The 288358-nt window shown below is 38.4% G+C and overlaps 12 protein-coding genes across 30 annotated transcripts; 2 read left to right on the top strand and 10 right to left on the bottom strand.

Moving 5' to 3' along the window:
- Nucleotides 1–76201: 76201 nt before the first annotated feature.
- Nucleotides 76202–89911, bottom strand: stk33 (serine/threonine kinase 33). Of its 2 annotated transcripts, none has more exons than XM_043243665.1 (13): nt 89782–89911; nt 82698–82814; nt 81940–82053; nt 81724–81828; nt 81408–81546; nt 80504–80589; nt 79667–79754; nt 79322–79397; nt 79105–79217; nt 78934–79019; nt 78535–78777; nt 77388–77486; nt 76202–77100 (listed from the first exon to the last, which is right to left on the bottom strand). In XM_043243665.1, exons 2-13 carry the CDS (start codon nt 82812–82814, stop codon nt 76882–76884), a joined length of 1485 nt encoding a protein of 494 aa, XP_043099600.1. In that variant the 5' UTR covers nt 89782–89911; the 3' UTR covers nt 76202–76881. The 2 variants fall into 2 exon arrangements, with proteins under 2 accessions (XP_043099600.1, XP_043099601.1); XM_043243666.1 differs by lacking the exon at nt 89782–89911 and adding an exon at nt 89571–89663.
- A 1237-nt stretch (nt 89912–91148) lies between these two features.
- Nucleotides 91149–97467, bottom strand: rerglb (RERG/RAS-like b). Its single transcript, XM_043243710.1, has 5 exons — nt 97015–97467; nt 96060–96116; nt 95069–95142; nt 94448–94596; nt 91149–93667 (listed from the first exon to the last, which is right to left on the bottom strand). Exons 1-5 carry the CDS (start codon nt 97064–97066, stop codon nt 93388–93390), a joined length of 612 nt encoding a protein of 203 aa, XP_043099645.1. The 5' UTR covers nt 97067–97467; the 3' UTR covers nt 91149–93387.
- Nucleotides 97468–101773: 4306 nt separating this feature from the next.
- Nucleotides 101774–119848, bottom strand: trim66 (tripartite motif containing 66). Of its 3 annotated transcripts, none has more exons than XM_043245384.1 (18): nt 119445–119848; nt 116291–116616; nt 115589–115754; nt 113459–113588; nt 113112–113228; nt 112724–112838; nt 112351–112497; nt 111960–112077; nt 110631–111286; nt 108002–108208; nt 106807–106894; nt 106578–106662; nt 105763–105943; nt 105000–105679; nt 104803–104923; nt 104568–104642; nt 104325–104477; nt 101774–103070 (listed from the first exon to the last, which is right to left on the bottom strand). In XM_043245384.1, the coding sequence occupies exons 2-18, from the start codon at nt 116297–116299 to the stop codon at nt 102831–102833; spliced, it is 3288 nt and encodes a 1095-aa protein (XP_043101319.1). In that variant the 5' UTR covers nt 116300–116616; nt 119445–119848; the 3' UTR covers nt 101774–102830. The 3 variants fall into 3 exon arrangements, with proteins under 3 accessions (XP_043101319.1, XP_043101317.1, XP_043101318.1); XM_043245382.1 differs by having other exon boundaries at nt 106807–106897; nt 119445–119847; XM_043245383.1 differs by lacking the exon at nt 119445–119848 and having other exon boundaries at nt 106807–106897; nt 116291–118338.
- A 1184-nt stretch (nt 119849–121032) lies between these two features.
- dennd2b (DENN domain containing 2B) lies at nt 121033–165317 on the bottom strand. 2 transcript variants are annotated; one of them, XM_043244130.1, is made up of 20 exons: nt 165187–165317; nt 149694–149789; nt 145275–146507; nt 143225–143361; nt 139236–139375; nt 138786–139001; nt 137461–137557; nt 137299–137343; nt 136632–136816; nt 135569–135678; nt 134815–134884; nt 132891–132968; nt 132220–132360; nt 131681–131829; nt 124259–124436; nt 123312–123353; nt 123031–123142; nt 122533–122775; nt 122174–122260; nt 121033–121523 (listed from the first exon to the last, which is right to left on the bottom strand). In XM_043244130.1, the coding sequence occupies exons 2-20, from the start codon at nt 149765–149767 to the stop codon at nt 121489–121491; spliced, it is 3372 nt and encodes a 1123-aa protein (XP_043100065.1). In that variant the 5' UTR covers nt 149768–149789; nt 165187–165317; the 3' UTR covers nt 121033–121488. The 2 variants fall into 2 exon arrangements, with proteins under 2 accessions (XP_043100065.1, XP_043100064.1); XM_043244129.1 differs by lacking the exon at nt 165187–165317 and adding an exon at nt 159944–160106.
- A 473-nt stretch (nt 165318–165790) lies between these two features.
- tmem9b (TMEM9 domain family, member B) lies at nt 165791–168026 on the bottom strand. The gene is made up of 5 exons (XM_043245848.1): nt 167726–168026; nt 167386–167477; nt 167166–167274; nt 166935–167069; nt 165791–166756 (listed from the first exon to the last, which is right to left on the bottom strand). The coding sequence occupies exons 1-5, from the start codon at nt 167822–167824 to the stop codon at nt 166601–166603; spliced, it is 591 nt and encodes a 196-aa protein (XP_043101783.1). The 5' UTR covers nt 167825–168026; the 3' UTR covers nt 165791–166600.
- Nucleotides 168027–168393: 367 nt separating this feature from the next.
- Nucleotides 168394–186795, bottom strand: scube2 (signal peptide, CUB domain, EGF-like 2). Of its 10 annotated transcripts, none has more exons than XM_043244421.1 (23): nt 186542–186795; nt 186057–186179; nt 185675–185800; nt 185305–185439; nt 183082–183204; nt 182863–182979; nt 181406–181495; nt 180734–180850; nt 179566–179688; nt 179029–179145; nt 178771–178893; nt 178333–178449; nt 178155–178244; nt 177685–177789; nt 177018–177179; nt 176571–176777; nt 172997–173167; nt 171287–171454; nt 170465–170626; nt 170129–170326; nt 169800–169952; nt 169629–169708; nt 168394–169422 (listed from the first exon to the last, which is right to left on the bottom strand). In XM_043244421.1, exons 1-23 carry the CDS (start codon nt 186627–186629, stop codon nt 169276–169278), a joined length of 3042 nt encoding a protein of 1013 aa, XP_043100356.1. In that variant the 5' UTR covers nt 186630–186795; the 3' UTR covers nt 168394–169275. The 10 variants fall into 10 exon arrangements, with proteins under 10 accessions (XP_043100356.1, XP_043100357.1, XP_043100355.1 ...); XM_043244422.1 differs by having other exon boundaries at nt 178333–178446; nt 183082–183207; XM_043244420.1 differs by having other exon boundaries at nt 176571–176774; nt 183082–183207.
- A 988-nt stretch (nt 186796–187783) lies between these two features.
- Nucleotides 187784–190370, top strand: slc7a6os (solute carrier family 7 member 6 opposite strand). Its single transcript, XM_043244431.1, has 5 exons — nt 187784–188125; nt 188495–188809; nt 189014–189217; nt 189521–189653; nt 189881–190370. Exons 1-5 carry the CDS (start codon nt 187931–187933, stop codon nt 190006–190008), a joined length of 975 nt encoding a protein of 324 aa, XP_043100366.1. The 5' UTR covers nt 187784–187930; the 3' UTR covers nt 190009–190370.
- A 1-nt stretch (nt 190371) lies between these two features.
- On the bottom strand, nt 190372–200130 carry slc7a6 (solute carrier family 7 member 6). Its single transcript, XM_043244430.1, has 10 exons — nt 200007–200130; nt 196299–196844; nt 195245–195370; nt 194354–194498; nt 194128–194251; nt 193952–194055; nt 192999–193095; nt 192377–192526; nt 191577–191760; nt 190372–191489 (listed from the first exon to the last, which is right to left on the bottom strand). The coding sequence occupies exons 2-10, from the start codon at nt 196783–196785 to the stop codon at nt 191422–191424; spliced, it is 1485 nt and encodes a 494-aa protein (XP_043100365.1). The 5' UTR covers nt 196786–196844; nt 200007–200130; the 3' UTR covers nt 190372–191421.
- Nucleotides 200131–200773: 643 nt separating this feature from the next.
- si:dkey-181f22.4 (receptor-interacting serine/threonine-protein kinase 2) lies at nt 200774–205784 on the bottom strand. The gene is given in 12 exon segments (XM_043243259.1): nt 200774–201798; nt 202636–202809; nt 202912–203059; nt 203443–203511; nt 203793–203878; nt 203957–204097; nt 204191–204240; nt 204329–204465; nt 204578–204714; nt 204717–204726; nt 205031–205184; nt 205558–205784. Coding segments are annotated over 12 exon segments (1617 nt in total). The 5' UTR covers nt 205764–205784; the 3' UTR covers nt 200774–201493.
- A 3518-nt stretch (nt 205785–209302) lies between these two features.
- Nucleotides 209303–218814, bottom strand: LOC122349581 (adhesion G-protein coupled receptor G5-like). The gene is given in 15 exon segments (XM_043245685.1): nt 209303–210039; nt 210251–210525; nt 210607–210721; nt 210837–211096; nt 211213–211331; nt 211622–211725; nt 211821–211863; nt 212161–212277; nt 212393–212515; nt 212621–212703; nt 212706–212734; nt 213414–213462; nt 213609–214052; nt 214208–214293; nt 218532–218814. Coding segments are annotated over 14 exon segments (1953 nt in total). The 5' UTR covers nt 214275–214293; nt 218532–218814; the 3' UTR covers nt 209303–209914.
- A 3961-nt stretch (nt 218815–222775) lies between these two features.
- On the bottom strand, nt 222776–227816 carry LOC122348181 (adhesion G-protein coupled receptor G1-like). Of its 6 annotated transcripts, XM_043243463.1 has the most exons (15): nt 227675–227816; nt 227159–227233; nt 226424–226867; nt 226233–226281; nt 225877–225991; nt 225650–225772; nt 225418–225534; nt 225085–225127; nt 224890–224993; nt 224622–224740; nt 224236–224495; nt 224064–224160; nt 223920–223992; nt 223718–223759; nt 222776–223465 (listed from the first exon to the last, which is right to left on the bottom strand). In XM_043243463.1, the coding sequence occupies exons 1-15, from the start codon at nt 227697–227699 to the stop codon at nt 223424–223426; spliced, it is 1728 nt and encodes a 575-aa protein (XP_043099398.1). In that variant the 5' UTR covers nt 227700–227816; the 3' UTR covers nt 222776–223423. The 6 variants fall into 6 exon arrangements, with proteins under 6 accessions (XP_043099398.1, XP_043099396.1, XP_043099395.1 ...); XM_043243461.1 differs by having other exon boundaries at nt 223718–223992; nt 224064–224151; XM_043243460.1 differs by having other exon boundaries at nt 223718–223992.
- A 2043-nt stretch (nt 227817–229859) lies between these two features.
- ccdc102a (coiled-coil domain containing 102A) lies at nt 229860–284933 on the top strand. Its single transcript, XM_043245236.1, has 9 exons — nt 229860–230016; nt 255696–256461; nt 259191–259408; nt 259698–259806; nt 261927–262043; nt 263280–263489; nt 275472–275642; nt 277178–277281; nt 283376–284933. The coding sequence occupies exons 2-9, from the start codon at nt 255787–255789 to the stop codon at nt 283515–283517; spliced, it is 1746 nt and encodes a 581-aa protein (XP_043101171.1). The 5' UTR covers nt 229860–230016; nt 255696–255786; the 3' UTR covers nt 283518–284933.
- Nucleotides 284934–288358: the final 3425 nt, after the last annotated feature.

Genomic DNA, 288358 nt, shown 5'->3' on the forward strand with positions numbered 1-288358 from the left:
TTGAACTAATTCTTTTCTCGTTATCTGTGGAAAATAATGCATTATGTGTTGATTATAAGCGGGGAGGAAGTCCTTTATCTGGAGTGGGAATACCTTATGCTGAGACTGCTTCTTTGAGGAGGCTGCTTAAGGGGATTGCAGCGCCGGATTTCTATTTGGTCTGACTCTCTTGCTTCCATTTGCCGGCTTTGCTCTTTTTCCTCTCTGTAGTTTGTCCTCTTTCTTCTCCCTCACATTCAGAGTTCAAATTCATTAAACACGGTGTCATCACGCGTTAGTCTTCACCTATCCGTGGCGGCCATTTCCTCCCTCACGTTGCTTTTAGAAACAATTTGCTTGTGAATAGCAAGGGCATAACAAAGTGGAATGAATCAGAGTGAAAGCGGAGGGTTTCCTGGAGATGGAGTTCCGTGCCTCCGTGTGACATCTAAACTCACTGTAGCCCTCAAACGCTTGTGTGTGGGGGTGTCTGGTTGCAGGGATTGCTGGTAATCTTTGGTGGCTTGCTTATACACACACACCGCCCCGTCTGCTTGTGAAGTTGTGAATGCTGGTGTCGATCCAGAAAATCCAGTTGCCTTTGGATGCTCAAACCACATCAAGACCTTTTGATGAGGGCCAGAAATCCTTTTCAAATGTCATACTTTGGTGATGTTTACCTTTAATAACCCAGATCTAAATATTTCTTTTTAATTTTGAGCGAATCGTTTGTTCGTGCTTGGAGGCGCTTTGTTGATATTTCATTCGGGCGGGCGTACACAATGAAACAGGCCTCTTTGGTAGCAGTTTATTTATTTGATTCTCCCTCGAATCCGCTGCCATCGGCTCGGCTTCGCCTGAGACCCGCGTGGTAATCTCGCCTCAGTCACGTCACTGCGAGGGCTCTGCTCAATTTCAGAGACACTAGTGAGCAGTCATGAGAGGATCCAAACCCCATTTAATGTCCTCTGATGGCTTTTGCCTGTTCGCTATCTCTCGGTGTATCAGAGTGAACTTAATAGGATAATGGAGTAATCCGGTTAGTTTACCTTCACTCTTAGACCATTTATTCAGCCTCTTTGATGCATTTGTTTCAGAGAACACCAGTGGAGATGTTTAACCCGCAGATGCTAGACTGTGGAATGGTTGCGTAACGCATTCAATTTTGGCAGAGCAGCAGGCATGAGCACGGTGTGTCATGAGTACCAGAGTTCGTGTAACCTAATGGAGTGCAAATAGAGTCATTATGCACTGTAATAGGAAGCACTCTCTGCAATATAAGCTGAGCATGTTTTCACCACTTTTCTCAGTTTTTGCTTGCCCTTCCCTTCACTTCCCCCATTATGCAAAATGGAGCTGTAAAAAACAGGCCAACTAATCTTTTCGTCCCTGTGTCTTTTATTCTCTTCAAGCATATTCCATGCGTTTTCGTGTTGCGTTGTTTGTCCAGGAGCCGGAATCCTGAATTTACAACGGCTGCGTGCCATCTTGCTTCACGTGTTTGGGTTTAATTACTTAGAAATAATCAATGGACTAATGATGGCATAATTTAGAGCTCACATTAATCTAGTGTCTGGAGGTGTTAATCAGAGCAGAGCCCAGGCTGGATGTGGGGAATGTAACCAGGGAGAAAGTTATTCATGGAAGACCAGGTCACAGAGCATGATGGAAGAGCAAGGCCAGTGATTGATTCTGAACGTTACGGTTCAGCCCATTGGCAGATTTTTCACAGAGGTTTTATTGCATGAAGGGAGTCATTAAATTAAAGTAAAATTTGTTGCATACCCACAAATATTTCTGTTACACAACAGAAAGAGACCAAGGCCATTTATATTGAGTGTTTGGGAAACGCAGAAGTTAATCATAATTTTGCTTGTTTGTTTGTTTGTCTGAAACAATTCGTTCAGTGAATTGGACTTTCCAGCACTACACTAGATTTCACACGTCTGGCTTTGGTTTTGCTTTTTTGTTTTCAGAAGAAGTCTTTTGTCCTAACCAATTAGGGCTGCATTTTTTCACCCTCCCCCCCAATAAACAGAACAAAACAAAACAGTAAAAACAGTAATTTTGTGTTTTGATGTATTTTATGTAATTTATTTAAAGTAGAATTTTTAGAAGCCATTAATTCAGCCTTCAGTGTTACATGATCATTTATAAATCATTAAGTATAATATGCTGATTTGGTGATCAAGAAACATCATATGCCTTGAGTGTCATTTTAATCAGTTTAATGCATACTTGCTGAATAAAAGTTATAATTTCCTAAAAAAAGAAATCATGCTAACCTCAAAATTTGTAAACAGTAGATTACATATGACAGGGAGAACGGTTTAAGATTAACCGATTTACTACCAAGAGAGAGAAAGAGAAATGATTATGTTTGATTATTTCCTCAACTCAGGTGTACAGTAATCACTGATAATTAGAGTTAGACATAATTAAAGTAGACATAATTCAGCACATTTTAGTTGACTGGCTGCAGAGACCAGTGTATTATTTCCAAACATTATTTCTGATTTACTATATTTGTAACATGCTGAGTGACTTAAACAATCCAAAACCCAACCTTAGTTCCTTTATGTTATGGGCAGGATCCCTGTAGGATGAAATTTAATATCGGAAGGCCTTGTCCATACAGGATTATTGTTAGAGCCAAACCTATGAGCTTTGCGCTTTCAGTGGGACAAATGGGGAAATTGCAGTACACAGATTTTCAATAACCTGTGCAACGTCCCGCAGTGGCTCATGGGAAGGCACACATTGCCGTTCCTTCCTTTTCAGCAGGAAGCCCATGGGGGACCCAGCATCCACTATGCACGTGTTTACAGGTACAAGTACCAAGCACAGAAACAAGTGCCCTCGATCCCCCCTAAACCCCAAACATACACACACACAAACAGCAAATGAATTCTTCCCCAGTAGTCCTTTACTGGAAATATCTAGAGGAAAGAGACGCTTAACATAGCCAAACATTACTTTAAAAAATGTCACATATTCAGGACAGCGGAAGATAACTGCATTGCACAAGAGACCTGCACTAATGTCAGCTGAAGGGCATTGGAATAAACAGCCGCTTGTCTTTTCTTGGTTGGGGAACTAGGGATTGGATGGGGTAACAGGGGATAGAGATAGCCAGCCTCTTCCAGCTGTCTCAGAGCTTCAGAGGACTTTCTCAATCCTTCTATCGCTCTCTCTTTCCCACTTTTTTTTCTTCTTTTTGGGACTTATTGTGTACCAGAGTCTGGCCCTACACACCCTTCTTCACACTTTGTATGAAGGCCAACATATTTTTACTTATTAATTTTCCATTTTAGTTCTGTTACGAGACTCAGTGGTAGGTTTGCCATGGCTTTCATTAAGGCTGAGGTAAGATGAAATATGGATGTGTAGGGAGTGGATTAGAGTGATGGAATGGCTTGAATATTGCTTTCCTGGCGCCTGGGCAATATTGTCTTGGGGGTGTAAGACACTTAGGCTCATAGAAACCTGAGCCATTTTCAAAACACCATCGCACTCATCTGCAGGGCAGAAAAGAAGTTTGAGTCATCCACAACTGATAAATATCATCTTGAGACTGAGCAGACTTCAGTGTGTAAGAGAGGCCCTATCGTCATGATGCATATAGTTTGCTGGGTTGAGAGAGGGGCAGACCTGAAGGAAATGTTTTGGAGAACTTTCAAACAACTTATACAAATCCATTCTGACTATGACGCTCGACCAGTAGACGGTGATGCGCTTTTAATGACATTTTGCTAATGAACAATGCAGCTAAGACAGCAGTGTCATCAAATCGTTTGACATTTTTGTTATGTATCATTAGCAACACCAATATTGGAAACTAAGCTCTTGTGTCATATATCAAGGGCTTGATACATAACGGAATGGAAAATGCACTAATAGACTTTCCTTGCTGAATTTGTTAGTAGTTAATGGTTCAAAATTATGTAAATGAAATATTAATAGAATATGAAAATACTATTCCAGTCTTTTCATTTCAAAATGTAATGTTTATTTTAAAGTGTTGATTCTTTGTAAATCTTGTATTTGTTAAATTCACTAGCAATTTTTGAGATAAAATTGTTTCACATGTATTCTGAATTGAATATATATTAGATGAAAAACATAAATGCTTAAATTAAATATAAATAAAAAAAAGAAAATAAAACCTCTTGAAACTTTCGAAAGTAAAAGTAAACAATAACCAAACAAAACAGTTTGTATGTAATTTAATAAAGTAGTGTTTAAGATATTGCCACACAAACTATTTTCTTATGCATTGTTCTAAAGAAATCAGTGAATCATTCTCTAAACCATTTTTTTTTAAAACAATGTCTCTGATTTAAACAAATCAGTTGAGTGAATAATTCAGCGGTTCAGCTTGATTTGATCCTGTTGGTAATGTTTTTGAATAAATCTGTTACATGTTTCCTTTCTGTGTTTGGATGGATTGGTTAAATGGATGATTAATGATTCACTCAAAACAAACTGACAGAATTATGTGACTTGCAGAAAGAGAGTAATTTGCAGTAGAATGCTTAAAGTCTTATGATGACCCCTTTTTTTGGAACTGTATTTTGTTCAGTGGCAGCAAGTGCAAACGTCTGTCTTATGCTCTGTCATATCTTTGTATTTCAGAGAGAGAATTTGACTGTTATTAGAAATACAACTAAATAATGTAAAAATTCTTAGCCAGCAAAGACATTCAAAAATTCCAGAGCTCTTATGAAATCCTCCAAAATGAGGGTGAAAAGGCCATTTTGGTGATGCACAGGAAGTGCCTCTGGAGGTAGGCTTCTTTGTGAGGCTGTGGAAAGTGTAATTGAGCAGGGTAATAATTTCCAGTGTTTATCTGTGAGCCAGTGTTTATCTATGCTATATTCAGTTTTTAAAATAAACTAATTAATGCCTGAGTCTGAAGAAGAGAGGTGGCAGAATGCAGAGTGGGGGAGTAACTACTAACTTGCAGTAACTCATTTTTTCAGTAGTGTGACAGTAGCTCAGTTTTTCCTCCAGTGAATAGCATTATATGATGTTAATTCATTGCTTTTGTGTCACATTGTATTCTACATGCTTCTTTAAAGTAAAATGAACTGATACAATCATTTATCATCTCTCTGTATTGAGTACATTTTTCATATTCATTATTCATTACATTATTTGGGCATAAACATAGGCATTTATTCTTCTTTGTACCAAAATATTTAGTTAAATGGTGTAGTTTTGAATCTTGTATACTATGTATACTACATATGAATATTTTTCCTGCTTTCTCAGACATAGACATTTTTACCAACAGCAGTTCCAAACATAACCCTTAAAAAGACAGTCTGTTTACATAAAAAAGCATATACTTAATGCTGTGCAGATGTGTTGAACAATTTTGGATATGTCATTGATTAGCAACAACATTAATTTTTATGCAGTATTATTTTTTGTACAGTGTCAGATTTTTGTTTTGTACTGTTCACACACACACACACACACACACACACACATACATCAATTTCCCCCCACACACATATAAACCATACTTTGGTAACTATACCAATACATCCACAGAATTATAATTACATTTCAGTTCAATTGGCTTTTTTCAGCAGAAGCAGAAAAAGATCAAATAAATATGGTAAAGTATCCACAGCTAAATTAAATGTATATAAACTTTTATAGCACTGGGAGAGAATGTTGTAATATTTTTTGTAAAAATAAATAAATAAAAATATATATATTATATAAACAGACGTTAAATAGCATCAGTGTAATTTGCCAGCATTTGACAGGATGGCATGAAGCAGTGGTCAGAGTGGTCTTTTTGCACCAACATTTTTCAAACTTAGATTCAATTTTAACCACACTACAGCACTATAGCCAAAAATTTAGCATAACGTATTAAATAGGCGGATGACATGGAATGCAGAAACTTTCAGGTGAAATCTGAGGTAGAGCGAGACATGTTAAGACAAGTCTGTTTTTGGTTTATGTAGAGGACAAATGCATTTTTGACAGAAAGCCATAATGATAGAAGCGCTTCTGCCATTTCACCCTGCAAACATCAAGTAATCACACAATCACATTTGTTTCCTTACCTGGCTGTATTAGAACCTTAGTCTACTCCCATCCAAAAGAAAAGAGAGAAGACAAACAGCCTACCTGGAGTCTGTCTCTTCATGCCATATGTCACCAGCTCTCTCCAGTGATGCATGGGCAAATACCTGTCACTAACTGCCTGCTGTGGTAATAGGCTGTTCAACAACCCAGTCGTAATTCATTAAAACATGTAAAGTAGACATTTGGACGAGAGAACCAGCTTGCCCATCACGGCTCGTAGCGCGGGAAGATGTATTGCGTGGACTGTCACGATAAGAAGCTATCTGGCAGTGGGACAGTGCGGCAGAGTCAGAGGTTGGCTCTATCTCGGTCCTGTAGAAGCAGAGGCCTCGTCGGCTGCGTCTGCTATCCGCCCGATGGTCCCGCGATCTATAAATGAAGTCATCACTCAAGTTCGTCGCCCATAACTGTGCCGAGCCAGTGAAAGTCGACGCAAGTCTGAGCACCCTGTCCCTGACATTAATTACACAGAAAATTAAACAAAATCTATTGCGGTGATTGAGGTGTTTACCGAGAGCAAGCAGCCACGAGGATGACTCTCTATCTATCATTCCACAGATAAGAGGACATAAACCGCGAGGTGCTGTGTTGACATATTGAATTACCTCTGAAAATGTGTAGTTTCGGTGCAACACGTGAACTGGCATTGTGCTTTCGTATGGTGTGTATGTAATGCAGCAAGCAAGCAGAATCCACATGTGGCACAAAGCCAGCATTTACTTGAAAGGATTGTCAATGCGCAGTGTTTTGCATCCGCGAATACGGAGGAATCCAATAATTGTGCTTGTAATAATGACGGTTGTGACATCTGTCACTTTAAAACGTCTCGAGAAAAATGAGAAGAAATGAATAGTGCGCGCTTCCTCTCGTATGAAGTAGTGTAATCCTCTTTAAAGGAAGACTTTGCCTCGCAAACCCTTTCTTCTTTAATTGTAACAATGATAATTGCAGTTTTGTGTTGGACGACTTTCAAGGACTTATCTCCTCTATTTTGTATTATTAACTTTCCCGCTTCCACTAAATCCGAAAGTTTTATGCTTTGTTACTTCTATTGTCATTGTTCATTTTCAATTGCCCATATTTCCTTTTTGAAATATAAAGTCATTATGTACTTCCTTTTTTTTGTGTTTCCCTTGAAGCCCTCCCTTTTCTATTCTGGCTGAGCTGAAAAGTTTTTCCACAAATTTTCCCTTTTCATTGCAACTCTCAAATCACCATGAAACACCGCGGCTCTGTTTACAGACAGCCCATTTGGGTCTGTGAGTGTGAAACGGGCCTTTTTTCCCAACATACTCCTCATTCAATTAAAACGCTTGCCCGGTGAAACGTCAGCTCCGAGCTCCCGTGTCTCAAACCCGAAAGGTCATATGTGAATTTTGCCCCTTGGCCTTGTTATCAAAGTCAAACGGCTAGTTTAACAGATTCCTATGGGCCTGTTTTGAGAGAGCGCTCGTTCACATCCCCGCTTCCTTGTTCATCTACACAGACAATGAGTGATTAGCACACAGTGGTAAGTGCTTTTTCCTGGCTTCAAAGGCCTAGCCGTGTGGCCGGCTTCAGAGGCAGGGGTGGCTTTTAATCTGGGCGCACCACCTGTGAGAAGCGTCAGAAGTTGCGGTTGGCGTGGCAGCAGTAGGACTTCATTATGTCTGAGCCAGGCTTGGCCTGAGTTATCCTGCCTGGCTGTACCTCTCAGGCAACACACACACACACACACACACACTCTGCTCGGGCCTTTCCCTTTCACGCGGCGCCCGCAATTTGTCACTTTTCACATGAGATGAAGCCTTTTATGAAGCGAAATGAGTTTCCCGAGAAAGAAGTGCCACAAAAGCCCCATGATTAATTTGCTTGTTAGGCTATTGCAGCTGTCACCTGTGTAAGACATCTGGACAGCAGATTGACTAATGCCATAAGTGGGACCGAAACATGGCTCTCGCTCACACTCTCTCGCAGTTAGCGTTCCCTGCAGTCAGTCTTTTAGTGGGCTTTTAAAGGGGGACTACTTGCTGTCTAAAATGGACCTTTTTCTAAGGGGTAATTAATAAGCATTACTTGTGATTGACATGGTAATTAGTTGTATTAATGTGCCGCTAAGAGGGTCTGTACAGGAAGCAGGCCTATGGGTGTGAGGTGGGATGGTTTGACTCAAAGTGACCTCACTTATGTTTAATTGCCTTTTCCAATAATAATCTGGCTTTTACAGACCTGACAAGCATGCACAAAACAAAAAAGGAGAGTGTACAGTCTGTCTGTGGTTAAGATGATGTGAAATCACTTTGAGGAGCTGTTGTCGGGTCTGTGATATTGCACTCGTGTTTAATCTACAGTATTGGAGCATTAGCTAGCAGGTGTGTTTAAAATGTAAAAATCCCCTGATGTACCCTGTGGTAACTCTTTTGTCCACTTTAAGGAACAAGGAAATGAAAAACAATACTGTACTGGACATACAGTAAGACAGCAGGGTTGTGTGACATCATTTTAAACTTTTTAAACAGTTTATTTCCTGACTATTTTTAAAATTAAGATGAAATTAAATGTTTTAACTACAAAAGTCCAGACAAACATGATGACTTACCAAAACCATAGAACATTTTTAAAAGGTTTTAAAAGCATTGACGTAAGGATTAGACAGACAGATAGATTAGAAGATAGATTTTGATAGAATTTTGCACAGCCCTGCAATAATTAAAGTACTCTCACATATTTCATAAATATCAGCAGCTGTTGCATTCTTAGTCCATGGAACCTTTTATGTCATTTGTTCTGTGACAAAAAAAGTTCATAGAAAGTACACCCATGACTTTCCAGCAGTGCTCACATGTAAGTTTGCAGCAGGAGCGTTTTCCAAACATCCCATCAGCAACAAGATGCAATTTTGAATGAATCCCCTCCCTTAATTTTTAATTATGGCGGAATTAGCTGGTAGCATCCGTTTATTTATGTTTTCTATGTAATCAGGAAATTCATCTGAGAAAACAGAGGCCCAGGGGCCAGTGACATCAAAAAATGCAACACAATACTCTCCCATTCACATACCTCCCGTTTGATTAAAACCGTTTTGAAATATAGATAAACAAATCTGGCAGGTCCCATCATGTGCCTAAGGCCTACCGTGACCAATTCCTGTTTCTAAATATAAACAAAAACAGCAAATTCCTGCCAGAGTGCAAAAACGAGGGGATTTACAAAATGGAGGTCCTCAATCCAACCTGCAAACAATTCGTTCGGCAGAAGCTACAATAACAACACCAGTGGATGGGGCTTTAGTAAATGTTTAAAAACATACTCCGTAGCGCCTTTCCCAGAATCAATTTAGGGTTGAAAGACACATTTTGCACTGATGGAGCAATTTGAGAAATGGAAATAACACCTGAGAACTTGTAAATAACCCTGTGCATTGATCAGAAAGACCAGGGCTTTTTGTGGATGTGCTGATGGGTGTAAGCAGGTCACTAAATCAGCATCGTGAACCACTGCTAGATGGAGAGTGTTGGCATCGGAGGGAGTGTTGATAACCTAATATGAGGCGCGTGGAAAATAACCCAGCAAAAAAAGATTGCGACCGACTTCCTCTGCGCGCACCCAATATCATTACTATGAAAGATCTATGAATCACACATATGGAAATGATACAATATCATATAGCTACTTTATTAATCCCCGTAGGGGTGAATTATCTTTTCCTTTGATCTGCGTGGTGCATTACTTTTTTTGTCATTTCCTCTTGTAGATCCATTGCTCGCTTTCAAGTCGGATTACTTTTATTACATTGCACTTCATGTGATCTATTCCCCATAGCAGCATCAGTCATATCAGAGATGTTCGATGGTACTAATCAGATAAGTCTAGTCTGTCGTGATTGGAGATGTCGATTCTTCTGCAGCTGATTTGTTTTGTTTAGTACAGTATCTGCTGACCCACTGGTCTCAACTTCAAAAATCCTCTATAAACCGCCTTTGCCACTGTTTCTATGGTACCTTTTTTGGGCCTATTTCAGTAATCCTCAACATGTATGTTTAATGGCAAGGGCCCCGACAGGAAATGATCAGCAAATGAAACGAAGCGGTGGGTTATTACGCTGCACTGCGGTGTCAGCCTGGGCTTCGCTGCCATTAATTTTATTGTAACTCATTTCAGCGGCCGAAGTATGCTGGGATTTAATGTTTCCATTCCCCCAGTCCTGTTCTGCATGACAAATTGTTTTAATAAACATATACTGGGTCATAATACAGTAATAATAAGCCTACCAGTCACCTTATATCACTGCAGTTAAATTCTCCCTCCCCATAAGCCAACATTGGTTACAATGACAATTACACGGGGAGCCAATCCTTAGCAGCGGCAAGCACAATGGACAGATTTAATATAGTTTGTAAATATGATTAGTGTGCTGTCGCGTTATTGGAGTCGGGTATTTACATTTCTCTCAGGGTTATTCACTATATGGGATCAGCGTTGAACAGAGGGGCCCTTTTTTTCTTCTTTCCTTTTCCTTATAGCTTTATTTTCTTCGTAGGGCTTCCTCCGCTCCCCTTCACAACTTAATGAAAAACACGGTTGACCGTTAATATTCCACGGATCAATCACCATTTTTAATTTTGAGGATAAATGTGCAATTGTGCAACCCTCCAAACCTTTCTCCCACCTACCCTGCGTATGTGTGTGTGTGCAGTCATGTGCATACTTGTTTGCAGGCGGATGCAGGCTGGTGTTAATGGAAAAGAGAAAGAATGTGTTCTTGTAATGGCTGCTGGTTATTTACAGGGGTAATTTCATGCTACATTTCAATTATTGCCTAGGTTTGTTTTTAGCTCCTCAAGCTGTTGCTCCTACCTGCAATTGAGCACAGAGAGGAAATTTATAATCAGTGCACAGTTCGTTCTGTGTGTAGTGAAGACTGCAGATTGTTTGTTACTAGCTACATCCGTCTCCAACATTTGGATAATGAAATACTCAAGTGGGGATTGCTGAGGTCAATTAATGCTGAAGCAATGCATTTAACCCATTCTCTTATTACTGAGTCAGCAAAGGGACCAATTTGGCTGCACATAGGAAAGCACATTTGTAGACCTGCACAACTAAGTGCAACGCGTTCTCTCCGAGTTCAATATTTTTAAGCAAAGAGCTGACTCTTTGTCTAATTATTCACAGCTTTTCAAACAGAGAATTTCAATGTTTCCCAGAGTCGCTCGAGATAGGAATCTGTTTGCAGAAAATATTAACCCATCTCCACTCTTTCAAATATGTGAAGTAATAAACTAGGCCATATTATGAAGTCTAGTCCACAATGCATCCAAATAACTAACACAAATATTGATATGATAATCCGATGTCAATAAAGGACAAAACACACTCATCCAGTCTAGAGTACGAGCATGTCTGTTGATCTATTAGTTCTTCGTATTGAAGAAAATTAGATCCCGTTCTGTTTTCGTGTTGACCTGTTTGTTCCATGTGGGATGCAGAGACTGATGTGGGAATGTACACAGGTAATTAGAACATGGGCCCCAGAATCTCATCAGATTTCTATTGTTCTCACAGTATGATTTTAACAACCCATGGGAACTCGATAGTGTGTCAGTGTTGTAGCAGATTAATGGGATTATAATTGCGAGTGATGTTTTCTTTGTAAGACTCAACCATCTTTTATTAGCTAATTTTGACCTGCCAGTTCGAAAGAGGCTGAAGAGTTAAACTCTAAAAGCAAACACTTACCACTATAACCATTGTTTCTGTAAATGTCAGAAACAGTTTTTGTATTGTTTGTCCAAAAGAATTCTCAGCCTTATGTCTTTCCAAGCCTGTGGACAAAACAAGAACTTCTTAATAATGTTTCATGTCATTAAAAATAACAAATAAAAAAGGAAAGTTAGGACAGATGTTAAGATACTTAATTTAATTCTGTTGATTTAAGTCTGTTCATTACACAAATCATAATTTTATAATGGAATGCAGTACAGTAATCACCCAATCATTAAGATACTTTAATAAGACGTTTTCTCGTCAGTCCTCAATGACTTTCATAATTTCAAAACTGTGGCTAGTGCATTCCACAAATGTAAATGTAAAACAACTTTAGGGTGAGTAACAGTATTTTGGCAGAATCAGATACTTTTGCACTTACTTGGTCTTTATTCATGTATTAATCATTCTGACATGGCCACTAATTTCAAGCTCAAATGGTAAAACGTCATATCTGAGGTCGTTAGTGGCGTGATGAGTGACACCCCACTCGCTCTGACAGGGGTTTGTCCGAAGTCTCCTCTGTGAACTGCCTATCACGACTGAAACTTACTGCGCTAATTGTTGTCAAGCAAAGGCTGATCCCGCCTGGCCCACTGCGCCCGGCCTCTCTGATGAAAGGCCTCACTTCCCTCTTGCTTTGGAAAGAGAAGGATGCCTTCAGCTCACTAGCAGTGGCTCTCCACACGTCGACAGGCCCCCCTCTAAACTGCCATCACATGAAAGACGCAGGCGCTCGCCCCACAAAACTGACAGTTAAATGAAATATTTATTTTCAATATCTAAAAACATACATTCCGTCCTCAGCAGTAGTAGTGGAGAACATAGACTTCTGAAACACCTCGCTGCCACTGGAGTCTTGGCCCTCCAGTGAGTCAATTAGGGAGGCTTAGAAATGTTGGCAGGACTCCTTTCCTTTTAGCTTCAGTCTAGGTCTAATTTTTCAACTTCCAATTCTTTTCATCTAGTGGGCGCTTATGATTCATTTCTTGTGGCTAATCGATCGTAGGTGAAATACATGTAGAACAGGCCAGTTCAAAGCTCCCCATGGCAGACCGATAACTGGGGCGGAAAGGTCGAGACTGACATTTGGTGATTTTCATCCTTTATATCTCCGCAGCGCTCGCTTGTTTTTTTTTTTTATAATAGTACGCGTGTGTCATGCATGCCAAAGTTGCCTGAAAAACTTTTCGAGACCTTAAAAGAACAACACGTTACATAAATAACCTTCACTCTCATAAACCTGCTTCCTCGCTCTGTTCTGCAAACCTGGTCCAATTCTTCGCTGACTGAAATAATATTTGAGTTGGCATTACCATTAATACACTTCCAGCGAATGTTGGCTCACATCAGAAGGGCTATCTAAAGGATGCGTGACCTTTTAAATGAATTCATATTTCTGTAATTGTGTTTCATGCTTGTTGCCCAGCATTGAGTTGGTTGTTATTTTATTGCGTTTTTACACTGAATTCTGAGCAATTGAGATACCATTCATGAAACAAATGCTCAAAGTGATCTCTTTATTACATTTTCTGTAACAAACACATTACTTCTTATAGTTATTTATGGATCTTCAGAGCTGGACATGGGAATGATTTGATTTATTAACAAAATGTTGGGCATTTTAGGCAAAGTTAAAAAAAAGGTTCTTCTCATGTTTAAAGGTACACTACTTAAGATTTCTTTATTAAATTTTGCCTCAATTTTGACTTGCCTTATTCCATGTGCCTCTGCAAAACTGCAAAAAAATATACAGTGCTATTTCCAGCTAAAACTGAAGTTGATGTCAACCATTTTTAAGCTTTTAACACAAATTAGGCAATTTTTTGTTATTAATAAAGGCTTAATAAAGACATGTAATTTAGCAAAATTCTGTCATAACCTCAAAACACTTTGAATCACATAGCCAGCTCTATATGTATGGCTCTGTTCTGACATAAACTAGCTCAGTGGCTCACCTAGTCAATCACAAAAAAATTTTTAATAAACCAAATATGGCCAAATTCATTTTCACCTGTTTCATAGAAAACTGCATGACTCAAAGTGTCATGAAATGTCCACGAAGCAACATAAAATAATATAATAAGCACAAATATTGTTCTTCTGCCTCAGCAAGTCACCTGCCATTTTCTGTTCCCAAATGTAGCGTACCTTTAATACTCCGGCTAAATCTAATTGCATACGTTATATAAAAATTCAAGACAGTAGTTAAAGCCAATGGCAGGTGTGGCTGGGATATAATTATTCCACTGATGAAGTATGTAGTTTTAATGTAGAATCAGTGAGTGGTAATTGGCTGGATTAAGTTGGCTCTGCTCTCGTCTCATTTAATCTATAAAGAATTCCACTCAGCATCTTGACATTCGTGTAAAGAGCAGGCGGATGAAAGTATGGAGGCTCAGAGGCGCTGGCTATGCAGACAGAAAAGAAATATTACGCGTCAAGTGGGAAAAGTCTTACAAACCACCTTTTGTGTTGCTCATTCTCTTCAGACCCCCCACCCTTCATTTCTCTATATTTCTCTTTTCTCACTCCGAACCTCCCACGATCTGTCCTGCTCCTCCTTATCTTCCTAGCCTCTGTCCTCAATTCTCCACATTTCCTTCTAACTCTTGTCTGCTCTTCCAACTTGCTTTATCTTTTCACCTCTCTTTCCACTCCCAGTGTCTTAGTATCACTAATAGAAACTCACTCCATCCCTCTTTGCTCTTCACTGACATCTAAGCTTTTGAAAAGTTGTGCCCCCACCTCTTCACCCCACCCCCGTGCTCTTCAGCCTTGGCAGAGTGTTTTCCTGTTAGTTTAATTCTCATTTCAACTAATTAATATTTTTGCATATAGCATCTGCAGCTCCCCTGAGACATTCCTTAATTAATCATTTATAAATCTACACTGCCTGCTAGTTTATTGGGTTCTGCCTTTGGCACAGACCCGCTGCATTGGGAAACCATGAATGATTAGTTAAAAGAAGGTTTTCAGCCCCTCTCCCCCCACCACCTCTATACAAGTGATCAGGGTCTCGCATAAAGGCACATAAAAATCCCTGCATATTAGTTTAAATCCCTGCATATTAGTGTCATGATTTTTGCCTAACCTGTACTTTCATCAAACATGTTATCAGTATATGCGCCTCGAGCTGTGATGTCTGATCCATGACTTTTCAGATTCTATACGTGTCAGTCAACAATATTCACAAAACAAATTGTGTCTAACTATGCGCTTACAGCTTATGAATTTTTTATGTTATTTTGTCATCCAGCATCTAAGTCTGATAGCCCCTCCTCTTCTGCTATGTAAAAAAAATCTGCAACAGTTTTTTGGTTAATAGAGTATTTGAAATGTGTTTTTTCTTTCAGAATATTCTGTGAACACACTACTCACAATTTTGCGTTCTGTATAAGAGTTAGCAATCTGATTCATAATTATTCAGTCATTCATTCATAGTTAACATTTTTTTGGTTATTTTTGATGTAAAATGTATTTGGAACTGTCCTATGATTTGTACTTAAGTGATAGAGCATTAACAATTTAACATTTCTGTCACTCATACATACACTCAGTTATTAGACACTTTTCTATGCTGTAAAGACTACAAAAATGATCCCAGAATCTATTTACTACAGTAAATAGAAATGCTTCTCTGTCGCTGCGCGTCATGGTCCTCATTGGAGACATCATGAAAGCAGACTGTAGTTTTTGTCATTTATGGTAACAAACAAAGTGTAGAGATGGTGTAATCATAGTTTACGATGTGGAGTACTTTAAGTGGAAGTGTGTGTGATCGTGATGAACCAAGGAGAGTAAGTTTACAAATGTGAAACTCAATTATATATATATATATATATATATATATATATATATATATATATATATATATATATATATATATATATATATAAAAAGTTAATTGACTTAAATTTTAGGAATACTGTTGTCTATTTCACAACAAAAGTTAAAAAACTAAGTCACCATTGATCTGCTGCGCATCTAGTCTTTCACACAGTACTGTTTGGTTTATGAATGAACCTTTGTTTTTTAATAAATTAATCAGTAATTTTATGTCCCATTAATAAAGAGAGTCCCTTGCTTCATTACTATATGAATCAGCCATTTAAACTAACTGGTGGTTTCAGTTTCATTTTTAAGTATAAATAGTCATTTAAATAATTAAAATTTGCCACAGAAAATATGAGATATATATATTTATAATTAAATACATCGGAAAAGTAATCTAAAATGAACATTTTATTTTCATTATTACTCATGGCCAAAAATATCAGCACCCTTGGTAAATATGAGCAAAGAAGGCTGTAAAAATTAATGGATTTTTATTTTAAAATGAACAAAAATCGAACCTTTCTTTGGATAATAAGAATTTAAAATGGGGAGAAATATCGACTTATAACTGTATGTACAATGCCTTCATGTTATTGGTCAAATAACTTTTAAATAATTACGTTCAGCAAAGCTGAAAAGAAAGCCAAAACCCGGATTTGTTTAGTTAATATGAAAATCCTGGCCAGCACATGTACAGGAAAAAGTGGCTACCAACCACAATCAAAACCCAGTTTCCATGCAAGAGAACACTCAGGTGAAGTCATAACTGGAAAACACAAATACTTGACCCCCGAGCACACCTCTGGTCAGCCGTCATCCCCCACCCCCCCTGGAGAGCAGTGTTTTTCTTGCTTCTCGACTCAGCCGTATGCATGCACAGGGCCGGAGATGGGGGGCGAAAATCATCCGCTATTAATTCTGCTAAACTCTGACAGGGCAAGTGGTGACAGGGTGCTGAAACTGTCTGGGCTTTTATTGGAAAAGAGGCAGTATTTCCATCACTTAGAAGCGAAATAAATTAATTGAATCAACTGGAGGCGTTGTGGGAGCATTTCATAATGTCTCTCCACTCTGACAGGAAAGTGTGCCTTCTTCAACAGGGTTCCACCAAGCAATTAAACCTCCACTGGCTCCAGCAGGCTGGACTCACACAGGCCGCTGTTGCCTGTTATCAGTGCTTTCTCTCCCCCTCTTATCATCAAAGAGGCTGCACTTTAGTACAGAGAGGAGGTATATCTAGTAATAAGGTAACAGCGTAAAAGCCATCCACACTATATAATGCACTTACTGAGCTCTTGACCACACTAAACCGACCTGAATCCGACTCCATAAAACTGCACGCTATAAATCATGCCCACTGGTCTCTTTCCACTAACAGCCTGATACTACATTAACCAGAATTCCTCTCATTTAAGCTATGCCGTGGCCCAGATTTCTATGCACTCACTGTAGGCATATGGGCCTCTGTTTGGCTCATTAGCGCCTCAGTTGTCAGCCAGACCTTGTGGTGCAGCACACGCAAGCCTCCCAGATAACACTGACAGAAAAGAATAATCATAACAGAGGAGGGGGAGAAACAGAGTGGGTCTCGCAGCCACGGTAATTACACTGCATTCATCTGAGGGGCTGAAAAAGAGTGTGTCTGCGTCTGTGAGTGTGTGTGAGCTAGACACCATATGCAGACCCGCACAACTACACAACAAGAACCAATCACTTTTATTGAAATGCATCTCAATTTCCCTTTTTTAATACTGAGGGGTCCATTAAGGATTCATAGGAAGACACAATAAATGGGAGGGAGGGATGGTGGCACACAGCTGTCTCCGCTCTGTCTTCATTACCCAGCATCCCTCTGTGCTTCTCACCATTGCCAGACAACCAAATATCACCATAATGTCTCTGTTATAATGGAGTCTGCATAGATTCTGTGCATCGCACCCTTTGTTTTGCACTCACGCAACGAACGCAGTCATCATCAAGCAGAGACCAGGAAATATCGAGGAAACCTATGAGTGCTTAGATCCGATTCCACTGCGTAAGCCGTATGTTTTTACGCATAAGTGTTAACAGCGCACAGTGCCATTTTTTGAGGGTGCAGAAAGCTCTGAGACCACATAATTCTGCCGCTTTGCTTATATGCATCGGATTCGAGACCGACTTCATGCTGACTGGTGTGATGAACAGGCAGTAACCTGATCCTTGCTGGAAACTTTTCAAACACCAGGATTTTTCTCGCTGTTTTCTCTGGCAGCCCACTCACAATATAATACCCACATCTACATCATAAATCTCCCCCAGCCTCTCAGGCTTTAAACACTGCTGAGTGGTAGGATTAGATATGAATTTGGCAATTGCCAGGCTTGGAGATTTCTTGACAAAGTGACTTATAACGATTCTTTAAAATGAAATACCATGCTGACGGCATGGTGGAGTTGTAAGTTATTGATTTAATTTCGATTTTCATTTCTCATAATTGCATCATATTCTGCGTCCACACTGGGCCATGGTGGTGTTGGAGGTGTTGATCCTCAGCTGGAGAACTTTAAGAGATCTGGTGGTATAAGAAGGTATTACATCTGTTTCTTAAAGAAACGTAAGTCACATTCAGTATGTATGGGTACCTAATGTACCTATTGTTTTAGCTAATGTTATTGTAAAGCAATACCAGCAAAATAATACAGATCAATATACTGTATGTATGCAATATAGATAGATAGAGGGAGAGTTTTGTCTTTACAGCTGTTTAACATCCTGTAGAAGTTTAACAGTTGTCCGTTACTCTAAAAAAAATCCAGCCGTTACTATTTGCTCATTATAGCGGTTCAAAACATCCAGAATCATATTCCCTATGCCTGCATACACATTCTGTCAACTCTCTCAATGAATGCGTAGGAAACAAAAGATTGAGTTTATGAATGTGGAACTGATGGATTCATCATCTCGGAGTGAACTGATTTCAGTCATGGTGCCTTTTCAGAATCCATTACAGTCGTGTGTGATGACTGAAGCTTGTGGGAAGTGGAGTTTGAAAGACAGGTGATTATTCAATGACTAGAGTAAACAAGCAGCGGCAGAGTCAGAACATGCTTGATGGCTGTCAGATACGGTACTCTTACCTGTACAAAGGTATACATCAATGTCTTGTGAGTTTATAAGTTGTTGTGATTTGGGGACATAGTGATATTGTGTGGTTTGTTCTGCATTTATGTTGTCTTATTGACACTTTACTTAGTTTTAGCACTCAGCTTGTATTCTGCCATTCTACCAGCTGATGTAGCTGATATACCATTATGTATACACAGGAGAGTTAAAGGTGCTCTGAATAGACTGTGTGTTGGATCCAAATTCTGCATATAGGCCCAGTGCAGCATTAAAGCCATAATGAAATATGCCAGCTCAGCCCCCTCCTACAAAAGCTGCTCTGATGCTGTTTTACTTGTAATGAAATAATGCTGAAATGCAGCATTAAATCGTATCATTAAATATTATGTATTAATTATGCATTGCTTTTATCAATTATTTATTAATTATACTCAGAATTTTGTTTTCATAATTAAAATATCAATTTCATAATCTGCACTGGTTAGAATTTTTGTGAAAACGTTGATAAAAATGTTTCAACTATGATAACCTGTATTTTGATGATTTGGAAGCAGAAATGGAAATCTTTCGTAACTTTATAAAAGTCTTAACTGGTGTTTTCGATGAGTTTAAAGTGTCGTAGCTGAATAAAAACTAATTCCTTAAATTAAAAAAAAAATACAAAACATGTTAACAGTGTATTTATTTACCTGATATGACCCTTAAAATTATTTTGTTAACTTAACGTGTTTTCTGGTTGATTCAGTGATATTAAGTAATATTTTGTGAATCAAGCTGGTTCATTTAGCAACTAGATGAGGCACATTTTCGACCACCTGACAACATTTTACTGTATGTGCTAAAAGAGGTAGATAATTTAGGGTAGACGGAAGATGAATTGTTTGTCAGAATTCCACATTACCATTGGCTATTGCGCCTAATATACTTCTAATATATTGACACTGAGGTGAAAATAAGAGCAGTATTGTATAAGTATTGCATTGGGAACAGAAACATTAATTGACTGAATATGGAAATTATCATACTTTAAGTTTCCGCCAATTTAATGGAAGTCCCTATCTTATCAAATACTTTGACTATAAAACTGTCAAGATGCAGTTGAGATCAAGCCAGGCATTCTAGTCTCTTCTAGACTTATATCTCTAAAGTGCAACCTTTTGGTGTAATGCATGTATTTGGTCAATGAATAGCACAGTCGTCTCAGATGTTGACACGTTGAGTGATTTGCAATTAATATGAGGAAAGAAACACCTGCTGTGTTAAAACACAGTCGGAATATTAGTAATTGACCTATAGTACGTGTCTCATTTGGAATCCATATATGAGAACCTTTTTTTTATTCATTTTTTTTTTCCAAATGTACCCCATCAAAACCAAAGCCCCTTGTGAAACCAGTGGAGCCATTAAAGGAAATTGAAAAACCAGGTCAGTTCCAAATGGATGTTGTCAACCACCATTAGCAACATTCACAGTAGATAGAATAATCCACTCTCTACAACACAAACACAGATCAGTTGAAGCTTTAAAAAGCTGCTGCGAGGCCACATGCTGCGAGGACGTCACCTACATCAGAGCGCAAGCAACGAATAACCTTCTGACTCCGACAAGAGAGCGTGTTCGTCCCGCGCAAGACAATCATCTCTCACATCCTCTTTACAAATGAAATGAAATGGCTAATAAAATGACTTGGCAGATCGCACACCTCATAAAGAGCAAACAGGCCCAACTTTAAGACTGTTTACCCACCTGACTCCGTGCGAGGCTGCGATTTGGCCTCTTTGTCCAGATTGCACGGGAAAATGACTTGCTAATCTGTTTACTTATTTGGAGTAATTGGGTTGGGTGCCAGTGGAGGGGATTTCCTTGACTGTTAAAAGTCTCGGTGAGTAGTCCATTCCCAGCTCCTTGGGATAATTACTCTGACTGAGCCATGGCCACAGGGCCCACGCGCAGGGCTGCTTTTTAAACTGTAAATTATGAAGGATTAGCATTTATGAATTTTAAATCAGGACTGTGGTAGGAGACACTAAAGCTGCTTAGTGATTGCAAACGGCAGCATTTGAGCAGGCAGGCAGACGGGTAACCCGTTCCGTGCCAGTCTGTGCACACACACACACACACACACACACACACAGCGCAGTCACACTCCTGACTGCAGTTATCAGCTTTAAGTGAATGAGGGGCTGACATCTTAACATCCCGTACATCACAGAGGAGACTGCTAAGGGAAATGTTTGAGCCAGCCGCTGGGTACGTCTCTCTCTCTCTCTCTCTCTATCTCTCTCTCTCAAATGCTCATGCTCTTCACCCCTACCAGAGTCACAGCTTTGCCACTCGCTGAAGTGTCACAGTGAGCAGCATATCCAGTGGGTGATTATGATAATGTGGGACTTGATCCAAAATAAATTATGCATAATGGATTGATGTGACACCAAGTCATCAATTAGACGGATATCAACATTAAGAAATGTGACGCAGCACAATATTTTCTTTACGGTGCTGAAATTAATTCTCGAATTATTCGCGATTCTCTCCATTCCGCAGAGCCCGATGTTGTCTTTAATTGAGGCGCTCAAGGTCGAGCATCACTCACGTCACCCTGCGACTTTCGACGGAAAGTGTGAGTCCAAAAAGTGCCAAGGCGCATTATTAGCTAGTGTGTGGGCTGCATCTTACCACCTGCATCCCCTGCTCGTATCACACATCTGGGGCTGCGTGTCCCTCACTGGCGGGCCATGACCTGAATGTGTGGTGTTAACTGGCTGGGCCAAGCAGCTGGGGGATTCACTAAGGTCTTGTTGGTCTCTCTGCGCCACACGTCGTCTCCATGCTACATGACACATGAGCTGATTAACCTCCATCTCAACACCTCAGCCACCTTCAGTACAGGGCTCAATGACACATTATACCAGCCAATGTGCTGACACTCGACACACAGGCGGTGATAGCATGTCAAGCAGGTAACTTTACACCGGGAAAGTATCATTGTCAAAAGGTGCATGTTAACAACTCGGGTGGGTGGTGTACAAAATATCTTTTGAAAGTTGTGCATCTTGTGAAAGTTGTGAAACATGCATCTTTCTGCGATCACTTGGTGGTATATATACATACAAACACATGGTGACATAGTAAAATAATTATTTTATTTAAAAGCAACTTTTTGCTGGGGTGCACAAGGTAGATTAAAAAACAAAAGTCTAATTTAAATCTTAACTAGGCTCAAAATCAAAGCTATCTGCTAAATGACTACTTGCTAAAACGTATAAAGCTATACAATAACATTAAGTTTGTTAATGTTGCTTGATGTTGCTTTTTTTATTATAACATCTTAGTTAAGTTACATTTTACATATACTAATAAATGTGTACCCTGAGATGTATAAATTGCTATTATGAATTGTAAATTGTGTGCAAATTAATGAATCAGCATGTACTAAAATAATTCATGATAACTGTATTTATATAGTCAGTACAAATATAATGATTAATAATACATTAATATAAAAAACCTCCAAACTTCAGGCTATTGTTTGTTCATCATACTTAACGCATTCACTGAAATTAACAATTTGATCTTTATTGTGAAGCCACTTTTACATTTATTTATTTAACAGGTTTCAGATTTTATTTTTAAATTTTGTTCCTAGGTAAGCTTTAAGTTTGAATAAAGAAATAAAATAAAAAAAACGGTGACATTTCATTTTGATTGCTTATAACTCTGCAACACCACATTTAGCAGTTACCCTGCTGGTATGTTAACATAAGAAACACTGTGGGAAACAAGACGAAATAATAAACAATCTAGTATGAGAGAAAAGAAGGATTGTTTGGATGGAAAACTACAGCAAATCTTTCAATTTGTTGTAAAGACAACAAAGTAGGAGGGGACAATTTGTCCTATTAAATCTTGTGTTTGTTCAGCATGCTAGGCCTCCTCTGGCCTTGTTCCTTCACTTGGAAGCATAAATGGACATATCTTATTGATTTTCTTTCAAACCGGATTGCAGTGATTCTTGTGAATATGGTAGACTAATTCAGCTGGTGATGTCCGCCGGGAGAGAATGTGTTTGGGGGGGCCGCTGAAAAGCCAGGCGTTATAGGGTCCACGAGTGCTACTGCAGCACGGCTGTGGGCCTCATTACACCAAACAGGGGCCTAATTGCTTTTCCCTTCTGTCCCATCTCACGCTCCTTTCCTTCACGGCCAAATTAAATGGAAAGTTTTTTAATTATTTATCAATACCACGTCTGCCGGTGGATCAATCAGTGTGAATGGTTATCAAATATAATGGGATCAAGCTGGCTGATGGAACGCTGTGAAACATTGATCGCAGTCTTAAGCATTTCTATGTGTTCCTTAAGAAACCCAATTATTTTTCTTTGGCAGGGAGAGAGTGACAGTGGCTTTGTTAATTTGGCCATGGAAGACACAGGATGGGGATTGTGCCCCAAGGGGGGACAGTTGACCTACTGAAGTGTGGCTGACTTCAAGGTCTTGTCATTCATTGCCATGAATCGACCCCCATATAGGCAGCACATTGTGCATTCAATGAAGACAGCTCTGCTGTAGGTTTATGGCTCTCCTCTGCTTTGAGCATAGAAGCATGTTTCTTCAACAATGGTGGAAAAAAAAACACACTGAACATCACTGAAAAACTTCTTTTCTGAAAGTTTCAAACATACTGTAGTGTCATTAGTGTCCACCGCACCTCAAATCGTTTTTGGAGTAAAATTGATTGTTAACATTTGTTGTGTACCATTTTATAAAATGTTTTATAAAAAGACACAATCAGACAAAATATTTTAAACAACACTTTTTACAAGATTTGACAAAATTACAGCTCCTTAACGTGTATGTTGAAGATTGAACCGCTTTATTAGAGGCAAAATTGGCTTCGCATTTTGATTGTGTTATTATAGTTTATATGTCTAAAGCTTGATATATTTATAAAAATATTTATAAATATTTTTATGTTGGATATAGATATTTGGAATTTTGGTTTGGAGAAAAGGAAAAACCTATCTATACATAAAGGACATTTGAAAAGAAGCAAACAATGAAAGAATATAAAATATTTTCAGACAATATATATGCATGGGGCAATAAGAGTTAAAGAAACACTGAAAAAGTATTTCATACTACTTACATTAAGTTTTAGCAAATTCTGTCACATTGAAGAGGTCTTCCCATGACAGGACAATCTGCCTTTTTATGTTGCTCAGACACTAAACACACTTAAGGGCAAAGTCAGCCTTTTCATAACACTTCTTATTTTGATTGTCAAGATTAGCCAATGTTATATTACAGCACAGAGCTTCATTGACAGAAACATTACTTGCTCATGCTACATTCTATCAGGTTGTGCAAGGTAGTGTGCTGTCGGGAATTATTAGCCAGCAGCACAACAATGCAATCTTATTTCATACAGCACATATTCAATCACAGAAGAATTCAGTGTTTCGGGTGTCATAAACAAGACAAGAGATGGTTCAGGTATTTCAAATAAATTAAGTCCACGAGATGAATTTCTTTTCCCTAATATTTAGATATTAATGAAATTCACATAGGTGCTCCCTTAACATATTCATTCATCCAAGACCAGTAAGTAAACAATCAAATATTGAATTCAGAAGACAAGCTAACATAAAAGGAAAGATATGAGATTTCTCTTCATTTTTTTTTTACTTGAGTTCTGCTGGAATTGGATTATGGAGCTGGGAGGGTGGGGGTGATTTGTAAGGGGAATTGAGCACCACAAAATAAATTCTCACCTATTCATATTTAAATCACACCTAGGTGCTGCAGATAATCCATTTTAAGACAGTATGAACCCAGAATGAAGGTCCAGGACCCGTACATCTGAAATAAACACATTATCGTATTCTCTGCAAATAGAGAGAAAGAGCAAGCCCCATCCCGGCGCCATTCCAGGTTGTATTTATGTAACCCCCCACTCCTCCAAAAAATGTTGAACTGCTGAACGTGGTTGATTATTTTCCAAAAGGCATAAACACTCCCATCCATATTCATTAGGAATTTGAAGCTGTTTCTCCAATCAACATGTCATATGGATTCTCAGCCAAAGCGCCTTCCAGCACCAAGGCTGTTTAGCTGGATCAAGTAAACCTGATTTTGTTTCGACTTCTCCCCTCCATTCAAATGTCATTCCCTATCAGTCCCACGTACCGTGATGGTTGCGCTTACATGTCGGTTACTGATTCATTAATCCCCTGGAATGGCTTTTTTGGGTGAACACAGAGACTTAAGCTTTGAAGAGGGACAAGGTTTAGTGTGAAGATGAGCTGTGGGCGGTAGTGGTGGTGGTGACGGCGCCAGCCTCTAATGTGAGAAGAGGAATATAAGAAAGTGTGTGCAGGAGTTTGTGGATATGGATTCAACCCTCTCGTGAACTCAATGAGTGTAAAATCAAGTCAAGTGGGATTGTGGGATTGCATCATTGTGCAGGTTTTTGGTATTTGTGTGTGGGGGTATAAGTGTTTGTCCTGGTTATAAGTGTTTGGACATATTCATGTATCTCTTAGATGCACACCTCCTCCATAAACATTCAGAAATGTTGAGAAAATTGATCATAGTTATCTTCAGAAAATGATACAATACTTACTGTTCTTTGGTCCCTTGCTCTCAAGTACTTTTTTTAAGCAGACATTGGAACCACTGTTATCTGACGGTACATTCAGAAATAGATGCTCTGTAAACACATTCTTCGTCTACAGCGGGCCTTTATATGCGCTCTCTCTAAAAATGTACATCACCCAGTTAAACCCGGCTTAACAAAAAAGAAATTTCAATAAACAATTAGCTTATTAGCAATTGTACAATAAAACAAACTATACTTGATCCTGATTAATAAATAGCTGTGCTTGCATGACTGGCCTGGCCTGGACTGACTAAAAAAATGACTCCAATAGGACTTGCCTAAATTGGTAGCAAATTTTCATGAATTCAAACAAAAAGTAAACGGTTAGGCTTAAGCAGATCATCATCTGTCCAAAGAGATCACATGAATTTGAGTGTTGAACAGAAAATGGCACCTCACTACCCCCACCAGGAGCAGGGTACAGTAATACTGAAAAAACTGTATAAGTACATTCTTTTGTAGCTCAGGTGTTTTATCTAAATTAAAGCTTTTAGAGCTATAAAATGAATGTTGTTTAATTTGATCTTGAATTGAATGGTACAACTTTTTGGTGCCTTGGGCAACCTTGGCTAACAGTTTTAGCCCTTGTTAAGGAATAAGGATTTGTTGAGGGTCCCACCCTGTCACCTCATCCCATGTCACACTTTAGAGAGCACAACATACACACACAAAAAAGGCCACGTGCATCAAGAGTATAAAAAAGGATAGGGTGAAAACAGTTACTTTCGTTGTAATGGCTGACCTTTCTCCAAAGCAGCACCCGTGCATTTTTATGCACGGGCATAAATAGCTGAGCTACATAACAATTAAGGTAACCTTTCTGTTTGAATAAGAGGCAATTTCTCAGCACGCTGAAATTACATGAATGATGAATTATTTTTGTGTTGGAGAGCAGAGATGTGGAGAAAGGCATGAGATAAGAAGGAGGGTGCGGAGTAAAATGGATTGGGAGGGATTCTGTAAATCCGTTATAAGGCCTAAATTTTGGGAAACCAAACCAAGGTAGACATACATGATCTCTTGTGCTGTTTTTTTTTTTTTTTTTGGAGGTCTCAGTGGGATTCATTAATGCGCATCCCAGCAGCAGTCTCACTAGCGCCGTACATTCGGCTGGGTTAGCGCTCATTCCCAAATTACATTTAATTGGACAATTACTCAAACTCAGAAAACCTCCCCACAAGAAGCCAACAAGGCTGCTAATAAACACCTTGTCTTCTCAATAAAAACAAGGAAGTCATTTACCTGACCCAAGAGGCACAATTTTTATCTGTGCTAAATTTATTTTCAAAATAATTGCGGCGTGCGGCGTGAGGAAGAATATTAAAAAGGCGGCTATGCGAAGGAAGAGTAATGCAGGCCAACCCCAGGCCTGCTGTGCAGCCCTCTCCCCTGGGAGAGAGGCTCATTTGTTCCCAAGATAAGAGCATTTCACACACACTCACACACACACTCGCACAACTATAATATTATTGCTGTCATGGCATAATGAAATAATTACTGGTTCGCCCATGTTCGCAAAGACACAAACACACACACACTCACACTCACTCATCTCCAGTCCCCTCTGCCTCTACCCCCCACGCCGAACAAAACTACTTTGTGTTTTTATACGAGATTGTTAATTAAAGACTGCTGGTGGAGGATGTCCATATTGGCCACGTTATTCCTTTAGGACAAGCAAGGTCTGTTGAACAGTGTACAACACCTCAGGACTCGCAGCTAGTTGTGAGGGTTTACTCAAGAGGCGGGAAGCACACAAACTTCAAAAGTAGGTATTTGGCGGAAAAAGTGACCACTAAAAAGTTTTTGGCCTTAGTTGGCACTAAGCCGTATCTTTGCACTAGAGATTCTTGGGAATTGCTCACCTCTGTCACTGCTAAACCTCCTAGATACGGACACAGAAAATGGATATGCTGGCCAGCTTTTTACTTTATCTAGCAGGAAATGCATTGCCTTCAGCAAGTAATGATTTGTGCTCCGGTACTAGGGCCGTCACTTAAATTCACAGGGTCTGGGACTTGTGTTATTTTTTTTTGTTTTAGGTAGTCCCCTCTCACCAGATCCAAAAAAGTACTGTAGGCAGTATCGTATACAGGGTTGTGTGAAATTCAGAATTTAATACAGTAAATGGCTTTTAATTTATTCCCTCTACCCACAGAACGTTGAATTGAAATGAATTGCAATAAAATCAATAATATCGTGCGATATTTTAGTTTGAATTTAAATTCATTTTTGTTCGATGTTCTTGCACTCCGATTTGCTACATTCATTCAAATTCAGGAATTGAATTCCCCATTCTCACAGCACCATGACAACATTCCTAACTCTCCCCTTTGTTGCACCACAAGCCTGAGAGAGGAAAACGAACTATGAGAGGTGTGACTAGATCTCCTCCTACTGACTCAAGGCCACACATAGTTTTTCTCGTACTTTTTCTATTTTTTTTTCTGTTTGCCCTCCACTCTTCCCAGAGCCCATAGGCCACAGGCCGAGCCTTTTCACATCTTTGAGTAGTAGTGAGAGAACAGCGGGATGAATAAATAATCTTATGACCTCACACATTCAGGGACAGCGGTCTAACACCTTAACTGACAAGAGTTCATCCAAATGCCACTCCCTGGTGAAACAGAAACAGAGAGAGAGAGAGAAACTGTGGGATCAGTGAGAGAGAGAGTCCAGCTCAGGAGAGTTAGATTGTGACAAATGGTGTGGAAAAAACAACAGCAGCAGCAGTCTGAGGGGAAGACAAGAGTAAAACTCACAAATAATTAACTGGGTAAATATTGGAGAGCGGACTGACTAATTACCTCACACGTCTGGCTGCGCTCTCATTACGGTTCTTGTCAGAGTTAACCCCTGTACTGCCGGCTCACCGTACACACACAAACACACATATTGCATAGATTAATCAGATCATAATGATAGGAAATCAGTGACCGCATGTGGTGCTTCCTGGAAATATCTGTACGGTAAGAGATGTTTTGAAAATCTTTTCTTAATCGAAATGTGGAGACACAGGTAAACTGAATAGTTGGGATGCACTTAAATTTAGCTTATATCAATAAATCGATAATTATTTTGTTTTTTGATGTCCAATAACTACTAAATGGCCAACATGGTTGTATCTACAGAAAAAGAAAGAACAATCATAATTAGCCAAACAAAATAATAACACTTTTTTTTTTTGTTACACGTGAAATTAGGCTTCACATTATAACATTCTCTAATCCATAAACATATTTGTTTAAAATTGGTTAGTTATTTTTGTTTGTAAATTGTGGCAATATTTCAAAATCATCCATAACATTTACAGAAACCGCCAATAAACATAAATCTCTAAAATTAGCCAATAAACAATATGGAGCTGATTTATAATGCTTCCCTGCACAATATATAACATACTGTCTACGTCACCAGAGAATCATAATATTAAACCATTTTCCACAGAGCTCTAGTGTCATACTTGTACAGCTATAACATTGTATCAAGTTTGGCTGTACTGTCATACACAATAATCCTGACTTTACTGGATGTGATATAACACATCAAACCAGATGCATGTGAAACTGAATGATGTTCCTGTGCTCTCCCTCTCTCTCTCTCACACACACACACACACACACACACACACACAGAGAGATAGGCATTTCTCCAATAATCTCCAGGCCACTGGCTAATGACAGCAGCTGTGAGCCAAGCATGCACCACTTCCAAAGCTGATTCAAGTTTAACGAGCCACTCTAGAATAGTATTGATTCAAATCTGTGTTTGACAGGATACTCTCAGAATGTGTATTTAATGGTTAAGGACTTCAGATACTCAGTAAAGCATCTTGAAGGAGAAGGCATTTAACGGGGGGCTGTGTCTCATTTGTGTAGGAGATGGTCTGCCATCTCCAAAGAGGGTGAGGGGGTTTTAAACTTACGTGACTTTATTTGTCTCAAATTATCTGTCTGTCTTCACTCTCTTTATTTGTTTTTTATTCTGTCTATTTCTGTCCTCAACAAGCAAATATGTGTGTTTGTGTGTGTACAGTACATGTACACAGATATATATATATATATATATATATATATATATATATATATATATATATATATATATATATATACATATATATATATATATATATATATATATATATATACATACACACATTAAAAATACAAATCTGTTTAACGTGATATTAGACATACTATGAACAGTACACATCCATAGTACAGATGGCTGTTGGCAATTATAATGTTCATCTTTCATTTAGCAGCATAGTGACCTCTTTTTAGTATGGTGTTAATTGAAATGGACGTGGGCGGACCATAACAGCACTCTACACAACAGGGTCAGGTGAGGTAACTTGGTGTTATTTATTGCAGAATGAAGGACTGTGGGATTGTGCAATTGTAATCTCTTTCAAAAGCATCCTCAACCTTGCTTGTAAGTCTATTACGGCAACATGCTCCTCTTGGTTCCTGTTGAATATTTATTGAAACCGCAAAATTAGAACCATTAAACAAGACCTCAGCATAATAAACACAGCTAATTGCATGCATGCATAAACAAATGTATGCGTGCTCGCATGCAAACATACACAGATGCATTGTGAATAGTTCATTAAAGAAATAGGAAAAAAGCACGTCTCATGAGGGAAAGCGCATCCAGGTCTAATTAGCCAAAATATTAAGTCATATAGTTAGAATGTACGCCTAGCCACAGTGCACTTTTCCCTGAGGGTGTCTCTGCCATACCTCGGCTGATCATATGCATGTGGACAGGACACTCCACACTCCAACATAGCCTGATTTAGGTCATCCCTACCTGAGAGAAACAGACATCTCGCTGTCATCGTCTTAACTCTTCCCTCCATCAGCGGACACGGAAAACAAGTCTTGATTAGTGTGCGCAAGTTTGATTCATACGTGACTATAACAAATGCTTTGGCGATCGGCTATGAATTCTAGCCGGTTTTCCTCCGCTCCAGACTAGCTGACAGCTTCTTAATGCTGCCACATTAAAGTGCTTTTGCAGCATGTGTGATGCAGCTTTAACTAGGTCCTGAGGGCATTGTTAGTTATCATTGCCTGCTGCAGGAGCGGACGGCCCGGGCCCCGGTGAAAGCAATTTCAGCTTTTCCTCCCAATCAGCCCACACTACATGAGAGAGGGAGCGGAGAACAAACGGGCCACGCTCGCTCGTCACTCCCCCAGCCCGATCTTATCCGGACCCCGCTGCTGAAGTCCGCACGGTATGCGTACTTCCATTCCCCCATAAGACACGGTACAGGTCGCCTCGGGCCTTCGCGCTCACGCAGATATCCGTAAATTAGACTCTCAACGACCGATGAAACGGCTCCGTTACTTCGTCGCTAGTGCATCAGGGCATGAGCGCAGCATGCCAGTTAGAGAAAACGTAGAGGTTTGTGTAGTCTAAAGGAATCGTGTGGCTGCGGGTTGCAAAAAGAAAAATTCCCCCTAAGTGGCAAAGCATTGGCGCTACCTACAGTATCAGATACATAATGAGTGCAACTACACTTCAAATGCTCACACTCTAGAGAATAGTCAGGGGAACGGATTTGAACTTGGTACAGAATGAAAGAGACTTAACAAATGACACGGGCAGTGTAGCGTGTGGTGCAATAATGAGAACTTTTCAGTTTGATACATATCAGGTAGTATATGAAACGGGCGACTCCGCTCTTGTATTGGAGTGACAGTGGGGGGGTGATTGTAGTGGTTGTAGATTACACCTTCGGAGAGTTTAGGACACCACTCTCTCTCTCTCTCTCTCTCTCTCTCTCCTGATGTTGTTACAGGAGGCCTGTGATTAATCTTATGTCAGATGTCAGATAGTGTAGGTACAAACACATACAGCTGCTGTCAGATGGTGGAGTTATGAGGCGATGGAGGTATTACTCTAAGGGTGAAACTGTTGGCCTGTTACCCATTAAGGAGTAAATTTGCCGTGGTTTATTCAAAAATGCATCACAGCTGTACTCTCTGGCCAGTGTTCAGTTCTCAGATGAGGTCAAAGACAGACCTTTTTAACAACCTGAAATCAGTTTTGTGGTCCTTAATTACATTTACATTTAGCAGATGCTTTTATCCAAAGCAGCTTACAGATGAAGAGAATAGAAGCAATAAAAATCAATAAAAGTAATAAAATGTAGGGCTGTATTAATCTTTAGAGAATTTCTTTTATTAAAAAACAAGTTACTCTTTTTATTTTTATTTTATTTTTTACATTTTAATGTAATTAAAAATATATAAAATAAAATATAAATATAATAGATTCACATTATGTTTTTAATATACACATTTAAAATATAGAAATTATATTATTTTATACTAATATTTCAAATGTTCAGTTCTCAGATGGGGTCATATAGTATTGTATTACTATATGTTTAATTAGCATTTATCATAGTAATGCATTGTATTTATCATAGTAAAAACAATTTAATATAATAAAATGCATATTTAATATAATATAAATACTCAAATTATATATTGTTCAGACTGTCAGTTTCCAGATGGGTTCAAAGTCAGACTAACTGACTACATGAATAATTAAATAAAATATTTGAGTCTTTTGAGTTTGCCTTCTATGCTTGTTTATTTATAAATATATATATATATATATATATATATATATATATATATATATATATTATTTTATATATATATTACAATTACAAGCTGACTATTTCACTCAATATTTGTGTTATGCATGTGTTCTGCAGTGTGCAAAATCGCTGCCTTTGTCAAGCATTGCAAATTTTCGGCTTTTAAGATTGCATGACATTAAAATGCAGCTTCCTATGTAGACAGCGAGGTAGTTCACTAGATTCTGGAACAGATCTACAATGTCTTTCTTTAGGAGTGTGTGACACAAAGAATACTTGTGAAGGGTGTTGGCATTCTCCTGCTAAGTGGCATTTTCAAATGTCTTTTCCCATTTCACACATCACGATAATCTTTTCCCCCGATTTCTTTCACGTTTAACAGCCTTGTCTGTGTCAGAGAAGCAAATGGTAAGAATCATCTTCTTGTTAGCTTGTGCACAAATTTTACACAATCACCTCACCGTAAAGTTTTATCTCGGGGAACCAATTAAACGCAGTGTAACGACCATGCTGTTTGTGTTGGTGATTCTGATGTGAAATAATCTTTCCGGGTTCATACGGGCCACGGTTAAAGGTAGCGGAGGGTGATGATTAAGATAAACCGTATTGTGGTGCGTTGAGGTAAGTGACCTGCCACTTGGAGCAGATAAGGCTTCAATTAATCTGCGGCGAAATGCGCCAGGGTAAAATAAAGATAATTACTAAATCACCAGGCTACATAGCCTCGATGGATTTTTTTTTTTTTTTTTTTTTTTACTCCGTAGTGTTGCTGTGAGGGAGGAGAAATTAAATGGATTATATCACAGCCCTTTCAGATGGATTACAACTGCTTTTAAATAACAACAAGACAGCAAGTGCTATTTCACCAGTGCCCGGCAATCCAAGAAGCCACTGACAGCCTCTGCGTGATTCAAATTGAACTCTCTCTCTCTCTCTCTTCATTTAAATAAACCCATTTAAATAAACATGTGCACACAGACACAATGTTGGCTGGAGGTATACGGGAAAAAAGGCTTTTAATTCATTTCAGGAAATGGCCAAACAATTAGATACTTGATGATCTAATGTGGGATTTTTCCCTTTTTTATTCACAAAAAGGATTCAGCGATTGCACTGAGGGAATGATTAGAGAACATTGTTGGAAGCGATTTATTTTTCGACAAACATTGTTGATAAATGGCCTGGACTCTTGATAGCGGCAGAGAGACGGAGGTGGGGGAGTTGAAATGGAGGTGAAAGATTATGAAAAAGCGAATCATGTTTATTTACTGCATCTGAGGTTGGGGGTTAAAAACAGTAAATTGTGGATGAATAATCAAAGGCACGTGATGGCAGATTTCATGGCTAGTTATCTGCAGGTTCTCCCTGTTCCTTCGCTCTGTGTGCCGGGAGATTGCTGGAAGAGCCGGCGTGCCAAGTGCCCAAGGCTTTGGGCCCTTCCTTTAAAGCCCTGCTGGCACGCAGCCCCCTATTGCAGCCAGAGCGCTGCGCTGTATGCACTCATTATGGCCTCCATTAGAGTAAACATTTCAACAGAACCCTCATACAAACACATCACCCCCACCCCCCTGACACTCGCTTTTATACTCTTACTGCCAGTCTGCATCTAATCCGCCACAAAAAGACGAGAAATGGGCCTGCTCTTCATTTTATTTATTTATTCATTTATGTATTTAGAAGAGTATTTTTCAGCCAGAGCATTTCTGATGTTTTTGCGTAAAGAGCTTTTACATGTCACGGCTCTGGCTTGAGTGCTGTTATCTAGGTTGCCACTGCACAGTGCTAACAAAGAGGATAGAACAGAGGCCAGCATGTTCATTAGCAGCTTCTGCTAATTCCTGCTGGGTCAGAGGTCATACGAAGCATGAGGTTTTGCTGTAAGTGAGAATGCATATGCTTGTGCAAAGAGTGGACTGAAGTGTATCAGTAAAAATTAATAAATTAATTCTGTCTGATTTGCGAACAAATCATTGTTTCTTTTCAACGTTGATACAGTTCATAAAACCCGTTTCACTTATTCATTCTAACCGATGCGATTCTTGAGTTTAGCTCACTGACTGGTCGCAATAGTAAACGCATCTCTGGAGGGGAAGATTATGAAAGAAAAATGAACTAAATCCGCTCACATTAGTGCAAAAGTGATATAGGCCACCATTTTAGATGCTTGACAGCCGCAGTTCTCATTTACTTTCATTATAAGAATGGCTAATATTGTTTAAAAAAAAAATCACCTTTTACGCTCTGTGTGAAGAGAGAACATCGCCGTTTGGTATGGCAGAGCTGAGTAAATTATTTTGGCCATATCCTCACCAGGATTCAAAGTGCAGCTGTCCTTAAAGAACCCTTCAGCTAAACAGTTCTTAAAACAGTTCCTTAACATTTTAATAATCTAAAAAATCCAATGGATATTGAAAGTCCTTCATGAAACCGCAGATGCCAATAAAGCAGCTTTATTTATTTAGAGTGCAGGCAAAGATCTCGAATGATATCGCCCCGAGATGTAGAGAACAGTCTCTTCTCTAATGATGACAGGGAAAACATTTCCTTCATATATTCCCAATTTATGAAAATGAAAACGTTTTGCTGAAGAAAGGGAGGGAGAAGGCGTTCCTTTGATCTCGTTGTCGCCTCACTCTGTGTACTGATACATCTTCAAATACTAAAATACACTAATTTGTGTGAAAGTAAAGTATTAGCATCCCTGCAGGCGGCTGCCCCAGGCTTTCCCTTGGCGACGGTTAGCCCTGTGACTTCTGTCAGTGTAAACATCTCACTGACCAAATGTGCAGCTGGGGAATGGCTATACAGTCTGTGATGATCGTCTGTCACCTGCTCGGCACACACAGCCGCATACTTTCTCTCTCACACATACAAACTTGCAAAGATAGAGAGAGACAGACTTTTTTTTTTTTTCCTTTCTCAGGATGAGCCCTCGATGTTAGAAGATGTTACAAGACCCCCTTGCCTTTCCCTCTCGTCAGTCAGACGCTCGCTGTCAGCGAAACACATGTAGAGCTAACGAGCATCTGTGTAGCTCGGGTCGGCCACTCATCCCGCCCAAGGCATGCCACAAGACAAGCCAGTGAGCAAGGAGGATGCAAAAGCCACATGACACTTGCTTTTGTGTATCATATCATTTTTCAATCATCTGCATTTCATTTATCTCTCAGACACAGAGCTGCGAGCCAGCGTGGCAGGCCTGCTCGCTTAGTTATGGAGGGTGCAGAGAGAGACATAGGCTGATGAAACACTGTGATTTGTGCTTTTCTGACAGAGATGACTTACAACGTGCAATGCCGTGCGTTGGCCTTATTGTGTACGAGGACAGAAAGAGGGAGATGAATACAAGTTGAGCTGGGGGTGGATGTCCATTGTTGTTTTCATTTTGTTTCGTATCGGGTTAAGTTTCATCTCCAGTGCTGAAGACACTTACATCAGATAGTTTTGTGTCTTTTTTTAGTTTTTCCTGTTATGCAGTTACTTCTGTGCTCTATAAGTCTATATAGACGTGCTGTCAGGAATCCTTTCAATAAAGGGTTGTAGCAGACTATTATTATTTGATTATGTGCATGTCATCAAGAAACCTGACAGGCTGTCTAACAGGATGAAAGTAAAGAAGAAAGGAAGCAAGTTTAGTTTGAAACATTTCTTGGCGAAAAAGGGGAAATATTAACAAATATTCGGAATATCTGAATTAAAATGGCACAACAAAGAAGTGCAAAATAAAATGTAAAAGTTTACCCCAAACGTATTTCTATTTAAAATATACCTTGTTTACTTCATTTGTCACAGCAACCTTTTTTCATTATAAGGAACCTTTTTTTATACAATGGATCCATATGTATATTATTTATATTATAGTTCCATAGATGCCAAAAAATAATCCTAATGTTTAAAATGAACTTAGAAATTGGTAGTTGATATATTAATGTGTCCTATGGTGTGATGGAAAAATATCAAAATTTTTTTTCTACATTTTTGCTCACACCATAGGACACGGTCCAATTTTTATTTGTCAACTACCCAAATATATGATATGAAAAAGTACTGCATGACCCTTTTAGTGTGAAACAGGAAACATTTGAAATGTTTCTATTGTAGAGAAAGAAATAAACAAGAGCGTTCAGCCTGGCCAGTTCTTGTGGAAGGAAAATGTTTCCGTCCCCATAAATATTTCAGGGGCATTCTTTATGTTTTGACTCTGCTAATGTTTTTTTTTGTTTCGCGGTTAATGCAGCATAAACTCCCAGTGTTTATGGTTTGAAGTTGCCTCATATTTAAAGTGAATCTAATAATGGACATTGGTTGTAATATATCCTGCAATCCTGCATTATTGATATCCTCTCTCAGTCAGACTGCCCTATTGAGAGGTTAAATGCAATACTTCTGTTGTCATAGAATATTTACCATCAGCTCTGTCTGTATTGATTCCTTTTATTTTTTAAATAAATAACTAGAAATACTGTAAATTTTTAATGCACCAATCAGCTTGTGAGAAAGAGGAAGAAGGTGAAATTAAAAGGCCATTTGTAGTGAGGGTGTGAACGGATTGGGAGGGTGCTGTGGGGGCGTTTGAAACTAACATTTGTCGGAGATGAGGTGAAATTGGATAATTTACTGCTTGGATGCAGAAGAGTGATGTTCCTCTTCTGCAAATTTACAAGTAAAGTACCTAATAATGCCAGGCAATTAGAAGCTGACTTCTGCTCGAAAACAGGGGCTGGAGTTGCCAGGACGGATTAGGGGGCATTATCCAACCAATGCAGAAAGAGAGAGAGAGAGAGAGAGAGACGGCGCAAAAAGGGAATGAGAGAACCGTTGTTGAAAGGTGGCATTACACAAGCTACAAGGACAATGCCTTTAAATGCCACACTTCAACAGCAAGAAGGGATTTGCCTCTAATTAATTTCCAAAGATTTCTCCCTCTGTGGAAGACCGTTGGCGGGAGAAGCGCATGCGGGAACTCTCCTGTCGTGAGCAAATGCTCAACATCGTTAAAAAAAAAAAAAATCAAGTGCCGTCGCTTCTTGAGCCAAACTTACTTGGATCGCTACTTCCATCTGCACAAGAAATTACAAAATTATTGGAAATCCTTCTCTAGGCACTCTCAACATACCACCTGCTCATGACCTACATCACCAGATAGGAGGATTATGAGAAATGTTTCTCAAGGACACTTTCTGAGGAGTGCATTTCATTTATCATATTTTAGCCCACTGGTGATTTGAGAAGTTTTAGCTGTTTACTCATGCATGTATTCACACAGTTTTAAGATGATAAAAAGTTGAAGGGTTTGTCAAACATATACAAACGTGCTTTTGCCACCAATGTAATATCGTAGTATTGTTATACTTCATTCTAATATTACGTTTCTTTCAGTTGGTCTAAAACTTTCTAAACAGTTAATTAGGGTTGGAAACTGAGAATCGGTTCTTTAGATAAACAGCCTACCAGTACTAAATAAATTTTATGAGATTAGTTTATTTACAGTTCTTGCACATTCATTTTGCTCAAATGTTTTTGTTGCATTACTATTCAGTGGAAACGCACAGCGTAACCAGTAAAGTCATATTCTCAAACGAATGGCTTTTGTGAGAATTTTTCTTTTTACTCATGCATAACCACGCAAGTGGTTAAGTTGGATTCTCAAACAAAAGACTCGACTGAGCCACTTTGTGAAATAAAAGCTCGACCAGCCAAGTTTGATTCCTAAACAAATGACTCTTAAGAGCAGATTCTTTGTAGTGTAGTTCAATTAGCTAGTGACATTTATACCATTGTAAATAAATAAATACACTTTTTTTTACAGGTTTTGACTGTATGATTATTCATAACACTTGTTTTCAGTGATTTTTTTTTTATAACAAAAATAGAATGAATTAAACGGTACAACATTTTTTTAATATAATTACAGAACTGCATTCTGTTTCCTAAATATTTTCCCCTTCATAAAATGAAGGAATCATCTAAAAGAATCGGAAACAAAATTGTTCAATTTCTTATGATTATCTCCTCTGCTTCTAAGCACACACCCATTTTCTCTGTCTACACACACACACACACTCATGCACTACACTCCTGGCAGTTTATCTGAGTGCCATCTGATGGGTTGTTTTAATGGAGAGGAGGACTGTGGTTCTGGATGACAGCTTTTAATTACACACACACGCACTCACAGACACACACACACACAGTCTAGTCGCACAAGAATGTCCGGGTTCAGTACTCCCGTCAGCCAATAGAGAGGCTGATAAAGCCACAAAGATAAAAGGAGCAAAACATGATTATGTTCTTGACAATTGCGAACGGGTAGCACTGATGTGGCACTCTGTATGCCCATCAGACCAAACACACACGCGCAAATACAAAGACCTGCTCCCTGCGGATTTTCTCCACATATACTGCGCAAACTTTCTTTACTCTAAAAACTCATCTCATGAAAGAAGAGGTAAAAAAAAAAAAAGCAAACCGAAATTAATTGGTCCCAGTACGTTACTGTAGACATTTAACCGTGTTAAATGTGAGAAGATGAGACACGAGAGGCCTTGACTTAGAAGGAACCGACACCACAGTGAGAAAGAGGTGAAGATCACAGGAGGTGTTAAAGACAGACGAAGTTTCAATGATGATAGGCTGGACCGACAACTTCTGAGCCTCAACTGCTTTTAATTAACATTAATTTGGCCTCTAATAATGAGCAAAGAATGATTATCAGTCTCATGGCTCACATTATAAACTGACCCCTCGATTTTTCCCAAAGCAAATGTTGTCTCCATTACCGAGTCTGGTTTATCATTGAATAATGTTGGCCATGAAAGAAGACTCTTTTTGCCAACAGAATAAATTATTTGATTAATCATAGTGGCTTTGCACAAGCTCAGTCTGGTCTAATTTCCAGCATGACGCATTACCTAAATGTTTTGTATGCCAGTAGGGTTTTAAATGGGCCAACTTTGAAATTAATAAGCTAGTTCTTTTCGCAGTGCTCTTATGTACAACATTTTTTGATTAGAGAAACTAACAAGTACATATCAGACTTACCACACACATGCGACACTTTTAAAAAACTTCAAGTACTTGTACTTTTCCCAGCACTTCTTTGCAGCAGTCTGGCTTTGTTCAGGTTTTCCAGAATCAACACACTGTGACCATCTCTTGTCATAAAGTGTTCCATGTGCGCTCTCTGATCGTTAAACCATTGAATTCACTTTGCTACTACGACGCATGCCACTGACTCTGTGGGAATGTACAGCCCTACACATCAGAAATAAACAGAGATGCAGCCAAAGTCATTGGCAGAGCCTCTCCCGCCGTCTGCGGAGCATGGAGTGTATCTCCAGCGCCGGCTCTTTTCTCGTTATTCCGCAGTCGCAGCCTGGTGCTCTGCAGATACATTGAGGTCTGCGCGGCTGAATCGCTCGAGCTAGTGCAGTGTGAACGGTAACACCCAGGACAAATTACACAGCGCGGGGGAACGGGCCCTCTCCGCCGCTGAGCCATGGTGGCATCACAGGGGCGGAAAATGACAATTCCCTGAAAAGGTCATACAAGACACTCGTGCCCACCGATTCAAGCTTACAGCCAATCTGACAATCTTAATTCAAATCATGACCCCCACACACACACACACACAAAAAAAAAAATCATTTTCGTCCCCTGTGTCAAAACGGCAGGTTGACCTTCAGCATTTCAGCACTTTCACTGAGTTGTAACCTAATGCTAATCAAAAGGAGTCATTAGCACTTGCACATTCTCACAATGAGGCTATATTTCTATGGTGATTGATTGCATGAGATCAATGGCAGGTTTTATGCTAATTCTAATGGACAGAAATTGACGTCTCTCATTGTTGATGCAATGACATATGCTAATGGCTAAGAGTGTGAGGCGTGCTAATACATTTCAGAGATTTTTTGTTTTTGCATGATGCACAATATTTAAACACAAAGGATGTAATTGTATGATATAGAGAGAATAATATGCCCTGGTGGCCATAGAATAGCCATAAAACCTGCAGATTTCACATTATATTGCATCTAAAGTTTCTGGGCATTGTAGCATGAAGAGACGATCGCCAAATAATGGTGTAATAAAGTGAGGCTCCTGCAGGAGATAATAGGCTTTCCTCTGAATAACGTCTGTTCAGCCACTGTGTGGTGCTATGCTAGAGCCTTCAACACCAAAGCACACTGATACCTGTGTGTGTGTGTGTGTGTCTGTGTGTGTGTGTGTGTGTGTGTGTGTGTGCGTGTGTGCGTGTGCGTGTGTGTGTGTGTGTGTTCTGACAGAAGGACATAGAAAAGCTTGCTCCTCCAGCCAGTATCTGGTATGATCCACGTCTCCGCAATGAGTCACAGATCCCAATGAAATCCAAATATGGGCCGGTGATACTGGCCGTGTTTGTGTGCCCCAGACTGTCGCCCGGGGGAGGTTTTGCTGGGAGAGATATAGTAACCCACTCTCTTTTCACAACACAGCTCGGTGCCCAGATTAATTGGGAAGATAGGCATATGCGCTCGCTCATCAGTCTGATTGTGTGAACGGGCCGCAGTTTGAACGGATGATGCTTTGACAGAGGTGATCATGGCTTTGGTAAATGAAGACGAGCCGAACGAGTTCTTGTTGTAGCATAATGACTCCTGTTCCCTCCATAAGCCCACATCATGTATCTCCTTTCCTCACCTCTCCCTCGGAGTAATCACACCCAGGGGCACATGTGTCATCCTGTCAACTCTTTAACCTAGGTTCTTTCAAACTTTTTAATGCCAAGGACCCCCAAAAATAATGATCCCAAACCCTACAGTATTTAGACTGCGTTAGAAATGTATTCAGTGTCATATCATGAAAACACGTTGTCGTTGTTGTTTTTTTAATTAGATTATTGATTGTGACAAAGAAATTATTAAAAAAATTAATTACAATTTAGCATATCACTATATTGCTCTCTCTGTATATATTCATTAATCCTAACATTAATATTTTATTGTATGTATTACATCTCCACTCGTTTCTCCATTGTTTTTTTTTTTTTTTTTTTTTTTTTTGCAGCTTTACTTGGGTTTTATTATCTAATTAAATTGCTAAAATAACAAACTGTTAACTTTCACAACCACAGAAATGCTATGGCTGAACAGATGCCTGGTGCTTGAATACTGACTGACATTTGCCGTAACAAAACAAAAGAAAGAATAAATGTGTAAATGAACCTATGCCTATTCACCAGGTGTTCACATTATGATGTCCGGCCCCTGAACATATATATTTTTTACAACCTGTACATAGTAAAAAAAAATCAATAAAGGAAGCATTAGTGTTTTGTACAAAGCAGGGTATTGCTCTGTTCTGTAGCAAAATCGTCTGAATATGCACCCGGTATGACCTCTGAAGAAACTGCAGCTAAATAAGTTTTAAACTAAAATGCAAATTCAGATGAGGTAGAAAAAATGCTTGGATGCTTGAATGAATTGCTTGGCATCTGAACAACTAATTAAAAAACAAAGTTATATGATATTTTACATTCTTGTAATGGTGATAAAATTCAGACCTGAAGTCTTGTGTGCTGGTTCAGCTCAACTTTATTCTCTGTTGCATTTTGTTTTTGAACTGGTTCAGGTGCAGTTGTCTGTTACTTTACCCTTCTTTCTCACTTCATGTTCTCCACAGCTTCAGCTAGAGGTTTAAACTCGTCAGCTCCCGAAGGTCACCTGTGCTCTCAAGGCTGTTTAGGAAGGTCAGCCAGTAATGAGCTGCAACTACTTTATTTGCTACGTGGAAGCTTGGAGGGATTAATTGTCCCCGCTCTGTCTCATCCGCCATCGGAGGCCCCTTTGTCAAAATGATCCATGGCTCTCGTCCCTCAGGCCCCCACTTTCATTATTAAGGTGCTCTCTGATCGATCCGACCATTTTTAACATTGTGCTCTGTAACTTTTATCAATCCTTATTATCTAATGACCAATAAGGCTCCTATCTGCAACAGTCGAGAAGCTTATGCATTTTTAATTGGACCTGATTGTTGCATTAACAGCTGAATATGCAGATGGCTGCCTTCTCCCGGGCGTGGACCAATAGTATGTGAAAGTTCTAAATTAAAAGACCAAAGAAATCAATAGAGGTGGCATTTGTGTGAGCAAGACAAGCTCCTGTTCAAAGCAGCATAGTGCTCCCTTCTGTAGTGAAAATTTCTGCATATGCACCAGGAATGACCTCTGAGGAAACCGTTGCTTGAAAAATAAAAATCAAACACTTAATGGGTTTAAAAGTTAAGTTTTTTAAGACTGCATCAGACATTTGTCCGACTGGAGCTTTTTTGAAGAGCGAGAACGATGCATCATGCAGTGCCGCACTGTCAGAAAATATTTTATGGGCAAACAGCACGCAAAGCACTAATTTAAAGCTTGAATCCCTCTCATCGTGACACAACAAAGAGGGAGGTTGACAAACAGCTGGCAAGTGGGCAATTACTAGTGACAGAATACATTTTGAAGCTGCATTAGGCAAATTCATTTGACAGTTGCTCAATACGATTCTATAACATGACTGGATTATATGCTGAAAGCTCCAGCAGATGCTGCAAAGTGCATGAAAGTATTTTTAATAATGCATCTTTGAATCGCGGCGAATGGAATTGGCGGAGGAGCCGCTGCAGTGTGATCAGAGCGCCTCAGGATCTGAGCTATCATCAGGACAATTGGAGAAATGACTCAGTTCCTTTTGTAGCAATAGGTCATTTTCTTAGATCAGAAACTTCTCATAACTATTAAATAGAAAAGCATTAGAGCAATTTTTCTACTCGATTTCGACTAAGTTATCCTCTGTATTAATCCTCTTTGTTCACAGTCTCCATGTCCTTTTTTTTAAGGGGCCACCAGGGGTGGGCCTGTCTCAGTTGGTGCTGTAGTCAAGACTCTTTTTAACTGCTTAGTAGTTTCTATAAATGTGATAGATGTGTTCATTAAGTGGTATGGTTTTCATTAAATGTACTGTGCAAAGGGGTCCAGGATTGGTTCCTAAAATAGTATGTTTTTGAATTTGACAGCCAGTGATCATCACTGTTTGGAAAAGCTTTTGACAATCTTATAATACCTTGACAGGAAAAACTCACGTGAAAAGGGAGGTAGATCTTTGAAAGGTGTTAAAATAGAAACAACTGTGAATGCGTGGTTTCTGCCACTTACTGTAGATAAACACTTCAACTGTAATACTCTACAAGATTTATTTCTTCACTCACTTTTTTTTCTTTTGAATAAAAAACAGAAAAGTTCTAAACACTGTGATTATCAGAGATTATTAAATAAATAAACGCATATACGCAAGCATGTCATTGGCTTTCGTGAATTAAAGTGGGCAATTAAATACACTGCTGACTGCACATATAAACTAGACTTACTCAACTAAATTACCTGTGCGCTTTCTCTCGGTCTCTCCCTCCCGCTCTCTTTCTCACTTTCACATACACAGAAGCTCAAAATGAGGCTAATTTGCGAAGGGATCCAAGGCTGTATTGGCCAGCAACACATTTCTAATTATCACTGCAGCTCTAGAGTGATTACTCACTCAGTCTCTTTTGGTGGCCCGCTGAAGTGTGTGTGGCTGAAAAATAGATGAGATCTTTGTCACTCAAATCACTGTATGTTTTTAAGTGCTTTGGATGGGTCCATCATGCATTATGGAGCGTAGTGGAGGGACTAAGGGAGCATTAACTACTTTCTTGGCTTCTTCGTTGCTTTTATGATTCTGTAAGTGTCATGGGTATTGTGGACAGCATGAGAGAGGCACAGCATCGGCTGTTTTAATATAGATTTATGTTTAATGTAAAGTTTAGACCTAATTAATCTGAGCGATACCACATGCTTAAAGATTCATTCTACGCTAGCTGAGGCAGCTAATACCACCCATCTGTGGTGCTGAGGAGGAGCTTTTAGTGGAGTTTAAACAGATTAGGCTAGTCAGCTTCGCTTTGATATTAGCTGCTGTTTTCTTTAGATTGCAGATGTACAGTCCTTGTGTAAAGGAACAGAGATAAGATAAAAAGAGTCGAATTGTGCCACAGCACACTGTCCTAAGCTAAAGCGCTAATAATAGAAGCCGTTTTCACACAAAAGGGCATGTAATTCCAGGAGCAAGACTTGACATTGCAGCAAATGACCAAACTTTAATCCTCAAATATTGCGATAGTTATTTCACCATCACTGACACACAATGGTAACCTTAAAATCTTTTAAATTGGAAATATGTAAAAACTAAGACTTGATCTGAGATTTCCACAGCCGTAGTAATTGTCTCCAAATATGAGAACACTTCACACGTATACTGACCGTAAATGAAAATGGTAAGAGGATTGTAATCATGTGGCAACAGTTTCTGCTTCCCATCACGAGAAGTTGCCTTATCGCAAAGTATTTCATGCCAAAAGATGTAATTCCTTTAGTGTTAATTTAAAAGCATTGTTAACACGCTGACTGTAAGTGTTGTCCAGGATTAGTGTCCAAAGACCCAGTAGACCCTCATTATGTGGTTTTTGTGTGCATGTGTGTGTAGAGTATTTGATTTCCCTTAAGGGCACTAGCACAGGCTCCAGTACAGTTAGAGAGACTTGGCAGGTTCCTATCTGCTCAGGGTCATCCATTATTGAAGGCTTGATGGGGAATAAGTCAGACTTCATGGCCAATGAGAGACCGTTCTGTGCCTGAAGCTTGTGGAGTTGTTCTAACAATCAGACAGGTGAGTTAGCAGAGAAGCTACAGCACTGCAACAGGACGAACACTTTCTGTAGCACTTCTGTATTCACACTTCAAGCTACAGTTCACCCAATTCTATGTTATTTTTATGGTGACCCAGTAGTTCACAACACAACAAAATGACCACGACACAATGTACAGAACTAACCTCGCTGTGTGGCTTGTTTCCATTGTGTTGCTGCTTGTTTCTCTTGTGCTTTGCTAATTTTTTTTGTGTTGTGGAGATTTTCTTGCAACTTCACAAAGTTATATAACAGTTGAATAGTGTTTTGGACTGCATTCACTTTCGTTAAAAGTACAAGATCAATCTTATACTCTAGTACATCCCTTTGACTTACTATATATTCCTAACTGGACTATCCAGTTTGTCCTAGATTTTTACAGACCTTAACTGTAAGAAAACTTTCCTGTTAAAAAAAAAAAAAAATGTTAAAAGATTCATGAATATTTAATGATGAAAGTGCTGATCAGTTTATGACTGGTTGTTTGTTGCTAAACAGCTGACATTACGTTCTAAGGGGGTCATCCACACAGAACACGTTTTTGCATTTTAAAACACAAGATGAAGGTCAGTGAAATAAAAAAAAGCACAAGGTCTAGAGATGCATTTTTAAGTTTTGATTTCACAAAAAAACTCATTCCTGGCTGCCTTTTAAAAGTGCCAAAGTGAAATGTTGCTCAATCAGAGAGTTAGTTAGCCCAAAAATGAAAACAATGTCATAATTTAATCTTCTTTTGTGTTCCACAGAATAAATAAAGTCATGCAGTTTTGGAATAACATGAGGGTGAGTAAATGATGACAGAAATTTCACATGAGCTATCCTTTTAAAAGCAGGGTTTAAAAAGATAATAACCTGAGTTTGAGTGCAGTGTGAAAAGCCCAAGAGGGATTCAACATGGAAAGGAGAATTTCTAGGCTGTAACACGGTAAGACACCTTTTGCTTTCTTAACTTTGAGTGATGGGTAATTAAAACGGGTCATGTCTACCTCATTAAGCGCTCCTCAACCTATGATTCATACTGGGGGTTGTCAGCTGATAAGGATATCTGAAGTGGCCACAAACCTTTAGTTTTACCTCAACCATCCACTTTTCTAATGCCTATTTAACATTATAAGATCAGCTGGGACTGTGTACATGAGGGACTTTGGATTTGTTAGATAAATTCATCCATGTGCCATTTAGCCGAATCCTGTCAGTGTCAGCCCGTCACTCACAGCCAGATCTGACTCATCGGTGAGACTGTTGTGACAGCAGCTGTCTTACATGGTCTTCCATCTCTTTGCCTTCTAAGCCCACATTGGGTCTAAACGTCAAGATTCTGTTAAGGGCGCCTTCATCAGACATCAGAATCATTGGCGCTCTCTCGCTCCTGCTCTCCTTCTCCTTCCCTTTCTCCACCCCCGCAGACGCACCTCGGGTTGGCGGAAGCCTCCGTCGTTTGCTTTGTAGTGCACATCTGTTCAGCGTTAAGTGACACAGCTGATTAGCCTCACTCAGGTCTTAATAAGACAAGCTCAGCTCCTCGCCAAACCGAAATTCGTGCTCTCGGGCTTGTCCCGAGCCACATCCCATCACGAAAGTCCTGACTCAGATTAATACGTCGTCCAGGTTCCATATTCGGGAAGTCTCATTACTAGGAATGAACGTTACGTGGCCTTGTCACCTGGGCGGCAGAGTGTATTTGTTTTATTGTTGTTATTGTTTGTTTTTTCTCTGCGTGTCGGCTTCAGCAGTTTTGTAGGTAATGATTATGTGTTTATGACATCTTCCCCTCCAGGTGTGTCAGAGGCGATTCGCCAACTCTCGTTTGCTCTCGACTCGCCGTGTGACTTCTGTACGATCTGATTGGACTGACACAGAGGCTTCACACCAGAAATGTCTCACGGTCTATTTGAAATATGTGCCAAGGCACCGCAAGCATTTGTTATCCACAGTACCTCCAGTTCAAATGCATATATGGGCTGTCTGTTCGAGTGCATCATACATTATGAATACAGTCAGACATAAATAGCATGTTTTCGGTCATAGTGTGATTTATATAGAGCGGTACACTGCTGTTATTTTTCCCCTCCACCAGAGCTATGGCCACATTTGCCTAATTGCACCAGGTGTTCATGTGTATGTGTGCAGGGAGAACAAAGCCGAACAGGCAGCGCTACGCGTCTGAGTTTCTAAGTTTGACCGTGAATGCTGAAGCATGTGGGTGTGTGCTCACTCCTGGCTCTCTTTCTCATTGTAGCAGCAAGGGGTCGAACTTCTTTCCGCTATATGCCATTGTCTCCGTTCTGCCCCCCTCCTCGTCGATGCTCCAACTTTGTGATCTGTGTGTCCCAGCCCACCTGTTCAGTGCTCATTACTGTCAGCAGCATGGTTAATAAATATCCAGGTGGAGAGATCTTCCCATCGGCCCTGCTTCATCTCCATAAGTCTCCCTCTACACGCACACACACACACACAGTGGACGAGCCTGACAGCGTTCATGATTACACTGTAAGTATGGCCGTTTTTCACCTCGTGCCCAAACCCTGACACTGCACTCCATCTTACACACAAACACACACACACACAGGAAAGTACTGAACTTACAAAAACCAGGACTTTTTAAAGTGAGTATGAGTTTGAAAGATAATGTTTGAATAGATGCTTTTTTTGGCCTAATGTTTTATTGTGCTGGTAGGAGGCAAGTTGCATTGAGCAGAGAAACTATTTTCATTGCTTGGTTGAGGATTTTTTCACCATCCCAAGACTGTTTAAAACTTGATGAACACCACAAAACGTCTTTTCACTTCAGGATACAGGGTAAAAGTTTCCAAAAATAACATATTGCTTGCAGAATGTGGAGCTACACATTTACTAAAATGATTGTGGAATAGCAGTAGACCTCAAATGGTTTGGCATCAGGATACAGATTTTACAAGTGCCAAAGTCTATAAAATTGTCCTTAAATTTAACATCAAAATCATGTTTTATGCTCTTTGCAGTCAGTAATTCACTGAACAAAGGACTTTGTGGTCTTCGCAAACTATGTTGTAACTATGTTGTAAAATTTAGTATGCCCCGCCTCATTTTATGGCAACAATGACAAATTTTGTTTAAATGTACAGAACTCAAATAAACAATGGTCTCTGATCTCTGAAGGGGGAATGCTTCTGTAGCTTTAACAAAAGAGCATCACAAGGTCATGGGTTCGGTTCCCAGGGATAGCAAGAACTGATAAAACATGTCCCTTGAATGCAAGATGCCTGCCAAAAATCCATAAATGTAAATGTAAATGAAGGGGTGTATAATCATTCACATAGGCAAGATGGGGGAGGTAGAGTGGTCAGATTTCCCAGTACTCCAAACTCTGCTAGGCCATGACTGCTGTCTGTAAAGGCTGCGGAAATGACAGCAAGTACACAGACACTTGATTCTGAAGAAGCAATCAGACTCTAAGGCATTTAATGCACTGCCTTGAGTCTGAGCCACAGCAATTGGGTTTGATAGCCGTGTCATTATGAGAGGGAGGGCGTCTGGAGGTCTTCAGGAGTCAGGGATTACAGAGGGGAGCGGGTGCGAGTGTGCGTGTCACTCCAAGCCCTCTCAGCAAAACTCCCACCTTACCACTGATTCCCCCTCCGTCAAGAGTCTGGGCTGGAGAGGAGCACTTGACCAGACGATAGTGTGTCTGTGCAGAGAGCACCAAGGACACTCATGCAAAAAGTTAGGATTGGGATTCATTGACATTGAGAAGATGTCATTCAGAGGACAACTATAAAGTGTGGTGTCTTGATTAAACAGAAGATGTTTATGGTGGTGGACCATAACCTTGTGACCTCCGCAAGTCCAAGACAACTTTGTAGCGTGAGAGAAGGTATACATCGGATGTAGTAAATGCAGGGAAATGAAAGAAGATGCCCGGGTAAGAGTGTCATCATCAGTGTAGAGATGTGTGGAGAAGAGCCCAGGCCTTTATCTCTCTCTCTTTGGTTGGGCAAACTGTGTGGCGCCCGTCGTTTGCCACTACTTCACTTTGATTAGCGGCTCCATGAAAATGTATGCCCCGCTCTCAAAGAAAACTGGGGGAGTCGCTACCTGTCAGGAAATTCACAAACAAGCCTATGTAAAGCTCGGCACGCCGCATACATTAAACTCTAATCCACCTAGCCATTCCATTGTGGGGCTGAGTTGTGAAATCCCCCATGACTCCCCCCTTCCCAGTGCTTCTTCCCACATCTGACGCGCACATCCCAGGATGACAGAAAAGGAGGTGCAGAACCAGCCCCCCAAACCACAATCAGGGGGAGAGAGAGCACTCTGCAAAGCGCACTACAAAGGCATCCCAACAGATGCCGTGAATACCAAAAAAGCCCCCTCTCTCTCTCCTTTGTGAAACGCAAACAGTATATGAATTAATCAGAGTGCAGGTAGATAAATAAATAATGTATATAAGGAGCTAATTAAACGTGTTTATTCCTGTTATCATATGCTGCCCCCATTTCCCCCTTTCTCAAAGCCATGAATCTTTAAGTGCTTGTTAAATTGGTCTCAGGGGCCAGTGTGGTGGCAGAGGGGCGGTCAGCACCTGTCTCCGCTGAAGGCAGGTGCGTGACCAACGGCCCATGATCCTCTGCTGTGCCAGGCTTGGTGAGGAGAGAAGGGAGGAGGCAGGCATCATGCTGGGAGGTTAGCGTCCAGACGAAGAGCGGCTGACAGGGCCGGCCGTCACAGCCCCGGCTCGGCTTTGATTAATGAGGGCATTTGAAAGACAATTAGCAGGAGCAGATTTACCTTCAACTGCCTTATCAATCAGACCCTTTAATTCAAAGTAGAGCACCCCCTGTCACAAAACGGGTGTATCAGCACCGAGCCTCTGATGCGCAGACAGCTAAACAGAGCCAGCGGGGGGCGAGGAGAAGGAGGGTGTTGGGAGCTTGATAAACAAAGCAAACTTTCAGGCCTTACAGTCGAGGAACTCTTGTGTAACTTTTACTGTACAAGTTTTTCAAATGGCTTCCTTGGCTTTTGCTATGAGAGCCCAGGATTTATTGATCATTTCGATGAAAATACTGTCTTATTAAAGCAGACCATATTTCACTGCATGAATAAAGACTGAATTCTGATGTGGATGTGTAAATTGTACCATCTGTGGGTAGATTTAATAAAATACAGCCATGCTGACATTTAACAAGGTTTTAAGCCTCCTAATTATTAAGTAATGATCCCAAATTGCAGACATAAATCATGTTGGTGGGTGTTACGCCAAAGACTTTGTACAGTGTTCGCATTCATTCTTCGTGCATTAGCAGCCCACTGCAGCACAGAAGGCTTGCTTTTAAATGTTCTTAAAAAACAAACAAACAAATGAACAAAAAACCGAACACGTTTGTGCAGAATTGATTTGAAAATACCTTTTCAAATTCCAGGTCAGTTTGTGAATTTGAATTTAGAAAGCAACCAGGATGCTAAATGGTATTTAAAGGGATAGTGAACCCTCAAGCCAACCCGTGGTGGCTCTCTCACTTTTTATAATGGCAGTGAATAGGGTTTAAAATGTTGAAGTCCAATTAAAGTGCATAAATCCATCATAAAAAGTGCTCCCCACGACAGGGGGTTAAAAAAGGCTTTCTGAAGTGAATGGATACATTTTTGTATGAAAAATATCTATATTTAAAACTTATATATTTAATCCGTAATCTATAGCTTTTACTAACTGTCATACGCACACACAAAAGGCGAGTGCCGTAGTATTTTTAAGCCCTTAATTTGGAGATAGATAGATAGATAGATAGATAGATAGATATTTCCTCTAGTTTTTGACAGCTCTCGACAAATACACTTATCAGGACTTACTCTTTTTAAGAGCTGTGCGCAATTACACACGTCACTCATTCAAACCCAAATTATTTGAACCACTGGAGGAATGATGAAGGCTCGATTCACTGGAGCGCTTAAGGAGGTTTAAAACAGAAATGTGTTTTTATAAAGCCGGAACAAGTGAGTAAAGAAGCATCTCTATCGATCTGACTCCTTGTAGATAAAGCAAGTGCGAGGGGTGAAAAGAAACAAACACATGAGGTAGACAGTACCTCTGGGAGGAAAATCAATATGGCTGCCCCACTCGGTCTTCTCTGATCAGACTATTCTCACTGGGCTCTGGAAGCTGCAGGGGGAGTGAGTGGACAGTTTTTTTACATTGACACATTGAAAGATTTAGTTTGGGCAGAAAACAAAACGGTGCACTTGAGGCGTTTCGAGTTGCCATAGACCTTTTTGTCTAAATGGTTCCATAAAGAACCTTTGACATCTGAAGAACCTTTAACTTTCATAATTGTTCTTAAAGAACCTTTGATTGAATGTTCTTTGTGGAATCGTAAATGATTCTATGGCATCGCTGTGATGAACCCTTTAAGCACATTTATTTTTAAGAGATTATTATTTCAGGTATAGTTAAAGAGTTGAAACAAATGCAGTAAGTTCTCATTTGTCCATATGAGAACTATTAGAAAAGTACAGCAGACAGCATAGAAGTGAGACCAAATCTTGACGCCGTTTGTCTGACCCCGAGAAAGAACTTGAAAATGACTGTAGTTTGCCAGCTGGCATTAACAGTCAGACCTGCCTTCATAGGGACATGACATCATTAGAGAAGAGGTCAGTGAGGGAAGAGAACCGCTCCAACATAGAGAGCGAGGGAATTACTCCCACAAAAGACTTCTCTCGGGAAAATGAAGAGAAACCTGACAATGAGAGGAGAGATCTGTTAGTCATACACCCTCGTTTGTGCTACGACTGACATTAAGCCCACAGGCAAGGCCAGCCCTCTCTGCTTCAGCAGCCCACTAGCTCTCCTTCAGCTGCAGCCCGGTTCGCTGTCAGGAACATGCTGGCGCCCCTCTATTTTCCATTAGCCGTTTATTTCACGGAGAATTTACTTGCTGCATGCCATAATTGGTATGTAGGGCTTTCCTAACGCATTGGGTGCATTGGACATTTGGAAGGTGATCTTTTACACAGGTGAAGGATGCATAAATTACCCTTTCAGCTAGACATTATTAGATTTTAATTCTCCATTATTTGCTGCCTATACTGAAACACTTGATTTCAGTTTAAAAATTAAAATACTTTTTTTTTTTTTAATTGCTTATTGCATATAACTATTTGTTCACATTTATGCATTTGACAGACTGTTTAATCTAAAGTAACGCAAATTGCACTCTGGGAATATATTTTATAAGTTTGCGATTCTCAGTGAATCAAACTTAAGGACTCAGCATTGCACCATGCTTAATAATGTTTGGTCAAGTGTATGTGTCTATATTCATGTAATAATTTCAATGTTTATCTTATCAGTTCTTTAATATTTTGTGAAATGTTTATTCAAATTGCATATAAAATGTAAATGCACTACCATACAAAAGGTTGGGATCAATTTCAGTTTTTTTATGATCATCAAGGCTGTATTTATTTGATCAAAACTACAGTTAAAACTGTAATATTGTAACATAAAAGCACACTACTGGATTCAGTACAGAATTAAAATACCATGGCATTTACATAGGAAGCTACTCCAAGACACATAAAAAGTTAGTACCATCAAAAAATATGGTAGTACTGTGGTACACTTTGTACCTTTTTTGTAAATGTGCATGTGCAAACTCGTTTCCCGTTCCCATATCCTTACCAGGCAGTTATGGAAAAAGTTCAGTATTAGTTTTATGGTTCAAGTAGTAGCCCTAATTTGCGGTGTGCCCTCACCTTATGACACTGTGCGTTTAATGTATTTACAGGACGAGCGGGAGCGCACACGCGTCATTAACCCACATTTCCCAGTAGTAATAGTCATAGTGAGCGTGGCTTTGAGGTTTCATTAGTGATGTTTTATAAGGAGCCGTTTACGTAGAAACCCGTGATTTGTTTTCCAATGTTTGCTGTATCCAGGAGACAGAGTGATGTAAATTTATTTAGTTTCATAATAGATATTTGCTCTCGGAGAGGAATAAAAAAAGATAATTTTATTTTTCAATAACGAGGGCACCTTAATTATCTTCCTCTCTCTCATAACTTTCCGGGGCCCAGTTACTGCAAATTAGTCATCCATTGTGTATTTGGAATTCCGCATGCATACAGCAAGTATTGAATGACAAATTGCAATAAGTCTTTGTCTCCGGTGGAGACCAAACCAGGGACTGTAATGATATTCATTTTCAAACAGGAGAACATTCTAATGGGCAATTAAGACGATCAAGCCTGCCAAGCTACATGTGAAGAATGGAGACCCGGTGCCAGCCATTACGTGTCCACCCCCTTTCCACTTCTCCCCAGCTGGATCTTTGTCTAACATGTGTGCGCGTACGACGCGAGGAACGGGAGGGTGCGCGGGGGTGTCAGGGGGGAGCTCCAAAAGCACAATATAATTGAACTTTCCACATTACTTCTCACTAATATGTGCTGCCACTTGGTCTCATTAGTGGAATGATGTGCTCTCCAGTTCAGGAATGAACTCTTTGCCCGAGTAATTAAAGCTCCTAAAGTTTCCAGTCCTTTGTTTAAAGAATTCGTCCTTGTGCTCTCCATGCCCCATCAGCTGCCTAATTAGCAGGGCCTTTGTGTGATTAAAAATTCTCACAGAGATTCCATTGGATATTTTCCTCTGTTAATGAGTGTTTGTGGACAGCTGGGAACAGGCGCCGACTCCCTCCTCGCCGGACCTCCTGTGCACCGGGCCAGACCTCTGTCAGGGCCCAGGAGTGAAAGCTGTCATTTCTGTAATGGGGATGGAAATTGGTCAAAACCAGCGCCGGCCTCCCGTAGGATTGGAAATGCCTTGAAATATAAATGAGGATGAATATTCATATTTCTCCTTCTCTCTTTTTCACCCCCTGATTCAATAAAAGTGCTGAGTATTAATATACATGTCAGTCAGATTAGGAAGCCCCTCGGAACTCGGCGCCAGCGTCGGCCCATTAATGCGTCCCTGGCTTCATTTGCTATTATTCTCAGGTTCTTTCTCTCCCCAAAGTTGGGGTCACCTTCTCCGCTGAGAATTGCTCACTGGAAGCTTTCCCTTTTGTAATGTTTCTCCCCACTAAGTGAGAGAGAGAGAGAGGGTGTGTGCGTGGAGAGAGAAGCAGAGAGGCATTTAATGAAGCCCACTCGGAAGTACGGAAAGTAGGGGTCAAACTCAAATGAAAGAGGAAAGAAAAGCAGTGCGTGCACTTGGAAGAACTGGAACCTGAAGCGGGGAAAAACCTGACAAGAGACAGTTGGCTGGTATCACTGGGCTCTTCTGAAAAGCTACCATTGTCTAGTGCAGTGAGTCTCAACTAGTTTTGCTTCCAGACTTGTTTTGATCGCCATCAAGTGGTGACCAAAAGTCTTTATCATACAAAAACACACACACAAAAAAAAACACAAAAATTTCTTAATATTGATTTTTTTCCACTACACTTTCCAAAAAACAATTCTACTGAATCTTTCAAAAACATTTTTTCTATCGGGAACGAGACAAATGACTGTCCTTGTGAGTTACTGAATCATTCACTTAACCAGTTTGTTCAAGGACACTGATTCATTCTAGAACTAAAAAAATGTAATGTCAAAAGAATCACTTAGATGGCAGATTGTAATCCAGAAACATGTGAATGAAATTAAATTATATTCCAGTTTTAAATGTGATTCTGACTACAGATAGCCTGGGATTATACACAATTTGTATTTTAAAGATAACCAGTTCAAAGGGAACATAGTTTGATTTTGGGTTAAAAGAATTTCTTAATATGAAATTTGAATGATATGACAATTAGACTGTACAGAAATTGAAATCTACATGCTAATACCCACTATACTCACAATGCTGATTCTGAACATTAATAATCTGAAAGCAAAGTATAACAATAATAATAATCTACACTGTTTGATGTGATATGAGCTACCCAATCCTTAGGTTAAATAACCATTGCACAATTTATTATAATGTTTTTTTCTTCAGCTGGTCAAAACAAGCGTTGCAGACTTGTGACTTGTTCAGATGACAATATCCGATGAAAATTCTTATTTGATTAATACATTCCAAGATGTAGGCTAGAATCTGTGAATACTAAGTACAGGATTCCCACCGGTGCGGTGACCGACAGCCACACGTACTCAAAACATTAGATCCATTAGATCAGCCGGGCCGAAGTACAACCCCATGCAAGCAAGATCATTCTGCAAGGAACCAAAAGTACAATCACTTACTGGCAGATCAGAACAACCGCATCTTACTAAAACAGCAAAATAGCAAAGGTTGATATTAATAATGAATGTGTAATTTAGTTTATCACTTGTGCAATATTTCTACATTTTCAGAATCCCACACCAAAGACTTAACGACTTGTTGCGAAATGCAGGATGGGCTTTAGGATATGTGAGCTCACTGCTCACGAGGCTGGAGGCGGCACAAGACAAATCAATGATGTGATAAGTACTTGACATGGGTTTGGAGAAACTGTTGAAGCAGGCGATTCTGTGAAAGTTTAATTACAGTTCAGGAGCAATAGATAGATTTCTGGAAACATCATTATAAACAGAGAGCTTGTGCGCCAGGCCGCCCGCCTCATTATCCTTCTATTTAAAGTGTCACATTTCCAGAGAGCAGAAGATCTGATGACAGAACATCTCACTGAACAATCTACACCTGAAAGGACATGTTTTGCTTTGAAATTTAATTGAACAAAGTGACAGGAAATGATTCCTTGCCTTGGCTAAATATGATTTTCAAAAGAAGTATGATGTGTCTACTGATAAAGGCTCTGTAGTGAAGGTTAAAGTGATTAGACTTGATTATCAAATAATGAATGAGACACTGATGTAGCCTTAATTGCATGCTCCGATGACTGCGTTGTTTGACATACATCATGTGTTCGCTTTGTAAATATAATCCAGCTCTTTATTCTTCAGCCTTTGGTCTCTGGTCTCTGCTTCTACACTGCAATGCGAAGATGCCGTCTTAAAATCAGCATGAAAGGAATATTCCCTCTATCTGTTTTCTAAATGTGCATTATGTATCTAATTTTGAACTAGTCATACATGTATGTGTTTTGTAAAAACTTATTTAACATTTAATCAGAATGTTCAGATTTTATGACTGTAAGCTCGGATTCAGATCTGTCTCCACCAACAATGGATGGATAAAAGTCTCTGCCCTTCATCTTTTCTTCCTTGATGACCTGTTTCACCTGGATGCATTTCACAACACAGATAAAATATTTGTCAGTACAGAACTTCTATTACATTGCCTATTTAAAGTGTACAACAGAGAATTTAATAAAATTAACCAACTAGATCTTATTAGAAGACAAAATGTTATTATTTAAATCTAAACTAAAATTTGTAATCGTACAAAAATAAAACCTTTTTCTTCCCAAAGTTGAGCAATATCACAGGATTTTGCCATGTCATACAAATAATTTATTTAGTTCTTATTAAAGCATTTTACAATCGCAGTATCCAAAATCCTGTGATTTCATATACAACGTTGTATGCTTGCAATAATTCATACGACAATGCAAAACCCAATGATATCAGGCATGTCCTCTCATCTTTTTAATTAGACCGTGTAGAAAGAAATGCTGAAAAATTAACAACGATGTATAAACTTCAGTTCAAAGTCAGAATTCTTTGCTTCGGAGTAAGATTTGATGTCCCCTCCTCCTTTTTAGTTACTAATTATTGGGTTGTGATTAAAATCAAGTTTTTTCAGCTGCGGCTGCTAGATTGTCCTGTCTGGTGATTTGAGCGGATGTAATCAGCAGCAGTGCTAAATGTTGTTTCATTAGGTGTGAAAAGGCCCCATAACTCAATCGCGAGCAGCCAAACCTCCTCCTGGCGCTGGCTGGATACAAATCTGTTTTTCATTTCATCTGCACCAGCACAGGAGCTCCGTAAAGGGAAAAGTCGACATACATCGCTGGTTGCCCTCCTGTGAAGTTTAGGGTCAGATGCTAGAAGCATGGCTGAGAAACTCTCAAACACTCCAGCTGTGAGTGATGATGTGCTATTGTTACCAAGTAAGTGACTGCTTCGAACGAGTAAGCTGTGAGGCGATTCACTCCGAACTCCACACGACGTAGTACAAAACATTAACTGGTACTTGCTCATGTTGTTTTATCTCACTGTAATATACCGTAAATTCTGGACTATAAAGCGCACCTGCATATAAGCCGCATCCGCTCTATTTTTAAAAAAATAAAAATAAAAAAATAAAAATGCAAAGCCGCATAAATTTAAAAAGTTTTGCACCTGCATATAAGCTCGCATCCGACTCTATTTAGCAAAAGTTTTGCTCTTCCCTTAAAACTTGCTGCCTCCATCCAGCGAGAATCTCACCATAGACTCATTGACTCTAAGCTTCTACCGACTTATATCTGCTAAAGAGCAGCATATTCTTCTTGCTAGCGTTTCCTTTCATTTATCTTAGTTTTGATTCGATGGCCTTCCACTTAAAACTTGCATCATACGAACTTCTTCGTGTGAAAACCTATGAAAAAAGTAGCGGCTTATAGTCCAGAATTTACGGTAATATAATGCTAAATACAGAGCACTCTATATTCAATTTGTTATTTTTTGATCCCCTCAAATATCAACGCAACAGCTACAGTCCGTACGTTCTCTCCATAGCACAAGGAGTGTTTTTTGATGTACAAAATAAATCACAGTGTGCATGTGGCAGGACAGAGCAGAGATAGAAGGCCCTTGAGGTAAAAAAAAAAAACAAGTGAGGAGACATGACCTCTTTTTTCCCCCCTGAAAGACTTGACGGTGTGAGTGTCTTTTACTTGTCTTTTTTCATCCTGAATAGATTATCGCTGGGCCTAATTTGCTTGGTGAGAGCCATGGAAGAGTGAACCAAGCCCTCCCCTCTCATTTCTTCAGGGATGACTTCTGAAGCTCTTAATAAGGCGACAAGTACGCCTTCCCGTATTGAAATACATCAAAACCACTAATCCTTGTAGATTGGAGCCACCCACTGATTCAGATTGTCATTATGTATTTCATAAACGTTCCAGTCTGAGGTTTTTATGCTCCCAGATAAAAGAAAGTAGAGAAACCTCAAGAAGTGGTGGGTGGAGGAGGAAGGTGTAAATGTTCTTTTCATTAGCATTCCTTGCTTTCTGCCGAGTTAAACCCAGAATGGCTGACTACCGAAACATTCTCTATGGCTGTTTTCCGCCTAAGATGAAAGCCCCATTTGTGGTGGCCGATAATGGTTGCGGAGCCATGTCATTTGACGTGGCTTGTATTTCTCTGTTCTCCATCATTTAATTGGGTTTAAGGAGCGTGAGAACACTGCAGACTTTGTGACCATCGCAACTAATTGACCAAAAGAACATTACTTACAGTAGTGCACCACAGTGAAAACAAGGGAGGTTGAGAGAGTCTTCGCTTTCGCCCATTTGTAGATATTAAGCAGTTTTATGTTACTACTTCACATTTGAAGCCAGCGAACAAAAAGAACCGATCCTCCTTTTACAAACATGCAGCACTGCAGTCTGGAGTCATTTTCATTTGGCTCATTTCTCTTTACTGAAGCTGATAAGTTGATTACTGATAAAGTATGATTAATTTCAATAAGCTAACTAATTAAAGTGGAATTTTATCTAAATAAGCCAGCTTTGATAGCAACAGACATGAATTTTAAGTTGAAACCAAAGTTGGCAGTTGACATTTGTTATTTAATTTTCTTCCGTTGAGCCACTCTAACACGATTTCCTCATTGTCTTCCATTATACCCAATGTGCTTTTCCTATTCAATTAGCCTTTAAGCAACTAAGAGAAGTCCATGAAGCAATATGGCTCTGGCATTTCTTTACCGAAATTAAATGTATAATTAAACGTAATTGAAGACATAATTGTTCCTGGCAGCAAATAATAGAACTAAATTGTGCCTGTAAGGAGAATCAATATAAATGCTGACATTCCTCTTGCGTCTGAAAAGAAGTTTGTCAATTCAGGACCCGACGAGAGTAACTCGGGTGCGGGGGGGGGGCATTTGGACCTTTTTAGGGAAAGAAAGAAAGAAAAAAAAGGAATGTAGCTGTTGAAATGGACTCCTCTATTTTTCATGAACAAGGTCACTTATCAGTGACCGGAAAGTCACCAAGTTCTCTTCATCAATTTAATAAGGATTCAAAGTAGAAAAATAGTACGGTCATTTCTTTGTAATACACCCCTGGGCTTTTTATTATGACTTCATTTCCCAATGTAATATTGGAATGTCTCTATAATTGTAAAAGTGTAATAGACTCTAATAGAATTTCATTTTGAACCCTGAATGGTCTATGCCATCTCTGCTCAATTTGAGTAGAATAATGATTTTTAATGTCCACACATGGCTTCCTGTGACCTTATTCAATCTCGGGCCTGATCAGGAAATATATCGATTCAATTACAGCCTGATGACAAGCCAACTGAGGAGAGGAGGGGAAAAAAGGTCAGCATATATTTGAAAATGTAAATCTTAACAATGTCTTTTGGGTTTGCTGAAAAAAGCCATTATCAAATGCCATTTGGGTCCAACAGCACCAGGCCTCTTTTTCTCCCTCTCCTTCTCTTTTTTTTTCCCTGAGCGATGAGAATCGTTACAACATGTTCAACACTGAGGTCGGACTTTCCTATTGTCTGGAGTTGTTATATGCCAAGTCATTTCTGTTTATTGGGTTATGTCTCTGCTCCGCTACTTGTCATGCACCGAAAAGATGTTTTGCAGCTTTGACGGCCTTGCTGCCGTATTTCCTCTTCGCAAGTCCAAGGATGTGGCTCTGCGCGTGCAGTTATTGGCGGAATTTTAAAATGCGCCGAAGTGCTTCAAATCCGCTCAGAGCAAATTACATGCACATCACAACGGCTGCTAATTCTTAGTTTGGTCATTAAAAACTCATTAAAATTAAAGTGTTCATTTGCATAGCTCTGTGTGTTGCATCATAAATTATTAATTGAAAATAAATAAATGAATGCAATTTGGAGGAATAAGTGGTGGAACACATGCACCTGCAGAGCTGTTTTGACTGTTTTTGTTGACACTGACAAAACACAGAAAGGGGGAAATGGTGAATCTGAGGTTGTTCAAGGTTGTTTTGTGGACTTTTTTTTCATGATGGCTGATAGTAATATACAAACTACTTTTTTAAAGCAATCGCTAGTTCTTTATTCAAGATAGTCTCAAACTATCTTTTACCTCCTATCTTCCTTTCTAAATGCTGAAATCCATTAACTGTGGCCGTTCACTAGCACTTATATTGCACTTAGGATTCCTTCAGAAACTAGGATTTGACATTCAGAGTTGCGTTCAATACTTGATTAAAGTACGCGCTGTTATGTGTCAGGCGCCGTGCCTTTATGCCTCGTTTGATATTTTTTGCTGTTATATTGTCTCTTTTTTCATTTGCAAGCATTGGTAATTGCAGCCCCTTTTCAAATCACTTCATTAATTAAATGAGATTGGAAAAGGTTTTGTGCTAATGGATTACGCAGGGGCCTGGTGGCTCAGCCCTGTTTACCCGAGGTCACATTTCATTTGCTGCCTATGTCAAGCGACTAGCGGCAGGACCCTCTGAGGCAGGCCAATCAATGTCTCCGTGCCCAAGCCCTCAAATGAATCCATTAAAGTTATGCGGATGCATCCTGCCTGGATGGAGAGGGAGAAAAAAAAGGTCTCCTGATACCTCTGATAGAAATTAGCCATGAATTAGGAGCAAGGCTGCCTCAGTCTGGAAACAGGCCAAAGCGGAATTAATAGGCCATCAGTGCCTCTTGTGTGTTAAATCCCATTTGTTCACTGTGTTTCATGAAAGTGTTTTTTCCTCTGCCTCGTCTGGCCTTGCCTCGGACCCCCATCATCCAACCATCACGACTGTTAACGTGTTTTACAAAAATCTCATTTCTGGTATTTTTTACTCACCCTCATGTTATTCCAAACCTGCATGCTGTTTTTTTTTTTTTTTTTTTTTCTGTGAGAAACAGTGTAATTTTTGAAAGAACCTTCACGCATCTTTTCTCCTCACAATGACAGCGTCAGTCAAGCTCCAGAAAGCACTACTAATGATGTCACAACTGGCACACCATTTTTGTAGTCCATACAACCTTTGTAGTCCATTTGAAAAGATGCGAATTTGTGTTTGTTTGCCACACAAAACTATTACATGAATTCAGATGAATCGATTCACATACACACACAAATAATTTCATGTATTTCCATGCATTTTCATACATTGGAGGTTATTGTGAAAAAGTGTGTATTCCATATAAGTATCCAAAAATATATAAGGAACACTGGAAAGGGAGATGTCTGTATTGTTTTGGTTAGTCAATTATTTGGAATATGCATTACTTACTAGTGACATTTTAACAATGCCTTATTGTTAAACAGTTAAAAAGTGTTTAATTACGCACAGCCTGATATTGCTGAGTTCAAAGTGTTCCTGGATCAACATATTTTGTTGACTCAGGAACAACATTTTAATCCAAATATATAATCTTGACCATATCTCTACCTCTAAACCTAAACTTACCCATGAGTAATGTCTAAAACCAGAGGAAATGATAGATGAATGACACTGCTGTGCATTGTAAGCCTAAACTTTATAAAAACTATAAACTGGTTCTTCAAATCTGATTGGTTAATCACAATGTTGTTTCAGGGTCAACAAATGATCCAGGAACATGTCAAACTGTGTGTGTGCTTCTGACAGTGTTATGAACTGTTACTATTAAAATCCTTTTAAAAGTAACAGATTTTATGTTTGAAACAACGTTAGAATGACTAAAGATTTTTTTTGTGCGAACTATTCTTTTAAAAACAAAAGAATGCATTGTTGGACTTCTGGTCCGCAAGAGTGGATGACTTGGGCTGTGTTTTCGTGATCTGAGTCTCCTGAACTAATCTTAACCGTAGATCTCTCTCCTCCGACTGCAGATGCGACCCCTTAGTGCGGCATCATTATTTTCTCTGTGTGGAGAGGCATGAGATATGAGACATGAGATAATTATTAGACATATACTTTATACATAAAGTAATGGCTCTTGGCATCTGTGATTCAGAGTAGCTGTCTGGCTCCTTTTCTCATGCCCACTCATATTGAAGCTCTGCATAATTCATTGGAATGTTGCCCTTAATAAAGCGCCGAGTCGTACTGTGAGGCTTTGCCGTGTACAGTTCTGTTTCTCTGTTCACTTTGGCTGTTGCTGAGGGTAGTTTTGTCCCTTAAAGACCAATTAGCAGCCTTTGTTTAGTGCAGCGTAATCGTTTAAACTGATGGATCAAGCTGTTTTCTCCACACTCAGGTTCAGTGCTGATGTAAGTCTACAGTTGGAGTGAATAAAACAGAAAAAGCTCTATCGTTTATTCTGTTCCCCAGCTGGGTTTGGCTGATTGTGTATGCTTCCATGTCACTGACCAACAGCAACGATAACCTCTAAATGAACTCTTGCCCACCAGAATCAAGCAAACTAGGAACTGGCATGAATGCTGTCTGTTTTAAGCTAACTGTTGATGTAATCAGCCACCTGAAGTTAAACAAACAATGTCAGACAACCAAACATTCAGAATCTGGCTAAATCCAATTACCTAGGTTTTCAAGTGCACAAATTATCCTTTGTTTGTGTCATATGCGTTAAAACCTATCTTTAATATTGACAAACTGTTGTTTTGTTTTGTTCTTATTTTAATTAAAGCTTCATTGACTGCTCATTATATCTAATGAAACTAAATGAGCCAACTGTTCATGGGCTAAAATGCTGGACCAAACACTGACATGCAGTGTATGCTAATGCATGTCAATTATTGAAATTTTATAACTTTGTATTTTTGTACATATCTATAAAATAACGCTAATGCATTAATTTCTTAATAGTGGTGTTTGTAACCTTGTGAACATAAATTACACGTCAGCATACTTATTACAGAAAATAATATACTTGCATATATATTACATGTACATACTTTACATGCGCTTTAGTATATTAATCAACATTAAAATACTGTAGGTAAAAGCATGGCAAAGGACCATTAAAAAGTGCTTTACAATTGACTTTAAAAAGGTCATGAAAGCGTATTTTCTTTAAGTACACTTAAGGTGCCTTTTATTAATATTATATTGTTTTTAAAAATATATTTTTGTGAAGTACACTGTAAGTGCACATTCAAGTTAATACAACTTGCAACCCAGAGTTTGAGAACCACTGGCGTAAACAACAACAGCTAGTGTTCTCTGCTCCTCTCTGGCCTGAATGTAGGCCGGTCCATCTGAGCAAGCCCACATAAAATGACCCACTGTAATGGATTGAACTGCACATTCACATTTTCTTCCATAGCTACCATCCCACACGCGTAAGTACGAACACATCCTCATACACCCAACGTAAATGAGATCTTAAACGGCTCTATGCTTTGCCCTCTCTCTCCAGCGCCAGAGTCACGCATCATAGTCCGCAGCCAGCAAAACAAGATGAAATAAAATTCTAAGCCGTCCTGGCAGTCAAGGACACCATTCCCTCACCGTAATAGCCTGTATCGTCTGGACACTCCATGTGTAGCTTTTCTTCATTGCTCTGGGCTTTTCTTCCAACAATAAGCTCTTTATCACTCCTCAACACAATTCATTTAAAGCCACCGTCAAGAAGCAATCAAACCTTAAGTAAGAGGATTCAAAGTCAATGTGTTATTGTTCAGCAAAGTACCATTGCTTCATTTCCATAATGCACACAAGGAAGATGCCAGGGAAGTCACACTTTAGCGATAGGACACATGAAAAGAAACCATTTGCTTGATTCTATTTATTGCCATATTATTCATGTTCTTTTGTGTGCACGTTATGATTTAATTGCCCTCATTGTTTTCTCATTTCGGCTCTGTAATGTCCCTGTTTTTGCTTGTGCTTCTCTTATTTTCTTCCTCTTTCTCCGGGATGACATTATGTTTGGCTTTCTTGTCTCTCTGCCCTGAACACCAATGATTTAGCAACTCTTGACATATCCATTACACAGTACAGATTGGCTATTCTCTCCTCTTCATGTCTCAGCACCTATAGAAATGACATGTACCTTTCTATTTTTTCTCTAATGCCCTCAATCCATGGACCGATGCTTTTAGCTAGAAATGCATTCAAATTCCAAGAGTCCTCCTGTACTATTAACCAGAATTCAATCTTGACAAAGTCTTTTTTGGAAATGCTTTCTGATTCACATGGCATTTCCACTGAAATGTGAGCATTGTGTATGTGAACATACCTTTCACTTCTCATAATTGGTACTGGAGATTTTCTTTGTTTGTGTCTTTTACGTTTGCTTGTGTCTTATATGTCTGCACTGTATGCAGGCCGCGATTAGTTCTTGATTTCAAGGGCTTATTGATTGGTTCAATATGCGACTTTCTGTAAATATGTCTATACTTTCACTTCAAGCTTCACTGCCACTGCCTTTAGTTGCATAAAGACTGTCACAACAGCACTATGCTAATTCGTAAGAATGCTGAATTTCACCTTGTCTCATGCTATAGGCTGCTGTGCATGACCTTAAGAGCCATCTGGCCCTGTCTGAAGCCCAGAGTGTCTCCTGTAACTGTCTACTGTTTAAATCACCCTCATCGCAGATATAGCGCGAGGCATATCGCAGTTAATGGTCTGACAAACATGTCTCAGGCAGGTTTTGTCCACTCTTTCCATCTCTACGAGGCTGTCCTTCCTCACCCAGCCACTCCTCCATCACTAGAGGATTAGAGCTAATGCTTTAAATGAGCACGGCCCAGAACCAAAGGGAATTAAAGGCAATTAGCATGCTAACAAACGGCTAATAACATGTCGTTTCCACTGTTTGTACGGCTTTACCTGTACTCTTTTGACAAGAGCTTTCATTCTGCCCTGTAATGAATGTACTCTGGTGGTCTATCAATTATTGAACACAACTATTTTAATATTAATAATTCTGCTTTGTTAAAAGCCTGGCTAACGTAAAAAGGATCACAGGATTAATATTTGCACATTTTATCACTACTCTGCCATAATGTCACGAGGGACTAGAGTTTTGTTCACAGATTTCACAGTAAACGGTAAAACAACTTAGCGGGTTTGCGAAAGAGGTTGTATCAGTGCCGCAGTGACGCCATGGAAAGTCTTGCTAATTAATCCCGTGTAATTAGCACTAGCATTCTATCATGGTGGGTTTTACACTATGATAGATTTCCCGGAAGCCATGCACAACATTATTTATGTCTAATATTATTTATGGGGGTTTTCAATCTCTGGTAAGGCAGCGCTGTTTAAAAAAATGCATGATTCATCTCCGCCATCATCTCTGTGCTCGCCCAATAAGCAAGCCCTACTAATTACAATAATAATGATGATAATAGTAATAGCATCATTTCAATCTCACTTTCAGTAATTGCATTGTTCCACCCGTTTCCGTTTCTGCTTAAATTATATTTAACTTCATCTATCCCCGGCCCTGCAAACAGGATTACTGGTACTTATCTGAAATGAAAGTGCATCTTTGACGCACTGTAATAACAGGGAGTGGAAAATCCAGTCCATCGCAATAAAGCTGAAACTAATTCATTAGAATGGCTGTCTGCGAGGAGTGTTTTTCGATTCCGTCGTGGAGCGTATGGCTTGGGCCCGCCACGCCAGCGCTTCTCCTGTCTTAACCCCCGCAGCCCTTCCTGGAGCAAATAATAAAGGCGATGATGAGGGCCATTTGTGTGATGTGCCATGACCTGAGATGGGGAAAGGCGCTGTGGAAAAGATCACAGCAGCTGCATCAACAGCCATGTGCGTCAGGCCTCTTCAAAGGCCCCTACTAAAAGGCCAAGCGCAAGCGCAAACAAGACTATCAAACTCTGCAACTTCTCCAGAGATGCTCAGGAAAAAGAGGGACGAAAGGAGGGAGGAACCATGCCGTCCGTGCCTCCTGTTCCATAATGGAATAGAAACACAGGGGCCCTGTTTGGTCGCCAAACACAATTAACAGGGTTTCTTCGCCCACATCAATACTGCTATTTGCATAGTGTATTGATCTGAGGTCCTTATAATCACAAAATGTTAAGTGCACCAATTAATTCTCAATCTGTTTGTGCCCTTGTCTGTTCGCCAAGAGCTCTGAAGGTCAGCGTGAAAATGAACTGCTCTTTGATTTCCCTTTTTTTTTTTTTTAGGTTAGACAATGCCATTCTCTTTGAAACAGCTAAAAAAAGCCCATCTCAGCTTTTTCATTATCATTCCTTGTGAGTACAGACTAAAGTGTTTGAAATCTTGTGGTCTGATTTGTCCTTTTAAACAAGGTGTTTCTTTCCTCGTTCACTAATAGGCCTCCATTCCTTCTCTCTCAGCCGGGCCTTGGCTTTTTTATAGTCTGATAGCCCCAATATCTACAGTACCTCGTATTGTCTAATAAGTCTACGACAGAGCATTTCACTCTTGATTCATACCCTTAACGGCATCAACAGCATAAGTCCAATGCCGCAAAACGTTCTGTCTGGCCTTGTTACAGCACTGTGGAACATGACCTTGCTCCTCTATTTGAGTTGATGGTAGCAATAAGTTAGCAGCTTCGTCTATTCTCTTGTTTGTGACATCTCAATCCATTGGGAGAAACGAAGGCTGTCCGTATGTGAGCATTATGTATGTGAACATGCCTTTCATTTCTCATAATAGGCACTGGAGATTTTCATTAGCTTTGAATAAAATTCTATCTAAAGAATGCTTGAGGTTAGAGGTGAGCTGTGACACAATACACCATATATGACAGAGAATTGGCTCTTTTTGATCTAGCTCCTTTACTTTTGCCCTTCCATGACTTCTCTGGTTTACGAGATCTGTTTGTGCTGCAGATGTAAAGAGAGGTGGCAATTGAATTCGCAGTTCAATGGCTCTTGCTTATATCGCACCTTTGTGTACGAGATTGGCAGTGCATAGCCAACTGATACAGCTATACAGCATAAGCAAAAGATTCTCAAGTGTTCTTGGTGCCGTCACGTGTCTTCACATGTTGTGGCGCTCCGCTTGGCCCATTCTCTCATTCTCCATCAATGTGGCAGTCACCAGTTACGGCCAAGTGACAAATGAGCTCGCCTTCAGCGAAAGATGAATTTCAATCCACTACACCTGTGCCACCTCACCAAATGAAAGGCCTGATTGCCGGCTATTGCGTATTTGAAATGCTTAATTCCTCCATTAAAAAACCTATTTACATGAATTAGGGACAATTAGCGTTTTCAGACCCATTTCGGCTTTGTTCGCCCTGTCCATTAACATTTAAAAGTGTCGGCTGCCAGACGCAAGAAAAGCCCCGTGATCTGATTTGAGCTAACCCCCCACGTTGGGTGCCTGGATGGACCCTTTTCATCTCGGCTGCGCTGATGAGAAGGAGCTGGCCTTGCTTCTCAGATTTGCCTCAATTACACATAATCAACAAAAGCAATTCAGACAGGGGTGAAAAAAAAAAAAAAAAAAATTTGCCTTGAAAGAAGAGGTCTGTTAGAGATGGACAGGGCAGAGCTGCTCTCATACAAATCCAGAGTTTAAATGTGCAAAACATTACTGATTAAGACGCCTTCGTTTTTGGCTTTAGATATGGATTCATGAAGAGGTAAAGAGGAGCTAAAAGGAAAAGGCGAAGGTAAAGGTGCCTTAAGATTTGATGATCACATAGATAATGAGCTCACATGAGATGCATTAATTGCTTTACTACAGGTTTCTTTCATTCTTGCATTGCAAGTGAAATCAGCTTAACTCCATTGAGGCCATTTATACCCAGCCACGGGTCTTCATCTGCTGCCCTTCTGCCCATCCACAAATTGCACTTGTCTGACCCCAGTTGCTCATATACAGAAAGAGCCTCTCTGCAAGAATCGATTAGACTGAACGATTCAAAATGTCATGGTTTTTTATGAGAGGGTTACAGAACTGAGAATTATTATTTTTATTCTCACTTCAAGTTCATGAAATCAAAAATGGTGAGCAATACTGTACTTCTGCTCTTTCTAGTACCGGCTTGCCTTATTCAACAGGATTTCCAAGGGTTCAGCCTTTAAATGCGGGTGCCATGGAAGTGTTGTACGAAAATATTTCCACTTTTTTATTAGTGCGTAGTTGGTTCAAAAGAGGTTGAGGCTACAGAATCAAAGCAGAATGCTGGTTGCTCAGTGCAAGCAGAGAAGAAATCAGAAATAGTGGGCTTTAAAAGTGATATAACTGATGCTGTTGTTTACCCTGTGCTTAAAAGAGCTCATAAATGTAAAAGTGTTTTTATACACTACAAGTTCAAAAGTTTGGGGTGAGGTGATAAAAAATGACAGTGAAAACATTTATGTTTCAAAAAAATTCAGTTTCTAGAAAACTCAAAAAATGTAATAAGAAAAGTTTCATGAGCAGCAAATCAGCGTTATTAGAATGATTTCTGAAGGATCACTGACACTGAATACTGACGTAATGATTTACTTAATTTTATTTACTTTATTTTTATTTAAAATATATTGCAATAGAAAATAGTTATTTTAAAATAATAATTATGTACTATGTACTACTTATGTACTACTATCACTATATATATATACATATATACACACACACACATACACACACACAATATTTTACTATTTCAGTTTTCTTTCATCTCTCATAGATGCTAACAGCTGAACACCAGCTGCTAACCTGACTTCTCCACTCTTGATGATGACCACGGCATACTGGAAATGACCTGTCCAAAAATATTGTAGTCATGATGATGATTTGAAAGCAAATAGAGAGTAGGGCACTTTTTTCATTTAGGGGGTCTTAAAATATTTGCCACATCAATGAACAAAGAAACTGAAATACAAACCCAAGATCCCCCGTGAACACATTCAGTCATTAAGCTATGGAATGATGCAATCAAACTCTGAAATGTATCCTAGAGTTTCCAATTCTGGACTAAAACCTCCAGCAATCCTGGCAATATCACAGGTTTCCACAAAGGACACAGTCAAATGCCATTGTCTTTCCAGCTTTGGTACAAATATTGTATTCTTTACCAGACAATCCTTTTCCAATATGGTTCATCTCAAAGAATGGAGAAGGCAGAGGTTTTCATATCCCACACATCCCAAAATCACACACAGAGACATATACACACATATACTGCGTCTTTTTAGTTTGTTGTGTGATACTAAACACACTTTTACATTGACAGTATTTGAATTGGTTTCCTTCATATTAGGAGTCATATTAAATAACATTTTTAACTTCCTACAGTGTAGCAAGCATTTATTCTGTGTTGTGTGGGTCTAGCGTGGACCATCTGTACTTTTTCAGTGAATTCTCACTTTATATTGTGTAATAGAAAAATGAAAAAGGTCACTCAAGCTATATTTCACAAGTGGTAATTTAGCCCCAGCCTTCGCGAAAGAGTCTATTAGCATAATTGTGCTATTGATTAGGAATAACTCACTTTTCCTCATTATGATTACATTCGGTTGTTGACTTCACATACAGTGAATTCATTTTTACGTCAGTCTTGTTGACTGCTATGATCTATGGCTTATCTATATCATCGATTTCTGCAAAGTTCATCCATCCATAGGTGAGTGGCATAAAAGTGTTTTACATAAAAAGATTGAAGAGGGACAATGTGCATGTGAGCGAAATGTCACTGTTGTGGAGACAGGCCTCAAAGGCATCGTCCCTTGAGAAACTTCCTAGTGGCTTTAGCCACATAGTGATATAACACTAATTATGAAAGGCTTCATAATAAATTGCAGCATATGGTATGCGTTTAAGTGCATGTCTGAGTTTAGGGAGTGCTTAATGTGCACTACAGAACACAAACCATCCTATTTTTAATTCCACAGTGGTCTGAGTCACAGACTAAAAGCCAAATAAAGCATTCTCTAAATAAACACTTTGCCTGTTGTGAGGTGGACGTTTCTCCAGTGGTGGAAAAAAGCAGCTGTTGTGACAATGGACTGCCCTCAGAGAACCTGTGGATATCCAGTCTAAATCCAGCCCAGGTAGCTGTGAAAAAGCTAATAATGCGTTATTGCTGCTCAGGTCTTCTCTGTCATCTCTCTATCAGTCACCCTATACAGGGCTGGCCGAGTGATAATGGGTAATAATGCAACCGGGAGAGAGACCAATCTCTGCAGGTCCAGAGTGGTGTGAGAGGGGCCTGGGTGTTAGGCTCCATATCCCACGTGTGAGCCGGGGAGGAAATGAGGAATTTTTCTGGAACCAGATTCATGAGACATTAGAGAGTGAACATGGATTATTTGACTATCAAATTTGTATATGTCGATGTAGCCGAGCACGAAAGACATTTTGGATTTAGCAACAGAGGAATTCTTTTAAAGTCAGATATATGGAATGTTTGGCTGGCATAGCGTTTTGTTTTTTTTTTCGCGTTTTTTTTTTGTCATTTAGTCCCGCATTTTAGGAATTTAATGTTCCGAAGTTGCATTTTGCTCTTTTTTATGTGTTTTCTGTTTTATTCCAATTAATTAACAGCATGAGCATGTTGCTGTTGCTCTCAGCTTGTGTATTCACAGGGGTAATCTGAACAAGGCACCATCCTTAATTCTAACCCAATTACATCTTTCTTGACATTATATCCATATTTAATGGAGCAATATTCCCCCCACCCCAAACCGAAGAGAAAAAAAGCGAGAGATCAGAGATTAGTTTGGCGCTAATGCAAACTGGTGGATTTGTTGTGAGGGCGTTTAAATCTTTCAAAGAGAATGGGAAATGATGAGGAGTATGGTATTGCTATAACTTCAGGCTTACTCAAAGAATGGTGCAGCCTTTTTAAGTGTCAACTCCTTTTGTTCCTTTTTGTTTTACTGCAAAGTTCTAAAACAGCCCTAAGACCTGACTTGAATATTATCTGCATTTTCAAACCTAAACATATTAAATATTCCCTTCTTTGATCACAACAAATGTGTTTTTACTTTTCTCACTGTGGTTTACTGTAGTATATTTCTCTCTGGAGTATTTGACAAATTGAAAACAACAAAGAACTTAAAACAACACTACAACTGCACACAAACAACATCAGTTGATTTGGGGGAACTGTTTACCTCTCTGTAAAACACAGAAAGACCCCCTGGTGCAACTAGAACACACGCTGATAATCTACCAAGACATGGCTGACAATCATCATGTTGGTATGATTGGTACATAGTTATATAATCTAGATATCCACGCAGCTTAATGTTCTCATTTTAAAACACATTGCTGTATGTCAGTTGATGTGTAGCAATTCCCACAATCAACCTAGTGAGGAAAAACAACTTCACACAATGAATACTTTCCCCCATACATGGATCCATTATGAATAAATATAACTATTTATGTAATGCTAATGCAATGGACTGAAGGAGTTAAACCCTTTCAAACTCATAAATGGTACTTCTGCACATTAAAATCCTCCTCTCACATGACTTTTGATAGAAATGACCTGGTATTGCTGCTGGCATGTGGTAAAGTGGGTCTGTCTTTTTGTTGGCAGTAGTGCTGGTGGATGTGAGCTTCTTCTGAATATATGCTCTCTGGGTAATGGATACTGAATCTACTAGTCTTAAAGTTGTCACAGAGAAATCTGCTGTCATGATCTGTATCGCTCATTCTTAAAAAATAAGGTTCTTTTATAATTGTCATTGGTTCCATGAAGAACCTTTAACATCAGTTTAACAACATTTCCATTCCACAAAATGTTAAAGGGTTCCTCTGATAATTGAAACTAAGTAACAGTAAATGTTCTTAGAGAGTTCTTTGAGAAACCCAAAATAGTTCTTCTATTGCATTGTATTGAAAATAAATTCTCAAAGCTCTGAGAAATAAAATATAGTTTCTCTTTTCAACTTTCTGTTAGAAAATGTTATGGACTTTCATGAGTGTTTTATGGTCAAGTAGAACCTATTTGATCATCCACAAGGATATGACTTGGTCATGGCCTCTCAAGACACTTTTCGACTGGGCTTTTCTCTGAAGTAGTCCTTGTAATCGAGCTGGATTTATCACAGGCCTCTATTAAATGCCCCAATTACTATAAGGGTGACAGCAGTGATTTTCCTATGATAGAAGGTCTGATGCTCGATTTCATTAGAGCGCCCCTCTCCATCCTCTTCAGTAACCCTGCAGGTGCCCTCAACTATTGTCCCGAAACTACCCCCCCCCCCAACTCTGGTCAGCGCACCCTCTCCACACAATGCCTGCAAAACAAGAATTAAGTGCTCGAAAAGAAATTGATTCATAGCAACAGAAACGTGTCAAATGACCTTTCCAGCGCTCATTACACATGGCGCGCATCACGCCGCAAGAATGTTCCCGTTCTTCGGACCTTTTGTCTCGCTCGCTCTTCTTCTCGCCACTCGGCCTTCTCCGGGGAAATGGTAATTAATTGAAATCATTTCCATGTGTAAGGTTGCCCAAGTCCCTCCTTACACTGTGTCAATGGGTCGATAGGTATTTGGAGCATACAGTGCACACAGGTGATAAGAACTCAAGTCACACTGTGTTAAATGATTGCCAAAGCAGCAAGTGAGAGAGAGGGGAAAAAAACGAATCAGATTCAAGGGCAGAGGAGTTTGCGGAGAGGGAACGAGGGATGAGGAAGAGGAGGGGGAGGCGAGCAGTCCTCTGTGGATGACATTCTGGCAGCAGGGGCTGATGGTCAGCACCCGCAAAATTGAAATATTTCAGGTGATTCAAGGCTGGCCACATTTCTCACTCCTTTTTCCTCTCGCTCTCTCGCTTTCAATTATCAAAAGGTTGTCTGTGGGAATCAAACAGTCTCCTTGGGGGAGTTCATGCGTGTGTCTCGACACTGTCCTCGGCGCTCAAAGCACCTTCTCGAAAGACGAGGGCCACTCGTGTCCCGCCGCCTGCCAAAGAGCGCTGTATCTTTAAGAGGCCTGTTACATGCTGTTGATTAGTTTTGCTGAGTGGGTATGCAGAGACCAATAAATTAAATATGAATAAATTAAGAATGTACTGTAGCAGAAAATTGCTTGGAAAACAACCACCTCCCCATTAAAATATGTATAGTAATGCCTTTTATGTCTGGCGACGTGGGATTAGATATCACTGTAAATTAACACGCCATCCGACCGTAGTTGAGAACTTTTCACTTTTAACAAGGACTTATAAAAAAAGCATTTACTCTAGTGTGTTCGCTAATTAATTTGATATTCAAATGAGCTTATGTATTATAATTGCAAATATCCCAAATAAGAGCAGTTTCGAAAAAAAAACCAAAAAAAACGAGGGATAGTGTCAACAAAGATTGATGAAGCTTGCTTTGAAAATGCCATCTGTTTGAGATGTTTACTCGAGGCGGAGCGTTTCGCCTCTTAAGAAACGCGTCTGCGGTTGTGTCAGCACCCAAAGCGCCACATCGGCTCCTCTTTGCATTGAAGGGGATCAGGGACATCAGCATGTGAGATGAGCTCCCACAGATAACGTCCCTGCAACGTTGGTGTGACATTGTAGCCGCATTAGCTCATTACTACAATGTCATGGGCGACATGGTGAGGATGCTGTGCATTAGGAGGAACTCGACTGCAGGTATCAGGTCTCCGCAGATGAGCTGATTAATTAGGAGAAGCACCATTAAGGTTATTGAGTTGCGACTCCCTGTACGAGGAGATGCTGGGTCCGGTGTGGGTGGGAGACCGGAGGGGGGCATTTACAATCCCTTCTCCCTCTATTCCTCCACCTCAAGTGACATTAGCACCTCCTGCACACCTGCAAACTCCTGGAGTCACACAGCAGGCCGCATCTCCGCATCCCTCTGTGCCTCTGACTCCAGGATCTAAAAGATGCGACCGATTTTTAATTCCCCCTCTCCTCCTCCTCCTCCTCCTCCTCCCCGGTGCCCATCTGTCAGGCTACACTACTGCAGAGGAGGAGGAAGGCAAGCACCTTGTTCCAACTGGCCGCCTTTCTAATTTTCTGTGCCTCTACGGCTTGTCCCAAACAAACGCCCCTTTCTCAGCTGCCATGCTACCCTGCCTGCTGCACACTGGCTTTTCGGAAGAAAAGTTTGCAGGATAAAGATCTCCCTCCCCCCCCAACCAAAAAAAAAAAAATAAAAATCAATTTTACAACAAACGAAAGTGTGGATGTGCTGGCAAAGAGGAATGTGAAGATATCAAGGCCATTCCTCCAGCCGAACTCCAACCAAGTTTTTCTCTCGGTTTTTTAATCTACTAAATTTCTGCTCTCTTTCACTCTCTCCCTGAGGCCTACAGATGCACTCCTGTAATTTACTGCAGGTCACATTCCACCAGCACAATTCAATTTGAAGATTTCTCTCTCTGTCTCTCTCTCCCTCACTGATATAATGAATTAAAAGTCTGGCACAAGAAAATGAGGGCCATATGTTGAAATCCCATCCCTGCTACTGACAAGGCATTAGCTGTACAGGAGGTTCTCCAAACATGCCTTATGCAAATTCACTCCCCAGCCTTGAGGGGGTTGAGATTTTCTTAAAGCATATAAATCATTGTTATCTTCCCTTTTTCTCATCAATGGATCGGTTTGGCTAGTGGTAGTCGAAAGTCCATCTTGTTGTAGTACAATCGCTCAGATCGGGTTGTGGATATGATTCATTGTGTACGGGTAATAAACACTGTCATACACTATAATTATTTAATGGCTCAATCCATCAAAAGTGACCACGGCCAGACACGCAGGAAACTCGATACGAAGCTATTGTGATCCAACACTCGTCTCTGTTCCTAGCGTGACAGTGCTTCGTGTTTTCTACAGCTCCATCCAGTGGTATCTCTCTGCTCAGAACATTTAGTGTTATATAAGTCTGAGGCAGAACAATCACTGAGCTTAGTTCCGTATTATATGATAGTTCCAGTCCACTTTGATTGGAAAAGCCAAGAGTAATGATATGTGGAACTGAAATGTTTGTGCCGTGCCTTTTGGGATTGCTACACAGAATTCCTGATTCTACTTTGGCTTCTTTTAGAACTATATCTATATATATATATATATATATATATATATATATATATATATATATATATATATATATATATATATATATATATATATATATTTATTTATTCATTTAGATGGGGCAAAAATAAACAAAAATGCTGGTTTGAAATAACACTTAATTGATATGATCAAAATACACTTATAATGTTACAAACGCTGTTTTCAACATTTATATTAAGAAATGTTTCTTGAGTACCAAAACGTCATATTAGAATGATTTTTGAAGGATCATTTGAATACAATAATCTAAAAATTCTGCTTCAATTTCCCGCCATCACAAATTGAATTGAAAATAGTTATTTTTTAATTGCAACCATATATCACAATATTACTATTGTATTGTATGCTTAATAAATATTAATGCAGCTTCTGTGAGATTTACTTCAAAAACCTAAAAAACCCTACTGAAACCAATTTCAGAAACAAAATGGCCAATTTTTCCAAAAAGAAAAAAAACATATATACAAACAAAGGGAGTAATTAAAAAAAGCAAAATATCCAGTGTTTGACCGATCTAATTAGTTTTATAGCTTAAAGATTCCATTCTAAGATCAACTACAGAATTACTGTAGTTATCCAGGTAATATCTCATCTCTGATTATTGTCTCATTATTTTTGTTTCATAGCAACGTCTGTTAAATCTTCTGGCACAAGCATGGCACTTCATGAACGTGCTAAATAAAAAAACATTTTAATGACAAAATAAACTAATAATTAATGCACAAATAATGTACTGACTTTATAAAAGCAACAAAGCATTTAAGGCCTCATTCCTAAAAATACCCTTTGGACTATATTTATAATAAAACAAGCTTTTTCTTGTTTTTACCTTGTTTCGCCTAGTTGTACATTAATGCAGTCCATCACTTTTTCTAAAACAATAAAAGGATAAAAACTGAAAAGATAAGTGAGTGCACAAGTAATAATACATTTAAAAGGGTTAAATGGATGGGGCCCTCAATATTCTCCCTGAAATTCCCATGAACACAAACACACACTCGCGCACATCCGCATGCAAATAGGAGGATTGTAATACAGTCTGTGTGAGTTCTGCTTGACTATTTTAATATTGTACCCATCTTGGGGATTATTCTCTCTTCAGCAGAGAGACCAGTGCTGGAGTGCTGCAGTACTCACAGTATACCCTGCTGCTCTCAACAAGATTAGAGACCCTGCACTTTGACTCCCAATCCTGCTCTCTTCATGGTGTCTAACCACTTGGCGCCCCACCGCTCACAGTCATAGCATACGGCTAACATTAAATTCCCCTCGCCCCCTGACTTATTTATTTGTGATGCAAGTGTTTTGCACGCCTAACGCCAGTAGGAAAAATTCATTGGGAATTAACAGGTCACATATATTGTGTACATGAGTCACTAAAAAAAAAACCCCAGCAAGATAAAATGCTGTTGGATGGCTTACTTTTAATGGACAACAAATAAGAACTATTCATATACAAAGAGCTACCTGATGTGATTTGGCAAAAGATGACCGGTGTTATTAGCACATCTGCGGAGGAAACAGCAGATGTTCGTAAATGAATAGACAGTTTTTACAAGTACAACTGTGGCATTTGCTTTAGTCGAAAATGGAAAACACTATGTTTTGTTTAAATATTGCATCAAATTACTCTGTTATTGCCTATTTACTATCGCAAAACACAGAGTAAAAGCTATTAAACCCTGTTATAGTCAATACATTCTTCACAGTCCTTCATGATGAAACACATGAACTTCCTTTATTCTCTAGAGAACAGCATTCAATGTGCAAAGATGATTTATGCACTTAATGTTAGACTCCATGAATAGGCATGATGACATTCATTCTAGGTCCATAAAAATAAAGCAGCAACCAACCTCCAAAAATCGAATAGCTTTTTACTTCATAAAAAGTAACTATTATGATCCATCCTACTAAGGAGACTAAAAGTACATTCACATTGTAGGAAGTACAGTTTTACTTCTGCTTCACTGTAAAACTGTTCTGGCTTAAAGAGTCATTTGTGTATCCAGCGGGCCCACCATGCAGCAGCAGCCCCCTTGAATTCCTCACCTTTGGCACTGAATGCATCTACTCGAGCAGTCTCACCGCCGAGGTCTAGCTGTGTTTTTTAGCCCGGAAGCCAAAGGCTGGATTGGTGGAACGGTGGATGGAAGTGGTGTAGGGACGTGGGGACAAGCTTTCGCGCCTGCTTGAGTTGGATGCTGCGGAGGCTGCTTCTGTTGATGATGGTTTGAGACAGGATCCCGAGATGGAGGAGGCCTTGCTGTAGCTTTTTGTGCTTGGCTGAGCAGGGGGTTTGTTACCTGTGTGGGACTGCGGAGATAAGACACTTTCATTCATCTCACAAAAGCGCAACACACCACACTGGACGGTGCTGCATGCTGTATGACAGCTGCTGGAGAAGGGTTATCTTGGCACCATCTAGTGGCTGTTCAGAGAACAGGCAGGTTTTTTTTTTTTTTAAATCCAACCATACAGGTTATCTATGAAATAGCCAGGATTTATTTCGCACACCTTTTAGGAGACAAAATATCTCCTTTTGAATAAGCTCAAATGTTTTAGAAAATGAAATGCAAAGCTCACTGAATGGAAAGACTGACCTGTGCGGTGGATGTATTCAAAGTGCTGCAGGCCTTTGCAGCAGACGCACTCTTCTTAACGCCGTTAGAGGATGAGGCTGATAGTTTTTTCTTCAGAGGCTATAGGAATGAAATATATAAGACATGAAAAACCCTGAGGGTTTGAGAGACCTTCAAAGCCTTTCGAGTCAGTCCATATGTCAGCAATATTAGAATTTCTGGTCATTCAATGCAGCTCCAATCTGAATATACCAAACTTCACAAAACTGCTTGCAGCATTATTTCTTTTTCTTAGTTCAGTCTAAAAACTGAACTAAAAATTAAAATTTGTTGTCTTGTGAATATTGTCTCCGCTAAATGATGTCGTTAGACATAATATTATATTTTAGCTGTTATTGTTTTTACAACATAACTGATTTTGTGAAATGGCTACCACATAATAAAGTTAGTAAGGTTTATTGGTAACACTTTAGAATAGATAACACTTGTTAACAATTAACTACAATTTTCCCTCAATAAATTCTTAATCTCCTGCTTATTATCCTTAGGCATTAATATGTGCTTAATTTATAAAAGAAATAATAAATGGCTAGTATTTCAGTAATATGCATGCTAATAAGCAACCCCTAGGTGTTACCATAAAATAAAGTATTATTGTATTATTTATTTTAAAATATATTTTTTTCTTCTGTGCATTTCACATCTGCTCTGCCTTTTTTCCTGGCATTGCATACTTTGAATACTGTTCATGGCTAAGTACTAAAAAGCTTACGTTCCTCTTTTTTAAGTTGTTTTGGATATTTAGCATCTGCTAAATGCATAAATGTAACTGCAAGGACACAAACATTCATTAAAAATACATTTTAAGTTCTTTAAGTGGCATCATTGAACTATAATCTGTATTGTCTCTAAAAAGTACACAATAACAGAATTCTCTATGGGTGCAGTGAAATACATATTAAATGATGAGCAAATGATTTGCATCAGAGCATTTATTATTTTTACAACTAAAAACAGGACTTCCATTCCTACGGCCATGATGAACAATTTGGATTCTTCCAGACTGCTCTTGATAATTTGACTGGTCTTTCGTAGTACAATGTGCATAACCAATCAGAAATGCTTCACTTTTATATTTGTATGAACTGCACTGCAATACTGTTTTTACCTTCTTGTTTGGGGTGGATGGTTTGCTGATACTGCTGCTGTCTATGACGTCCTCGGGAGGTGCTGGGGTTACTGAGAGTTCTTGAGATGTTCTCTGCCCTGACCCTTTGTCCTGAGAGGAAGTGAGAGAGAGGTTTTGCAGTCCCTCACCCATCTCCACAATGTCTTCATCCTCTGGAGCGTTCCGGAATTTACGCATCATCTCTAAGACGTTTGTACGTGTAACAGTGGTGGAGGTGTCCCCCTTTGAACACAGATTTTCTTTCTTTCAGGTCTTTCTTTCTGGCAGGTTCCACATTTAGTCATCCATCAAACTGAAGAGTGCTAATTAGCTGTTTTCTCAATCTATAATATTCATGACCTCATTTTAAAAGGGAAAAGAGTAATTGAGTTCTCTTACTGAAATCCAGGGTTCATCTAGCAGCTCATTGGCTGTGATGCGGTGAGCTGGGTCAACTTTCAACAAACACTGTATTACATTTTTGGCTGTAAGACAAAAGATAAACTAGTTACCACTCTGACTGAACTGCAATCCTAATGGAACAGTGTGGGTAACACAGACAGTTCTAACCTGCATCACTAATGGTGTTCCACACAGCGCCGGAGTAAGTGAGCTCTCCTTTCATAATCATCTCAGAAAAGCTTTCCTTAGAGCTGGAAATGAAAGGAGGCTCTCCACACAGTCTGGAAAAGAACAACAAACACAATACAAGCATACACACAAAGTTTAAGTCAGCAATGTCTGTGTGTGGGCATGAGATTGAAAACAACTTGAGAGATCTTCTTACAGCATGTACATGATGACGCCAATGCTCCACAAATCACACTGTTGGCTGTACTGGTGACCATTAACCACCTCAGGTGCTGAAAGGGCAAGTCCATGTGTCAATAATGAAAGATGTCGAGGCCGGTGTAATGTGTGATATCTGATGCGTGACGCCGTTGACAGCTTTCGGCTTCTACTCCTTCTCGAATGTTATCAGTTTCACATCACTTAAATTAGGTCATCTCCTCTTTACTGCTCATTTTAATCAGTGCTTCGTTCAATTTATGAACCACCCCCTCCCGTTGTAATTCATCAAATCACAAGTAAATGGAACATGTGAATGTATGCATTTGACTATATGAATTACCCATGTAGATAGGCGTCCCGCAGGTGGCCTGCAACATGTTTTCACTGCCTACACCACCCTTCTGCACAGAGAGTCCGAAATCTGTGACCTGAGATAGAACAGGCCTTTGATAAGTTATTCAAAATCAAACAATGTTTAACATAAGCACATACGGTACGGTTTCCTACTGTTTTTCATCATTAGATTTTGATTTAGTGAAATGTTGAATATAATGAATTACAGACATGCTGCATTGGATCGCTGTATCTCTCACGCGTTCGCTTCTAGATCGCAATTAAACTATTTACAGCCCAAACAGACTTCTGTAGAGCAGCCGGTACACCCACTCGCACAGACTATGCGCTCCTGTGCCGTATGAATAATATATACGAGGAGTGTATATCGTTTCATTGGTGCGTCAGGGGCGGGCAGGATTAATATCCAGGAGAGATGACCACCTTCTGCCAGATAAAAGCTTTTAATACAGTGCCAGGACAGCGCTGTCTTTGGGCCCCCGTTCTACTCTGATTTATAACACAGCGCTGCCCTGATTCAACCCTCCGCTCCAGGTAGCGTCTTCAGTCGGCTCCCATCAACGCTCTATTCTGCTCCACGCTGTGCCCCGGCTGGTAATTTGTCTCAGAAAAGCCACTTGTGATTCATTTTCTTTGAGAATGTGATATGAAAGGAGTTAGGCAGGAGGTCTGGTGTAATGAGACAGTATTTAAAAAGCAGTTAAAAGGTTTGGGCAAGGAGGACGGTGGGAGAACTAAACAACAGACGAGAATGTCCAGAGGTCCCGCAGCGTTTGAATGCCATACCACATGCCTGCACAGAAGTTTTTACCATCTCTCTCACCTTGATATTGACCATATCGTTATCGTTGCCTTGGTGACAACTCTTCACAAGAATGTTTTCCAGTTTGAGGTCACGATGAACAATGTCTGAGAGAGAAAGAAGAGACAGAGTAAGGGAGAGATGGGCTCGTATTATTCATAGAGAGAAGAGCATGGCAAAAATGTAATGCTCTGGGATGGTAACAGTTATAAATATGCTTTATTGAACAATTCTTGTGAAAGTTTTTGCTTCATTCCTTTTTAATTGCAACTCTTTAGTGTCAGTTCTCGTATGAATCTAGCGTAGAGTACAGGGCCCACCTCTTCTTACCACTTTCATTCTACACATCATGATTCTTCATTACTGCTTCACATGGTAACTGTACGCACTTAAATAGAAATGTGAAAATAATCAAATTATAATCAGCGTGTGATGCTAATATACTGCAATCTCATAAAGCACTCGAGCCCTATATACACATTGCAAGTGGCATCATTAGCTTCTCTAGACGTGAGACACAGCAGCACTCGGGGACTGTTGAAAAACACACCTATTAATCAGTATTCCTCCCCTGCTCGTTGTTAATGACTCATTAGCCCCATGTAATGGTGTCTCATTGCCAAGCAACGTCCTAAATTACCTCTAACTGCAGATTTCACGAGAAGGAGAGAGAAAGAGAAAAAACGCCAAGCATCTTCAAATAAACCCCTCAGACTCAATTAAAATGGGCTGATATTTTGTCTGACAGTTGTTCATTATTATCTCATTATTAAAACAAGCCCGATTCTCCGTAATGACAGAGAAACTTAATGTGGATGCAATCATCACAGCGATTATCGGATATGAGGGGAACAAAGGAATCCAGGCCGTTGCATGTGACTTAACATAGATGTGAGCGATTTTCGAGGGGTTTTATGTGCGTCACCTTTCTTATGCAGATAAACAATAGCTTCAGATAGGCTTTTGATGATGTGTCTGGTCTCCTCCTCAGTGAAGTGCTTGTTCTTCTGCAGGAGATCCTTTAGATCGCCTCCTTCACAAAGCTCGGTCACGAGGTACATCCTCTGGAGAATGTCACAAAGCACACATACTGTATGTACATTTCTAATTTCTGATATCAAACCGCTGTCAAACACAATCCATCTATACATGCAGTAGTATGGCCGGGTTCACAATAGCACAGCTGAGTGAACTTTAAAGGAAAGAGGAGTGTGAGACGGAATACATGTTTTTGCTCTCACCTTTGGTGTTTCAAAGACTTCCTCCAGATGTATAATATGCTCATGTTTCACTTGTTTCATAATGCTCACTTCTCTTTCCAGATGTTTTACACCAGAAGTGCCTGCCTGCATGGATACAAAGCATTTGTGACACTTAACCCATCCTTGACAACCAAGAAAGCAGCTCTCCATCAATCACCTCTGTCAACAGGTGAAACATGACGACCAAACACTTACCTTCTCTTTGTTCACCTTCTTAATTGCCCACTTCCTGTGCGTCTCAATGTGAGTGGCTTCGCAGACAACGCCAAAGTTGCCTTGACCTAATTTCCTCCCAAAGGAATAGATTTTCTGGGTATCCAAATAAAGAGGCCGCATTATGTGAAGTATTACATACACACTCTTTCTCCTATAGTGACAGTAAACAACGCTCCAGCTCTGACTAATGGGGACAGAATGAGGGTGGGTTTGTTTTTCAGCTTCTCTATACTCCATTAAGTTGAGACCTGAATCCTTAAAGTGGAACTTAATTTTCAAGTTTGCCAGTCTCTGGAGTTTGGGAGAATATAGTATTTCTAATCAAGTTACAAATGATTAAGTTGCTGCCGCAGTTCATTCAATCTCAGGTCTAATTAACTTGATCATTATCTCTGCGCATGCAAGGCTGAGCACTGCCTGCTGCGGATTTGGCAAAGACAGCAGTCAGAAACCTCTGGAGAGGGCGAGGGCAATCAACAGCATAAAGAGGTGTAATTTCCCTCCAGGCCTGACGAGGGCGCTACCAGATTGGAGGGAGGTCACGTTGGGGTGAGCAAGGCCATGGCTCTGGCGTAAGATCCAAATGGCCTTTTGCCACTAATTCGAAGCCATAGACTTCTAATGGCTACAAAATAATATCTTCTGTGCAACAAGGACAAAAATTAAAAAAAAAAACTGGTTGGGAATGTGCATGTGGAAATAGGCATGGATTGTATATAAGCCGATAAGGACTCTACCTGTATGTCGGATTCATCCTCAATGCGAGTGTGGGCCACTTTCTTCTCTGCACTGTTTGCGCGAGTCCACTGAGAAGCCATTTTCTTTTCTGCTCCAGAAACATTTGTATGTGTCATCTAAGGGTGAGATGAATCTATTTGAAGTAATTTGCACATATAAAGCACATTTACCTGTATTTCTTCAGGAAAAATGTGTTTAATAATCATTCATCTATAAATTTATTATGAGTTTTTCTAAACAACAGAAACAATACAACCAAAGTTGACCTACGTCTTTAAAAAATCATTTAAAAAGGATGTTTACCGATATGTCAAATTTGTAGTTACAATAACATAATCATTCAAAGCGATAATTAATCATTCAAAATCCACAGTTTTTTTCTTTCTACATGTTATCTTAAGGGTATTTGCATTGTTTTAATGCAATGGCTTGGGTGTGTAACTCTAGACAAAGACTTCTAGATGACATTGACATTCATCAACACTAGAATAGGATAACTGATGTGTAAACGTTCTTAAATGTAGAAACCGTTCTGTGCATGTAAGTACATGTATGTAATTATTAGTGAACAATGCCCGGTCTCTCAAAAGCTTGTATATTAAACAATGAATTGTAAAGTTTCAAATAAGATATCTCATTAAATATTCAGGCAGTAAGTGTCTCCCATCACACTCATGTATCTACGAGTCTTAACGTCTAAACCGTAACCCTTTATTAACTAGACTTCAACTGTCGCTCTCCAATTCACTTCCCACTTTAAAAGAAAGTGTCTAAAGTCTCCACACTAACATTAAGTACAATTTACTCAGCTTCAAACCGTTCTCCAGAGCCAAATTAAATGTAAAGCAATTATGGTGTGATGAGTGGGAGCGGCGAAGTGGATCCGCCACACAGACAAGAGATTAAATATTAATGAGGAAGCAGTGTCTTTAACCTCTCCTCTCTCAGTGGCATTATCAAGTCCCGCTGACAGGTCTTCTCATAACAGCACTGCCTCTCCTATTACTGACCATCTATCTGCTAAACAAAACGATTGTGACACATTCTTGAAACTCTTATCACTTCAATTAGAGTTACGTGATAAGAGCAGCAGAGGTCAAAGTGTAGCACTCTGGGGTTGCCTCCAAACAGTTTTAGGAAATGGGGGAAAATGATCACCGCATATAGAGACATCTGAACTGAGAAGCTATCATTTTTTGCAGCATTGGCTTCTGCAAATGCAAGAGAGACGGTAAAATGTTGCTGAACCTGTGCTTTGTTAGTAGAGAGGAATTATGAAGTCCTCTTTAAAAAAGCTCTTAAACTTCAAAAACTGAGTGGCATTGATGAAAAGGTGCATCAGCATTTCACTGGTTTAAATCAGGTAAAACAACTGCAAAACTCAGATATGCTGAACTTAACAACAGCTGAGTGAGCCAAAACCAAAATTGAGCCATAAATGGCATAAAAGCCCAATTTCCACGGCTCTAAGATCAGAGGGCTGAAAAGTATATTGAAAGCACTCTCCTTATACTGAATGTTCAACGTTGAATATTGATCAACATTACAGTTTTCTTGTGTTTTTGAAAGGATGCTTCTTGCTGAGAACAAATTAGAATATATTAAACTTGCATTCTGCAAGTTAAACCTGCATACATGCATTTTATTCCCATTTTTAATGGGATTTTGCCTTGTATCTGATAACATCAGCAACACCACACTCCGTGTCAGAGTACATGCATTTCCCGCCAAGCCACGTTTCGTGTCTTTGAGCTGTGCTTACAGAATTTCATTTTTGCAAGCCAACTACAGAAGCAAAACATCTTTATACAAGCACAAATTTTCAAGGAGCACAAAACCAAGTACACAAGCAAACAGGCAAGAAGGCAATAAGCCTCACAGACATTAACAGAGACATATTTTAGTCCCTTTACAAAATATACCATCAGCTAAAAACCAATCCACAGACCTCCCAGACTTCTGGAAGTACTCAAAGGAAAGTAATTATGGCAGATAGAATGTCCACAATTGATCCTCGTGCATTTTTCATTTCTTGGCCATAACAGTAAAAACCCCATTAGTGCTTGTTTACTGATTGTTTATGGGCAAAAATGTGCATTGTTTCTCCAGACTGTGGGAGATGCTGTGTCTCTTGCTTGAGCCCAAATTAAATGTGACACCTGGTATGATGTCCGAACACACAAAGATATTACACTTCTCTTCTGCCCGTTTCTCTCTATCACATGCAATTTTCTTCCTATTTTCCTGTCTCTTTCTCCACATCTTACTTCCATTCTTGTCTGAATTGTAGTCTTTCTGAAAATGATCCCGAGTCATTAATGTAGTAAGCATTGTTAATTAAATAAATAAGGTTGTGTATACATAATTCTAGGGCTATTAAAATGGCCTAGCATGATATAAAGTGCAGTTTGAGGACATGAAAAAAGCAAGCAATACCAATTAAAACTGTTTACATTTGGAATATTTGTTTGAATTCACAAAGAATGGATTAAAAAACTTGACTATTTCTCTTTTTTTATAATAGAATGGCATAGTTTTTGTTTTTTTTTTAATTTACATAAATGTTTTTTTTAGTATAAATGTTTTAATTATTTAATGTAATATATTAAGACAATCATGATGGTATTACAATGTACTACATAACTTGGATGACTTAAATTATTTATCAATGAATACTTGACCGAGAAGATTATTTGCAGAGGCTTAGCGCTTGTAATGTGTTATTAAAGCATTCATGAAACATTATTAAACATGCTAGAAGGATGCAATAGTTTCGATCACAAATGTGTTGGCTGTTATTTGAAGGTCACCGATCGCTAATTTACATCAAATCTGAGCTTCACAAAGCAAACTGAAATCAAACCTTGCATGACGCAGTGGTCTCCTGCTCTACTGTTACTAAAGATTTTACTCTTCTCATCTGCAGCTTAATTATTCATTGACAGGTACCTTTGATGAAAAATGATAAACGTCAAATTCTTAATGAAGCTTGGAATTACATTACCAAGTGATAGAGTGCCTTGCTTGTCCAGACTGCTTATACTATTGGAGTAATTTAACCTCATAATCATAATTTACCTGAGTGCTTCACCTCGCCATACTACATAATGTTTTCCTGTTTAACATGAATTGTAGGCCTTTAATGGACTGCCACTTAATAAAGTCCAACAACTCATGAAAATGTTTCAGAAGGGGGCATATCTGTAAACCTGTTAATGATTTATTGCATATAAATATGGCTTGTCTTGAAAATCTAAACCAAGATGTCGTGACTATTATGTGTTGGAGGACGTTTTGAGGTACTCTACTCTAAACCGTATCAATGGATGGTTGAGAAATCCAGGGTCTAGACGAATTCATACTTCAAAGGCAAAAAGAAAATAGCGAAAAATAGAGTAAGCTTAGAAGTCTAGAGCGACAACAAAAAACAAACTGCGTTGTGTGGTACAAAGCAATAGCAAGAAAACGTGTCTTTCTATTTACATGTAATTGCCCTTGTAAAATGAATGCAAATACATTCAGCACTACCTGATTCACAAACAAATTACTTTTATGAGCCAGTTCTTTAAATGAATCATTCAGAGAATTATTCTGATAAATCCTTCACAGAATTAACAAACTGAATTCATCAGAATTATTAACTCAAGGCAGAATTATTAACTATTAACTTGCTTACTGAACATTAAGTTTTCATTTCTATCACAAAATAAAGCAGTTTTACGGTCTTAATGTTTACGAAACGTACGTTTATTGCCTGATTGTTACCATGACAACCCATTAAAGATAGACATTTACAGTTTAATTACTTTTTTTGCAGTAATGATATTTCAAAAACAACACAACATAGTAAAAATGAAGATTAAAAAGTAAGGATGCCATGAGGAAAAAAAGTCCCCGGTTACACTAAAGCAAATTTACACTCAACGTACTATTTAACATAGAAACGCGATTCTTTCAATACACTCCTAAAACCTCCTGGACATGAGTAAATATATCTGGGTGCTGTACTTTTAGCAGGCAGAACCCAGGTGGTCAAGATGGGAAACATCACCTCATCCATAAAAATAATTAAGACCAGCACTCCACAGGGCTTTTGCCTCAGCCCTAATTATACTCGTTATTCAACCATTCACTGCATCTCTGCACAGTAGAGCACCATCATCAAATTTCCTGACGACAACACTATTATTGGGTTAATCAGTGATAATGACGAGTACATATACAGGGACCCTCTGCAGGAGAGGATAGTGTTATAACAACAATCTAGCCTCAAATTCACTTATAGTGGTCTTCAGGAAAAAGAAACACCACACAGCCCAATCTGCATTAATAACTCACCTGTTGCAATCATTAACAATTCTACAGACTGCAAATATTTGAGGAGCTCACCAGGACACCACGCATTTCACATAAGAAACAACAAGAAGAAATGCCTTCAGGAGGTATTTTCATTTAGAATCCACCTCTGGAATTGGAACCCAGCAAAAAAAATTATCTTTTGACATTATTACTTTTATTATTACAGTATTAATAGTATCATTAATATTATTATTTTATTGTTTGTTTCACAGTAAAATACTACAATTGTACTTATTTTAATATAAAAAAGTTAAATACTATAAAATAGGATCATTTCTTTGCTTGTCTAACATTTTTATTTATTATTATACTAAACTTAACAACAACAATATTCATTATTATTATTAATATAGCCATATTCATGTATAATCGACTTTTTGTGATTATACATCAACATGACTATAAGATAAAAAATAACCTGAAGCTTTTATATAAATCACATTTCACATCCCAGTCAGTTTTCTTTTTTATCAGAAAAATGATTATTAGATTTTTTCCCCCCAAATTATGCAGCCCTGTTCACAGATGATAACAAATGTTCCTGAGAAAGAGCCGTACAACAGCTGACACGCTCCCTTGTGTAGCTGATGATTGAAGGGAACTGGGATGAAGACGTCTGAGTAAAGAGATACAAGCATATAAGTGGATAGTGTGACTGACAACCTGCCAACAAGTGACAGATTTTCTGAGAGCGCTTGAAAGAAAATGTCTGTTCTTGGATGATGAGATACTATGTACTATGCTATAGTCTGATTAAGCAGTCTAAAGTAAAATAAATATATATATATGTAAATGAATAATTAAATGTATATGTACAAAGCATTCCATGACTATAAACTAACTCTGGACGGGAAGCAGTTTCATTGGGCGCACTGTCTGGGCGAGAAACCTCACCAGACAGGTGCCATAGTATAACATGTAGATTGCTGATGCCAAGGCACAGAGTACAGTGTCTGCTTCAGACGAAAAAAATCCTACTTGATCTTACTATCAATATGTGACAGTGCACAGTCAGGAGAAACCTCAGTCTTACAGGCCAAGTGCCATTGCCTGCTGGGGTGAAAAATCAGTGAGAGCCTCAGCAACTAAAACCACCTGAGAAAGACCTGTCTCCTCTTACAGAGCAGACTCAAGCAGTGCCTACCACTGGGCACTCAAGTTACGCCTGGCATTGTGAAATAAACGTCAGCCAGAGAAGCACAAAAGCCAACAGACTTGAGGGAAACGCCTGAGGCTATGTGACACTTCAGAGTAAGCCAGAAGTGCTCAGTGTGAAATACAGTTTAATCTCCAGCACTTTGCAACAACAATATTCTATATGAATACAAGCTGCGTGAATTACACACGAGGCAGATCTTTAAGAACTTCCAGCAAATCTTAAACAACCATTTTTAAGAGATCTTCATGCAACCATATGCCAATAAAGGTCCTCTATTTACATACAGAAAATATTTGACCAGTTCTGTTTGTAAAACATTGTATCTGTGTCCAAAATTGACCAAAGCTACCTTGATTCTTGTTTGTTCAGTGATGGGCAGTAAGTTGTGTATGAATAAAAAGGCTTCCGAGGCTAGAGGAAAATCGTGAAAATAACTTGTATGCAAGTACTTGTATGTAGCTTTTATTTAAATAAGTTCAATAACATAAAAACACTGACATTTAAATGAATTTACTGCTTTCAGTTGCTCTTTCAGTTTTTATTCTTTCCACCAACTGTCAAGCCCACACTCCACAGACTGGGATATCAGAGGAAGCGATGGACATATCCACGTTTCAAAATCTAATCAGATAAGGCATTTTAATATACAGGATGTGATGCAAACAATGAGTTCAGGCATGCCTTCCCAATGCCTGAGAAGGCAGCTTTTTTTCAGCTTTTGGACACAGCCTATAAGTTATTATTTAAAATAATAATAATAATAAATCTATGTAATAAATTTAACCGCATTCGCTTACAGAATTTTAGAATGTCACTACTCTAAATATTAGTTCACACTTTACTCTGAAACAGAGACAAAGCCTATTTTGTAGGACAAAATGAGACCTGGCACAACCACGGCAACCAATATTCAGTAGCTTAAAGCCAATAATTATTTAAATCTCGTGCAAGTAGCAATTAACTCCCTGTGACCTGTTCCAGCTAAATATAATTATCTGGCATAGAACCTGCATAATAATAGATGTTTTATTGCTCCCTTATGTTTCAAAACACCTACTACGCTTGGGTATGGAGTGGCTAGGCGACTACGTTATATCCTGAGTGTGCTAAAATCGAGTTCTTCTGTTTGAGCACTTCATTTTATAAACACAACTGCATATAGCCTACTTCTCTTTCTGGCTTTTTAACAGAATAAAAAAAAAACGTGTTTATGTATTATTTATTTTTCTTATTTCTCACGTCTAATGGATATTTATTAGCCAGGCAAAATTCATCAGAAGTTGTTTTAGTAGTGTCGAGGTGCAAAAACAGAATTAAAGTAATATAAAGCTTTCAGCATAATGGTTCTACTTACATTATGCGACTACAGAGACATCTTCATTGTATTTTCCGCGAGAAACGGTCGAGTTAGATTTATTTAGGCGCACATTAGCGAGATGGAAATTACACTGCCGCTTCGGACCCCGTTGCCATGGCAACACAGAGCGCTTGGCCAACTCGCGCTTCCTCTTCAATGAAAGCTCACGAGACACGAAGACACCGCGCTGTTAGAAACGTACACGTACCTTTCATGCGAGTTGTTCCATTTGCGAAGTTTTTTCAACTCTTGGCTTTATTATGTCAACGAAAATTTTGATGCAAGAGAATTTCAGATGAGACACTTGCGGTTGTCCAAACTTTCCTCCCTCGAGAGGGAGGGAGGGCGAACTACGGTGTGGTGTGAGGGACATCACCAAAAACGAGACACCTGCACACTGAAACAGAAACAATTGCAGTAACCGGAATCATGAATCCTAAGTAGGTTGCTGTTGTCATGTCACGACCAAGAATGTTTCTAGCCTTTCAATTAGTGCTTAGGCACACTATAAGATAAATACTGTTGTGCTGATTCTGAATGATTTTTATTTTTATTTTTTCGATTGAAAATGTTTTTATAATTCTAGGTCAATTTTCCACCTCTTCCAGGGTTTGTTTCACAATAAGGACAAACCTTTCGTTGCGTCGAATGATTCCTCCTGAATCGCGAGCCGATTCCTACTGTTATGCTGACCTTTTTGACCAGTTCACTGAAATAAACTGATTCAAATGAGTCATTCATTCCAGGTTCGGTGTTCGTCGGTAATACTTTTGAACCAACCACAAAAAAACACTAGGTAGACGACACTATTTTCACCGAATATGTCTCTAGGATCAGTATGCTGCTGCTCTCAGAGAAGGATTTATCAGTTTGCTGAAGCACAGCAGAATATCACTGACTTCATAGGTATTGTGCTGTAGTGGCATAGCCCATTTAAAGACGTTCATTTTATTCTTGCACGTGCTAAATGCAGGGCATTCTTTAACTCGTTTTGATTAAATGTGATATTTAAAAATGTGTGCGAATATGCTATATACTTTTATTGTATTGTTTTTAAATGTAATTTAAGCAAAAACTTGCATAAGTCAAAATAAGCTGGGGGCATTGTCCAATCACAAAACGTGCTTCTCTTTTACTTTTTTTGCTTATTTTAAACGGTTAGAAAGTACTAGGTGTTTGTCTCCATCTAGTGGATCATGTAAGGCTCATAACAGTGGCTCGTGGATTTTTACTTAAAGTATGGCATGGGCATACTCTTCTAAAGAAATGCTTTTTTTAAGTAAGTTTAAAATAGGCTAAGTATATTAATTTCTCAGAGATTGTGAGCTGCTGCATGAGGCTAAAAGTTTGCTACATTAATTTCCTTTTACATGATATACATTATTGTAAGTGAGAAAACAAGTGGTAAAAAAATTAAATAAATAAAAACAGTTGCACTTATGTGAAAATAAAATTAATGAAAGACTTTGATACAGTATGATAAGATTCATTCTAAACATATCAGGTTAAGGATATCAGTGTCCAAGCAAATACATCTTTTATTAAAGAAATACTATAAAAGAAATGTAGCATTTATAGAAAAGTAACCATTTTATTAGTAGGTTATAAGGTTAGTGAACATGTTACTACTTTAAAAAAAAAAAAAAAAAATCAAAGGTACACATTTTACTTTAGCTACAGTTTTAGCTACAGCATTATAAAGCTGCTCTTTAAACAAGTTACAATGATAGACAAACACAACCCTAAGCTAATTGCACAAAATATTAAACTTGACATGACATTACTGGTACCTAAACAATAAACTGTAGAATCAGGATTGAATTTTGTAACATTAGCAGCAGTAAATTCTGTTTAATTCATCCTTCATTTGATAAGCAGCCTTGCACAAAAGAATGTTACCTTTTTTTCTCCATGGACAAGTGTAGATTTATTGATATTTCTGAGATTCTTAGAATTTTTTTGTAAGTCTTTCATGGCTTCTGCTGCTCTGTCTTATTACACTCCCCATTTCCCCAGCTAAGCTGTGAATCAGTGCATCGTGAACACAAATTCAGGAACTCGCGAGGACCACTAAACATTTGGGCACTGATCGAAAACTGGGTCACACATAAACGTCACTGGTATTTATCAACAGCATCGCTGTATTATATTCCAGGACCAGTGCCCTTCTAGTTTGATTTGTGTTGTTTAGCATGCATCTTCACAGTAGCTGTGAAGTGCCAGTGCCATGATGACAAATCTTCTCATCCACCATTTCTCTTGAATTGTGAGACATGAACCATGACAGGATATACTCGGGGTATAAGTGATTTACAGTGCGTTGTGGAAAAATTTTGAAAATGTGGCAGCCCTAGATTTTGTTTTCAGTGCAACACACTTCGAGTCATCTATTTTGTCTCATTTATTACTCCAATTATCCTTTAGACGAATCCGTTAGTCTCCTAGACTGCTAACGTTAAAAACAAAGTGATCAGTATGATCCCAGCTAACAAAAATATGCTCTAAGAATGTTATGAAGCTATGAAAATGTTTTCTGAGCATTCGAAATGGCCAGTATTTAAAAATACTTTAAAACATGTTTGTTATCCAAACGGTAAGTGATCATTCCCATTTATGGGTTTCCAAACATTATGGTAATACTGTTTTTTAATTATTCTCTAAATATCCTGAAACAAATAGCAAAATAATAATAATAAATATGTTAGATGTAAGTCCAACATTTAAGAAATAACGTTTTGTGCTGATACTTTGGGAACGTTTATTAAAGACCAGATAACTCTGAACGAACATTATGTTAACATTACTGGAAGAACTTGCCAAAACATTAAACAAATTTATAATAATAATAAGTTTCTGTTTTTGTGATTAACCTAAATTCGAATGTGTTTTAACACAGGTCCTTTCCGAGGGCCCACAGACCTGTACAGTATGGGAAAAGGCTGAAGTCCATTGTTTTTATTCGAAAAGAGGCCCTGAGAATGCTAGGGAAGGAATGCTGGAGAGTGTTTATTTTCATTCCTCTTCCACAGGTTTTTGTTAGAAAGGTAATTTACCTGCATTTTACACCTCATCACAGCATCTCGATATATGAAATTCACTTCAAGTTTGTTGTGCATTCCTTGATGCAAACTCGGTCTCATGCCATTAAAACATTTTCAGAGAGCAAGGGAAAGAATGTGCGCTACTCGTTCAAGACAAAAGCAAAAGCTTCACGAATTTGCAAACATTTCCCATTCTTCTCAAAGATATTGAAAATATTATCAAGAGGTGTATATAGGTCAACAAAAATAGGAATTTTAAGACAAAAGTAGCTTTGTGACTCTTCTAAGTCAGATAAGAGAAAAATCATAAGGCAAATATTTTTCTTTCTAAAGAAAGAAACTAATTCCAAAAACTCTTGAACTAAAATTATTTATGCAAATAAATGCAGAAAATTATAATGGAAATGCGTATGTGTCACTGGGATTCTGTGTAAGCTGATAATGTAAACTAATCGTGTTTTAAAGGGGTAGTTAAAAAAATCTTTAGTAAAAATACTTTTTACAGTAAACGCCTGGAAAAGTGGGACAGTCAAATTTTGCTGACAATGAGGAGGGGGGCTTGAAGTCAAAGAGTACCACTGAGAACCACTGCTCTATATGATGATCTTGGCTGTGTGGGATTTCTCGTAGTGTTTGAATTTGAATCTGCACTACTTCTATTCATACACATAAAACCTTTTCCAGAACATCAGGTTTAACAGGGAAAAATCTCCATTACTGATTCAATAGAGACTGACTCATTGCTCCTTTCTGGGCTCTTTCATGTTCTGCACTCAAACAGACTTTCTCCTCTTGCCAAAGACATTGTTAATGAGCTTGGCCATGGATTTGGAGCCACTGTACCGCCTGCGGTCACCTCTATGCTTAAGCTGTTCCATCACATGGCGGATGAGCTTTGTGAAGAGGTTTGAGATCTCCAGGTAGTTCTCAGCCGCCGAAACCTCCTGGAAGAGACATTTGTTCTCCTGGGCCAGAGAGCGGCCCTCCTCTTCACTCACTTGGCGGCTGTGGCATAAGTCCTGCTTGTTACCCACGAGGCAGATGGGAACCTCCCTATTGAAATGAAATCAGATTATTTGCTTTCAGGAGAAAATTGCTTTGTGATTAGATATAATTTATTCAGTAAATTAAATAGTGGATAGGAATACATTTATAATTACATTTCTAAATTTATGATCTAGTTTACAGTTTCTACGGCATGTTCATACATTGAGATTCTTTTCTCACAGTGTGCGTCCAAATTGGCACAAAGGCAATGGCATAGCTCATCTGACACCATAGCAAGTTGGCAAAAAATCAAATAGCCACAATGTGGTTGGAAATTTGCTGCAAAGCTAAAACTTCTTGTTACAAGTACAACCATTTGCTGCGTTTTAGAAGTGTCAAACTTTAAGCCATTTTTGAGGAACATGTTGGAGACTGACCACCCCTGAGTGATCTTCTTGCTCATTTCAGAATTCTAATGGACTCCAGATGCCCAGTCTTATGCTCACTTACTATTGTTTCAAAGGACTTTCAAATGACAAATAACCAGTGAAACCTAAACCATCCAGACTTTTTAATTCCTCTATAAATGTGACGGATTAAAATGGAAAGCTTTGGCCTGCTGCTCACAATACAGTTATCAAAACCACTGGAAACCGTGCGGACATGGACAGTTCTTTTGATTACTTGATGTGACCCAGTCTGTCCTTTACACATGTGCACAGACCCAAGCAGGAAGCCTCCACTCTGTTCTGCAAATGGTCCTCATTAATTCATTAAAACTCCTTCGTCCTATTCCAGTCAACATCAGGCAAAGGTCAAAAGGTCAGTGGAGAGACTCTGACTCACCCTTTACAGGTCTCTCGACGAGTCTCTTTGATCTGTTCCAGGATGTTTTTGGCATTTAGGAAGGATGTACGGTCACTGATGGTGTACACCACCACAAAGCCATCAGCCCAGTCCAGAGGTTCCTCTAGGATACATTTGCTTTCTTCACTCTGCCAGGGGGTGGGGGCACACAGAGGTCCAGTCAAAAACACATGCTCATGCAAAGTCCCGTCTGACAAAATGGAAAAGCGGATCGTTATTTCATTTGTTTAGAGCTGACTAGAATTATACCAGAAGTTTTTGTTTTGGGTGCAGTGATTGACTGCTAGTGTTGGCTGTATACACGCAGGCATTTAGTTACAGAGTAGAAAGGTGCTCATCTCATGAGTTTTGGAAATCAAAGTAAAACAACAACTGGCGAAGTAAAAGTTCCCAGATGCAGCAGCTGTAAGACATGAGGCTCAGTTTTCAAAGGCTCTCCACTGTATACTCTGCTTCAGGGAAAGATCATAAATCCCATCAGAACGCAACATGCATTTCCCATAAGAAGCAGGTATATCTGAGCATGTCGCCCTATGGCAGTGTTTGTATGAACACTAGCCATGAGCTCAGGGTAGCCGTTATGAAAGAATAAACACATACCTGTGAGCATGGATCAAAGACTTCCAAGTTCAACTGCCTTCCATCAATGGAGAGCCTTTTATGGTATAAGGAGTCTGCAAAAAATTATGTTGGATAAAAACCTTAGTATTAAAACAAATGCGCGCATCATAAAATCGGACCCCTGAAATTTAAGGAAGACTGTTAGATGCTCATATAAATTTCAGGGGAATAAAAGTAGAGACTGAACACATGTGATGTGTGTCAGAGGTGCAGTGATTACTGGGAGCCTCAAAAATACATGGCATGATTGGAAGGAATGGACTTTAAGGAACTAAACAACAGGAAAACATTTGTACACACAGTTGGGCTTTTTAAAATCAATGTAAACATTCATTATTTAGGGATAATAATCATGTCATCATTTACTCAGCCTAATGTCTTTCCTGTATGGCATTCTCCTGCGGAACACAATAGTAGCTATTATGAGGAATGTTTTAATGTTTTAATGTTTTGTCCATATAACAAAAAGAATACAAAGTCTGCTTTGTACCTTAACATTTATTGATAACTACCATAATAATATCAGTGTTAAAAAAAAAGCAACATGATTAATAAGTTGATTTCACACAGTCATAGTAAATATATTGCATATAGCAAAAACATCATTAGAATAATGCATGACACTAAAACAACGATTTCTCAATTATTTATTTATTGTTTTTGCAGTAAGCTTTGTATCAATTTATTTATTTTTTTGTCATTTTAATCCTTTTACTTATTTCACTCAGATACATTTTTGCACTCAGATGCGTCCTTATTGCCAGTTAAAAGATGTAAATATATAATGGGGCGTCCTTTTGCCTAAGCTTACAGTTACATTTTTTATCTATTTAAAGAACAATAAAGCTGTGTTATGTATATTATAGCATTTAATAATATTACAGGCATAACACGGAGGCAGATGAAAACCATAAACACATGAGCAAAGTTCTGGCTGCGTTATTAAATGTGCATGTGAGACTGTACTTACTGGTATTTGACGCATATTCTCCTATGAAACGCTTGGTTAAGAATCTCACCAAAACCGCTGAGAACAAGAGAGAGGAGATGATTGATTAGTCATATATTGAGATTTATCATCCTAAACCTTGATGTAAATGACTCGTATGACCACTTAAAATAAGAAAAGAGGGCGTAAGGTCAAAGTCCAGTCCCTCATCAAAGACTTGGCCAGTGTACAGTGGACGCTGGTGCATATTTGGCACAGGAAAAACTGTTACATTTTCTCCATGAGTACACTACCTGGTCTATATTAAATATTTGAGCCATGAAGCTATGCTGGCTCATTGACTCACTGAAGTCGGGATTTGAGTTCCCATGCATAAAAAAAGCGGCTGCTTTCAATCATTCTACCTAAATATAAACCATTAAGCAGTCAGGATTTAACTCGTATTCCTGTCAAATGGGCAACAATAGACCCTCCTTGTTGTTCTGTCTTCAGCCTGGTCATTTGGATCAGAAACCTTACTAAGGACCTCCGCTAAAGTAGAGTTACGCTCTCGGGGGACATAGCATCATCATTTCCCAAACACTTAATAGTCATTAGCACAGGTATGCTGCCTGAAGGGCTAAATGTTCCTATGCTTCTGAGTGGAACAAAAAATAATCTTTCCCCAATTTCAGCAATTACTTGCCTCTCACAACCATCTATTTTAATTTCCCTCTGAGATGACTTGTATAACCATGACCTCACTACCGATCTGTTCCAATATACAAAACGTTTTTAGTGTTTGTAGAGGGCAGACATAATGTCTCAGTGCATTGTGTAGCACTCACACACATTACTGTACAGCTCACACAAGGATGATTTCCAAATGCAACCATGCAACAAACACATGGGTTAAAGAGATGCTGTAAAGTTTTAGTTCATCTTAAAGACAGAAATAAACTGTGCAAACTACATAGAGTATAAGATGAGTACTCACCAGACTTGCCTGCTCCCTCACTGCCAAGCAGGGCTAGTTTGATGTCATTCATTGTTGTAGATGGTACCCTGTGTTTGCTGTGCTTCTCTGTGTCCAAGTAGTTGGACAGTCCCAGCCACAACTCTTTACTATTTACTCTTCTCAGTGAAGTGGTGCCACACTCCCTCTCTCTCTATCTCTCTTACTCTCTTTCTGTTAAACACGCAGACGTTCCTCTCTTCCATCTCTCCTCCCACTACTCAAAGAGTGCTGAGCTGCCACAAGGTCAATTCAGCTTCCCTTGGACACTTGAAAGTTATTCAGATAAGTGGAGAATTTTGCTTCATTAAATGCTCTGTGATCTGAGAGCTCTGCACAATTAAACAAAACTGAATCTTTGTTTACAGTCCAAACATGCTGCTGGAACTGTTTAGTGACTTGTTTTGCAGGATCCATCATTACACCAGTAGGTGGCGAAAAGTAATTAGCTTTATAAGTGAGTCTTTGAATATTTGACTCAACGAATCGTGTTACTCAGAGACTTTCAATGATTCTGCTGTGACTGCCAAAAAATGGCTAAATCTATTTTGCTCCATCAATGAAAACACTTACAAACAAACCACAGCATGTGCTACTCAGAGCAGCGTGGTTTAGTTTCTGAAGCAGCGCTTTGAACGAGGTTAATTTTAATAAAGTATTGCTCAGTCACTTACCATGTACCATGTCGCTCCGAACTCGTAAAATATGAGTTAGTCTTCAGAACACAATTTAAGATATTTTGGGTGAAAACCAGGAGGCTTGTGACTTTCCCATTGACTGCCAAGTAAATAACACTGTCAAGCCAGAAAAGAAAGAAAGACATGAAAGACATCGTCGGAATAGTCCACCTGCCATCACTGGTTCAATCTAAATGTCATAAAGCAACAAGAATATTTTTGTACACAAAGGAAATAAAAATAATGATTTCATTAAAAAATTTGTCTCCTCTGTGTCTCTCTGCGTCACTCTAGTGCCATTTTGTAAAATATCCAATAAACGCAAACTGCGTACTTCTGTGCTTATCTGTGTACATCAGCCACAACAGAAGAATACGTTTTCTACATGTATTTACACTTTGATCTGAATGAAAACAGTGTATCCTTGTGGCGTGCCTGACACAGTACACAGTTTGCATTGAGTGGATACTCTCCAAAATGGTGCTATGGTGACGCAGAGAGACACAGAGTAGACAAATTGTTGAATAAAACCGTTATTTTTATTTTCTTTGCATAAAATACAGATTGAACACTGATGGCAGGTGGGCTATTCTGACAATGCCTTTCATACTTTTCTGGACCTTAACAGTCTCCATTACGTGGCAGTCAAGGATTTTCTTTTAAGATATCCTTAATTGTGTTCTGAAGACTAACAAAGCTTTTCGGGGTTTGGAACAAGATGGGGGTAAGTGATTAATGAAAACATTTTCATTTTGGGCTGGAGTAACCCTTTAAAGACTAATTTGATTAAAGACTAATATACAAGACCGTCTCTTGTCACCAATGGCTAAAAAATTGTTATAAAACAAAACAAAATCTTAAACATTATAGAATACCTCAGTTTAAAAGACTTACAGTTTATTTATATTTTGTAATATATTCAGTAAACAAGTCATGCTGAGATTCCAGAACATAATATATAGTCTTCTGGTTGCTTGTAGGTTCTTGTAATTATAGGTACAAAAGCCATCAATGCATCGATTAGGGGTAAAGTTACAAAGGTGTACCTTTTATAATGATGCTGTGTCAGTGACAGTTTTTTTTTACCTTTTTTCTAACAGTGTATAACCTCTAAAGCAAATCCCTAATATGAAAGTATAAGTATACACAGTCTTACTGAAATTAAAGTTTGGGTCAGGTATTTAAAGTGGCTGGCAAAGCTGTCTCACATCAAGCATGCTGTCTCTCAATTATTTGGGCAAACATGTTAGCCCCAACAGCTAAGTTCCCAGTGCCAACATACAACTCGGCCAAGAATGTCAGCCATATTTTGATTGCAGGGATCAATTCCTTTTAAAGTGGAGAGCAGCAATCAATTTTCCCTCTTTTCCAGAACAGTTCCAAAAATTGAAAGACGTTCAGCCATCCAAACTTCAATTTCATGGGCTGCTACACTGGTCAGGGAGTCTTTTTTCCGCAGACCTTTTTTTTCTGTCTCAGTCTTTTCATTCTTCAGCTGAGTTCACCCCGGTGTCCCATTATTATTCTGTTATGTTCCATTTGATTTTTGTCGTCTGAGGACTCACAGACACTTTAGAAACACAAAAGCTTAAAATGTGCCCGGCACCACAAATATGTGGCACATATCAGGCTTCGTTCCCTTCACTACTGAGTATATCACTTTAGACAGAGTGGAATTTCATTAAATTAGAGCTATAAACAAATTTTGTGGAATCAGTGAGGCTTAAAACAGAATATCACTCAAGTCACTCAAGTTAAAAAGCAAAGACCTCAAAACAAGCAATCCCTAACAGAAAAACACATGATTATGAAACAGAAGAATGCCTATGATTATGAAACAGAAGGATGCTATACATCACTTAAATATATATATACTGTATAAAAGGCAAACTGTAAACTGGCCAAACAGCTCACAGATGTGAATCAAGCTGGATGAAGGATTTGACATTATAAAGCTCCATCAAACCTCACAATAAATAAGGAAGCATTTGTTATGGCTATATACTTTCTCATTTGTGTAGCCCTAAATATTGTTTCTATTACAACATGTTATGAAGCCTGCCATTTTGTAATTACCTACATATTTCAAATGCAGTTGCATGTCTAATCACGATCAAAGTATTTCCAAAGGCACACACAAAAGAATGGGCAAAAATTGCCCATTAAACTACAAGAAATCATGACCTCCTTTAGGAGTCGTTATAAATGAGTACTCAAAGCTAAAGGGGGGGAAATGAGGCCAGCTGTATCTCATGAGAAGAAGTGGAAAGGGGGATTTAAAAGCTGCCAGTAGAGTTATTGCATCATGTCTGTGTTTAGCGCGGCCTTGTGGGGGCTCCGCTCTTATCCCCCATCTTTAAAAAGACAATCAGGGGTGTAATCCTGCAAGTATTGGGGGAATTCTTCGAGACCCAGACCAGACACTGATCTGATTTAAGTGTCATCAGGAAGCTGTCAGTTAAGATGAGCCAGGAAGTGTCTGCTGGGGTTAAGAATTACAGTACCTTTCCAGGGAACTCAATTTGTGAAGAAAAAAAATCCGATATCACTCAAGAAAGACGATCACCCTTTTAGATGGCATCAAAGCTCACTTAATATCTTTTTATCTGTAGGAATTGTTAGAGGAAGACTGTCCAAAACGAGAGCCTGTGAGATTACAGCAAGAAACAAATTATTCATCTGCGTTTAGTATTTCTGCCAAACATGGCACATTGTAAACTGTGCCAATGTGCAATTCTAAGAATTATTTGATGCTTTATTAACATTTTTGGCCATGAATAATAAAATGTGTTATGTTAATTTTTCATTTATTTTCTATGCTGGTTTTTTTTAATATATATCGCTAAAGAAAAATACTGCTATCTTAAAAGAAGCAACACATAAGTCATTAATCAAACTGATGTCATAGTAAAGCAACGGTCTTGATTGCAGAGTCTTTATCTTGCAATATTAAACCAAAACAGTGTCCTGTTACCCTCGCGCAGAAGACATATGCATTTTGTTTTCACATATCAAACACAAAGTGGAAAAACCTCATATTGATTTAGCGGGGCTGGTGGAGATGTCATCTGAATGTTTTTCACTTGTAATGAAATTATCCAGGGCCCTCTTCTTGGCTTATGGCCTCCGTGCTGTTGGATGACCAGACTTTATTAATCTGTCAGAACTCCACATGCAACAATACAGCCTCAAGAATCTCAGGGAGTTCTAGTGAGTCTCTGCTCTACAGGAAGAAGCCCTCACAAAACTTATTACAGTGCTCACACAAGGAACACCAATGAGTCACATACTCCACTCAGGCCAACATCAACACTGCAGTTCTGTGCCTCTTATGCATTTAGAGCTATATTTCCACAAGTAATGCTTTAAAAGGTGACATTACGTTTTAATCAGCTCTCTGAAAGTAAAATTAAATTAGAAAATGTAGTTGGAACAGACCCGTTTTCAGATGAGGCCTAGTGTTTGTGTACCACTTGCCAGGCTGAGTCATAAGTGTGTCAGAGCTATTTGAACCTCTAAATAGACCATTTACTTCAAACGGCATTACACACAAAAACATCTAGGGCTATTTGATGCTGAACTTGTTAAAAAGTTGAATGAGTTTGTTTATATGCCTATCCAGGGTTTTAGAAACATTTGACGTCTGTTAAACCGGCCAACTCTTTAATAAAATCAGTAATACATTCTAAAAAATCAATTTTACAATAAAAGTGCTTTGTGTACGATATATAAGGCTTTGTGTATGCAACTTTAGAGTTTTTAAGTGTTTAAAAGTTGAATGCCTACAGTGAGCTACATTGCAAATGTCACAGGAAATGTATGATGCTATGGGGTTTGTTAACACAGTAAAGGTATTTCCAGAAAATTTCCAGATGCAGTCTTAACCTCTTATTTTGTACTTACTTTTTACTCAAAGCTAGACGTTACAGTTGTTTTTGGAACAGCAATTACTCGCATGATTAATCTTTGATAAAATGAGTTTACTTCTGGCTGGCAATATGGTTATAGTGCTAGAAAGGCTATATTTTGCAGTGTCTTAAAGGTTCAGTCAGCAACATTTCATCCATAATTGACTGTATATTTAAACAAGGTTCATTTCGAGTCTGATTTTATAAACAAGTAGGGAAAAGCAATGTTGTTTGTGTAGCAGAAGGAAACATCAAAGCCTGAATAGCATATTTACACCATACAGTATATATATTTTAAGACTAAATACAATCCAGCTAAAGATAGTAAATAGCATTAAAAGAGGACTTAACATGATCTGCACAGCAATTTCTGCAATTAAGACCAGTATTACAAAATTCATAAGACGTACAAATCAAACCTGTTCATGAACCACATGGAGGGACATGCTGGTCTAAAAATTGTTCAATCCACCTGTGAAAACATTTCTTTTTTTGTCTCAATAGTCAATAAGCATTTCAAATATTAATTTAAAACATCACAGTTGTGCAGCAACCGCCTAAAATTATACTTCTTCAATTCTAAAAAGGTTGTGGGTTTTAGTAACATTGTGCACATCCTCCTGCCGCTGAAAAAGTCCAATATGAACTAACGTGTTGCCACAGGCTACATGAAGTGCTCCCTCTACAGGTCAATAACATCATCACAGTAAAACAGCTGCAAAAAGTACCTCATTATAAGGGATATTCGGATAAAAAAGAAGAATGGAATTTAGAGCAAATATATTATATAATATAACCAATCAATTTTGCTTATCTATATTTACTAAGTAGCAGTTGCCAGCAACCAGTCAGCTATCAAATTGATTGTACAATTTAATGTAAGTGTAAGCATTGGAATAAATACTAGTGCAAGACCTTAGGCGACGTCTGGAGATATAGGCTTATATCAACACCAACCCACAGCTACAGATAACAGCATAACACACCAATTGGTTATAATGTGTGAGATTAGTCCTCAGAAAACGCATATACTGAATTTTAACATGAACCTTTAAAAAAACAGCAAGTTGTTCAGGATGGAAAACTCAGAGAGAGTGGGCCAAAAGTCTCTGTACACACACACACACACACATATATATATATATATATATATATATATATATATATATGTGTGTGTATAGAGAGAGTGAGAGAGAGTGAGAGAGAGGCACAACTAATAGTGATTTCTCCTCCAGTTGAGGGAGTGCCTTCTTTTCCTCTTCCTGTGGCTCTGCTCTTTTCTCTCAGGCCAGGGAAATCCAGTCGCCATAGCTCTCTCCAGCTCCTCGTAATCCTCATTGTCTGAGTCCTCCTCCTCCTGGACAGGGCAGGTCAGATCTGGAAAAACCTCCCTCAGTTTGGATGTAAAAAAGGACTGTAGACTGTGGCCTGCCTGAGCCACCTCTGAGTCGGGCTGGAGAGAGAAAGCAGCGCAGTCAGGATCTACAGGCTAACTGTATGTCTGAGTATATATTCTTATACATATTTATAGCACAATTTAAGTAAAACATCCTCCTACATGCCAATAATGTCATATTGATGCGAATAAATAAAGAATTGGATCAAACTTTTAAATGTAGAGAGTACATCTTAAATTTACTTTATTTTCATAAGCATAAATTGAATTAAATTTAGTGAAGAATGGTTAATAAAAATATTTTGGTGTTTTAGAAAAAGGTCTCTTATGCTCATCAGGAACACTGCATGTATTTGATAAAAAATGCAATTAAGTACTGTTATAAAATATGGACTTTTTTTTGCATGATCCTTCTAAAATCATTGTAATATGCTCAAGAAATGTTTCTTCTCATTAGTCCTAGTGTATTATATAGGATGAAATCAGTTTTTTGCTGCTAATATTTATGTGAAAAGCATGATACAGTGCAATTAACCGTTTGGGACTTATATTCACCAAAAACTTATGATAATATAGACATGTAAAGATTTCTATTTCAAATGAATGTTGTTCTTTTGAACTTTCTATCTTGAATCTTTTTTCATAAGAACAGCAAAATCAACTAAATCAGCTGAAAAATCTGCTTTACCTCCAAAAGAATAAATAAAAATTAAATATTTATTAAAATAAATTCGGAAAAAAACTTTATTCAAAAGCCTTTGACTGGTGGTATAAGCTGATTTTCCATCTTAACCAAATTTGTCCTTATCTTTCTGCCACAAATCCACATAATCCTTAAAAGTGATGTGAGTAAATGGACCGGGGGGCTTGAGCACGACCCTCCATCATAGCTTGATTTTATACACCTGTTTCCAATCGTGTATCTGCATGGCCACATATTTTTGGTAATGCAGTGTACAAAAAATAAAGATGGATTTGGAGGATGACAGAGTGAGATACTATAAGCAGCCACTTATACATTATTGTAATTTGATTGACAGGATTAGATGAACAAGCTCCTCCCAAACATACTTTCAGGACTTCATTTATTATACAATGCAAATACACAAAATGAACACAAATGAGCGTAGTTGTTTTTTTTAGCTTAATCTATTAAAAATTTAATTTCAGCTAAATTAAACAGGATATTAAAAAAGTAATGCATAATCATTATATCAGTACGCCGTCTGAATGTGAATCAGTTATGAAATTAAATATTCACCACTAATGGCTAGGAGGAGGTAGATTAACAAAATAATGCATTTCACTCACGTAGTTGAACTTGGCACAGTTTTTGAACATGAGCAGGACATCAGCCACAAACTCTTGCGGGGAACGATAGTGTGTGTTGCTGCTTCTGCCGAGCCTGTTCCGAATGACAGACAGATCCATGGGTTTCTTGATGATCTGATAATAATGACGGGCCTATAAATAGATACAAATAAAAAATGAACAGATAGAAAGATGGCATCTACAAATACGAAAGATATTAAGATATATTCGTTTTAAAATCACCAGAGGGCTGACAGGCTCATGGAAAGGAGCGCTGAGAATGTTGCTGAGGATCAGCAGCGTCAACTTCTCGCATTTCTGTGATCAAACAGACAAGTCATCCGTCAACAGAGATATTTCGACAGACTGGAAATCTCTCGAGGGAGGAACTTTTTTTAGGATTTAGACTCCCAGATCTTGGAGGTCGCAGGATTAGTCAGAGCTAGGCCAGATGAGACTCCGCATCCCCTTCACTTACCCTCTGGTCACACGCCGACAGTCCATATGGCAGTGAACCCGTGGACATCTGGTCATTCTCGCAGTCATACTCCACCTCTGGCTGCTCCACATCTCTGCACAGGGTGCAAATCCAGTCGCCTCTGCGGAAGCCCGAGATGATAAAGGTTAGCTTCAAGACACAGGTGGATATGTAAAGTAGGAGGGAGAATGGCTTACATGGGGAAACTATGGAGAGGTGGGACATGGCATGACAGGTGAAAGACTTTGGGGCACCGATCGCAGCAGAGAAGGTCTCCGCCGATGAGACAGACCGCACAGAAGTCCTCATTCTCTATCTCAGGGCTTTCCTCTGCAGGTTGATGTACACTGACAGTGTCGGAGCCAGCGGCAGGTAGGAGAACCGGCTGCTCCGCTTCCCATTCAGATTCCGGTTCAAGATTCAGAGTCGCTTGGGCCGTGGAATCTGATTCAGATTCCTGTTCAGAAGCCGAGAGCACCGATTTGGGAGGCTGCTCCGAAATTACATCCGATTCAGAGTCGACCTGCAGTTCGGATTCAGAACTCGGATCTGATTCCTGCAGGAGTTCCGATTCCACATCTGCATCTGAGCCTGCTTCAGCTTTTCTTGTGGATTCAGTTTGGAAATCAGAACCTGTCACCGACCTGAGCTCAGATGGGGAGTTTATTTCTTCAGTGTCAGGTTGTAAGATAGGGTCTGAATCATTGGAAATGGCTAGTACCCCGGACTCCTGGTTTATGTTGCAGAATTCTTGCACAGGGGGCTGAGAAACCTCAAGGGAGCCAGATGATTCACAGCTATGCAGATGTTCTGGTGATAGCTGCTCTATGGGTGACGCGCTGTCCTCTGTCTGAACTGACTCCTTATCCAAAGTTCCCTTGAAGGACATTAAAATTATTATTTTGAACTGTCAGGTGATATAAAACCTAGGAAAGGATTTCATCAAAGTTGAAGTGATACCTGAGAAGTGACCTTTCTCTCCAGAACCCTGAAGACACTTTCTTCAGGTTTGAGTCCAGGCTCTGTTTGAGGAGTAAGGTCTGTGCTCTGATGGCTTTGTGGTGGATGTCGTGATACTAGGATCTTGAGTCGCTCAAGACACACAACTGGAACCTTCGAACCATCTGGGGCTTCTTTATCACTGTAGAAAGAAAGGGAGGGAAAAAACAACATTTCTACCTTTCAACCTTCAAGACAAATTTGCAGTGTTTTCCAATTAATATAAATAAAACCTAAATCATGTGAATGTTGCTGTACATGAGTTTGGGATGCTTACATCTTCCCATACATAGAGGGATAGTTTACCAAGACTTCCATTGTATAGAAGAAAAAACAATGCATGACACTGGGGACCAGAAGCTGAAGGTAAATTATCCCTTTAATGAGAACCATTTATAAACCGTTTTTTGTCAACAAATACTAATCTCTTTGTGGTTTCTGCCAAAATAAATGCTTTAACACTTTAAAAGGATATGAAGAGATATTAAGTTTGAAAATTAAGCTATTAAGCCATGACGATTAGTATTTCCTTATTTTTCTTTTTTACAGTTTTTACAATATTGTATATATATATTATTATTATTATTATTATTATTATTATTATTATTATTATATTTTCCTCAAATAATAAAATATTTTTCTTAAGTAACAAAAAGTTATTCTACAGTGAAATATTTCAGTAGTGATATTTCTTATATTGTTTATATTTTTGGCCAAATTATGCAGCCCCATAAATAAGCATATTAAACCTGGAGCTTTTTCATTTTTATTTTTACCTGTTGTCTGGATCTTCTCGAGACAATCTTTTCTTCTTTCTGGTTTTCAGCCTTCTGTTTTCATAGGCATATGCATATACGTTATCTGAAACCAGGACAAAATGCATTGTAGACAGTTTAATCCACTACAAAATGTCCTCATTATGCATTTCTATTGTAAGTTGAAAATGAAAGAAACTTATTTATATTATAAAATTATTTATATTTATTTTACAGTCAGCCTCTTTACCTGGTTCAGACTTGTAGGTGGTCAGAGAGGATGTAGTGTGACTGTTTAAATGTGGGATCATCTCAGAAGCATCGAGTCGTGCACAGACCTGCTGGTATACAAGAAGCAAACTGTAAAATCAAAGTCATGAAACACTGCCACTTTGATGACAGGCAATGGATGCAGTGATGTCACAACATCAGCATGCAGACTAAATCAGCGAACATGAATGTGAGCCAACAGTGAAGTTGTTAAACTGAATACAATCAGTTATGTGGGCTGCTGCATCTAATTTGTTCTCAAACAGAAAGAGGTTAAATGAACTGTTTCCAAGACAACAGTTATCTTATTTGATGTACATCATCTGGTTTATCCCTTAAAAGGCAAGTAACAGAGCTGTGTGCAGTGGAACAAAGGTGTTTTGGACTGTATGACAGAGAGGCGTTTTTGAAATGAACTTTAAAAGGAATCGTGATGAAAAGCAAGTAAGGACAAGAGCATTTCATCAAGGTCAATTAATATTAATATAGTGAATTATTCATAGCAATGTACTATTCTTATCTTATTAGAAATATATTTTCAAAACGCTTGTGGGGTCCGTTTTTAATATTACAACTACACCTCTATGCTATTTCACACTGAATAAAATTAGAGGGTGGTAGCACATTTTAAAATTAATTACAAAGAAATAGAAACTCATTGCATTAAATATGAAATTTTGAGGTAGAAAAACTTTTTAATAACCCTTGTTTTATTTACAACTTTGAAAAATCAATTCTTCTTCAAACATCAAACATCTTCTGTTTTAGCTTATTTCAAAGCTTGTTCCTCCTTATTATAAACCCCTGGTTATAAACCATTGCACTAACACAAGTCTCCATGCCTACACTTTTAGGCAAGGCACGGCAGGTTTATTAATATAGCACATGTCATACACATGGTAATTCAAAGTGCACAGATGACTTTTGAGTCTGGATTTAAATGTAGCTACTGTTTAGCACATCTGATCTCTTCTGAAAAATGGTTCAAAGAATCTTAAGAATCCTAACATCTATGAAACCTTTCCGTTGCACAAAAGGATTTTTTATAGTGAAAAAGTTTTTAGATTTTGTTGGTGGTTCACCGAGAGGTTCTTTGGGGGAACAAAAAGTATTCTTCTAAGGCATCGCTTTAAAAAGAGTATATGTTTGTCTCACCATGCGTATAGAAAGTTTACCTGCTGCATTGTGCATCCCTGGTCCCCAGCCACTGTTGCCAGGCTATGAGCTGCCCTGCTCGGCCTGTCTTTACAGAGATTTTTACAAGGTCCTCTGGGTCCTTTTGAGGTGCTCTGGGACCTGGTCGCCCTCTTTGAACCGGAACGGCTCTGGCCATCACGTCCTCGGCCTTGAGCCCGTGTGAACATCTCCAGCGCCGAGGATCTCTACGGAAGAGAGCCAACTTCTCATTAGCGCAGCACTAGGCTAAAAGTGATCTCGACAGCATATGCGGCACACTACAACCATAGCAACAGTGACAACAGAGGACATGAAGGTGAGGAACAACAACCTTGAGTGCGACAATGCACAGCAGCTACGCTAGTATGGAGCAAAACCCAGAACAATCACATCTTTCAAACGCAGAGAGAAAAGTGCCACGACGCCGAAACACTACAAAATAAATCTCCTGATAATATATGACTTAGTTACAGCACCAATTATCGTATGTAAATCCCACATCTGGGGCACGGAAGGCTTCTTTGAATAAGCAGCATTAACACATCAGAGATTAGACTTTCTCTCCTCCACGGCCCTCTTCTTCTCTTGTCATCGTTTCACTAATGCGAGAAGTTGTAGAAAAGCCCAAGCGACTGCATCCTTCACTAACGCGACAAATGTCAGAGTTGGAGGCAGCAGCCCGTACGCTCGACGTAGCCCCTCCTCCATCTGTCTTGTTTTTTTTTACTCTCTCTCTCTCATAATTACCTCAGGATTAAAAACACTCACCTGAGAAGCCCAAGAGGAGAGGGTGGAATGAATCAAGCTGTGGAGAGTGTGTCTTGCGAGTGTGTGTGGGTGCAGGGAGAAGGTAGGAGGTCTCAGAGACTTTAGAGGTAAGCGTGTGGGCTCTACAGCGAGATGAAGAAAAACGCAACAGCCGGCTCCTTCAATTCCCCTAGCTTCTCATTAATGCCAGGTTAAGTAAATATGTGGTTGCACCCAAGCGCTTTTTTCCCTCCCTTTAATCATGTCACAGTTATGGGCTGAAGATGATACATAAAAAAATATATATTAGACTAATTTGCCTCTGGAGTGCCAAATCTTACAGGGAAACTGATTTTGATTGGTGTTTGTCCTAGGTAGATTTATCAAAATACTGACATCAAGAGAACTAATAATAACTTCTATCGCCTGATTTGGTTTTCATCCAATACTGCTTGAGGAGCGGTTGCTGAGCAAAGCGAGTTTGTGTGTGTGTGTGTGCGTGTTATTTTGTGGTCTTAATTGTTTCTGAGCTCACACCACAGTTGTCCTCACTTATGTCTCACCATCTGCTTGCAGAGGTGCTGTCAGCAGCTGTCAAGAAGAAAACACATTACAGCCGCATAAATAGAGATGATGCTGCCTGGAATGATTCAATTTCCTTTTTCTAAATTAATATTGAGAGTGGTGGGACTCATTTCTATATCGAGTCAGTGACCGTCATCTACTACAAATACACTTGGAGCACAAACTCAGCATGAGCAAAGTGACCAAATGTTTGAACTGAAGTAGCAAAAACATAAAAACAAGAAAAAGAAATTGCAGTAAATTAGTTGTTTACATGAAATGCGACATTGACCGCATTGTAATGTGTACTTAATCTAAAAATTTATATTATATAATACATTATATTTTACTTTATAATACCATATTATAATCACAGTCACTCATTATGAATACTATTATTATTTAATATACAGTATGCAAGTTTAAATACATTTAAAATAATAATCAATAATAATATGTATAATATATAACAGCAAATTATTTATTTTCATTACTGATTAATTACCTGTCATTTTTATGACCTCATATAGCATAAACATTTTTTTTTTTTTTACTATCTTTTTTGCTTATAATTACTACCGGATCAAATATTACTGCTTGGCCTAATTACAAAAAATGTATAAAATTGTCCATGGGTTTTATTAATTTACATTACTTTTCCAGGTCTACAAATCATACTTTTATTATTAGGGTTTTTCAAGTGGGACCTGTTTTAGAAAAACATTTTGAGGGGGTGAATCAGGATAAGAAATATCTATTGTGTTTATTTTAGCTTATCTTCATAGATTTTTTTTCTTAACCTAAATCAAGTCATCTTTAGTCTCTCTTGGTAATTTGCTGAAGTCCAAAGCGGATCCTGGCCTCCTGGTTGTGAGCCACTGTCATGGAGAGACTACATGGAATATAAGTACTTCATAAACACATTTACTGTATTGCAGGACAACTGAAATGTCTTGTACAAATGCTACTAAATGATTAACAATAGTCACAGTTAATAATAGTTTTTAAAAAATGACCTATCACTTTCTGCAAATTCATTCATTCGTGTAAGTTTTGACCTAAAATCTTGACACAAACAAACGATCAGCTACCAAAATGAACCCGCTTCAATGCTTTAGCACATTTGCAGTGCTGCTCAATCGCCTTTTCATCTGCTAGGACTTGTGGTGTGGACCGGTTAACAGCGTGGTTGATAGCAGCCTTTGCAATCACTAAAGAGTGCCAGGCCTGAGGATTGTGGTCAGTATCGAGCTCACTGAGAGCAAAGGCATCGCTTTGCAAAGGACAGATAAACAACAACACATTAATGAAACTCACTCTGTCATCACCGATGCGAGCAACGATAGGCTGAAGTTCGATCATGGGCTGATTGCTGGTTTCTGTGGTCGTCTGCACTTGAGCCTGATTGCGGACCTGTGGCAGCTCTCTCTCTGGTGATGCTTCTTGCCCTGTAGTTGCTTCAGGTGCAGATGTTTGCTCTCTTTCACAGAGAGGCTGGCCTGGTGCAGAGTTTTTCCCATTCATGGCAGCCTGGTTAGAATTAGAAGAGAGAGGCTCGGGCAACGGGTGGTTGTTGGCTCCGACAGGCTGTCGAGGTGAAACGGAGCTGGTTCCGTGCTGGATGGGGTCAGATCCAGGGTGAGAGGTGGACTGCTGTAGAGGCTGAGCTCCAGGTGGATGCACTGGGGCAGATGCATCAGACTCCCAGCAGCTGTGAAGAGACGGCGGGGAGCTGTGCCTGGTGGCCTGAGGACACTGGGAAGGGAATTTGTCCAAAGGGATGGATTGAGTGGGTCTGCAGTGAAGACAGCAGAGCTGGGGCTGGCAGAAGGTCTGGCAGGCACAGCCGGGTTCCCGCACCGCATGGCACAGAGGAGGCATTGCTATGCATGGGACAGGCTGGGGTCGCAGAATACTGGGATGACCCACAACCTCTGGGTATGAACGACTTCCACCATCAACGACCAGTTGACCTAAAGCAAGGAGGAATCATTACAGTGGTACACGGCTACAGATTTTTCTGAATTTTTCTCCACTAGTGTTATCTTTTAACACTAATCTTATGCTAAGAGCCGAAGCATTAAAAAGGATTTTTTAATGCTTTTTATATCGTCAGTGATAATAAAGATAAGATGCAAAATGCTCATCATGATGCTAAATGCTAATTATTTATAATTATTATATTATATATAGAGAGATATAGTTTTTTTCATAGTCCAAAGACAGATGTTTATTTATTTATAACTTTTATTCATTTATGTTTATTTTTTATTTTAATGATTTTAACTGAAACATTGCTGTTAACAAAAATCTGATAAGTATATATATATATGAAACTGAAAAATTACACTATTCTTTATTTTAATTCAACATGATAATTATGCCATTATGATATTTTGCATAATGCATTGTGATTGGCCTGTTTTTCATTTTATAGCTACCTTTACACTGGAAAAATAACTTTATTTACACAGAACCAAAGTATAACCCCTAAACTCATTTTTAAACTTAAAAACTTAAAAACACTCCAATTTCCTTCCTGGAATGTGCGAATCTAGTTTAGCATTATCCTGGCATGAAGACAACAGCATATATAAAAGTTGTAAAAATAACCATCTAATGGCATTGTCCAATAGCTCAGTTTACCTAAAGTGGACATCTGCTTGGTCCAGAAGCTGGCATCCCAGTTAAACTTGATTTTTAAAGGGGTCCAAGCCTCTGAGAGCATCAGTGGCTCCAGTAATTGCTGCATCTGAAGAGCAATCTGACAAATGAATTATAGATCAAACCTCATGATTACAGAGACACCGAGTTATAAATATTGCATGCAATTCTGGCATTGAAACTGAAACTCTTTCTGTACTGTCTCTCTATTTTTACGTTTGTGAGAAAATGATTAAAGCTTGTTCTGCAAAAAATAGGTGAGGCTGCTTTAAACTAATAGTGCCGACATCTTTTTGAGACCTGCCAGAAACTTAGCAGGCAGCTGCCATGAATCTTAACATCTGAAGCCCACTTGGACAGGAGAAAATCCTACCAGCTCTTTGCTGAATAGCAGTGGATTGCGTCTGTGGTGGGCTGTAGCCCAGGTAATGAAGTTCTGCACGTGCTCCAGCTGGCTGCACAGCTCTATGGCCCCCTGCAGCTGGTCCTCCAGACGTTGCTTGAAATCACTGGAGATACTCTGCAACCGGAAGACAACGACAAAAAACGTGGATCTCCTCACCGCTTTTCCTAAGATGCCCATCTGCTTGTCGCCACTTGGCAGAATCTGCCTATTTTGCATGATTCGTTCAGAAGATGTTCTGTTCGGCACGCTCCATCACCGCTACATCCATGGATGTTTGGAGATGAATACGTTTGGAATGGCACAGAAAGACGGAGAGGGAAACGAGGGAAAAAGTAATTACCTCCAGTTGTTCTATTAATAGGTTGGCCCGTTTGTTAAGCTCGTTCATCATAATCATCTTAGCCATTTTTATCTGGTTCTCTGCCTTCCTCTGCGTGATCTTTACACCATGGAGCCTGGACAAACGGAAAGAAAAATGAACATAGAGATGTTTAAAGGAGAATAAACAGACCAATATGACCAGTACATCTGGATGCTTGGAACATCTGCCGAAATCATTCAACAGAAGTAATTGATCTTCTCAACGTCATTATGCCTTACATAAACTATGCTTGTTGTCTTAAGAATCCCAGCTGTTCACTTTTCAGATGCGTAATGGACACGCTTTGTTTAACTAGCATCAACGCTAACAGCATCGTGGAGGTGAAATGGGTGGAATTTCATCTTACCTGCCCTGGATCTGTTTAGCCGTGCTCTCCACTGCAGATCTCTTCTCCTCCACTCGGGCCATGAGGTTCTGCAGGAGCCAACGCTGGTCTTGCAGAGCCTTCCCAACGTGCACCAGTCTAAAGATAAGAAACCAACAGCCAGTGAAGCACCTCTGACTTTTAATGTTTACACACAACACGCTTGGTAGCATATTTGTTGATACGTGGGAAAGTGGCCACCTGTTATGTCTGCATCTTTGCGCGTATGTTAAAGAAAGCGTATGAGAAAGATGTGTGTGTTTGAATGTGTACAAGAGCATTGTGAACGTGGCCATGCGTGGCAGTGGGTATGTGTCCTCTAAGCATACCGATGGTCTTTGTGGGCGGACAGGTGACAGATGCTGCAGGCCATGAGGTCACACGTTTCACACAGGAGTTCCAGAGGCTCCTGTTTATGGAGAGGACACATGACAACTGCATGCCCGCAGCAACCGGTTCCTGAAACACACAACACAACAGAAGAGAGGAAATGAGGCCTAATTAGGCGATTCCCATTAAGAACAAATTATCTGTAATCAAGAGTCAAATATTTAAAAGAAACGCTACAATGGAAGAATGCAGGAAAACAAATGTGTTAATATGAGCATGTGGAATCTCTCAGAGTTCTGCAGGTTTAATGAAGTTTTAAGTATGTTCGAATCATTTTGACCGATATAGCACGAGAGACCTCGCTTGGCCTCTGTGAGTCACTCTCTATGCTAGCTTCATTTATTTTTAGTGGAGAAACAAAGCACATCAAAATGCTTATAAATATTTCTGGACGTATAAATGCATCGTTTTTCCAACAAAAGAAAACCAGACAAAAAGTGGAGCACAGCAGAGCTTTGATCAATCAGTTAATGTCTCATTAAAAGCCCTGCCAATATGAGGAATGTAATTCTACATGTGCTTTTGAAGAGCCAAATAAAGTAACAGATACTGCTTTCACGTGTGCCTTCAGAATGGCCCACATTTCACACACACCTTGCAATGGACATTTTTAAAAAAAAATCAGTTTACATGATCATTTAACCTTAACATTCTGATGTGATATTTTTAGTGCTGACAAGTGTGATTAATCGCATTCAAACTCAAAGTTCCTGTTTGCACAATATGTATAAAGACATACAGTATATATAAAAAAGATTTGCATGAAAATAACGTATTTCTCTGAAATATACATTTTGTTCTTATCATATATGCATAATAAATATATGCAGCATACATCCATATATTATGAAAACAAAACCTTTTACTTTCTATTTAATATAATATATATTTAATATATTTTACTTTATATTTAAATTATATTTATATTATTGTAATTAGTTTTTGCATTTGAAGAGCCAAATAATGTGATAGATACCACTTTAATGCATGAATACTTTTTCTCAAAAAAATCACAAAATTTGTTTAAAAAAAAAATCACAAAAAAATCTGAAAACCTACCATTCATTTTATTATTATACATTAAATAAATGACAAAACATTAATATATAATGTATTAAATATTTTTTACTTCTGATTCTGTTTTAGTTATACACATAAAACCACAAAGAAAACACCAGAGATGCCTGGCCAGGTTTTGAAGTATATTTCCAGAAATGAGTTTCTTTGAATAAAGAAATCTGCATTAACCTGGGCTGAAGCAAACAGCGTAAACAAATAAATCAAACATTCTCATTTCCATTCCATTGTAGCAAAAAATCCTAATCTAAATAAACCATTTAAACCACTTTAAAAGTCCCTTTGCATACATAATTCTGTGAGCAGTGAGAGTTAGCCAGCCAGAATGCAGAGCTCCATTAGAAATGAAAGACCTCAAACGACAGCACCTGTCACACTGGATATACAGTCTGTCCATCAGAAGCGGTGGCCGGCTGACGCTGTGACAGTGTTAGGGTAGACAGAGACACGCAGACACATTGCACAGGGAGAGATGTGTTAAAGTACGAGACCACAGGCTCCAACACTGAAGAGCTCCCACTGCCTCAGTGCATACTGGTGACCGACCACATCCTGCTTCACACCCGCACTTCTGTTTCTCTCACACTCTACCACTCTTTTTTTTTTTCTTTCGCTCTTTTATCATCTTTCATTTTCTGTGAGGACTTGTGGTGTTGTTATCATACGTTAAGTGGATTTCAGAGCATCTCAGGAGTATCGATAAAAGAAAGCTAGCGTCGGACGGGCTGGCCAGATTGTGCTGCGTTTGCTGAGAGAGAATCGGTTTTAGAAAGTGGGTCACATAAAAAATACAACACTACAATACATCACAGGATAATTATTCACACTTATTATAAAATGCATTATTCATCGAGTTAAAGAAGAAGGGTTCGAAAAATATGGTGCGGAGCTGATAATGTCCGGTGGCCAAGAGCAGGAATGTGCAAGCAAACAGCCGACCTGAGCTAAAAGAGGAAAGTAATTACAGACGGGTGAAAGAAAGACGCTCTTGCCTAATTCAGACGGTGATGGAGGGTCTCGCGGCTGGCGCTGCAGGTCAAAGGGTTGAGTGGAGCTTCTCTCGTGCTGATGCAAGTCTGTGCACTGGAAACACAGCCACTTGTTGCAGAAGGTGCACAAGCTCTGTGCCATCCTGGGCTCTGAACACTCAGAACAGCACTGCGGATACATTTAAAATCAATTTCAATCTTTTGCATTCTAATAGAACAGCATCTTTTAATCACTAAGACACATAAGAGGACATTTTGAAATCTGAAAATGCTGAAAAGTGGTTTTTTCTTTTTTTTACGTTGTCAGCGAACAGACAGCTTCTTTTGTGCTCTATGGATATAAAAGAAAGATAAACTGATTTTTTTGCGTGAATTATCACTGTAAACTACTCAAGCTGTCCACTGGGACTTAATATTCCTGAGCGAAGCAGTGCTGTCGTGAAAAAACAACATAAAGTATTCATTCTGAACCCTGCACTTGCTCTGCTTTAATGACTCATTAGAAAGCAAAGCCGCTTGTTCAAAGCAGGCCAAAAATATTCACATTTGCATTTCGCATTATTATTCCCAAAAAGCATAAATGCGAAACAATAACACGTCATGCGTCATCCGTGTGTCACAAGAAGCTGCAGTTCGCTGGTTACCTCGGTGTCAAATCAACGACAATTAAAATCTCACAGTTTTGAGCTTGCAAAAACGCCTTACCTTCTCCATGCCGATGGCGGGATACGGATTCCTCTGCGTGCACACGTGAGAACGATTGCGATATCCAGCAGAGCAGCTCTCACAGCAAGGACACGGCAAGCCTCTGTCACAGCTAGAGCTCCACACCACACTGTGACAGCTCTACCTGCGGCAGGAAGTAGTGCACGCTGCACACTTTAACCCCAGCGGAGCAGACTCCAGAGCGCTCCTCCTCGTGTGCCCTCAGCCGTGGCCGGCGCGTAGCTCTCCTCAATGGCTTCTTTCAGCTGCTCGGATCCCGAATCCTTCCCTCTGACAGCCACCATGATCTTTCTTTTTAAATAAGCCTGTTCATAATAATTGGGAATTAGGGAGGGCTGATAATTATTTTTTTTTCTGGGACAAAATATCCCCGGCAGCCCTTGTTGCCAAAAATGGAAGGGGAGAGGTGCCAGATGACCTACAATATTTAAGAGAATCGAGCGAAGGGTGTGAGATGGATCGGGGATGAGGGAACACGTCGGTGCCCTCCTTCCTAGCTTCCTTAGATCAGCACTAGTAAGGGACAGGTCCCTCCGGACCGGGCCCGCTCCCACGTAACACGCTGAAACCGGGTCAGCCTTCTCCAGGAGCAGATGGGAATTGAGATGTGCTCGCACAATGCCCTGCAAAGCGTGAAATCAATTATGATCCTATCACACTCGCTCCTCTCGAAAGAATTTGGGAGGCATGACTTCCTCAAAATCGTTCACAGGTACAGTAGGAGATGTTTGCGGGTGGGCAAACGGGATTGGAGGAAACTAATGAAACGGTACGTAACCCGAACTGACATCGGTGTCGTGCGGATCCCCTCTAAGAAAGCACCTCTACCACCGTGAGTCTGCCTGACAACAACCCCTGCAGCCTGACCTACAAATCTGACAACTCTCTCTTCCTCTAGAGCTGCTCATGGGAGCTTAAAACCATCCGATTCCCCATTGTGTACCCACAGACCCACTTTAAAACACAATTAGTCTACCCAGCCAGTCTTTCTCTTGTTCTTCGGGCAGACAGGCATGCCTGCGTCTCCCTCCTTGCTTTCCATGCCACTCCATTTGGCTTTTAAAACAAAAAGCTCGTGCACTCTATCTCTCTCTTTCTCTCTTTGGTCCTACTACAAGAGATGACTCCTTTTTTTCCCAGTAAGTGGATTCAGCACGAGTATCTTTCTGCCTGAGCAAGCACAGTCATCTCTAGAGGAAGTACATTAATAGAAACTTGAGAGGAGGTTCCTCCCCTGGAAGAACACCTTAGTAACATCCATTAACATCATTGGTTATGAGATCATGACAGGGGAATGGCAGATTTGCCCATAGCAGATGGTAATGGCTCAGTACGGATTATTCAATTCATTACGTCTTTACTCATTACAAGTGAATTTTTATTATAGCCAATTATCGGTTTTGAAGTCCTAACATGCGCAGAGAAAAGGCCTTTTCTTGGTAATCACAAAGAATTAAGTATAGCAAAATGGTAATCTGACACATCCTTTCTATAAGTGATGCAAACTTAATCCTATGTTTAAATTATCCCTGGGCCTCTGATGATTTATTTCTTTTTCATGTGTAAATATGCAGCCATTGGTCTAGTGAGACAGAACATTTAATTGTAGCATAAGGCAATGATGTGATGTCCCATTAAACGAGCTACAAATAGCCAAACTGTTGTCAGTCACATGATTTAGTGTAAAAAAAAAACTGTCAAAACCTTCAAGCACACACTTGAGAGGTTTCTTAATAAGAAGAGCTACTGTATGAATGGTTTCAAGCACTTGGAACTCCAGCTGTAGGTGTAATAAAAAAGTGATCATGCATCGGGAAAAAAGGGTCAGTATCATTCTAACAGGTGAAGAGGAAATTATTATTATTATTTTTTTTATATGAATCCAGTGATATCTCACCCTTATTATGCTGTGGAGAAGAGCAGAGATAAGTGTGCCCAGATTAAGAAAAATCATATATGATAAACTACTATAAAGACAAGCTATTACAGAATAAACAGAGCAGCCTGTAAAAGAACATACATACATACATACATACATACATACATACACTACAAATTACATAACTACTCAGCAACAAAGAAAGTAAAAACTTTTCAGGGTGGCAGGGTGGCTGGTCTAGTAAATGCATATTTAGTATATTTTTAATACAAGTAGAGATAGGCCTATACTATTTAGCTTTAAAATGGCTTTCACTGTGACTTTAGAATGTAAGTCACAGTGCGTAAGATGTCACGTCGAAGCTAAAAGTCAAAAGTTGCGTTCTTCCAACGAGGTAACCATAACAACACTACGCTGCGCAGGCGTATTGCAGCACGATAAATTATGGGTTATAGTTACTTCCACACTAGGCTACTACTTCGATCCACGAGTCATTGCAGATAGCTTAATAGAAATATACCAAAAGCAAAAGATTCTAACCTTAGGAACCCTAACCCTAACCCACATTACAGCTTGCGTTTCAAGACGAACCTAAATAGCTACCGCCCCGATGACCTTTTCACATTTAAGGTTGCATTTAACAGTTTAACAGATGTACGTGGTAAAATCCATATTTGCACAGAAAGACGTATAATTTGCTAAAACACAGGACAATCATTCAGAAAAGGTTGATATCAATCTCAACGTTTAAGTTTACCCTGTAAATTACAGTTAGTGCTGTCACATACGAACGGCAAATTGAGGGAAATAATTTATTGTTACGGGATTCTGCAGACACGGAGCGATAAAAGGTCATTCCCCCCGGAAAGATTATTTACTTTAAAAATACAACACAATAACAATTGACAGAATTGACCTGGCTACTCCACAGAAATTCTTGATAAAAAAGAAACGCTGATTAAACATGCTAACGCTTTTCATAGTTCAGTGACATGATAAGATGCACGTATGCAAACATGTAAGTTGCGATATGTCAAAATGCGCACTGTAGACCTCTGCGTTTTCGGAAGAACCTTCTCGCACACCTCACACAGATGGGATGGGACCCCACAAAATCCTGCACAAACTGCTCACATACGCGGCAACATGAGTGTTTAACGCAATATAGATCGTTACTGAGGATAACCACAAACTGACGCTGTCAAATGAAACAGTGATGAACGCATTCACACATAATGAGAGTTTGAACCGCACCTTGCTTCTCTTGAAGAGGCACAAATCCAAAAACCATCCTCCTCCTCCTCCTCCTCCTCCTCTTCGGCGGCTTATAGCGATTTCAGCAACGCTTCAGTGACTGAATAGCTTCCTATTACCACATCCTTTAAAGTCTTTCCACCCCTGGAGACTATTTGCCTTACACGCGTTTGATTTTATTCCCTCTGCCGTTTAAGCGCCGCAACTGTTAAAAGGCAGAATTGTGCATGCGTCTATATAGTGCACAGATGCACAAGTTTCATCGTGCGGTCTCCAGGAGATCTGCCATGTGTGGAAGATGCCTAAATAGCGCCACGTAATCAAAGTTGCAACGAAAGCGAGCGCGTTACGAATCCCGTCCTTCACCTCCTGTATTTCTTCGTGATACGCACCCTGCGTTGCGCACTAAAGTTCTCTACCTTTAAATGTCGCGTGCATCCAATCCAGCAGATGTCGCCTTTGTCTCAGTTTTCTTGCACAGGTGCGGAAATAACGATCGTAGATGCAAGATTTCCCGTTTCAATTTGTTTACTTTCTGCAATAGGCAATATACACAGCGTTTAGTTGCTTGTCCAGATTAAATCATGAATCAGAAAATGTAAAGGTTTATATAGGGAGTATATTATTGTTAAGGCTAGATAAAGAGGGAAAAGCCAAGTGTTTTGATTTAGGGTCACTATATTTAAATATATGTATAGCTAATGCAGTGTTAAAATGTTATTTATTAGTAGGTCTGTTTGTATTGATTGGTGTTTGGTATGCAGTTATTATATGTATTCTATGGTATCCACTTCAACGGCTTTTATAATACCTGCAGTTTCCTTCAGAGCTTTTAACAGGTTCTGTCAGAAAGAAATCACTCTGGGTTTTCACTTGACCGCTGGCTGTACTGAACTGTCATATGCTTCTTGGTAGTGCTACGAGGCACCCTCTGTGCCACTTATGGAGAAAGATGACAGTTCTGCACTCGCTCCCGAGGGCTTGATAGAATTTTTAAGACTATTGCCGAGAAATCATTTAAAATGAACTGCAATAAAATATCTGTAAAGGGCAATGAACGGTGAAAATGCAAATGCAATTATCAGTGCAAAATATTTCTCAAAATATTTCACATAGAAATGTAGTTTTTTATAAATTTATTGGGTATTTGTGAAGAAAAAAACGCGAGAGGTTTTAGGAAACGAGGAAATAAGAAGAAATAGGACATGTATAAACTGCAGAAAATTATATTATTTAAATGCATTTTCAGTAATTTTTTTTGTTCATTGTATGGATAAAAAAAAGCATTTTATCTCAAATATTAGTTCATGTTAAAATAGAATTTTTTGGATGACTGCACACTTCATTTTGAATATCTGTGTTCTTCAAATACTGGCTATGGAGTGAAATACACAATTCAAGAGTTGTACACGTTTCTTTAATATAGCAAAAATGTGTCAAGTTTCAAAACATTCCCGGTGTATTATTCGTTGCTGCTATTTTAAACATGGAAAGGCCAGACTAAAAAGACGGAAATATCTTCACTGTCACTGCTTCTGTTGTTCTAAACACTTTGAAACTAAGCAGTTCATTAATGCACAATGAGAAATGAACAGAAAAAAACTTTATTGATTTTTTTTAATTCAACACCGTAAATAAGGTAATTATACTCTTCATGTGTTAATAAAATGTACAAAATACAGTTCATGGAGAAATTCTAGCGTTAAATACAGTCACTGTACATCCACCTGTCAAGTTTCCATTCATACATCTCATCCAGCTCAACACAGTTATCTCTAAGGGTGGAGGTTATACTGCAATATAACCATTCATTCTCAGTACCATCCTATTGTTTCTCTAGTTTCATATACAAAGTACCAGGAAAGGTAACAACAGAGCTACATGTGAGATTAACAGCACAGCTTTCATAAATATGTACAAAAATATGAACGTCAGAATCAACACAACAGGCACATCTTAACATACGTGACTTAGCCGTGTTAGGTCTTCAGATGTAGCATTTGTAGAAAATGTCCACAGTTTTTGGTTTCACAATAAAGTGTTTCTAGCTCTTTTTATGAAGGAACTTCATTTTATTTCCTGAAAAAAGATAAAACTTTGATGTATCAACATGATATGACGTGTATAAAAAGGCAAAGCATCTGAAACATTTACAGTTTTTCAACATTTGTATAAGACTTCTCTTACACTCACAAAGGCTGCATTTATTTGGTAGAAAACAGTAAAAACAGCAATATTGTGAAACATTATTAAAAATTGAAAGAACTGATTTAAATATAGTTTAAAATGTAAATTACTCATGTGATGCCAAAATTCTATTTTCAGCGACCATTACTTCAGCATTTATTTAATGTTTAAATGTCTTTACTGTCCCTTTTTGATCTATTTTGTGTGCCTTTACTGAATAAAAGCAAAATCTTATTTACCCTAGACTTTTGAATGGTAGTATATCAAAGTTTACCATGCTAATACGAAGCAGCACAACTTTTCTAACATAAATGATGGTTTGTGAAGGCTAGAGTGATGCTGACATCACTGAAATGTATGCTGAAAATCCAGCATTACCATTACAGATATTAATGACACAAAATATATAAAAATAGAAACTTTAAGTGCTTTTTTTTGTGTTTTTAGTATATGAGATTTCAAAACCAATTAAAAAAATGTATAATAATTCGAAGAGTTTGTTTGGTAGTGTGTGTTTTGCACAACAGCCGCGCTATACTCACCTAAACCCTTCAAAAATTTGTTGACTCCACTCTGTTCTGTGTCTGGTAACTCCTCCAGATACTGTTCCACCCTCTGCTCAAACAGACCTGTTTAAGAAAATTAAACATTAACAAAAACAAAACAAACAAAAATTTTAATAACTTGACGCTTCAACGTCAAAAGCATTGTTTTTTGTCAACAGAAGGTGGCAGTAAAGATCTGATCTTCAAACTTAAAAAAAGTTGCCTCCACCCCATCTCAGAAAGACCCACACAAGTAGTGTAGCGGGTTTCAAATTACACTTATATGAGCCTGAAACTAATAGGACACCATGTTTTATGAGAAGCCGTTTTCTTTAATATGGCCAAGCATGGTTTACCTTTGGCCCGACACTTCCTCATCTCCCTGTCCTGGATGAATCCAGCAAACATCTGAGACTCCATGAAGACCCCAAGGAATCGCCGGATGCTCTTAGAAGCCACTGACTTGCGAAAGGCCTCGCGCTGGAAGATGCGCTCCCCTCTTTCGCCCTGGGTAAGAAACAGCGAGTAGTGGCCAACAGTCTCCAGGAAAAAGCGGATGAAGGCCTCCGACACCACACTGTTCAAAGAGGTGCTGCACTCTGTGAAATATCAGAAACGTTTATTATTCACTATTCTAGAGCAACTAAAACCATTTATATCTTATCAAGCATCCACAAAAAATACGAAACTCAGATTAAATTTTAATTTTCAGGGTGGAAAAAAAAAAAACAAAGTCTTTGAATAGGAAATGAAATATAGTGAAGCCAGATGTTGCACTTTGCAGTCAGAGCATGCTTCAAAACAGTTAGTCCATTGTAAACAGATGGGCAAGGCTACAACGTCAGGCTTTTCACCTTCATCTGATTCGCTGTCGGAGTCTTGATTGATGATGTCGTTCCTCTGTTCGAGAGACTGCTCCAGAGCAGCTTGCAGTTTGCGTGGTAATAGAGAGGCCTCGTCATCCATCTGTATACAGGAAGAGTATGAAGATTAACATTGTAACAACGTTCGGTGATTCATAACATGACACAGCCAGCTTGTTTATATTACGGTCGTTCTAAGATCTTAATGACAGCACGCAATTAGCTGCGCTAAAGCCACGGGAGAGTTTGTCAAACTTTGTGGGCAGACGAACCTGTCTGATGAAGCGGTCTGTTCCAAGATCGACCATCAAAGCCTGAAACGTAAAGAGAAACAGATCTCAAACATTAAGTAGCATCATTCTGTTTAATCACACTGTATTCAATTGTTTCGGGAGGTTTTGTACGTCACAGCATTTCCAGAAGTTGATCCACAACAGATGGAGCCTGACATCCGTTTAAAAACGCAGTGTTAACTATGACAAGCAGCACAATTTGGTGTGCTTCCAGATGTCTTCACTGCAAAGGGTCACCCGTTACGGCCATTACAAGTGCACTTGTGTCCAAAAAGTACTAAAGACGAATTCTGCCAAACGCACTGAATGCCAAACACTCAGTAGGGACCAAACTTCAGCCCTGTGGCCAAGCTGGCAGTGTCCTACGGGCAGCTGGGAACAACAACACTCTCCCGGTTGGGAAAGTTTAGAGGGGAGAAAGGCAACAGCCTGGCCAGGAATGCTGAGTTAGGCTTATGAAGCTGTAGCCACATTCAAGGCTCATACACAAAAATTGGCCCACACTCTGGGCATGTTATTACACTTAGTATGTTTCTCACTCATTCCAACAACTTTCTGAAATGACTTTAGCCCCGTATTCTACTACATAAGCGTCAAATGTTCAGGGAGATTATTCGATTAAGAACAAAATTGAACTGTTGGGGAGAGCTGCCAACGGGCCTATATTCACAGGAATTCAAACACACAATAACAATCAGGAACATCTTGCAAAATTACAATTTGAAATAAGAAGTTAGTCTTTGTGGTTATGCACTTATGTTTTTCTCTCCCTGGATCTAATGACTGTTTATCAGTCAAACCAGTTTAATTTAGGCGGGTACAAAGCAAAGCACATGTTGTACACACTTGACAAAGTATCGTATTACAACAAACAAGACGGGTGACAACAGCATAGCTGGGAGTTAGTGACAAGAGATATCAAGTACCTCCTCCACAGGCAGCTCTTTGAGCTTTGGCAGTGAGCTGGACAAAATCCCGACAAGGAAGGGAGTGGGACAGCAGACGATGTCCACCATGGAGGTGGGCAGCACAGGGATGAAGGTGTGCTGCCAGGAGAACGGGTAGAGCAAAGCCACCACCGCATGAACGCAGCTGGAAAGGGTACTGTAGGGAAAGAGAAAGGCACACAGTCAATCGCCTAGCTTTTGCTAAATCTCACTCGCTTTTTTAGCAAATCCTGTTCTGGAAAAAGTATACTGAGCCCAGAGTTTCCAGTTTATTTTGGCTTTAGCAAGAGGACAATGGAATTTGAGATTATGAGAGCAACACAAGAAAGTAGCCAGTGGCGGTGCTATTCAAATGATCTCCTCTAATATTATTTGCATTGTGACTGGCATTCAAGATGGCAGTTACATAAAACCCTCTGGAGATAACGATAGCTTGGAGTGGTAAAACACATCATAAAAGGTCACTGACATTATCTTTTTCACAAATGGTGTAGAATATCGTGTTAATTTATATTATATACTACATATTCTGCCAGCTAATGTATACATTTTAGAAGGTTAGAGAGTCATACCAAATTATCTTCTTAAAATGACTTTTACACTACCGTTCAAAAGTTTAGATATTATGTTGACCACTTTTTTTTATGATTTTTCCTAATTTTACCATTTTTACTTTATTAATGGGTTCTAAAATGCAGCCTTGATGAGCACACACATTATTTCAAACACATTAGTTCAAAAGTTATCAAACTCTAATGTTTTGAACTTTAGTGTACATGAATTTGCCCTTTTTAGGATGAAGGAATGACATGATTTTCATTACGTAGCAAAGAAGAGAAGCTAAACGTACTAAAGCGTCCAACATTACCAGAGAAAATGATGAGACTTGAATGTCATTTTATAATAATAAAAGAAAAAACACAGAAATGCACCTAAAACATATAGAGAGGAGAAAATGCTCATTTTTATTACATTAAAGCCATCAAAACTTCACCAATAAATTACTAGTTATGTTCCAACAAAAAGAGTAAAACGTTCCCACAAGACAATTAGTCAGTCAGTCTGGTTTTCTGTGTGACTTGTACTCAAATGGTTCATCAGCCACATTACCCGTTGTATGTGGAACAGGCTGCATGTATGTCTTCGTATCTTCAGGGCAATATGGTAAAGATGGTACTAGATATGGTGATGGGCTACCACAATGCAACCACACACGTTCGTTCTCATTCACACAACACATCTGCAGATCACGCTCCTCTGAGCCTTAAATTGCTCTGTGACGTTTAAACAGCCGCGAGATGTTACAGCTAAGGCTAAGTGCAAAGTCCCAAATAGCACAGTGGCCTTCTCACGGCCCTCAGCTTGTTGATAGTGGCTGACCCTCCTTTCTCTCGTTCTCATCTTTTTCTGTCCCATCCACCACATGGGCCCACATATACAGAGGCCGAGAAAATAAACCATCGGAAACACACTGACTCCAGCCATGAATTAGAAAGGATCAGGAGTGAACCCAGAGATAAAATTTGGTATGCTTACAGTAAACTGGTCCAATACTGCTCATCTGCGTTGTTCGGTGCAAAACAAATGCGTTTTCACCACAGAATAAAAACTATTTTTAAAGTAACTGCAACTTTTCGTCTCATAAAACTTTTTTCTTGCAGTTCTTGCAATTCAGACTTTTTTTGCAACTAAGAGAAAAAAAAAAATCACAGTCGTAAGATATAAACTATCTGCAAAGATTCTGACTTTCTTATATCTCACTGTTCTCTTCATATCTTGCAATTCTGAGTTCAAATACTGCAATTCAGGCACAATGAGAGAAAATGACAGAAAAAAAGCCCTCAGAACTGCAAAGCAGGGAAAATTGTGAGTTAACAGGTACCTTTTTTATATTTTACTCTGTGCTGGAAGTGAGGGATGTGAAGAATGAGAATTCTGAGGGGAAAAAACTTGAGAGATGGAAACTGAGAATTCAGAGAAATTAAGTCAGAATTGTGAGAAATCAGATGTAATCTCAGAATGCTTACAATTCAAAATTTACATCAACATTTTCTTCAGAATTCTTAATTCACAATTTAAACTTTTTTCCTCAGAATTACAAGAAACAAAGTTCAAATTGTGAGATAAAAAGTTGTTTTTTTTTCCTGTGGCAAAAACCTTTTTATTATGCATGACAAAAAATAGGAATTTCAATTATTTTTATCAAAACATATAAGCTCCAGGTCATTGTGTATATCCACAAATTAGCACAAGCAATTAGTAGTTAGCATTTTTAATCAAAATTAAAATATTACATTTCACGGCCTGTGCTTAAAACACTCTAGGTGGTGTTTAAAGGTGTGTGTGTGTGTGTGTGTGTGTGTGTGTGTGTGTGAGAGATAGAGAGAGAGATTCTGCATCCTGCATTTTGGCATGTTCACACTGGGAACAGAGAGGAAGATTTTTAAAAACCTAGCCACAGGCAAGACAGGCAGTTTCTGATAACTGATACCTGGAATGTCAGCAGAACTGAGGCCTCAGAGGCAAGTACTCATGGGAAAAGATGAAGACAGAACTTCAGACCAGTCCAAACACTTCTCTACGCTGCCCGAATCCTCCAACACAGATAGAGGACTGAGTTAAAAAAAACTGCTGCTAGCTACTGTAATTGACTCCTGTCTGGGATGTCAAACAGAGATAGTATGTGCACAAACACACAGTCATATCAAACATGATCAACCAAATAAATATCCTTTACACAGCTTTCTTTATCTGACCAGAACAAAAGATATACCAGCTGTTATATTGTGTATTTTACCGTAAAGCCCGTTATAAGTTAATTGAAGAACTAAACAGCAAACACAAACCTATATAAATAGATTTATACTTCTTTCACTAGTTACTGTTATCTAAATGTAAAAATAAAATTAAAATTAAAATTTGTCCTGTCAAATGAATTAGTTATGAATAATCGAATCCAAAATAAAAAAAAAATGTTACATATACTGTATGTGTGCTTTGTATATTTATTATGTATATACAAATACACAATCATACATAAAGAATATTGTGTTTATATGAGAAATATTTAAAATATATACATGTGTGTGCGTGTGTTGGTTTTGTGGTTTATGGGGACACAAATTTGTTTAATGACATGGCTATGACAGAGGTATTACAATTTGAAGGTGGTTTATGAAGACACTGCTAATGTCCCAATCATTCAAACTTAAACATACTAAATGGTGTTTTTCTGAAAATCTAAAAATGCATAAATGGTCCTGCAAGGGTTAGGTTAGGTATCGGGTTGGTTTAGGGCAATAGCACATACAGTTTTTACAGTAACAATTACAAAACCATTACGCCTATGGAGAGTCCTCATAAACCACAAATACTAACATTTGTGTGTGTGTGTGTGAGTTTATATATATTATAAATATACATAGCACACACACATATATTAATCGTTTGACAGCACTAATAAAACAAATGTTGATAAGTTGATAAACTTCTAAATAGAAATGGTAAAAAAACAAATCTTATAAAGAAAATGACAAAAGCACTACAAAATGAATAAAAATTTAACACGAAAACTGAAATTCAATTGAATTTTAAATCTAAGTATTCTCTATTCTTTTTCTATTCTACTTGTTTTTTTTATTTATTATAAAAAATGTTTTTTAACTTGTTTTTTTGTTTAAAAAACCCTTGCTACGTACATGTACAGCATTACAGGCTAACTAAGACTTGTCACAGCACTTGCATACTATTGCTCCCTTTTTGTTTTTGATTGCTTCTATTAACCTCATTTGTAAGTCTCTTTGGATAAAAGTGTCTGCTAAATGACTAAATGTAAACGTAAATGTAAAAATATTATTAAAATAAGGCACTCATCCAGCAGAACCCAGCGGCTGACGGAATTTGGTGTTTGTTACTTGAGCTAGCCTTAAATAGAATAATTTGCAACAGAAGCAGCTTAAGGGTGAAAATTCAAGATCTTAATCAGAGAAAAACAAAAAACATATGCTTTCATTTAACCAGCCAAACTGAACTGGACAGATTCTCAACAATACTGCATATTTTCAAAAATAATGGGAACGTTGGACGGCTGGCCGTCTTTTGAAAAAAGAGCTTAGAGTAATATTATATATTTAATGAGGGCTTCTGCGTGTTTAACCAGTGGTGACATGCAGTATGTGAATGTAAGAGCAATAATAAAGTTTATGTTCCCATCATTATGCAATTTACTGAAACATATTGCTGTGATAATAAAAGAATAGAAAGAGAAAAAAGAAGAAAAAACCCAGTTGAGTCGAGCTCTTCAATCTTCATGTTTTTTTGGCTTGTTTACTACAGAAACTAGCCACACAAAAGTCTCTGGCCAACTTGGAAATACTATATTACATTTGCCTAAAGCCTTTCCGTCTCCTTTTCATCTCGTCTGAGACACAAAACATTTTACCACCTGCCTCCCTGTGCTCAGATTCAACAACAACAGTCACTTACTACAGGAAGACATCTATAGCTACACAAAAATATGCACGCACAATGTACCCAAGAAAAGGAAGCATTTTAGAAATGACAAAACCAGACGACGCACTGGATAGTTTAACTCCTTCCTGCTATTTATTTTATAACCTAATCAAATGCATATCATTAACCAGACATTTTAGTAGCAGCAATTTCAATTAAATTGAAAAACGAAAGTATTATTGCGTATCCTTTAACATAATATTGGGTAATATATTAACAATCAAATCGCTCGGCAACCTGATTAAATATCACTGTGTAGTTTGGAAAGAAGAGCTCCCTAGACAATGACATAGTTAATGGAAAACATTGTGAAGAAACATTGTGTTCGAGAAAAATGACTTCCTGTGAAACAGGATGGCTTAAGATTCAAAAAGTGTGGAAAGGGTTAAAACAAATCCTAAGGAAAGCATTGCCTAACATGGAGTGAGTTTTCTTTCAGCCAGATTCTGAGGAGCAGATATATATACGTTATAGGCTACAGAAGCATACATCACACACTGCTGGCAGACATTTTTTGGAATTGGACTGCAGCAGTCTTTCCCGAGAGAGACACTCAATGTCCTTGATGTGGGAGAAAGGAGACTTTTCTACCTTAGTCCAGCGCTGCCCATAATCCACCTAAGGTTGCTGGGCAACACAGCTAGACCTGGACCAAATCCCATCAATCCACCTATCCTGTTTTGAACAGAGCCAAGCCCATGGAATGTCAATACTTGGCTTAACAGCATATTATGTTGTAACCAGAGCTCTATCTATTATGATAATGGGTGTGATCCAAAGCCATTTACAAAGAGTGCGTTTTGAAAAGAGTACTTTCAGCGACAACATACAACTACTACTTGTGTTCTATGGTTTAAACAAAAAACATGGTTTGCTATTCTCAAATATTCTCAAGTGTGTGAACTAAAACGTTGGTGTACCGTGTGGGAAGAAGCAGAGGGCAAAGGAAAGGTTTCAACACAAGCTAGGTCAATAACACTAAGTACGTTTACATCAGTTTAAAAAAAAATAGAGCAAACACATAATAGAGAGACCAACTGTTATCTGATTAATGCAGTGGTGCTCAACCTCTTTGACTCGAAGGCCCACTATTTAAGGCAAGACATTTGCCTCAGTATTTCAACTAATTTCTTTATAAACAGAAACTGCTGAAACAAACAGAAACAATATTTTGAGAGGTATAAATAATAAAAAAAAATTTTTTATTGATTTTACATATTTTTAATATTTTATTGATGTTAGATTGTAATGATAATTATACATGAATTGTACATCTAAAATATATATTTTTTTATATTTCATTAAAAAAGCTGAATAGTGATGGGAGTTTTGTTGCCATTTATTTTTGTATTTTGCCTCGACATAATGCCTATTAGTGTTTGTAAGCACAGTGCCGCTTGCATAAAGAAAGTGCTACATTGCAGCAGATTAATAAGAGCCATCTACTGAATGAAAGTAAATTCTAATTTTCATTCAGCCCATCTGCTGCTTTTATATTATGTAGTTTAACTTTCAGAAAGTTCCAGACCATCCTGTTTTTGCTTTAAATCCATTTACTAGAGCAAAAAACATACCAATCCAATAGCATCTGTATCAGCCGATTAGCTTTTTCAAAAAAAGCCAATCAAAATTGACTATGAATTTTTTGATCAGTGCATCCCAAATTTTTTAGGATGACTTTAGTTATCAAAAACCAAACTGGTGTGATTTCAGTCAGACTAAAGAAAAAAAAATTCAGTTTGACTGAAATCAAACTTTTAAAGTGCATCATGTAAATTTGTAACATTAAGTAACATCTGTCACCCCGTTACAATATGGCCATTGATTAGAGGAGAGAAACACGCGCAGTCACTCACACAGGAAGTGCATTCCTTCCTTCACAGTAACTGCCCACCCCACATACCCCGCTGCTGTTTGTTTAAACTGCCTGATGATTTGTGGAGATTAAGCTTTCACAAATAACCTACTCCCTAATGACTCCCAATGCCCGGCCACAAGCTTCCGTGACCAAGCACGAAGGCTCCGAGGGGGGTGCCGAAACCTCTGGGGAGCATAACGTCCCTAACAGAACCAAAGCCCTGTCTCTGCCCTGACCCACTTCTGCATTTAGATCAGCGGGGACTCCTGGGAGTTCAGCCCAGTGTTAGAGGGTGGGGTCAAAATGAATACAGATTAATTTAGCAGTGGCCTGCATGGAGCAGCCATTGGGTCACCCTTTAACCAAAACCACAGAAGAAAGCTGCTATTTAACAGATGCACTGGTTGGACACTGACAGACAACACTGAACTGGGCCCGAAAACAGCTATTTTCTGCCCGGATAGGCCTAGATATATTGGCTGGAACATTCAGACCAATACTATGATTGGTATTCCATTCAGAATCCCTCTGGTCACTGACAAATAGAGAATGATGTTTTCCTAAACTTCGTCCTCGTATATTGTGATGATCGGTTTCTGACTTGAGAATCTGGGAACGGAACAGATCTGAAAAACAACGACTACAACAACCAACAGGAGGAGAAAAAGCATGACCCAAAAAGATAAAAAATTTTCATTTGTAGCAGATGTTATTTTACGGGCTCTGAATGAGTAGATGGAAAACTGGAAGTGACATTGCACATCAGTGAAGAAAAGGCTTATTGAGAACATCTGCTGTTAGGCCACACTCAGACTGCTGTTGTCACAGTGGTCAGCTCGTCTTAGAAACCCAGCTCCGTTTGGGAGCTTGACCATGTTTGGTCTGAAAAAGCAAGAACTTTCTCATGGGAATGAAGAGTGTGTTACATGAGATGATATGCTGCCTACATTTGACGGTTTATATTCATCGGCTCAAAGGCTGCAGACGCATGATAACTCAGACACTTGAGCTAACACACAAGGGTGTCTCACCTCAGCTTGTCAGCCACAAAGATGACTCTTCGTTCCAGCAACAGAGAGGCAAAAACACGTACCACCTGTCGGACACTCAGGCAGTTAAACAGACTTTCAAAATCCACATGCTCTAGTCTGGAGTCCATGGGCCTTCGTAACTCAATAACCTGAGGAAAATAAAACGCTGTGCATTACTACAAGGAGCAATATCAATGTTGTTAAGATGCAGGGAAAGTAATGAAATTTTGCTTAGAATAAAATACAATGATACATATATATGTATGAATATGCCATCCTTCTCCAGCAAAAGTGTAGGAAAAAAAAATGTAAATGACTAATTTTGTGTCCATAGGGTCCATTTTAATACTATGTAGTTTTTAAAAAGATAGCTCGCCCAAAAAAGGTAAGTACATACTAAAAAAAATTTCATTTTTGGATGAATTATTCCTCTTAGGGATGCAGATTTCAAATATATGTTTCAACGAGTGATGAATAAACTTGTTTTATTCTACAGCAGATAACACATCAGTTTGATTTATATGAGGAAATTATCTAACCTCATTTCCTGCTCCAGGCAGGAAGGTTTTGACTTTTATGGTTTTGCCCGGTGCTGGGAAAGGAGATTCCATCACACTCCTCATGAAAGGATACACCAGAGCAGCCGAAATCCCTCTCCTCCTCTCCACTTCATCAAGGATCTGTAATAAATGAATGCTGAATTAGTTGATGGAGAAAAATAGTGTTAACAGACATTCACATGTAAAGTAGATTGTGGCACTGCTACTGACTTAATGCACTGCAGAACAGCGATCCATTTCATGTGGTCTCTTCTTTTTTTTCCTTTCAGAGACGACTGTGGAAGTCTCTGGAATTCTAACCTGTCACTAGCAAGTCATGGTTTTCATCGGCTACATGAGTTTTTTTTCAAGATTGACGAAAACATACAGATTAGATTTCCATGGAATATTATGATAACCAAGGTTGGCTCGAGCATGGGGTTTAAACTTTTTCCTCACTTTCCCATGAGTGAAAGGTGGAAGTGAAGGAAATAATAGTGGTTTAATAGGCCAGAGAGAAAGACAGACGTAAGCTGAATGTCCCTTAACACCAACACAAGCCTTGCTCCAGCTGTGCCCATGTCTGACAGCCAGAGAGACAGTGTGTGTGTGTGTGTGTGTGTGTGTGTGTGTGTGTGTGTGTGTTTGTGTGTAAGCAGACCTGAGCTCACCTTGGAAAACAGGTTGAAACAGCCCAGTCGACTGATGACACAATACACTTCAGGAAGGCGAGGCCCTTTCCCACTCGGCTGCAGGTGCAGGGGAAAGATTACACAAGCAATTAAATCACACACATGAAGTAACTTGGGGGTTCGCAACACATGAAAGCATCCAGGTGATTTCAGTAAAACACAAAAGTTACTAAGTTGTGGATGGTTGCCAGATCACTTCAATATTGCCGCTTAGATGCTCTAAATGCTTTTTAGTGTGTTGCTATGTCTCAAAAAGTCTCATTGTGGTTATTAGATATGGCTTTGGCCCCTTGACATAAGTATGAGATATGCATTTTATTATCTAGAAGACAAATTAAAACGTTTGGGGCCTGTAAATCTGTTTTACAGTTTTAAAAGAAATCTCTTATGCTCACCAGGCCTGCATTTATTAAATACAGTCTTTTTATTACATTTGAAAATGGAATTCAAAGCTGCATCAATCACTCCAGTCTTCAATATCTGAAATAATTTGTTGCCGTTATCAGTATTGAAAAAAATCAACAATTTGCTGATCCCAAACTTTGGAATAAACGTCTCTTCAACATGCTGCTAACTTTAGATGACTATAATGTCAGTATCAGAAATGTTGTGGGATGTGACTTTATAGGTGTGGGCAATAGTGATGGTCAGTTTAACAAACACTACTGAGATTGAATGAGAGAGATAGAGAGACAATAAATAGGGAAAGAAACCACATCCAAGGGATTTAGGTGAGTTAATATGAGAACCGTAGCTTGTTATTGTAAAACAAGGGGATGGTTCCATTAAAATAATAATCCTTTTTAAATATTGTCATCCTATGCTATACTTTATGAACTATGAGTTCATTGTACAGTTCACAACCTAAGTTAAACACATAAAATAGTGCATGGTATGAGTCTAAAATAGATGGATACAAAATGTCCAGTGTAAACACAGCACAGGTGCAGTTCCACAAAATGAATGGGTTGTCACATGCAATTCACTAAACAATCGAAAGTCTGGCTATTTTCTAGGAGTCCAACCAGGTTAGTGTCTCTCAAAGCACACAAACACAAAGAATCCCCATTCCTCTTGTCCATATTAGGTATGCAATTCTCCTCTGCTGACTTTTTACAAATGGATGATTAATTCAAGCATGTGGAGCTGGGTTCAAATCCTCAGGAATGCCGCCCTCATGCCAGCCCCTGGACTTCCTCCCTGCAGGGAACACAGTCAACACTTCTCTCTCCACTGGGCCATTCAGAGCTCAAAAAGATGAGCTGAGAAAGAATAAAAAGCTAAAGAAATCTCAGAAGCCTATAATGAATCATTCTAAATCTAAAACTGAACAACACAAGGCAACATCTATTTAAAAGAATGTTCTGAATAAGCAACAGCAGTCACATTAACTACTACTAGAGCATATCGATGACACTTTGCTCATCCTTTATGTCCAGAACAAATGATTAGATGTATAAAGCAAGCCACACATAACCATCAACATGCACTTTAATGCAAAATCTATCACGTATAGGAAAAGGCAGAACATTCCTAACTGCACATTCAAAAATAAAGCCCATCAAACATGCAGTTCATCACAACATTCAAACACAATTATCACAACAAAACTCAAGGCACACAAATCTTACGGTACAATGACATCGTTTGATGGTTTGCATTTCCATTCGTCTCCTGAGAAACTCTCATTAAACCCGAAGAGACACGTTTACGAGAATCTGTTTCTCTTTGAGCACAAAAAAGAGAGCAAACCAAACACTTACTCAAGTGACTGACCAAAACCTCCATCCATATGCTAGCCCTTTAATTACAATGTGTGATGCAATATACAGTATACATTTGGTTGTACTAACACAAACAAAGGGAGCAAGAAAAGCATCCATGATTTCAGAAAGAAACTTACCAGAAGTCGTCTACAATACCCAAAGCGTCTACTGCCATCTTCTCCAGTGAGCATGAAAGAGAAGGTCTCACTGCAGCAAATCAAAGACAGCCATCATTAGTCTCCAAACCCCCATGTAGATCAGGTGATAAGTAGAAAAAATGTTTAAAACCACTTGAGAGGAAAATGCTCATGAGGCTGATGACTTTGCCTTTGAGGTGTATCCACTGCGGTTAGAAGACTTTATCAGGCAGCTAAGATGTTTGCAAGAAAACCAAAGTAATTACTGAGAGTTTATGACATGGGGCATTTGATCGTGAATACTTGTTGAAGTTTAATTTGAAACTGTAATTTTTCAGTTCAGTTGATGTACTGATTGTGAGATAATGCCGTTCCTTGATGGAAGTATGATTCCAAAAAATCTCTAAAATTGGTTATCCTTTTTTCCTATCCTATTTTTATACCTTTGCTTTACAAGTACAGCATTAAAAGGTTATTAGATTTTTTGTCATTAATCTCTTACCCCCATGTCATTCCAAACCCATAAAAGCTTTGTTCATCTTCGGAACACAATTTACATTTTTTTTCGGATGAAAACCAAGGATACACTGTTTTGTACGAATGAAAGCATAAATACATGTAGAAGACGTATCTTTGCGTTGTTCAACTTTGTTCAGCTTTCATATCAAGAACATAATTATACCATACGGAATACTTCATACTGACTGTACATTATAATGCTATGATGACTAACTTGACTGAAAAAGAGTTATACCTGTTGTATTCAGACACAGGGCTCCAGTCTTTGGCATCTGGAAAGCAGAACTGTGGGATAGCCTTGAGTCTTTGTTCAGCCTCCCTCATCTGCTTGGTGAGCCGCTCTAACTGTGAGGGTCAGATAAAAAAGACCTGGTAAGGAATCCATCTCATATATTTGCACAGCCTCTTTACAGTATCTCTTTACATCTTCATTACTATGTCAAGTATGTCCAGAATATTTTTCTGCCCAGCAAGGGGTCAATCCCTCACCATCGACCCTCTGTTCTAGTTTAGAAGCACAATAACGGCTTGACCCTTTCCAATGGGCAGAGTGTCAACATATTTCAGCCTCTCAAGGGAACACAATCACCAAAGCAAATCTCAGCTAATTAAATCTATCTCTGTAACTAAACATGATTGCTATGGCAACGATTTCCTGCTTATACCACTTTTTGTCAATTCGTCCAAAGGAGAGCTCAAAGCTGTATTTGTAGCCTTGTTTCTAATTTGCATAATTACATTATTGTTTAAACGTTTGGGTGGGTAAGAAAATTTCTCAGGCATACGTAGGCTGCCTTTAATTAAATAATCATTTGTTTTATTTAAAATATTTAAAACAATTGCATTATATTTCATTTTTAAAATGTAGTTTATTCTTGCAGCCATTACTTTAGTCCTGTTTCATGATCCTTCAGAAATCATCCTAATGCTGATTTGGTGCCCAAGAAACTTTTCTTAATGAAATCAGTTCTGCTTAATAGTTTTGTGAAAAATGTTATACGTGCATTCAGGATTCCTTGATAATAAAGACTTTCTTATTGACCCCAAACATTAGTGAAAAAAAAACAGTATCTAAACAGCTACATTCTACCAAATGAACTGAACGGAATTAAATTCGGAAAGCAGCAAGGATTATTTACAATCATATATTACGACTATTAGATTAGGAAACTGTTTGCTAGCAACCCTTTAAGAAACGACTCTAAAAGATCCTTCACTTCAAGCATCTGTCAGGAGACACTGTGCAGCATCTTAACTATATAACATAAACAGCACCTCCCCTTTTTATATATATTCACCTTAGGGAACTGGTAAGTGACTTCCGGAGTATAAGAGTTTTTGGTTGGCTTTTTCTTCAGTGAGACCACCACAAAGTACTCAAAGAGCTCCCTTTCCTGCCACTCGATCAGCTGCAGCTCCAGAGTCCTGTAACTGGGTGCACGTTGCAGCATCGACTGCAGCTTCAGTAACCTCTGAGTGTGTGCTGCGTTAAAAAGAAAGAATTCCACACAATATTACAGGCAACATATATACTGTCTGAGAACTGTGTTTTACATGGAAAAAAATGAAAGCTTTTATCATGAAAAAGTCTGACAATAAGATAAACTGAGATTTAGAATTGAACAGACCCTGTGTGGAGCTTAGTCCCATTTAATGCTCAGGTCCAGATTTGTTATGGTTTACAAAAAATAAAGGTAACAAAAAACAATTTTCTTCAACTGAAATAAAGCACTGGCTTATATGAAAAACAGGCTAAAACTAATACGAATATTATAAGCAATAACTAGTTTAAAAAGCTAATTCAAAGCAATGCTAAATAAAATATCAGTACATTTAACATACAAATACAATAATAATGCACACATTTTTGCTCAGTTTTGACATTTACTTATGATAAATCGCAGGTTCATGTGATGTTGTTTGCTCAAAGCAGCACTCAACTCAAACACATTGCTGATCCCTCACCTTTGAACCTGTCATCAGAGTCACTTTCACTCTCGCTGTTGTCATCTGCAAACAGAGAAGAGGGCTTGTTTAATGTCAAGGGATCAACTGGCAACATTTTTTGGTCTGAACATATACAACTGAGGCACATGCTGAGAGGTCACATCGGGATTAAATGTTTACCTCTCAGAGACGCGGTTTCTATGTTTGAAATTGAAAGCTTCTTCAGCCTCTTCTTGCCTCTTTTTGTACAGTAGATAGAGTTTATCCTTTGAACCACCTGAAAAGGAAAAAGATGCATTGCAACAAATTGAAAATGACTTTTAAAACGGCCCCTAATCTACACATTTATCCAGGAACTAATATTTTAAGGAGCTACTATATCCAGAAGGGAAAGTTATTGATTTTAGTTATCAGTGAGTTCCTAAAAGCCACTGGGAGCACTTTATAGCAACTTGTAAAATGTCTTGAAAAGGGAAAAACAGTGAAACTAAATCTTTCAGTCCTTAAGGGCTTTTTTTTTCATTTTAGAGAGCGGTTATGTGAACTTTCTCTTTATACCCCTGCAGCATATGAACATTCAGGGTATTAAAATTGTGTGGTTGAAGGTGTTTTCCTTAAAAAACATTCAGGTGAAGAGGAAGACATAGCTCGAAGGCAGACTGGTGTGCTACACCTAGTTCTGAAGAGTCAAATGTTAACTCTTAATGTTGGCAAAACTGTGTCAAGTTTACTGCTGGGGATTTTACCGTGTTGCATTGCACGTTTAGTGTCACACTCAGTGTAGACAGTATCACTGATTATAATGTCTTTTGTCAGAATGTCAGAATGCATCCGGCAAATCTCTCCTGCGGTGCAGACATGGTGTAACAGTCCTTCGACTCTTCAAGGGTTACTATTCACAATATCGGTACAAATTGAATCTGAGTATTCCAATCTTATTCCATGCCTAAGAATCTGGAAATCAATTTACCTTTCACACTTAAGCAGGGTTTCCTAAACTAATGTTGGTAGGCAAGGGTGTCTCAACCAGCTACTGGAGGACCGCCGACCTGCAGAGATTAGCTCCAACCCTAATTAAACACGCCTGATCTGCTAATACATGTCCTCAGACTCACTAGAAGCTTCCAGAAAAGCAAGTTGGAGCTAAATTCTGCGAGATACTGGCCCTCCAGGTGCAAGATTGGTCACTCCTGTGGGGGTTGGTGAGTTTTTGAAAAACTAACAACTAAATCACAGAAATGCAAAACTGATGTTTTAACATCATTTCAAAATACTTACATATTTAAGAAAACATATATATTATAAAATACTGTGTGTTTACTTCATTGTCACGTAATCTTTAACAGACATCAGAAAACTTTGAATAAATGTGTTGTTAAATTGTTGAAATATTGATTTAGAGGTTCATTCTAAGAAAAAGAGGATGACAGGATTACACAAATTATTACACATCCATGTTCAACTGCTACACAGTCACTTCACTCCATTCTACCCTCATTGTTTACCTTGGGGATTCTTTTTTGCCTGTGGGAGGCCAATGTATCGGTGGAAGGGTTCAGGCTGTCATCTAATAGGCCACAGGGGGAAGAAGACATGCCCAGCTGGGGTAACAGCAGCATGTCATCGTGGCTATGCCTCTTAGACAGGCGGGATGGGCGCTGGCTCTTCCTGTCAGCGGGACCTGGCAGCCGCAGGGACTGACTGCTTGGTTTAGAGGGCAGCTGGTGAAAGGGAAGTGGATAAGAAAACGTAAAGGTGCAGGCATGTATAGTATATCAAAATCTAAATGATTAAAAGGGCATAGAAATGCACCAAAATATGTAGCAAAATACTCCACTAAAGCTACTAAAATATGGTGAATTAATTCATGTATAAAAAGCTTTGATTTAAATAAAAATCATAAAAATGAAAAAGCAGGTGCTATCATCCCTATCTTACACAGCCAAGGAAAATACCTGGGGAGGTGTAATGGACTTCCTGTCCTGGGAGGTCCACATCCTGTTGAGTGAGTCCCGGGACCTCTCGGGTAACAGGCGGGAATTTCTGGCCAGACATCTCCTCATTGGATCTACATCCTCATATGGATTCTCTTTCTCTGTTTGCAGAAGAGCAGAGGAGAGAGAGAGAACAACTCAGACTAAAACCAAACACCAGCTGCCCAGGAGCAGACTTAAAAGGTAGCGAGGTAGCATGTCTTCTTAAGGAGTGAGTGGGAGAGAGACAAACTGATAAAGGTAAAGGGTGGGCAGAGGGTATGAAAGGAGGTGGAGGATGATGATAATGAAAAGAAGGAGCCGGAGGCACACAACGGGGCAGCTATTGAGTGCTGGGAAAAGATTATTCATGGAGGTTTACTGTTGGCGTGCTTGAAACTCAAGTGCATCGTCTCCAAAAACAGTTTCTGTTGGACATAAGCCTTTGGACAGCACTCTGTCTACAGAAATAAGGGCCAGTGATGAGTCAAGATAAGAGAATGTAGACAGTGCAGATCTTTAGTCTGAGTCCACACAGGACTCCAAATAAAAAAAAAACGAAATAAACTTGTTAAAGCCTCTTTGTTAAAATCTTTTTTTGCTAACATGTTTTCTCATGTAAAAGGGTGGATCACTTGTCCACCGAACACTTGAGGATATAAATTAAGTTGTGCTTTCCCCTTTAAGAAAATTGGGCCGAATGATAAGCTACAAGAAGCGAGGACAAGATGACCTGAATAGCGCATGCAAAAGTTTTTAACTCTAATGTGGAAGCAAGTATGGAGCATGCTGGCCTAATAAGCCTTTTTCTTCTATTTATACTAATAATTAAAGTATGTATACAAAGACACAAAATTAATAATTAGTGGAATAAGTTTCTAACTCTATTTCATCTTCATATACGTATATATATATATATATATATATATATATATATATATATATATACACACACACCTGTTTCGCTACACGTCTTGGTACGTATGTGTACAAATACAGCATTTTTGTTTCTCAGGAATTAAATAATAAATGGACAATCTTTGATGTGGCATGACAGATCGTTGTATAAAGCCTTGGAGAGCAGCTTCTAGGACGGTTCAAAAACAGTTCAGCAGCCGCGATCAGCTTTGGTTCCCGTGTCTGGGCCGTGACGCGCCACAGATTTGTGCCAAGTGGAGCGCCTGTGATCACCATCATTGCTTCCTCTGTATAACTCGTTTTAACTTGAATAAACACGACTTAACATCTAATGTGTCATGTAATTGCTCATTCAGTGTTTCACCTGAGCAAAGTTTTCATTAGCTGAGGTAGATTTTAATCACTAAGAAAATTTTGACTATAACTGTATTTAAAGAAAGAGCAACTTGTTCAGTAAACCACTATATATATATATATATATATATATATATATATATATATATATATATATATATATATATACATATATACATAATATATATATATATATACATATATATATATATATATATATATATATATATATATATATATATATATATATATATATATATATAAACTTTCCTCCTGCTGTACACAAATCGTACTGAAATGTGATTTCAAAACCAAGGTACATACCGAACCATCACACACACACTGACACACACTTATATTACAGATTAGAAAAGTCTTTACTGTGACTTCTGAATTCAAAGTATTCTCACGGAATTAAAAATTATTTTCTTTAAATCGGTTTTCTTTAAACCTCCATCAGTCACTGATTAAACCTTTATCAGTGATAAAATCTTCTAATTAAAATCCATGTCACCAATTCAATGTAATGAAACCAACCATTTAATAGTCCCACACAAAAACAATGCCCTACTTTTCTGCAGTTTTATTACTGTAAGACATATCACAGGCATATCAGACATCTTTCTGCCCTGATTCCCTCCACTAGATACACAACAGGTTCCACATTACAGAAACATGCTAAAATGCTAATCTTGGTATAATAATTGCAGCGTAATTTCTTGTGAAAAGCTTTAAAGAGAGCAAAAAGCTACCATACAACATAGCAATCAGCTACACAACAGCCTGACCTCACGAGATGTACTGCTGAGATTTGCCCGAGTGCCATTAAGCCTGAGAGGCACAATGACAGGCCAGCAAATGTGCAGAGTGCTCTGTGAGGCTCCCAAACGAAGCAATGTAATGACAGCATGCAGGAGAAATGATATGCCTCCCTGACCACTCACATACAGGAGGGTACTAATCAACTTCTCTACTTACAGGAGTTATGCAAAACACACAGACAAAAGGACAGAGAGTGGGCACCTATAACCAAAACACATACTGTGCTTCTGTTTACACAACAAGATTTCAAAGGAAAGGATTTCGAGTGCTTGGTGAATAAGCGAGCAGTACACAATGTGAGTATCAGGCTGCCAATAAAAGCAACACAGCATACAAGACCGTTTTATGGCCATTTTGCGGTCTTCCCAGAAGCACCATGTAGTCATGTGAGATGAGGAATGGCTCTCAAATTAAATGGCTTTGTGACGTGTAAACAAGCAGAAGATGCTTTTTGCCTGAAAGCAAATGCTGGAAAACTGGAATGAAGAATGGATATTATTTTTAACAAACAATCATGAACAATAATCTGACTATTATGGCCACTTACAAGTAAGACCCTCAGTAAGGACTGAAGAAAGGAAGTTGCCTCTTTTGAAGATTGTATATCATTGTGACATGAATGGGTTTTCATACAAGCAATTTATTTCATGGAAAGACGTAATATGACCCAGCCATCTGGACATATTTGGCCAATCCATTATCACTATACTCATGTGCATTGCATATGGAGGATACATCACAACCACCTCCAGATCAGACATGCTTTGTGCCAATATGCAATGTGATACCCAAAGATTTAACCTGAAAGAAGGTTGAAAGCTTACATATGTATACCATAAATAATGTTTGTTTTTAACATTTGGTAACATTTTAGTAACAAACAGAGCCGAAACCTTGGTGACAGCCTGAGAAAGCATACCATCTGATGTGCTAACCGCAGCCTGATGCTTCTGGAGACCACCCTTAAACTCCTCTGTCGGACTGTTACACCAATCACCAGCTCAGTGGTTAGAGCACAGAGGCACATAGAGACCATATATATATCTCTGGAACTAATCAGCATTCGTAAAAATGTGCAACCGCAATGCTCGATCCCACACCCGAGGTGTTCGCTAGAACAATGGAACCTTTGTCAAGGGGAAAAGGCTGAGAGTCACCCACTTTCCAACCGCTAGAGACTCATGCACTGCCTGGACCCTGTGACCATCATCATTTCAAGAACATTACACAGCAAAGGCTGTATTTTTGGCTGTAGAACTGATATAAATCACATATAAACCAACCCACAAACTCCTTCTGCTCGTTTGCCAACTAGGCGCTCATTCAGCCACACCACTTAACAGCACCTGATGCCCAAGCCTCATCAGCAATAGCAAGACAGAGATTTACAGTCTGGCCACAGGGCAAGACCCACGAACACTGTAACAATATCAAGCCCTTAAGGGTCTGAGCATTAGTACACACAGACTATTTCCTGCCAGGAAGGAATTTAGCACATAAAATCAGCCAGCGCCACATGCCAGTATTTCATCACTTTCGGTAGACAAAAAAAAGGAATTTAACCAGAGAGAAGTGTGCACAATCAGCAAACAATAAGATGGTAAAAATATTTGTATTTCATATTTTTTATAGATATATAATTTTTTTTTTTTTTACACTATAAAAAATACCTGTAAATGATACAATAAAAAATACAAACATTTAAAATATTAAAAATCAGTAAATATACAAATATTATATATTTTTTTTAAATTCTAACATTTTTACACCAGAAATGTTTTCTTTTTAAGTCATTTTCATTTATTCAAAAGTTACATTTTAGTCTAAAATCAAATGGTAGCAGGCAGGATCTATCACCAACTGTTGTATGTTCTTACCCACTATGTCCTCATAGGCATTTTCCTCAAGTGTGCTCTTGGAGCTGGGCCGACTGTGGTTCTCTGTGCCATTCTCTGTGGGTGAGGAAGGGTATGAGGAAGGCAGGCTGACAGCATCTTCTGACTCACACGATTCTCTAGAAACAAAAAGAGATCAAATCAAGCCACAGCTTTGGAAGTGACTCTTTCTGAACAAGTAAAGAGTAGTTCTGTTCAAGGCAAACATCCCTAATTGGGTGATCACAATCAGGTCAGACCACCTGAGAAGATAGAACTTTCACTTATGAGGATCTTAATCACTGGAAGACAACAATTAAAACAAGAGAGACTGCTTAAATTAACAACATATAAAAATTATAATAAATTAACTTGAATAGTTCTTGTCTATGCTCGGATGGTAATTTCTTGTTTATCTACAAGAAACCAAAATGTATTTTCATGAATAACATGGCTGGAAAACTGACCAGAAAGTTGGAACCCCAAATTAGCACTTTGACATGACACAATCTATTTGCTTGCCTATAGTCTCTAAACGGATGACTGGACCAGCCACAGGAATGTCAAACATGGGCTCAAATGTAGAGCAGTAGAAATGTTCCAGCACATGAGGTTCTCCATCAAGAGAACCTGGCGGTCCTCCATACCCAGTAACTAGGCTAAACAATACATGTGCCAAAGATCATTCACAAGGCCATGAAGGATATGAGCTATAAACAACATGAGAAACCTCACTCCAAATCCAAAAAGCAACACCATGAAGCAGTGTTATATCAACTTAAAGAGAAGAGATGAAGCAAAGTCTCTGAGGTCTTTGAACCTCCAAAACATTTCATTTTCTGTATTCTTCCAGTTAAATGAACACTGATGGGTTTCTAAAAATATACTCAAAGTGCTTAATGGTTTTGTTGATAAGTTATCACTGATGCTATTTCTGGATTTCTGAACTAAATTTGGAGAAATAAATATTATTAAGAATTGCCCGTTTCAGATGTGTCAGTTGAATGTCAATGTAAAGATCAAAGAATGGAAAAAAGATGATGTGTGCTACACACAGAACTAAACAGTGCAATTGTGTAACATTTGACAGCAACAAATTCACCTAATATGGTAAAATTATGAAACCCTGAAAAAACATGCATCTCCATGTTGATCTCTGCTTGCTGTCAAATGCCTGACAGGAAATTTCATTTTGCTTACTTGATTTGTAACATAAGAATCTGTGAAACTACAGAGGCCAGTTCACTGTGAGAGACTATGTAGTCAAAAACAAAAGCCAATAATTCAAAGTCTAGAACTGTATCAACAAAACAAATGCTTGGTCTGTGGTCCTTATCCTTTTCAACATTCTTGGGACAAGTTTTATACACTTCATTATCCAAGAAAAATAAATGATCTCTTCTTTGTGGGGGAACCAACTACGTGGAAGTACACAAATTCATTGCTTCTCAGTAATTTTTTGCCACAGCTGACATGTTTTTTCCTTCATGCAACACAAATCTGTCTGTCTAGTCTTTAGTTTGGAGTTATTGAAAGGGAACTGAATAAATGCATACAGAAATGTAAAATGATTCATAATGAATATTTGAATATGTGTGAATAAATATGAGATGTAAGCATGTGAGACGTGAATATTTTAGTTGCTTCATCACAACAATTTCATACAGATATACAGCACACAAGTCATATAGACCACTTTTCTTCCGCTTTTTTTTGCCCATTTAAAGCTTGATAGACTGTGTCTGTGTAATTGTATGCATGCAATGTATAGAAAAAAATATTTTGCACTCCACAGTAGTATGACATACAAGTTTGGAACAACATGAGTTTAAGTAAATCATGAGAGATTTTCCATTTTCCAAGATAAAAGGAAGGTGCCAATTTCAATTTTCACAAAAAAAAAAGTCATGAGCAATCACCATTACCCCTTAAGCACTTATCCCCAAGTGGCTTTGTGTACCTGCCACATGGTTCTTTAGTTAAATTAATCTGCCGAAAACCACATAATACTACTAATATTTCAAAAAAATATGAAAGAAGTCATGTTTCTCACCTATCTTGAGTCTTCTTAGGCAAGCTTTCATCTGCCTTGGAATTTCTCATTATAGCAGGTGCTGGGGTGGAAGGAAGTGGAGGTGGAGATTCAGCAGTGGGAGGTAGTCCATTACCGGGCAACAAGCCTCTGTGGTTACGGTTGGCATCATACTCAAAAGTTCGTTTGGGTTTGGGTAAAGGGTTCACTGTAATTCCAGGAGAGTCCTGTGCAGAAGTGAGTTCTGGGCTCTCTGACCTGGTAGAGCTGATGCTGAACCTCTGCTTGAGCTTAGACAGTTTATCAGATCCTGGAGAAGCTTCGGGTTCAGTGGCCACAGAGCAAATGCTGCTCCGCTTGCTGCCACAAGTGCTGTCCAAGTCCTCTGTTCCACTTATGGTGAAAGTCTTGTGTCTGGACTTGTCAAGGCTGTAGCAATTACTAAGATACTGTGGAGGAGATGAAGAGGGACTTTCCTTCAAGGCCTGTTCAATTTTTTGAATGCGGCTGAGCACGGCTGAGGTCTCCTTGCGTGCCGAGAACGTGCGGAGGAAAATCCCAGAGGACTCTGTCTTCGAAGGCCTCTTCTGGAACCTTAGAGGAGCTTCTCGATCCGATACGTGCTCATCTTCCTCGGTCTCAGGGTAGGAGCACTCGGAAAATGCTGTGCTCATCCTCCTCACAGCCTTAAAATCAAAGGTTTTCTCGCTGCAGGGTGAGGACAGCAGGCTTGGGCAACCCTCACTCCCACCTCCAGGCCTCTTCTCCAGGCAAAGGCTCATCCTAGGCAGAGCCACATTCCGACCCTCCCATTCTGAGATCTTTTTGCGTATGGTGATGGATGAGGTGCAAGTCCCTGTATGACTGAGTGAGAGCGTGCGCTTGTGCCCAAGCTTGGTTGTAGGTCCTACTGAAAGAGAGCTCCAGCTTAGGGGTCCGGGATTCAATCCATCCCCCACAGTGGGGGCCTGTTGTGGCTGGTTCTCCTTTTGATCCTGGTTATTGCCACTTGGTGGGTTACAGATGGACAACCTCTTGTCCAGACAACTAATACTCCTAGATTTGGTGAGCCTGCTTTGGCATTCAAAGTCAGTGGAGAGTGAGGCGCCACTTCTCAAGCTGGCAGTCTTACAGCTCCAGTTCTTTTGGGTCCAGAGTTTAGCATCAGCTTTAGCGTACCTTCCCTGCTGACTGTGAGAGGAACATGACTCTTTTCCAGTGGAAAGAATTGGATGTGGGGACACAGATTGACACCTGAAACAAGAGTAAATAAGAGGAAAGAGTAAGAAACCCTCCAAATTGTGACTGGTACAGCAGAGTGTTATTTCCTCAAAAAAACGTGAGAACACTTATAAGTACTGGTTAAATGTGTTTTAATCAGAGTAAGTCAATAGGACTCAAGTAACATAAAACTAAAAGTAATAAACTACTGAAGCAAAAGAACAATAACAATCTGTACATTTTGCAGTGCCAATGCAAACGGAACGACAGTAGAAATAATTATATATGCATTCCTGCACACAATCACTTTGGAAATTATTTATATGGACCTCACAAGCAAAAACCTTTTAACCATTTGACTTTGAGAGATATAAATGAACTCACCCTCACTAGCCCTCACCGTACGTCCCTCAACCTCAACCTCCACAACATTATCTGAGCTCACTGGTCACTGAGCAAACAGACGCTGCTCACTGCTGAGCAACGAGATGAAAAACTGTGCTGACCTCATTTCAGTCTTCTCAGACAAACACTTTCTCATCCACCTAAACATCTAATGCCGCTATTGAGCTTCCAGGAACTAGAACTCGACTTGGCCCACACCTCAGTGAAACTGAGGCAGGCATATCTGATGTCACAGCAGTGGTTAGAATAACAAGTGCAAGCTGGGAGGAGGCCAAGAGTATGATCCAGGGTGCAGGTTGGGACAGATCAACTAAAAACCTCACCATAACGACTAAAAAAAGGAAAACGCTACACCACCTGCAGTCTCGCAGATCTTGTATGGAGATGATTGTACAATCACATCATCACCTAATATTACATACAGACATGTCACATCAGTTGTCTGTAGACATCTGTAGTACAATCTCCTGTACCCAACATTTACAAAGCAAATTCATTTGACAAAAAATACACAATTTTGTGTTCTAAATGGTCCAAAGATTCACCCAAGATTTATTGTGCTGCCATCATCAGTTTTACTTTATCAAAAAGAAAGCACTAAATTCTGTATGGAGAAAGTCGAACATGTTTTAAAAAGTATGTAATATAAATATAAATACATATACACTACCATTTGAGATTGGAAAGATTTTAAAGATTTAAAAAGTTAATACTTTGTAAGGATTCATTAAACTTTTCAAAACAGAAAGTTACATTTCAAACTTTGCTATTCCTTTATTGTGGCTTCCAAGAAAATTATTATTAAGTAACTTATTTCAACATTGATAACAATAAGAAACTACTCTTGAATACTAAATCCGCAAATTATATAGATTTTGAGAGTGCATTCTATTATGATATCCTTACCGGTGTTAAATCTTACAGTTGCATAACAAACTCTTTATTTCTTAAAACATAAATCTTTACTCGTCAATAGCATGTACACAAAAGAACCAATTCTGGGAATTAAAAAAAACGGATAAACATAAAGCTGTAGGCTTCTTTGAATTAAATGGTGACAGAAAAATGTCATACTTGAGTCTGACTAACATATCCTGTGTTGAAAAAGATTTTTGAGGTTCTGCCTTTACAATGGATCCCTGGCTTGAGAACAACAGTCTAATCCTGGATAATCAAACGGAAGGGATGGACAGATGCCAAATCTGTCAAAAGGAGATGAAGGATATTGTTTAGGAGGGCAATCTTTGCATCAAAGCTGGTATTTATAGTACAGTTAAACTTCTATCATCTTTGTTCAGATGTTTTCCATAGAATAACACTGCATGGCTAAAAATACCTCCACGACTGCCAGGCCGCCACTCTGACAAAGCATAAATGATCGTTTCATTAACTGCAATATTAGGCTGATGTAAAATCCTTTGCGCAAAAGAAAACATCAGTTTGAGAATTCTTTTCAATGAGTCCTCCATGACTTTGTGTCTGTGGTCTGAGGAGGTTCTCTGAGAGGCCGGACAGGGCCAGTAAAAACAAAGCCAGTTTCGGGGGAAGCCAGCTGGTCTGGCCACACATGGACTGAGTAGGATGCCAGAGCTGGTTTGGCTCTTCCTGGGTCTTGAGGGCAATGTCAACCACAGGCCATTTCCTGTTGGAGAACTGTGCCAGGATGGTGAAACTATGAGGTTCCAGGAACACACATCAAAAGAAATATGTCAAGCCCAGAGCCAGTGGGTTCTCCCCCACAAAAATGTGGATATTTCATCTGTGATTGAGTTATTTTTTCAGCTATTATCTTTGCTATAAAAAGGGCACATTCTCAGTGCAAGGCCTACCTACCGCCACCCTCGTCTGACATAAATCTGCTTCTTCAGCATTCTCCTTTGCTTGTGATTTACAACTGAAGCCAAAATATCCATGTCTAGGAAGAGTGGCTAGCACAAACTATGCCATCATTTTCCCTCCACACAACTTAGCATTGATCACTTTTTCACAGTTTTCTTTGGTAAATATCTCTGACATCACAGAGTATTCATAGGTAATTATGAAATGTATTCCGCTCACTCTTCAAGGACTTGTTCTGATAGCAACTACACAGCCCAAAAGGCCACAAATAGAACAAAGCCTCTTCTCTAATCAACTTCCTGCTTTTGCTCATAACCAGGATGTTTACTTCAGCTTTGTATACAATAGTTTGGCCTGTGAAGTACCGTTGGACTCTATTATCTATTTCAACTACTCCTCAATTATAGATAAAAGCAATCAGTTCCTATAAATATTTATAGGATTAATAATTTTTCTCTGTCATTTTTTTATTTGAAAAACAGATTTCTAAAATTGTATTTTCTCTATAAAATATATATATATATATATATATATATATATATATATATATATATATATATATATATATATATATAGCTGCACATCTAAACAAGAATTAACAAAAAATCTTTATATGGAATAAAATATATGTGAATTGCTAAAAAATCATGGTCCAGATCTGATACACTGAAATTGTTCTAAAGGTTGATTTAAAAATAGATTAATCACAGTACAGTGTTGAGAAACTTAATTTTTTTTATCATTTTTACAAACAATTTTAGGAAAAAAAACATTAACTGTGGTGTATCTTGAGACAAAAGGCACTGATATATTTAATGACAAGCCAGTGCAAGTTTATTTCAGTTGAAACAGCTCGGTGAAATATTTCTTTAATAGTTATATTTATCTTTGGTGTATGTGGGCTTTCCGGGGTGAAAAACCTGTAAAAGCACAAACAATGTAAAATAACAGCTGACTTATCATCATGACTGATACCTGTCTGGGTTTTCCTGTGGACCTTTAGCCGCTCCTGCTTTTGGTGCAGTTTTGGAGCTCTTGTTGGCAGTCATCTCCCTCTGACGACCCCCTCACCTGTTTAAAATAAGTTACTTCGGTAAGAAATTGGGTATCATCACGATTACAGTTAAGGTACTGAACACTACTGTGCTAGAAACCATTATGCTGATGATGATCTCTATACAAACAAGGATATATAAAATGACAAAGACTAAGTATTTTTATTTGACCTGTAAACATACTTAAAGAACAACATTGATAAAATTATTAGTGGAAAATTATTCTAGTGAGAGTAAGGTTTAGACATTGCACACAACATCTGAAACAAGACACTTGGCCAGAGAGTCTATCCCCTGGATTAACCCTGCCTGGACACAACAAATATGGACCTTGATCTCTATAAAAGAGGAGCCCTATCATGCCTGTAATGCAAACAAATCCCTGACCCTCACGAAATGTCCCAGACAGCCCCAGCATGCTTCAAAAGTGGGCTTTGTTTTTTAGATGTAGGTAATAAATCCTGCTTAAAATAAAGAGGAATAATACACAACACATATCATCAGAAAAAAAAATTAATGCCAGCTTGAAAACAGATGTATTAATTTGGGTATTACGGTTGTTTACTTGCTGGTGCAAGAAAAAAAAACACCTCAGACCTGAATTAGAATACTGTATGGGATCTCTGGCAATTTTATTAACCGTCAGGTAAAAAAATCTTGCACTAAATCCATTAAATTAAAGGTAAATATTGGCTTTAAGTCTTCTTTTTAGTGTTTTCTTTCCGACCCCCAAGTTTGAGCAATAATAATAGCGATTCTTGCCAAGCACCACTAATATTAGCAACATTAAATTGTGAATTGATTTCTACAGTCCCGGAATATGAGGTTAAAAGAACAGCAGCACAACGACCCGAAGGTAATTACAGAGCAGGTTTACACGGCCTGTTAGTATAAGTGAGGTTCTTAAAATCTGTTTGTAGAATCAGAGAATCATGCCAAATGCCTCTAGTCTATGAAGCAATGTTTGGAGTGTGTTTGTATTAACGTCTGTTTGAATAGAGTAGCCAAGATTAACAGAGCTGAGCTAGTCTCTTGGCTCATTAAATTGTGATTGCTTTTTCCCATGAACATTTGCACCTAAGGACTAAAAAAGACCATGCGTAACAACAGATATTAGTTTTACAAGCTGGGTCAGGGAGTTGTGGTTTAGGAGCTTTGAGCACATGGGGACTCAGGTTCTCAGGTTGGTTGTTGAGAAATAGGGGGCATTTTCATTTTGTCATTTGAAGCCATAACAAGACTGAAAATCTCTGATGAGCAGTAAATCAGATTTAAGAGGCCATGCTTTGCACAGCAATTCCCTTGAATTATTTAGATAAGCATATATTCTTTATATACCAAAATCTATTAAAGATTTTCCCGGATGCACACATATTAAGCACAGCTGACCTCAACTTACAACATGATGTTGACCTTAACACAATATTTTCCTCTTATTCAAAAAATAATACACTTTTTAACAAATGAATTCATCAAGTGCTTTTTAACCCACCAAAATTAATTAAAATGTTTAGATTACAAGGTAAAACAAAACACATATACACATATACATGGATGCATCATTACCAATAAAATAAATTATATGGGTTTTTTTTAAAAAACAGAATTTCTATTTAATGCAGACTTCAACTTGTACTAAATCCAGAATTTTTCATTAACGTAACTATGATCCTAACCACAATCACAGGCTCTTCACACCACCACAGCCACTGCAACTACTGTCTTCACACCCAGAGACATCTTAATTAGACACTCCTCACAACCACAGCGCCATGTGCATACCACTTGCCACTTCCTCCCATCAAATTAGAGGGCCTCATCAGAGACAGAAGTGGGAAAAAAATCAATCTTCCACATGTGGAGGGAACACCTCCCATCTTGGCATGCGTTCGCTCGTACTGTTGTGTACGAGTGGTCAATATTACAAGCACTCAAATACAGAGAGGGCTGGGTGTAACTGGCTGCACTGGGGGGGCTTGTTTACAGGAAGTTATTGTATGCTGTAGTTAACCAACCAGCGGCGGAGCTGAAAGCCCAACAGAGACGGATGAGGGGAGAGACGGCATTCCTTCTGTCAGCCATTTCCTGTTTCGGAGGACTGCAAAGAACATGCATCTTCAATCTAACTGGAGGGCCTTCTAACAGCTCGCTTCAGTACCGTTTATTTTGACTCTTGATGATTTATTGATGATGTCTTGATGTATTCTTACTATAACGCCACTACACAGTGTCAGTTTACAGAGCCTATGTTGAATATACACTGTTTTAAAGCCCGTGTTCAGCTTGTGTTTTTATTTTTATAATTTAAATGAATAGTTTTATTCAGTAAAGACAGTTATCATGTTTCAAATAAATGCTGTTCTTAGAACTTTTTCTATTTATCAAAATATCTTTAATACTTTTCCACTAAAATATTAAGTAGAAAAACATTCATATATGTTTAATAATAAAATATAATAAAAAAAACAAACAATCAAATCGAATTAGTGTATCACATGACGTTGAAGGCTGAATTGGCTTCAGCTTTGTCATCACAAAAATACCACATTTTAAAAAAACTATAAAATAGAAAACTGCTATTTTAAATGGTAATATATGACAATATTTCTGCATTTATTTAATATTTACAATCTATCTGGTTTAGACGACAACCTTCCCTAATGTTAGGTTGACTTACAATGCCTTGATCAGCATAGAATATTTTCGGCTGAAAACTTCACATTATTGTTGTTATTACAAAAATCACTCTAGCTGCAAGAGAACGATAAAATTATGACCAAACATAACTGAAAACGTCAATATTTTCTCTCGTATGACATGGGAGGCACATGTTTTCCGGAACCTCTTTTTTTCCCCAACTAGACTGAATATTTTCACTGAGCTGTTGAAAGGTGAACAGCTGTAAAAATAAAGTCTGCTGAATATGGAACTATATTAGACTACTGAAGCATCACTATCAGTGAGAATGCAGAGCATATTCAGCTCTAGTTCACATTTACTAATTTCTTTCATAACAGACGTACAGTACCTGAAATTAAAATTAAGCAAACAAATACTAAAAGGTTTTAGATAAAGATCAGTCGATGCAGTTCAAAAAAGGAAAAGTGATTTCATCATAAAAAACGAGTTATAGCTTGCAAATTGACTGGGAGGTTTAACCTGCTTATGTCAAGAAATACTGGAAAGGAAAAAAAAAGACTTGCTGAGTTTGACTGACAGGCTGCTTATTGAAGATGCTGTTCCACATCAGCCTGCCCTGCACGGATGACTGAAAAGAAGCAGGGTTTGTTCCAACAATGTATCACTAAAACATTAAACGTAATTACAGAAGCAATGAACCCATAAAGTCCAGCATACATAAGCATTACGACACATCGCCTTAGCAGGAAACACCAGTCATATTTACTTTAGCTTGCTTCCTAAACCTGGCTTCAGTAAACATCCATCATTATGATTCATTACACTAGTTTCCATGTTTAATACGCTCGGTAACCACGTGACTCTTTCATGATCTGCACAGTGGCACCATTTCAGTAAACAATCATCTCTTTCTCTCAGATATTGATCTACAACAGGAAGGAGCAAGAGCTGCTCCCATTTCACACAGAAAAGGCCAGAGAAATCACATAACCTTAATTCCTACTGAATGCACTGTAAAAGACAATAAATGTTTCATGTTATCCTTGGAAGAATAGCTCTTGGATTACTATGTAAGCCATAGATTCAAAAGATAGAATAACAAGTAATTTACAGAATATTTCCAAAATTGACTGATGACTACACAGTATGCCATAAACGTTACGCCAAAAAGTAACATGTTCAAACTTACAGTTTGAAGAAGTATCAGGATGGCCCATTACTTCTCTCAAGCGACACAAATGACAAAATGACAATAACCGTATGGCATCTGATAGTATGCCCAAATGTAATTTGTACGATCCATATTAATAGTATATAGGAAGAACTATTTTAACGGTCACTTGAATAAATTGTAATACAATAAAGTACTCAGAGAGTACCCAATTTTGGGAGCACCATATTTATTATCTTTGGATCAAATGCCAAGAACACTTTGCTTAAAGTATGCAATGTATGTTGTAGAAACCAATGAGAAAGTGCCTTTAGTAATGTTTAGTATCTCCCATATATTGTTTTATTTGTGGTGGCCTGCCATAATATCAACACAACACACCTTTTTCTGTTAACTTTTTATTTTACTATTTAAAATAGGTCAAATCTTACTTGAGTAGAACTGAAATTGACATATGTTGACAGGCTCAGCACATCTCTTTCACATGACCATAAAACACGCATTCTACTCAACATCAGTCATCAGTTACGTATGTTACTGGCCAAGAAGACAGCTGACCGAGTTCACTTCACGATAGGGTGACCACCTGTGCCACTTTGCATTGTACCGCACGTTACATATTAAGAAAATGTCACCCATTTTCATCGGTCTGTTGGTTTTTAATTGTCATATTAAGACAGCATGTGTTATTTTGCCTTTTTAATATATTCTTTTTTTTGCAGCATAGTTTTCATGCAAAGGATGTGCAGACCTCAACTGATCTAACAGAAATTATAAGAGTGCACACAGAAAAACAAGATAGCCTTTTAACCAATTTAAAAAAAGCGATGCAGCTTTCAGACAAAACTTTCTTATTGTTTTAATAGTTTTCGTGAATGTCATTATTGTAATGGGACGGTGCATCAAAATGTGCGAGTACAAATCTTGCAAACATAACGGTATTCTCTTGCTTACATCTGCACGCTCAGAAATATAAATAAGAGCATATGACAATAGACGTAAATTAGTAATAACATAGCATAACAGTATAACGTGTCCCACAAAATCACACCTATTGTATTGTACTGTCCCTTAAAAGATTATTATGTTCTAGCCTTTTTATGCAGTATAGTACAGTTTTTCTACGTGGTATTAGAATTGGTACTGAATATTGATATTTTTTCCAAATCAAAGTTATAAATTCCAGAAAGAGCGTATGCATGTGGGAAACACTGAATATTAGATTTCCTCATAAATCCATTAGAAACTAGCCTTCTGGGTTGGCCTACAATTGACTGGCGCCGTGACTGAACAGCTCTACAGTCAACCACAGAGAGGCCACCTCTCCATTAGCACTTTGAGCAACAGAAGAGAGAACATCTTTGTTCAATGTGTCCTTGAGCAGAGGTTGGTTAAAAAGTAAGCTCCTTTATCAGTGACTCAAACAAACACAATCTGACCAGTTTCCTTGGGTGAGCGACACAGTGAGGAATGTTAAGGGTTCAAGACGAGACCATCGGGCTACGGCCTTGTCAGCGACGACAGGTCAACTGACTAGCGGAGCGGTGCTTTATTCAAAAGGAATGCACTAATATTTGCCCCGTCCATCAGAGCGAACATTCAACACGTTAAGATTTCTGAAAGAGGAGGAATTCTTGAACTGACAGGAAGGGATTCATTTAACATGACACCACAGACAGGGTGGATATTTTTTGTTACTGTAGCACGGAGATCACATCAAATTGGGGTTTATGCTTTGCACGTTTTGCTGATCATTGACCGAAAAGGTATTTGCTTCCTCCGGTCAAAAAAAAAAAAAAACTCAGCCTCATTCAACCTAAATAGCAAACGTTGAAACCCGTCCAATAAAAATAATCCCACACAAGATGAAAAGATCTTAATTCTATTTTCCTATCAATAGGGTGAATTAGTCTTCTGGGACACTTTGCACTTTTGACTTCTCCAGTGTACCATGATCAGATCTAAGCTGTCCCAGATTGCCCTAATTTAACCTACATTCGCCATAATGGTCCCCGCTGATCAGCCACTAAGCCTTTAACATCTCTAAAACAAGCAACCGCGTATTCTCAGCTGCTCCTACACGTCAAAACCCCTAGGAGAAAATGAACATGGTTTTGCATTCACCAGAGACCGTTTTGCACCAGAGACGATTACTCTTCCTCCTTTCTTTCCTCGTAGCCTGTAAACTCCAAGACTATGTTGTTATTACCAAATCAGACATGACTGTGTGAGAACGGGGGTTAGATTACAGCATAAATACCACAGGAAAGAGAGACCCCCCCTTCCAGGTTCTTAGCTCGCACCGTCATATGGTCCTCATCAGGGTTCTGGCTGAGATTTATATACTGCACGAGGTACGTTAATGCTGCCGTTATCAGCCAAGCACGTTGTGTTTAGATTGAGGCTAGAAAAGATGATCAATGCGTCTGTGGTGTTATGAGCGGTTTTTAAACATGCTCCCACCTGGACGAATCCCTCCGGTACCGCTAATTAAAATTTCCTCGAAAAGTCTGACGGGAAAAAGGAAAAGGCAGAGCATACGAAGGGGCTGTCTTTTGTTTCCTTTTCACTCTGTTTCAATCCCGAGTCCACAGAGCCTGTGAATAATGACAGAGGGTTTGTCTCTGTGTTGGGGGGCGGTGGGGTGGAGGGAATTGTACCCTGTCGAGGCGCTTAAACGTCTTTCCTTCTGAGCCTTTCATGAACTGTGGAACTTGGACTGTCGCAGCGCCCAGCAGCTGCATGCTCCCCACACAATACCCACGATTCCTTGCTCCCATAGTGCTGACTGGACAGGCCAGATGGAACTCATTTTTAAGCCCTTTTCAGTCTCTGTCTTCCCTGACTTTCAGCTGTTTACAGTTCTTTCTGCATTCCCAGTCACTATAGCGCAAGGAGAGATTCACACATTGAGGAAACTGCGTAATGCTGTTAAAAGTTGTCAGGATAACAATCATATTGGTATCCTAATAACCTTTAACACTAAAAATAGAAACATGTATATGCAAACAGGTGTCCATTCAGTCCAAAAGCCTGAAAACAATCATTTTCCATAAACAAACAGTTTAGTACACCGTACTTATCAGGATTTAGAGAGTAAATATTATGCTTTATCAGGCAGACGGCAGACAGAACAGCTGCTCACAATAAGCTATAAAACCTTATAGAGTATCTATAAAACCCCAGTTTTGTATTTTAAAGGGATAGTTCATCTCAAAGTTATTCATTATTTCCCCTCCTATTGCTTTCCCTCATGCGGTTTCAAACTTGTTTATGTTTTTATTTTGTGCAGCACAAAAAAAGAGACTCTCAGCGCAGATATTCTTCATAGAATAGCTCAAAGTTATCACAGTGTATGAAAAACCAAGACAAACTAATCCAAAAGTAGCACTCACGATCCACGTGATTCGTCAAGCTATACCATACTTTATAAGAAACAAGATAAAAGTAAAAAGTGTAATGATGAAATGCAAGTAGTGGCGATGTGCATTCAAGTGAAGCAGTAGTTGACTTGAGATGAGATTAAGCAGAAGAAACGATTAGAAGTCTGACATTGTCTCCAGAGAGAAGTAAATAAATAATAAATTAAAAATAGATGACTTGTTCATAATGAGATCTATAGTAAGCATTTAAAAAATAGACTTCAAACTGATATTATGATCGTCTTCCCCTCTGCCAAAGCTCTAAAATCACAATCATTTGTGACTGTGGTCAAATTCAACTAAGATGTCACTGGCTCTCTTGTTGTAGCCAAATGTGATGCACCAGGGCGGAATAATGCAATCCCACAGAAGCAGCAGAAAGGAATTGTTTCAGAGAGTATATTATAACTATGCTTCAATCTGTTCTCAAATATCAAAAGATTGGTGTCAGTAAATTAATGTTTTCTTAAGAGGAAAAATATTGCATTGATTAAAAATCACAGTAAATATATAAAATAAAAATAATATAAATGTAAAAAAATAAAATAAAATAATCTTTATAATATAACAATTCTTCTTCAAATAAATGGATGTTTTTAATAATTTCCTACTCATTAAAGAATACTGAAAAAGTGTATCACAGTTCCCACAACAACAAAAAAATCAAGCAGCGTTTAAGTTTGAGAATAATAAGAAATGTATCTTGAGTATCAGTTCAGATTATGTGAATGATTTATGAAGTGTAGCGTGACACTGAAAACAGTAATGGATGCTGTAAATCCAGCAGTCACGTGAATAAATTAGAAAATATGAAATGGTTATTTTAAATTGTGATAATATTTCACAATATATATATTTTTTTATTATTAAAAAAACCGCTACCTCTGTACACATAAGAGACCTCAAAGGAATATCAAAAACCAAACAAATCCAAAATATATCCTTATATCCCCAAACATTTGTTTGGCAGTAGTTAAATGGACCACTAGAGAGACAGACATGACCACTACAAAGAGCTACACAAAGACAATTCTAATGGTCTCATTTTGTGTTACAAGTAAAAACACAAGCAAGGTCAAGTTAAAAGTTGGATGACTATTACTTTACACAACAAGCCACTTGAGTCATGTCATGAAACCAGGCTTAGACATGTTGATGCATCAGACTTGCATCACAGTCTATTGTGTTTGGTAGTTTACGGTGTATCACACAGATTTGAGGGATCTTACACAAGAAGACAAAAAGTGTATCACTGACTCATGTAAACCTATATATACACACCTATATAATCCCTATTCTTGTTGAACTGACAGGTGACATGAGCTGTTTCAATGTAATACCAATGACACACAACATTACAAGTTCCTTGATATGACTCCTCTGCCTAGACTGAAGAAGTTATAATAAAATCTGATAAATGTTCTATTAAAGCCTAGATATGACACATTTTGAAGCACAACATGTAATCTTAAGGTCAGCCATCTATTAAAGCAAGTCACAACTCGTTTCCTTTTTAAAGTGTCTGAAAATTGCAGGTGTGTCAGAAGAAAAAACACAATGCACAGTCCTTTAAAGGCAATCATGTCCATTCAGTGCACCACACTGAAAAGGATTTTACATGTTTAATTGTTATTTTGTTATACATGAATCATTTCTAGGAACGTTCGTAAAAAAATGCAATCACGCACTAAAAGAACTACTATTATCAATTACTAAATTTAACAATCAAAGAGGATAATGGAAACCGTTAAAATATCGATAAAATAAACAGAATTCGGGAGGAAAAAAGCATAAATACGCAAGCAGTAGTCCACGTAATACTGTTTCTGATTCAGTGGAAATAAGAGTCCTTGCATCACTGTTATTTCAGCTGAGACAGTGTGCTTACAAAATCACATTCACTGTGAAATGACAAGTTTCGGATCCGCTAGAGCTTAACCTAACCGAAAGGTTTGTTACACATTATGACGGTGACTGTCTATTTTGTTCACGGTTTGGTGACATCCCACCCTGATCCATATTGCGCAAGCACTGGACAGAGAACAGAGCGGCTCCCATGATTGAGCTGACAATCCAGACCAATGAGAAGGAAGGGTCATTGTTCCAATAGCACAATAGACAGTCTGTTCAGAAAGTTCGGAAAAAAGAGCTTGCAGCTGCAGTAGCTGCCAAAACTGAAAGCAGGGGGCACTGTATACTTGAACAGTGATCATGTAACCTTCATGTGTACATGCCTGTGGGTGTGTGTGCACATGAGTGCATGATTTTAGTGGAAACAACTGAAATGTGCCTTTTTCCCCGGTCGACCCTCACTCGTTTAACATTTACATTTACGCTATTGTTAGAAGCGTCTATAAAAAGTAGATTACACTGCTTTCGAAGCATTGTTTGAAATGAATGTATCATTCACTAAGAATCCAACCCAGAACCTCGGCGCTGCTAATGCCATGTTCATCAGCCACTGAACCAATCCATAAACTTTTCTGCTCTATCAGGGAAAGATATAAACCAGACTTGACCTTGGCTGTTCCTCAAATAGAATAAAACTAAAAACGTCAGCCTGTTACACGATTGAGTTAACAGACAAGATTCATATGACTTTGGGAAATTACCAAATAAGGTCAACACGTATGGCTTTATACGGTTTTAACCACATTTTAACAAAAAAGTCATGTTCTGAGCCACATTTGCATATAAAACGTCTACTTTTCAGTTTGGCTGCGCCTCCAAAGCGAACGAGCTGCCCCAACTAGACTAGATTCCTGTTTTTGAGGAATCACGAAAAATCATCTACCCAAGCACTTCTGTTGCGTGATGCTCAAAAACGCTTCCCAGCAAGCAAGCTCACTAAGTTTTGACACACAGCCTTTGTTTGCGATTGCCCGTGCTCGTATTCTTGCCATGCAACCCCCGCTTAGAATGAGATCAGAGCTTTACCTGAAAGAAACGTCCCGCCGTTCGTGCCATTTCGTTCAGGGTCTCATAAAAACTTGTAGCGAATGCAAAAACTCATCGATTTGCCGGTAATACCTGGAACTTTTCCCTAAACTTCCAGGCATGTCCTTTCAAGCGGGGTAAATCCCTCCCTACTTGAGAACTCTCTCTGGCAGAAGGCTGAGCTAGTCGCCATGGAGACGGATTGTTTTGCCCCCCCACTCGCCTCTCCACGTTCTCGCGCTCCCACACGAAACTAAACAAGCTCTTCTTCACAATGAGCCACACGGATTTGAACTTTAAACGGTACGTTTAATGGCAAATTAAAGGGGGTTCAAATAAGTGCCATTCACTTTTTTTCACGTTTTGCCTGGATGTTCCGTCATCTTTCCTCAGGAAACAAAAAAAAAAAAACAGAGCAGAAGAGCTCCTTATTTGAACAGAAATAAAAAGCTCTCCGTACAAAGCGGTCTCCCAGGACACCGAAGAAGTAGTTGAGGGGGCTCGCGCAGAGATCCATATTAATTGGGCGAATCGTAATCGCATGCTATTCCGCTCTACTTCTTTGTAAATACATCTTCTGCTAACCCGCGCGAATCGCAATACGTAATAATTTTGTAAAACGAAATGGTATTTGGTATATAATAAGTTATATATCAGCTTTGAGAGCTTTAGTCGCACTAAAATATATTTACAGACAGTGTAATATTGGTTGTTGTGAAATTTCGAGCAGTGTCCTTCAGTGTCACATGATTGCAGTGGTTTTATGGATGATTTAATGTTATAACATTTGTACACGAGCTTGGCTCAATTTCATGATCTTGCTGAAGGCAAACCCACAGGCTCGAAATGAGAAAAAAGGTAATGCGAAGAATAGGCTACTTGCTGTAGCGAACAACACTTATTGATTTGTTTTCTTGCTGCTATGGTTTTCGTATCTAATGATTACTTGTTTGGAGCGATTTTACACAGAGCCTCTTCTGAATTGAAACGAACACAAATTCTGTTTAATTCAGGGAAGAGAATACATCATTTCGTTGCATATCCAGTATCTTGGACTGCTAAAATATCTGTGATTTACCATTACTCATATGCTACAGGCATCTTCACTTTCTCAGAAGCAAAAGCATAACACATTGCTAACAGCTGTCTAAACTGTGGTATGCAATCACATGTATGTGAAGCAAAGGTTCAAGAGAAAAAAAAACAAAGAACCCTTGAAAGTGCTGGAGTGAAGATCCAATCTCTTGCCTCTGAATATGTACAATTTCTGATTTAGCTCAGGTTCTGATGATCGTGGATAGGTGTATGATGAGTTTGCAAAAAAAAAAAAACAGATGTTCAGTGTTAAGTTTACAGAAAGGAAAAGGTTGTCAAACTTTCCCAACTAAACTCCAATTCTGAGTCAAATTTACAGCTTTGGTTGTTAGGGATATCTACAGAACAAACCAAGCCTGTCAACTTTTCAAATCTTAGTGCTAACTGGAGAAAAATCATAGAACGTCAGAACGTTGGGAGCAATCTCAAACCAAACCGTCCGCGTTATCCAAGTCTGTCATGAACCGGTGTAATATTAAAATCCCGTTTTCAATAGATGAAGTTTGACACATTAAAAACAGTCTCTGTTGGGTAACTTGCGCAAATAAGCAATCTGCTGCCAAATAAGCAACCGCAATAAGAAGCAGGGATCTGCGGTTGACAAAAGCTTCAGGATGATAACATATTCATAACTTTCTCTGGAACTCTTTCAAATTGTACCAATACCTCAGCAGAAATGCGGTTTCTGGTGTTGGAATGTGATGTGGGAGACTTTCTCAAATCTGTATTAAATTGCTTAGATAATAGCTCAGGGACAGTTGTGCCACAGATCAGGGTTCCAAGAACACTCATTCACTCCAGGTGTTATTTAGAGGGAACTGATGCAAGAAGCTCAAGGAAGAGTAGCGTTGGGTCAGTCTTAATAATAAGAACCATATAGGAATGTCTTTTTGTTGCAAAGCCTTGAGAGATTTGCACAACAAAACTGCTGTGTTTCTAGTATTTCTATTGCTAAACCATATGAATAAGTCAGAAGAAATGTGGTATACTATTATATATTAAGGTCAAACCCTAGTTTGTCATTTTACTCTCACGTTGCAAGCAAGCGTTCACTATATTTAACCTTGCTTCCTGATTTTGAGCAGCCTATGTCAAGAACACATTAGAGGCCCAGACTAAACATCTCCCATGGTAGAGGATGCCTGTTAGGGTGATCATGACACTAAAATACACATCTGAAAGTGTTTGCTAGAAATTGACTAATCTCGAAGCCAAACATCCCTTTTTCTAATCATTGCTTTATAAGTGTTGACCCAATCGAAACGTAATGCATTCTCAATATGGCCTCTGGATAACCGAGCTCAGCGGTGGGAACCACAACATTGCACTTAATTCTGTTGTTTTGTGCAGTAATACATCCACAACCTCTCCACATGGGTTTTGTTTTTAATCGGTTGGCAGGGTATAACAGCTCCACTATTTCCACGTAAGTGTGTCCAGCACCAGCGTTCTATTAAATCCTGATAGCAGCACTTGACTGCTTAGGGCCGTGATAAATACTTGAGATGTATCCCCCTGGGGTATCCCATCATCCCTGTGATTGCAATTACGGAAATCTCAGTGCTCCTTTGGTCTTTTCTCAGAGGAAGTCGGTGAAATACGTGGCCGTATTCTTCCTAGGATCTTATTTTTTAACATTAAAAACATCTAACTTTGTCTGCTACATGTTATATTTAAAGATTCACTATATATGTATACTACTACTGACTGAGTTAGTTTTATTCTGTTGTTTTTAACTCTTTTCGAACGCTACAAACTACTACCTGGCAGCCGTTATACACTGAGTGTAATGTTGACTAGCAGTGGATTGCCGGTAGTGAATGGGTGCCGTCAAAATGAGTCCAAACAGCTGATAAACATCACAATATGATTCCAGTCCGTCATTTAATGTCTTGTGAAGCCAAAAGCTGCATGTTTGTAAGAAACAAATCAATCATTTTTTTGAGTGAAGTCCATAATGCATAATAATGCCTCCTCCGGTAAAATGTCCATCACTTGTTGTAATTTCTAATCAAAATGCACTTACATATTTGTTTAGAAAAGGATAGTTTACACTTTTAAATAGTGATTGACGTGTACATATTTCTTACCTATTTAAGACCAAACATTTTTTTACTGAAGAAGGCAACAGTGTGGATAGATGTTTATATTTTACGTAAAAAGCTGTTTCTTAAAAACACAATTTTCACTGCACAAGACAATAAATCATGTACATGAAGCTGTGCGGATTACTATTGCAATGTTTTTATCAGCTCTGCGAACTCACATTAGGACGGCACCCGTTTACTACAGAGGATCCATTGGTGAGAAAATGATTTCTAAATTGCTAAAGTTCTGTTCCGATGAAGAAACAATCTCATCTAGATCTTGGATGGGTCTGACGGTGTATAAATGTTCAGCGGGGTTTTCTTTTGACTCCTTTTACATGTTACATTGCCGTGATGGAAAACATAATAACTATTTTGGTTTTCAAGGTATTTCCTTTCGTCTGATTTTTCGCTTTCAAATACACTTACATTTCCACTACTAAGTCAATTACAAGTCAAAAGCACAATTTACACCTGTTAAAGTAGTTAGGTGCATGAGAAACATTATTCCAGACCCATTAAGTCGCTTCCTCTTCCTCGAACACATTTGTAAGGGCTCCATCAGTCATGTTCAGCAAAATCCACAAAATCTCCAAAATACAACAGTATCTGTTTCCAACCGCCTCGAATGTTCACCACACCCTTACCACAGAATATTCCTGTCACAATCATTCTGTTCAAGCTATCGAAAATACAAAGCAGAATATTGTATTCAACATTTATGTTATACTTGGATAAGGCTCACAATATGAAAAAATGTTTTGTGCTATGGGTCATCCGACAAAACGGAAGCCACCAGTGTTCGCAATGTAACCTACAAATATGTAAAAATTAATTATATAACAATAAATAACTGATGCAAGATCTGAAGAACTAATCTGAAGCTAACATTTCTCAATATAGACATCAGTGACTTTAAGGAAAAGTTTGGTCTTCAAACGTCTCCTTGATGTATTTTTAGAAATAAAACACATGAAAATTAAAGGTAGCATTATGGAACTTGAGCACCAGCATGTCAACCCAATTATCATCAACTCAAGTTACCTTCCTGAAAGCGTAATTGCATCTTTTAGCTTGAGATAATAAGACATAATGTGAAATGAAATTTGCATATAGTTTCTTGCAATGTTGCAACGACGGAATAACATTTTGAACAAGGGCAAGGGCACACCAAAAAGAAACATTCAAGACAGATATGTCAAGAAATCATGATAAGCCAATGGGAAAGGACAGACAGCCTTGAGGGAGGCAGAGACTCGCTCAGAAAGCGAGAGATACAGAAAGTCCTGTGGTTTGTGCCCTAATCATTTCCCACACTGTAGCCCTGGGGGACAGACAACCAGATGATGGGGTTATTTACCGCAGAGATAAGAAAGAGTGTAAAACAGTGAACCGTTGTTGGTAGTTTGAGGTCAAACTGAAGGCGTAATCTAAATTTCAGATATCAGCAATAGCTAAACTCAACCGATGAGAATAAAAGAATTTGTTGTAATATTATATTTATATTCTGATTTAATATAACAATTACTTTTAATATCTTTTCGTGCTGTCATAACGATAATTATAAGGAACTGAGAGTAAGCGTCCATCAGTTTCTCAGTGATTTTAGAAGGTTTAAGAGCGCCTCCTTGTTTCTGGTTGATAGTAAAACACCACAGAGGAGTTTATCAGTCTCTAGTGCACACACACACAATCCATCCTGATTAGCAGGACACTGTCATCCATTGCTCTCAGCAGTGTTTATTATACCTCTTATAATGAAGGAAATTTTCTTTCCTCAATTCTAGCGACTTCAAAACACATTCGAGGTTCAGTCCATTTTAGTTGTTCACATCCAAACGCATGCAAACCTTTACGTTATGCTGTTGCATGGCCTATAACTTTACATACATATTTTAAATAATGCTTTTGTTTATGTTGCTACAGTCAGCTTAGGTCATTTAAATTCCCCCGCAGCATCACCATCAATTGCATTGATTTTTATAGATCTATGCACAAAACAAAAACCTTAAAAGAATTGGTGCAGCGAACGTAAAGAAAGCCACTTAAAGAAATTCCTACCTTCACTTTGTAAGCGACGCTTGCGTTGTCAAGGATGCCTTTTCACATATCCATGCTGAGAGTTTGAGCAAGTTAGTTTTCAGCGGCGTGTTCTGGTCGCGCGCTGATCTGTCCCAGTATTTTGGGCTGGGAGGAGGAGGAGGAGGAGGAGGAGGGAGCGCAGGAAATGATGAGAACCGTTATGCGAGAAACGCGATATATCACATGCGTGGTCATGTAAAACTATTTCAAGTCGTCTTGTTCGTTTATGCGGTAAAAACGTTATAATACGACCAGCTTTTCGGTAAAAGAATGACCAGTTCACTGTTTACTATGCTAAAAGTGGCGTATGAATAGGATACGTCACTGAATATCTGCATGATTTCTCTTACTAATTACAAGTAGCCGGCTCAATTGTATAACCGTTTTTATTTTATCAAGTAGCACTTTTAATTATGCATAAACCGAGTGTTCTTCAACGCTAAAGCAAAAAAAAAAAGGCTGTTTGGAAACAGCGCCTCCTGGGGATTAAAAATGCTATTACCATTAACTGAAACTGCGTCATTTAGGAAACGCGTTTCACAGGACTATTATTCCCGGAACAAACAGAGACGACAAACCGGAATTCACATATTAACAAAACTGTAATATAAATCAACAGGTTAAACCAGCTCTCTTTTGCTTTTACATTGTGTACCTGAACTTTTTAATTATTATATATATACAGATAGTAATGACAAACAATATAATTCTGATACCATCAAAGCATGTACCACGTGAATACTGTCCTTCAAAAAAACAACAAAAAGGAACTGTTGTACATTGTAATGCATCTAACTCTACACCAAAATAGAGAAGAACTGAATCGAGAAGTTAGTCAAACAGTGCATCATTTGGAGACAATGACGAATCACATTCACTTATTATTTACATATAATAGTTGAGAGGAAACTGCAAGGTAAGAAAGAGTAAGAAGAGGGGATAGTTTTACACTGTACAGTAAGACTGGAAATTAATGTTTTGAGTTCAGCTACAATTTTGAAATTTCTATAAAAAGGTTTAATGAATAAATGCACCGCCCTAATTTTATGAGGAAATTGGCACTTCCATCCCCACATCAAGTTCAGTGTGACTGGACTGCAGTAGAAGTAAACATTTTTTTCTTTCCCAATTTCAGAGCGCGTGATTTCAAAACGCAAAAACACAGTGATAATTAATGCAAACCGTCCGTATCAAGCAAACTCTAATAATAAACGAGGTTTAGTCGCACATATCGGTCAAGACGACAAACCTACACATCAAAAAGAAACGAACACACTGGAGTCACTGGGGGTTGCTCGGGCAGATCGATGAGATGGGTCGGACATCGTGGAAAAGACCTCGCCGTTTGCACAGTACCAGAACCCATAGATAACAGTCCAGACTGTGGAGGCTTCTAGCTAAGCACCACGTGGCGGTCGAAGACGGATTTGCGCTGTTCTTGGACCTGCCTCTTCCAGCGCTGCTGAGCGTGCTCCACTTTGTTTAGCATGTTAGAGCGAGAGCGAGAACGGGAAAGCACGTCATGGGCGTTGGCGAAGGGCTGCTGGTCCTATAACAAAGTATAACGTTAGCACACTTTATAGCATATGGTTATCATTAATGACACAATAAAGCTCTACTGGATCTACAAATCCATCTATTCAATTACACGTTGTTTTTCATCCAAACGACCAATACTTGCAACTTGTATTCGATATTGTATGCATAAGATGTAGCAAAGCACTTACCCCAACATCGTCGTCACTCTGAATGAGCTGTGAATGGCCAAACAGCCTTCTCTTCAAAATAGGCTCCAACAGAGTCAGATAGACCATATACAACAACAGAAGACCCAGAATAGAAAGATATGCTATAATGGTGCCCTGTAAAAGTGAGACAGATGATTATTTCTCAAATATTTAAACTTTTTTTTTAAGTTAGCATTTTATATGCGTACCCTATAAAGACACTGAACTTACTTTAATGGTTCCAGAGCTCCTTTCTTCATATTTGCATTCACAGCGTAAGCAGTATGCTTCCACATCTTTGCCTTCAACGGGCATCGGCTCCACCACATGAAGGCAATTACTGTGCAAATGATTGAATTTGAGAAGTTATGGATCAGTGAACAGAGAGTCACGGGGTTACTTTATTGCAGAATTTACCGTAGACTCGTATTAAGACTTGTAATTCATTTACCAGTCCTTCAAGGAAACGTTTTGATTGTAGATCTGCCCAGCAATTTCCTTATAAGGTGGACAGATACATTTGCACCTGATGTCTTCTGAATTCTGTGAAGTGACCACACAAACGCAAGCGCATATAAACGATGCTTTGGTCAGTTTAGAATCCACCTGACATAGTTTCCGATTACAAAAATGTTGATTTGTTCATTTATTATCAGGTATGTTTGTTTCGCAAAACACTGAGCATGCTAACGGCTAGTTAGCGATGCCAACAACACAACAGGTCCGCAACCAACATTAGAAAAAATATATCGTTCAGATATTAAAACACGGTGATAAATATCACGTTTTACCTTAGCTTCTGATGTTTGTGCGGATAATATCAGCAGGAAATACATTAGCGATGAAAACGTCAACAGATTGACAGCGGTTCTTGAGGTCAATCGATGCATCCTTTTCGCTTCCGCTTAAGACAACGTCGTCAAATATTGGAGAGGGGTGTACCAAAATAACGAATAGATATTACATTAGCAATGTATGCAGGGACAATAATTCTTCTGTTCCAAATAAACGTCAACAAAGCAAAGCGTGAAGGCTGGACCCCGTTTGACACATCAGCTGACCATCAGCAGCCGGTCCGCGCTTTACCACTTCCCTCCGGAAACAAGTGGGTGGGAACCATTCTTCCGTAAGACCGAACAGCGTTAGCTTATGCTAATTTTTTTTATATGTAGGCGAATATGTCTCATTTTATACTTTTTATTCGTAAAACAATGTATTTTTCAGATTTATGGAACGATAAAAAGAGATATCATCTTCATGTTTTTGTTCAGGATTTAAATGTAATATGTCGAAATAATAATATTACTAATCTATTTTAACCTTGGGCGAATAAGACATAATTCCTGTTTTATGGGTTTAACATAGAAAAAGTTAAATTTATACAAGAACCCAAGATTTTTTGTTGTAAATCACTGATCTAGGCTATTGCAACTGTGTTGCATCTGATATAACAAAGACATTCTGAGTGTATTTCTTTATTTACACGTTAGATGTACAACCATAAAAATATAAACATTTAATTTACTCTGCATGTCATTAATGAGTAATCAATCCTACATCAAGAGCCTCTTAAACCAAAAATCAGTTTAGGTGATGGACATGTAATAGCAGTGAATGCAGAGAAACCGATAAGTAATATATCAAATGACCATAAATGTCTAACCAGTACCTGAAAATATTGTGTACATCTACGATTTCTTACTGGAAACAAATGACGAATACATATATGTCATGTATGAAGAAGGCTACAATGCAAAAAAAGAATACAATATAGTAACATGAGAGCTGATGCTAATTTTTTTTTACATAATGTACAACACATTCAAACTCACAAAAATAGCTTTAACTGCTTTAACTTCCTCTTAGTAGTTCTCTGAAGTTTCAAAATAATCTGGTCAAACATATTTTCACAAAAAATGGCAGATGAAATGACCTGTAATATATAACAAGCAATCAAGTTGCTCTTCTTTTTTGCTGACTATAATTCAGGCTGTAATTAATGTGTTTTTGTAACACATTCACTTCTGGGCAATAAAGGAATGAAACAGGAAGAATCTTTTTCTTGAAAGGTGGCAGTTCATGTTATAATTGTTAGAAAGGCAGCATTAAAATCCAATCACTGGAAAAACAGTTCATTTTCTTCAGGAGAAAAACATTCCAATGACGTATTTAGGAAAGTTTCTTGTGAGCTCTCATCTCATCAGGTCCAAGAAGTCGCCTTGAATCCGCATCCGTATGATGGCGGCCAAGAACATTCAGGAATACATTTGTTCCAGGTCAGTCATATAAAATTTGTCTCGAGCGCCAAATATTTATTCCATACAAGATTATTTCACAAAATTCAGGGGCGTAGGAATCTCAAAACTTTGGAGCGGAGAAATCTGATGAATGATTTTGGAAACATTTCTCTAGACTCTTGTGCAGTATAGTTAAAGAAGTTTTGCGGATGGGCCAGGACATCAAACAGGGCCTTCATAAGCTTCTTGTCCTGTAAAGTTAATTAGAAAACAATGGACTTCAAGTCAATTACAAAACACCAGCACAATATATTTTCCCATCTTCCACAGGGTGGCACTATTGTCTGTTTTTTACTACTAGGATCTGCACCGGCAACCACATTTTTGTACTTGCCTCATTTTAATGACTTACAATGTTAACAATCAAGTTACAATGAGACAAATGAATGTACTATACCTTAAGGATTTCTTGATGATTCTCAGAGGCATATAACCGTCCGTCCCTAACAATGTCCTCAATGAGCTCCTGATAGTCCTCTAAAAGAGGCCCAATACATAGCACGTAAATACTCAGCATGCTTTGAACACAAATCATACAATACAAACATGTCAGCAATTCATTTCTCACCATCGTACGTTACATATGGCACTTGGAAGCCTTTTCCACTGTTTCCTTCATTGGAGCGGAACTGGATCCAGAGTTTCTTGGAGCGGGAGGTGAAGGCGATGGGTCGCTCATACGTCTGGCAAGTCTCATAAGTCGTCACTGAATTGGGCAGAGCTGTGGGAACAGTAAAGAAACTTCTAAAGAACTCTTCAGTGGCTTATTCGAGATGAAGGAGAGCCTTAATGAGCCCATCGATGCGGCTCCTCCCCCCATTTCCTCACATGTGTATTCACAATCACCCTGCTGAGCCAATGCATTCAACACCAGATCACAGCCTTGCAAACACTCACAACTCTTCCGCATGACCAAATAGTCCCCACACTCGTCCTCAATAGGAAGGTAGATCTCAGGTACCACAACGAGGATTCTGCGCTTGGGAGGAGGGGTGATGGTCCAGGTGCATTCGATGTTGGCCGGGTAGTTGCCAGGGTAGTTGGGAGATTCGATATAGCCGGTGAATTCTCCCAGCTCTCCTCCACAGTGTCTGTCTGACAGGAACAAATTAAACCACTTAGGCTAGACGGTACATTGTGTTTTCAATGAGAAAATGATAGGCTTAATTGAAAGCCCCGTTCTGTCTTTTAAAAAAAAAGCTCAAATTAAACCTTTCTGTGAATTGCATTTACTTTTGCACTGCATAATGTTTGTGGATCCGTCAAAATCAGTAGTAGTGTTTCCAGGGCAGGCAATGCAGTAGTTTTGGCCAAACTCCATCTGATAGGTTCCAATGGGGCAACGGATACAGCGGTGGGTGCTGGTATTATAATAATGCCCAGGTGAGCACTGAACTGTAGGGACAACAAAATGAAGCATGAATGTGACATCTGCAAAAAAGAAATCGTACATTTTAAGATAATACCCTTACGTAAATCTGCTGAAAAAACTATTTTAACTGTTGTCCCAGCCTGACCTGTTAAAGAGTTGCAAACCTCTAAAATGTGGTTGGGAGACCTCCGTAGGATTTTGTTTTATGCTGGTCTACATCAATGTTAATATACATTAAAGTACTGTTAAAAATGGATCAGTCAGAATTTCTTTTTTGAAAGAAACATGTTTTTTTGTTTTGTTTTTTTAGCAGCGATGCACTAAATTGATTAAAAATGACAGTAAAAACATTTATAATCTTACAAAAGATTTACATTTCAAATAAATGCTGAAGAAATGTATCAAAGGTTCCACAGAAATATTAATTAAGCACACTTGTTTTCAACACTGATAATATATGAAATGTTTTGGAACGCCAAATCAGCATATTCTGAATGTTTTCTGAAAGATCATGGCACTGAGGACTGGGTAATGGCTGCTGAAGATTCAGATTTGCCATCGCATGAATAAATTACATTTGAAAAATAAATGAAAAAGAAAACTATTAAATTGAAAATAGTTACCGCCCCAAACTGTTAAACTGCAGTATAATCTAACTTGTATTAGAGCCTTTTTCTTCTCACCTTTAGTCTCACAGTCTTGGAAGGACACAGAACCATCATATTTGGTTGTGAGGCTTCCTCCACATGGGAAACAGGAAGTTCGGCCGACCTCAGGCTGATAGGTGCCTTGTGGGCAGGACAGACAGGGCACAAAACCATCATGGGAGAACTGACCAGGACGGCACTGACCTAAAATCAGAAAAATGTTAAGACAATGCCAGACAAACCAAGTTGAATACTTTACTGCCTTCCAAAGAAAGCAAACTGCAGTGATGTAATGCAAGTTCATTATCTTATAAACTGCAGACCTCCTCTCATCTCTCTGGTGACCACACAAAATTGGCTACCGCTGAGATGGACCCTAACAGCCCCTCTAGTTATGTCTATCAGCAGAGAGCAGGAGATGGCATCTGCACAGTAAGCTGCCTTTGATGGCCGCGTCTAAGAAGCAGAAACATGGCGGTGCTTTTTTTTTTTTTTCCTCCAAACGCGAGACTGGTCTGGAATTCTTTGTCGGTGTGAATGAATCAGACAGTTGAGGATTTGCAGGGCTGCATGAAATGACCCCTCCCAACACACTCACAATCACAAAAACTCAACTCAAGCTCAACTAGCCATGAGCCAGAGAGATTATCATCAATACAGGTATGCTTCCTGTCGGCTACATAAACAAAAAAACAGGATGTGATTCATACTCTTTCTTTGCAACTTTAGATATGTGGGGGATGACATCTCTCGTGCGGTGTGGTGTCTTAATGTGAAAATGTAAAATGTGAAATCTTAATACAGTAAAAAAAAAAAAAAAAAAAAACAGAAACTCTGTTAAGGAACAATTTTGGAAACCCTTTAGAATCGATAAATTCTTAACTTGCTGCTTAGTAATAGTTAGTAAGGTAGTTGTTAAGTTTAGGTATTGGGTAGGATTAGAGATGTAGGTTGATAAAAATGATCATTATTATTTAAAATTAAAATAAATAAAATCATTTTGTTTTAAGGTCTAATTCTCACCATTAACAAATTTTTAACTACACCATTTGCCTCGAAATCTGAATTAGCTGCTTATTAAAAGTTCATAAGGTAGTTGTTAAGTTTAGGTATTGGATAGAAATAAGAATATAAATTATGGTCATGCAAAATATGTGCTCTACTATACTAACAGTTAATATGTTAATAATCGACATGCTAATAAGCACTAGTTACTTAGTTTTCATACTATTAATATATTGACTGATTATTAATAATTAATCATTAGCAATTAATTGTGAGAATTTGTCCCTATACTGAAGTGTTACCACATTTTTTTATTTTGTATTATTATGTAATTATTATTTGGTTAATATACGAAGTAATATGTTACTATATATGTTACTTAATATGCTAATATATATTACATATTAATATAGTATATAAGCCTGTAATTGGCATAAATGTACATTTTTAAGATCATCTCTGGTTTTAGGGCAAGTCCACTGCCATCTTAGGTGTCATCTCTAACTGCTTTGTAATATTCAGGACAGAATCTATTTCTTGAAGAACAAGGTTAACTACTTAATGCTCAGGCATCAGCCCAACAACTTTACCCTTTACTTGGTCGAAACAATAAACAGATTTTAAAACTAAATGACAAACAAACATACAAGCTCTTGACAGACACCGACCCCAGCGGAAGTGTGTGATCGCGTAAAGACTACAGACTTGTTTGCTCACGAGCATGTCTCTGTGAAGTCTCACCTCCACACTCCGAGATGTTGCGTGCTCCAGGGGTTCTTGGGATTCCCCTGCCCTCGGGTCCCGGGCACACGTCACACGACACCTGCCCCTCTTCATCTTGGTACGTCCCAGGGGGGCAAAGAAAGCACCTCCCCTGCTCTCCATCGTAGTACGTGCCAACGCTGCATTTGACTAGTGCACAAAAAAGTCAGAAATTAGATGAAACGGAGGCTAGACTTGGAACACAAAAAAGAGGGGCCTCACATTAAGCTGCAAAAGGGGCACTGCAAATCGACCTGATGCAGCTATGCCAAAAATTCAAACAAATAAGAGAACTGAGGCTTTCCACAGCTGCCTGATCCCCCACATCAAACGGCCCTCACACGCATACACAATCCCTCACCTTACTGAACACGCTCAAAGGGAATATTACCTCGCCTAAACCTATGATGTCTGATTAAAGGGAGCGGAACAAAGTCTTTTTAATGTTCGCTTTATAAACCGCTCTGATTTATAGTGCCGCTTTCAAAAGTGTTTTGCACACACTGTGCCTTAAAATAAGCCACGCACCGGTACGGTTCAGTCCTTTAACCAAGTAAGTACGGCAATTTAGAAACGTTCCTTTCATCTCAGTGTCTCTGTGCAAACATCCAACTGACACTGTTCGGGAGAATTTAGACAAACCTCTTACTCCCGAGATTTTATGGTAATGATGGCTAATTCCACAAAGGCTTAAACAGCATGGCAATTATGTGTGCCTCAGCAAACTGCCCGATTTCTAAGGAGAAAATGTAATTCTCTCAAGAGCAGTTCATTTTTTCCTCTCTTTTGTTAATCCTGAATGACCATGAGGAGCCACCGTCACATTGTCCCGGGCCGCTTTTATTTGACAGAGCGACAGAGTAAGAGAGAGGAGAGGAAAGGAGTGAGAGATGGAGGGAGAGAGAGAGAGAGAGAGAGAGAGAGAGAGAGAAAAAACCTTGAAGCCTTTCAAATGCAAAGTGACGATTCCATTGAATCCTCGAATTGATGGCCCCAAAGAGGTTTAAAGGACCTTTCACCTCTATTCAAGTCCCCCGGCTTTTGCCTATTTGATGACATAGGCAAACACTATGGTATCACAGTGGTAAGGAGCTGAACCCAATAAAAGGGGTCAGGATTGTGAATCCCCCATTCAGCGGAGTCCAATCGCTCCTTGCGCCTATCAGGCAGGGGCCCAAACAGCTGATGCTAATTGATTCCCATGGTGTCGTTGAAGTCAATTCTCTTGAGCCGCTCAGTGGCTGGGGTCACACAGAGTGGCCCTGCCTAAGGAGGAATTTGGCACTTAAACTGCTTGCTTGAATAAACAGCCCTCTAAAACACCCCCCTACAAAAACAAACAAGCAAACAATAACTTAGCACATTTATGGACAGGAGAGGAAAGCGGCAGCTGAGAGGGCAAACTTAGGCAAACCCCTCTTTCTGTGACCGTTTAGCTTTGCTGTTTATATAGAGTTCATCATTGTGTGTTTTTGTGATATCCATCTAATGGATTACACGTTCAATTCATCTCAAAATGTATGAGTGCTTTAAGTGAAAATGACAATTGTTTTTCTTCAGTGGACGCTAAAGGTATTCTGAACAATGTTTTCACCTATACCGCTAAAAGTCAGTGGCATCTAAAAACAAAACAGGGAGACAGAGATATTGAACATTTCAAAATATCCTGCTAAAGAAGAAAGAAATCCATGCAGTTCTGGAATGAAAATCAGGGTGACTAAATGAAGTTTGTTTACTGGGTGAACTAGAATACATTTCACGATTCGGGGTTTTAAAAGCAAATCTGCGAAGAAGTGTTGAAGCACAGATTTTCCCCACTCACTCCAGGAGCTTGAACAAACCCCACTGGGATTTACAATGGAGTGGGCAAACTGAAAAGCCTAAACTGCACTTAGTGAGGCAAGCCAGTGGGGGAGGCCAGAACAGGGAGGAAAAAAAATATAGCTCTTTTTAGAGCTGGATTTAAGCTGGCACTTGGACACTACACTTCTGTGTACCTTAATTGTACGCCTGCTTTAGTGAAAAGAGCAAAACTTACAATCCTATATTCAGCATGGATTCAATTAATTACTTATGGGCAAGCGTTTACACTTGGCATCGCTTTCCAAACATGTTAAATGAGATGTAGACGTATGGCGTGGATGTGTAAATTTGGACCTGTGGGACTTGTGATTCGTAAAATAATGAGGAGGGAGCTGGTCAGCTGGTCAACTGGGCTTAATTTTTCCTCTATTATCATTCTCCAGCGGAGAGTAACCCAAAATGGATCAAACGACTCAAAACACCACACCAGTCAAAGAAGAGAGAAAACCACTGCATATAAACACAGACAGACGGTATTGTGACAGCAATACTGCCTTTTAATAGTCAGCAGGGTTTTTTTTATGTTTTGAAAGAGTCTCTTATGCTCACCAAGGCTGCATTTTATTTTTTAAAAGTAAGGTAAAACTGTTTTCTATTTTAATATTTTAAAATAAGATTTTTAGCAGGTAGTCTTCAGAATTTTTTTTATCAATATTAAAAACAGTGTTTCAAATTAATATAACATAGTGCTGTCAAACAATTCAATGCATCCAAAATTACATATACATGTATTTGTATATATACACATGCATTTATATACACAGAACACAAATATATGATTTGTATAATATATATATATGCTAAAATTGCATGTTGTCATTTTACAGCTTTCACCCATCGCTTGTCACCAATTACCTCGTATTTGTTCCAAATAATTTTATGCGAAACATCACAAACTTAACTGCGATGTCTGACCGTTAAGTCTCTCTAGCTATGAAAGTGCAATCTCAGAGCAGTAACATTTTACTCTGAGACTGTTGTAAAGAAGTCTTTAAAGCAACTGACAGCCTTGAAAAAGCAGAGAGCCTTTGGTTGACTGCATTACTGCTGAAACTGAGCCCTTTAAAAGATAATGGACTTTTCCACCATAAAAGAGGACAAACAACCTCAGCGATGCTGTCACCTTAAAAAGCCATCTTTGAAAGAGCCGTATGTCAAAGACAATGAAGACAATGAGATAATGTTCAACACAATGAGGCCTCCAGACAAAGAGTTAGCTGTGCCTCACGTACAGTCCCTCGGAGATGTTTATTCTAGAGGCTAAAGGAAACTGATGCCAAGTTGAACATATGCTGTAGCAAGCTGATCTGAAGTACGCCTGTCACACAAAACATGTACTCGGCTTCAGTCTTGAGATTGGAACAGCTCTCAGCTACAAGAGCCAACAGCAGCCTTCTGTTTCCCAGTCTTGCCTCTTAAATAAAACTCCCGCCAACTTTCTCACACCATGCATATTATACTATATAACACCTAATATATGTCAGTCACCTGGCCTTCACTGATGCCGACTGCACTTCTACAATGTACAATATTTGAAAAGCCGTCGGATAGAAGCACTTCATTCAAACTAGACATAATCAGTGACCTGGAACGCAACCAACATGCGAAGCAAGTACTATAATACATATGTGGAACCCAACAAATAGTTTGTGTCTTCAAGCAACTGTAAGCGGCGTGTATTTGCGCTCACCACATTTCTTGTCGAGCAGGATCTGTCCGGTGCCGCAGTGGTCTGGTGGGTCCGCGGGACGGACGAGTTTCTTAGCCAGCTCGTACTCCGATCCGGCGAAGTGCAGGTGAAACTGCTCCCGGTTAATGGACTTCCGAAGAGTGCGTATAGTCTTTCTAAGCCGCTTCTCAGAGCGCCGCCGAACACATGCCAGGTCACAGCCCTCTGCTGAGAGAAACACTGGATACCATATCTCGTACATACATAGAGCGCACACAAACACCCACAAAGTGCACGCTGTCCGCTATTTAAATATAGAACCCACTTCCATCATAAACCAGGAGATACTTTCACCTGTTGGCTTGTTTTAGTATCAGCGACAGTAGCAGGAAGAGGGAGAGATGCGAGCAAGCAGTGAGAGGCCTAAGGTTTCTACTGAAACATACGCATGCAGTGCACGAAACCAACCTGTTACCTCCTCCAGGTTCACATCCAGCTCAAACTGGGCAGTGATGGAGGACCCTTCCTCCTCGCCGGCCTTCCGCCCGTGGCGACTACGGTGCTGTCTGCTTGAAGAGGCACAGTGCAGGCTAACAAAGCTGAACTGGACGTTCTCAGTGGCTCTTTTGTCTGAGTAAATAGATATCAGAGACTTAATGGATTTAGAGGGCCTGAAATAAAAAGGCAGGCTCAATTCTTGTTTTCTTTGGCTGTGAAATCAAATTTATTTTCATCATCCCTTTCGCTTTTCAGGATGGATAACAGTGCAGAAAGAATTAAACATGAGTGGAGACGGTAGAATATATTTTAAGTTGTGAGTGTGGGAATCTTTTCTGACCAAACTTGTGAAAATATGTAGTTTTATTATAGTATTAGTATTATTATTGATATATCTGTGTCTGGCTTGCTGCACTCACTCACTTACTTTTTATTTCCATGAAGTCTACTTGCATAGAGGGGAAATAAGAAGAAAGCTAATCATTTGTGTTTTGGTCGCACAATTTGACAAATGTAGTCATGTTTTATTAATGGTCTGACTTTAGACTTTGACTTAAAGCCTGTGCAAACAAATGGCTACTTCGGTAGTCAACTGTGTGTATTTTCAGTGAAAACCGTGTTGGTGTGAGGCCAGTACCTGACAGGGTGGTTTTGAAGCTCTGTGCAAGATTTTCCTGACTCCGCTTCAGATTGCACTTCCCCTGTCCAGATTTAAATGTAGCAATGGTTTTGATTCCAGAGCCTATAACAGGAAGGAACACTGTGAATTATGCACCCATCATATTCCTCATTTGGGATCAGCGTTGTTATTGTTAACTAAAACTTAAATACAAAAATAAAATCATTTGAAATAAAGCTGAAAAATGTCAATCACTCATCCTCATGACATTCCAAACCTGTAAGACGTTTGTTCATCTTCCAAAAAAATATATATTTTTGAATACGTATATGTTTATGAATATATTTTTTATGACATCTGAGAGCTTTCTGACCCTCCATAGACAGCAAGACAACAATTACTGCAATAATGCATTTATAGTATTCAGTAGTAAAGAGCGTACACTGCTTGGAACAGTTGAAACCCAGAACACATTCGCATAGATTTACCTTGACAATGTGAGCCGTTCCCTTTCCACTGTCCTCCCGCGTGGCACGGCAGGGGCATGCCACAGGTCACGGTGTATGAATCTTCAGCTCCTACAGATGAAGGTGAAGGTGTCAGAAAAGCTCAGAGCAAACTCCAGCACGCAGACAAAGGCAGATCCCTAAATGTCGTAACACTCACCACTGCTGATATGAACCTGCGACTTGCAGGTCAGGTAGCAGAGCTCACCCCCTCCCTGCTTACTGCAGTTAAGAGTGGGCCTGGCAGGTGGCGGCACTAGTGCAGAGTCCTCTGCTTCTGAATGTGAAAATCACAATGCTTAAACGTAAAGCTATGGCACGCATGCTGAGAGGAAGGTGGATGGAAAGAGTTAGAAAGACAGATCGAAAGCTCAACGGTGCAGTATGTTCAAGATGAAAATATGAATGTTCAACACGACGTGAGATTTGAGCACCTGGTATCTGTTTGTCAGCAATAGCACAGACGGAGAGAGCCAGATAGAGAAACACAAAAGTATCTCCTGCTTTTAACTCCCAGGGATGAAGAACAGATTTCCATCTAGACCGACATTATCAGATATAGAAATCCAGCATTCAGAATCACTCAGGCTCATCTTACCGATACAGTCTTTCTTGTTCCAGTGCAGCTTGTGACCAGCATGACAGTGGCACTCAAAGCCTCCCATGGTGTTTTCACAGGTGTGTTCACATCCTCCATTGTTCAAACTACATTCGTTTATGTCTGAGAATGGAGGAGTCGACAAACGCAAAATAGCATTTCAGGAAAACAAGTCATTCAGTTGCAACTCATCTGTAATAATCTGTAAATCAATAATTTTTTTTTTTTTTTTTAATCTTTAAATAGCTGTGTCTTTACCTCCACAATGGGCAAGCCCATAAAGCGTGTAGCCCTTGTTGCAAACACACTGGAAACTACCAGGTGAGTTTACACAAGTGTGGTCGCACGTCCTCTCGAAAAAGCACTCGTCAATATCTATAATCAAACAAAAATTAGCTTAAATTGAAAACTGCACAGCTTCTTCATCAAGCACGCTCTCATTTTCTGTTCAAAGGCTCCGTATTCAGTTTGAAAGAAATCAATCAAGGCCTTTTTTATTAATAACAGGGAAAGGTGCTTTCCTCAGAAGACTTGTATCAAGGAGAGGGAGTTGTCTGTGTGCTTTAACGAAATTTTCTTTTCTTTTTCTTTTTATATTCTTTTAGGGTTCAGAGTTATACTCTTAGTCTATGTTAAGGATCTTCAAAGGAATCTTGCAAGTTGATACTGGCACCCTTCATGAGACTCCCACTCTGTCTTATCTGTAAGCTTAGTTACAAACACAGATACTAACACCAACCCCCACGCTGCTTCTCTATATTGTGTTGGACCTAAAGCAGAAGAAGAGCATCCTACCCTGGCACGAACGCTCGTCCGTCAGCAGTTTGAAGCCTTTACGACAGTTACATTCGAAACTGCCAATGGTGTTCCTGCAGTAGTGGTCACAGCCACCGTTATGGAGCTCACACTCATCAATGTCTGAGAGACAGAGAAGGACCAAATCACACTGTAGAACATAGATGGGCTGATCAGCTATAGGGTGAATCTCACAAAACCTGTCAAGATCTCACAAAACCCCCCAAAAATCAGATATTGCTTAAATAATATAATATAATATAACAATATATATATATTATAATATAATACTAATTTTGAAAGGTTTGAGGCCGTTTTTTCATGCTGACTAAAGCTACATGTATTTTACCAGTAAAAACAGTCAAAGTGTGAAATATTATGATTAAAAACAACCAATTTCTATTTTAATAAATGTAAAAAATTTAATCTTTTTCTGTGAAAGCAAAACTATGGATACCTGTTTCTGTCACTTAAAAAAAAAAATTCTGTAATTGCAACATTTTATTTCACAAATGTGATTTTTCGCAATTGCATGTTTCCGATTTTTTTTTTCCGAAATAAACTGACAATATAAAGATATAAAGTCAGAATTGCATCATATACACTGGCAACTGTGAGATATAATGTCACAATTCTGAAAACATATCAGTCTTTTTTGCCCTCAAAATACTTTATAATTCACAATTGCGAGTTATAAAGTCAGAATTCGAGATATAAAGTCGCATTTCTGACTTTATAACTCGCAATTGTGAGCTTATATCACAAATTTCTTAGAATTCAAGATATAAACTCACAATTCAGAATTGCGAGATAAATAGTAGCAATAACCTTTTTTAAATTTTAACAGTCTTTTTACAATCTTTAGTGTCATGCTGATTTGGTACTGATGTGGTGGAAACAGGTACATTTATTTTAAATTACTACGTTATGAATAGACACAAAATAACTCAAAAGAACATTTATTTATTTGAATTCAATTTTTATACCGTTACCGTTTTAATGCATCCTTGCTGAATAAAAGTATTAATCTGATGACCCCTAGACTTAAAATGTAGTGTAAATTGTTTGCTTTTGATTTTCAGGTGAATTGTGACTTAGACATGTTTTTGTGAGATTTATCCTAAAGGCAATTGAAACATGCGTATAAAGGGAAAACTCTGATCCATACCTTTGCAGGACTTGCCATCAGGTTGAAGAGTAAATCCTACTGGGCAGCTGCAGCGTACACCTGTGGATGTGTCCTTACAGGTGCTGTCACAGCCTCCGTTATTCACCGCACACGTCTCTGAAGAGCATAAGAAAGAAAGACGCGGCAAGTAAGAAGACAAGCCTTAGGCTGATGTAAATCAGTCATTGCAAAGATCGATCAGTTCATTAATATTTTAACAGTCTGTGCAAGGAAGTCTGTACACTATATCACACTCCACACATGCAGAAAACCAAGGACAAAGAGGCCATATGCAGCGCGCTGTGTAAATATGAGTTGGCAGAGTCAAATACAACACTCAGCACTGTACGATAAACATCCCCAGTCCCTGTCTCTCTCTGCATGAGAGAAAAACATGTGAAATGTACCACTCTATCACCAGGACATATTTTACAAGGGAGAAATCAGAGGTGGTGAAGTGTGGGTCTCCAGTCATTTCACAGTTTACCTAAAAGACTGTGGAATGCTTAGCCTGGCCGGGGTATACGCTTCTAAATATATGCACTGTATGTTAACACAACACTTCTTGGTTTTCTTTATAAGCACTGATATATTCAACCCTGTTTCTCTGGATGAAACTGCATTCTTTGAATTGATTTAATTATGTATGGATTGTTATTGGTAGGATTTTACCCATAAGCAGTCGACGCTTAACTCGTTTGTCTACCTCGGCCAAGGACGTGGCATTGTGATCAGGGGTGGTGGGGGCCGTTTCATCCCTTTCTAAAAAAGACAGACAACAGAGCATGAGAACAATATATACCTAACGCACTGGTAAAAAGTTACATTGCCAAATCACCCGAGAAACGCTTTGTTGAAATGTAAGAATTAAATATGATGGAATTCACCCGATTACTTTAATTTACACCAAAGAAAGTTATTTTATAGCGTCAGATCCAGAAGAAATCAAAGCCAGATGCATGATCTAAATATGATCCTTGGACCGCAAAACCAGTCATAAGTAGCATGTATAAATAACAATTGTAGCAATTGTTAACAAAGCAAATGTATGGGTCAAAATTATAATTTTTTTTTAAATGCAAAAAACAATTAGGGGATATTAATTAAAGATCATGTTTCATGAAGATATTTTGTACATTTGCTACTGTAAATACATTAAACCTTAATTTTTGAGTAGTAATATTCATTGCTAAGAACTTTATTTGGATCATTTTAAAGTAGGTTTTCTCAATATTTTGATATTTTTGCACCACTAATAATAACAGGAAATGTTACTTAAGCACCAAATCAGCATTGTGACACAGATCATATGACACTGTAGACTGGTGTAATGGTTGCAGTCAATTCTCATAGAAAAAAAAGTTATCACAAATTGTAATAATATTACTGTATTTCGGATCCTTAGTGAGCGTATGAGACTTTAAAATTTGAATATAAAAAAAAAAATAAATCACAATTTTGAATACTAGTGTTATAGTGTAGTGTATATATATATAAAATGTATTAAATAAATAAAGACATACATATTACAAATACTGTTGGCTTATTTGAAACTTGGTCTGAATGAATGTGTCCACTAAATGAAAACATATACATGTACAGAGCAAAACTGCATCTTAAGCTGTTCATCACATCTTGCGGCAATGTTTTTCACTGGCATCACACAGTCATCTGGTACAATCTATCCTATAAAGCAACCACACCGATAAGCACACCTTTTCATAAACAAAAAACAGCAACCAATCCCATGCAAAGAGACCTCCCTGACCGCTTGACTCTGTCCTAACCACTGTGGCACTGTAGTGCTCGCAGATAAATAAAGATCATCGTGTTTTATGCTTCGGGACAATCAAGAAGAGCAGTAGCAAACTCATGGACAATGCTGACAGAACAGAGAGAGACACCGATAAATGCAGACCCCACACACACAGCCCGCAGGCTCCAGCTGTACTTCCTCATTATCAGATAAAGTGTGTGTTTGTGTCTGAATGAGAGATCTCTATCACCACCTTTGCACATAAGTAGATAAAATATAGATCAGCTTAAAATACTTGCCAAGAGATCATCAGAAACACTAGCTGGAGGAGTGGTTTGGGACAAAAGCTTTAGAAGTGGTAAAGCAGGCTTACCTACACAGGCTCTGCCATCTGTGTGCAGGGTGTACCTGACGTGACACCTGCAGATGGGCCCCTGCTCCGTGTCCTCACAGATGTGCTGGCAGCCCCCATTGCCGTGGTTACAGGTCACTACGCAACAGAACACAAACAGCATCACATCAACAGCTCCAGTGAGTCGTCATGTGGTATTTCTCAGCCTAATGGTGGGTCAGAAATGCCATTCGCACGTACGGATGCAGCCCCGCTGGTTCTTGGCCAGCTCAAAACCCGGCCGGCACTCACAGGCGACGCCACCTTTGGGTGTTTCCTTACAGATGTGAGCACAGCCGTGTTCTTTATTCATGCAGCTCAGGCCTTCTGTGAAGAAGAGATACAATCAGAGAGCCCGGAATGCTTCCTTTTGGTATTACATAAACGTATTGATATTTTAATGAAATATTCCCGGAATAAACACGGTCTCAATCTGTGGCATGCTGCTGGCTACCACAAAAAATAATTCTCGACCATCAGTTTGGATTAAACTGAATGTTCCTTTAATAACATCATATAAGGATAGTTATTCTGTTAACATTTACTCACCATCATGTCAGTCCAAACTTTTATGACTTTCTTTCTTCTGTGGAACACAAAAGAAGATATTTTGAAGAATTCTGGTAACCAAACAGTTTTGGCGACCATTGACTTCTAATGTTTTGACAAGAAACAAACACTGAGACATGTCTCAAAATATCTTCTTTTATGAAAGAATGTCACACATTTTTGGAACGACATGAAGGTGAGCATTTTCTAATTTTTTTTTTTTTTTTTCGGGTGTACTATCACTTGAAACACGTTCTATTTGTTTATAGGATATCCACCTTATTTTTATTAAAGAATTAATAACATTTTCTGTGAATGCGTGAGACTTACAGTTCATTAGATGCTGTATAGGGAAACGACGAGAAGAATAAAAAAAGTGCAGTAAAGGGTAAAATTATTTGCACTGCAAACCACTGTGTTCATAATTAAGATAATATATTAGAAAATATAGCGTAAGACGTGGTTTTGCAATATCAAGCAATACTAGCTGTACTGTACAGCTAAATATAGCTGGAAGTGAGTGACACTGGAAGCCAATCCCATAAAATTTATGAACAACCGCACCCATTCTAGGTGGGTACATAATAAAATAATAGCATTTTGCCAACTGCAAAAACTAACCAAAACTCATTGTAAGAAAATAAATATAATAATGAAAAGAAACACAAATGGATTTGATCTATGCTAATGAAAACATAAACCATATGCAGCTCTGTGGTAAAGTAATTGTAGACATAATAGACTTTACATCTCTAATAAAGTTAATGGCTACATTAGTTAATCTTTACATTACCAATCCGTTTCTAGGAAAATAAATCAGAGTAGTTAGTAATCAGAGGGTGGAAAAAACATCCAAACCCTTGGGGTACCTGTTGTTACAATTCTTTTCAAATTCAATGCCATTTAATTCCACACACCCTGACCTGACATCAATAGCGGGTCTATGGGTCAGTGTAGAGGGCCGGTTTCCTCCCATTCACTCTGCAGCTCAGTGGATGTGCTGATAGGATTTAGCAAGTTTACCCAGAGAAAGCAAATGAGGTGGAAAGCCTTGCAAACCTTAGCTCAATTTACCGAGGAGAAAACAATACTCGCAGCTGAGAAGCTACAGACACATAAAAAGGTTTTTTATTCTCATCTATGACACAGGCCACAAAGCCCTGAGTGTTGCAGTTATTAACTTGTTTTGTTCCTCTGAACACGGGGCTCCCTTTCCCACAGCATGGGCCCTTTGGAAATGAACGGCTATAGATAATGCCCCAGAGAGGGAACCCAACTTAAAAGCTGTCATTCGCTCATTGTGCTGTCAATCATGATCTTATGTGAGAACATTTAGAAATTAGGTTGGCTTTCCTTTGCACTTACCCCTGACTTAGCACACTGACACCTCTGCGGATACACAAAACAAGCCTTTCTTAATGCACTTCTGACATCCAAGTTCAGAAAAAAATATCCTTCACGACTCGACTGATCACTTATGAACCAGAAGGCCACGGGGTGGCTTTTTCCCTGATAGGTCCTGGTCAGGACTGCTAAATTGTCTAAAATGTTTCGGCTCAGTTTTCTTACTCTATAGTCCTCATCCATTACATGTACATGTATTCACATTCTTTATAAATCCCATCTTCTCAAATGCCGGTCAATTATGTAGAAAGCACGGGTAAGCTATTGCTACCACAGGCTAAACTACATTTTAGCCATTAACTTCTACAAGTACGAAAACTATTTAAAAAACAAAGCCGAAATGCACATATTTTAGGCGATTTAGAAGTCGAGGCTGGAAAAGAAGGACGCATGGTGACCCTGATATATATTCGTCGCTTAATATGATGGTATTCTGAACCATTAAAAGGTCTGTTAAAGACAGTAGCTCACCCACGGAGCGATGGATGCATGTGTGTTGATTGTCACTCAGGAAAAAGCCTTCCTTGCAGCGGCACTCATAGCTTCCCATGGTGTTGACACATACATGCTGACAGCCACCATTGTTGAAGACGCATTCATCCACATCTAGAGACAGAGAGTGTTAAAGCACTGATAACGGCGTCACAAAACGGCACATTTCCACATATCACATATAAACAAATCTCATTTGATCAGACGGATATTTGCTAGTGCAAACATACCGAGTGGAAATAAAGGAATTCTGTTTCAAAACACTTGCGGTATGTTGTGGGAATAACTCATCCCATGCGAAGTTTCACCTCTCGCACAAATATGATTTTTTTGGTGAGTTTGCACTTACCTAGACAGTTGTGTCCATCATGTGCCAAATGAAAGCCATCAAGGCAAGTACAGCGGTAATTGCCGGGTATGTTGTTACATTCGTGTACACAGCCGCCATTGTATTCCAGATCACATTCATCAATGTCTAGGAAATGGGACAGAAATCAAGGCTGACAAATGTTTGCAATTTCTGCATTACAGGGGCATTTCCCTTCCGATACAACAGCAAAACACTTTTTTGAAAGAAAGTAAACATGAACTAAAAAGTGCTAAAAAAAAAATAAACAATTGAAATTGCATACTACGTGTACAGTGCTTGTATACAATAATTAAAAAGTGAGCTTTTCCAGACTGCAGGGAAGTCCGGAGCCTGTTTAAATGAAGTGAAAGGGGGCCGTTACCTTCACAATGTTTCCCGTCCCCTTTAAATCCTGTTTTACAAGTGCACTTGTATGAAGTCGGGGTATTCTGACAAATAGCATCAATGTGACAGGCATCGCTTCCGTCTGCGCACTGATCTGAATCTGTGGATCACAAAAATACAACACGAGACTTTACTGTAAACACTGCTGACTTTACACAGCGGACTACTAATGAACTGCAAACCTTCACTAAATAAACTTCACTACTGTTTTGACTGTAGTTGCAATGCGTAAACACGGCCACCGTAATGGCTATAAATTAATAGTCGGATATAAAAAAAAAAAAAAAAAAAAAAAGATGAAATGTCAGGGAAAAAAAGCAAAGCGTATTAATATATCTCTTTAGTATTGAAAAAAAGTTTCAAAAGTGCTATCAAAACGAAGGGAGGCAAACAAGTCGCAAAAACGTGCAAATTGAAATTGCGTGTGTAGAGCATCGCGCGTAACAAAGTGAAGACTCTTACCAGTGTTGTGAGGAACTGCGGCGCTTTGGCGAGTATTTAACAAGAGCAAAAACAAACAGAGGAGCCGTGCAGTCCAAACAGCTCCCATGGTGATCGGTTCAGAGTTTAGGGTCGAGCTCAAAAACACGCGTTTACTCTAACACGAGTGTCCCTCTCATTTTCATCCGCACTTTGTCAGGGGATTCGCGCTTGTGAGCGCTTCAACAGAAGATGTGTGCAGTAGAGCGAGTGCGCGCGCGCGCGTGTGAGCGTGCGTGCGCGTGTGTGTGTGTGTTTGAAAGAGAGCCTTTTCTGTCTCTCTCCATGGTTCTGTGTGTGTGTGTGTGTGTGTGTGTGTGTGTGTGTGTGTGTGTGTGTGTGTGTGTGTGTGTGTGTCGGGGGATGGGGGTGTGAGCGAATTCACACAGAAGTGTTCCTTTTATTGATCTCCTAGAGTCTATGTAGTCCGGACTGAATCGATTTTAATGCCTTTAAAATAAAAAAGGGCACAAGAAAAGTGGTATATAATAGATTTACAAACTCAGGATTAGGCTAAACATAGCACATTTCCACGTAGTACATGTAATATAGTAGATAGCAGTTTATAGCAGTTTATACTGTTAACATTTGTGCAGTCTACCTTAAAACCCACTTTTATACAGCTACTGTACAGTTAATGATTCAGATAATGATTAAGGCTCGAATACTTCTTCGAAGTTTGTTTCATCATACTATAAAATGCGGTCATAAAGATTTGGTCATGGCCTTGATCAGCCAAGTAGGTTCTAATATAATATATTATAGAGTTTTTGTTTGTTTTTTGTGCGTGATAGAATTTTTTCCCTAACATTTGGGGGTCAGGTTATTTTGATTTTATAATCAAAAATAATAAAATGTATAGCCTATCACGATGTATAATTTTTAAACATTTGTCGCTATAAACGGATACAGTTTAAATCTATTAGGCCTATAATATGGGCACATACTTTCATAAACTAAATGGTATTTTAATTAAACCATGTTCCAAAGGTACAGAAAAGTTTGATTTATTTTTCATAAATTTCCGAAAAAACCACGGCCCATAAACAGTAGCTGATCCAAGGATTTCAAGTGTCCTTTTTCGCCGATCTTTAATCAAACACAATTAAACCGCGACCTCTGCAGGCGGTAATTGCAACAATATGAGGGACGCACGTAAACGTTTGAGAAACTCCGCGCCGCAGCGTGGCGCTACTGTTCCAGAATGACACGGTCACTAAAGAGAAAAACTGTCAAAGGAGAAAAAACGAGTGAAAAGGAAGAAAGAAAGGCTACGGCGCAGATTGTTGTTGTCATTGGCAGGCTCGTGTGCTTGTTTGTCTGTCATCTGAAATCGCTCTCTGGTGACACGGTAGTCGCGTCTGTAGCGAAATGGACCCGAGCACGACCATTCTGCGGGTGAAGAGGAAGAGAGGCACTGATCCGGCGGACGCGCTGCTGCTGGCCTGTAAGCGGATCCGTCCCGAGGCCACGGCGGCTCAGCCCAGCGACGAGAGTGAACCAGAGCCGCAGGAGCCCAAGATAGAGAACTCCGTGTTTAAACTGGTGGCCACCGTGGTGTCGCAGGTAACGTCTAAACGACAGCTGTCGGGAGAAAAGAGCTGCGGTGGTCCGAGAAGGCATTGTTTTCGGTGGTCATGATGATGCGCGATGACGTCAAGTCAAATCGCTAGTTTAAAAAAACTCTGTTGTTTATAACACTTTTAAGTGAGTTTGTACTGTATCGCTTTTTCTTGTGCGCTGGTAAAAATGACCATCAGCGTATGAAATGTAAAATTACACATGTCATAAAGTCCCGTAGCAGACCATGCATGGATTTCTAGATTTATGTAGCAACTGGTGGATGGACTCATGCTCATGAAATCATTTGTAGATCCAAACAATGGCGACATAATTGTGGTCTGTTTTATTGATGTATATTAATTCTGTTTATAGGATGCTCCAGTACAGCCACATGTCCGTGAGGCTTTGGCTCGCCCGCGTCTGGCCCATCATGCCTTGCGGCCGTCACAAGGTAGCTCTCAGAGGATCATCGGCGATCTGCGCAGCGTCAAATGGAGCACCAGGCGAGAGGAACGGTACCGGATCCTGTCCAGCCACCGGGCCGGACTGCCGACAGAGCCTGCTCCTGCAAGAGGAGGAGAGGAGAACGGTGACAGCCAAACAGAGAGCCGTGACGGCCTGTCTTTGGGAGAAGTGCAAGTCTTTGATATTGTGCATGAGGAGGAGGATATGAAAATGCCTGGCAAGGTAACGTCAAAAAATATCTTCCCTGGCAGCATTATTCAGTATTAATCGTAAACAATTTATGTATTGAATGTACATTTTGGCTACCTTTTTTTTCCCGTTTATCAACCAAGAAATGTGCACTGTTTACATTTTTATCTTCAAAATTATTTTTTTTTTTTAAATCTCCTTATTAAATGACTTAAATATTTGTTCTTTTTCCCCCAGACTATGTCTGACCCAGAGACAATCCTGTGTAACTCTGTGAAGATGATTCGTGAGAAGCTGAGTGTGTCGGGAGATGGGCTCGGTACTGAACATCGAGAGAAAGAGGATGATTATGTGTATGACTTGTACTACCAGGAGACGGCCACACCAGGCTGGATCCAAGACATTCTGTCTGTCAGATCCTACACACAAGAGGGAGAACTGGTTAGTTGCAGTGTTTTCATATTATTTATATACTGTTAAAGCTTTTTGTAGTTTTTAATTTTAAATTTTTTTCATTATCTTTTTGTCAGATGTATTGCTTAAATTTGTTTCTAATAAATTTAGTTATATTTATTCTGTTTGTTCTCCTCTAATATTTATATGGTTATATTTCAGCATAGTTTCGATTAGCAAGTCCCTTTTTTATTTTTTTTTTAAGTTTTAGTTCGTGATGATAGAATTTTTTTTTTGGCTCCTATTTTTACTTGGAATTCATTTGTCTCCTTTTTTTCCCTCTCTTTAAAGGTCCCTGATGAAGTGGCCTGGGAGGAAGAAGTGTATGAAGATGAGGATGATGAGAACACCGAAACCAACTGGAGAAATGACTACCCAGAGGAGAGCAGTGAGGATGACAGTGATGCAGAAGAGCGTTACGGAGGTCATGCATCCAAGTTATTAGTTGCCAGGCCCTTCATTTTTCAAGTTTTGATTTGGTGGGATGATTGAGTTTTGAAAAAAAAAAAAAAAAAGATACAAAGCAGATGGCTTCTTATTAATGTATAGTTAATTTGAATTATGGTGCGTTAACCATAACTTCAGCTGCTTTTTTCTTTTTTTTTTATAATACGTGATCTCTAATATATTATAATGCATTATTCTCTCCAGGTTGCTGGAGTGAAGAGCACTCGTACAGCAGGAGGAGCTGGGACTGCTACCGGCGGGACATGTTGGAGGAGTTAGAGAATGACAAAGATGAAGACGATGAGGAGCGAGAGTATAACGATTCTGACTGAGAGCCTCGGTGTGTGGATACGAGCATGAGAGAGGCCATTTTTACTGACGTGTGTTGAGTGAAGCTGTATGTTCTTTTGTCAAAAGTGAATGTATGTAGTAGCCCATGTGTGTGTACTTGTGTGGGTTGCTTTAACTTGCGCGTTAGTGAGACGAGTGATTTACTATTTGCGATATTTTTGCGATTGATGTGAAGATAGTATGGAGAGAAAATGGTGATATTTTGAGTTCGTGTAAGCGTGGGGTGATTTGTGTTGTCAGTTATGTGTGTAGTGTTTGTACGTTCATCTAAGGGGTGAAAAACTAAATACCTGTAAATATGTAGATGTGTATAAAAAAAAAAAATAAAGACTTGAGAATTAAACTGAATCTCATGACTCCTTTATTCAAACAGTTCTTGTCTGATAGAAAAAAAGGTTTTATTGATATTCTTTCCAATAAATTAATAGAAACACTTTTACGTAAAGGTAAATAACAATAGTTTGAAAGCTATTCAGTGTGTTTCGTGCTTCAAGGTAAACATTTTTCAGAGTGACCTGGTTTAATCAAGTCTGGACATCCATCCTGAGATTATTGGGATATTTTACCAGTAATGTAGGCTATTGCTTGTTTGGCCAATGGACACGTAAGCATGATTTTCTAAAAACTGAATGATTGTACATTCAAAAACAGATAGTGGTCCAAACCAAGTACAGAGACGCTTAAACATTCCTGAATTTGTTTGACATGTTTCCAGCACATCTGATGTACTCTTCACCTTTTATTCCTTCCTAATCTCTTCCACAAGCAAACATGTGATGCTTCTACACGTACAGAAGCACAGCAGCAGATTTCAACGTTCAAATGCATGTAGTCACCTTCCCTCTAAAAACCACCTAAGGCATGAGGGCAGTTAAACATAACCGACCTCTCCGTTACTGTAAGAGAACTGACACATTCGCGCGAAGGAAATCACAATAAAGAAAATGAAAATAAAATCTCTCACTTAAAAAAAAATTGGATGAACTGATAGACATTTTTTAAACTAGACTTTAAAATCATGTTAGATTAAAAAAAAAAAAAAAAAGGAGACGTGTTGCATAAATAATCTAATTATTGACCATGTTCTTCATAATGGCACACGTTATGTCCTCGTTTCTCTGAGAGGAATACAGATAGTGTTTGCATCATGAGCGCCATTTTGAACCAGAGCTTCGAAATGGCCTTCTTTTTCATACCATACCGTTCTCAAGGTCGTATTTCTAATACTGCAGTGCACTGTGGCCTTAGCAGATCCCTTTTATAACAACAAAAAAAGAATCCAAACGCAGTGACATTAAGAGTGCATCTGTGTCTTTAAAAGTGTGGAAGATCTTTTTCCCGTTGGTCCAGATATTGGCCTCTTCCCCCCCCGAACCAGTGGCTTTGCAGGTGTTCTAATCAACAGTGTCTAAGTCAGTGAGCACACAAAAACAGGTGAACTGGGTGAAACGGGTGATGGCACCTGTGTAAGGGAGACACACGTTAAAAAAGAACCACTGTCAATTAAAGCACAAAATAATATGTCACTGCTAAAGGCCCTGGTACTTACGTAACAGTTTAGTGATTATGGGCGGGCGCTTGGACTCTGGCAGGTAGATACCCAAGAAGTAAACAGGCACTCCAGAGAGGGCAATAGCAATTCCAATGAGTGAGTTGAGGGTGTCAGAATAAAGTGGCACAGCCACCAGGAACACAACACACAAGCAGAAGATGATGGGATACAGCAGACTCAGCTGCATATGAAGGAGAAGAGAGAAAAAACAACATTAATTAATATATAAATGTCACAAAATTGCACATGATATAAGGATGGAAACTTCTCACTACCTTCCCCTTCACATTGTCTTAATATTTTACGTTTCTGAATCAATCCTAACTAACCAGTTCTATAAATGTTTGAGGTCAGTAACATGTTCAGTGAATATATTTTAAAATTCATATTTTTGCAAGGCTGAATTTTAAACAGCCATTACTTCTTTCTTCAGTGTCATAAGATGTATTAGAAACCATACCAAGATTCTCATTTAGGGTTCAAGAAACAATTATTATTATCAGATTTGCTGCTTAATTTTTTTTTGCAGAAACTACGATGCACTTTTTCATAGATTATTTGTTCATTAAACTTAAAAGAACGGCAAATATTTAAAACAATTCTTTTGTGTGATTGTTAATCAAAACAATCACTTTTAATTAATTTAATGTTAGTTTAATTACTAACCGTAAATTGTTGAACCATAGTGTATATATCAGTACAGCTGTTTATACTGGGTTTGTGTGTCCAAAATACACAGCGTTTTTCAAATCTATGCAAATAATTTTATTTAATCTGTAAAGTCTCTAATTCTTCACCTTCAGTGGTCGGGGTCTGTCTGGTTCTTTCCAGCGAAGATATATCTGCCCGGCAATAGACAGGCCAACAAAAAACCAGTAACTGAAGCTATAATAGTTAATTAACTGGAAAACATCCTCCACTGTAAGGTAGATCAGGGCCATGGCACACTGCAGACAGAAAGCACAGCCTAAGTGACTTGGTCCACTAGATGGAGACAGAAAACGAGAAAAAGAGATTCTACAACTGCTGAGCTAATGGTAGTATGAAAATGAAACTTTATAAGCCTTAAATATAAACTATATATGAAGAGTTCATTTGCAAAAACAGATTTTTAACAATTCTCAAGTTTGTGTTTTTGTTTGTTTTTTGACAAGGTAAAAAAAAATAACTTAAAAAACAGCTAATTAACACAATAAAAGAATAACATATACACATGCTTCTTAAACATAAAAAAAAAGTTATCCGTTTTTGCAAATAAACACTTCATACTTAATATTAGCATAATATTGATATTAGTGTAATAGTCGTATATTAGTTAAATATGTTATTTTAAAAAAAGAAGAAAAAAGTTAGGGGAAATCTTATTGATCCTCTATGTGATAATGCATGTGGTGTTACGTTTAACTGAAATATACTTGCATTAAACAGCAGAGCAGGAACTGGTGTGAATCTCTCCACGTGAATCATAGACAAAGCATCTGGAAGATGACCTTCTCGAGCTCCCACAAAGAACAACCTGCAGAGGAAGGAGACTTGCCATTTAAATGGATATGCATTTTCTTTGAGGGCTCCTAATCTGGGTTGTTATAGCTATCTAAAACCATAATATCATCCTTGAAATGAACTCTAACTAAAATAATGAAACAAGGAAAATTTAAATGTTTTTATTCTAGCTAGCTGGCAATTTAGTTTAATTTGTACAAAAATCACTAAAACTGAAATAAAGAAAAAAAAAAAAACTACAAAAACCTAAATTAGAATAAAATCAAAAAGATAAAGCTCATTTGAAATATAATCTACACTAATATAATCAATAATATTAAAATGATCAGATCAAACCAAATGTTTAAAAAAAGATGAAGGATACAAAACATCAAGATTTTAAGAAAATGAGCATCATACTCATACTTGTACATTCTTGACCTTAAAACAAAATCAACTGTATAAATACATATGCATATACATATCAAACATGTGCCATAGATATAAACAGGAATCTCAGTGCTCAGTGCATCTGAATTCCTGTGATCACTGCGTGTATGTTTTCTCAAAACTCCCCCAAATCCTCAGGACTTCACATTATCTTCCACACGGAATAGTGGTGTGAACCCCCACACGGTCATTACCACAAAGCAGCTCCAGATGGTGCGAGCAATTGAGCAGCTCCCTATAAAACCACAGGAGCTGAACTAAGCTTTGTTCCTCCTCCTGGAGGTTAACACCAGTCATTAAGAATAAACTTGAGGAGCAAAGCAGAGGTTCAAGTAGAATAATAAAACCATAAAGCCAGTGCAATCGCATAGGGCCATTTTCAAAATGACACAGCTCCGAGTGTTCTGTGATGGCATGTAGAAATCAAGCTTCAGACTGACCTGGATGCAGCAATGATAGAAGCGTTAAGACCTCCGTAACAAGATAAAGCAACAGCAATGGGGATGGTCCAACTCATCACTCCCAAAGTGTGGTCAGCAAATGTCTGTGGGATGATTAGGAAACATTAGCCGTTACATAACAGACGTTATGACAACACAGAAGTCTATGAACTCACCACAGCGACAGCATCACTGGCGAAGATGGCACTCATGTCCAGAACGGCGTAATAAGCCACGTTTGTGAGGATGTAGATAATCGTAACTATCGGCATGGAGATTGCAATGGAGAGAGGAAGGTTCCTGGGACATTCATGGACAGATGGGTTATCTTATCAGTACGTATTTTTACATGCTGTATCTTCACAACAGGAACTGAGGGTCAAGTTCGTCTCAAAGTAGTACCTTTCAGGGTTTTTAATCTCTTCTGTGACGAAGTTGAGAGTGTCCCAGCCCGAGTATGAGAAAAGAGCCGAGTACAATGCCAAAGCGATATCTCCTGGGTCACGAGATGAGCCTTGGAAAGAATCTTCAAAGTTCATTGTGAAACCTGCGTGAGAAACATTACAAAAGGATTGAAGTAATTAACAGCTTTTTAAGACCAGTACTTATGTGAATGGATGTTGTATTGTGGTTTTCCTCTTAGTGTGTTAAACATGTGTATATTCTGCTCAGGGACTACTAAAGAAAAATAACCTTTAGGCTGATTTTACAATTATGCTTAATAGTCTGTGCCTGTTAAATAAACAAAGGAAATGAAATAAAAATAGCAAATGAGAGAAACTATTTAACCATGCCTTAAAATGATTGTTCTCCCAAAATGTAAAATTATGTAGAAATTCCTTTTGTTATTTCATGAAGGTATGGCTTCATTTCTTATGCAGAATACAGAAGATATTTTAAAGAATGTTTGTAATCACAAAAACACTTCTAAAAAAAAAAAAAAAAAAAAAAATATTTATATTTATATATATATATATATATATATATATATATATATATATATATATATATATATATATATATATATATATATATATATATATATATATATATATATATATATATATATATATATATATATATATATATATATATATATATATATATATATATATAGTTTTGGAGCCAATAAATGCCAGAATTTCATTTGACTACACTTTTAAATGGATTCAGAACTCATGAGAGATCAACATTTGGCCTCTACACAAACAAGAATAACATTCATGCAAATGGTATCATGCAAGAGATGCAACTGATTGTGTAGACTCATGCACATTGTTTTTTTTTTTTTACCTTGGCACAGTTTCACTATCCCCGTGATAATAATGACGATGAGGGCCAGCACTTTGGCATAAGTGAAGACATCCTGCACCCTGGTACCCCACTTAACATAAGCGGAATTAATAAAGGTCAGCAGGCCTGCAATATCATGACCAGAAAGCATGTTAGCATAAGAAATATAAATAAATAAATAAATACATAAATATATGCTGACAAGTACTCAGACAAGTTAAGGCTGGAATACATCACACAGATCTTTGAACTGATTGGCAGTCTCGACAAGTCAATGCTAGTTGCTTAAAGTCAGAAATCAGATTTTAAGCAGTCAGAGGTTCACAGAAAATCAAGCACAGTATGGTAAACACAGAATTTTTTTAACTCGAGACAATAATTCCATCCAGTCATAGGAGATAAACATTGTTTTAATTTGTCTCTAAGCAAAGGGGGTGCATATTTATGCATAGATTTGTCATTTTCTGGAACAACAAACTCTGGTAATGTGTGATCCTCTGGATTTTAGCATATGACACTCGGTTTTTCTCTGGAACCATTTACAGAGTCAGCAAGTGTATGTGTTTTAACAGGTTCTCTGATATAAAAAGTAATACAATGCATTCCAGCCGTGCAGTAAATGACAACACTACAATGTTGACGGTATTTTCAACGGCAAACAACACCAGTTACTCCCTAAAAACAGCAATTAAAACTGCAAGTCACTACCTGAATAAATTAGTGGGGAGTATTAAACATTCGGTTCAGTCATGGCAACAATAATGAGCAACAGAGTGGCATGTCTAATGAGGCTGCTGAAGGTATCCAAGTGAAACAGGTATATGAGAAGAGGCACACCAGAACCAGAAGAACGGGCTTCCTAAACTCAAAAACAAGTTATTCATTAACTACCCCATGACATTTTTAAAGTTAGACCACAATGGCTCTCAACAGCTTATCAGCTCCCATGGTAAGAAAACAGAAAAAGGAAGAGAGCACAGCAAAGTAATAAAGACAACAATAAAGGATGTGAAAAACAAAGGTGTAGAGCAATAAGCATGTACACTTTACTCACAAATACAAGCTGCAGCAATGAGCCGAGAAGCAGAATACGGAGGCTCGCAGGTGGGGAAGAGCGGCTGAACCAAGTAGTTGGCAAAAGTTATGGCAATTACAGCCTGGCTTGTTGGTTCGATGATAAGCAGTGATGTCCATAAACGTATAAATGCTATGAAGCCTCCGAACGACTCCAGGATGTACGCGTAGCTGGCGCCAGACTTTGTGATTGTTGTGCCGAGCTCGGCGTAACAGAGTGCACCCACTATTGAAAAGATGCCGCCGATGGCCCAGATAACTAGAGACAGTCCATAGGAGGCGCTGTAGATTAGAACGCCCTTTGGCGACACAAAAATGCCCGAGCCGATCATGTTCCCCACTATGAGGCTGACGCCGTTCACCAGAGAGATTTCCTTTTTGAGCTGCATGCTCTCTTTGGGTTTTGAGATGGCTGGGGAACCCTCAGGCTGAGCGTTCAGATTCCTGGTTTCTGCGTTGCTCTCCATTCTGTCCACAGGTGTAAGTGGTGCCACTCGGAGACAAAAGGCCGTCTGCCTAATCCAACCTAACAGAAAACAGATAAACAGAAAGAGTTATACAAGGAATGGCTGCTGCTTAAAGGATATTTCTGTCAGTACAACTCTCTGAGGGATCGACATGGTAGCTTATATTAAATGGTAATGTGTTTGGTCTTGGTCTGCTCTGCTGCTTCTGCTTCTGCTGTGGCAGAGCCAATACCACAAATACATCCATAACATGCTGCTGTGAGCATGTAAGAAATACAGCTGCTGCACATATAACACAAATTGGATATAGCATAAATGAAGCACCCCATAGAGGAACTATACAGAGGGGGCTGGGGATGGTGGAGCGTTTCTGAAGTAAGGTGCAACTGCTACAACAAACACCAGCCAAGTATTGGCTGTACCAATTATAGACAGAACCAATCAGCTGTCCCTTGTGATAATGATGTCACTATGTCAGATTGAGTTTGACCAATCAGACTGTTTCATGCCAGAATTTTTTATTTCACCCCAAAAAGAAATTGCTGTCATCATTTACTCATCCTAATGTCATTACTTTAAGACACTATATGATATTTTGAAAAATGTCTTGGTGTTTTCTGCCTACACAGTGAAAGTCAGTGGGATAGTGTTGTTAAACTACCTACATTTAAAGATTAGTAACTGAAATGAAAGCAAAGATAATGAATAAAAACAAAAAGCTATAAATGAATATAATATAAAAAGTAAACAAAAGACTTCTTGCCTAAAAAGACTAAAAAAGCTGAAGTGTACGGATTCTACAATTAATTTACTAACTTTAACAAAAGTGACTAAAAGTTAAACTATAAAATGAAAATATAAAATATATTTTTAAAATATTAATTAAAATATATACTCCTTAATTTACAAAAACATACAAACATTAACTTAAAATATTTAAAAAAGCACTAGATTAATATATAAATAAATGATTACTATAACGCTACAGTTGTTTTGGATGCCACTGATTATCAATGTATAGACAAAAACAATTCTTCCAAGAAATATCCTTCAATTCTTCATTTGTGCTCCACTGAATAAAGAAAGGCATACATTGTTCAGAACAACATGAGGGCAGCCGAAGATTTACAGGAAATTCTTATTGGAACTCAATATTTATGCATGTTAGCTAGTGCATGATAACACTGGGGATGATGCATTTACCCACACATAATGAAAGTCACATCCGGTCTCCAATGTCTAGTGATGGTGTTAAGTCAGTACAGGCCAGTGCGATATGTATATTACGTATGTGCAAAATGTGCTGATGCTAATTGACGAAAAGCTAATTGACGTGAAGGCTGCGTCATTGCGATTACATAAACAAGCATTTCTTTGGTCAAACATAAACCCGACCAGAAATTAAAATTAAAAAGGAAACCTATGCACTGAATCACTTGTTGTTTATTTATTTATAAAAGCACAATTAAAACAACATAGCGTTGATCAATGTGCCGTACAATCTCTAAATAAAGAAGTTAAATCATCACGAGTTTATTCGGGGTCTATATAGGTTTGTAAATGAGGGAAATCACACGTTTCACTGTCCTGATTTGCTGTTTGTTGACCCTCTATAAATGATTAAGCATGGCGTGTCCACTGCTGCCACCTCTCTAACTGTGGAGAGCTGATAACACATTCCTCTGATTATTTGACTTGAACCACTCACTTTAGCTTTTATCCTTGTAAAACGCTCATTACATTAAGTGCGTCTGAAAACCAAGTCTCGACTTTCAAACAAAGGGCGCATCATTTGCAATTAATGCATAATATAGCATGCAGTTGTTAAACAAACACTGATTAAATTGTTCCCAAATTCTCCCCAGAGAACTTTCCTTCCCCGAGGCTTGTTTCCCATCCTAGATGATGTTTCCCAGAACTGCAACATTCACAAAAACATCTGCACTCATGACACATCAGTATACAGTGGTAAAGGGCAGTCCGCTACCGTTGCCTTGGAAACTGATGACATCATTTTAGTTTTGACTTTGAATAAGCTGAGCAACTTTTTTGTGGGAACATGTGTAGCTTTTGATTGATGCTCTTGGAGTTTTTTCTTATTTTGTTCTTTTCTTTTTGATAAAGACTGATAAAAGTGCAAGATAACGCGTTTGACCTGTACAGATAAATATTCAAATTTAAGTGCAAACTATGTAGTGTGTGTTTGAATGCGTGTTGCAGAAGGTTTCTTCTGGAAAGAAAGAAAATGTTTTGGAAAGATGAGTGATAACAAAGAAACGACTGATCTGTTTGTCTGTTCTCACAGCCTCACTGTCACTTTCTAATTAAATATGGTGAATAAGATCCATGACAACAGCTGTTTTCATCACACCCTTTTAATATTGTTGCTTTGTTATTAAGCGTTTTTCTTAGTATTACAAATAAACACGTTTTTATAATTCATTATGTAAACGCTGCTAAACGCTGTTAATTAAACAAACTAAAGGAATCTGCTAAAAAAAATAAAATAAAATAAAGCTATTAAAAAAAAGTTTAAAATCACTTAAAGACAACTACAACAACTTGGCACCCCGCGATCAAAACAACTTCATATTTGGCAACCCTCTTTGTTAAGACAAGGCGCGCAGCAGTCGCGTTAAAATAAAGAAAAAGGTTTGGCTCTGTAAAAAAATGAGATATTTAAGTTGTAATCGGCTGACACAAACATAAATAAATAAATAAATAAATAAAACAGCGCGAGCGTCTAAGCCGACGTTCTCCTAAGGCTGTCCCGTCAAGCCTGTCAGCTGTTCAACAAAACAACCCCATCAGCGCCTTGTTAAACGCTGTTCTGTGGTTAAGAATTTGGAGCGATGGTCTAAAGAATATAGCGCTTTAATAACCATTGTTCACAAAGTCTACGTGCCATGGTAAATCACTGGAATAAGCGTAAAGCATTTTGAAATCGATTGGATGTTGAGAAGCGACATCCTGTTTTTGTAACGTAGAGCGCCGCAGAGTACGAGACGCGATCCCTGCGTCATTTTAACAGAGACATTATCCTCTCCGGTTTTTTCATTTAACATATTAAGTTCATGCATTTATTAGAAAACAGAGAATATAATAAATAGAGTGGGATTATAACAGGAATCTGCTCTCGCTGATTTAACGCAAGCAGCCCAGTGCTTCTTTCTGTTTATTTTTTCTTTAAACGTATCGTTAAAACGTAAATATGTCCTTACCTTGTTGTGTCCTTTGTTTATCGTCTTTGTCTAACTGGTGACATTAACAGACAGGGCAGCATCTTTAACTACAGCAAGAAGAACGGAGGGCAAGCTGCCAAGAAGTCACGTGACACCGGTAAAATTGATGTCACGTGGGTTTATTTGCAAATCAGACAGACCAAGCCGGTTCGTCACTCAGGTGTTGCCTTACAGCCCAAAGCGACCCATTTAAAAGTAATGTTTTCTTGGGCATGTGCTTAAGTGGTTTCTGATTACTGCTTCTCACCTGTGTTCAAAGCCAAACGATTAGCTTTAAAGTAAGAAATAGGGAAAAGGGATGAAAAGAATAAAAAATATTTTTAGGAATTTTCGAAATGTTTTCTTGTCTTTGCTTATATATATATGTGTATGTATATATATGTGTGTGTTTGTACAATATATAATTTACAAAAACACATTCTCTACAGTGATTAAGCAGGTTGCATTTTCATGTCAAAGGCATTTCACCTTTCACATTGCAATGCGAGTAAAGGCCCCTACAGCAAGGACCATTCATGCCCTTTAAAACTAAAGATCATCCATGCAATTAGACAGTCCGTGAAGAAGTATGTGGCATGGTATTGACCTGAGTAATACAAAGTAATAGCTGTTCTCCAGAAGTGGCTCTTACGTAAGAACTCAGGCCAAACTCTGAAAGAAACATACCTTTTAACCACGGTAAAAAATACAACCTTATGCATTACATAACATTATTTAATTACATTTATACACTTATATCGCGTTTGTTTTGTCCATACATTAACATTTTATTTCATTTTATTTATTTCACTTTGTACACGCCATGGTACAAACTGTACACAGCAAATAAAATCTTGTTGCAAGATACACTACAATCAGAAACTACTGAATCTATTGTGCAACACGCACAACTGTAGGTCTAAACGAAAAACAAACAAACACGCATCCTTGTAAATGTAAAGTACACGCAAGATAAATGTGATTATAGTAAGAAAAATATTTGATGAGCATGTCAAATTAATATGACACACTGTTAACTTCTCTGTAAGAGAACGTTAACAGCAAGCACTGTTAAGTGAGCATGATTAAACGAAACGGCCTTATCATTCATAAAGCTTCTTTTCAAAATAAATGTTTTTTGCGCTGATGATTTTTTCTCTCCGCGAACAAAGGAATGCTATCAAACCTGTATTTGCCCATTCATCAGAACATCAAGTTCAAAGGCTGCTAACTAATCCCTTCAGTTTGTGAAGCGGCAAACAATGACCCATTATAATGGGTGTCAATGTGATGAGATTTTTAGATCTAAGACTAAACTGCATTGCAGCATACACTTCCAGAGAGTCTGACCTCTCTTCTTCAAGAGTTCAAACAAGAACACGCTAACCATCTCAACATATTAATGACACATTACAGTGCCATACAAATCTTATATCAATCTGATATCAGTTGTTCCATGTGCAGTTGCTGCATTTCGCTGGCATAGTTTAAACAGCCTGCCACCTATGGGTGGTCTGAGAATTCTCGGTGGATACTAAACCTAAAGTCGAGGCCACCAAGATAGCAACGTTTTCACCGAGGCAGGCACAGATGTCAAGCAAACAGCGCGTGCGTGCGGTCAAGGTCAGGGCCGCAGTGATGATCTCGTACGTCTCGCGGGTCACAGCCTGTCTGGCCCGCAGTACGTCAAGGACGTTGTTGAGTCGGCCCTCAGTCATGCAGCGGACAATGGACTCCCGTCTTTCTTGCAGAAGTTGGCAACAGCTCCTTCCCGCAGACAGCTGACATTTTACTACAGAAAGAGGAAGGACAGTATATGATGATCGTGTGACCACAGAGTTAAGAACTAATACAAAGAAACTATTCACACGCATTTATTTTATTATCATATGTGCAAGCAAAGCAAAGCAGATCAATCTAGGTTACAGCTGTTAGTAATCTTCGGATACTAAACAACTAAAATTGTAATATTATTAGTTAATAGGTCATTATAATAAATGCACGATTAAATAAATACTAAATTCTGCAAATTTTGCTTTGTTGATAAGTAAAATATATATTAAATATATGCAAAAGTTCGTGATTGAGTAAATGCCACATTGGTAAACAAAACATTAAAAACATTTAAATCATTGTGTTGTTTTTTTTTTTTTAAACAGCCTTGCCTCTTAGCCAGTTACTTCACTGGGACAAAACCTTCTATGCTACTTGCATTTAAATGAAAAAAACAAGACTAATTCTGAGAAAAACAAAAACCCTCTGGGGAGGAAACACACTGGACACAGATAAGGAATGAGTGGGGCAGTCATTCAGGAAGTCCCACAGAACTGCTTACTGCGCACATGTAAGGGCCCAACACGAAGAACTGATACATTTGCTGTGTCCAGGTAGTTATGCCAACAGTACGTACACAAAGCTCCTCCAGATTTATTTAGCTAAAATACATCAAGCAATTGAGACTGACAGAGAGCAGAGCTCTTCCAGATGGATTAAAGTGCGCGGCAATGGCATGTTTATGTTCTCAGTCCAAACTCATATGTTGGAAATGTGCAGGACAGGAATGAAGAGAACAGAGCGATTCAGAAATGTATACCGTCAGGACATTTTGGAAACAGAACTCATTTCTCACCCTGGTTGCCAGCGTTGTTTTGTGGATTACTCTGAAAGATTGTTGTGGGGGAAACACATGGGGACCTTAAAGATGTAGAGCTCTGTCTCTGGGGAACTCCGGGGCGTCCGTTATTCTTAGCCAAACCATGATCGCTGCAGGAGTTATTGGATTGGACTGAACTTTTGCCAGTATCTATAAAAGACATGAACAGGGAAAAACATAAATTTAAGACACTTTATAATAATAAAGTGATAAAAAAGTATGCAAAATACTGTCAAATGAGAGCTCACTAACCCCTACAACATCCAATCTGAGGACAACCTCTTGTTGCTATTGGCGGAGGCATCTTTACTGTTGTATTCGGTGAAGACACTAGCAGCGTTTCATTCTGGGGAATTACCTTTGAGTTCCATTTTTTTGTAGTACTTTTGCAATTATTGTTCTGTTGGTGATAAATGTCAGCTGTCAGAATCCATAAGCTTTAAAAAGTGTTTTAATTAAATGTTTTTAATAATTTAAACATGCACAATAAGAAATACAGCACTGAACTGAGTTCCTGCTTCCCAACATTATGACATCAACTTTATATTAAATTTTATTATTATTGTTTTCTGTTATATTTTATCCTGTACTACTCTACTGTGCTCTATTTTATTTAAAAAAAATAAAATCTCTCTCTCATCAGATATCAGATTGCTTCTATTCCTCTCCTCATTTGTAAGTCACTTCAGATAAAAGCGATTGAGTTGCTTAAATGTAGATGTAGAGTGCTTCAACACGAAATCAAGTAAAACCTGTTTAAAATAATTGCACCAGTTGTCTTACCTCTAGGTTATGTAGCTCAATAGGCAATTCCCAGGATGAGCGCTTTTTACAGCTCAGCAGCCTCCTCTCCTGGTGAAACAGAAGCACACAAATACACAATAAGTCCAGAGTCAAAATCTTCAGATCTGTATTAAAATTAATTTCTATTCAGACATGGAGAGTCCATGAACACTAGTGAAATTCTTTCTACTTTTGTACTTTAAAATATCTCAAAATATCTGTGTGTGTGTGTGTATATATATATCTGTGTGTGTGTGTGTGTGTAGTAGATTTGTAGAGTGACTCTGGAGCCTACTTAATAAAAGACCCAGTACAACTATTATTCCGCTTATTAATCATTTGACAAGTACCTTGCATGTTTTCAGATAAACAACAGCTTCAGTGAAAGTCTGTGAATCAAACACTTCCAGAGTTGTCCTCAGAACCATAGCACACTCTGTATGAGCAGAACATAATTAGTGATTAAGTAGTATTAGATAACATCTCTAAGATCAATAAAAATTCCAGAACTAACCCTCAGCCGATGGTCGTTTTTGAGGATCACTGTTCAAGCACCTAATGATGAGCTGGGCGAGGGCATGGCTTTGAGGGGTCATCGCTGGCAGAAGGTCAACATCTAAACCAAACTCCAATTTGGTCTGAAGCTGCTCAATCCCTGTAAGAAAACTATCGCCTTTAGGGGAATGAAAGAATGAAAAATCCTTCTCACTCATTAACACAATTAGGTAACATTGAAGACATAACATACCTTTGCATGGATGCTTTCTATTCAATGTTTCCCACAGAAGAACCCCAAAACTGGAAAAACATAAAAAAACAACAACTCAACAATTCCACTCTAATATACAGTTAATACACTCTAAAACACTGAAATAATGCAGCTCACCTATACATATCAGCTTCTACAGAAGAACCAGCACCCCGCATGACTTCAGGAGACACGTAGGCCAGATCTCTGTAACATGGTCCACGGCCATTAGAGGTGCTCAGGTGCATGTCTATCTCTTGACCCCAGTCACACAGCTACAATGCAATACGCATTTTAAAGATTATTAATAATGTAACTAGAAATTAGTAAAGCAACATGACAAAAATATGTTTCTAATTTTAAAGAAAGTAAGTTTTTGGTCAATACCTTGGCAGAGTACTGTTGGTCGAGAAGAACATTAGTGGCTTTTAGGGCTCCATGGGGCAGAGGAATGGAATGAAGATGAGCTAAACCCTTAGAAACATCCAAAAGGATCCGAAGACTAAGAGCCATGGAAAGCTCTGAAACACGTCTGTCTAATGAAAGCAAAGAAATCTGTCACTTTCATCTGTTTCACAGACATTTCCTGAAAGTAGGAGTTATATTACTGATGACACTATAGCTAAATACACGTATTGGAATGCTATCCACTGGTTGGCACTATTTTTAGTGCTTAGGGAATTTCCACTTTCTCACTGTCAGAAAGGTCAACACAATCTTCTAAAAACAATCACACGCACTTCCTGATAACAGGCTCATCAGGTAACACATGTATTAGACTCGTTAAAATTTTAATTTATTGAAGTTATACATACATATTTTTAACTAAGTTATGCTTACCTCGTGCAGTAGTGAGTCTAGAGATCCTTCAGTCATCCAGTCCCACACCAGACCAACCAGAGAGTGAGTGGTGTACATACCCAGTGGGACTAAAACTTGCTCAGAACACACCTGGGCCAGCGTTCCTTCTTTCTTTAACCTGTCCATCCATTTGCTGATACCACACACACACACACACACACACACACACACACACACACACACACACACACACAACGCACTTAAGTTTTGTTTTCCATTATTTGCTTTGGAAATACCCTATAGCTGCACTGCACAATGTACATAGATTGCAAAACATTGCAATATTTAATAGGGTATAATGTTTAGTTTGGTTGTTTATTCATATAACCATCAACTGTTACTAATCGTGATTTTTAAAATTTTTTAAATTAGTCATTTGCTACTAACTAATCAAAATGATTCATTAAAAATTCGTTGTTTTAGACCTATATGTGAATATTTAATATGCAAAGAGCAAAATAAAATAAACGTGCATAACCGTTAAGTCACATATATGATGAGTTTACCTGTCCTTGATTAACTTCACAGCCACTTTGCGTCCCGTCCTCCCAAAATGCCCTCGCAAACACGCACCTACACTTGTTCGGACCAAAACTACATCGCGCAAGTCTTTCTCATCGATCATCTGCAGACGACTGGCCTTAGCCATTCCTCTGGACCAAGTAAACTTCGGCCCTGCTGGAATGCTGAGAGAACGCTCGACTAGATTCATTTGCTGTAAAGAATAGAAAATGAAAGGAATTAAGGGCCCAGCCCCATATCGCGTGCTCGCGACGCGTCGCTTGTTTATGTCGCATCCCATTGGCTGTTGAGGTCACAGAAATCCCCGGCTATTTCTGACGGTCACATAGTCAAGACAAACAATTGCAGTTTCACTAATAATTGATTTACCTGAGCATGAGAGAAGGTAGCCCTGCAAGTTTAAGATCGATAGAAAAAAAAGTATTTTTAAAAGTATATTTACTAAATGTAGCCTATGTTGTAAAACGTGAAGCTGAATAAAATTTTGGGGCATACATATTCAATCATACAGTGATAAATGTAAATATGGATGGAACAACCTACTAGAAATCAAAACTAGATTAATATGTTTATATATATATATATATATATATATATATATATATATATATATATATATATATATATATATATATATATATATATATATATATATATTTTTTTCAAATCTAACATTTGAATATCTACCTCTATTTTTTTTATTTTATTTAATATATATATAGTGCCTTGAGAAAGTATTTTTCATGTTTTGTTATGTTGTTCTTTTTATATTTTGTTATGTTGTAGCCTGGTGTTAAACTGCTTAATATATTTTTTTCTGCCACATCAATCTACACTCCATACACCATAATGGCAAAGCAAAAACAGAGCCATCGCAACTCTCTCTCTCTCTCTCTCTCTCTCTCTCTCTCTCTCTCTCTCTCTCTCTCTCTCTCTCTCTCTCTCTCTTGCTTTGACATTAGATTGGTTTCGGGAAAAAGTAATATAAAGCAGTTTAATGAAATAAGTACATTGCATAAGAATTAAAACCCCTAACTCAGTAGCCTACTTAGCTGAATACTTATGCAATTTATTTAAGTTTTTTTTTTTTTATCTTAATAAATTTGCAAAGATCTTAAAAATCTGTTATTTTCTTTGTCATTATAGTGTATGGAGTGTAGAGGTTTGAATACTTTAGCAAGGCTCTCTCTCTCTTCTCTCTCTCTCTTTGTTCATGTTATTGTTTTTTGTTTTATTTATGTATGTATGTAAATATTAATGGTTGATACATACGAAGGGCAAAAATGATATCTCTGGAACACACTGATTATTGTTCGATGGGGTCAGGGTCATCTAAGTGTAAATCATCGGTGTGGTTTATGAAGTCATCTAACATCTTCACAGTGAAGATTGTCACTTGTTTTGAGTATTCATCACTTCCTATTTTTTCCTTAACTCATTTCTCCTGAAAGTAATGACGGCACGAATATCACACCTTTACAATATAGCTATAAAAGGAAGACAATAAGGCAGGGGACTGAAAGTACACAGGCCACAGTTATTAATTATTAACCCCTCAGCATACATTTAATGCCATTTTTAGTAGCATATACATTGTTCGTGTCTAAATTGCCTCTAGTCATAACGGATAACATGTGCTGCTTCCACAGATGTGGGTGTTTGTGAGCTCATCAGCGTTACTCCATCTTTCTCAATGATAAAAACAATTTCCTCTTTTTCTCAGATGTCTGCCGAAATTGCAAAAAGAGGTGTCTGTCACACTCGGGGTTTTCTTTGCGAGGCTAAAGTTTATAATTAAGCATTTCACAATTCGCTGATCCATGATCAACGTGATAAGTGAATGAGAAGTGATATTTCTATTTTACAGAAAAGGGGATGTCCATAGTGACAGAACTTACAATAGAAAGTTGAGTCTTGTGAGAAATTTATTGGTTAATCACTTTCACAAAAAGCTATTATCACCTTCCTATTAACTTATCACTGTAGCTTTTTTATTATACATTGTACATTGTACAGACATTTAAAAAGGGGCTTTTAGAATTACTAACAATAAATACAATTGAATATAGATAATAGAGGTATACAGACACTGAGCAGTCTGATTAAACTACTCAATACACTAATTTCTTTTCCAAAAGTGATAACATTTTACCATTGACAAAAATTTTCCTCACTGATTCACTTGAACAAACACACCTTTGTTCGTCAATAAAAAAGTTAAACGTAGGTCTATAGTGGACAAAAATGCCTGTGCAAAAAAAAATGGTTATAAAAATGTTAAGCTTGGGAGCGCAAAACTAAGTTTGGTCTCATTTTAAAGACCCATGGCCAATATTTCACTGAAAGCTAGATATCATCCTCAAATTTGGAAGACAATAATAACACAATATGTTGATATCTAGCTTTCAGTGAAATATTATTTGTAATAATAAATGATATCCTTCAGATGCCAGCAAATCTCATGGTACATGGTCGTGTAAATTTGTGCGTGTACGTTAGGGATTCGGTGTACGTGTGTAAATGTAAGTGATTACTTCACTCAAGAGTCAGTAAAGCCCCTTTTATGCAACTTTCCACTGAGGAGCCGCAACACAGTGAAGTTATAAAGAAGCAGTTTAGATGAAAATCAAGCTGAACAAAGGGGAACTTTAACGCCATAACCATTTTGGTAATATTTTCCATAAAACATTATAAACCGATACAGGGCTCATTTCCACAAAGACAACAGGACATTCAAACAGAAAGTTTTTTTTTAGAAAGTACAGCATTAAACCAAGAATATGGGACAATTTCCGATGTAAGGTGAATTAAAGACTCAGCAACTTATGGTGTATAATAGTATTTGTTACATTATTGTGCATTGGTTATGTTTCTGTGCAGTTTCATACCAAAAGTACTGCTAGTTTTGAGTAGAGCACCATGGCAAATTCTTTGGTAAATGCACTGGGTATCTGTGAACTGAATAAAAAACGAAAAAATCTCTATCTGATTAAAATATAAGGATTTTTGGCGTAGAACAGAAGACAGAATTCAATAGGAAGATTGATGCAGACAAAGAGCTGCCCCTCCAGACGAGCTCCTGAGACACCTGCCACCAGAGGTCTCTCAGAGGTCCTTTTTAGTATTCTGATTCACCACTAGTTCATATTCTTGTTTTATAGGCTACAGTTTAGTTTGTTTGATCATAATTACTTTCATTAAGTTTGATGAAAACTTTCCCCCCAAAATAACAAGTAGATATGTTTTGTCATTTGGGTAATTTGGGACTGTTCACCATCAAACATTGGTGATGTAGGCCTAGCTAAGAGAAAACGGATTTCACAGTAAATGATCTCGTTTCCAGCAGCAAGAAAATTTGTTGTTTTGCAGAACATCAGTTATATGAGAATAGTAAAACATGTATGGAAAATTATTTCAGATCTAATATCTATATAGATTTTCAGAATTGACAGCAATTGGAGCAAAACGTTCACATTCCCTCTAACCTAAGATTTTAAATAGAAAATATTGCCTGTGTTTTTACCTTGCTCCTTTATAAATGACTTCTCGCAGTGTGTTTATTAATTCTCTTCAATTATTTTATCTTCATAATGGATGAAAAAATTAAATTATTTCTAATAATTAGCCTAATTTTATATAAAGCCTAAAACAAATAATTTTATGTTTACTCATCTTTCCGCTTTGTTGTATAAAAGATGTCCGTGTTTAAAAATATAGAAAAACAATCAATGAAAACCACAGCAATATTGAATTTATATATTATAAACATATACACATACAAAGTCACAAAAACTTTAAAAAAAACATGAAGTTTGTGCTTTACTCTATTACAAAAATCTGAAGAACTAACAAAAGTGCAACTTACTTCTGAGTTTGTGAGCTCATTTACCTTGATCCTAAAAATACATAAGGAATGCACTTTTTTGGCAGTTTCAAATTGCGTTTGTCACACTTTTCAACCAAAAAATAAAATATTTTTTTTATTCACCATTAAACGTAATTTGCTAGAACTCCTTTTCACATCTTACAGTGAATACAGCAGTATTACATAGCAGTAAAAAAGCTAAAGTGCAAAGCTGAAACAAACTATTATACTCGTACTAAGAATATGAATACATAAACACAGCTTATGACAGGTGAAACATTTAAGCTCATCTCCCCGACGCTCTGCGGCCCAATATCAGTGCAATGTTTTCTGAGGAACATTCAACACCCTAACCAGCAGGATGAGAAAGGATATTTACAAATGCCCTTTAGGAATAATCTTTCATAGTAACATCTCTCTGAAAGAAGTGAAATTTGGCAGTTTCAGAAAAACACTGTTTAAGCGTCACCAGAGTTTTAACTCTTCTCATGCGTCTGCAGCATATGCTGTTTTGAGGATCCAGAACTGCTCCCATCCGAAAAGGACCTGTCTTTCTTCTTCATCCGTTCAAGAGCATAGTATCGCAGCATGAGAAAAAATCCTGTTGGAAACAAGGAAATGAAATATAAAGACAATTTTATCCAACAGAATGGAAGATAATGACTTGAATCCGAGATGTCTGATGCGAACGTAATGATAAGAAAAGGAAACGCGTTTCGGGGTAGTTTTATTTTTATATGGCGCTACAGGAACTCAGCTTGCGTTGACACAATAGCCTAGCCTCAATGCGACCTTGTGTATTTTGCGATTACCTTGTAAGGAATTGATAATGCAGAAGAGGAAGAGAATAGTCTCTGATATAGGACCAAAACTCAGGAAACCAAGGCCCCACGTTGTGCCAAAAAGACAGGTCAGACCCCAGATACTGAGAAAAGCCACGTGAGTCTTCTTCCAGTCAGGTCGGTTGCGGATCTCCCACACCACCAGGAAAAGCATGACTGCTCCAGAGCTCACCACAACAGCCAGTAAGCCAACATTTATGATGTAATGAGCCAACAGGCTCTTGTCATACTCCAACATCCAGCACCTGGATAAGCAGGGCAGAGTTTATTATCATTTTTATATACTGTTATATCTAATAGTAAGCATTGTAAATATGTCTCCTTACATGCGGTAAGGATTGTTGACATCATCACTTGGAACAATCTCCCTTTCGCCATAAATATCCACTTTATAAATGTTCTCTATCAAGAGCAGTATACCGACTAGCAGAACTGGAAGACCTGAAAAACATTGTCATTGAAACATGAAGATATTCATTAAAATATTTATATTCGGTACACTCTCCTGCTTGTTTTTGTAACTTTAAATACTATCTACTATTATGTTTTCACTTACCAAAGCCTACTATATAAAATATCCATGTCGGTAGAGTTGAGTTGAACACCTTGCGAATTAGCAAGAAGGTGTGAAACACTTCCATGGCCATCCAGCAGAGGGTACTGAGCAGCGCATAATGCAGAAGAGATCCTGTTATCTTGCAAAGTATTTTATTTCTTACGTTGGCCAATGTACCAGTAAGAATGAAGAACAAGCACAAGAAAAATATCGCCACTACTAGACCACGGTGAACCAGCGAGATCTGGGTTTTCTTCCCTCTTTTGGATTACAGAGACAAACGGACAAAACAAGACAAAAAAACAGGGTGAGATTCGCAATAATAGTTTCACTGAACAAGCATTTTCTTGTGATAGTGTTATGAAGTCATGGTTACCTGCGTTTACAGAGCCAATAGAAGAGAACCAAACAGCTCACTAAGGACACGGCACAGCCCACAGCGGTAATGAACGTAAGGGCCTTTAGATGGCGAACTGTAGCCTTCTGTTCCACTTGCTGAAGAGAAGAAGAAAAAGACACAAGGTATTAATCATTAAAGCCACTTTACGGAAAGTCTCAAAGATTCCTCTGTTTTTATTTCACACCAGATGCAGTCACTGACTAACTGACAGGTAGCGTTCAGTTTAGGCATTTCTCATTCATTTATGTCTACGACTTCAAAAGCTGTGGTATGATTGGTTAATAAATCACGTGTGATCCAAGTTGCCCATTGCACTTTCTCCAATGGGATTTGATATACATTTATGTCATATTTAATGTAATTTCTTCATGAAGCTGCTACCCACCACAAGAATAGCAAAGTATGTGAGGTGATTACAGCAGCATTCTGTCTCCATGTCATGGGTTTTATAAGTAACACAGCCGTCGTATCTCCAGTTCACTTCATTATCTGCAGACACATCAACAAAACAGTCTGTTATTATGCTTGAGCTTGCACTGAAACACTGCACTGATGTGTCTACGAACATTAAGACTTGAGCGCACCTTTTCTTGTGTCCCATGAAACACATCTTCTAGAATGGTTAGACTGCGAAATTAAATAGAAGAGGTTAGGAAAAAATGCATCTGTAATCAGTTCAAAGAGTGGCTCAGAATATTTGTTACCAAGATTTTATGATATTCGGTACGAGTAAATGTGGCACTTTCAATTTAAATGCCAAAAACAAATCAGCATGCCTTGTCATGTGGTTTTTATGGTATAAATTTAGTCTACTCAGGAAAAAAGTCTAATGGTGCTAATCTTATAAATAGACTTTTAATATCACCACAAACATGGTATGACATGAAAAAGTATGAAAAACGAAACATTCACGAAAAGACTTACTGGGAGAGCGGAGTGATGAAACCTGATTCGGACTGGTTCTGGGAGGTTTTTGATGATCTCGTTCTCCACAGAGAGTCCAACTATGCCATCCAGAACAACTGCATCAGACGATGCCCTCTGCACAACAAAAAATAATACTGTTGTGTCATACTGTACATTGCTGTATATGTTAGTAGGCTAATGGAAGCCGAATAATTCACATGATTTACTTCTTCTTAATGTTGTCATATACCTGAAATAATGTGTTGTCCGTGTAGTAAGTACACACCACTTTGGATGTGCTCCTTGATTTAGATTTCAGTGAGGAGGGAAGATAAATGGAGGGTATCATGTTTGGTGATACAGTTCGAGAGACCTGGAATGCAACATATATATTTATTCATATGCTAAAAAAAAGACCGTCCTCTGACTTTATTTGGTTATTTGAACTTTCTGCTTCTAAAAGGTGAATGTTATTTACTGGCAGAGTGAAATTGAGTCCTGTGAAACCCTCCTTGATTTCAATGGTGGTGCTCTGAGCGCAAGGTAGTTCCACACGACCTATTTTTTGGATTTCATCACTACTTCCTCTATCCTACAAACACACAGAAACACACGCATTAGGGCATGATCAACACATGTATTAAAAATGAAATAGTTCCAATATAATATTTACATATTTCATGCACAGCCTGACTAGCTAACCAGGTTTAATGCAATTTTATGTGTTCTTTCTAATTTCTACATCTGCATTGATGCCATAATACCACTATCTTTTTTCATTCAAAGACAAAACGCTTATTTATAGTAATTTTAAGGGTGTGTACACCTTATGGTTATAATAAAAACCACAGTAAACACTTCTTTTGTAACCACACAATATGTACCCACCCCGTTCTGCATTAAATAGCTTATGCATTAAATTAATAAGATGTCTTAGCACATCACATGACCATGCACAATAAATGGGACGTATATACAATAAATAAAATGTTTAAATGATGTGTAATGTATTAAAAAATCCAACAATAAATTTTGCAGTCCATGCATAAAAAGTCAGCATATGTTAGAAAGCCATTGTAGTCATGGGTTCAATTTCCTGTTTGCGGCTCAACCTCTGTTTTTCACTCAACTTTAAGCTTGTCCTGATTGTGCTCTTATAGGCATGCACACAACATCACTTCTTGCTATCTGCATGATAAACCACATCAGTTTCTAACACTCTAAAGTAATAGTGAAACTACCAAGCTAAAATAAAACGACGATTGGCTCACATGTTTGCTCCACTGGGCTTCTGACTTGCCACATCACAGAATTTCTCCTCTATAAGTGGAAAAACAAGAAATAAATAAAACTAATTACATACATAGAAATGCTGAACACAGATTAGTCAATGTAATTTTTCTTATTTTTAATTGTAAAAGATTAAAAGATAACAAAATGTGAAATATTGCACTAAATGTTCTTACTGCAGTTGATTGTATCTCCTCGAAATATGTATTTTTCTCTGACATCATATCTGACGATATCACCGTGGATGCTGCCATTCACAATACCATAAACACCAGGAGTTTCTTGACTGGATTGTGAGAGGTCAGTGCAGCACGTTCCTTGAAGACCAAGTGATTCACAAAGAGTGTAATTCTTTCCATTCACCTCCACTATCAGCAGATCCAGCAGCGGCTCCCAGAACACACAGAACTGACTTTGACTTTGAAGAGGGTTCGATTTTAGAAGAACGGATGAAGATTTTGTGCACTTGGCTGTGATTCTGCCCTGAATTGAGAGCGTACTCTCATTGGCCGAAATCTCAATGTTCTCACAGCCTGTTTTCAAATTATAACTCAGATTTTGGTGTGCGTTGCCATGGCGCCATGTTCCACACATCTTAAAGTTTCTGTCATTCTCCATTGCTGAACAAAATAGATAAATAAATAAATAGATAAATGTTAACTTTGAAGAATTCTAAAGATATTTATAACAAATCAAAATAGATTAAATTAAACAAGATACTAATAACAATGTGCAGCTAGTACATTTCACTTCATCAGTAATAACCTATACTTACCTTGACCCAAAATGAACAGAAGGCAAGCGATTGTCCACATTGTTACACATTTTGGATTCTGCTCCATTGTAGCTCATAGATGATGTCTGAAAAGCAACAGAGAACTCAGTTAACAAAAAATGTAAAAAGAAATACACAATGACGTGGCACAGCAGCACCCCATACGAATAGGAAATCATGTTACCAATATCTTTGCTGTTCCTTCCTCTTACCACCTCATTTTAGTAAAAAAAACATCTTCTTTATCTGTAAAATTAAAACCTTCCTTTTCTTCTCGCAAACTTATTATTCTTGAGATACAAAGGCAGACATCTAGCAACACATCTATTCCTGGGCCCTTATCGATGAGAACACATACATGCAAGTGTAAAAATACATTCTGATGCATGCTTGGCTGCAACTGCCAACTCTTATCAATGAGAACAGACTTTCTTTTGAGACAAAGAGACTATTGAGATGATAACGCAAAATGCACAACTGCTTACGTCACGATCTTTGTTTTGTTTTTCATCAATATATGAGTCCTCATGCTCAAGACAAAGAGCTTGTCTGGGATCTACTATAAAATGAATCATAATACACTAAGTCCCAGTGCGCTAAAACAGCCAGCCAGTGACAGTGGATGAGTCACGAGACATCGAATGGCATGTTTTCTGACCTGAGTCAGCACGGGTCGCTGAGCCACACTACAAATCCCCGTCACTTTTGAAAAGTGTTAAAAGTGTAAAACACTTTTAAGGGTGTTAAAAGCTTCTTTTTCACTTTTGTGACTGACTGTACACAGACGTGAGAAAACTGTGATATTTTCTTACGCACACGCAGTAGTTCACCCAATGACTGATAAACTGGAGTCACGTAGATTGCTTGTGGATTATTCTCATGTTTTTATCTGCTGTTTGGACTCTCATTCTGACGGCACCCATTCACTGCAGAGGATTCATTTGCGAGGAAGTGACGTAATGCATTTTTTTGGTTGTTTTGGAGTTATTTTTTTCTTAATTTTTATTTTTAGTTGAACTATTTTGTGCAGTATGCCAATTTCACAAGTAAATTTAAGCTTCTTGTGGGTAACACAGGTTCAGTGCTTCAACCCATTAATTGGTTCTCACGTACGTAGCGCAGATGCGCCGTTTCGCTTTTCTACGTGTTGACCTTTACATCTGTCAGAGCTAGGAGCCAAACTAGTCGAAATGAAACTGTAGGAGCACACTGTAAAGATCAGACACCACTGTGGCTTTCCTGCATTTACCAACTTCGAGCACAAACATGCATCAACCTGTTGTGACAGGCATTATGCAAAACATAACACCTGCAGCTATACTCGATTTGGTCGGAAGACAACTCTCTGATGGGTTCTAGAACTACAAAATTACTCCGCAATCGCATGCGTGCATAAAATGAGGCGTAAGAGACACATAGGTGAGATAAAAGAGATGCTAACTAAAATAACTGTTGTGTTGCTAAAAAAAATGTAAGCAATGTAACTGTGAGCATTGATAGTATCTAAACAGAAAATGTGCACATATTTTCTTTCACTAGACAGAGTTGACAAAATACAAACATTTTGACTTTCAATCTGCAATGTATCTGTTAAACCGATTATTGCATACACTGCCAGGAGTATGCGTGACATTTAGTAAGTGTTTTGACCCAATGATAGCCTATACTAACACGGTAGCAACAAATATTCTTTAGCTTAAGCGAAGTTGCCTATTTCCAAAGGAAATGTTAATATGCAATTTAGACATAATAATAAAAAAAGGAATCAAAATATACCAAAACCTTTAAATGAAAACAACCTACTCAACAGCAGTTGCCATCTTCTTGCCTATTTTGTGGTTATTCATTTGGTTTCGTAGTTTTTCCACCCACACTGGTCACTGGTTTCTACCAGGCCCCAAAAACAGGTTCTTACAATGCAAACTACTTGGACGCATGTTATTAATCAATCGTACTTTTTATTTACTGTATTGCACTTTTCGAAATATCCAATGCAATTCAAAGTGCTTTATGGGCATAAAGCAAAAACGGACAAAACGCAAGCAATGAAAATAAGAAAAAAAATATAACAAAATAGTAAAATGTTAAATGTGTGCAGAACTGAAACAACACAATTAAAATATTAAAAAATACAATTATTTCAATGAAAAGCCATCAAATCTGAGCTGCTAAACTGTGAAATGCTACTTGACATTTTTCCACTGTAAACTGTACTACTGCGCATTTAACAATATATAACAGGATTATGGTCTACACTGAAATGGGAAACAAAAATAGAATACAGAAATTGTGTAAATAGACGGCTAGTTTTAACGGAGCAGGCTACTGATTACCACTGAGAGTAGCCAGTTCCTCCATGCTGTTTAAGAAGGGTGCGTCTATGCCTCCGCCCTTTCTGGCCCTCTCTCCCTCTGCCATTGTTCCAGCTATGTGGACCTCACAGCAGTCAAAGAATGTCCCTTTTCTCTCCAAGCGCCACCGAAAGGAAGCTGGTGAAGTCCATTTATTCAAAGGAGGCGTGCTGCCAGATTCAACTTAGCTCATAAAGGAATTTTTGCTAAAATAAATAATATTTTCTTGCCCTTACTATGTTATTTCCCGCTCTACAGCCATTAACAACAAACCTCACGCAATCATATTACACTTCCTCTTTTAATTACAATGAATGTGCGGAAAATTGCATCGCAGACTTATGAGCCTCCGCTCCTGCTACTTCATTTTTTCCTGCGCTGATAACATCTCAACATGACATTCAACATGTTTTGAAGTCCCACCTAAGCCTCAAGAGAGACAAAACCGCAGAGTGCTTGCGTTTCTAGAGCATTTCCATGACCAGTGTTGTGTCTAGCAAAGCTATCAGCCTTCGCAGAACAAGAATGTGAACTTTGAGATGAACTAGGTCAGTCTATTGTCCTGACATCATTGCCAGACAAAAAAGCGAGAGGTCTTTCAGCTCGCTTCATTCTGAGCTGAACTGACAAGTAGCAGGGACTGAGGCCAAAGGTCTTTCAGCAACTCAGTGGCGACCACATTGAAGCTAAGTTGCATTACTGCAGAAAACTCGATGACGTTTAGTTGCGCAGATCAAACACAGCGGTTCAGACAGGAAAACCAACATATATTACAAGACATGAAGAGAAGTTAAAAAGAAAACATGTCTGAGTGTAAATAAATAGTCAGTAAGACACCTATTGCGGGTTATAATTTGTGGTTATAAGCCTAAAAGCACCAGTTATTTTAAAAAAGTAGCAATTCAGCTCTCTAAAAGGCAAAACTAAAGCATGTCAGTAGGCAAAGGCTCAATCTTCTCAGTAAGCTGTATAGAAGGCATAAAGAAAGCATTCCTTTCTATTGAGGTGGACTGAATGAGGGGTGGGGGGTTACAGGATTGTGGAGGGTTTCACCGAAGCACACGGTCTTAGCTTGTCTTTGATTTGTCCATAGCCTCAGAGTAAATATGCGGCTCCTGCTCCTCCACCTGCGCTCCAATTTCCCCAAGGAGCTTCTTGTCTCATATATTAGCAGTCAGTGTAATACGTTGAAACCCATATGAAAATATAGAAAACAGAATAACTGCACGTCTCTCTTAAACGCTGAAGTGACTGCTGTTCAAATCTAATCCTATTAAAGGTTATTGCATATTATGTGTTAGATGAAGCTCGTAATTTATTTCACATAATTTTAGCATATTTTAGTAATTTTACAGTTTCTTCTAATAACGCGATTACAAAAACACAGCACCATTTATGACAATACAAAAGAATGATGAGAGAGCGGGGCTAGTTGTCACAAGAGCTAGACACCTAGGGTTTTGATAACACAAATATTTAGTGGACTCGTATATTGCTTTCAAAACCTCACTTTTTGCTAAATAAATCCTCCAAACGTAAAGTTAATCTGAATTAATTTTGCTATAGCTATAAACAAGTGAACGCATTGAAACCACACTGCAGCATCCACTGAAAAGGAAAGGACAGAAACATGCGTTTTTCATAAATATCACACCGGGGCAGGTTGTCACAGATTGTTATCACATTATAGAGTGTGTATTCGCTTTGAGGAATTTTGCTTATTCACATGCATTTCGGTTCATATTTTTCTAATTGGTTTAAACAGTCGTAAAAAAAAAATGCAAGTAGTAAAAAGTCTTTAAACTCTTTCAAAATGATATTAACGCGCACATTTTGCTACCACTATCAGAGATTATGTATGAAATCATAAAAAGTACACTCCTAACGCCTTTCTTTACGCCTTTCTGAAACACCGAGTGATCCGACATCGTATCATGTAACATATTCGCAAACACATAAAGAAATCTCCTTACCGTTCACAGACTAACGCAGAACACTTGCTACCAGCGTCTCGTACACAAAACACTCTCGTGGTTCGGAAAAAGGTCGCGTTAAACGGTTGCTGTTTATTTTGCGGTAACGTCCCCGGTGAGACAGAACCTGTCAATACACGTGTAATATAAAACGAGAGAAAGAGCGATAAACTCGAGTGACTTGGGCGCTCGCAGACTCCGCGCGAAGTGACTCAGTCCCTCAGAGCGCGTGAATGCTGAAGTGAACGCGCTGGCGTTACATTATCATGTAGTCACGATACGGAAAGCGGAGGTAGCCTTTACTACTACCACGAGATCCTAGAAACCCTCCACACTGCCTGGGGCGGTCGCATGACAGCACGAAAACAGCTGTCAAAAGAATATTTTATCAAAAATACTTCATAAAAGCTAGCTTACGCTAAGAAAGTTGGGCTGCAATATAAATAGGCTGTAAAGGAGGAGTACTGAGTTTGCATGTGTTTTTTGTTTTTGCATGAAAAAAAAAAGCTAAGTAAAATTACCTTATGCAAAACAAGTCTTTTTTTTCAGTATTGTCAAGCAACGTGTCCTTTTCAAGGGCAACCTCTGTTGCCTCGGAATTTGTTACAAATTAATCCCTACAATAAAGCCATAACGTCCAGGATACTGATAAGATTGCATTGCTAGCTAGACAGCCTAGTGCTCTGTGTGTGCTGTCTGTTGATCTGTTAGAGCACCTGGCTTCCTGTGCTCTCAGCTGCTATTTCGACAGCATTTATAAAGGCCAAGGTCTGACAAAGGCTTTTTTGTTTCTCCAGAAGATTGATGTCGAAAGACCATAAATAAAGAGTCAGACATTTACACGGCATGTTTGATTCTGTTTGATACATCTCCTATTACTGTGGTTAGAAGTGATTTATAGGCTAGTAATATCCCTTTGTAGAAATGCAGCAGAAAGCCCATGTACATTTTTGTTATTATCTATAATATATTTTCATTATTGTATTTGTTATGTCGCATAATAATACATTCAACATTTTTGGGTCGGTAAGGTTTCTATATGTTTAAAAGAAGTCTCTTTTGTTCACTGTTAGCTGCAAAATTGCAACAAACTACAGTAAAAACAATAACATTGCGAAACATTATTACAAAATAAGTGCTTTCGCTTTCAGTATATTTTAAATGTAATATAATTTTATCAGCATCCTCTTTTCTGAAACGGTCATTACTCCAGTGTGCAGTGACAGAAATCATTGTAATATGCTAATTCGACGCTTAAGTAACATTTCCGCTCTTAAAAGATGCATAAATGGGAAAATAATGCTACGGTTAGAAAGATTAGTAATAGTAGTACGTAATAAGTCTTGAGAAAGTGTAATTAACAAAAATAAAATTAACAAAAAAAAGTCCCCTGAACCATATTAGTCATAGACTACCTGTGTATACTTCTAAATGATATGTTTATACATGACTAAAAGCTGTAAATTGGTCATCACATCCTGAAAAGAACCAAGAATTTCGTTTTCACTATTTAACATGCATGGTTAAGCTATAGACAATGTGTAACTTGTTCCCCGAGAGGACATAAACTCCTTTCAGTGAGGTTTCAAATGGCCGCTGCAGCGTTTATGTCTGAACTTGTACGCGGGATGAAAAAAAAAGACTTTTCACACTGCTTCAGTCTTTCTGTTTCTGCACCGTACTATACATCTTCTTTTGAAAGCTGTCAGTTTTATTGGAGTATAAGGTCACAACAGCACCAACACAACTGCTTTACAACAGCATTAGGGGCCTCTGTAATGTATTCACACCATTTCCCACACCTTGGCTCTGCCCCCGAGCAATACATGAGTGCATGCATACCTCGAAGAGATATACTCCTCATGCACAATAGTCATAGACAATATTTTTAGTACATTGGGTCATTCTGTAAGGTTTACTTATATTTTGGCCTAGTTTATAGCAACACGAAACAGATGGCTGCTAGCGCAGATGGTATGTAGTGTGGCAGCAACCAGCCAACAAAGGCAGTGGTTCTGCTCTTTTGTTGCCTCTCTCAGCAGTCTTGAAGTAGCGCTAACTCCCACTGTGTGAATCCATGGTGATCTCACAGGCCAGGGGAACTCCAAACTGATGTTTATAAAGAGAGATTAAGGGTACCAGCATGAAAGAGTTTTGCGCACATAGATAAACACAGACGCAAAAATCTAAACAGGTTGAAGCACACCCAAAAATGCTTCTGCACTGAATAATGGAAATAACTTTAAGGTGTTGGGACATAACACCATTCACTTGTTCTGCACTATTAAACATAAAGGTGCTTCCCGATGCCATAGAAGAGCCTGTGAGGAACCTTTTAAGCACCTTTATTTTGAGGAGTGTACAACGACTAGTTGTTCTATGTGGACTCTGAAACAGTAAACATGTTCATGTTCCTGTTCTGAACATGAAGCGGTTTTGCTTAAACAAACACTAACATGCTTAATATTCTACTAGTATTTGTGTATAAATAAGAGTGTGAGCCAGTTGGTGCCGCATTTTTATACATAGCATGTTTATACATGAAAGTGTACTATTTGTAAAAAGAAATATGAACATAATTCAATAATTTAATTCCCTATTTATCTATTTATCTATATTATATTTTATATAATATTTTTTATTTTAAATAGAGGATTAGATATAAAATATTTGATTTAGATATAAAATTTAAACATAAAAAGTAAAGCAAAAATAATAAAATAAATAATAATCATGAAAAATACAATAAAATAAAATAAGCTCCGCCCACAAGCCAGTATATATATATATATATATATATATATATATATATATATATATATATATATATATATATATATATATATATAGATACAGATATATAATTTACAGAATATAATTTAAATAACATTTAAATAATAATAATGTACATACATACGATTGTTAATTTATCTAAAAGTGTAGTCTCTCCCTGCCAATGACACATGGATTTTTTTTCCCATTTCTGCTTCTTCTTTTTTTTTTACCTATTCTAGCTTTCTGTTTCTTTTTTCTGTCCCTCATCCTGCTGTGGTAAGTCAGGAGGTTTTGTATGTCATTGTGGCGTCTACTCAGCAGCAGCAGCGATCTCATGATGTCTGCAACATTACAGTTTATGGTCAGCAGTCGGTTAGCTCGGTTAGCTAGTTAACTGACGGATGGATTAACCGACAACATCCCCCAAACACATGGACCCTCACCCCCGCATCATTAAAATTCACTCAAAGGCTGAATCTGCTGCTCTCGTCTCGTGAGGGCGTCTGGGTAATGAGCGTTCTACTGTCACCATGGTGATCTGATTGACTCGTGACGTTCTGTTTAAAGCCGGTCCCATGGGGTTTGAGGTCAATTCTGAGGCTGCCGCTGCTGTAAATGGGGAATTATTCTGGTTTATTAATAGCTTAGAGCGAAAGATTGCCAGGGTTGCCTTAATCTGATTTTATGACTGCGAGTCCATTGCATCAAAGTGATATGAAATGAAAACAACCTTTGATTGCGTACACATCAGCGAATTTACATCGTCAACACAGAACTGAAGTAGAGCCGTTTGAATTCTGTTCTGAAGGCCTTGAAGACACCCATTGGGTGAAATGTTCTACCGCTTTAAGGATTATGTAACTACTATCAAATGTGTAATTCTATCCCACCCATGTATTTAAACTGTGTTTACTGAAGCTGTTTAAATGCTTATCAAGGAAGGAAGGAACATAAGTGAAAAGATAGTAGATAAATGAGTCAAAATTTGATTTTGGTAAACATTCGATGCAAACATTCTAGTCCACCTCCCTTGAGCACGTCGAGAAAGACATAATATCCTGACAGACCAGAGTGCGTCGGATTTTGTTACATGCCACACTACTTAAAATCACTAGAGGTCACTATTACCACTTTGAAAAAATATATAATTTAAACATGAGCTCAACATTCAAACGGCAAATAAGATTCTGCTTTTGTACTATAGCTCCATAAACAAGAAGTTGATATAACTTGCATCTGCATTCCGCCAACGAAAATAGTTCCCAACAGAGCGAAAGAAGAACTGTTGCTTAGCAGCGTTTCATAGTTGAATTAATCCGCGTTTAAATGAATCGACTGAATGAATTATTAAACACACACACACACACACACACACACACACACACACACACACACACACACACACACACACACACACACACACACACACACACACACACACACAAATAAATTCCAAGGACGCTCCGATGTCAATGGAATATTCAGATATATTTGTTTAAACAAATCAACAGAATGAACATGTAGGCCTATAGACCACAGTCATAATTATTTGTTAAATGGATGGAAACACGATTAAGCATAAGTTGTATTTTATATATACAAATATATTGCATACAGCAAAAAAACAAGGTTTACTTCATAATGTTAAACTATTACATTCATACAAAGAAAAAAATAAAGAAATACAGCATATAACGTAAAACATTTGTGTTTGATTCTTTAAACAGAGCTATGATTATATATAGTTCAATATTATGAACTACAGGAGAGCAGACCGAGCAGTACGCCAAACTTTAAGGAATAGTTAAAGGAATAGTTCACCCAAAAATTGACAATTACCCCATATTTTACTCACCCCGAAGCCATACTAGGTGTATATGACTTTCTTCTTTCTGACAAACAGTCAAAATGTCCTAAAAAGTTATCATGGCTCTTCCAAGCTTGGTTATGCGTTATGAGTTATTTATGGGGTCATTTTTATTTTTGGGTGACCTATTCTTTTAATTTATTATGTCCTTTTAAAAAAACACTCACTTATAAAATACTTTCATCATCTGTACACTGTAACATAACAGATCCTCTTCTGTCCCCATCTGAATTCAATTCACATCTCTTTTTCATCTGTTCAAGGACATAGTATCGCAGCACATGAAAAGCTCCTGTTTGGATAGAGAAATGTTAATTATTAGTATACTATAATCAATAATTGAGCATGATCACAAATTGTATGCATGCATTGCCTATATCTGACAGGAACCTTATGGATTACATGCAAGCTTTATGTAACAATACTGGTAACACAGCTCACTGTTATAGATGTGAAACTGACACAAATGCTTTGACAGAACCCGGATTTGAGTATCTAACAATAGCGGCAATAGTGTAGGATCAACAACTTAAAAAAATCTCACCAAGACAGGAATTGATCGTGCAGAAGAGGAAGAACACGGCCTCTGAGAAAGAGCCAAAGTTGAAAAGACATAGGCCCCACGATGTGCCAGACAGACAAGTGAGACCCCAGATACTAAAAAAAGCCATGCGGTTCTTCCTCCACTCAAGTTGGTTACGTATCTTTGTAGCCACAAATAAAAGCATAACTGCACCAGAGCTCACCACAACTGCCGTTAAGCCAATAATAACGATGTAATGAGCCAATCTGATCTTGTCAGAATCCAAAATCCAGCACCTAAGTGAGAAGAAAATAGCAATATATACATTGCATAATGCAAGGTTGTGTTAGAAACTAAATCTACTTACATAAAATATTGACTGGCAACACCTTCACTTGGCGTCTTCCTTAAGCCATAAATATCACCTATAGAAAGCAATCTACAAACTACTAAAGCTGGGATACCTAAAACAACAAATGACCTCGATTTAAAAGTTAGAAAATCCGAGTACAGAACAATTTACGTTTTAAGTAACTCACCAAAGCCTGCCAAATAAAAGACCCATGAAGGAAGATTTGAGCTTGATACGGAGACGACTACAAAGAACGTGTGAAACATTTCCACAGTCATCCAGCAGAGGGTGCTGAGCAAAGAATAATGCAAAAGCGTTCCCGTTATCCTACAAACGGTCTCATTGCCGGCGTTTCCCAGTGCGCCGGTGAGACTGAAGCACAGGCAAAGAAGAATCGTTGCCAGCACCAGACCACGACGCACCAGTAAGGACTGGTCTCTCTCTTTTCTGAAGCACAGGGAAAACAAACAGAGACAAAACAAGAAGTAGAAATACAAGTGAGGGCAGTTTCACAATAGACAAATGAATACATAAATAATAAAGCATTCCATGTAAGCCACTTAAGTCAGTTACCTGCGTTTACAGAGCCAATAGAAGAGAACCAAACAGCTCACTAAGGACACGGCACAGCCCACAGCGGTAATGAACGTAAGGGCCTTTAGATGGCGAGCTGTTGCCTTCTGTTCCACTTGCTGAAGAGAAGAAGAAAGATAAGTTGGGTACAGCATCATTACATTTGTATGGTGTAACCAGTTAACACACTGTCCCACTGCCCGTGCGTATATATTCATAAAGCCTGGCTCTCGGTGAAAAACACATATTTAATTTCTTAGTAACTCACCGCAAGAATGGCGAAGTATGTGAGGCGATAACAGCAGCATTCTGTCTCTGTGTCATGGATTTTAACAGTCTCACAGTCATCATATCTCCAGTTCACTTCATTATCTGCAGAGGCATCAACATAATTGTGTTTTAGCTAGCACTGAAACATCTGCTTAATGTCTAATACTGATTGCTGATTATTGTCGACGAGCACCTTTTCTTATGTCCCATGAAACACATCTTCTTGAATAGTTAGTCTGTTAAATGAAGGAGACATCGTATCGATAGTCAGAGCAGTTAAAAGCTTGTGATTTTAATTCTGAAAACAGCATCAGCAGTTGGATGTTTATGCGGTTTCACCTCCCCAGCCTTGTCATGTGGTTTTCAGAGTTAAGGAAATGGCAGACATTTCTGCTAGGTAGAAAATGATGTGAGCTATGGGTTGCTAAGTTTATTAATAGCCTTTTAACACCACAACAAATATGGTAGAACTTATAAATGTATAAGTGTATAAATGTAAATAATCGACATGCACGAAAAGACTTACTGGGAGAGCGGAGTGATGAAACCTGATTCGGACTGGTTCTGGGAGGTTTTTGATGATCTCGTTCTCCACAGAGAGTCCAACTATGCCATCCAGAACAACTGCATCAGACGATGCCCTCTGCACAACAAAAAATAATACTGTTGTGTCATACTGTACAGTGCTGTATATGTTAGTAGGCTAATGGAAGCCGAATAATTCACATGATTTACTTCTTCTTAATGTTGTCATATACCTGAAATAATGTGTTGTCCGTGTAGTAAGTACACACCACTTTGGATGTGCTCCTTGATTTAGATTTCAATGAGGAGGGAAGATAAATGGAGGGTATCATGTTTGGTGATACAGTTCGAGAGACCTGGAATGCAACATATATATTTATTCATTTGCAAAAAAAAGACCGTCCTCTGACTTTATTTGGTTATTTGAACTTTCTGCTTCTAAAAGGTGAATGTTATTTACTGGCAGAGTGAAATTGAGTCCTGTGAAACCCTCCTTGATTTCAATGGTGGTGCTCTGAGCGCAAGGTAGTTCCACACGACCTATTTTCTTGGATTTCATCACTACTTCCTCTATCCTACAAACACACAGAAACACACGCATTAGGGCATGATCAACACATGCATTAAAAATGAAAAAGTTCTTATATAATATTTATATATTTCATGCACAGCCTGACTAGCTAACCAGGTTTAATGCAATTTTATGTGTTCTTTCTAATTTCTACATCTGCATTGATGCCATAATACCACTATCTTTTTTCATTCAAAGACAAAGCTAAAATACACCAAGCTAAAATAAAACGACGATTGGCTCACATGTTTGCTCCACTGGGCTTCTGACTTGCCACATCACAGAATTTCTCCTCTAAGTAAGTGGAAAAACAAGAAATAAATAAAACTAATTACATACATAGAAATGCTGAACACAGATTAGTCAATGTAATTTTTCTTATTTTTAATTGTAAAAAATTATAAGATAACAAAATTATTAGACTAAATGTTCTTACTGCAGTTGATTGTATCTCCTCGAAATATGTATTTTTCTCTGACATCATATCTGATGATATCACCGTGGATGCTGCCATTCACAATACCATAAACACCAGGAGTTTCTTGACTGGATTGTGAGAGGTCAGTGCAGCACGTTCCTTGAAGGCCAAGTGATTCACAAAGAGTGTAATTCTTTCCATTCACCTCCACTATCAGCAGATCCAGCAGCGGCTCCCAGAACACACAGAACTGACTTTGATTTTGAAGAGGGTTCGATTGTAGAAGAACGGATGAAGATTTTGTGCACTTGGCTGTGATTCTGCCCTGAATTGAGAGCGTACTCTCATTGGCCGAAATCTCAATGCTCTCACAGCCTGTTTTCAAATTATAACTCAGATTTTGGTGTGCGTTGCCATGGCGCCATGTTCCACACATCTTAAAGTTTCTGTCATTCTCCATTGCTGAACAAAATAATAGTAAACAAAATGTATAAAACAATAAATGAATAAATGTTAATCTGCAAAGTTTTTTGAAGACATCTAAAGATATTATTAAGAACAACAACAAACAATCCAAACTATTACATGTTGCTGTTGCTACATGGACAAGCACAAAATATGGGGAAAAAATAATTTAAACAAACAAAAAATAAAACTAATTAAAAAACTTCATTTCATTACATATTTCATCCTGCCAACATCTTTTGATTTAATTTTACCCTTGAATTAAATGGTTTAAAAAAACTTTCTTACCTAGAACCAAAGTGAACAAAAGACAGGTGATAATCCACATTTTTAGAGTCTTTGGTGTTTGCTTCATAAATGGTGCTTGAAAAGCAACAGAGAGTTCAGGTAAAGAGAGCTGAATAAATGCTCAGTGGCATTTCTTATTAGAGTCAGACAAGGGTTTCCTATTTAAACGTAGGTATAAAGTAACTCACTTCCACTACTTTAGGAAGCCAGGATAAGGTGAGCAATATGCATTTAAAGTGGCAAATTTATTTATATGTGTCAAACTGGTGGTGCTCTCATTATAACTGTATACTGGCATGTAGATGTCTTTTCAGCTAATACTTATTTTAGTTATCTATTAGTTCACGCTGAACAGTATCATCAGCCGTTTGTCGTGTATGTATAACATGAAGTCATCCAGTCAAAATGTTAGAAACAGGTTCGGCCATGTATAGAAGAGTATCTGTCTGGATTTTAACAAACGCCCTGAACCAAAATGTGTGCACAATAGACACATTGAGAGAGAGGTCTACTCACTTGATTGACATCTGATGATATGCATCACTCATGTCTCATGTCACTCATCTGTTCAATCCAGCCAACAACAAAAACAGAGACAAATAAATGTGCTACTGATCAATTAAAGCAGATTAGAGATAATGAATGAATAAGAGATGTGATACAGAGGACATGTAACACTTCCCTTTTGATCAACTGTGAGAAACAGATGTTTTAAAGACTGTTCTGTTCTGTTAGACCGCTAACCTTAGTCTCAGACCACAGGTAACTAAAGTATTAATAGCACAGCAACATTCAAATAAGCCAGATACAAACTAACCCAACCTATCTCCTTAGATGCACTTTTACAAGTAGAAACCCAACAGAAGAGATACATGTTATAGTATGACTGATTGACCAAGACAACCATATTTCACATAACAGAACGAAAAATTATAATGCTGATTTGTTTGTATTTTTTTTAACAGGGTAGCCTCCTCTCTCTCTCTCCCTCTCTCTCTCTCTCTCCCTCTCTCTCTCTGTCCATTCTTTTTCCTGGCTGTGAGAATGAATACATCTTGTGTTCCATTATTATAACATCAATCTTCTTTGGACGGAGAGAGGAGTGTGTGAAATTGTGGGACACAGTTGTTATGGTGGAGTACAGGTGGGATATATTTCTTACGTGTCCCTGCTTTATGGTAGTTTCAGTCTGAAGGGCACATAAGGAAAAATAAGGTCATTCGTTTCCAGCACTGGGAGATGGTCCATGTTGTGTAAAAAATGGGTGTGTTCTGATGAACCATTTACAGAAAGAAAACATTACGTAATCCCAGAAGGACGGTCTGGCTAATCTTTATCCATAAGGGTGAGAGAAAAATACTTTTTCTGTTTAACTATACAATTTTTAACGATTAAAAATAATAATAATAAAAAATAATAATAATAATGTATTGACACAGATTAAAATTAAGTAATTACTAATAAATAACGATGTTTAATTGTTTTTTTAGTTTGTTAATTTAGCTTGCTTCAAAACTGACTTGGACTACATCCAGAATTGGTTTACATTCTGGTTATTATGTTGTGATCATTCTGCAATAACTGAGAATATGGCTCCCTCTAGAGGACTTTTACATTATTTTCATATAAGTTTTTTTGCTCATGATCAATAAAGATTTTGTCAGTTAACATGTTGATACCCAACAGGTACAAATAGCATGGTAGCAGCCACGTTTTTGTATGCATGTGTACTAATTGTTCAAGAAATACAAGAAATATCCTTCTCTGGTGACTTGCTCTAAATGAATCCAGCCTCACTGACAGACTCTCCCTCTGCTACCAATTACAATGCTTTTCGACCCCTCTGTTTTGCACCATATCCAGTAGGGGGTGATTTTCAGAACAGAGCCGGACCCTCCTGACGATGAAAGGATAGAGAAAGATGCAGCTGCTTTGGCAGAAGGTCTTATCTGCTGCCTGCACAGTTTGTTCATGGGTAATCTACAGTGCCACAGTCAATCAGATCAGACCCTTTGCTTTGGAAGTGGTGTTCATGTTGTGCAGAAGCTAAATAGATTAAAAACTGTCTTTTTTTTTGGTTGCAGGATGAAGAAAATAAATCTGGGCTTTCTCTGTTATACTTTTCGTTGTGTTGAATGACTGGGACAACAAGCATACTTTGAATGCAATGTAAAGTGTCTGCCAAATACATTTATAATACAAACAACAACCATTTACATTATTTCTATCCACACACACACACACACACACACACACACACACACACACACACACACACACACACACACACACACACACACACACACACACACACACACACACACACACACACACACACACACACACACACAGAAATTACAAATTATAAAAAAAAAACCTTTGAGTCTCTGAATAACAATAATGTGTGTTTTTCTCCTGTAAGCTCAAGCAACTATAGCATTTTGAAATAAACCATAGAGACCGTATTTATGTCAGAGTCTACAGGGTTAATTTTTAGGGTTAATTACCTGTAGTAACGTAGTGCCTATAGTATTTCGAAATAAAGTATAGTGAGCTTATAATATTTCTTTAGGGCACTTTCAGCTATCTCACATATTTTGGCAAAATACAGTCCATTGCATAGCGGTGTTGACAAAAAGCTTCCAGGCTGGAAGTTTGGTGACGGTGAAGGCGCCGCCTCCGTTCTGTTCGGTTATCCCTCCCCTTCCATCCTCTGCTCACATTGCTCTTCCCTTCGGTGGGAAAATTCCTGCTGGAACATCCACGCCAGGTTTGAACTCGGGAATTGTATTGGAAAAGCAGGGATCTGCAACGCACGCTGGAGGATTTTCTCCCATGTTCTTTCTTATATTGTTCAGGTATGTGCATGCGCTAATGGATCACGGCGCGATTACAGATGTATTGTTGTGAATTACCCGAACAGCGGTGTCGAGAGACGTTCAACACGACAAGAAATGTGCACGCAGACGTCGTTTTGGACACGCCAAACTTCCCAAATATGCAGTTTACCCGTGAATTGCTACGCTGTTTACCTTGGAGCTGATGTGTTGCTGTTACAAATAGTATCTTGTTGCGTTGAGTCACGTCGTTGGAAATATAGTTTCTAGGTTCTGCGTGAATAAGAACTGTTGTGGAGGTTGAAAAGGAAAAGTTTATGGTGGATTTATTGTTGTTAGCCTTTCTATTACTGTTCTGTGTGAGACTTTATATCAGCGTTGTTTAAATGTGGGAATGAAGTAAACAAAAGGTTACAATTGACGCGGAATGCAAGTTTACAGTTGCACTATTTGGAACGAAGTCCACTTCCTCTGCAGTTCAGAGTCATTCATTCATGTTCTATAACATGTTACAGTCTTAAATGTAACCCAGTGAGTCAAAGCATTTCAGATGTTGGCTTTTGAGGATTGGATGTTTTTACCTATATATATTTTTTTCCCGACATAATACGTAGTTTGTTTAGCTCCTAAGGCCTCAAATGCTATTCTCCCTCTCTGTCCAGCTTACAGTACAGTCCGGCTTTGTGTCACTGACTGCTAATGACAGTAGAAAAATGGGGCTTTTAAGACCATGACATCTGTTTTCCTCTGGGCTGGGTTGTCCCCTTTAACGCCTAGCTGTAAAAAAGGTAAAAAAAAAAAAAAAAAAAAGAAAGAAGGGGACTTCCTTTACAGTAAAACAGTGTTAATTGGAGGTCAGACAAGATCCATAAAGCCACAGCCAGGCTCACTTTTTCCACGTTCGAAATAGCAAATCCGTGACCACAGAGAAATACATTTTAGTGATATATTCCCTAATAGCTGTCAAAGGAGGGTTATCTGACAAATTTATAGTTGTCCAGGAATATTGTTTCGCATCCTAAAAACACACGCATGCACCCGAAAGGATGATTTGTAAATTACATGAGAAAAGACTTGCAGAAATAAGGCATTTATTGCACATTTGGGACCGGAGTTTGACATTGATTGTTTTTGTCTCTTGTGTCTGTCTTCTTTTTTTATAAAAAGGAATGCTCTAGAATCCCACATCTGGAGCACTCTGGTCGCCCACAGATGTAGTGATTTCTTCTTCCTCCTCTCCATCAGTGCATGAAAACAGTCAAGGCCACACTGAGCCTGGCCCTGTAGCCGCCCTAACCACGACCATCCCAACTGCAATTGCAGTGACCAGCAAAGTTGTCAGGACCAGACTGAGTTGAATATAGTTTGTCAGTTCCAAGGATGTGGGCTTGTGCATAAAATATCCATCTGTCTTCCTGTGTCTTCCTTCAGAAAAGTTTGCATAAAATTGAACATTCTGTTATTGTTTGTGTCATTTCAAATCTGGATTAGGCCCGTTTCATTATGGGGTAAAAACATTTTGTAGAGTAGTTACACCTGAAGGCAGGTCTTTTTCATACAGCAAAAGCTTATTGTGGCCACTACCGTTAAGTTCTAGGAAATTACACAAAAAGCACCACAAATGTAAACCATTTTACTCATATTTTCCAAAATGCCTATATTATATTATATATAAGTCTTTTGAGCCCATATGATAGCTTTGTCTTAAGAATAGATGGAAATTTGTTATTATCCGCAGAGTTGTTTGAGTTATTTTGTGACTTAAAAATTTAAATGTATTACGCTGACAAATCTAATGTGAGGCTATATATGATACTTGAAAATCAACACACATTTTGGATGTGGACTATTTTATGGTGTTTGGGAGTGTTTTTGTCGTTCTTGGAGATCAGCAGATGTAGTCCCTATGAATTGCCATTTTGTGGGAAAAAAAAATATAATTTGGCTGGATAGAAATATAAACTACGTGATAGAAATTAGCTAAAAATAAGCATTAGATGATGCACCTGTACTCCAAAGGTCAGAGAGCAACTGTAAACACTGTTAAATATCTAGGGCAGTTTGGATTGGCACGAGCAAGAATAAATAATGTCAGAATTGTGGATAATGTGTGTAAAGGCACAAAAAACATATTATTTTTTTTTGCACAGGAATTTGTAATTTTTGTCCACCAGTGCTTTTGTAATGGAGACCTTTCTGTATTCAGGTGCGTCGGCGGCCTTCATCAGCTTGATTTAATTACACGTCTTGTTTTGGTCTGGAGGTCAGACCTGCCAGACTCCCCTTCCCTTTCAACTGTCAACCTGGCAGTGGTCAGCAGATGGTGGATTGCTTTGTGAAATACCTCCGTAAGCCACCGAGCCTCCCTCCTTCTCAAGGAATTTGCTTCACTGATGGTAGCGCACCGAGCGTGGAGGCAGCTAGCCAGACAGATGGAAGGTGAAAAAGCACTATTGCCCCCATGTTTCTTTTCACTGAAAGGAGAACTCGTGTGCGTGGTTGCTATGGCGACCACACATTTTCAGACGACTCTGACCCATCTGCTTGCAGGCTGCACGTAGACTAAGAAAATGGAAGAGATTTTCATATAGGGTTTTGTGTACGTGTTCCTGTGTACTGTTTGGTTGTGGGAAACTGCTCGCGTACGAAACCCACATCCTTGTTTTTGCTTCGAGAGCAGTACTTTTTTCATGTAGGGTAGCTGCATAAAACCATATAATGTTTATATGGTAATTTATGATTATTTTATGCAGGTTTTCTGTGTCTTTGCTTTTTTTCTCAGAAATGCAGCTTCTTTGGCTTGCATGCTGAATCTGAATGCGTTCTGGTGGTGCACACCCATCCCCGAACCTCACCTTTAAAACCTCCTCGCTCTCTTTTCTGGTTCCCTTACTCCTCCTCCCGATTTCATGGGCTGTAATCGGTTGTGATAGTTTTGGAACACTGGCTCTGGCTGAAGCGTTTCTGTTTCACACAGCTCAGGCATGTGCAGACAGAATTAAATGGCTAAAGGAGATCTGCTCCTCCTAAATGATTGATTCGTCTCTGAATGAGAAGTACAAACTCTTTGTTAGCAGATCAGCAGGAAACCGAAAAGCTGCCTTCGAAGTATAGATCATTGACGCACAATCTGACAGCCCTCTTGATGTACCTCACACCCCTGCCGTGATAATTACAGCCAACTCTGAGGTCGGTGTGACCGCAGAACTTTTATGCCGCCTCTTGACAATCTATAGCATCAGATACAGTTACACATTCTCTGGCTGTTCTGAAAAATCACGTTGAAGGTCAGGATTTATCTGTGAAAGTCTCTAATTGGAAGTGGCAGCTAAGCTCATGATTAGCATTTCTGTGATATGTGTTGGTGTGACTGGTGCACTTTGGTCGAGGAGGTTTTTTTTCTTTTTTAACTACACAGTTGCTCTTTCTGTGTGTTTATTTAAAAGGACAGTTCACCCCAAAATAAAAATTCTTTCGTTAATTGCTCACCCTCGTGGCTCATGTTATTCAAAACCTGAAAGACTTTGGTTCATCTTAAGAACACAAATGAAAATATTTTAATGAAATCCTACACATGTACTGTTGTGAAATGAGAAGTGGGACTGACCAAAAAATTATTTGCTATGCTGTGAAAAAATTGATAAATATATTAATTTGTGTTCTGAAGATGAACAAAGGTCTGACGCACATGCAATGATATAAGGGTGAGTACTTAATAACCATTTTGGGGTGGACTATCCCTTTAAATGTAAACACATTCTACCTACAGAGAAAAAACAATGCATGATTAGCACTTTTGAAAGTTTATTGGTTGGAAAACATCTGATAAGTTTGGTCTAAAAGCCTCAGTATTTTGAAATAAAAGTACTTTATTGCACAAATTATTATTATTAGATGTTCAAAGATATTGAAGCACTTTTGTTTAAATATTTATCTATATATATTTTTTTCTCTTTCTTCTGCATTAAGAAACAGACAGTTGTACACCATATTTTTATGGGTTTTTCCATCGTTGGATTTATTCATGGTCTGCAGTGTAAGTCCGTTAAAATAAACATTTAGCCAAAATCATCTATGAATGATTTGTCTCTTACATTTGCAGCATTGTATATTTCAAGAGCTTAGATCTGTTCCACAGTGCTTAATGTTATTTTTCTTAAAAATAACACAAAAGAAGTGTGGATGTATTAAAGGAGAGAGTCTTAGAATTTTGTTGGGAAGTGACTGGCTTTAGTATTCGATATACTTCGAATGGGAGGATAAGTTCTGTCAGCTCCGAATTTGATGCATGGGATTTGGATTAGGACCTGTGATAAGAAACACTGCATTCTCACATATTGTCGCCAGATACCTGAACTCTCTGTTTTTCTTTTTCTTTTTCCACCGTAAGTTATGTATGTGGGATTGGAGAATAAATGTTCTATTAAGAATTGCCTCATTCATGCATGAAGAGCGCCGTGTCCTGTTATGAACCGGCACTCGTGTTAATAATTGCACCGATATTCTTCCCTCATTGCAGCTTTACGCCTCATATCACTGTTGACGCTTTGACGTATTACAATAGTCACAGATTCAGCATCGGTCTGCAAACTATTCAGATAAGCACTGGGCAAGCGTACCGTGTTTGCACACAGCTAATGTTTTGTCAGCCTTTAAGGCCTTTTTTCAAAAGTTTCTGTTCTTTTGTCACTTCTCCAGCTGTGTCTCTGCACTGCGTATTATGGTGGTGACCTCAGTGCTAAAGTTAAGCCTGGTCAAGACCACACTAGCTGTTCAGAGAGACGTGTGGGAAAAGCAGTTGTTTGCAAAAGTGGAAACTTCATAGTTTTCTTTTGTTTGACACGCAGCACATTCATTTGTTACAAGTTCTCAGTGAGACTGTAAATTCGTGTTAATGGGGCAAAAAACATCTGAAAGCTGTGTTTTTCTGATTGCTGTTGTTTACCTGGACCCCTGTGTGTTGTATTGCAGGCATTCTCGATAAAGATCTTTGGCATTTTGAAGTCGGACCTGCAGGAAGGAAGTCTGATAGAATGGGGGTTAGAGTGGAAAGGATGTTGTCTCAGGGGCCCATGACGACCCCCCCTTACTCTTCTTACTGTAGAAACAACTGTTCATGCCGGCTTCAGAGTGCTTATAATTCACCTTTTGGCCCTGCAGCAGGGGCCAGTCCAGCTGGGAATAAATGCACTACATCATTGGATATTCTGTGCCTTCCTGTGGCCAATTAGCTTGCACCCCGGGCCCATAAGCAGTCTGCCAGATGCACCATAGCAGCGGTCTGTGGCTTTGAGAGGGAAGGGCTGTGGCATACAGCCTATGAGGGGTTATTAGAGAGGCCCCTCTCTGAGTCCACACAAGTCTAGAGATTTGCTGCTGACCTTCATTTAGACTGCAACCGGAATTGGCCTCTCAAAGCTTGTAACGTTCAAGAATTTAGACTCGATAAAATATTGTCCAAAACTTTCAAAACCACTTTAAGTTCCAACTTTAACAGGGTATTTTATCCAAAAACTCACTGGAGAACACCAAAGATGCTATTTTGAAGAACATTTTAAGCTGTTGACCATTTTGAAAATGTCAATGGGATACAAAACAACAACTCTTATTGCATTTTTCAAAACGGTCAGAAAACAGTTGAAAGTTTTCTCAAAAGATCGGCATCTTTCAAAAAGGGGAAAGTCATACAGGTTTGGAACAACACGAGGGGGAGTAAATTACAATTCTTTTTATTATTTGGTTGAACTTTAAGAGAAAGTTCAAGTCGGAACCCAAACCATACGTTTTGCAGACATTCTTTAATATTTTGCCAGATATTGAGTATGATTATCAAACTCAATATCTGAAGGCTTTTCAAGTCTTCGGCCTTGACTGGATGATATCTAGCACAGAACTGGCAGATATCGTGCTCGCTCATAAATGTTAGAACACTTTTGTATTGTTCCGTTGTACCGCTGAGCATAGATGAGAAAACCATGACAAGGCTTTATTTTGTGCTGGCGTCAGCCCTAAGTTTAATAGTTGTATTAGAAGAGCTGTTTCTTCAGATACAATCATTTTAAAGACCCGGAGGTGTCTTCAGATTTCTTTTCACTTGCGTTGTGGTTGACTGGGTTAAAGCCAGCTGTCGGTTGAGATCACCGTTGCATAATGCATTTGCTTGGCAGGAAGGCATTTCCTTGTGATTCCCACTGAACTGGACCTCACAGACGATGATTTATGTTAACTATCATGTGAGATTCAAAAAGACAAAGTTGCTCTGTCTTTCCGTTGTTGAGTGGGAATGAGGCTTTTTCACAAGTTTGGCAACCTAGTGATAAAGTCTCTCGGGAGCGCACATCACACTCTCTGGTCATGTAGTTTCTCCTGCGCTAGGCCATTAGCTGACATATTTACAGTGCTTTTATGGTTAGTCGCAGATGTAGTGCAGTCAGTGTTGATTAGTCATGTCGGCACATGAGCCTGTAGACTGGGAAATAGCATATTTGTGCCTAATAGTTTTTTTGCACATATTATGTTTAATTAACAGTTTCTGTCCTACATTCTGAGCATTTTTCTGGATTAAGACCCAAGACAGATTCTCAAGGTCAGTTCACCCAAAAATGGAAAGTGTCATCTTTTACTCAGCCTCATTCCAAATGCACAAGACTTTTGTTCTTCTAATGAGCACAAATTTAGATATTTTTAATAAAATCCAAAGAATTTGTTTCTCATTTTTGAAAGTTGATTCACCCAACTAATACTTTGAAGAGTTCATTAAATAAATCCATATGAATTACGCAGTTTAATTGAAACTTGATTTCATGATTTTTATCATGAACAGATTTAATTCACAAATTTACATGAGCTTAACTGTACTTGCATTGTGTGCGAGAACAAACCTGACCTGGTTCCCTTTTTACCCTATTTGATGTGGTTTGATCAATATATACATATTTACATTGATCAGTATTATTTATGTGTAAATAAAAGGATAAATTAAATATGTTCGTCATCATGTCTGATCATGTTCGTGATCACGTCTCTCCAAAAGCTGTGGATTTATTTTATGATCCCTTTTGAATCATTAGAATGTTGAGTGAACAGACTTTAAAGTCTATTTCTATGCAGAAGTCTCTCAGGTTTTATTAAAAACATTTTCAGTTGTATTTCAGAGATGAGCAAAAGTCTTAAAGCTTTAAAACAGCATGATGGTAAGTAAATAACTGGATTTAAGGGGGTTTTGGGTGAGCTATCCCTTTAAGTAAGGAAAAAGCATTGTCAGTCTGAAAGCAGTCCTCTCGGTGAGGGTTTTTTCCCTGGATGTGTTGTCAGAGGATGATGGACTTTGCTTATGTGCTCAAGTTTTGTGTCTGTTTTGACTGTTTTGCCCCCATAAACTTTCCATTGCAAATCGTTATGTGAACTCCAACCTGCTGCTCCGTCTGAACAATTAGTCTGATTGGTCGGTTAAACAGTCTGCCTTATGTTTTATCATTTTCCACTTTGTGTATTTAAACACAAAAATGGTTAGAAACAATGTGTTCCTTCTGTCTAAAATTAACATACGTTATGGCTGTGTTTATAGCGCTCTGTCCTTTAATCAAAGGAAAGTATGTGAGAGAAAAGGGGGTGTTTGTTTTCTTTCTGGTGGATGGGTTCTCCTGATGGCTTTTGTGTTCTCTGGCTGAACCACAGAATGATTTAGATGATTTAGTCTTTTTTTTTTCTCCATTCATAACCAGAGCTCACTTCAAATGCTGCATGATTATTAAGAACTTGTAAGTTAATATACCTCTGTATTATCCTGTATTATATTTAAATGTCCTTTAAATAACTTAATTGTCTCAGTATGTCTGCAGTTTCAGTATAGCTTTACAATATTTATAGTTTGTGCAATATTTTGAAGGTATTATTTAGATCTTTACCTACCACAGGCATCAAGTGGAGGTCTTTTCGTATTGTGTGTGTGTGTGTGTGTGTGTGTGTGTGTGTGTGTGGGTGTGCTGTTGTGGTGTATCATGTTCCTCATCTGATCCTCATTAGTGGCAGGGAACATGAGGAGTCTGTCTGTGGGACTGTAGACGGTCTCATCCTCTCTGCATTTGTCTTATAGCCTTATGTTGCACTGTACCAACAAAGAATGACTGGGAACCAAGCAGATGGCCTTTATAATCCTTCTGCATTGCTTTGAGTGTCAATTGTTAGTCACTTTGTTTCATGAGTTTGAAACAGTAAAAGACTCTTTTGTGTCTAAATTCCACTCTTTTGAACTATTTGACTGTTTGACTCAACATCTTAACATGAGGGGTCATGAGGGCTGGCAGATCTGCCTCAGACCAGGATGTTGTAGGATGAAACATCTGTTATGTGTTGGTTCAAAAACTGGTACATAATAATCTATATTTGTATTCACCTTGAAATCATACCCTTGAAGCGCAAATGCATTCTTCTGAGGCTGTACATAAACACAATTCCTAAAACAGTTATTTGTTCCTAAATATTGTTTTGCTGAAATCATTGATATAAGACAAACGGCTCAGAGATTAAAGGGTTAGTTCTGTCATTAATTGCTCACCCTCATGTCGTTCCAAACCTGTAAGACCTTGGTTCATCTTAGGAACACAAATTAAGATATTTTTGATGAAATCTGAGGGCTCCCTGACCCTCCATAGACTGCAATACAACTGAAATGTTCCCAGATCCAGCTTAACATTGATAAATAGATTGGTAAAACAGTCCATTTGACAGTAGTGGCTCAGCTTCAATTTTGTGATGCTGCGAGAATACTTTTTTTTTGCGCAGAGATAACAAAACTAATTGAGTTACGTCTTTCGCCATGTCGTTGTAAAATTTAAGTTGAGCCACTGATGTCACATACTGTTTTACCAATGTATTTACTACGTTTCTCCATCTTGGATCATTTTGTGTTCCGAAGATGAACGAAGGTCTTACAGGTTTGGAACGAAGTGAGGGTGAGCAATTAATGACAGAATTTTCATTTTGGGGGAAGACTAACCCTTCAAAGTGATAGTTCACATAAAATGTACAATTATGTTGTCATTTACTCGCTCTCATGTCGTTCCAAACCTGTTTGACTTTTGTTTGTGTAACATGCTTGCAACCAAACTATTTTGGTGACCTTTGAATTTCAATAACGTATCTTCATTTATATTCCACCTTAAAAAGAAAGTACAGGTTTGGGAAAAAAAATGAGGAAGAGTCCATGAATGTTTAGTTTTTGATTGAACTATCCCTTTAAGAAACATCTTATGCTTTAGACGGGTGCAGACATCTCAGCACTTTTGCTGCTAGAGTAAGCAGCTCAATGATATCACCTCTCTCTCAGGCCCTCATTCGGAGGCAGATCTGTGCTTTTGAATAAGTAATGGCCATCTGACACTAGTGGAGATCGCTATACAGCCACCAACTTTGCAACTTGACTTCATCCTGTATTAAAGGATTTCTGGCATCCCATTGCTTTATGTGTTCCCAAATCTGAATGGAATATAGAACATCTTATTTGCCAATCTGAAAGCCATTTCCATGCAGTCAGATGTAAAGTCACTCAGATCTGTAGTACAGAGTGACTGATGGCTCAAAATCAATAGGCTAGCTTACTGCGTCGAATGTAAATCACTCGTCGGTCCAGTTTACTGTCAGCTGAGTCTAATTATGGTGTTCTCTATGTCCATCACATCAGCTTCAGCACTTGCACTGCAGGAATGTAACAAATTTAGCCCAAGGACAGGATCAGAATCTCATGTGTTAATTAGTCTATGCTCGGTGTCCTGATCAGTCTGCATTTGGAACTGTGGCACAGCAGCAGGGGCACGTTATCAACCTGGCTCATGAATATTAATTAGCTGAAATTCTGGGTGCTAGCCAAATTAGGATTACTGCTTACCGATTGTGCATTTGCTTATGCCTTGCCAATAGAACAGGTTTGCAAAAGCTTGTGATTGATCTTAGAGCTGACGTTTTATCAGGCATGTTAATTTATGTTCGTTTTCACTAAGCAGGTGAAAAGAAGTGCTAAAAATATAATTATTGCAAGGGTTTTGTTAAAAATACAAATTTTTCTTTTTGTGGGTTTTTTTTTTTTTTTTTTTAGCCAATTTTCCACATAATCGCCTGGAATGAGTGTGTGAGAAGGACTCGTGCACAAATCAAAACAAAAGTGCGCAACAGCACAGACAGAAAGTTATGAATGCATACTGTTCTTTGCTAAAGATAAAAATGGCATACTACTGCTGAAAGAATTATAATATACGATTTAGGTAAGAACAGTAAAAATTAAATGTAATAATGACAGTTTTGTCCTCAATTTCACTGATTAAAAAATAGTTCCAATCAAAGTCACAGCACAACTGTTGTGTCTCCCAGCTGCTGTTTTGTTGAATCGAAGTCAATGATTCAGTAAACCATTCATAAAGACAATCAATTGCCTCATTTCTGAATGAGTTCAGCCACTAAAAGACTTGCTTATTAAAACGTTTGCCATTTTCTTATTATTGTAACTGAATCAATTGAATTTGAAATAATATAAGAATTTGATGTAAAAGATGACATTGGCATTTATAAATAGAGGGAAACAACATTCGTTTTATTGTACACAGCCACTAATTTTTAGTTAATTGTTATTTCCAAATCTTGTAGAAATGTAAAAAGTAGCATTGGAAAAAAGTTTATGATTGTATATGCTGCCAATTATAGTTTCTCGAAAGAAAATTGCTATCATCAAAAAATCGGTATCGGCAGGTCACTTTCTAAAAGAAAAATATCACAAATCGGAATTGACCTAGAAAATGTCTATTTCTAATAATAGTCTAGCAGGTGTGGTTTTTAGTTGTTGAGGGTACAAAATTGAAGTAAACATCCCTGACATCCAACAATCACATTAGGCTTTGCTACTACAGTCTTATCTAAGTCTTGTTCTTGGGTCATTTATTTTGGATATTTGCAGACCACCATGATCTCAGCATTTATTAAGAGATCACCAGAAGAACTGAGTAGAAATTGCATAATTACATAAGCAAAAATAGCTGGTTTTGACTTGCTTTGGCTGCTAATTGTGTTAGGTTATATTACAAGACGTTATCTCAGACTCCAGTTCATGCAATCTGCACAAAATCTTTCTGATGTACTCATAATTTACATTTTAATTCCCTCAAGATTCATGACTCGGGTGTGGGTATGTGTTGCAACAGTCTTCTGCTCACCAGACACATTCCTTTTGACTATGTTTTGACTTTTTTAATTGGGCCCTTTCAGACGGAGCTCACTCGAGACTTCCCTGAAGTTTTTGCCTCACAGGCTCTGTTTGATCACTCAAACCAGTCTCGCACTTTTATATGTTCAGTCATGGTGATGACAAATGTGTTTGTAGTCTGAGGGATCCAGCTCATTACATTGATTGTGTTTGATGGTTTCATTAAGGTAGCTGATTTTCTGTCTGGAATATGGAATTTCTTCTGACTCATGTAGAGTAGTTTGATCTACTGTTATTGGCCCTGAGAAGAGATTCTCAAACTTCATAATGATTTGCCTGAAGATGCATTGAAGAGGATGAGCCCGGGGCGTTTTTGGAACTGCATATTTGGCTTCACTTTTAGTTCAGCATTTTGAAAACCATAGAGAACACGAGGATCTGCTTTGCTGTTACTTCCGCTGATCGGTGTGCGTTCATGTAGAAGCTGAATGTTTTCCTTGGTGTGTTGTAGGTACTTTAGTAGGTATGTGTGTATATTTGACCGTGTATATTTGCATTTGTCATTGAGTCATTGTTGAGGAATGCGCCGTGTGTCCTAGACTGATACCTGAAACCTGGAGTCGAAAGAAACACAATTTCTGTTGACACTGAGGAGTCGATAAACGTTGGGATTTAATAATTCTGGACAGGGTTGATGAGCGAGAACTAATAGTCCCATAATGATGCCTTTTATGAGATGACTTTGGAAAGAAATATCACAGCTGAACTGGGAACTTGTCCCAACCGTAGCACACACCAGGCCTGCACAGTTGAAGAGGAAGTGGTTTCCTTCTGGCCTTTGATATAGTCTCGTTGGTCACAGGCACTTTAGTGAAGCAGAGCCATAGTAAAAATATATTTCTTCTCGGGTGGGGCCGTATGGAGTTATATTACACTTACTCTGCAGTTGTCTTCACATTTATTAGTAAAAGACAAGCACAGGAGAATAACTGATCCTTGTTGTGACAGCTTGGTTATTTTCTTTTTAGTTGAAGGCTAAAAAGTCCAGTCTTCTACATTTTCTGACCGGTTTGGGTAGGTTATAGTTTATTTTATTGGAGATCTTATTTTATTTTTCTTTAACAATTATAACTATTAATAATATTATGATTTAATTATACGAAAATATTAGTATATTTTTAGATATATTTAGACTAAATTCAGTATTGTACACTGGATACTGAAATGGTCGTATTGGCTTCCTTGGCTATTCCCGTTTAAGTGCAAACCAGCACTGAGATGTATCACTTAACTGGATATTTGTTACCAATTTTACTTCCGTAATGAAAAGTAAGAAAAGAAACAGAATATTGAATGAGGAAAACAGGGCATCACTTGATTCTTTATTTTTTTCCCCATTGTTTTAGAGGGGAGGAGCATTTTTAGATTTGGATTAAAGATTACGAAGGGAAACTTTTTTTTTTTTTTTTTTTTTTTTTTTTTTTTTTTTTTTGTGGATTGATTTGCACGGATGAATTGTTCCCCACAAAAATAGCAATATGAGCTAACAGAATAAATGCAGTCAATTTTGATTTGACATGGACTTTAAATTTGTTTATGTTGCTGATTCTTCTCTGTAGTGGTTTGGACTCACTCATAGTCTTGTTTGTATGTTTGCATTGTGACCAAGCTCTCTAAATGCTGCAGAACATCACATGGGTTTGTTTGATTCTTCAAGAACAGTTTGGGTCTACTGTTTGTAATTCATGGGTTGCATGCAAAGCTTTGTTTACAGCATGTTTTTGTCTTGAAAATGCATGCTGAAGTATGATTGAGTTATTCTGTTTGATGTTTACAGATTTTTCGTATTTTCAAAGCTGAATTTTAAATTAAGTCACATGAAGACGAGAGAGGGAAATCGAAAACCAGAGCATGTGCTATGAAATTAAACTCAGACGCTTTTTCAACCCACCTGCTTTCTTCAGCAACTTATTTGCATGTTTAATCACGGTGGATGCCGCAACAATAATTGGTGTGGAAATGACTTGGATCCCATTGCTTGTAGAGCTCAAGTCTACGTTACCTCTTTTGCTGGAAAACGCAGCAGTTTTCAAATGGCAGCAATTCACATCCAGACCCCTTGATAGCTTTCCAGATCTCTGCCTTGTTTCACAATCACATGAATTATGAGGAAATTTGCTATTAAGAGGCTGACTGCGTCTCTGCCAGCCACATCCATACACACTATGACCGTCAATAGTGTTTTTGTTCAGAGCAAATTGATGAACTGGCAGCTAGTTTATAGGAATTTGTTCCTACAAACTGTCCACCCCTGATATTTATTAACGACACACAAAACTGACTGGCCATATTTTGGAGGCACGCTCTTTACAGGAAAGGGCTTTTAATAGCTAGATGGAGGCTCTACTGGCTTTCAGCTTTTTTCACCTGGATTCCAAATAAGATGTGTTTGGATGAGTGCTTGACAGACAAGTAAAAAAAAGTCTCATTAATGCAAATGTTACTGACAAGATGCACATGACTATCACATGCAATATATCGTGCAGCCCTAATTTGGACTATCGACATGGTTATAGCTAGCCAGCAGGACAACTAGCCATTTAATAACATTGGTGTTGCCAGAATGGAAATCTCAAAGTATTGTACCAGAAGCTCAAAATTATCATATTTGGAAGAAAATGATCTACTAAACATAAGTATTATAGCTATTTATCTAGACCAACAACTTTTTAACACGATCTGTACATTTTAATGACCGTTTTACTTCCTTTTATGTAAAGCTCTTCGAATTACCACTGTATATGAAATATGTATAAATAAACTTGCCTTGTCTTGCAAATGACCACAGTAGATAAATAATTAGGCGCAAGGAAGTAAGTGGGAAGGTCCAAACTCCAACGCTGAGTCACAGTTATCAGATGTTAAGAGAGTCACGGACGGCAACATAGTGCTTGTTGGCTTAAAGCAGCACTGTGTAACTTTTTCTGTGTTCAGAATGTGCAAAATGTATATAATAAACAGGTTCATCATGAATTCAATCTTTCAGTCACTACAGTACACTTACAAGAAGTGCTTATATTCAACTATTTATTTATTTTCATTACTGATCATACATCATACAGAGGTCTAAATAATCGCTCAAATAAAATAATTTTCATGTGTCTGGCAACACTCAATATCATAGATTACAGCTAATCCCCTTTCACATATTTGCATAGAGTACTTCTCAAACCTTTTTGATGCAGCACAGTGTACAGTTTGAAGTTGTGAAATAACACAAGTGGATAAAACTCATGTAATAAGGGCTAACAACTAAAGCTAGTAAATATACACACCAGATAATGTGAATGTTGTTTAGGCATAACACATGGACAGTTAGACTATATGATTAACACACTGGCCTACAGCCACTTGAAATGAAGCAAATAATTAAAATGAAAATGTGACCTCTATATAACTTCACAGTGAGATCTGAAAACAAATGCCTCATCAGTTCATTAAACCACGAAAGTGCTTTTATGGGCGTAATGTGGGAAGTAACATGAAGACGTATTAAAGATGAGGTCACAGAAAGATGATTTGGCAGTGCTATTATGAGGACCAGAAGATTTATACTGGGAAAGTTTACTAGAGATTGAAGAGCATTATGAATCTGAAGCGGCCTACTGAAAGACAGACTGTCTCTCGTAAGGTTCTGAAGGTTGTGGTTTTTACTGTCATTTCAGCAAACAACAAAGAGCTCATTCGTCGAATCAGCAAGCGATTGAGGTTTTGTAGTGCTGATGAGTTCAAAACACTCTTGAATTCTGTCAAGGATGAGTTTGATGTGATCTTTAAGTACAGATATGAAAAACTGGTGATAAACTGTGGTTTTGTCGCCTTCAGTGTGATATGATTTCTGACAGGAAACAGATATTGGTGTGACTGTTATAGAAATGGTACATTTCTCGAAATGAGATGGTGCTTTTGATCAAACCATCCATCGGTAGAGTATAATTCATATTTTATTTGCTTTTAGAAAATTACTTTAGCATGCTGTGCTTTGCATTGCTATTACGACACAAAGCTATTGCAGAAATAGTTTTGTTTACATGAAACTTTTAGATCATAACCGTAGAAAGACATTTCAGGGTTTAGTCTATAATTTAACAAACTCTACTGTGTTTTTATATAGAATAACTTGCCAACTGTATGATTTCCATTCCTTGTTTGCTAAGGTTTTAACTTTTCGTGCTCTGTCAGTGTCAAACCTCCCAAACATGTTTCTTCTTGCTCTAAAAACAACACTGCATAGCATCCAGCTGAACGTTCTGCCCAAGATCAGCAGTTTTCCAATGAACAGTGATCAATAGTTAAAGAGCTTTTTAATGAAGTTATAGATCCATTCAGTTGCTAAATTGCTTTAATTTAAGTTCATCCTCTTCTTTTGTATTCTCCCTAATTGCATTAGTGCTTCTAAACTGAGCGTTTCTAGATGGCGGCATGCTTTCCTACATCTTTATTTTTCCGGTCTTGGCCTTGTTATTTCAGATTGTTCTGTCTCGCTCCACTTTCAGCCTCTAGTCTGTAGCTATTTCATGGATCATATGGTTGCAGAAATGTAGCATTGCCTTCCTCGCTGCGAAGAAAGACCGATCTGCTCATGTTAATGGAAAAGTGCCTCAAAGGCGCAGACCAAAGTCGCATGGTCGAGCTGGAGGAAGTGTTTCGTCACGGGTCAGAGGTCGCCACCACGAAACTTAAACACAACAGGCGCTAAACTTCTACAGTTTTCTATTTGTTTTGATTCGCTTGTTTATGACCTGGTTCCGATCAGCGCAGAAATTGATCGGCTAGCTCCCTTAGAGAGTCGGCTGATTAAATGGGATTAATTTGTAAGATGTTACAAATTAACGTCCGCTTTTTTGTTATTTGTTTCAGTTTACGCTAAACTGCGTTTCCATCTCCCAGCGCACATGTAGTAACTTATCTCAGCACGTCTGACTCTCACACAGTGTTTTGTCCTTTTATTCTTGGCTTTACAGGATGTTTGTAAATCAAGCGTCCTGCCTTTTAACCCCGTGTGCTCTGGATGAGCGCGGACGCTGACCGCTGAGCTGTTATATTTCATCAGTGGCAGGAGGAATCCTATTCAGTAAAGAATCGTTCTTTGCCATCTGCCCCTTCAACAAAGGCTTTCTCTCTTTTCCCTCCTCCAGCTTTCTTTTCTTCCTGTGTCTCTGTCCCATTTCCTCTCTGTCCCCTCCGCCACAGCTTCTTTTCATACCTTTCCTCCCTTTCTTTGTCTGTCTGCATTATTCAGTCTGGCCTGGATTATTCCAGTCCATTTCCATTTTACATTTTCCAGGATCCTTATCGCACACATGAATCTGTCAGCGTTTAACATCTGATCCTTATTAAACTGCATCAGTGTACACACTCCATATTACCGGCGATATAAGACTGAGCACCATTAGCCGTGGAAAGAGTACGCTCGTCTTAGAGTCACATACCCTGTTTTCATCTTGAACCCACCGAGCATGTGTGTGCTGACTGTTGGGTGTCATTAACTTACATTATTTTGTCAACGGATGTAGGCTACATTACACACGAGCACATGCACCTATATATTGTAGTCTCTTGATAACGTTTAAATGAGAACATATGTTGAGCAAGCTGAGACACAGGGGAGAGCGTGTCTGTCTGTCCCATCATGTCTGTGGATGTTCAGGATGATGGATTAGGTGTAAAGATGGACATTGCACTCCGAGGACGAACTGCACCTTGTGAGGTTCCATTTTTTTCTTTTTCTTTTTAAAGCCGAAATAATTTATTATATTATAATGGGCCACTGAAAGAATACATGTGTCGTGATAATTCTTCAATTGAATCTTTGTCTAAAACTTTAATGAAATTTAGAATAAATATAAAGTTTTTTGGGGGCAGTCTCATTGCATGACATTGTCATAAAATATCTTCATTTTTAAACTTATTGACCTTGATGCTCAGTCAAGTGGGTCTTTGGGAGTCCTCATTATGGTAACAAGGTGTAAGGACATTTTGTACTTTGTCTAATGGTCAATATGAGAATGATTTTTAACTCAGAAATTAAATACAATTTTGTTAGATAAGGTATTTTGAAGCTTTTTTGTTTTGTTTAAAAAATAAATAGTTAAAAAAAAAAAATAGAGCATCATTTTATCCTGCTGTGATATTCTTCTATGAGCAATCCAAGACAAGGGGCACTGAAAACAGTTAAGCCTTGTTAAAACATATCTACTTAAATAACAACGGTTATTGAAGTGATCTCCTCTTCCATTATCTGCTAATCCTGCTAAGTGCTTTATTTCAGGCGATGTATCCTCCCCAAGCAAAGGCTTCCTTAGGGGTGCGTAAGTGGCATAAGATAAAAGGGATTTAGTCCCGGTTAATATTCTTTCATTATTATGCATTACTCTGCAGCTCGATTCCTCGCGTCGCCCCCTGCTGTAAGGATAAGGAACAACTGCTGAGCGACAGCCGCAAGACCATTTGCTGATGGGGGATTTCAGTCATTTTTGTGCCGTTGGCAAATTCTACATCTCTCTCCATTTAAACCCACTCGAGTGTATGATTGACTGTCATGCATTGTGTCAGTTTTCCTCGAGACCCCTGTGGCAGTTTGCATCGTAATAGTTTCCTTTACCAGGTAATCGAAAAGGCTGAAATCATATGGAAAATTGAGACTATTATGTACAGAAACATGGAAAATTGAGACTATTATGTACAGAAATGTGGCTGCATTTACAGCTTGTCGTGCTTAATACATACAAGATAAACTGGGATTATGCATCAGGATGAATGTGTCATTTCTGTGCTTTGCTATATGCCCCTTCAACATTGGCTATGATGTCATCATACTGTGAAATCACACGTGTAGGCACATCCCGGTCTTGTCTCATTCATATTTCCTCCCTTTCCGCATGGTATGCGCCCTTGTTGCTGCTTCTCCCTCGACTTTTCATCACCTTCTGTCTTCGTCCTACTTTCGCTTCCCGTTTTCCCTCCCTCATTTCAGTGCCTTACAATTTTTTATTTTTGTGTTTTATGTGCCTAAAGCAAAAATAAGAATTTAATCGAGCGAGAAATTTAACAAGTGAAGTCACGTTGTGAGATTTAAAGTCAGGTTGTGAAATATGAAAGTTAAAGTGGCGATTGGGAGATATAAAATTACAATTACCTTCATACTCTGCAATAATGGGCTTCCATAACCTTCTTCCCAGTAGCTCCATTTAGCTCACTTGTTCGGTGTTTTGCTTGACTGAAATCTTGTTTTGGTTGATACATGGTTGCAGACATGACCTCGACTTCATAAGCTGCTCATGCGGGATTTGGAGTGTTTATTATTGTCGTTTCATGCCTTGTTGAATGAGTTGATGAAGAGATTAACATCTTAATGCTTAACACCCTCAAATGAGCACTTCCCTTTGACATATCACCAGTTCTTGTGTTCTCTCTTTCTCTGGCTGCTTGAACTTCATCATTCCCTCTGTATGTAAGACCTTCTAAAACCCTGATCCATTAAATTCCTCCTGGGACACTGGCTTTGATCAAGTTACTAGTGATTATTTTCACAAGAGGCCTGTGTAAGTGTGTGACAGGCTTGGCTGACCCCTTAATGAACTTCTTCCTGATGTCCCGGTCCCACTCAGTTAGTGAGCTGACATCTGTCCCTGTGACACATCTGTTTTTATTGGTATTGTGCATGTAGGTGTATTAGAGATTTTCTTTCATTATTATAATTGTTGTTCAAAATTTGTTATTTAATTGACCATCGACATACTTGATCTGTAGCTCATTTCAAAATGCATACATTTTTCATACAGAGTAGATTTTTTTTTAGTAGGCTAATTTGTATATTATTTGCCATATCATAGGACTAAAAATCAGCGTATTGCTATCAACAGGAAACACTCCGAAAAAAGAACAAGCTCAATGCTCATCTGTCGATACGCTCGGGAGATGCTATCTGTACTTGAGTGAAATTTGCTTTATCATAAAGGTGTCCAAATCATTTTCCATTCCAGACTTAAAATATGGAGACGCCACATGTTACCCATTTCTCAGACAAAATGTATTAACCGCAGCTGACCCCAGTATATGCATGACCTGAAGATTTCATGCAGATAGTAGTGTGTGTGTGTTTAGTGTTGCTACAAAACACATGTTCACATCTCAAACATCGACAGTGATTTATTTGAGTTTTTCTTGGTTTTAGCGCCGTGTAAACAGAAACCTACATCCGGAAAAGTTACGCCATATGTGCATTCGAATGTTCATTTCAAGATTCTGTATAGAAGTGATTAAACGTAGATGGAAATGCCATTAGTTTTATTAGCAGTATGAACACATTTATGACATTTTAATGGTTTGGATTGATGTGTGACATGCAGACCCAGTCAGTCACTCATGTTATAGTGGCGTTTCCTTGCATAGGTTAAGTAGACTGCAAAAGTGCCTGGAGGGGCTGTAATTGTTGTTTTTAGTATGTGACATTTTTGGCTTGTCTGCCCATTTCTGGTGTGTGAATCATTCGCATTTAATCGGCCGTATCGCAGTGTGAGGTAATGACAAGCTTGAGAAAGAAAAGCCGAACCTGTTTACACTCTCCGTAAACCTCTGTAGAAATAATAATAGATTTCTTTTGAATCTACTGGACGTTGATTGTTTTGTCTAACCGAATCGATGAGCGCTCAAGCTAAACTTGCAGAACACAGAAAATGATGTCGCAGTTGATGCCTCTTTTCTTTTTTTAGCCTGTATTATGCTTGCGGTATGGGCCGTGTCCAGTGGTTTGGTGATTAAAGTAAACGGCTGCCCCGGCTGGCTGACTATTTGGTCTCAAGTTAGGTTCTTTTATTAAACCGGAATATTTAAAGCTCGCTGAGACATGTGACAGATATATTAACGTAACACTCATAATTCAAAAGAATCAGTTTGGCAGTCCCTCTTAGGATATTTTATATCTGTATCCTTCAATTCTTTCTTTTCCATTTGTTTTCTGCTGACTATATGATACATCGTGTATGCTTACCGTCTCTTAAAGTTTGGCTGACTGTAACTTTTCAGCGAGTTTACTTAGCTGAAGAGATAAGCAGTTTTTACGATTTGCTTATTTACACTTGACAGGAACGCTTTCACCCGAGACAGCGGAAGATCTTTTATCAAGATCATCGGCTCTAATGTGGAACTTTAAAATGATTGTTGTCACTTTCACAGTCTGCGGTTTGAGACCACATGCACTACGAGCAGAGAAACTTCCTCTTCCTTTAGGGGCAAATTCTTTTCAAAACCACGAGGATTAAAGGTTGCAGCCAAGGTGTGCTTTCGCTCTCACATCACTACAGTTTATGCTACCAGACGATGTGCTCAGTAATACTCCTCCTCTTGGATATTTCGGTTTCTCCCTTTTACGTTTGTTTTGTGTGTGTGTTTTAAGATCTCTGAAACATTACTCGTTCCTTGCCAAGTTTCAAAGACTCTTAAAAGTTTTTTTCCACTAATGGACGATTTCTCCTGAAGCTATACTTTGACAAGCATAGCCGATGAACCGGCAGACAAAAGACTTGCACTCCTGGCTTTGTGTCAGAAGGTGACAGTACAGCCTCTGTAGTAAAATGGGCCGCAGCCATCAGATCAGTTTTCACTTTCACTGGCTCCTGCGAGTGACACCGTATCTCAGTTCGCCCTTGAGTTTGTCCGTCTCCTGCAGAGGCATTGGGAAAAACACAAGTGGATAGTGTTTTACACAGGGGGGGGTTATTTATATCCTGCATTGAATAGCTCTTCAGATTTGCAATTCATTGCTTGCTGAGTTTGGAGAGAGGAGATGTTGCTCCATGGTGTGTGGTCTCAGTTGTTTGAAATGTTCTTGTAACTTTCCTGTGATGTAATGGCATTGACAGTTCTGGGGCCTCATGTATAAAACTTTGCGTAGATTTCATCTTAAAAGCATACACGCAAACTGCAATTTTCGGTAACGAGATTTCAGATTTATTAACCCATACGTATATCAGAGCCTGCTTCGTGTTATAAATCTCAGATAGATTAGATTAGATTCAACTTTATTGTCATTACACATGTACAAGTACAAGGTAACGAAATGCAGTTTAGGTCTAACCAGGAGTGCAATAAGCAGCAAGTGCAGGATATAGGTACAAATATAAATATAAATTACAAAGATAAATATGTACAAATTAAATTACAGATGAGAAGGGGGAATTTACAGTGATTGTGTGTAAACAATAGTATATGCGTAAGCACTAACGGTTTTCTCCAAAATGACCGTACATGAAGCTCACCACTGGTTTTATTATGCATAACCTCATCTGCATGTAGCATATTGCCATCCAGGCATGTGATACTTCCTAGGAAAACGTAAAAGTTTTTCCTTTTTTTTTATTTATTTATTTTTTATTTAAAAGTCACCAGACCACTTTTACCAGGTAAAATGTAAATAAAACTAAATAAATACTGATGTGTGTGTGTATATATGTGTATATATATGTATAATTTTGAATTGAGATTATGTGATTGCAACTTTTAAACACGTTTGATGAACTAAAAGAACAACTGCACATTGTTTTAACAATTTGCCTTGAATGCCAAGCGTTTTCTTTGGCTTATCCCTCATTTTTCGTGCTTTCAGGTAGCGTTTGCTATTTTCTTTTAAAGATCATCTTTTGTCTTACAGTCTCTGTCTTTTTTGCCTCCGTTTAAAGTATTTTGTCTTGGCAAAGATTCTAATCGATTTCTTCGTGCTTAAGCTGAACTAGTCTTTGTATACACTCCATTATGCCTGTCAGCCTCGTTCTGTTTTGGTAAAGGGTATTGTGAGCTTCCAGATGTTTCTTTGGCAGTGAATATGACCTGGAATGGGTGAGTCAGCTTGCTTCAATAGTGAATCAAACTGATGGCAGCAAATTTGTGGCTTTAGGATTTCCTGTTGAGGATATACACACAGCCTATATAGGAGCAGTTTTTTGGGGAAAACGGTTGTGGCAGGATGGAAACCATTCAATCCTCTAATGCAGTTCATAATTAACCTCTGGCTTTGTAATTTTTCTTTAAATATGATCTGTTCATATGTTAGGCAAGCGTTTCTCAATTTAGCCAAGTGCTCGAGTGTATTTTATTTTTGAACAGCATGTTGAATTTTGAACAGACTTTTGCTTCTTTGTCAAAACTCCTACATATGTTGTGGTTTGAAGTCTGGTGTCCCCACCAGGCTTAATAAGCTTGACTAGCAAGATAAACCACTTTCAACCAGCATTATAAGCTACTTTTTGCTAGACCAGCATCAACCCCATGCTGGCCTTGTATACCTTGACGAGATAAACATTAACGGAGGATTCTAAGTTTATTTTCGTTGAACTGGCAAGTGTGTTTGTGTGCGTGCGTGCGTGTGTGTGTGTGTGTGTATCATAAACATCTTTTTTTCCCATTGTCAAAGATGTATTCATGAATTCCTTCCAAGGATGGAATAAGTTTACTTCTTTGCTTCAGACAAAAGGCAAGCCTCGACCTTCAACCGAATCACTTTTCAGCAAGTTTTTGCTCTACTTTTGAAATCAACTGCTCTTTTTTTCTTCAAGCTGTCAGCAGTATCGCAGTGGTTCCAGTTACACATTTTTCCCGCTCTCACTCTTTCCTCACCTCTTTCTCTTCATCCACTTGTCTCTCCATGCTGCTCATGTTTCTGCTGGAGATGCTGCTCAGATTGCATCATTAAGGTTAATCAGGATCTCCCGTGAAAGCCTCCGGAGCTAATTAAAAATTTCTGCCTCTTTCTCCTGTTTTCTCACTAGCGTTTTTTTATCCTGTTTCACATCCTTGCAGGAGCTCATTGGCTTGACACTGCTTTGCCTCCAATGTATCCGCTGTAGCTCACGAAAGAGACACACACTGACATATAGACTAAACCATGTAGCCTGGGCTGATATGTTGATCCAGGATACTGATTTATTGTCCTGTTGACCCGCAGTGGCAGCAGTTGCTGTTGTTTGCCACTAAAACCCTTGTGCACCCACCCTGCTTTGCAGCAAACCTAATAGTCTCGACGTTTGGGTTTTTTCTGTTGGGGTTTTTTTTTAGCTGAGCTAATAAAAAGGGGGCTTTTGTATGAGTAGTGTTTTATGAGGAGCCTATGCCTCTGTTTCTTGCCCCACTATGTTCTAATGCACAAGTCGGCAGTTCCCAAAACCACAGGCCCCACCCATAAACCTCCTCTGCGTTTGAATAGTGGTGTATGCGTGCTTAGTGCCACAGTTTATAAATGTTTAAGTTTAGGTACAAAACTTAAACATCATACATGTTATTGCTATACTACTATAAGACACAATCTCTATCTGACACTGTTTAAACAAAGTTTCCCAAATTTTTGTCATGAACACGTAAAGATAGTAAACCTATTTAACTTTGGCACAACAAAAAATTAACCGCCTGAAATTACATCAGAACCACTTGTATGGAAGTGTATCAATGCCCAAAAAAAAAATCCTACTAAAATATACATGTAATATTTTGCAATAACAAAAATGGAGGAAAAAATGCATTTTTGGGGCTGCAGTTTAATGTGTTTTTGTATTTAAGCATTTCACATATTTTGTCTTTTTAAAAAATATTTACCTTTCAAATTTCATTTCAAATGTTTTGTTTAGTCCATTATATTTTGCTTTCTTCACAAGAAATCTTGTGTAATTTAACTTGTTTGTTTGGTTGTTTGCTGGTTTTTATTTTATTTGTCATACTTTTTTTTATTGTTTTTGTCATAAAAATAGCCTAAGATGCTTAAAGGGATGCGTGGTATCCAGGTACTAGAAAAAATACCAGTATCTATTATATTTCAAATGGTACGATATCATAATTTTTCTCTATTCTGTATTTCATACGCTGCTGTTTTGAAGTTCACCTGTAGGTGCTTCCCAAACTGCTGTAAAACTGGTAAATATCACAACCGAATTCTGAACAGACTGAATTCTGAAATGTCTGAGGGAGAGGCAGAGAGAAATAACATGATTTTGAATATTCCAAAGACTGTTAGAATAAAAAAAATAAACATTTGTTATTAATCATTAATTATATATAAATTATACACTTAGTATGTTAACATGTACTTCATGCATTAAACACATACCTAACATGAACTAAGATTAATATATACTATATATGATGATCTTCCACTTAGATTTTTTTGGTTTGTTTGTTGTTTTGTTTCCTTTTTTTTCAGTTCACATGGTTTTGAGATCTGTAACATATGGTATCGTTTTGTTATTGATTTATACATTGATATTTTCCCGAAGCCAAAATTAGCATATCAAGCCACCCCTAGATGCTTACATGGCATAAAATAAAAATACTACTAATTCTACTACTACTTCTACTTCTTCTACTTCTTTTAGTATAAGTATTGCTGCTGCTGCTTAATTTTGGAGCCAACTGCTTAAATATAATTGATTACTAGTGCTTGTAATAGTACATGTACCCAAACACATTTAGTTAGAACATAATATTTTTCTAGAGACATTTTTTTGGCTTAGACAGATTGTCTTGCAGGCTGTTTTAAAAAAAATATATAATACATCTAATCAATGTTCACCAAAGCCAACACAGCCTCACACTTTTTACATATACAAACACAAGGTCCTGCTCCCATAAGCTGTGGGGCTGTAACTCTTTCCTCACAGCCGAGAGATGCTGGCTGCTCTGACTGAAGCCTTTTGACCTGGAACCTCCTCCTTTGTCGCCCTGCACTCTTTTAAGTAAATACAGCCTGTGTGGGAGTGTGAGAAAGGGAGAGCACTTGTAAATCAAAACTGCACTGGGTTGTCATGGTATGGTTTGGATTGTTCAACAATGTCAATTTTATTGGCCATTTTGCTCTGACATGTTGACAGAGTTCTTTGCTCTCGTTACTGCTGTATGTGTTTGTCAGTGTTAGACTTTATATGTATTCTGGATTTCAGAGCCATTTTTTTTGTCTGCTATTTTATATAATTTTGTTTTGTGCCTCATAAATTAGAAATGCCAGGGTATACTGACTGAGAAGAAAATGATAAAAAAGACAAGGGAAAAACCCCAAAACGTTGAGTAGTTAAAAAACATATACGCATATAAAACATATAACGTATAACTTTTTAAATAAATAAATAATTTAATAAAACTATGTACACATATACATTTAAATACATTTTCAAAATATATATTGTGTGTGTGTGTGTGTGTATATATATATATATATATATATATATATATATATATATATATATATATATATTATTTAGTTGATTATTGCTTTACATTTTAGTCATTTAAGATTTAAACTTTGAAACTATTTAATAAAATGTTTTTCAAAACCATATAAATAATAGTTGGGTTTTTTTCAACAAAATAACTCTATTGTTGTTGTTAATCCATATAATGTTTTGTGACTGTTCGAGGATTTGGAAGTTTCTCAGATGCTTTCTAAACCCCTCTTTTTTTGGCTTTACAGAAAACCGTCATGTTGATGTGGATCATGGCTTCCTGATCAGATCATCCTGACCACTGTCTTCTCTTTCCCTGGACTCATCATTGGCTCAGTGATGAACCACACACCCAGTCCCCACATGACAGAGGCCGCCAAGTCCGGGGCAGGCTTGTTGTGCGGCCTGGGCTTGGGCCCGGATCGAGTGCGCTCCCCGGACAGCCTGACCCACACGCCCAGCCCGTCGGGGGGAACGCCCAGCTCCAGCCCTCCTCTGCTGCTGTCTCCAGGGCTGGGCTGCGATGGCGGTGGGGACTGGGAGAGCCGCGAGGAGCTGCGTCTGCGTGAGCTGGAGGAGGCTCGGGCGCGGGCGGCTCAGATGGAGAAGACGATGCGCTGGTGGTCAGACTGCACGGCCAACTGGAGGGAGAAGTGGAGCAAAGTGCGGGCCGAACGCAACAGGGCGCGGGATGAGGTCAGGCAGCTGAGACAACGTCTGGACGCCCTTACCAAAGAGCTGACGGGGGCACGGCGAGAGCGTCAAGAGCTGGCGGCCGAAAATGAACAACTGCGCCTAGAGGCCCAAAGAATCCTAGCCGAACAGAACTCCCCAGCGAACGCTTCCACTGCACCAGCATCCAACTCCTCACCTGCCTCCACACACTCCAACCAGCCACGGGAACCAGACATCAAGCAGGACAACCAGGATGAAGAGAACTTGAGAGATGGCCCAGGCTCTCCAGAGCAGGAACCTGTGAGAGACGTAGACACTGACAAAACAGACAAGCAGAAGGTGAGTGTAAAACAGCGTATTTTCAGTAAAGATTAGTTGGTGAGTTGCGTGGTAATTCTCCTGATCCCATATGATGCTCAAATTCTCAGCTTCCTTCCAAGTTTTGGCGGATTTACTTGCACCTCAACTGGAATTGTCATTTCAAATGTGTTTAAATGTTTCAGTCTATTGGACTTTGCCATGGTTAATATTATTTTAGTCACTTTAGTGGTTTAGGTGATAGCCACAAAATAAAATACAGCTTGGTTTTTGTTGACTCGTCCATATAAAAAGTGTTTGAGGCACTATTGTAAGAAGGCATTTAGAGACTCGCACATTTTAAGTAATTTATTGAAGTTATTAATTGTTAATAAAGTGAGCGCACACACTCATAAATAATGCAATTCATTAAGTCATACTTTGCATTTCACTTCTGCAATCGGGTATGATTAAGTTCGACATTGAATTGCACTGACGTTCTCAGGAACCTCGGGTCACTTTTTTGTGGATGCACACCCATATTCTGAAAATATTCTGCATTCACGTTATCTAAACGAAACAAAGTCTGACATAAAAATTAACCCAGGTATGCATCAAAAGTGCTAGTAAGAAGCTTTCCGACATATATTATGATGTGAAAACATGTCACACCTAGTTAGAATGATACCATTTTAAAATGAACCTTTTTTTATTCAAATTAAAAACCAGACAATTAAACCATGCAACAAACCTACAGAATTACCAAGGCTGTTCTCTCTGGACACAGGTAGACAGTTGTAAATAGGTCAGCCACAGAACTGGTTCACTGCATCTCCCTGTGATTTCATTACCTGACTGTGCTTTTTGCTTGTGTGCTGGTTTCTCTTTTTTTGTCCTATTATTAGAACTAACCATCTCCCAACACAACCCCCATGCGTTTTACCCATGGGGCCAAAGCCAGGGGTACCGCAGCAGTTCCCACTACCCAGAAGCCCCTTTTTCATTCCTAGGCTCGCTTAAGCATGTCTGTTATTTCCTTAATGCATTTTTAACTAATCTTTCCAGAGAATTACCCCACACTCTAATGTGGTTTGGTCTGCTGTGCGCATTAGCGTTCACCTTTTTTTTTGGTTGGCAAATAGATGCGAACACAGCGCACCAGCAAAGAGAGGCGAGAAAGAATTAATGTCAGTGTCAAACTTGACCTTCAGAGCCTGAGCATGATGGATGCATATTTCTGCACGGATATCAACAGGGGGTAGCCTACATAGCTAAAGACTCTCAGACTCCTGTGAATAGTGACAATTTCCTGCTGAGAGCGAAACTGGTTTGGGCTTGTTTTCTTTTTTTTATTCAGCATACAAATATCCACCTTTTCAAGTAGTATCAGGCATGGTCATTCAATCTTAGCTAAATAAACTAATAATAGTTAATGTAGTCTGACTGTCACTGGATTGTTTGATACCATGCCGTTTCCTGATCTGTTTCCTCACAGGCATGCCGAGTGCTTCCACATGTAGAACTCTATCTGTATTAGTATGCATTCGGTTCCCTCTGGTGGCATGGAGGTGTCATTGCACTTCTATCTGAGTTACTCAACTGTGGCCATTCTGGGATCGCAGCATGTTCAGTGTCTCATGTCTGTCTCCTGAGGCCCATGTCTTTGATATGTAATCCCTACTGTGTGTATGAAGGAAAGAGGAAGGACGGTGCATTGAACTGTAAAGCCGTTTTTTATTACTCATCCAAAGAGCTTGTGAATTTCATTCATGCACACAGGAAATAAGGGAAAGGTGCAATGTGATATTTGTTATGTGGATGACAGAGAAAATGCCTCTTCTGTGCTTCGGTTTAATAAGGAGAAAAGGAAAACACGAAAGTCTTATGTTTTTCATTTGTTTTCTTTGTCTTGGAACATTGAGTATGGCAGCAGTTCTCAGCTGGTTTCGCTTCACAAGCTAGGTTTTACATTGGACGTCGAATGACAACTGTTTATCGTACAAAACTAAACAAAATGTTCTTTAAAATCTTTATGTGATTTTTAAGTTAAAATATTAGGCTCTCATTGTTTGTCCTTGTTTGTAAGAGTACTCTCAAATGTTTTAGTCTGGGCACAGTTTTCTTTATGTAAGTTTGTTTATAGTCTTCCAAGATGAAGGCATGTCACGCATGTCTTTCCTTATTGCCATCTTTTGACCATAACATATATATATATATATATATATATATATATATATATATATATATATATATATATATATATATATATATATATATATATATATATATATATATATATATGTGTGTGTATATGTATATGTATATGTGTATGCATGTATGTATATGTATGTAATGAATTACTCTCCCTCATATCAACCTTTGTTCATCTTCAGAACACAAATTAAGATGTTTTGGATGTCTTATAGCTTTCTGACCCTCCTCGTACAGCAAGGATCCTTACACAATCAAGGAAACATAGCAAGGACATTGTTAAAATGTGGTTTAACCATAATCTCACAAAGCTACGAGAATACTTTTTTGTGTACAAAAAAGGAGATTTTTCAACAATTTGTCTAAATGCGTCAACCTATATCAGCATTTTGTAGAGTATCATATATATAAACAACACATTTACATTGTTTCTACTTTGATCTAAACACAAACAATGTATTCGCATAAATAAGTTGCATACTTTGCATACTTGAAGTGTTTAGAAGTATTTTACCTGTGATAATCAAAATGATTGCTTTTTCGTTCTTTCTTTGTGTCAGGAGTTGGAGTTATTGGAGGCTCTTCTCAGGGCAAAGTCAGAGGCTCCAGACTCTTGGGACATTCGCAGTGCCAGTAGCTTGCGCTCAGTTCTCAGTCGGCAGGACCGGAGCAGACTGCTGTGGGAGGATCTGGCAGCCCTGGAGGAGGACTCTAGCAAGCTCAACGCTCTTCAGCTACGCCTGGATGAGTCCCAGAAAGTCCTGCTGAAAGAACGAGAGTAAGAGATCATCGTCCAGGTGGAAACAATACATGCATAAAACAGTCCAGAACTCAACAAATGAAATCAAAGGCCTTTTAGAGCTTCTCATAAAAACGACAGTTTAACATAGACATCTCCATCACCACAGATGATATACAGTAAAGGATACATCTATGTTGAATTTGTAGAAATCACCCACTGGAGGCTTCTCAGTAGACCAGATCTTTGGAGAACAGTCTGTTTGGACTTGATGATGATGATGATGATTTATGCTGTGCACGTCAATCATGTAATGTGTCTCTGTCAGGGATAAACATGCGCTCATTAAGAACATCGAGAAGCTGGAGGTGGAGCTAAGCCAATGGAAACTCAAATACGAGGAACTGAACAAGAGCAAACAAGAGGCCCTAAAACAGGTGAGGAAGCTTAATCATCTCAATTAATTTAAAATTTTTTTTAATTTTCCTCGTATGTTTGCAGTGATAATGCTAGTGATGTAAAATAAAGCAACAATATAACCTTGTGCATTCATTTAATGACAAATGGTGTGGAAAACATGCCTTGATTAGTTTTAACTAGGTTTATAATTTCAAAAAAAAAATCACCCTTTTGTTACAGATAAAGTTATAAATATTGAGCTATATTGTCAAAAATTTAGTGAGAATTTCCTTTCTGAAGTGTATCATGAAAATAACTCTTCAGGAACCTGCAATAAATTCAACCCAAAGCCAAATAGCTTTGTAGCAGCTGTGGAACATTTAGCTTACTGGCTTCATTTATTGAATTATGGTATTTTAAGCAATTTGTTTTTGCTTTTGGGCATCAAGTCAAGACACCAATTGCTCAGCCTTAATTGTCAACATTAGTATTCTGGCTTCAGCCCTGCATTTGTTATTTGTAAATCAAACACGATCCACAGATAAATCTGCTGAAGCCAGGAACACCAACACATGATTCTCCTGAGGAACTGATCTCCAGCACTTCCATGTTAAAAGAGCATGAAATCCATGGCCTTTTTTCCGATTTCCTCTGGGCAATTTATAGTCAGAGCTTTAATCAGTAGGAAGAATGCATGGTGAGTGCTCTGGTGGTCTGTTCATCAAACCCCAGTACTTTACCTTCACTTCCAGATGTCATATTCTTGCCTTTATAATATCCTAAAAATACAGTCATGTGTGCTTCAGAGACATAATAACAGGCAGAAAGTTGGGTACACCTATCGTTTTCTTTGCTACTTTTCTAAAATAAATAGGAATAATAATCAATCAAACTGAAAAAAACTGAATTATGCATTGACCAAAAATCCTTATAACTTTCTGATGAATAGGAAGTTTAAATTTTATATATTTTTTTAAAGTTCAAAGTGATGTTTGATTGATAAAATGTATCAATGCTGTAAATTCTTTAAAAAATTCCGTTTGAAACCTATCTTTTTTTTTACCATGGTGCGAACCTGTTTATCTCTAATTTGTTGAATTGTATAGAAGTATGAATTCTGTCAAGGCATTCAAAATTTTCTACTAAAAATATACATAAACACAAAATTATATTTAATAATGATGATGTGATATGATGTTGTTTTTTTGCTTTCTTGCCTTTTTAAAAAACAAAAGTATGTAAATAGAAACATTTAAAATCATTAAGAGCATTAATTGTTCAATCTATCTGACTAAAAATGAATAAAAAATATTGTATAGGGTTTTATGAGGGCTGCATCTCTGATAGAGCACCACCAGGGGGCAATTGTTGCCTGTGAACGAGAAAGTCTGCCATTGTTCATGAATGATTAGACTTTGCTTCTCAGGATTTCTTTCAGTCAGGCAATTTTATGAAAGACAGCTGCACTGATTGGGCCCAGGGAAACTTTCACTCTCAATACAAGCCTTCCACAGAGAGAATAAGGGACTGATTCACCATCATACACCTAGACCTCGTCATAGGCATATAGTAGAGAGATGATGAGTAGGAAGAGATGTGCTTTTCTTTTTAATAACCTCAACCCCTAAGGATGTGCATGAATACCATGAGATGATGAGTAGGAAGAGAGTGTGCGCCACACTCAGTAGTTTAATAGATGAGCTGCCTGTCCCCAGCCCAGCTGTGTGAGCTCACGACCTGCAGCGAATGTTAATCACTGCGTTTGAGTCACAGTATGCCGAGTGTGAGACGCTGTAGAGAGATCAGACTTTGACCGTAGTGCCCCTCTCCCTTAATGGCAAATGTGCTAGACCGTATTGCCGCAGAATGTCGGTACAAGTCATATTAAATGAGCGCAGTTTCACCGAGTTTCATCAACTGTGAAATGAGTTTAAAAACCAGACTCGTTCACAATCAGAATGTTAAATCTGTTTGAATACCAATAGCATCTTCGGAGTATTGCGTAGTATGGCATAGTGAGTAGTTTATTTGAATACCATAGATAAGCTCTAACAAAGCAAAGGAAAAAAAGTTTTGCTCAAGATCAGAAGTTCCGAGATAAAAGGCTGACTCCCTCTGTCTTTTTTTTTTTTTTTTTTTTTTTCGATCTCTCACGCAGCTGAACTTGTTGAAAGAGGTGCATCAGGATGAGCTGGGCCGCATGTCTGAAGATCTGGAGGACGAATTGGGGGCTCGCACCAGCATGGACAAAAAACTGGCAGAGCTCCGTACAGAGGTGAAACGCGTGTACATTTTGTGTTTCCATCCCATACTGCACTGTTTTGCATGGCCCAGCCGGTCCTGTGTCACCCCGGGACACGCTGTGATCTACATCAAAGCTAAACGCCCTCAGGGTTTTAAACATCCATCCCCTGTCTTCCTGCGTTTCGACTAGCACGACACCAAGCACAGAGTCCCTCTGTTAGTCAAGCTGGCGTAATGACAGAACGCTGCTCTAACACATTCCCAGCATGCAGTGTTAGCAGCGGGGTGTTGCTGAGATGAACCTGGCAGGAGAGGGTGACATTATGCACTTTGAAGGGCTCCTTAAAGAGCGCCGCCACTCCCATGTGTCGGCTCAGATCCTCTGCATCCAGAACCCCACAGTGACCTCATCTCTGCCCTCAGGAATTGAGGGGTTTCGATGGCACAGCCTCATATCAGCAGTCAAATGACATTATAGAAATATTAATGACTAGTTGGTCTGAGAGTTTAAGGTATACCAGGAAAGTCTGCCAGCACTTAAGGTGAACCTGGAAGAGATGGTTTCCCATTAAACTGCTTTTAGCAGCAGGTCAGAACTGGGAAATCATGGAGAGCCCTTCACTTAGTTCAACATCATTCTCGGCTAATAGTGTCCTGTGTGCTAATGCAGCATTAGTCCTTCCTGATACGCAAGGGATGTGCTGCCTCTTCATTTTTAATGTATCTCCCGTTTTGCACACAGTATTTTGCATTAGGAGTTTTTAGTTAAACCAAGTGCAAAAAGTCACAGTTTACTGCCGTTTTCAGTCAATTCAGTACCAAATTATTTGTATAGTGCTTCTTTCAATACAAATTGTTCCAAAGCAGCCTAATAATTGGGAGTGTGTACCTAAACCTATAAATATAAATATATAAAAAAAATCTTTACATTTTTTGAAATGTTCCTTATGGTAATAATATACAACATTACTGTTTTCGCTGTGTTTTTAATCAAGTAAATGCAGCCTTTGTTAGCATAGAGGACTTCTTTCAACACTGAAAAGCTAGACTTGGATAAATTAATATAATCCAACTAGCATCATGAACATTCAGTCTAAAGGGTTCGGGAGTGATCAACATTTTGTTTTTTAGTTAATTATGCTAAAAGTTTATGCAAAAAATTATAGGAGTAAGCCTTTACATTCAAAATTACTTTATTATTGTCCTCATTAGTTATTTCTTTCCCTCTTTGCTCACTATCTTACTGAATTTGTGTGTGTGTGCGCAGATGGAACGTCTGCAGGTGGAGAACGCAGCAGAGTGGGGTCGTCGGGAGCGTCTGGAGACGGAAAAGCTGGCTCTGGAGAGGGAAAACAAAAAGCTGCGCGCCCAGATGGAAGACCTGGAGGAGCAGCTGGCACGCAAACGCAGGCAGGCCGCCAGCGCCCTGGACACCGACCTCAAGACCATCCAATGTGAGCTGTTTGAGAGGAACAAGGTGAGAGGAGGAGAGCGCCGTCTGCACACCAACCTCAGACAAATAATCACAAACCTATCAGTAAGAATTTCTCTCAACATCTCAGCATCAGCTCAGATTCTGCTGTACAGCTTTGGAGAGATGGATGAAGTGTGGTAGCAGATTGCAAAGCATCTGAGCCTCTTCCTACAATAAATCCAGGCAGTGTCACTGAGGTGAAGAGGCCATATCCATCAGATCCTGTGCTGCATGACCATGGATTTTGTGCAAATGCTGCCACATGATCTTATGCTGTATATTGGCTGTACTAAGAAAGTTGTGTGTGTGTGTGTGTGTGTGTGTGTGTGTTGGTAAGATGCTATTGAGGCTCTATTAAAGTAGTGTGTCAGGAAATCCAGACACTTATGGCCAGAGCCCTTATGAGCGGCCATTAGCGCAGCCAGAGATTTATGAAGTGATCCAAAGCTCCCTTCATATAGACGCTGTAAATCACTCTCTCACCTGCTCTCTCAGTCCTGCCTTGAAAGTAGGAAAGATTTAAAGAGAGCAGTGAAGCGGGAGAGATGAATATGAGCAGAAAGAGTTGTTTTAGAGGTGAGAGGTATGCCGAAGGGAAAGGAATGGAGAGGGAAAGGGTAAGAGTGAGCTTAGCATGTCAATTAAACCAGTAACAAGGGAAAAGGATATTGTGCCAGGAAACGGACATGTAATCCCTGCATGCGAGGCTCAGTGTGTTGGCTTATTTGTTAAATGCACAACATATGGCCATCTGAGAAGGGTGTTGCATTTTTGTGTGTTAGTGTGAGTGTGTGTCCGCATGCTGTTGCACATTCCCACACAAGTGATGTCCTGATAGTGGCCGGCAGCCTGCAGTCTGGGAGAGAAACACAGAGAGATTGATGAGCTTGCTCAGGAGCTGTTGAAGCAAATGGATCGATGAGGACAGGAGCGGAGAAACAGGCCACGGCGCACTGAGGACGATGCACCATCACTGACAAAAAGAACAAAGTGTGATTGATACTGAAATCATATCCCGCTCCAGTCGCTTTCTCACTTTCTACCACGTTTCCTTTGGCTCCCACCCATAGATTGATGCATACTGTCACATTTGCTGTTAAACCCAGCATTTGCAAAAGATTGGGAATGGGGCTCATTGGCTACTTCCTGTGCCTGTGTGTGGGTGGCTTTCTGGTGTTTGGCGTCCCTATGAGAAATTAAATATGGGTTTGATCGTGTGGATAACCTTGGTCACTCATTAGTATTGTCTTTGAAGTTATGTAAGTTAATGAAATCCTGCATATAAGAATTCACACACAAACCAAACTATATATACATCCGTTTTCAATATGTGTAATAAAAAAAAAATTCTTAATGAAACAAATCAGTATATTAAGATGATCTCTGAGGAATCATGTTGCACTGAAGACTGGTGTACTGACTTTTGAATAATCAGCTTTGCAACACAGGACTAAATGGTTAGTTCTCCAAGATGTTTGGAACAACCTACCAGCCGAGTCCCTTTAAAAACTGAGTGCAAGTGTACCTAGAAGAATTGGTGCTGTTTTGAAGGCAAAGGGTGGTCACACCAAAAAATAAATAAATAGAAAAACAACATTTTGAAGGGTTGTATGAATGAAGAAATAAAGAAATACGTTTTCACCCCATAGGTCAAAAGTTTAGTTTTTAAAATTTGTTTCTTATGCTTTCCTTTTGGCTATTGGCATGCAAATTTGTAAGTTTTTATGCAAGTTTTTTTGGACTTTTTGGAGTTTAGAAGTTTAATTGAACATCCCTACCTTTAGGCCTGGATCATGGCCCTAGTGACTGGTGTCCATCTGGAAGGCTACATGTTGATTCAAAAGGGATTCATCAGGTTGGCCAAGGCTCAATCAGAGCTCTCAGCGTGACATTGACAATGCCGTGTGCATAAACGCAGCTGCAGGTCGGCACATCACACACACACACACACACATATACTTCAAAAAGGCTCCAGGTGAATCGTGCAGGTGGAAGTTGTGCTATTGGTTGTGCTGTTGTCTCTCTATGTGTTTTGATCAGGGACTCATGGTGTTGTTTGGGCGTGTGACCTCTTATAAACTTCAAAGCGTGTTTGTGTGGGGCTAATACATGATGACGCTTGTGTTTCAACAAACAGAAATAAAATGAGTAGGCCTTCATCCAGATGGAGGGACGTTAGCAAAACAGGCTGGGCTTTTTCTCTTTTTTTTTTATTCCTAAAGGGTTTGTTGAGTCTAGAGCAGGCAAGCTTTGAACTAGAGTTAAAGTCTGTTTCTTGCTGCTGGATCAAAGAGAAGTTTGTCTTTCTGAAGGTCAGTTTAATACCATACTTTTTTTTTTTTTTTTTTTTTTTTTTTTTTTAAATCTTCCCCGGTCTCAATCCTTTCGTAATTTTTCCATTGCTCTCTCAGCAGATCATTCACACTGCTAGTCAAATGTTTGGTATACTGTATTATTATATCTTAGAATGTATGTATGTATGTATGTAGTAATGAAGTTAATAATGAAGTTGTAGGCTCAATATATTTTTATATTATTATTAATATTTCTTAAAATTTGTGAAGTTCTTTAACACTGTATGTAAGAAAAGTGCTAACCAAACTTTACTGTTCTTATTATTTTTCTTCTTCTTCTTCTTCTTCTTCTTCTTCTTCTTCTTCTTCTTCTTCTTCTTCTTCTTCTTCTTCTTCTTCTTCTTTCTTCTTCTTCTTCTTCTTCTTCTTCTTCTTCTTCTTTCTTCTTCTTCTTCTTCTTCTTCTTCTTCTTCTTCTTCTTATTATTATTATTATTATTATTATTATAATATTATAAGTAATATATATGGTTTGTAAGTTAATAGTTATAGAAAGTAATAGAAATAGTAAGTTATTTAAGTAATAGAAATAAATTTATTTCTTTTAATTACTTTTTTTATATAAAAATATTTGTTGCCACACTATTATATATATATATATATATATATATATATATATATATATATATATATATATATATATATATATAATTTTTTTTTGTTATTCTCTTATTTATTTTGTTATAATGTTTTAATTCTGATCTGTATGTATGTATTGATTTTATTATTATTATTACTATTATTATTACTATTATTATTTCGAACAAATGGAAGCATATAAGCAAAATACTTGATCATAAGGTTTTGAAGTTCATGGAAAAACCCATCTTCTTGGAGTACTGTCATCTGTCTCGTTTTCTTTCCATATACAGATGTGATCTTCACGTTCTGTTCAACATCACGTTCTGTTTAAACTCATTCAACATCTGGCCAGTGACTTGCTCGTCCACACAGGTGTTTATCCCTCCTGTTCTGATGGCATAGAGACAGAGTTCATTCACCAATCACAATGATTAATGAGCCTATATTGGCTGCTCACCTGCTGCTGTTGCTCCCACTTTCTGATGGAAATGCAGTGAACGGTATTGACAGCCAATGTGGAAGCCCATGTGCTCTGTTTTGGAAGCAGCATATGAAACGTGTGTGTGTGTGTGTGTAAATCAGCTCCTCTAGTGTGCTACATCTGGAGTAAGCCAGTGTGAAATGAATTGTCTTGCCTTTCAGGTTCTGGGCTGCTTCTCCAGAGGTTTTCCATTTGGGCCTGCTGTGTTTTTCTCACAGGGGTCGCCCTTTACTGATTGAGGTGTCTCATGCACATTTTTCTCCCCCTTTTTTATTTTTCATCCATCAGTTATTGCCAGCTCTCATTCCTCTCACTTTGTCCCCTAAATTGTTTATGATTATTCAATTTTTATGCAATGCAAGAGCTTAAAGGTGAAGTGTATAATTTCTGCACCACAAGCAACAGCAAAATGGATTTGGAAAAATAACTTTTTTCAAACTAGTTTTCTTTCCTCAAACTCTTGCCATTGATTGAAGCAGAAATTGATATGTCAGACTGCTCAACTGAAGAGAAAAATGTAGCTGTATTTCAAATCATGAAAATATTTTTCGTTTTTAGTATATTTCACCAAAGAGTTACATTGAATTGTGTGGAACAGGACATGTTTTTATTTTTCATCTTTATTTTATTCATTTATTTTTTCAGTGATTATAATAAAAATAAATGGGGTCCAATGTTGTCTTCAGATATCTTCTATGAAAATAATGACAATTTTCACTTTTGGTTGAACTCCTTGTCTCCTTAATGTTATGCTGTTGTCAGTTCACTCTCTTTGTAGAGTTTGCATGTGTTTGGACCATGACTGTGTGTCCACACATTAGTCAGTTATCCCATGATCCTTTGCCAGTCTGCAGAGGCCTGTTAGCACAGGTCTGAGTTTAAATGAACCCATTAGCACCTACTGCTGTGGCTTATTTATGAGCCACTGAGGCTGATGTCCCAGTTAGCCAGCACTGACAACATGCCATTAATGCTGATCTACAGCCCACTGTCTAACCTAAAGGGACAAACGACAAGGTGGACGTATGTATGTGTGGAATGTGCTGTAGAAAATGTGTGGAATGCATTAACTGAATGTTCCAAGGTTTTTTTTCCCCTATATTTCTAATTGACAAATCAGTTGAGGATCTGAGCTCAAGGGAAATCTTCTTCAAATTTGCATATTTGTAGATTCAGAACATTTTAAATTAAGATGTATAAGCCTCGACATTGATATGTAAGGGTTGAGCAGCTCTGATACCGATGTCTGGGTCCAGGACTTTTTTTTTTTTGATCGAGAGTGCTCTCGGTCAGCAGAAAAGCCTTCTCTCAGGACCGATAGGAGAGAAAAGTAGGGGAGGTGAAATGAAGGTTAAACAGAGGCACTCTGCAAAAAAGTGGGAGAGAGACTGATGAGGATGACGATATGAGGATAATGTGCTGAAAGAGAGTGCGGTGTTCATCTCACTTACAATAGAGAGATTGTGAAAGGGGGGGAAGAAATGGACGGATGGACAATACAATCACAGAGGACAATGGATCCGCACTGTGAAATTGCATGGAGGTAATGAAGGTGAGACATAGAGGTTGAATGGAAGAGGTGACAGGAGAGTGAGAAATAGAGAAGGGAAGCAAAGGAAAAAGTAATTGGAACCTCAGGATTGAATGAGGAAAGTATAGGGGCTAGATCGGGTGAAATAGTCTCACTTTAAGTCTGATGTCCAGGTTAAAGGTCATGTGATGTTTCGAGGGGAGCTGTGTAGTCAGAATAAGGCTTTTCTTGCGTGCTGCAATTTATTGCTTCAAGAATCCCTACAGGAGTGCAACAACACTACCAGCTCCGCTCTTCAGCAAAGGGGTTTTGTCTGTGCATCTGTCTTGTGGCAAAAGCTTTTAATGAAGCTTTGTGATTACATTTCTAAGTGTAATTAATTTCTTACACTAATAATTAAAATTATAATGTAATATATATGTAAAATATGTAATAAATAATGTGTATAAATAATAATGTATATGTAGAAAAAAAAAAAAAAAAAAATAATAAATATATATATATATATATATATATATATATATATATATATATATATATATATATATATAAATTTTTTTTTTTGCTATATATACTCTATATATATATATATATATATATATATATATATAAATATATATATATATATATATATATAACATATATATTTATATATATATATATATATATATATATATATATATATATATATATATATATATATATATATATATATATATATATATATATAAAAATTTTTTTGTTTGTTTGTTTTATTAACATTTGGTTTATTATATGTATTTTTCTTTTTTTAATATTATTATTTTTTTATTTCTTTTCATAATTGTGACAAACAGAACAGGTCAGTGTGTTGCTCCAGCATTATGTGGCAGTTCCTCTAATGAAGTGCATTTGGTTTTTACTTGATTTAGCATGTGTTAATTTTGGACCCTGTCTGTAAGGCTGCTTGTTAAAACCACCGATCTGCCTGTAGACTTAAGGTGAACTCCAATTTAGATTCAGGCAGTGTAGATTGCTCACAAAGCACCATTCATTTGAAAGGCACAGCAAATTCTATTTGTAGACGGCACATCCATTTTCCTGGCCAGTTCCCTGTTCTCAGGTCAGGGCCACTAAAAGCCACAGACACTATTTTATCATAGCTCCTGGCCCACTGTTTTTGCCCACTGTGAAGCTGGAGTGAGTGAATCATCCTCTCAGTCTGTCAAGAGAAATAGTGTTAGGAAGGCACAAACTGGCAGAGAAACCATTAAGGCTCCTACATCGCCCCCTTTTTCCCATCGACTGAGGCGTTCCACCCCCAGACAATGCTCTCTTAGCTGTCTTATTAGACTTGATCTAATCCTCGGTTGTAATGATAGCTGTAAGGCAGGGTCAGGGGTCTGTGCTGGATTTTCGTTACACTTGTTGGAGTTAAACTTGTTGAAGTTTGTGTTCATTAGATGATGCGTTCTTATGTAAAGCAACCTAATGTAGTCGTTTCCCTGGAGCAGTGCTCGAGGACTCCATAGACTCTCCAGTTCATAGATCCCCACTTAGTGGATTTGGAGTTACAACCTTATTTTACTAGTCCAGATCTTTAGCCACTAAGCTACCACAAAGTCCCTTGGCAGCCATATTCGTAACGCCCCTGGGCAGCTATTTCCAGCCATTCAAATACAGCTACTATCTACTTGAAAAGGGAAAGACTTGAATTTATGTAAATGTTTGCCATTTTTGCTTTATATAATAATGATAATAATGGACGCTGTTGTTTATATTATAAGTTTTGTATGACCTTTGCGCTCTATTTTTTTGGAAACCAGGCTATTTTTTTCAGTAATCTTTGATACATTTTTAAACAATGTAATGCTTTCTCACTTAGAAGTAATAAATATAACTTTAACTTAATTAAATGGTGTTATAGTTTATATAAAAAAATTATTTTATGTGGCAATTATATTGTTAAATGTTTAATGAAAATTATAAATTCTATAATTATATATGCATTGTAGTATATAAAAAAGTCACACTTATAATTAAAATGTTTTATGCTTTGTATTAAAAAACAAGTTTTTTTGTTTGTTTTTTTTTCATTCAGGATAGTCAAGCTAATGAATATCGTAGAGTAAATTAACAGTCTATTGAACCTTTTAACTGCAGAGCAGGACTGCAGCCTACATATTGAGCATTAGGATTTCTCCTGAGTATTACATACTGTATCCTCTGCTTCACGGTCTCTGGCTGCCATGAAGGCAGGGTTGTATAACTAGTTATGTGGGTGTGAGGCATCTTTATGTGAATATATATGCACACCCTGAGTTGAGCTTGCTTTTTTTATGTTAAATGCAAGTGAGAAAGCTTGGGTTAGCTTTAATAGTACATAAAAGCTACTGTATTCCGGAGAGCTGCAAAGTGGCCAGAACTAGTTTGACACATTTATTTATTTAGCTAAAGCAGTATAATTCTTTAAATAATATTATATATTTCAAACTAAAGCCTTGTCAGCTTCTAGCTAGCCACGCATGGGCGGCAGCCATTGAAGCCACTCGATGCACAGCATTTGGTGAGTGTGTCAAAAAGCTCTCTGCTCCTTGCTCCCGATGCTGCTGCATGAAAGGCAAATCAAAAAGGAAATAGAATATTCTAAGACCGTGTGCGTTTGTGTATTTCTGATCTTTCAGAGCAGGAGTGAGAGACGGGGAGATGCGATTGTGTCTAGCGTCACAAGGTGTGCGTTCTGAGCGCAGTGGGCCAGATGTTTAAGCAGATTTGAGGATCTGAAAGCAAGTGAGGAGGAAACATTTAACAGCCTTCCCCCATGCGGCTGTACAGCCTCACCCTGTCTTCGCTTATCTTTATTCATTTACTCTGGGCGTATGTGTCTGTTTGCATTCATCTCAATATTATTTCACTAAGTATTTTTTTGTCTTCGCTTCCTCTCGCTGTATTCCCATGTGTGTAGAACCGTGTGTCTAAATCTTTACACGTTGATCAGGTGTCTGTTCCCATATCCCAGGTTTCCATTTCTCACTTTCCATTTCCTTCTGCTGCAGTAAATTTCTGTAGCATCATAGATCATTCATCAAGACGTGGCATGTTTTATTCATCCGGCCCCCTCTTTCCTTCCACTTTCTTTCACTATCAAAACACTCACCAAAGATGGCTAGGCCCAAATTACCCCAGATGAAAAATTAAACTTTTAAGTGGAGAAGGCTGTTAAATCTCAGGCTCCTTTCTTTTCAATATGATGTCATTTGTAATTTTACCTTCCTTCCACTTAACATGTATTTTTCATCTTTTCAGATGGTTTCTGCCCTCTGTCTCTCATGCTAATCTCGTTTTTTTTCTTTGAAGTTTTCTACTTTCACATACAATGTTTCACCACTATTTTGCATGACCAAAGAACTTTTTATTTCTTTGACTGTCTGTCATTTCACAAAATATGTTGTAAGCTGCATGTGAGGCATTGATGTTGTGTTGTTTTGATGTCGAGGACTGTTTTGATATCTTTTAAGCAATTGTGTCTGGGTCAGTTATTTAAAATAACAATAGATGTTACAGTCCATATATATATAATTGGACACTTATGCCATTATTTTGGCTCTGTATGCCATCGGAATAGGCATTTCTGTCTAAAGTTTTGTCTATTAAAAGAAATAAAATGCATGGGTTGAAATCAGGAGATCGACTTGGCCATTGCAGAATATTTAACTATTTTACCTTAAACTCTTGGGTCACACTTGCAGTATGTTTGAGTCAACATCCATTTATACTTTGAAGCACTCGAATAAACTTTGCTCCTTTTGACTGAATCAGACAACATAGCCCTATATACTTCAGAATTCTTCCGGCTGCTTCTGTCACATCATCATTAAACGCCAGTAACACAGTGCTCATGCCACACTGCTCCACCATGTTTCACAGATAATACTTTATGCTTCGGATCATGAGCTGTTCTAAGCTATGTTTATACTTTTTTCTTCCCATTTCTTAGATTTTTTTTTTTTTTTTTTTTTTTCCAGTCTAATCTGGCATCTAGCTCTGACAGTGACAGGCCTAACACCTGGAGAGTGTTCTTCCCTTGGCCAGAGGTTGTGAAAGGGTTTTTCTTTGACATGGAGAGAATTCTCTGGTCATCCATCATTGTTGTCTTCCATGATCGTCCAGGTCTTGGTTCTTGAGCTCACCAGTGTGTTCTTTGTTGATTTGGCCACTCCAAATGTTCCTACTCCATCTCTCTGATAGATTTGTTTTGTTTTTGAAGCCTAATACTGTCTGTTTATATATATATATATATATATATATATATATATATATATATATATATATATATATATATATATATATATATATATATATATATATATAACCCTACCAAAGTAAAGGTCTGTTTTTTTGCTCAAGTAACATGAAATGGATAACTTTGCTTACTCAAGGGTGGCAAGTTTCATGTCAAATCTAGTTTCTGCAGCATCATCTTTCAAAACAGCCTCTCGCACGATTGTTGTTAAGCCTAGTTAAAATCTGACTGACATGATCAGGGATCAGTCAGTCTTCCTTATAGATATGCGGCGCTGCATGTGTTACCCCACAGAGCGTTTGCTTCAAGAGTTTATATCAGTTATTTTACCGATACTTTTTACATATTTTGTCTTCGCTTTCTCTGTACGTCCAACCCAGAACAAAATGACTTAATTAAAAAGTTACAATCATTAAACAAGTTAACAAGTAACAAATAATGAATTTTAAATCTAAAAATGTGTATATATGTGTGTGTGTGTGTGTGTGTGTGTGTGTGTGTGTATGTATATATATATATATATATATATATATATATATATATATATATATATATATATATATATATATATATCAAAATATCAAGGAAACATCACATAACATCATCCCGCTGACTGTTTTTAAATCCATTTTGATTTGGTAAAATCACTTGTATAATCTTTGATCACCCCACACACACTCTTACACGTACAGCACCTCAGTAGGCCATATTGAGCGATGTGCTCCACATACAGAGCAGTGTGATTTGCTCTGGGGTTAACTATGCTGTGGCTCTCTCAGTAAAAACACAAGTAGATCTTGTCCTCCTTTCCAGTGACCCAGAAATCAATAGAACACAGCAGCATGGGATTCTCATTCTGCCAGGTGGCTTAGAGAGAATGTGTGTGTGCGCGTGTGCTTTTCATTCTTCTGTGTCCTCTTATGCTGTTACTATCTTTTAAGGTCTAAGCTTTCACAACAGTATGAAAAGGTTGAACCACTGAGACTAAAACAAGTATGAATCTCCATGTATGTGTGCATATATGTGCTCCCACCCTAAAACAAATATAATGTTTGGCTGCTCATGTGATGGGGGAGGTACATTATGAATGAGATTTGTCTAGCTATTTGATTATCCTCTTAAATTATTAATGGATTCTGGTGCTTCCCTTTGGCTTCCACCCCCTCGATCTCCTTAGATTCTCTCTCCCTCTCTTTGTTCCCCACCGCTATGGCTGGCCACAGAGAGGTTCATATGGGCTCTCTGTGTGTAAAGAAATGAGAGAAGATCAGAACGTCAAGTAGATCATACTGGGCTATTTCTCTCCTAGAGATGTGCATAAGTACTTAACTTGACTGTTAAAGTGGTTGTGTCATACAGTGCTATATGTTACCACATATATAACTTATTCAAATTTATTTGTATTTGTAGGTTATTATTTTTTTAATAATTTTTTTGATAAATGTTTTTTTTTATTGTTCTATTTGATAAATAGAAAGTTCAAAACTTTTTTAATTGAATTGTCACTTAATCATTTTAATCAATCCTTGCTGAATAAAAGTATTTATTCTAAAAAAAAAAAACCTTTGAACAATAGTGTAAATGTAGGGTTATGTGTTAATCTGAATGGTGGATTGTTGGTCAGTGTGATTATTAAAATGTAAAGATGTTTAAGTAGATTAAAAAAACCCCAACAAAGTCTGTTTTACAGGGACCCTTTATTTGACTTGAGTTTGTTTTGTCTTTGTTTTTCTTCATTGATTGGTACAGTATATGGGCTGTGGAATATTGCATACCAGAAACTGCCTCTATTTGGATGCCTCCTCATGCCTTGTCTGACCGCAAGATCAACTTAGGCAAATACCTGAATACAGCAGACTTTGTCAGTGTTAGTTTGTCTTGTCTGATTTAAATATTTGAGGCTGCGGTTTCCGGATCCTAATCAGGGCACAGCTTCTAGTGCCGGTTTTGAGTGGTTTTCATGATGGTGGATGTAAAAAGATACTTCCATGGTTTTCATAAAAAAAAAAAAAAAAAAAAAAAAAAGAAAAGCTATTTGTGCTTTCACACTGTTTCCAAAAAAAGTGAAAAAAAGTGAGGCAGTGCAAAAATATAAAATTTCTACTATGCGAACATAACAATCACTGTGTTCAACTTTTTACGTCTATATGAGCAACAATAGACTCCGATGGCGGCAAAATAAAATTACCAGGAGAAAACAAACACTATAGGGGGGCAATTCTCCTTCTGTTAGCAACATAATGTTCTTTGTTGGTCATGGGATGTTTTATTTGGTGATTAGATATGACTTAGGCTTCCCATCACAGTCCCTTGTATTGTGATGGGAACTGAAGCACCGTGTGCCATTGTATTATTGTCTAGGAACATACTCTGCTGTTTTTTCATTACTTGATAAGTTACGAGCTATCTGTGACCCGAGTTCTCTCTCTAAATGGGATAGAATGTGAAAATCTTTACTTTGATCTAGGCCTATTGAAGATATTTCAGAGTGTGTTTTCCTTAAAGCACTTCATAATGCTAACGGTATATTTTGTCTTAGATGTTATTGGAGTTTTACACTATTTTGGGCAACAATCATTATATTCGAGAACTTTGTTTTGCTCGGATACAGTGCAAAGAAAAAACACAGGCCAGGCCTTCCAAAGCAATATTTTATACCGATTCTGTGTCAAACTGTACAAAAATGGTTAATGTCGGTAAAGATAATTTGATTCTGTTATCTGAGGCTTGGTGTCAATACATCTGCTCTCTTGCAGGAGCTGGCAGATTTACGGCACGTCCACTCCAAGGTTAAAAAACAGTACCAGGAGAAGATGGCCGAGCTGGCACATGCTAACCGGCGCGTGGAGCAGCACGAGGCAGAAGTTAAGAAGCTCCGACTGAGGGTGGAGGAACTAAAGAAAGAGCTGGGCCAGGCTGAAGACGAGGTGAACCAAAGCATTCACTGGAAATTATATTCATTATTGCTTTGAGTGTGTTTTGTGGTTTTCTTTGTTGTTCTTTTTTTAATCTAATACAGGCTTCAAAAAAAATCTTTGCTCAGGAATTTTTTTTTTTTCCATAATTTATACTTTTATTCCCTTTAGTATATTTGCATGGGCTCCTTTACCAAATTATTATATAAAATTAGAGTTATGTTATGTTATAATATTTTAGTTTAATATAATACTTAAACAAAAAGTTTTAACATTTGCAAAGATAGCATATAGGTATTTGAAACTGATTCTTTGTCTCTCTGTCTCTTTGGACTGCAAGTTTTTTTCATAATTTTAATCATCAGATAGATAACATTTGGATTATGTGAATATGCCAGTTCACACAGTAAACTGGTTTAAATTATGCACAAGGTATGAATTCTGAAAAAATGGCATGCTGTGAATTGAGAAGAGATCCTTGTTAACTGCATACACTTTTGACTAGTGGTTAAAGAACTATTAATAACTGGGCAAATAAACCAATGCTAAAGAGGAATGCAGAGAGAAGAAGATACTGTAGCAGGCACAACTTGTGTGAAATATTGGAAGATCCTAAATACTGAATTGGTGGGGGTTGTACGAATATATCTTAGAGGGGAAACTGACTGTTCAGAAAAGTTTAGATGGTATTTTCTTTTCGTCTTACCTCTATATAATTTCCCTGTGCTGGTGCTATTTAATGCAGATATGTTGTACTAAGCACATATTCCCAAAGTGAAGGTGAGACCATTCTGTTTTGCCTTAAAGGAATAGTTCACCCAAAAATTTCAATTGCCCCATATGTTACTCACCCGTAAGCCATTCTAGGTGTATATGACTTTCTTCTTTGAGATGAACACAGTGAAAATTGATCCTGTCTCTTCCAATCCTGGCAAGAGTGGATAGCAGCCATTATTTTGAAGCTCAGAGAAATTGCAATAACCCCACAAAGTTTTACGTCACAGTACTTGCGGATATATCTGATTTATGGAGCTTCAAAATAATGGCCGCTATCCCCCTGTATTACCAGGCTTGGAAGAGCCAGGATAAATTTTTTAAAACCTCTGACTGTGTTTGTCTGAAAGAAGAAAGTCGTATGCACCTAGGATGGCTTTGGAGTGAATAAAATATGGGGTAATTTTCGTTTTTGGGTGAACTATTTCTTAAATTTCTGTAGGTAATTTACATTAAAAACTGCTCATATTTTATTGCACTCTGTCTGTTTGGATCGTGATTAAAATTCAGTGGTTATTCAACCGTTTCGTGCAATCTGATTCATATAAAAACACAGTCAGGAACAAGCCGTGAAAAACCATGAAACTTCCAGAATCCTAAAAAAACGTCTTACAGATTTTTTGCTTAAACCGCCTAGCTCTCTGTTCAGTAAATGTGAGCTATAGTGAAGACGCAACAGCGTCATATGGCCCCAAACTCTTTTCACACTAACCCAGTTCTGCTTGTCATCCTTAATTTTGAATCCCCTCAAAATATGTTATGCATTGTTTCAGTTGGACGAGGCTCATAATCAGACCAGAAAGCTACAGAGGTCCCTGGATGAGCAGGTGGAGCAGACAGAGAACCTACAAGTTCAGCTGGAGCACCTACAATCCAGGTAACCCGATACAGTCCCTCTGTAAACCGTGCGATACGTTTGAGAATATTGTGTTCAGTTCAGATCTCTTTTGATCAGTAATGAATACAGGATAAGCTTCTGTTACACAACATCATGAATAAGATGGCAGGTTTATAGTGTAAACTGTCAACGATTCCTTCAGCTTATTCTCTCTTTCAGTCTCACTCTCTCATTATTCTGCCTGCATTCAGGCTTGCACCTACCCACAGCCAATCCCAGGCTGCCTGGCTTTGGGTTACCGTAGTAACAGGGAGACTTGAAGCAGTGTTGTGGGCTCGGGCCCCCCGCAGCTGGAGAGAACGGTGACAGGCATGTCGGCATGAAGGTGTTTAGAGGGACTTTGATGGAAAGCTTCTAATGATTAAGACATTCACACAGCATAATTCCTCCACTTCACACCTGTGCGGATACATACGATTAAATTACGAGATTGTTGTGAAGACAGTCATTTATCTAAAATATGCAACCTTGCGGATTTTCTTTTCGTTCTTCACATTGGATTTGTGCAAAGTTATCTTTCCTTTATGCGTATAGGAAGAGATGTCCGTTGGATTCAGTCCAGACTGTTGAGAAAAGAACAGCTGACTCCGTGAAATAAAATATATTTGTAATGTAAAGGAGAGTTGCTTGTCTGTGCGTGATATTAAGGTGTTGAGGTGGCCTTTAGAGCACTGCTGTGTAGTTTACTAGGGCATTCTGTGTGTTCACTTATTGGTACGTGTTAATAGAGCTCTCCCCTATGTCTAAAATAAATATAAATATATTGTTCATTTTTTTTGTCTGCCAGATTAGTTGGGAGTTCATTGAATCCTGTTCCCAAACAGATCAGTTATCAATGCTGTACTTTAAAGGAGTCAATAATTAGTTTTAACTATATAAATATTTATAAAATACTGTGTATACACACACATACGTGAAAGAGCATGAATAAAGATTTTTAAATGATTGAAAGAGCATTGAAATCTGATTAAAACTCACATGGCAACTTGCAGCATTACATATCATTAAGGCTGAGAAAAGAACAAAATTCTGCAGATATCAGGTAGATGCCATTATCGCTCTTTTCCATGTTCGTGGATTAAATATTTCTATGCGAAGCCGGTGTTTCGTGTGCAGTTGGATAATCAGTATAGACTTATATTACAGATAGTTGGTTCCTATCCACCTTTTTCCTAACAAGCTTACTGTGTTTTAAATTATTCTGTTTTTGGGGAAGTTCAACACAAAGACATTTCATATCATAAAATTACGCTACCAATAATTCTTATCTGTCATTTTGACTGAATGGGCTGTAAATTTTCATTCATTTTCTGTTTTCAGAAGTCAGGAAAATAATGTTTGATATATTAATGTGATGTGATGGCAACAATATCTATAGAACAGCTCTTTAGCAAGCTGCATTATTTTCCTTCTGATTTCCTCCTGCATTATGTTCCTCCTGTTCAACTATTTTAATGTTTCCTTTGTATTCTGCTGTAAGTTAATGAAAAAAAAGACAAGATATACTATGTGTTTGGTCTGCTATCCCAATTTAATTTACGATACAAGCCACAAATATTTCCCTGGAATTCACTAAGAATCTTTTATTTTTCTCCTCATGCCACTTTCAGGATTTGTTTTCTCACAGATGCTGTGAAATGTAATTAAGAAATACAGACATATATTACTATAAATATATTTAGCAACAGTTATAGATACCAGTTATTCATGGTATCCTGCAAGTAATTTGTTAATGCTTTTACACTTTAAAATTTCCCCTTAATGACTGATGGTTGAAGGGTGAATAAAATAATGTCACCTCCTTGTACCCAGTCCCAAAACATCATGGGCCATAGGAAAAAGATGGATAGAATTATTTTAGACCCTACTGAATGGAGTTCCTTGAACTATATATGTTCCTAGTTCGTGCAGGGCAGAGTAGTTTTAGGAACTATGTAAAGATTCCTCTGGTGCGAAAGCCCCTTATTGCTGTTGTTTAGAATGTTCTTAAGAATCTACTCAAAATATCCTCAGTTCTCAACCATATTCATGTCCCACGAACACTGTGGGATGTTAAATACTTATACTTTAACACTTAAGCTTAGGGATTTGAACAAACCCCTAACTCCAAATATGAGCAATAGCAATTCTACTCGTACTCTGTTTGCTCAAAAACTTGAAGCACTCTGCTGGGAATAAAAGCTTGCTGTCAGCAAGTGCCGTACATCACAGTGAAAGTGAAGGAGTTGAAGAAAGGATGTGAGAACAATCAGACCGCCCCTCTGAGAGTTGGGCCAGGGTTCAGCGCTATCGGAGCAGGCCATGGGTGGATAGGGCGACAGATGGAGCTGAGCGCTTGTCCAAGTTGTCATGGAGACAGAGGATGGTCTAGAGGCTGATTTGGAGTAAGGGTTGTCAAGGTGACAGGAGAAGGCTGAAAATGACAGTATTATGGAACTGATAGCGCTTCAATCGTTGAGTTGACTTGGAGTTCAAACCCGTATCTGATGCCACAGGAAGTTCAAAGTCACATCTTTTCCCAGCTGGCTCCGACCCCGCCCAGTTTATGCTCTGGAGCCAGAAAACCATGAACAACAATGTCTGCCGTGGACACGCAGGAGAGGATCAGATCTCATGATTGAGCTTGGCTCCTCTAACAGGGTGAACTGGCCCGGCGTCCCGCTCGGAGCGGCTGTGTCTGTCTGTTAGTCTCGCAGCATGAGACGGCAGCTCTGCTCAGCCCACCGGCAGCACCATTTGGCACCCCCGCCGTGCCTATTTGCTTCTTTCTTCATTGGAAAACTGTGAACTCACAGTCTCTCATCTTGTTCACCCTTAGTGGCTCGTTGTTGTTGTTGTCGTCCTTGTTCTAATTCTCTCTTTTCAGTGTCTCTCTGTCTCTTTCTCTCTCACTCTCTCTAGATGGAAAATGACTGTATGTGCTTTAGTCTGTAATCATAAAAGCGGTGCATAAATCGATACATGAGGGCAGACAATGCTCCGAAGCCCTGCAGGAAGTAGAGCAGTCTGCCAGGTCTGTGCGCACACCCAGCCGTGTCACATATGCCATATGCGTTGAACTTTTTGTTGCCTGTGTATGTTGATTGTAACCCTCATGGTGTGCTTGGAGTTCGAAATGCCACAAGTCTCTTCAAGTAGCTTAAACAAGGTACTTTACAATGAGTTATAGTTCACCCGGAAAAGCTAATTCTGTCATCATTTACTCACCCTAATGACTTTAAGCTGTTATTGTAGATACACAATACACACCTTCCAGTAGTCTGTGGATTTGCTTTAATTATTGCTGTCAAACTTTCTGAAATGTGCATGTCCGCTGTGATACAGTAAAAATGTTTAATAATATATGCCTACTTGGTTTTAATTACCTGTAGGTCAGAGGAGCATATTAAAATCAACATGAAGTGAACCATTTTACATCATTAATGTTGTATTTTCTGGTAAAACGGGACATGCTATAGGATAAAAAATAGTTTAATAAGAGCTTAATTGTCATGTAAAAAGTGGTCTGTATTAGGTATTTAGATGGAAACTGCTGAAATACAAATTGGTTTGGTGAAATAAGCTAAAAGGACAATTTTAGTTGTATGTAAAAGAAAAGGAATGGGGTCAAATTTAATTGAGTGATGCCTTTAAAAGAATTGAAAGTAAAATAATATAAACTACAATTCATATTTTTTTCATGTACAGAGTGTACATGTAGCAGAACATGAGGGCTAAGGTTTGTTAACGTTACAGACATCAGGGGTGGGATACAGAGGAAATCGTGTGTGTGTGTGACAGTGTTAATTCTCTGTAAAGCACTTTGTAGACCTGATAGCTTGAAAGCTCTGAGGAATGTGCCAGATATGGTTCTCTGTGGAGGAATGAGCTAGACGGAGACATGGTGATGGGGCCTTAGCGTGAGATAGATCTGATCTTGAGAGCTGATGGTATGTTTCTGTGCAGCTTTAATGTAGCTCGCCAGTTGTGTTCTTATCTTAGTTTCCAGACATTAAAAGGCAAGCACTTACAGCACACCTCCACTGACTGACGGGCAACTCATCAGAGGAAACGGCACCGTATTTCTGCGTTATTGTGTACTAGCGTGTGGGGGAGGAGAAAAGGGAGATATATTAATAAATATATCAAACAAAGGATAATGAAAATGTCTTTGGTGTAGAATGGGATTATCGTGCATGTGACGTTGGTGTCGTGATTTCACGGTTGCCGTGTCTGACTGACATGTTCTTTATTGTACATGTCTCTGTGCCAATAACGTCGAGGTAGAACGATTACATAGCCGCTTTAATATTGGTCACATTGGATTTCCTTTGGTTTGGTAGTGCAGAAGTCAATTCCATACTCTAATCATGCCATAGCTTTTTACATCAAAACAAGATAGATAATATCATGCCAGAGGGGTCTAAATTTATTCTTTGGCCTATGATAAAATTGAAGAATAAAAGGCAAGCAGAGTTGCTGAGCCCAGCTAAGGAATTGTAAATGGGTAGTTGACATGAATAGTCAAGTAGTGATAGCATATATATATATATATATATATAGCATGTATATATATACATATATACATATTACTGCAGAGTGATTAGTCATAAGGCATTTTCAGCTCTGGCAACAAACTTAAAAAAACACACACACAATAATAAAAAAATGACAGAAAAATCTGTATTATTTAATTTTACATTTTAAATAATTATCTCCATGTTGTTGGTCTCTCAGCCAAATGCTAAAATGCTAAAATATTCATGGACCGTCAGATAAAGCCTGAAGACATGAGTCAGTGTGTGGGCTCAACAAAAATCTTTTTTGTTTCACTGTTTGTGTGTGTCTCTGTATTTATGATCTCTTGTGTAAATTGCAGCCTTGTTAAGCTTTGGACTCAAAAAGCTTTTAGCCTCTGTGAGTGAGGCACTGTGGTCAAAACTGTGTAATGTGTAATTTAGCAGTGTTTCCTGACAGTAGGCCCCTCTTCTGTGGAGGATCCTGGGCCCTTATATGCACTTATTTGCCCCTGAGAGGCAAGAAGCTTTTCATCTGTTCAGTTATGCAAACACTAATAATATAGTGAGTCATCAGCTGTTCAAAGACAAGAGGAAGAGTTTTTTTTTCTCTCTTCTTTTCTAGCATCAACCTCTTGTTCTTTTTCTCTAGTTCTTGTTGTTGTGATTGTTTTACCTTGCCTATTCACACTGCCAGCACTTCAATAGCCAGGAAATGTTTTACTGACATGCCACAAGGCCATTATTTCCTTACAATTACATCACAAACGTAGAACTGCAGTGCCTGAAAAGAACTGAGACACAAAGCAGAATGAGACTGAAAGGAAAAGGATGGGCATGAAAAAAAAAGGGTGTTGTCATTAAGAACTGTGTGTACCGATGACCAGCTGTGTGTGTTTGCCGTTTTAATACTATCAAATATTCAGATATCTTATGAATCATTGTGAAAACAAAGATTTATTCTATTCAACTTCCCACTGGTTACTCATTCCGAGCTGTTGCATTCGCACCGATAAAGCCAGCAACTCTGTTTCAACATTACATTTGAAAATGTTGCCAGTGTTTATTTTCTGATGCAGCACTGACCTCATCAAGCTGAACTGATGCATTTTATTTATCTGTTAGCATGTATTAATTTTTAAGTTTCAGTGGTTGTCGTGCCAGCGATAACGGAGGATGTACAGTTTACTTTGATTCCCAGAACTCCAGTTTGTTTGTTAGTTTTTTTTTTTTTTTCCCTGTTCTAATGGATGTAACCAGGAATCAGCCAAAATCTCTCATTACTTAGAATTACTTAGTTTCTTCAGCGGCATTTAAAATGTATGAACTAAATAAATAATCTCATATGAAATGAACAGATACTAGACCTTTTCTCAGACTTTTTGCTGTCATTTTGAAGGTTAATTTGTTGTTTATATGTTGAATCTAATGCATTGATTTTACATTAAGTGTAGCTTAGGTCCATATATTTGATTCTACCGTGACTTGTGCACCTGGTTTCTCATTCTTTCTCTCTTTTCCTTTTTTCCCTTCTTATTATTTATATGTTTGCCTATGTGTTTCTTTTTTTGGCTAAGGCTAAGGCGTCAACAGAATCCCAGCCTCTTTGGCAAAATGAGGACATCAACTTCAGCGCGTTTTGTGCCCGAGGACGCTGACGCCCCCCCTAGCGACCCAGATGAAGATGAGGAAGAAGAACTGCAGCTCCAGATCCCTTAAACTGTTGGCTTCAGACATGGGGATGTACAAAAGACTCATAGATCGCACACCCGAGCATTTCATCTTCCCTTTCATTCCATCTCTCAGCTGAATCCAGAAGAGGACACACACTTCACAACCCTCAGCAGACAGATAAACACAACGATTTTTCGGTAGCTTAAAAAAGTGTGCGCCAGGGCCAATAGAGTGCTTTAAACTAAAATCTGCTTGTGTCTCCACCAATATATTGCTGGCTATAGTCCAAGATGGCACATAGATGATCGATATAAAGATACATATGGTTCACGGACCCTTTTTTGACCCAGTTGTTGGAAACCGATGACTTTTGAGGGTCATATAAGCACTAAAAAGCCCCTTTGATGCTCCTAGAGTGCACATGGTATAGTAATATGCGCACAGATGCATTGTAACACACAGCCAATTGTAACTTGTACAAGTTTTTAAACAGCGATGCCCTGGAAATAAATTGACAAGGTCTGGACACATCACATTACATTTCCATCTCTTATCTGACCTACAAAAGCACCCATGCGTCCATACAGTACCTCTGTGTTTCTGCTTCATGTACTGTTTACATGCGTGTTCCCTGCCTCCTCTCTTTTTTCCGTCACCTGCATTATAATTTTTTTCTTGTCACCCTTTCATTTCAATTGTTCCCTTTTGCTCTTCCCATTCATTTTGATTTCTTATTTAATCTTTTGTCAGCCCTCCCACACACCCCATCCCTTAACGCCAACTCTCACATCAATATTCAAAACAACCCATTCAGAACATGATGATTATGTTTCCTGTGTCTGGGGAACATTTAATTTCTGCTGTGTTGTTACTGAAGAGGCAGACAACTGCTTTGTTGTTGTTTTTTGCCAGTAGTCCTGTTTTAATTGTCCCAAAGTTTTTCTTGGTGACCAGATAAATATGTTCTGTCTTCGCAGTGGAGGTCTTGTTTTATATAGGAAGTAGGGAGGGGGGGGATCATGGGTAGTTTGTTAACGAGTCTGTTGGTTTCTTATTAAATATATACAAGAATAATTGCTTTCCCCTTTTGCATTTCAACCCGTCGTTGAAAGGGACCAGCACATTAAACTAATGTTCTGTTAAACAGATTTTGAAGCAATATTATACTGTCTACATCTGCAGTGGGGACCAATACTGACTCATCTTCAACTGGGACATTTGTACTGGTCATATTAAAGTATTTATCAGATGTTTGTTTTATACTTAAGTGGCCTGCATTACAGTTTTTGTATTTGTTTGTGTTTGTATTTTATCTCTATAAATGTTAAGTGTATATACAGTATATATTGGCTGTGCGACTGTTATTTGGTGTCAAAAGTGTGTGATTTAGTTTGTGTGTAAAAGCGGAACATTAAGGAATAGTTTGCCAAAAATAAAACAAATGCCATTTGCTTCCCCTTACGTCATCACAAACCTCTGTGACTGAATATTTTGTATAATGTTTTTGTGCATATAATCAAAGTCAGTGGGCTCCAAAACATCTTTCCATGTATGGGACATAGAAACAAAAAGATATGTCAAATACAAAAGACATTTTGAAGAATAAGAAGGAATGCATACATGCAACTTATTGAGTAAAATTTTTTAGTGAACTATTATTTTAAAGTTGGCATTAAATAAAATTGAAAAATATTATTTTTTTTGGAAGATTGCAGTTTAAGAATTATGTATCTGCCCAGTTTTTAGCTCAATCAAAGACACTTGAATGAGATTAGAAATTGGCAAACAATACTATCAATCCCAAATGTATAAAATCATCTCCCATCCTTTTTTTTTTTTTTTTTTTTTTAATTATACACCTCATAATACTAAAGAAAAGACTATTGCAATTTAGTTTCATGCCGACTTTAACTAAAATCTCACAGATGACTGCACCTTTCTTGGGACGCTGTGCCTCTCGGTGACATCTTCATAATAACAGTCTCTTGAAAGATTGGGGTATGTGTGCCGTGTTCACAATGATAATTAATTACAATGCAGGCAGTGTTATGCTTCAATTGGTCTTCTCTCAGACACGCTTCGCCAACCAGAGATGACCCCAGGTTGGATATCTTTCTTTACGCGTCTGTGTTTTTTATACACCAGATTAGCTGGTTATTGTTAAGAGGATTCAGATCTTTCAATCCAACCTCAAACTAGTTTAGTTTGGTTTATTCAGAAATGCGTGATTATATAGCTGTGCAGACTCCAAACGAAATTATTTTTCATTACAGAAGACATTTGCAGATGCAGTCGTAAGGTCAATGGGCTGGGGCACCGAAGCATATTGTGCCAGAAACTAAAGTCCCCAGAGACCTTTTGTGTGTTTAAATATACGTTTAAACTGCATCAGCTTTTGTTCAGCTTTAGTGGATATTTTGGTTATTACTGAAGCTTTGAGGAACTTCCTGGGCCATTATAATGATGATAGTGCTGAGATCGAGCCGCTTTAGCAACCAATGGCCAACACGATGTAGCTCTAAATATATTTTATTCCCTATTTTTTCCCTTTTCTTACCTTGTTCAACTTCTAAAATCTTCACTTAAGCTCATCTCCAGTACCTCACGGTCTCCTCCACCCATGTATGACAGATGCTGACAGAGTCTTTCCGTGCCACTGAAGGAGAAGAGACAAGGTGTTAACTTTTTTGCTACCTAATGTAGTGTGTCCTCAGTTCTACCTGCACTTATGGTTAATGTAGCAAGTCATAATCTGAAGCAGGCAAAGACTAAAATAACATCCTTACTCCTTCCCGGCCCCTTTAGCGGCCTCCAATTATCCACATCTCAGACCTGTCGAGGAATAAGCGTTTCTGTGGAAGAGAAATTCAATATTGACATCTGGAGACCTCGAGTGTGACTGCTCAAAAGTGTGCGTGCGATGAAAACTGTATGGTAATATCTATATAGATGAACAAGGTCTCCCCACTGAGTGTCTACAACACGCTTATAGTACTGCTTTACCACACCGACACTTAGCATAGTCTGTCAGCAGGCTGTGGAGAGAACTGTACTGAACGGAATGAAGTACAGCATGTAGAACATAAGCGCTGCCCTCCTCCGTGTAATATTTGGTCACACTGCTTAGGGGTAGAGTGGGGGTAATTTTTATATTTTTTTTTTCTTCAGTAAAACAAAAGTTACATTTGTTCAGAAAAGTTATCATAAACAAATACTGGAAAATGTCCAGAGTTTTCATGTTATTAGATTTTTAACAAAAATTAAATTTGTCAAGCGGGGTGTTTTACCCCACCAGTCTGAAAAAGCTATTTGCTTTAAACTTTTACAGCAAAAATCAGAGTACAGGCAATTTTAGCTTAAAATTAAAAAGAATATAATCAACAATTATGAATTACAAAATAATAACAGCCTATTTGAAACATTTTGTTAGCCGGTGCTTATTGGCTAGCTAGCTAGCTACTTGATGCTAACTTGAGGTAATGTTTAAATATGTCCAAATATTTTCATTCAACCAACTAGTTAGAATGCATTTGATGCAAAACTAAGAATTTCATGTTCAAAACAGAACACGTCATCATAGTTACAATAAAATGTGTCTTGACTTTATCTTGTGATTATATTGGAAAAAAACTGTGTATTTTCCCCCAGTCTACCCCAATATGTAAAAACAAACAAATCTTCTTAATCTGTGTATTTCAATGCAGATTTTCTGAAGAAAGTGCAAGTGATGCTTGGGATACCCACTACTGCATTGCTGAGGTGGTTGCTAGTGTATTGCTATGTGGTTGCAAAGGTATTCTGAAAGTTTATACAGTTTCTAGGTGGTTCCTTATTGACACAAGTCCCACATGGTGTCTATTCTTCTCCTCCTACAATACAAGTCTATGAGATTTTTTTGCCTGTTTGTTCTATTCTTAACCTGGTAAAAAACTGCAAGTCTGAAAGGTAATACCATACCTCTCTTCATTGACTACTTTTTGAGGTAACTTTCCTTTCAGCCCTTTATGTCTTTTTGAAAAATTTCTTTTTATACGCAAAAATGTTTGGTTATCAACATTGCACAAAATATCTTTTTTGGGTCCTGCAGGAGAACATAGTACAGGTTTGCGACGGTACGAAAAGAGTAAATGGTGAATACAAATTTCTGTGTGAGTCGTCTCTTTAAATGTGAATATTGGAATTCTAGATGCTGAAAATACATCTATTTACAGTGACATTCGCTCTTATGTTGTCCATACCCATGAGAAAATGTCAAGTGAAGGATATCTGTGCGCGCGGCTATAGGAACAATGTGTGTCAAGGAGAAAATGAATGATAATTTAAGCTTCTAACAATACAACCATATCATGGTGAAAGTGAAATACATTCTAATTCAGAAAAATTTTTTTTTTTTTTAGATGGGTTAATTTGCACCTCGAGTTGCAACACTCAGATTTCTAATTTATTCTGGTTTCCCTGGCTGTCTTTACGTGGCATTGCTAAACATATGCTTGCGTAGCTGCATATATTTACAAATCTTCTGACTTACTCGAATATCCAGCATTTTTTCCCTCCATACTTAGGACTGAATTTTTATGATTCTCTGTCAAGCAAGGAGTTAAGCAAAGACCCCCCCACCCCTCCAGTACCTGAGCAAACTGTGAAAATGACAAATTAGACCTAGAAAATGTGTTATGCCTTTAAGATGCATGCAAATATACCACCCACAGAAAGTTTTTAAATGTCACCATTTGTCCTTTTCGTGACAGTTCTTATATTAGCTGGTGTCGTCTCCGCTGAGACTGCACACCTATGGTGAAATCCAGATGTTGTACTGAAGGCAGCATGCTCACTTACACTTGTGACTCATTCACAGGATCATTTCAAGAAGGTGTAAGAGTGTTTAC

Source organism: Puntigrus tetrazona, chromosome 7, assembly GCF_018831695.1.
Source record: "Puntigrus tetrazona isolate hp1 chromosome 7, ASM1883169v1, whole genome shotgun sequence".
Taxonomy (NCBI): Eukaryota; Metazoa; Chordata; class Actinopteri; order Cypriniformes; family Cyprinidae; genus Puntigrus; species Puntigrus tetrazona.

What these genes read in the sequence shown, in the direction of transcription:
- ccdc102a (XM_043245236.1), top strand. Translation starts at nt 255,787, where the DNA reads ATGAACCACACACCCAGTCCCCACATGACAGAGGCCGCCAAGTCCGGG. An exon ending in TGGCAGAGCTCCGTACAGAG is followed by an intron (nt 262,044 to 263,279) that starts GTGAAACGCGTG and finishes GTGTGTGCGCAG; the next exon opens with ATGGAACGTCTGCAGGTGGA. An exon ending in CTGGAGCACCTACAATCCAG is followed by an intron (nt 277,282 to 283,375) that starts GTAACCCGATAC and finishes TTTTTGGCTAAG; the next exon opens with GCTAAGGCGTCAACAGAATC.
- rerglb (XM_043243710.1), bottom strand. Translation starts at nt 97,066, where the DNA reads ATGAATGACATCAAACTAGCCCTGCTTGGCAGTGAGGGAGCAGGCAAG. An exon ending in TGAGGGAGCAGGCAAGTCTG is followed by an intron (nt 96,117 to 97,014) that starts GTGAGTACTCAT and finishes TCTTGTTCTCAG; the next exon opens with CGGTTTTGGTGAGATTCTTA. An exon ending in CGTCGAGAGACCTGTAAAGG is followed by an intron (nt 93,668 to 94,447) that starts GTGAGTCAGAGT and finishes TCATTTCAATAG; the next exon opens with GGAGGTTCCCATCTGCCTCG.
- slc7a6 (XM_043244430.1), bottom strand. Translation starts at nt 196,785, where the DNA reads ATGGAGAGCAACGCAGAAACCAGGAATCTGAACGCTCAGCCTGAGGGT. An exon ending in GAGATTAAAAACCCTGAAAG is followed by an intron (nt 194,252 to 194,353) that starts GTACTACTTTGA and finishes TGAATGTCCCAG; the next exon opens with GAACCTTCCTCTCTCCATTG. An exon ending in TCTATCATTGCTGCATCCAG is followed by an intron (nt 193,096 to 193,951) that starts GTCAGTCTGAAG and finishes CTTCCTCTGCAG; the next exon opens with GTTGTTCTTTGTGGGAGCTC.
- LOC122348181 (XM_043243460.1), bottom strand. Translation starts at nt 227,699, where the DNA reads ATGCATATCATCAGATGTCAATCAA. An exon ending in AGGAGATACAATCAACTGCA is followed by an intron (nt 226,282 to 226,423) that starts GTAAGAACATTT and finishes CCACTTACTTAG; the next exon opens with AGGAGAAATTCTGTGATGTG. An exon ending in GTTGCCAGTCAATATTTTAT is followed by an intron (nt 223,993 to 224,063) that starts GTAAGTAGATTT and finishes CTTCTCACTTAG; the next exon opens with GTGCTGGATTTTGGATTCTG.
- trim66 (XM_043245382.1), bottom strand. An exon ending in TCCATCACCGTCTGAATTAG is followed by an intron (nt 113,589 to 115,588) that starts GCAAGAGCGTCT and finishes TGTGTGTTTCAG; the next exon opens with GAACCGGTTGCTGCGGGCAT. An exon ending in TATTAATAGAACAACTGGAG is followed by an intron (nt 112,498 to 112,723) that starts GTAATTACTTTT and finishes TTCCGGTTGCAG; the next exon opens with AGTATCTCCAGTGATTTCAA.
- slc7a6os (XM_043244431.1), top strand. Translation starts at nt 187,931, where the DNA reads ATGGACCCGAGCACGACCATTCTGCGGGTGAAGAGGAAGAGAGGCACT. An exon ending in TGGCCACCGTGGTGTCGCAG is followed by an intron (nt 188,126 to 188,494) that starts GTAACGTCTAAA and finishes TTCTGTTTATAG; the next exon opens with GATGCTCCAGTACAGCCACA. An exon ending in TGCAGAAGAGCGTTACGGAG is followed by an intron (nt 189,654 to 189,880) that starts GTCATGCATCCA and finishes TATTCTCTCCAG; the next exon opens with GTTGCTGGAGTGAAGAGCAC.
- scube2 (XM_043244419.1), bottom strand. Translation starts at nt 186,629, where the DNA reads ATGGGAGCTGTTTGGACTGCACGGCTCCTCTGTTTGTTTTTGCTCTTG. An exon ending in ATGCATCCATCGCTCCGTGG is followed by an intron (nt 183,208 to 185,304) that starts GTGAGCTACTGT and finishes TCTTCTTCACAG; the next exon opens with AAGGCCTGAGCTGCATGAAT. An exon ending in GAACAAGAAAGACTGTATCG is followed by an intron (nt 178,450 to 178,770) that starts GTAAGATGAGCC and finishes TTTCACATTCAG; the next exon opens with AAGCAGAGGACTCTGCACTA.
- tmem9b (XM_043245848.1), bottom strand. Translation starts at nt 167,824, where the DNA reads ATGCATCGATTGACCTCAAGAACCGCTGTCAATCTGTTGACGTTTTCA. An exon ending in CACAAACATCAGAAGCTAAG is followed by an intron (nt 167,478 to 167,725) that starts GTAAAACGTGAT and finishes GTCACTTCACAG; the next exon opens with AATTCAGAAGACATCAGGTG. An exon ending in AGAGTGACGACGATGTTGGG is followed by an intron (nt 166,757 to 166,934) that starts GTAAGTGCTTTG and finishes ACTTTGTTATAG; the next exon opens with GACCAGCAGCCCTTCGCCAA.
- dennd2b (XM_043244130.1), bottom strand. Translation starts at nt 149,767, where the DNA reads ATGACTGCCAACAAGAGCTCCAAAACTGCACCAAAAGCAGGAGCGGCT. An exon ending in TTTGTGGCTGACAAGCTGAG is followed by an intron (nt 124,437 to 131,680) that starts GTGAGACACCCT and finishes CTTTCCCTACAG; the next exon opens with TACCCTTTCCAGCTGCGTTC. An exon ending in GAGGAAGTGTCGGGCCAAAG is followed by an intron (nt 122,261 to 122,532) that starts GTAAACCATGCT and finishes TTTCTTAAACAG; the next exon opens with GTCTGTTTGAGCAGAGGGTG.
- stk33 (XM_043243665.1), bottom strand. Translation starts at nt 82,814, where the DNA reads ATGACACATACAAATGTTTCTGGAGCAGAAAAGAAAATGGCTTCTCAG. An exon ending in CGGGACGCCTATCTACATGG is followed by an intron (nt 79,398 to 79,666) that starts GTAATTCATATA and finishes TTGCCCTTTCAG; the next exon opens with CACCTGAGGTGGTTAATGGT. An exon ending in TGAATACATCCACCGCACAG is followed by an intron (nt 77,101 to 77,387) that starts GTCAGTCTTTCC and finishes TTATCTCCGCAG; the next exon opens with TCCCACACAGGTAACAAACC.